Source organism: Xiphias gladius, chromosome 7 (genome assembly GCF_016859285.1).
Source record: "Xiphias gladius isolate SHS-SW01 ecotype Sanya breed wild chromosome 7, ASM1685928v1, whole genome shotgun sequence".
NCBI lineage: Eukaryota > Metazoa > Chordata > Actinopteri > Istiophoriformes > Xiphiidae > Xiphias > Xiphias gladius.
This window is the reverse complement of record NC_053406.1, coordinates 2,065,715-2,354,072: the sequence shown is the minus strand read 5'-3', so window position 1 is coordinate 2,354,072 and position 288,358 is coordinate 2,065,715. Positions and strand designations below refer to the sequence as shown.

General features: G+C 39.1%; 3 protein-coding genes and 1 long non-coding RNA gene across 13 annotated transcripts; 3 read left to right on the top strand and 1 right to left on the bottom strand.

The window, feature by feature from the left end:
- Positions 1–46,465: 46,465 nt before the first annotated feature.
- sez6b (seizure related 6 homolog b) lies at positions 46,466–227,370 on the top strand. Its single transcript, XM_040131190.1, has 21 exons — positions 46,466–46,549; positions 53,336–53,486; positions 55,351–55,523; positions 73,959–74,010; positions 88,811–89,404; positions 100,286–100,419; positions 138,081–138,270; positions 166,668–166,853; positions 170,295–170,463; positions 179,935–180,101; positions 187,547–187,741; positions 189,005–189,143; positions 205,991–206,187; positions 209,684–209,878; positions 212,162–212,353; positions 213,593–213,787; positions 221,576–221,611; positions 221,922–222,030; positions 224,749–224,848; positions 225,795–225,803; positions 227,341–227,370. Exons 1-21 carry the CDS (start codon positions 46,466–46,468, stop codon positions 227,368–227,370), a joined length of 3,297 nt encoding a protein of 1,098 aa, XP_039987124.1.
- Positions 222,571–223,498, bottom strand: LOC120791987. The gene is made up of 2 exons (XR_005707769.1): positions 222,972–223,498; positions 222,571–222,884 (listed from the first exon to the last, which is right to left on the bottom strand). It is a non-coding gene; the product is annotated as an uncharacterized LOC120791987 (long non-coding RNA).
- Positions 227,371–233,458: 6,088 nt separating the features above from the next.
- Positions 233,459–252,016, top strand: phf12b (PHD finger protein 12b). 9 transcript variants are annotated; one of them, XM_040130873.1, is made up of 16 exons: positions 233,459–233,515; positions 234,616–234,726; positions 235,033–235,214; positions 237,390–237,462; positions 237,605–238,061; positions 238,944–239,064; positions 239,160–239,292; positions 239,414–239,578; positions 240,016–240,159; positions 243,869–244,613; positions 246,217–246,321; positions 246,476–246,622; positions 246,738–246,833; positions 249,400–249,482; positions 249,625–249,763; positions 250,830–252,016. In XM_040130873.1, the coding sequence occupies exons 2-16, from the start codon at positions 234,661–234,663 to the stop codon at positions 251,306–251,308; spliced, it is 3,135 nt and encodes a 1,044-aa protein (XP_039986807.1). In that variant the 5' UTR covers positions 233,459–233,515; positions 234,616–234,660; the 3' UTR covers positions 251,309–252,016. The 9 variants fall into 9 exon arrangements, with proteins under 9 accessions (XP_039986807.1, XP_039986811.1, XP_039986812.1 ...); XM_040130877.1 differs by having other exon boundaries at positions 233,497–233,515; positions 234,613–234,726; XM_040130878.1 differs by lacking the exon at positions 233,459–233,515 and adding an exon at positions 233,735–233,755.
- Positions 252,017–253,865: 1,849 nt separating this feature from the next.
- On the top strand, positions 253,866–264,948 carry LOC120792309 (dehydrogenase/reductase SDR family member 13-like). Of its 2 annotated transcripts, none has more exons than XM_040131411.1 (5): positions 253,866–254,068; positions 258,560–258,678; positions 259,242–259,365; positions 259,561–259,896; positions 260,297–260,703. In XM_040131411.1, exons 1-5 carry the CDS (start codon positions 253,942–253,944, stop codon positions 260,386–260,388), a joined length of 798 nt encoding a protein of 265 aa, XP_039987345.1. In that variant the 5' UTR covers positions 253,866–253,941; the 3' UTR covers positions 260,389–260,703. The 2 variants fall into 2 exon arrangements, with proteins under 2 accessions (XP_039987345.1, XP_039987344.1); XM_040131410.1 differs by lacking the exon at positions 260,297–260,703 and adding an exon at positions 263,326–264,948 and having other exon boundaries at positions 253,942–254,068.
- Positions 264,949–288,358: the final 23,410 nt, after the last annotated feature.

The following is a 288,358-nucleotide window of genomic DNA, read 5'->3' as shown; positions in this document are numbered from 1 at the left end:
TAAATATCTCCATGATTGTATTTGTGTAACACAAATGAGGTCTGGGCCAAGAAGCTGCAGGTTCAGTAGTTTTCATTCCATGTCGACATGTAGGAACCATGTGAAACATTTTTTTTTTGCTGCAAGGTATGTCCTTCAAATAAATCTGTCTCTGCTGCCAAGTGTGATTATGTTGGTTTCCCGTCAAACACACGGACAAAATACAATATATTTCCAGTGGTGACAGATACATATGTGACACAGTCACTAACTTAGCAGGGTGCCCAAACTTTTGCATATGCCACAACTGCAGTTACATTTTTTCCTGTTTTTTACGTTCATGAAATGAAAAGTAAAAGTGCATTATCAATATCTGTTTGCTGCAGTTGTTGTATTTACTTATTTTCACTTCAAAAGTCAACTAAATATGGAATTTGCCCGGACGTGCCCGCACTAAAACGGGAAATTCTACCACTGCAGGCAGCAAACATGCCTTGAGCAGCCACTCTGTCGGCACGACATACTTCACTACATTCAGATGGAACTACAATTTTTCTCCATTACATTTAGTTGACAGTTATAGTTACTCTCTACTTTACTCTTTACTCACTCAGTCCCTCTTTACTCCTTACATAAAGTAAAAACACACAGGGTGTTCTGGCCAAAAGGTTGAACCTGGCTGCGCTGAACACTGAACGCTGTGCCGTTTTGAGCACCCAGTTCAACAATGAAAATCAATGTATATAATATCATTATAACATGTTAAAGAGGATTGACTGATGGTAGGACTTTTACTTGTAAATTGAGACATCCTCCAAACATTGTTCTGTAGTAGGATGTAACTAATTTCTGACTTCACAATGAAACAATGACATCAGCAACTTGCTTAGCATGTTCCCAAAACAGTAAAAATTTTTTGAACAAGTTCACAAAATTTAATGACAGAATATGTTGTTTGAAACTTCCTTTTCTGATCTGATGCCCCTATCGGCAGTACCACAGAATTTGTCTGTGCCCTCCAAAATTGTTTCAAATCACTGTTGAAAAATAAACGAGTTTTATGATTAAGGTTTTGTTAGGTTTAGGCCCAAAAACAACTTGGTTAAGTTTAGGGGAAAGAAAACAGTTTCACCACTGGACGGAGGATGAGTTCCATAATAACTGGGTTACAATTAAGGACAGATTGAGGTCATGGATAAAAGAAACCCACGCTAGATGAAAACGGGAAACTTACAGTAATCTTCTGTTAAAGTCCAATGTTTTGTTGCCCCATCCATCTTTCTTTAAATGTTGAGTAGTTTTACCTAAATGATAGGAATCATTCTCTAGGAAGCATGAATATTCACAGAAAATTCAGTTGTGTATATGAAATACTTGTCATGTTCTGAGGGGGGAAAGTTTGGTTTGGTCTGGCGCTGTATGAACAGTCAGTGGATATCGGTTTCTTCTTGATATGCATATTGATATTATGGATGACATATCCTGAATTTCATGGCAATCTTGTCAGTAGAACCATAACACATCCACTGCTGTACCTATATTTATCACAATAGCCTCTCAGATAATACAGAGGGAGTATGCAGCAGTCATTTTTAATTTCATTCAAAATAGTTTCGGCTAGAGACTGAAATTGTTTCACTCACCTTAGGTGTTTTTGTAAAAGACGTGTCAAGTCTGCTGTTCGGCTGTTCTTTGTCTCCTTGCCCTATGAGCCAAAAATGGCTCAGCCAGGCTGTCAAAATTATGACAACTGTATCAAGTGAATGAACCACAAAGAATAATTAGTATAAGACACTCATAATAATAATTATTATTGTGTCAGCAAGGGCTTAAAAAAATCCCACCAGTGTTCCTTCACAGTTTTGTTAATAGAACTGTGAATCGAGCATGCTGTAGATTTATGTTTAGAAAGGACATGATTGATTGGCCTGTTTTAGTTTTTGTTCGCAGAGTCACTTGAGAATGAGTTCTTGCTGTGCAGATTTGTGTATCCTTAAAGGACAGTTAAATTTTTTAAATATCATTATATATGAAAACATTTTACTCAGCAAGTCCTTTGCTAACATCTAGGGATGCAGAAAGAAACGTGGTCAACTCAATGCTCACTCACTATGACTTTTCCTCTCAGGCCACCATGAGGTTGACATTTAGGGTTCAGAGTGAAATGTCTGGCAACTATTTGATGGATTACCATACACTTTGGTGCAGACATTCATGGTCTTTGTAAACTTTGGTAATTCTGTGATTTTTCATAGTGTCATCAGGTAACATTTCCAGTAAGTTCAATCCTTTGGTTTGTGTTAAAATATCTTGAAAACAAATAACATTCCCATCAGCCTCAGCTGTACTTTGTTCAAATTAGCGTGCTAACATACTAAACTGAGATGGTAACAGTGGTAAACTTGATTGATGGTGCTTTAGCTGTACAAAAATGACAATACTCTATTAAATTACTATACATATTAAACACCGTTCATGTCTATATCTTCAGAGAAAGCACTCTATCTCTCAGATCCCTCCATTTTTTTGCCACATCTTTGTGGGAACATAGAAAATGCAGACCAGAAAGAAAATGAACCCTTCCCTGCTCGCCCAACACAATATACCATAAAATCTCAAACCTAAGTTCACATGACAAATAAACTATGTAATATTGCCACACCCATCTCTTAACACTTTCATATTTATAACAAATAAATAACAAAGTAAACCCTTATTTCACCATGACTACTGAAGATCAAAAATAGATCCTGGAGCTCAACTTTTATAGAACAGCTTGGTTTTCTTTACAATGAGCTTTACAGCCTCACAGAGTATTAAGGTGGTTGTAGACTTGTATTCTATTTCAATCAATCCAGCTGTCTACAAAGGCCACGCACCAGCTCTTACTGCTGCTATACAGTAGGAACTGCTTGTAAACCAAAAATGTATTTTTACACTCACCATATGTTTTCCTGCATTTTACGTTAATAACTGCGGTGATTGTTTATTGGCTTCTGAGTGCTTCCAAAACACAGGTGACCTACAACTCAATACTGTGCCTGAACACATCTTGTCTAGACACAGAAGCTGCTGCTGCTGTTCATGCTACCTCTCCTGTGTAGACACGTTGTTACTGTGTGTTCAAACTGAATGAAAGGTGAATTTTGGAGGTGGGGCGAATGCATACAAAGTCAATTGAATGACTCCAGTTGGCACAATTAGATATGAATTTAGTCAGGGCAAGCTCCACCTATCTTCTGCACCCTTAGTCTATTGTAAGATGGATGAGCCTATTTCTTCATTCAGAAGTGACAAGGTATCTCTTTATTGCTCGTAGTGGGAACTCCGAATATTTAGATTCTACCAATGCAGGCCAGGAAGAAGATGAAACCTTCCCCTTCATGCATCATAATGCTAGTCACACCGATTACAAACATTAGATCTGCATCACATGAGGGAAAAACAACAGCTACACTGGGACATTTTTCACAGCACTGTGAGCACGACCAAAGAGCTGGCCTCTCTTCAATAAACAGTTGCATGGCTGGTCTGTTCATCGGGATGCATGCAGTGGCATACTGAACGAGTTTTGTTAACATAACTTGATGCAACTTTCTTTGAAACAACTGTGAAATTATGCAGTTATACTAAACTTAAACTCATTCATTGTCACGTGAGACATTTTGATGATATGTTAGTTGATAAATAAGCTGCACAAGAAAGACAGTGGTTTGATTTCATTACCATACATTTATGATGGTCTGTAGGTTGTCACATCACAACGATGCCTACTGAAGCAGAACAAGAGTAAACTAGCAATGTGGTTACTATTTATACTTAGCATATAGTCAAAAATAAAATCTTGATTATATGTTTTTCCTTAATTCCCCTGTCCTAGCATACAGGCCTGCACTGTCAGAATAGTTTCACAGGGAGGGGCTGAGGCAATCTATCCTTGGTTCTGAAAGGAAATGCCTTCAGCCCAACCACACATCTAATAGAAGCAGTCATGACACTATCGCTTATTAAGACAAATAAGCTCCAGTGCCAGAGCAAAGGTGCAGAGGAGCCTTAATGTGATGCTGTTATTAGAGGGCAAGAGAACTGAGCCATTGCTCCACTTCACACCACATCCAGTAAAGTTTTTCTACTTTGATCTGCAGGGAATGGATATATCTGTCACTATGCTGTTTCTTTTTTGTTCTAAATCCTGCTAATTACTGTCTGCACACTTCTGGCTGCCTGAAAAACAAGAGAAGAACACAACTTTTGTGAAGCAGGTCTATTGTTAGACCAAAGCCCTCCTAGAATCCTCTAGAGGTTGAAGCATTTAATATACTCTGTAATACAAAAGTGCTGGACAGAATTAACAAAATCTTTTGAGAATTCCAACACACTTTACAATCTTCAAGCTTCAACTTCGTGCCATTGACCAACTGAAAACAGTCTTGACAATGCTGTGCTTAGAGGGGATTTGTATCCTAAAGCGTCCACATTTGAGGAAGCTATCACAATAGCTGTGACACACCATCCAATTTTTTATACCTGTGGTGATGCTTCAAATGTAGACGATATGCCATGTGGTCAAATTTATATTATATTTCTTTATTTATTTTTTGTTTTTTTATATAATATTCAAAAAATGTTCGTCTTCTCAGGAATAAGAGTGCGCTTGGCAAATTTCATAGCTGTCTGGCTAAAAGAATATGCTGCTTTATTTTCTAAAAATTGTGTTCCTACTGTATAGAACTAATTTGCTAAACTAAAATGCATTTTGTAGGAAATGTATTGCCAACTGGATTATGTCTTTTATCAGCAAAATAAAGAACTGTTTTTACTGAATATATATACAAACCGTTCCCTGCCAATTAAAAATGTTTCAAAAAAATGTTTTGTGAACATATCTGCAAAATTTGTACAGTCAACATATTTCATTTGTTTTCTTACCATCTATTGCTGCAAACCACTAAAGCATGATGAATTATTTAGTTGCATTAAGGATACTCAAGTTAAGGTTAGGGAAAGATGGTGGTCTTGTTTATACATTAAAAAAATCTATGCTAACCCTAATCTTTTCTTAACCAGGTGTTTTTAGTATCCCAAGCCTTACATCACTTGGGCCATAGGAAGTGAAGTATGGTTTATATGAACATATTTTATTGTACATATAGTTGGAATATGAACTATCCTTTACCGGTAATTGTTGAAATTGAAAACAGTAGTTTATTGTGATCAATTTTTTTAATCGTTTTGTATCTTAAAACAAAAGAATAAAAAAATATATCTCATGGTCTCCATCAGTGGATTTGGTTTAAATGACATATTTAACATACTAACATTTGGTCAGTGGGTGGCACACGATGAAAGCTCATGGAGTATCCAAAATGGAAAGGCCCTCCCTCTGGGGAGCATAAATGTGCTGCGTTAATTTCATCTGCCCCACAGTCTTCAATGTTTCTAGTGTACAAGTGGAACATTTGGTCTGATTGTGGTTCTATAGGCCACCAAAGCATGAGGATTCATCCTCTGGGAACAATGAATATCCACAGCAAATGTCATGGATCATGAAACTATCCAACTGTCCCTTGGCCCCATTGCTACAGAAGTAGCTTATGATACAGTATTACATAAATTAACACACATGTGAGGCCTTTTGGTTTTGCATCAAAATGATAATCTGACCATTGCTGATTGCAAAAGATAATGACCCTATGTAAATGAACATTAAAACTGCATTAGGCAAGGTTTCTTTTATGTAGGACTCTTGACATTATATTAGCATAAATTGAAAATTTTCACAAATTCACAGATAGGAATTCTCACTAATTGAGACATCTTCAATGCATCCTTTTTTCGAACAGTACATTTTGTCACCATTGTTAGTGGTGGCAATCTCAGCCATATGCATTAAATGATGAATTGAAACTTAGTTATTCCAGATGTCTTCTCGCACACTACAGACTGTATGAAGAAGAAGACATCGTTTACTGATGTTACTTCTTTATTTAAACTCCTCCAAACTGAGTTTCCGTTTGCTTGCTTTAAGTTCCACCTGTCTGTGCTATTGCTTCAAACAGCTTTAATAGAACTGTTATCATATTTGTGTGTCATATCATTCAAAAATAGTGCAGATGCAGTAAAAAGTAATATGCCTCTGAATATTGTAATTACTATTCTGTCTCTCTGTCTTTGTATCTAAATTTTTCTCTTTGTTTCTGTTTTGCTAGATGAAGGCATTTCGCTAACAGATAAAGTGCTTTGGTATTTGACTGGCAGTGACTGACTCTATGATTGGCCGACTCTACAGTAAGGAGGAAATTAAGCCATAGGTAGCACAGGAGGGGTTTAAGCTGAGGGAAGGACCCAAAGTGAGAGTGAAACCCAAAAGCCATGGTTAATATTCCACTGCCTCATATCCTAGAAGACAGAAACTAATGGTCCCAGATTTTTTAGCATAAAAAGTGTGGTACACCAGTAGTAACTTAGTTAAGTTATTTCTGTAGTGTTACAACTTCTCAAACAAATAAATCCACTTTTAGAACTGTTTTAATTAAATATCTTTGATCAAATATTCTAAACAATATACTGTATATGAGGAAAAAATAATATTTGATTAGGCCTTTGATTTTATTATTGGTTCTTTGTTGCCTATCAAACTTAGGAAACCCATTAGTAAATGTAAAATGATTCCTGCACACTATTTGAAAAACAGGTTGTGTGTGAGGTATTTTACAGTAATACAGGGTTTAACACAAGAAGAGTTAATTGATGAATGTTTTCTGATGGAGTTATCATTTTTAAAGGGGCTTTCTGGAGTTTTTTTGGAAGCAGTGTTCATCTTCTCTGCACCGCTACATTTCTTGGGGTTATACTACCAAGGCAGAGTCTGTCAGCAAAAATGCCTCCCCATAGTAGTTTGCAGTTAGAGACTGTAAAAATGTTAAATGGCCAATACTCCTGAAAAAAATCCACCTTAAAAAGTATCAAGAGTTGGGTATGATATAATAAAAATCTTATTAACTTTTTTTTTTGTTAACTAACTATCAGCTAAAATAATGAACGAATAAAAGGCCCTCCAACCATGACAAATCTCATGGTCAGGACCTCCAATTGTTTTTCAAATAGACCGACAGGTCTGAAATACATTAAATATCTGTTGTTGTTTGTTGATGTTGTTAAAGGTTGTTCAGATTAACAATTTTTGCAAACAGGACTGAAACAGGGTGATTTATCATTGGAGGTGAAAGGTATCAAATACTGGACATGATTTTCTATCTCTAACTCAAGCTCTTTAGTCATGTTAGGTATGTGAATACACCACGCGTGTATGTGGTCAAAAGGATTACAGACTTCATTGTGATGAGTAATGCCTCTGCATGACTTTCCTTTAACATACAGAGTGTTGAATCTATGAATAGCTTCCCTGCCATGAGGCAAAGGTGTGTAAATGACAGCAAATGTGTTGAGGAGATTAAACACTGTGTTTCTGTGTTGGGGAATGTCTCCTGCACTGATGCAGTGAGTCATCTCTCAGTGGGGTGAGCAGCAGCTGCAAGGGTGGACAACCACTGGAGGGATGTGGAGCACCTTGACTGCAAAAGCTTCAGAACGCCCAAAGGCATTTAACGGGTTTTAAGTTGCCAGAGGTGCAGCAGTAGGATGACTCAAAACCGAGGGTTAACAGGCTGCACTGACAGAGGGCTGCTGACGCAACACTGTCAAACCAATGCTTGCTGAGTCAAAGCAGGGAGGGAGATACATCAGTGGCAGGAAGTATGCATATAACCAAGAAGAAGCTCACAGATGACACATGAGCTTACATATCATACAGTGGAAAACATTCAACAATTCTGCATGAACACCCGAAAGGCCAGAGTCTATACTCATTTATGATTCATGAGTGTTTATTCTCTTTTATGCAACCTTAGCTATTTCCAGTGAGCAAACATGTTGATGAGCAGGTCACTGTATGGCCAATCTCTGTAAAAGACAGATCCAAGCACTTCATTTCCATTGTGCTGCCTTCTATTTTGTTTCATTTGACAGGAATTCAACCCAAACCAATATATATGACGTGTCAGTGATAAAGCAGTGTGTGCATCATTGGCATAAAGAGCTCTTAATAATGGTAATCTTATCATTTTTTTTTTAATGAAGTTTTTAGAAGTTTTTACTCATCAGATTACTCATTGCTCATTACATTTAGTTGAAGTAAAGGACTTTACCCTTCATTTGCAAGAATAGTTTGCAATAGATCAAAGCATTCACAGCATTAAAAAGTGTAAAGTTAAAATTGTTAAAATACAATGGAGACATAAATGTCATATAGGTTATATAGTATTGCATTATTGTATTTTTTTTCACGTGAGAAGAAATGATCCGTCTCTGAATATGAGTTTATTTCTGTTCATTTTGAAAGTTCTTGCCTTCTCTTGACTGAAGATCATACTGTATATTATCCACTCTTTCACTGCAATATTTTGCAAGTGATTTTTGATTCAGTCCCACCCCCATTAGTTATAGTTACAGCATATATTTAGTTCCAATGATAATGGTGACAGAATTTACCATGACAATTCTACGTAATTTCTTAAAGAATGGGTCTGTGATTTCAGAAGGACATAGACAACAGCAGCCTCTCATTTCTAGTACAGCTGTCCCGAATATCATTTTTGGGGCTTTGAAGCTTCAGGGAAATCGGACTTCAGCGTTATACTTTGTTAGCATGCAGGTTGCACCAACATCAGCGCTAATAGAGAAAAGAAAATTCTAGCAGTTGCAAGATGGCTAAGGTGTTACTTACAGCTTTCAAGTGATTTGCCAAACTTGTTGTAGATTTGTAACATGCTAGTTTCCTTTGGCATATCTGGCACTTGCCTTTTTGGGGGTCTTTTTGGTAGATCAGGGCTGTGACACACAAAACTATCATTAAGATTAAATTTCCTTGTCTGAGAGTAACAAATAATAATTAATGTTGATGCATGCAATTCCTTTTTCAGGGGCTATTTGGGATTATTGTAGTAATGCATATAGCATCCCAAAAAAAAACAACAAACAAAAAAACAAAAATGCAGTGTACGAATTTGGATTTGGACGGCGACAACCATGGCAACGAAGCTTTGAGGCATTCGAGTCAGTCCCTAATTTCTAGCTTGTGACTGTTGATTTTGCTGCATATTAGCCCTGAGCTAAATAAGCTACTGTTACCTCTATGACTTGGTTGAAAACCCTGTCCTCAGATGACTTTTTAATGTTTCCAGCTGAATTGTTTGAAACTGATCATACCTGTAAAGGAGTCTTAAATATAAACCTGATGGCTACATACATGATATGGTGCTAAACAACCAAGACATAAAGTCAGCATTCTCCCCAGTTGATGATTCATGTAGAAAGACAGTAAAGAGCTAGATAGTCTTAGGACAATGGACAAGAAAGAGGTTATATTAATGCTTATTGTTCATATTTTGCAAACAGTGTGTTCCACTTTTAATGTTACAAGAGAGAAGAGCACGAGGGCTAACCAAGGTGTTTTCCAATATAATGATATCTTAGGTAATACTGGCTGGGGCTGCTGGAGCGCAAACTTCCCCTATTCCCAAAAAGAGAAGGACAGTTAGCCTACACTCTGATAGCATCGAGGACCAGCTTCCACACAGTGAGGAAATACAAAAAGTATTGGATTTGCAAGCCATTTAAATGTAACCCCACAATCTAATAAGGGGTATATGCAGGTAGTTAATGATATGCTGCTTGGCCTTGGAAGTAATGCTGGGTAGTAGTTACTGCTGTAGGTAGTAAGGCAGTTAGCCAGACATGCTAATATTCACAGGTTACGTCAGTGTATAGAATTTCTCCGTTTAATGAATTTCTTACACTCTTGCTAACAAAATACACCAACCAACAAGCTCTTTAAGGGCAAAGAATTTCTCCGACTACAGCCCCATCCACACGGCTTTAACATGTGGAGGAATCTGAGGCTTGACGGGTCTGCCCGGCCCAGTTGTAGTTACTAAGTTATGACTGGACAGTTGCTTTTTGAGGTCGGACTTTAGTGAACGATTGGCCAACATTAGGATCTGTTGTTTCGTTAGTTGGACACAACTCTAAACGCCAAAAAGCCATGTTTCATCACTTCACATGACATTACATTGCATCACATAAGTAATTTCTGATACAGACTGTTACAAGGCTATATCTGTGTGTGTGTGTGTGTGTCATATATATATATATATATATATATATATATATATATATATATATATATATATATATACATACATATATACATACATATACATATACATATACATATACATATAGATATACATATACATACTGTATACACCATTCAGCCACAATATTAAAACAGGTAACTTGTGGCTAATAGGTGTAAGTGCAGTTCTGAATGAAGCACTTTTTTATGTGTATTTTCACACTGTTGTATTGCTACTTTTCCCTAAGTAAAGCATCAGAATACTACTTCCACCACTGGTGAAATGAACGGAATTCAGTGGTTGCAAAAGTAAGAAAAAACATGCAGAAATGTATCCTTTTTCGGGAGAATAATCGGTGATGTGAGTCAACACATTCAACGCATACGTCGTACTTGGACTAGGTTATTATGATGTAGTGACACAGCCATGGGTTAACATGTCCCACACTTTGGACCTCATTTTCCATTGCGTGTTCCATTGGCCAACGCTAGGAGCTGTCCGTGGTGCTGAATGCACGGCGGTGGTGCTGCCCTGAAGAGGAGGCTCCCAGCGCAGAGCACAGAGCGGGGCAGCAGCAGCAGCAGCAGCAGCAGCAGAAGCTCCACATTCTCCAGCCTTCAGTCAGGGGAGTCAGTACAGTCAGTGGTCTGCGGTCGTGGTAGCGGACCGAAACTAAAAGCCCCTTGTCTCTGTGAGTGAGTAAATTCAGCCAGCAAACCCGACTGAAGTCGGCGAGAGGAGCGCTCAGTCTTTCAGCCCGCTGGAGGAAAAGTGTTGATCCCAAGGACGTTCACTATAGCAAAAGCTACAGAAGCGTAAAAGCAGGGGGAAAACGTGATGAATGCGATCACAGATACATTCCTGCTCCTGCTTGTTCTGATGGCAGTGGTGACGCAAATGGGCACTAAAGGTAAGAATTGTCAAAAATATCTACTCCCTGCTTTTTTTTGTTCTTGTTGTTGTTGTTGTTGTTGTTTTTAAATTCTCCTCGCCTGCCAAATCGGGACAAATGAAATGAGCCCGTTGCTCCTAAATGAGATATTATACTGGGGATTCTCGTCTTATCGTCGCCCGCGAAGCTTTCCGTTTCCATCGCTTTCTTTTCTCAGTCCCTCCATGTGCTCACACGGCTTACTGATTTCACTCTCCGTAATACAAGGGGTATAGAAACGCTGAGAGGGATGTGGTAGGCTACTTTGTTATAATTTAGGTTGGCTTTTTCTCATTCGAGTCAGATAATATATGCAGAGCATACATACAATAAATAACCTCAATGCCTGTTCAAGTTATAAGTCAAAGCACATGTACAGTGGCTTCAGACCCCTTCACTTTTTCCAGACTTTATTGTGTTTTCGAATGTATTTTTAATGGATAGATATGTCATTTTTGCTCATCAATGTACACCCAATAATCCATAATGATAGTGAAAACATTTTTTTTTAATACATTTTTGCAAATTTATTAAAAATCAAAAACTGACATCTTTGATTTACAAAAGTCTAGAGATACTGTTTGCTTATGCTTTGAGTCTTCTTGGATAAGTGTCTACCAGCTTTGCACACCTGGGTTTTGGGCAGTCTATCCCATTCTTCCTGATAGTTCCTCTCAAGCTCTGTTAGATTGGATGGGAAGTGTCTGTGAACTGCCATCTTCATGTTTTTTCGACAGATGTTCCATGGGGTTTAAGTCTGGGCTTTGGCTAGCCCACTCCTGGGCTGGGCTGTATGCTTTGCGTCGTTGTTATGCTGAAAGGTAAACTATCACGCCAGTCTCAGGTCGCGTGCACTCTGGAGCAGGTTTTCCTCAATGATCTCTCTGTAATTGGCTGCATTCATCCTTCCGTCGATTCTGACCCCTTTCTCTGTCCCTGCTGCTGAGAAGCTCCCCCATAGCATGATGCTGCCACCACCATACTTCACTGTAGGGTTGGTATTAGCCAGATAACGAGCGGTGCCTGGTGTTCACCAGATGTAGTGTTTGGAGTTCTGCCCAAAGAGATACATTTTTGTCTCATCAGACCAGAAAATATTTTTCCTCATGCTCTCAGAGTTCTTTAAATGCCATTTGGCAAACTCATATGCCTCTTACTCATCGTGGCTTCCGTCTCTATTATAAAAGGGTTCTCCCCTCTCTACAGAGGACTTTTGAAGCTCCGTCAGAGTGACCATTGGGTTCTGAGTTACTTCTCTGACCAAAGCCCTTCCTTACTCAGTTTGGTTGGATTGCCAACTCTATGAAGAGTCCCGGTGGGTCCAAATTTCTTCCATTTCACAACTATTGAGGCCAACGTGCTCCTGGGAACACTCAAAGTTTTAGAAATGTTTTTTTTTAATCCTTGCCTTGATCCATGCCTTGCCAGAGTTTTATTGTAGAGGTCTGCAGAGAGTTTGTTGGACTTAATTTTTCTTGGGTTTTGTCCTGACATGCAGTGTGAACTGTGGGACCTTATATACAGAGGTGTGGGCCTATCTAAACTATGTCCAATCAATTCCGTTTGCCTCAAGTGAACAGATCTGAAGGTTAATTAAAGCAAAGAGGATGCAGCTGACCACAGTTCGGAGTGACACAGCAAAGGGTCTAAACATTTCAGTTTTATGATTTTTAATAAACTTGCAAAAAATTCTAAAAACATTCACTTTTTCATTATGGATTAATGAATATAGACTGATGGGTAAAATGGCAAATTTATCCATATAAAATTAATTCTACAACATAATAAAGTGTGAAAAAAGTGAAGGCGCCTGAATACTTTCTGAACCCACTGTATGCAGTATAATAGAAAGCACAGTCTAATAATAGTTAAAACTTCCTATGTACAGCAATTCCTCTATAGTTTTATTATCCCTGCCTCAATTTAAAATTTCAAGAAGAAAAAACGAAACTCAAGTAGGCAAACAGGCTGATAAAAAGGTCATTTTCCAGCCTTGCAAAAACTAGATGGGCTCGGAATGAATGCAGCCTATCTCCTCTTGTCAAAGTAGTGGAATGGCTGATAGTGTTTTTGCAGCCTCCCTGCATTATTCATATCCCCTGACAAAATAGAGAAGGCTACGCAACATGGGTCATGTTTGTGAGTTGTCTCCATGGATAGTTGCAACAATTTCAACAATCACTCAATATTTTCTTCTTCCTTGCACTTCAAATTAAGTCCCAGGGATTTATCATTAAATCAGTTCTCACACTGTATCGTCTGTGCATTAAAAGCTATTATCCAAATATCATACAAATGCCTCTTTGTATTGGATAGATGACAAGAAATAAACTTAGAGAAGTTATCTGAAGACAAAATCCCGCTCTGTCACTCATCGTTTAATTGGGTGTTTTTGTGTACACACAGGTGACTCCCTAACCATGATAATAAGGTTGTGATGGTTGCTTACACCTGTGTTTGCATATTTACCCTGTGATACCAAGGCATCACAGAAAATGCGTTGACTGGTTTTGTGCATTCAAGTCCATAGTCTGCCTTCTGACATGTTAGTGGCTGTCTGCAAAAAGCAGATATTTAATTGTGACATAGATGGATTGAGCTGCTTCCTGATTTTGGTACAAATTCTTAAAGTTTTGATGAGTCTTTTTAAGTTAGGGGGGGAGCTTCATATATATGGTGAGTCGTTTAGAAAGGTGATGCTATAATGAGAAGTGGAACAGTTCCTCGTTTACTTTTTAGCGGATGTTGAGGCCAGGTTGCGTTGCACAAACACACACAAACATGAGGTCCTAACTTATTTTTCCGGGGTAGGTTTGAGTATTTAGTATGTTCCCATGAGAAAATTAACTACTGAAAAAAAGTAAGTATGTAGACTAAACTGCTTTTGACTGCACAGTACTGCTAAAATGCACTACTGTCTCTCAATGCGATGCAAAAGGGAAATGATGAAGCTACTCACAGCTGGTAAGAAATGACAAAAGAAAAAAATGCAGATGGTGATGGACAGTTCCAGAATGATCTCAAACAGAAAAGAAAACCAAAACACATTCAGTCTTTAGCTTTATCTTTGTAAAGTGAAAGTGGAGGTGGCATTCTGATTATCCAGTTGGATAATTTTCTGCTATGTTACAATATGTTCATTTCTCATAAACTAACTGCAAAACAGAACACCGTAAAGGTTAGTACTGTATGGGGTACCCTGTACAGATAGTATGTAGTATGGAATCAGGAAGCATGAGGGCGTAGATGTAGGAGAAGACACTTATATGCAGGGTCAGTGAATAAATAAATTGAGTACCACATTCTTCACTTCAGTATTTACAGTTTATTTTTTGCTGTTACTAGTCACAATAGAATATGATAGTAACACTGGTAGAGAGATAGCTAGAGAAAAACCTGCGACAACTTTTTTGTTAATCTTTTCAAATCATCAAATTCGATTTCATTTGATCACTTCATCATAACACCTCTAGCACAAATTTTGACGGCTGTAATTTGCCACAAAGTACTGATACACACACACACACACACACACACACACACACACATTACACGATTGATTGACAGGTTGTGAAAAACCTCTCTGGCCGGTGAGTCATTAATAGTTAAGTCATTAATTATGGGTCTTAACCCAACAGCAAAAGTCAGTGAGTCATCTGTAAGTGCACAATGCTACTAAGTCTCTAATAAAGGATTGTTACAATAATCTATCCAGTCTGTAGTAGTAAATGTTAAGTGGTTACCTGATTTTGGTACAGATGCGCAGCTCTAACCTTTTTCAGGTTAGAGGTCAAACTGTCAATTGGAGTCTCCCTGATTGACTAAAGAGCCAAAAAAGCAAATCACTATGGAGGATAAACACCAGCCACAACCTGACAGGCCTAGAATTGTCCCCGTGTACTTTTTTGTACCTTTTCTGCTCGCTGTAATCATTCCTCCTATTTTTAATGGCCATAAGAGATCCTCTCTAATGTGCTTCCAATGTAAGTGATAGGGGAAAAATTCCACAGTCCTCGTTCTGTGTTAAAATATATTGCAAAGTTCATTATAATGAGGGTTCAGCAGTCTGAGTTACTCATTTCAAGTAGATATCTACCAAAATTACATTATTTTTAGTATAAAGCCCCCTCTTTGTGTTACTATGCCTTCACCATAGCTCAGCTAGGAAACCCTGTCTATGGAAACACAGACAGTATAGAAACACAGATAGATAAATGAAAGAATCCATTAGCCTCAACTTTCAAATCCTTTGTAAAAGGTGCATTATTGGAAAGTGGCTCCCAAAGATGGTCCGCCAACACTTTCAACAGCCTTTTACTTGAAAATGTGTGCATAGATCAAAAGGCACAACTTAACATTACTAATATCCAGGCCCAGTACTGACCCTATGGGACTGCATGATCTTTCAACCCTAATACTATAAAATTAAATAACATTGTTTAGCACATTATATGGCACTGTCACATTGTTCCAATTCCTTATTGATGATATATGATCCTTTTACTATGTGAAATATTCAAAGCCCTGATGCTGTTCATACAGTTAAAGCATTCTCTCTGCCTTGTGCATCACTTTAGTCGCATATCCACATAACTCAACCTGACATGTTTGGTATCATTGGAAACTTTTGGATCTTGAGGAGAGTTTAAAAAGAAATTCTGAGTTTGAACCACAGCAATCTACCTATTAGTGGGTGTGACACAGTTGTGGAAGTTAAGACTTAGCCAGCTGAGGGACTTGTCTGTTCCAATTTTCCAATTTTTTTTTACTCTTCTGCGTTAGTAATATACATATCCATTCTAATATTCTAAAGCTTCTAGTCATCTATTTCATGTTATGTGAATGTACAGTAGCCCTTCTCACTGTTCAATGTTCATCCATCATCAGCGTTGTTGAAATTAATCAGCTTCATGAGATGCTATTCTTGCACTAATAGACAAGTATCACCCAAGGCCAATGATACTTCACATTAACAATGGCCATCGTTCACCCTGCCCCCTGATTAGCCTGTAATCAGCAGTGCCAAGACCCTGCAGCCATTTTGTCTGGCTGCCACTTCTTGCTATGATACTGACTCAAAGGTCCTCACTGTCACTGATGCACAAAACATTGTGTTCTTTGAGAGCTTCACTTGCACAAAATAGACCTAGCCTGAAATAAACATAGTTTCTTTGGTGTACCAGAATGGCAGAGATTAAAGGGACTGTTCTATTTACGGATAACTGCTGGCTTTGGGTGATCGTCAGTGGCTGACCTTGAACTCTGACCTATCTGGGAGGTGGGAGGTTTCACTCAGGGATCTGTAATATACATTCATACATTTAGAAGGGGAGTCTGGTGTTGCATGTTTTATCCCTTTTATTACAAATTAAAAATACTTTACAATGCACGCAACCATCGTCCAAAGCATGTCAGTGCATTTCAGCATTTCATTTCAAAAGACATTAACTCACCAGACATAAAAGCAAACATGATGGTAACTGTGATGGATACCATAACCAAAGAAAATGTACTTTTTCTGTAAGTTGATTTTTATATTTTGAAAATGATACGGTGAAATGAATGGTATCTAATGGCTGAGAGGAGGGTAGGAAAGAATATTTTGGAAAATGTTCAACAGTAATATTAAATTCATGATTCATGATTTATAAAATGAACATAGCCAGATTAACATACGCTGGGGCCCTAAATGAGGTGTTGTATTTACCCCCTGCCCCTGCATAAAACAGACTACACGAGGTATCAAAATTATGTTTTGCCTAAACATCCACAGGCAAGCTACAGGACCTGCCCTTGAGTTTGCTGTGAGTCACATAGCTTTTGGAGATTTAATCAACCCTTTGAACATAGTTAGAGCATTTTTTATAAAAAATGCACCAGTTTTTATCAGGGTTGTAAATCAGTCAAACCGCAACTAACAGGTATTATACATATACAGTAGGAATCTGCACATCTTATCTTGACAGATAGTAGGTTGGAAGTCTATTTAGGATACATTTCCATAAGCTTTCTTAGAAACCAGTTAAAAACCCGGTCCTTTATAACTTCAGATTTTGCATCACAATCATCATGCTTTGATGTCAATCTACAAAAAACATGTAGCCCACAACTAACTAACTGACTGCACGGCAAAATTGAACCTCCTATTCGAATCACCCCAATAATAGCAACCCTTGTGGCATAACGCCAAATTATGTTGATCCAAAACTGGAATAAGAAAAAGGAAAACATCAGGAATGATATCAAAACATTTTTAACAGTACTAAGATATTGCACCAATAAAGTTCTTAAATCGTTGCACCACTGACTGTTGTGTGTGTGTGTGTGACTTGGAATAGGGAGTAGGTGATAATGTGCTCCTAGCATGCATGTTCCTCTAGCACTGCAGCAGCTCATACCAGGTATGCTGGAGTAGAAAACAAACATGCAATTCTGAAGTATATAGCTATCAAAGGTTTCTATTTTCAACCGAGGGAAAATGGTAGAATAAAGTAATGATGTAATATAACATAAAGATAAAGGGGGATCAAACATAGCTCATCTTTAATATTTGATGAGGAACCAAGCAAGTAGTGGCTTTACTAACTGCACACTTTATTCTGTTGTGGTTTTAATTTTAAATGGATAAAATTGCCATAAATTTACATTCAGTTACCTGTATTGACAAAAAGTGAAACATCTTTTTTCGAGTTTTTGGAAGTTTATTAAAAATCAAAAACTGAAATATCTAATTTAGAAAAGTATTCAGACCCTTTGCTGTGTCACTCCGAACTGTGGTCAGCTGCATCCTCTTTGCTTTAATTACCCTTCAGATGTGTTCACCTGTGGCAAACTGAATTGATTGGACATGGTTTAGAAAGGCCCACCCCTCTGTATATAAGGTCCCACAGTTCACACTGCATGTCAGGACAAAAACCAAGCCATGAAGTCCAACAAACTCTCTGCACACCTCTATGATAAAGGATACAAAACCATTTCTAAAGCTTTGAGTGTTCCCAGGAGCACTCTGTCCTCAATAGTTGTGAAATAGAAGTTTGGAACCACCAGGACTAGAAAAATGCTGGAAAGACTTGAAAATAACTGTAAATTTGTGGTCAACATACATTTGAATTTTTGAAGGGCTACACTAGTACTTTAAAACATCTTAACCTAAATTCAAGTTATATATAGCACTTAGAAGCATTGCCAGTGTACTAGCTATTAGACAGAAGAAGTATCTCAAGTCTGCAGTAAATCACAGTGCAGACAGAGTCACTGGTGAGGTGACATTGTTCCCATTTCAGCTTTAGGCCAGTTTCAGCTCGGAGCTCAGATCCATGAGTGATCAGCCCTGCTTCTCCTTAATGGTTTACCCTTGCTGCTACCGTCACTGTTGATTGCTGCTCTGTTATTCATCAGTCCAACTCTCTCTCTCTCTCTCTCTCTGGTTACAGCTGTCTGTGCGTTCTGATAGCAGGCATGGAGTGAGTTATGCTGGACCTGAAATAGCAGCTATTTTGATGTCCCTGAGGTTTGGGGGTCAAGAATTCTGTCCTTTTCCCTTCAGACTACTGCCCAGATAAATACGTTGGCCCGGACTGACCCGGAGCAAGCGATGCCCCTGGAGTCCCACCCCCAGGGGCTGCTTGCATTGCCACGGCCTGTCATCATTGTCAGCACTCTGCTGGTAGAGCTGCCTCAAACTAATGGCTGCCGCAAGGCTGACTGGGCTAAAGGAGCCTTATTTTAGGCCAACAACAGCAACAGCTCAGTCCACCAAACACACGTACACACATAACAGCACTGATGGGGCTGTGGAAGGGGGTTTTCAGTCGCCCCTGTTTCTCTCACTCTGTGCATTACATATGAATTAGGTAGTAATTTGCTTGTTTTAGCTTGATTAAGTACAGTTACTTTAAAATGCATTCTTTTCCACTTTGATGGAGCCAGGCTAGCAGTATCCCCCTGCTTACAGTCTGTGAGCTAACACAGGCTGAACACATTCTTGTTTTTTTTTGTGTGTGTGTGTGTGTGTGTGTGTGTGTGTGTGTGTGTGTGTGTGTGTGTGTGTCTGAGGTGAACTGTGATTTGTTTTTCTCCTGGAGAATATTTTTTACAGCTGATCCCAAAATGTTTCCCAGGATTCCCAGTACAGCCCACCTAAAGCATCAATTTTTGAATAAGCCACCAGATGAGGACGGTAAAGTTATTGAATTATCTAAAAAATTTTGTCTCCTTTATTCATTTAATGGTTCAATTATAGTATTTGTAAATTATATCTCCCTACATGCAAGGCTGGACCATGCACAAAAGGCAACTAACCCTGGGGCCCCTGATCCCCAAGAACCCCAAAGGCCCCAGTTTACTTTGTAGTAATCTGAAGATGGTAAGGTAAGGTAAGATGCACTAAAGCTCAATATAAACTGAAATTAAAAGGGTGGTTTTCCTGTTTTTTATTTTTTACCTGCACCTCACTTTTTTTTCTTTTTTTTTTTTTTTTGACCAAACGTTTAACCTACACCATCAGCATCATTTTTTACCTATTCTTGAGGCCCTGTCAGAAGAAGAGCCTTGCCCCAAACTTTAGTTTTAGTGTCTGACGTATTTTTAGTTATTGCTTAGCTAGTGCATATTCTTGCTTTAAATGAAATTATAACCAAACCATGACAAGAGGGCCTAGTGCTCACTATGTTACACTTGCAATGGATCCTGGAAGTCTTAATGTGCTCTTGAAGATGAAGTACTGCAAAGAAAAGAAATGTTCTTAAGGCAATCTTAGGCAGTCGAAGGAGAGGAGGTATATTAAAAGCCTTTAGTAGCTAAAATGTTGGCCGGTAATGATTTTGCTGGGTCGCGGAAATAATCAACGGCCTTGTTTCTTCCCTGATGAAGACCTGGCGAGGTCGAGACCAGTCGGCAGAAACAATACAGGGATATGACCTCTGTCTCCTGAATGGTAGCTGTGGCCCTGAAGTTGCTGCAGCCCGAGATTGCATATACATTATCATTCATTTTTATTATTATCATATCAGCAAAAATACAGCATTTGGGAATTTTATGAGTTTGTCCTTCTCAGTGTAAAACCCTTAAATACAGCAATGAAACCATCCTACTACACTGTAACTCTGCTTTCAAACTAAAACAATCAAATAGAGAACCCGACCTATGTTCTATCACAGACAAGTTAAAGTGGGCCGGAACAATCCGGAACGGTGTTCTGGCCCCTATTATTAATAATTAAATAGATAATAATGTGGGCCGGTGAACTATCAAAGAATCTTTCATGTTTTAACCGGCCCCGTCTGTGTCTTTATCGTCCCTCTCTGTGCAATTCATTTGAGGTACGCATGAGAGCGTGCTGTCGTGTGTGTCTTCTGGGGCTGCGCTCACAGACATACATGTATGTATGTATGTATGTATACATACATATGTATGTCTGTACACCGGATCCAGGGTTCCCCCACATGCCAAATCCCACTTTGAACCCCGATCACAGATATACTGTCTGATGACAGGTTGATATCAGCTACTGAAGCATTAATCATACCTGGAATGAACTTATCAATTAGATGCTCCTCATGGGGCTTTTCAGGAAGACCAATAGAGTCATTATTTCTCCCGGCTTTGTTAGATTTAATTCAGTCCAGCTGTTCATAGTAGCTACCGGAACAGTACACTATTTGGTGGAGCTTTTTCTATTGTATTCAAGGTATAAATCACTGTCTAGGCCAAAGTGTCTAGCCACACTAGTGGCATGGTTCTAGGGATGGCAGTGTCAGTCAGTTGGCCTACCACTTTGGTCTAGACTGAAATATCTTCCTCTGGCACCACTGTGAGGTTGCGGTTTTGGTTCTTGATGTTATGTCAGTTTCTCTTTTACTTATTTGGATGTATAAATACATTTATTTGACGTTAAAATATGTCAAACAAATATCAGCACATTAGAGCAGCAAATGCCCCAGGACCATAGAAGCGCAAAATCTTAGGGCTGGTATCCTTGGGATCTCAAGGTATGACATACACTCTATATACAGTACATACTACATATATAATGAACATATCTATATATACATAGAAAGATGAAATGTAATTTGTCAAATTATAAGCCCACCATTTCAACGTCACAATTCCAACCTTACTACCTAAAGTTACAATCTCAAACATTTCCTAAAGATTTCAGGCCATGGGGCATCTTAATGGCTCAGTGGTTAAAAGACACATCATGTAACTGCAAAGTCCCGAGTTTGATTCTAGCCAGGAACGTATCATATCATATCATATCTTAGCTAAAGATGTTATATTATTATTTGTAGGAACATTTTGGGAACATGTGACAGATTTATTTTCATTCTCCCTGTACACCCAGGAAACTTCATTGCCGGATCTGATCATGTATGCTCCTGGATTTACCTGTAAATGGTTAATAAAACTAATAGTTGTAAAAAGGCTTATTTACTTCCAAAAAACTTGTTTGCTGATGTTTTTCACACTTCATTAATGAGAATGACACTCGAGGCAAACTGCGGTGGTTGCTTGGCAGAAACTAGTGTTGGCAACAGATTTCAATTAGACTCTAACCACTACAGAACAAATCATTTCACAACATATTTACTATAAACAGTGAACCAAAAGTACTAAAATCATTTCAGCAAGTCCTTCTTTTATATTATATGACTGAACGGAAATTGGTCACTTGAGAGAACATTCTAATCTTAGAAACACTTCTTCAAAGACTTTTATTAGCATGTCATTTTATGTACTTTAAACATTATACTTGGGAGTATGAGTTATAGGCCTGTGAGGGCCCGTTCAAAAGATTCACTCTATTTTGATTAAAAATGAAACTAGAAATCCTCTTTTCCACGACTTGAGAAGATAATTTTCACACAACAATTTTTGCATCATCCTCAGATTAAAGTCACCATTGTGCCTCTCCTGTGATAAGCAACACTATTTTCCTATCACCCCACCCCCCCAACAGAGACGTATGCACACAGACACACACACACACACACACACACATACATGCACACCCTGTTCCCACCCCCTTCATCATCGCTGCCATGGCAGAAAAGCAATTTGTTCTTGGTGTCACTGATCTGATGCAATCAGCGCTGCTTCACGCTTTTGAATAAGTAAAAGACAGCGGGAGAGGACACTGTGTTTAATTAAATGACGCACCTTTGTGAATGTAACGATCATATAATTTGGGGTGGAGGATTGTAAGGTTGCATGTTCGACACCTGCTTTCCGATTACAACTGATTAACCTATCCAAACTCGCCTGTTGCTCTCATCAAGGGCTATTCAGGGTGCTGAGGCTGCACTCTCATTCTAATTGTCTCCGAGCCGTTTCCTCTTTGAAGCGCTCAATTGGAAACGAGTGTTATCAAAATTCAGCGTTACTCACTCTCACAGGAAATGTGGGTGCTGGGTTCTTTACACACAGCTCATGACACCTCCTGAGAGGAGCTGAGGGGGCCTAGGGGTGGAGTACTTTCATTTTCCCTTTTCGCCGTCTATCCCCCTTCTTTGCATAACAGTCCCTCTGAAGCGAGGAGTGTCCTTGTGAAGTGTTTACCCTAGTCTCTGTCAGTCAAAGCTGGTTTCCTGAAGGCTGCGTTCATCTGCTTAACATTTATCTCTGTCTCCTCCCCTGTTTGAGATTTCTCATGACAGAGCCTCTCTGAGTTAAATTAGAGAAGATGCAAATGGGATGTGATGTGCTTTGAACTGCACCTGCTTTATGTGTCACTATCACATCCCACATCCTGTCATCTTTGAACATCGCTTCAGCTCTCTGGTGTATTGGTCTTTGAATAACACGCCGTGACGTGAATAGTCGCAGAATGAGCCGAATGTATCTCATTTGATTCCAAATCTGACAATAGAACATTCTCTAAAACCAATTCTGCTCACAGATTCACTTAATTCTGGTTCAATTCTCAGAATAATTCCCTGGTTCCCAGCTGCTGCATTAATACTTAACACTGTCTAATTGATAGCTGTCATGTTGCAGCTGTCACTCAACATTATGCCCTTGGCAAAAGGGGATATTTCTTGCAAATCAATGGCCAGTCTGAGTCATGTTGGGCTCGATGCCTCGCCTCGGCCTGAACGGCACTCTGCTAGCTCGCACAGCCTGTTTCAGAATAATACCAATGAATCATGCGGCTCATATGGCCTTTAACTGCCTCAGACTGACACAAGCCAGCAAGGATTTGATGGACGGTGGTCAGCAGGAGGTGACTGACAAAATATTCACTATACAGTATATCAAATAATACAGTCAATTTAATAACACTCTGCTTTAACCCCCTGCGTTTATAAAAGGATTTATGAAGGCTGTCAGTTCATCAGTTGCTATTGGAGCTGGCAAAGCTGGATTAGGAGCCCTGAAGGCCCAAGGTTATCTGTGTAGCAATTCCTTTGTGGTAACTGGATTATTTACAAACTTGTTTGGTAGTATGCGTCTCTGAAGCACTGTTAATAACACTAAAAGTCTACAGCCAAGCCAGCGTCTCTGTGTGGCTCTGCTAAGGCACAAATGATTACAATTCATTCTGAAGAGGGCGTGTATGTGTGTACCAAATGTCATGGCAATAAATCCAATATCCAATTTGACACTAGTGGAAATATCAGAGGATGAGCAAAGTCAGTAGGATTCCTTGTCTGGAATATATATGTGTGTGTGTGTGTGTGTGTGTGTGTGTGTGTGTGTGTGTGTGTGTGTGTGTGTGTGTGTGTGTGTGTGTGTGTATACTGTATGTATACACCATTCGGCAAAAACCATTCAAACCAGTAACTGCTTTTAAAGTTGTGGCTGATAGGTGTATACACACTTTTAGTGATGGAGCAGGCTGTTATCTGATCTTCTCTTCCCTGTCAAAATGTTACTTGGGAAACAGCAACTCAGATTGCCAGCTTTGACAAGTTGCGTTAGTAATTGGCATCAACCGCTCCTCATTTCCCCAACGACCTCTCATTTCCTCCTCAGTCAACATCTCATCTGCCCTTCTCAGGCTTATTTTTAGCCTCCGCTGCTGCCTGCTGCACAGCCTCCAGGTCCAGCCCTCTGAGCCCGAGAGCTGCATCGATCCAGCAGCAGCGGCCCAGAACCAGTGTTTGTACAGAGAATAGGACCTGTCTGCTCTCCTCTCGTGCTCTGGAAGACTGTATACACCTGTCTAATTGGGGCTGGCGCCTGCTGTGCATACAGAGCCAAGGGGCTCTCCACAATGATTAGGACCCTGACAAGCTTGGCTCTCTTTTAGACTGCTGCTTCACATTTGTGGGTGAGGGAGGGGAGGTGGGTCATAGTTTGATCCCCGGCAGCCGCAAAGGACGTAACTTATTTTGTGTGTGTCTCTGTATATAGAAGTCCAAGAAAAACAACAGTTGTCAAGTAAAGGCTGAAATTTTAATCCTTGTTTCATGTCCTGTTCTTTAGATCTGAGCAAATTTTGGTTAGGCAAGAAGACGAAACAAATGATAGGAGAAATAGTGAAGAAACAAGACCACTACACTACAATTCACACATTGTGTTGTAGGCCTGAGTTGACCACATCTCTCTCTGGAGCTGTAATTGCAGGTTACTTGTTGTTTTGTGTGGTGTTTAAGCTGTTGGACACAAGGTCGAGATTGAATATCTGTTGTGAAATTGAGAAATATTAGTGTGCATAAATCTTGGAACAAAGAGAACCAAGGCCGAGACAAAACTATGCACTTGTTCACGTTCTGTTTCATTTTATTTTTGTGCAACTGGTCAGCAGTGGCATCTAGTGATGAGGATATTTTGCTTTTCAAGAGATTTTGAGGATCAAGCTACCTACATCGCTTTTTGCAAATGTTTTCCACCTAAATTAGAAATGGATGAATAAATACTGTTAGTGTGCAAATTAACAAAATGAAAAGAATGAAAATGTATGCAACATTAGCATAAATTATAATTGCAAAGTTTATGATCAAGAAAGATCAAATCCCAAAATGGAGAGCCAGGGTCCTGATGTCGTCTCTGGACTAGCTGCTGTTTGTGTGACTGTCATTCAGAGCTTGCGTCATCAGTGCTTCTGAAATTGTGAAACATGTCCCTGGGGTTTACTCCATGATCCATACTCTGAGATAAATGAGTATTTACTGTAGCACTTGGTATAGGAATTTGAAACTTCATGATCGTCATAAACGTAAGCTATGATCAATTTCTTAGCATCGGAAAAACTACGGCTGCCATGAAGATTTTTACACCTCTTAGAGACGCTACAAGCTACTCTTTATTAGAAGCTGATAAGCTACAGCCACATTAAACTTTTTTGGAAAGTAGCAATATGGTACACGATACTCAGGTCAATCGTTTCTGAAATTTCGTTCGAGAGTTCCTTTGTGTCTTTGCCCTTGTTTCTTGTTGTTCCCCTATGATGGACAGCACAGAAAGGCAGCCTATTTATACTTCCAATTCATTATTTTTACTTTTCATAATAAACTATGTTTTTAGCAAAAGTCAAAAACAGGAAAACAATTTCCAGCCCTGCAAAGAGTTACCACAGTTTGAGGTTAAAGTCTGACTATACACAGGCCAAAAAAACATGCAGCATTCTACACATGTAACTGTATGCACTAATAGTATGTAGGATTTAATACACATGTACATAGTGTATATAGAGTTAGTGAGTTTTTAACAGCATTTGAAAGAAGAAGCTCATGCAGATGGAGCAGAAGGAAAATGGAGCATCAATATGCAATGTGCACATTTAGCACTGTTTCCACTGATCTAGGATAATGGGTGTGGTCAAATATACAATTTTGTTTTTTCTGGGCCATATATATTGTTGTGTAGTAGTTGGACAGCGCCTATATAAGGAAAAACACATTATCCATAGCAGACAGAGGAATGCTCTGCCTGCTTGGCTCACATTAGGTCAGATTAGGCAGAAAATGAGCTGAAGAGCTTTACAGCACGAGAGGATATTGTTTATGGCATCAAATGAGTGGGTGCTGATCCTCCAGTGCAAAAGAGAGTTTCAGCTTTCAGGGCTCATCACGCAGTTGCAACAAACACCTCAATCAGTGTAGACCACTTCTTGGATTAAAAAAAAAACATTACCAGTGAACATAATCCAGGCAGCAATTACATTTCCTCCAATTTTTTTTGGGCAAAACAAATCAGGACTCGCAGTTGGAGAGATGGTACAATTACTATTTTATCTATTACAGGAAATTGTTTCTACTGTCTTGCCATTTTGCATTTCTCTTTCACTTCTAAGCTGTGTTAAAGTTGTAAAGACACTTTTTTTTTTTTCTAATAAGAGTCAGATCGTTTTCATTAACTGGGGATGTCATCGAACACACGCACACGTGCTTCCATTACAGGACAGATATACACCGATCAGCCAGAACATCAAAACCGGTGACTGGTTTTAAACTTGTGGCAGACGTGCACTGTTGATTACAGCACAGTACATGTGGAACGGTGGCATCAGTGAGGCCCAAGGGCTTGCCTCTTCTCTGTAATGGTCTCTTTGGTACAGTATGCACTGCAGACGATCACAGCCATGCTGTTGCTTGTTAACACTAAGCCAAGCCATTTGCTTTGAACTGAGGACGATATGAAAGCTGAGACTTACACAAGCTGCAGTTGCAAAACAATGCCATATGACTAGAGGAAAAAAAGGGAAAAGAGCAGAACCTGCTCTGATGTGGAGCCTGGTTTTATACTCTCATTTTACCACTTTTGCTATTTTTTTCGCTTGGATATTGGAATGATTAGTCTTTCGGCAGAATGTGTCTGCGCAGAAACAATGGGAGCTAGATGTGTTTGTGCTGTCAGAGGGAGTTTATATATGATATTGTGAACATTTATTCGGAGCCGTAGTGACAACACTTAATTATTGGATGTTTTAAAATGGTTCGTTTCCGATTTTAAAAATACAGCTCCTCATAAATTCAATGAGAAGGAGGAATGCCATGAAAATGAAGGGTGGGGGTGGGCTTTAAAGCTGAGCACCGAGTGTGTAATGAACTGACCAAGTAAAATGCCACTGACAGTACACCCCCGGCTCTCATTCTTGCAATAATAAACATAAAACATGCAAATGCAGAGCAGAAACACAGAACCCTGTCTGAAGAAGTCAGCTTCATCGTTATTTACCTTTAGAGTCGAATGTCAAGCTGCAGAGCATCACCTAGAGCGAAACAAATGGCTGGCAAAAGATCGGCATTGCAAATCTGCAAAAGTAGGAGAAATTGCCCACTTTTGCACAGATTTTTCCCGAAAGCGGCTTACAGTGTAGCATTGCAGGGCAATGAGACATTTGTGAACAGTCCAATGAAAAAAACTGCCAGTATTAGCCATGCAGTGTTCTTGAATAAGGTTTAATTACGTAGCAAGGAAAATTCGGCTGGCTGCGGGGGGTACTGTGTCCTCTGAATGGCTGGAGAAATTGAGGAGGACTGAGCTAGACTGCTCTGCTCCACTTCAGTAACTGGCACCTGTTTCCATAAAGGCTGCTATTCAAAACACCCACACTGCAAATAACAGGCTGGCACATTCCAGTGTTGAGAATTACACACTGTAACTCGCGACAGGAAGGAGGACAAAACGTGGAAGCACAAAATTACTGTACACAAGAAAAAATGTCTGACAAAAAAGTCACCTCATGACATGCACATTACCATTACTGGCAATTACTGGTGATCAGGAATTGCAATATCAAGGCCCACCATGGCAGACTGAGGAGGATTTCAACACCCCACTGAGCCATCCATAGAAAAAAAAGGAACACAAAGTAATAACTACAAATTATTGCCAAACAATGTTTTAAAAAAAATATTATTATAAGTGAAAGTGATATTACTAATGCGGTGCATTAAAATTACAGAAAAATGGAAATAACTATGTTATGTTGACAATTTTAACAAATGACTGTGAAATGTACAAACATTATATTGATGTCAGTGAAAGAATGGAAAACATCTTATTTAAACAGGACCAAATATATAAAATGAATGCATAAAATAGATAGTAACTGACTCCCACAGCAAATCTTAACCCTCAGTTGTTTGGAACCCTGAGAAAAAGCAGTGTCCAACTCTTCATGACATAAATACATTTTTTATACAATTAATTATATAAAACTAAATATAATTAATTTTTATATGTTTCATTTTCAGTCATCAAGGACATTGTTGCAAAAAATGATCTGTGGGACTCCCTACAAATTAGCTCCCTATATCCATGTTTCTCCCCCAACCCGTTTTGCTCACTGTCCCAAAAAAACAACTGGTCTTTTTCTAGGTTGGAATACTGAGAATTTGATTAAACGCAAAATAGTTAAAAAGATGTGCACTATGTAGGCACAATATCCACAGGATAACTCAAGGTATTAAATCTAGATTTTGAAACAGCAGCCCTCTACAAGATTTGGGTAAAAATGCAGGAGCCACCTCATGGCCCTTGCCATTTCAGTTTTGAATTGTGCTATGGAAGTACATATTACAAAACAAAGTTGCAATAATCACCAAAATTATTAAAATTATTAAAATAATGGAAATGAATTGCACATAGACACACAACCAGAAAATGACATTGTTCGATGTCACATGAAAATAGCCCAACCCAAAAAATATAGTCCAGTCATGCCACCTTGTTTCAGGAGTGTCATCTTTGTAAATATGCCTGACAGCAGCCAAGGAAACCATCATTACCACAAACAATGCAGTGAGGCTGATGGAATGGATGGAAGCGAGACAATTCCTTCTAGACAGCTGCATTGATTTTGAAGACCTACTCACTTGACTGCTGCTGCTGCCCCGATCATGAGTTATTCTGTCTCTTTCGTTCCATAGAGATACTGGTTTTTCATAGATTGATTGAAAGCCTTATTCTCAAAGGAGCTGATGCTGTACGGCTCACAGCACTATAGCCAGTAATGGCCTCTGCACCTTACTGCAGACGGAAGGTGCTTTCGGTGTCATTCTTCTCAACCCCCGCATGTAGCCCCCTACAGATTACACTAAGGATAAGTGCCACTGCCTGCTATTCATTCCCACTAGGAAGTCAACCGCTGTGGTGTTTGGCTGTGGGCGTCTTTTCAGCTGATCTACTGTTGAAATCTTCAATCGTGAATGGAGTACAAGGCCAATCATCACTTCATTTCTGAAACTTAATTGAAAAGATGAATGAAGTCACTTGCCTAAACAGCGATGCTTTCTAAAGTCCTTGTTGCATTTTGTGGCATGGTTACCTTTCCTCATGTGGTACATTGCAGAGAGGAAAACACAAATGCAAGTGAGCCAGATGTCTCCTGGCATTGGCATCTGTTTCTTTACCTGGAGTTTTCATAGTAGCTATAGCAGGAAAACAGTTATATGGAAAGGTAACAATGAAATATTTAACCCTGTAGACCTGATTCTGTTAGTTTCAAAGGGAATGTAGCTTTTATTGCCTAAACCTACCAACACACAGGATTCAGAACATAACACAATATTCCAAGAGGACATTAGTCAAAAAGGGAAACAATAAATACATGTGATAAAATAGGCAGCATAGGCCAAACATATGAAACAAACCTTAAAAACTATGGTCAAAATACTTCCAATATCACAGAAGACAGGCAAATATGTTCTTCAAAATTTTCACAGCTGTGGACGCAAAAGACCCTCTGAATTGTACTCTAAAGTATCTGGGCATCCTTAACCTTAATATTTTTACTCTTCTGATAACACAGTATACAAAAGGGTGACCTTCAAACTCGAAAATAGTTTTTAGAAAAATTCTCCTTCCAGTCCAATCCTCTGAGACCATTTCTAATGAATAAGGTGTAAAAAAACCCCCAGCATTTTAATAAATGTATTAATCCCATTTCTATCATTGGCAGTAACGAAGAGACTTTTTGGAAGCCTTCAAACAGGAAAAAATGTAAGATTATCCTACCTGGTTTATCCAGTTTTTACATACAGGTGGGAGTTCACTACCCTTTAGAGTGAGGTTAAAATACAGCAAATACACCACCATATGATCTTGTAATTTGATATTCAAGTACTTATTGTGCAACAGTGGTAGGATGTAAGTACAATTATGATCAGCACAATTACATAAAGGAAGGGTATGATTTATTACAACTTTGGTTTTATTTTTGTAACTTGGGTCATCGGCTATATCAGCTATGATGACATTGTAGTCAGCAAAGCAAACGCTGTGATCTGGGAATGCAGTAATAGCACTAAAAATAGGTCTGATGGAGCAAGAAACATGATCAGACAGATGAGCAGACGGTTTATCCACATTATCTAAACTATTGGATCTGGAGGTAAAACCGACAGTGACCCTTATTACAACTTTGTTGCAGCTGTAAATGACAAAAGAGTCATTAAGATGGATTTTTTTCTTCAACTGTGGCAATATAGTGTAAGAGACATAGTAGAAAGCACCAGCATATCCCTTTGGTACCTACTTTGCTCTATGACTTGGGGAGAATCAGATAGAAACAGCCAAAGAAAACCCCCAAGACATATAGCGTAGCTTGCGGAATTCATTCCATTGTCACAAGGCTTGTAAATGGGGTGATAGTCAACATAGTGGACATGTTAACTGGCCTTGGATGGGACTCCCATCCACTTCCCTCACCCTATTCTTCACAGCGTGACCCGCCCACCTTTCTCAGGTCTCTGAATGGGGGCAAATCTCCAAGGAAAGGCAATTTAGAACAGCATTAACCGTAGCCTGGCCTCTGACCCCACACTCCAGCGTTAAGCTTCTGACAGAAAAGCCGCATTCACGTGTTCAGCTGGAGTGAAGAAAAGCATGCTGAAACACCTGCAAATAAACATGCACACACACCACCCTGGGGACTCCTTCACCTGTTGACCTCTAACAGAAAAGGGGATTATTACAGGCTGTGCTGTGAATGCTAGAATTCCTTGTTGACCTTGCAGCAAAACTCCATTGTGCTTGAGATAGTTTGACAATGACCAATGACTATTATTGTGGCGAATCCATTTTTTTTATGTGTAACACGACTGTCAGAGTAATGTACTGGAAATTCATTGTGAAATAAATGTTGTGGTCAAAATTGGTTTAAGTTGTGCTTACTGAGGTCTATCTGGAAAAAACTGTGTGAAATCTCTGAAAATGCAGTGATCTTGAATTGAAAAATCACTTTTTAAAATTGGCTTTTGAGTTAATAAGTCAGAAAATCCCGTAGAACTGGATTTTCCTAAAATATATGTATATATACATAACAGTAACATCTGGTAGGTAGTTTTGTCTTACAAATGGTCGAAGTAAGAATGTCAGTGTGGTGACAGTCAGCATAGTGGACATGTTAACTGGCCTTGCATGTGCTACTTTGAGAGCTTAGCCACGAGAGTTAGATCAAGTTTACCAATAAAAAATATGGATCACATCAGGTTAAAAATACATAACCACATATAATGGCTCACAGTACAATTGGGAGATTGTCAGGAATCAAAAGGACCAGGAACAGGCAAAGATGAGATAAAATGATGGCCTTTGGCGAGAAATTTATTTGTGGTGTGAAGTGAAAAACTCGAGAACTGGGCAGGTGTCTTAGTGGGTGAGTGTTAATGAAATGTAACACTTTAAGTCAAAATATTGTAAGTTTGCGTCATATATCAGGCTGTACCTAAACCTCTGGAAAGATTATTGGTATTTACCCACACCAAAAACTAATTTGCCAACTAATAACCAGCTTGCTAGGTCTGACAGAGCTTCCCAGTGTGGTTCTGGTGGTTGACTGGACGGGAGAGGGAACCCGGGACAGAGATGGGAGAGGCGTTTTTTGTTTCATATGCAGCAATCATGTCCCATCTCTACACCTGTACAAAACACACCCAGGCATGAAAAGATAGTGCCAGTCTTTCTTGTGTAGGTAGGCGTTGGACTTAATGATATCTAGATAGTATGGAGAAATGCAAAGACAAAATAGCAAAAAATGACATCTATAAAATGACGACTATATGACAACTACTCAGGGCTCTGTTTTCCTGAATCAATGACCAGTCATTCGTGAATTGCGGTCAAGTGCACCTGGCCCAGTGTGTTGCGTGCATGCCAAATGCACGTGTGGTAGTTAGGTGGCCAGGCTCACCTTGTGCATCTGTGGCACATCCGGATACAGGCTGGGATCAGACGGAGGACATTATCACACCCCATATGTGGCTGCATTAGAGGCCATGATAATCATGGCCCGATCACCTCTTTTTGGTATTCCTGTGCAGAGTTTTTCCTCTGAGTTGCATAATAAAGATACAGAAGCTCAAATATGCTACCAAGAGAGGATGATGTTGAATTCACATGCTGGACGTGTTGTAGATTTGGTGGTTGGAACATATGGTCCCGAGAGAGTTATTGAGCTGAACTTCTCACTGTGTGCGGGCCCCAAAATAGAGCCCTCAGACTCAATACCACCTACCAGAGCATGACACGCTGTGGGAAATGCGACTCCCCGATGGAATGTCACCTCAATTTTCACATTTTTAATTTAATAATTCAAACAATTTTAACAAGGTCTTTTTGTTTTTGTTTTTTAACATTTCTCATTAATGTGCATAATATATGGAAAACTGAATTCCTATATCTGGCCCCTTTAAGGTAAAAAACCTGCCAAGATTAAAAAAAGATGAATTGACTTAGCTTCCACAGAATTTTTCTGTGTTGGTGTTGTATTACATGTAGTAAACTTTAATCTTTGCATCAGTGAGCACAGCCTGACATGAAATGAGCATAAAACGTCAACCCGGAGCAAAATACCTCCCAGAGAGGGTGGAGCAGAACAATAACTGTTTTTATACACTGCTTTTATGAAGCAGCAATTAACTTGTTTCTCATGCCTCATTGACCTCACACTGAACCCATTGAGATCTGTCTGCTGAAACCTCCATTAATTTCCCATTAAAATGTCATTAGAGCCAAGCCAACGATCTGTCTCACCTGGATCACTGTCGCTTATCATTTGCTGTACGAGGAATTTGGAAAACGCTGAAATGCTGTGTTACTGTTAATATCTTTACAGAGTTTTTATGTAGCACCAGTTAACATAGGACCATAGCATACAGCTCATGACGTATCATGAGTTGTATCTAAACAGAGCAGAGTGATAAAGGAAAGCAAGACACAACCAACCCCCACCAGTGTTGAAATGTAATATTAATAGTGTCATTAATATGCATGTTATACATTTCCAGCAGTTATATAAACAAAGCAATTATATAAACAAAAGAAGATTAAATAGTAACTCAAGTGTCTCATCTCACAGAGCTTGTTCCACTGTCCTTAGGGGCAAACCTGCGGCATCTGTAGTATTCCATCTGGACATATTAACCCACACTGTAGCACCTCAAATTGGAGTCTACTTCATAAGGAAATAAAAGGACGGATGTATCTGGGTGCTAGTTCAACACAAAAATTGGACGTGAGCAGCAACATCTTTAAGTTCCATCCGGTTTTGTCGCACGGAGAAGCTAAAACAGGTATCTTACATTTAGTTAAAGGATGGTTGCTACATTCCTCAGTAGCTGCAGAAAAGAAGACATTAATGAAGCAACAATAATCACCGGTTTGCAACATGTGCACTGCGCTGGGCACAAAAGTACTGGACAGACTGGCATAATGGATTTCAAGGTTAGGAAGACACAAAAAAAGAATCCTAACTGCCCTATGTTCCTGGGAAAAAGTGGCTGAGAAACACATCCAATTCAGGGAATGCCAAGTGTAACATATGCAAATAGTTATTGCTTCTGCATTGCTTTGTATTAGTAATGTTATACAGAATACAGTTCAGACCTGCTCTATATGTAAAGTGGCCCAAGATAACCACTGTTCTGATTTGGCGCTATATAAATAAAACTGAATTGAATCGTATTTAATTAGTTTGTTCATATAAAGCCTTCCCCTAACCTTTAGGATAACCAGAAACTCTTTCTGTCTTCCTTTTTTCCATTTTTCCTATGCAAGTTTCTTTAAACGTGTGTGTCTCTTGTGTTCATTATTATAAATTATTCATGTAATATATAGCATTAATTAACCATGCACCGTTTTTGTGTGGGTAATGCATTTCAATATGTATTACAAATGTGTTGTATTTAGCATAAGTATGTTGGCTGTCTTCGCAGCCATATTCTCTATAAAGAACCAGCATATATAGAAAGCAGCGCTTATTTGAACACAGATCATTGCAATGATCATATTCTCAACGTGTTTGAACAATACCTCTCAGACTGATGTGCTGAGCTATGATGCTGATACCAGGGTTGACAGTGTGTGACTGCTCTATGTACTGTGTTTTAAGAATTGTTTGCAGTGCTATTGCTGGGGAAGAGTGAAGTATAACAGAGTGGAGTACAGAGGTTTTTCTATTTACAAGTCAAAGTCCTCAAAGATGAGAATATGCTGTAATTAAAATTCATACATGTATATCCAAATGAATTCTGGAATAGGGATTTTATCTTTCAGTTTTATCTCTGCTAGTAACACTTGCTCCCTGATCTAGGTTAAGTTTGGTTGATTTCAAATAGAGGACAGAGCTGGTGAGGACAAAGGTCATTTCTTTTTCACAGCAGAGGTAAACATTGCAGCCAGACTGAACTCCTTTTTTTGTATTGTCCTAGCCTCTCAAATGGTATTTTTGTTTTTCAAGCAGTTTTTAGCTCATCTTTTTTACATGAACTGAATGAAATGATTTCAGACGTTCGCAGAATCAAAAAGGGCAAAAGAGTAAAACAAGAACATAATTTGGGTTGATGCTTGAAAAATAAGTAGATCAGGCAATTTATGATTCTGAAAATGTCATAGAGTATAGCAGCTGAATCAGTCCTAGTGAGTGTAATTGTTTTTTAATGCAGAGTGCTTTCTGTTGTTAGCCAACACCGGGGTTTGTTTATGCAAGATCGCAGATGTTAATCAGCACCGTCTTGATTATGATTGGTGGGGCTATGGGTATTGCCACCACAATCACCATCAGACATTTGCTTTATTATTACCGAGGGGCTTCAAATAGCTTTACCGCAGGATGCTTTGGGAAAACATCATCAGCCCTGATGGACGACTGGATTTACCAAGCCCCAAAGCAAAAAGCTGTGTCAAGATCTACAACATTACAGCTGCAAAAACAGTAACTCTGTCAACATCTTGAATATATTTTACAGTCAGCACCATCAAGACTTTTATTTCCCTCTAGATTTGAATCGGAGTCCATAATGGCTGGAAGCAGGAGATGTAAATTAAAAAGACTCTTCCTAGAGATGTCTGCTTTGCTCATATTAATCGTGGGGAAACCTCTCTTTGCTCCAGGCAGTTATACTCTTGTCTGCTTCACATTCATTTGAAAGCTTCTTTTCTTAGCTCACATATACTGTACAGCACTATTGACTGGATGAGTCAAAGATATTAGCACTGATGGATTGCTGTGTTAGTGCTCCACCTGCCACTGGAAATGAGCTAAGTGTCAGTTAGAGAAATAGGCTGCAGTGTCAGCAGCAGATGCTGCTTGGGTCACCTCTGGTTAACTCTGAGCAACCTTGTCTCTAAGGACATTTGAGTTTGGGAGAAATCCGGACCAGAAGCACGCTGAGATTTGTGCTGACATACATTGTTATTCGAGAATTAAATTCATAACAGAAATGTACAATTACATAATTTAAAGTAAAAAATCACTGGTAATCCATCTTTTATGAAATTGTCGAAATTTAAAATTAGCTGTTGTGTTCCACAGTTGCAGTTTGACTGATGTTGTACCTTGTACACTGATCTGCCAAAACATTACTGTTTCAGCACTTACCCCAGCACCCTGTCGCTGGTTCGTGGTTTGTCCTACCTCCAACTATTGTCAGTAGGTACTCAATACTGCTGACTTGGAGCACCCCATAAATTGCTTTTTCAGCGATGCTCTTAACCAGTCGTCTGGCCATAACGATTTGACCCTTCAGGTCTTTACAGCTGCCCATTTCTCCTGCATCCAAAAGGTTAACTATGAGAACTGAGTGTTCACTTACTGTCTAGTACAGGGGTCCTCAGCCTCCTCTGAACCAAGATGTACCTTTAAAATTGCCAGTCTGCTAAGATCTACCAGTCCAAATAGGGAGCTGTTGCCATCACTGAAAGCCCACCTCTGTATTTAATATGCACACAAAAACAGAAAAGTAATAAAGATATAATAAAAGGTACTGTAGTTCTTTAAGTTGGAAAGTGGAAAAAAATATATCTCTCTACCTTTGTGGGACTGTTGGCACTGTGAGGAGGCAGCTAGTTTCTTGTAGTCTGGGCAGTAGGAACTGGTTACAAGCCATAGGCAGGCCACAGGCTGATCATCCATCACTGTGGATCTGTACTTTGACTTGATTATATTCATGTGAGAGAAAGCTGACTGTTGAATAGGTTGATACAAAAAGTGCTGTCAAGTTCAAGGCGCATCTTCCGAGGTTGGGATGCTTTTGCTCTCTTTTCATTCATTCCAGGCGTAGCCCTGGATTGGATCTCAATGTCATTTTGCCATGTGAAAATCTCATACTCAACAGCAGAGCTACCCAGGTGGAACATTGATACTACTTTAGAGGCAATCTAATCCGCATCAATACTTGCACCAAATGGAAAACACAAACAGCCAGCAAAAGACTCGATGGATGCAAAGTCAGTGAAGGGCTTCTCAAATTCTGACAAGATGCTCTGAACATGTTCTTCATAATGTGAACCGTCAAGCTGCACAAAGTCTTTGCCCCGACACTGAAGCTCTGCCTGCATGTGAGGAATGTTCCGCAGGTCACAGCATTGCAGCCTACTTGACAGCAGTTGCATAGTGCTTTTAAAGGTGTTCACTGAACTGATCATGGTGATTACATATTTATCATTAACCTGCAGCACTAAATTAAACTCACTAAGTAGGTCAGTGGGAACACTGAATCCAAAAGCCACTGTTAGTCCTCTAGCGGTGCGTAATGTGCATGTTTTGGAAGCTTCAGAAAATCTTTGATTTCAGGCAACAATGAAGTGAATCTCACCAAAGATTTACCTCTGCTTAGCCATCTAACATCGCAACATCCATCACTTCTTTCATGTTTAAAATCTTCCCACACAATGCTTGCTGGTGAATTATACAGTGATAATTAAGGACGTCCAGGAAAGATTCATTTTGTCTCCACATTGCAGTGAATGCACCACCATCACTAGGGTACCATCAGTTGTGTGGAAATTAGCTTAAAGAGGGGCAACTGGCTCTTGTTAACAAAGTCAATGAAAGCGAGGAAAATACCTTCACCTCAAGTGTGTCCTTTCAACGGCAAAATGGTGAGAAGCCCTTCTTTTGTACAAATTTCTCCGAAAACCATTCTGACGAAAACACATAACTGTGCCACATCCACCATATCAGTCGACTCATCGACCTGTAGAGAAAAACCCTCACATTGCTGTGTAACAGTATTCTTGCATAATTGCACATCCTTAATAGCAGAAATGATATCCGTTTCATTCTGAAAGTCACCAAATGGTGCATCTGCAACCTTGAAAAAAAGCTTCTTTAACAATTTAGCTATCCTTGAAAGGTTTCTTTTGTTTAGCAAAGACGTGACTGATGCGATAAAATGCTTACAGCCTTAACCTTGGTGTTGGGCCTGGTAAAAATTGAGTGTCGCGCTGCTAACTAAACCTTAAATGTTTCGAGTGCACAGAGCCAAGAGATGGAAATCCACCTCGTAGCTTTGTGCACTCTTTTGAAACCTTCCTCCCTTGTTTGCCAAGGCCACTCCTGCATTGCAGACGTGGACAGATGGATTTCAAATTTGAGTAAACAAAAAAATAATCCTCCCCCGCAGTTTGAATGAAAACGATAAGTTTTTGATTTTTTTGGCTCCTGCCATATTTGTGTTTTGCCAACAGGGCTAGCTAACTAGTCAGTAGCCTACTGTACTCACAAGGTGTTCAAACAGTTCCAAGTCTTATATACAGTACATGTAAACGTGTTTGTGTGTTTACTTATAAATTTGATAAATCTGATGATATTGGCCTCTTAATGTATGTGCAAGTTGATGTGTTGTCACCCTTGTTATGAAGTGTAGGCAGGATAGGACACCAGGGTTTGCATGGTGAAAAAGGAGAGTGCGTGCAGGAAACGCTGATACACCTTTTCTATTTTACAACTATATTTTATATTGACTACACTTCTTGTAGGAGACTGGGAGTCAGTCGACTGGTTGGGCACCCTTGGTTTAGTATATCCCAGACTTTGACATGTGCCATCGTTAAAAGATAGTCAACGCTACTCACTTCATCTGTTAGTGGTCATAATGTTTCGTCTCATTGTTCTATAATTCCTGTTAGGACAAAATAATAATATGCGTTAATTCCTCGTATACAGAATGACAAACTAGTTTCCTGCCAACACTAGCACATTATGTATACTTTGCATTATTATTATTGGCCACCAATAATGCAAATGCAGCCATTTACCATTTACCCTCTTAAAAATAGAATGTGTGTTGAGAACGTGCACAATTCACACATACTTCAGACCAGATGTACACACGGTTTTCAAGAGCAATCTGAAGGTGAAGTGATGAGTTGGAGAAGAAAAATAAGGTGAGAGATGGTATCTAAAATTAAACCATTAGCCCACTTCAAAGATTGTCTGATTTTTTTCAGTCCACACAGTAATTTGTAATATTACAATCAATGATTAATTACTTTTGTGTGCTCAATTTAATCAATGTCATCAATTTTTTAAAATTGGAGGAATTATTTTACTACCCTGTGTTTATGTTGTTTTCATTTTATCCTTTATGAAGCAAATTCTCTTCTGATATGAGTGTTTTTGGCTAAATCATTTATTCTGAAGTTTGGTGATAATTGAGATGTTACTGGATGATGGTTAAAGCTATATGTGATGAATTAATGATATGGGCACTATACACAGCCATGTGTAATGACATTTACTGTGCCATTGATGTACTGTAGAACCTTGCCAATGTGATATAATTAGTGAAATTGTGCTCCATGCTTTGCTGTTCGTTTAATTGAAAGACTGGTGGAGTGGAGAGAGCACAGTGTATATGCTTTTAAGTTGTGCATCTACACGCCTACACTGCATCTAGCCCCTGGATGGAGTCCTGTCTTTATTCGTACTCAGTTTGGAAGATTTTAACTCAAAAAATGACATTAAGCATTTTCATCTGTTCACTTCCTTCCACTGAGACATTTCCTTTCCCCACCATTTCTTTCAGCCTGTCACATGACTACATTCACGGCATGATAAAACTATAACAACTGGATGCCTATGAGTGTATTGTGTTTCTTTATAATTTTTTGGGCTAAATTTAGTCCTCCCCAAAAAGGTGTTGTGAAGTTACTATTATGAACTCCACCCTGAACAAACTGTCTACCATTGAACACTTAAATTAGGATGATGGAGTTGTACATCACTGAGACAATGTTAATTTTATTCATGAGGAGGATGCCACCTTGTAAACAGGTGTGAACAAATATGAATGCATTGTTCAGATATGAACAGATAATGCTCAAACACAAAAAATATCCACATTTTTACAGTAATAATTAATCTCCCCTTCACCACCCCTGCGACACTCTTCAGACCTGTCTGCCAATTGACACGTTTTACCACAAATGTAATACTTCTTCTCAGAGTTTTAACTCAATCCATTCTAAAAAAAAAAAAAAAAAGACATCATACACACCTTGTTACAATTAGCAGAACTGACCCTTTGCTATGTCCCAGTCCTTGAACACAGATTGGCCAGTCTTAGCGTAGCATCAGCCAGCTCCGACCAGGGTCTGACAACTATGCGGCTGTGCTCTATAGACTTTTAGTGCAAATGCCTTATAAGCTGGTTTTGCAGACTTCAAGTCAGTCATGGTTAAATGTTGTGCCTAGGGCCCGTGTAACAGTGATACCGATCAAGGTAAGTCTGATCAGATGGGCACAAAAACCTGTGGAGCTAACGTTAGCAGAGAACAGCACATAAATCATTAAGGAGCACTTCTGTGCTACCCTAGCTACTGAAGGTATACTGAATGTATACATATGCTGCTTTTGCTTTTTAATGATTTTACAGTGGACCCTGCTTCACAGGAACAGTGTTGCTCCCTAATTTCACAGTCTTCTGTCTCATTTGCCAGGTGATGTGGTTCACTTTTCCATTGTGATCTGTAGGCTTTGGCTTCTATCTTTAACCTTTGCACGTTTTTGCTGCAGTCAGTTTGAGATCCTGGATATATCCCTCAAATGTATACTGTAGACCCTTCTGTCTGCTTCACTCTAAAACTTCTTTTTTGTTTTACCAAAAATTGGGTAATATTTCTTCAGGGAGTGCAGTTAGTGACAGTGAGCCATGCTAGCTCCGACAGCTTGACGGACTAACGTCAAATGGGCGGGGCTTAGCGAAGGGTCATTTCACTCTTTAAATGTAGTTCGGCAGATGTCCATCAACGATAAATGTCCATAAATCCATCTAGAATTCATATAAAAAAGGCACTCCTTATAACTTCATCCTCATAAACATCAGATTCCGACTTCTTCGGTATTAGAATAATCCAGCTGATTGTTGTCTGTATAGTGTGAACAGGAATGGCTAGCAAAAACACATGTTGTACGTTGTACAAGATGTTAACTTTCAATACTCTCTAATAGATTAGTTGTGCAGATGTTATTTTTTGCACCTTTATTTCTGCATGTTGCACGACTTGACAGTAGAGTGGAAACTGAGGAGTGTTAGGGACCATCTACAAAGTGCATCCTAATGGGCCATGGAAACTTTTCAGATTCTCAGCAGCTTTCCCATTTATTCATAGAAGCTTCAAACAAACTGGAGCTCCTGCTATTGCATGCCTATCCCCTTTAAAAAAAAAAAGAAAAAAGAAAAAAAAAGCAGTAGGTCCCCATTAGCTATTATCGGCTGGTTTCATCAATAGCTTTCTTAGTTTTCTTGACAGAGACTTCAGACCAACTTTACATTCATCTAGGCCTACGCCCATATATACAACCTCCTGTTTTTAAAGAAAAACATACAATATGGCCCAGTGCAATTCTGACTTGAATTTTCCACTAACCACTCATTCTATTTTCACTACTCTCATGACTCTGAGCATTTACACAGCTTTTATTTGCACTCAGTTTGGACTTTTATCTTTTCTTGAAGATCGCCTTCAAATGCAAATCAGATTTTATTATTTAATTATTTTAGATAGAATAAAATAATTACAAAATAACATAATAAATTATGTTATTTTGTGAACTTTTAAGATATAAAGTATGTTTGAAGAGTATACATACATATATCTATATATGTTGGGAGTACTCACTCTCATACAAAACATGACTTTGATGCCAGATAAGAGACAGATAGCCAGTGAGATCGCTGACTCGAGGTTGGGATTCTCTTGATCCTATGTTTAATCTGTTGCTGTGTGATGATGTATTTTGGCAAGTATTTCTGGCCTGTGAGCTCTGATGACTTAAGAACTGTCAAAGTGTGACATTTTTTTCTGAGTTTTGTTTCACATTTTCTCCATTGTTATAAGATTTACAACTGTTCTGGTGTCGCTCAGGCATTATATGTGTGCATGTCTGTGTGTGGCTGCACACATTTTATTAGCTTATGGGTGTAAGCAGGAGGAGAGGCTATCTGCCTCATTCTTAATGTCTCTGAGTTTTATTAATCCAAATAGGAGGCACCTTATGCCAGGCCATTACTCAGCCGGCTCTTGGGAAGGTTTCCATTAGGAAGGTGAAATCCCCTCTTGGCCCTCAGCTGACATATTAGTTCAGTCTACTCTCTCAAGGTCATACCATTTCAATTGGCCTCCAGAGAGACTGTTTGACAGCTGCAGTCTCTATGGAGGCCTCACAGGCTGATTGAGTGACACCCGGGCTGGGGTGAAGGAGATGGCAATTTCTGGTGTTTATCCATCATCCCAAGGCTGATGCATTGTATGTATACTAAACTTCCCATTTTGGTATACTGTATGTCTCTCCCTGTGTAGCTTCCTGTTCTGTCTCACAGATTCAACAAGTGGTGACAGCAGGGCCACAGCACCAGTGTAGATAACTGTCTCAGACTGAACCACTGTCGGTTTTTGACCTTTTCACCTGTCTCTACAAATGTTTTTAGAGATAATGTTCAAAGGTTTTCTCTATGTTAATGCCAGAAAAGGGGACTTCTCATACTCATGGGCTGAACCACAAAATTAATTTCTGCAAACTTAAAATATTCTATTATTAAGTATTAAATCAGATTTGAATTGGTTTCTTTGACTTGAAACTTGGGTTAAACTTGACTTAGTACTTTGATGACCTCAAACAACCCTGTCATCTAGAAATGACTTTTATTTACTACTAATTTGCAAGAGACTATATGTTTTGTAAGAAAGGCAAAGCTCCCAGGAATATGTTTTTATTGTCCTAATGAGGAAATGTCCTTAATTAACATAATCTGATAAGACGCAAAATGTTGCTATTGAACATCAGTAAAATATCAGTATCGTGTATCAGTATCATGTTCACTGTCAACATATTTCATGTCCTCTCTCGCAAAATATATGCTCGTAGCACCTAAAATGTGGTTAATCCCTTTTTTAATGGTCATGTTTAGGTACTGGCAAAGATAGAAAGTGGTCTTGATTAAATATCAAAAGAGTCAGAACTGACATTAATCTATTACAATTAAACCAAAACCAGAATCTGTCCTTAACCAAAGTCCTTAAATCTAATCATGCACTAAGTGTAGCAGGTACTGTAGCAATTACATTTCCATCTTACAGTAAAAAACATACAGTATTAGCCGGGTAGTGTAATAGCTGGCTTGTGTTCTTTCAAGAGACAATGGACATAAATTACACATCTGTAAAAGCAACTGATCAGAGGAACAGACCTTCATCCTATCTGACAAGGTGTAGAGTATGTTGTCCTGTAGACTCCTACAGTTTATCATTGTTGATCCTTCAGGTTGTTTAAAACGGCATTAGTGAGTAATACTGTAGCAGAGTCCTGTGCTCTATATTTCCCTGGACTTTAGAGTGTAAGTGCTGGGGCACCATGGTGTCAGACATGTTTTATACCAGGTCAGGTTTTGTTTGACACTTGAAACAAAGCCTCCCAGATCAGGGCTGATATAATCCTACCTACTGGTATGACATAAAAGCAGCTGAGTAAACCTCTGACCTCAGATGCAGGCAGCTTGTATCAGCACTGACAGCAGAGCAGATACAGCAGATATATAGAAGAGATAGTAAATATAATAAGACATGTAGCCACATATCTGTTGAGCATTCACCGCCTTGTTGTTTGATTGAGTGGGAGGCCAGTGTTTATGTGAAATTACTTCCAGTGACAGTACAGATAAATCAAGTAGAATGCTGCTATTTTAGCCTATTAAAATAATAGTGTCCTCCACTCTGAACACTGCTGCTCTAGGGAAATCCTCTCTGACACATAACAGAAATGACACATACCATAAATGATTTTTTTATGTCATTTTATATTGGAGTATCAGGGCTAGTGAGAGGGAAAAAAGTTATATATATACAGAGAATAAAGTTGCAATTGTTGAGTAAAAAATTGGAATATTTCTAGAATAAAGTTTATATTTCACAAGAAAAAAGTTGTGGTATTTTGAGAATTAAATGGTGATATTACAAGATGTTTGCTTTATGTTTTTTTTTTTCCTATTTCTGGCAAAAATGTGTGCATGTGAATTCACTCCCTACGCTTTGAACAGATCCAATCATTTCTATATATTGCAGTTATATATTCTTGTTTCCAGAGGTGAACAATGTGCAATCAGCATCCTTTTCAGAGAAAAACTCAAGCGAGGAAATGTTATTCAGGATTAAGTGGTATTTTTTCAATAATTCACAAACAAATCCAAGAATATTAACATGAAATAGAAGGACTCCTCATTGGATGATTAGGGTCATACCTCCAGGTAGTGAGGAATGCATCTGTGCCTATGGATTTGTTTACTTACAATTCTTCCATGCCAATGATTCCTCAAAAACCTGGTAAATATTAGTTTTTTTTACATTTTGGAAAGATGTATATCTTCCATTTTGCTCTAGCTTCAGTCTCCACTGGGTGCCATCATCCATTGTAGGTGGTCTTATAATTAAACTGGATTCAACTAAAGTGGTTCCAGTTTGTACCACATTAATCTTTTGCATTGGAAGCTTCATTATCTTTCCCACCATAAAAGTAAAAAAAAAAAAAAAAAAAAAATGCAAGTATCAGTTTTAGTTATGTTGGATTCATCTTAGTGAGTCATTCCTCAGACTGCATTATTAAGTCTTCATCAGTCCAGTGTACCCTGAAAGGCTAGATGCAGACAGCATCTTGTGAATTAATGGAGCAAAAATTGGGGTCAAGAGGGGCTCTACCTCTCCCTGAAGAACTTAGGTTCAATCTTGCTTTAGTGAAAACTGGTCAGCCAAGATCCCCGCAGGTCCCTTGGGGCGCTTCCAGCGAATAGGCTGGGATAGATTAATGATCTTTAAAGCTGATCTTCGACTTCTGGCAGTGTTTGACTTTTTGAGCGGAGTGTGACCAGTGGACTCTCCCCTGAGACCTCCAGTCGGCTCAGTGCACTCTTTAATTAAAGGGAGTCATTGCACAGTGGACGGATCCAGGGGGCTTTACTTAATACCTTAAACACAGCTCAATAATACCAGCTGGATTTCAAACAGCTCTCCTGATATGGCTCCATGGAAAGTCTCCAGGTGAGACAAACATTGATGTTGCACATTTGCTAAATCTCTAGATTTAAACACATACAAATTTGACTTTAGTTGTGAGATTTGAACTCATGGTACTTCACATTAATGAACTGTTTTTTATTGAGACCAACCTCAACAAAAAATTGCAATTCAAAAAAATTGCAATGGATGCAACACATCTGTCAGTTTTAATCTGACAAGGGAACTGAGGCCAAGCTTATTTTAGGAAAATCAGTAGCCTACAAGATTTATGCTATAAAATGACAGTTCAAATTTTATCATGGCAGAATTTCAAATTCACAGATATTTAATAGGTTAGAACATCGTCTTTTGTCTATCTGTTGGCCAGTTGGCTACAGAATGTGTTATTGCTGGTGCAGGAAGCGGAAATAGGACTTTAAATTATTTATATAAATTTCTCTTTCAAGAATAGAAACAAATTTTAGTTTTCATGACTTTACATTAATTCTTAGGACATTATTATTACTCTATTGCTGTTCTTTTCCATCATCATGGCTGCTTGTTAATTGGTCATATTAATTGATAACGTATCATGCTGCTGCCAGTGTTTGTGTTCTCTCTCTGTTAAGATCTGTTCAGGTTGACCACATTTTGTATCTGGTCTAGTTATCCTCAGGTCTATTTAACTCAGGTCCTGCTGTGTCTGGGTCACCCTCGGATTGGGTCTCTCTGTGTGGAAATTAATTTATGCACATTGGGTCCGGGAAGCTTTTCCAATGGTCTGTTTCAGATTGGCTCAAAAATTTTGGACCTCTGGTGAAGACGTCTAGAACAGATGGCCAAAGTCACACAAAAAAAACCAAAAACAAAACAAGCAAACAAACAAAAATACAAAACATATTTGTGGCAGTTATGAAATGCCAATAAGAGCAGTTTTTTGTCATATGGTTGGTTGTGGTATATGGTGCGTTTTGGAAGAGACTGACAAAAGATGCCCTCCATTGGATAGTGTCATCATATGAGATTTATTTGGGTTGAAGATTTATTCTTGATCTTGAATAAGCTTATGTGGGTTGTTTTGGGACACAATGACAAACAAACTCTTAATTATCTAAATTGGATGACTATTACACATTGGCCTTCAAAAACCCCTTGGCTGATTGTGCTCTGGTGTTTAAACCAATTTTGTGTCAGAACGGCCTAACCTCTGCCACAAGTTTCAATTAAGTGACACTATGATTGCTACTGGAAAAGCTATTTTCCCCTGACATGTGCTGGAGATCCAGCTTTGGTCAGTGTCTTGTGGCAGGCTGAGGAAGGAGGGGTTGGTCTGTTGAAAACAGGTTTAAGTAGCTGAGGCGGTATAGGGAGTGCCATAACACAGCAGCCCCTCCAGCAGCAGCTAGCTCTTTTAATCCCAGTGCAACCAGGAAATGCTAGCATACATACAGAGCTTTGATCTAAGCAGCCTGCACCAAAGACATGCAAGATAAACTACTATTCTGACATTCTACAAATCCCTGCAACATTAGCTTTTAGTAAGCATAATCCTGTATGAGCTCATGAATACTGGAGTCCAATATGGGATCTGTAGAGATATCATGCATCTGCTTCCAATATACATTTGTGTATATGTTTTGATTGTGTTTAAAGTGAGATTTAATCATTTGTAACTGAGATTTGGGGAAAATCCCTACAAATGTTGATCTACTGGGTCATCAGGGAACTGACCCCATACCCGCTGCCTCCTCCAGCCTCCTGGGGCTTGGATGATGATGTGGCTGTACCCTGTATTGCATCTCCCTCTTATACCTGCAAATAGTATAGTGTTTAGCTGAAATGATGCACCAATCTTGTCTAAACAGATCCCAAATTACATTTAGGATGCCTACCCACACCATTCAGCCAAAGGCTCCATCTCCACCTTTGCCATTCCATGTAAAATTTACCAGATTTTTTTTGTAGAAGGTGCCACATTGACAGTTTTTTGTTTCTCGTGTCTGCTGTAGTATCTCTGCTCTGCATGCCAGTGTGTGTGTGTGTGTGTGTGTGTGTGTGTGTGTGTGTGTGTGTGTGTGTGTATGTATGTGTGTTGTTCAGCCCCGGCCTCGGTCAAACAGACACACAGATCTACAGCTCTTTATACATCCATGACATAGAATGAGAACGTTTTTATAGAGTGTCGCCCTCACACTTTGCGCACTGTTATTGGCTAGGGGCTACACACCCACTGCTGAAAGGCTGCAGCCCAGAAACGTCCCAAACACAGCAAAATAAGAAGAAACTAAGAAAATACAGGCAGAAGGCAGCATGTCTGCTGATAAATACCTGCCACACACTTCTAGTGGGTCATAAATGATGAGTAAGAGGGATTCATTTTGTATGAGACTATACAGTCTTTTTTTTAGGGAAAATCCTCCATGGTCTATGTTTTATGATGACCCTGGTGAGGGTCTGACGAAAAAGTTGTTTATACTATAAGTGTATTTTATTTGTTTTTAAACTAATTTCATGGAACTTTTTATTCACAGAATGAGACATCGAACAAGAAAAACAGAAAGAGGAATGAGTAGAGAGGTGTCATGTCAGTATTCATATATAATTTGATGTGTGTGTATCTATTGATTGATCTGTCTGTCATATAGATAATATGTAATGCAGTATGGCTGGAAATTATATTTGTGTCATTAACCATAGAATTGTATTGAATTAAATTTGTTTGCACTAATTTATCAGACTTTTCTAGCAAGTGTTACAACTAAGCCTCTGTCTATTACAATAAATCCCACCCATGGGGGACATTATAACATTGCATTTCTCTTCATTTTTGGTGGAACTGTACATGAACGGTAGGTGCTAGAAACAAAGTTCAAGTGTCCATTTGTAGCAGATATGTATATGTTGCTTGTAAAAAACATGATTATTCCAACTTTAATACTTTTAAAATGACCTATGTGTTTGGTTGTGGTTCGGCCTCCCCTAGCAGAATTCCCCGCTGTGCTTCCAAATTTGGCAGATCTACCGCGGAAAGCCTTAACGCTGGCGAAGCAAGAATAGATGATCAAGGCAGCTACTGCTGAGGGTCAGCTGTTCACAGACTCAGATTGTTCTTTGTGTGAACCATCTAGCAAAGTAAAGTATGGTTTCAAGGAATTAAAGCAGCCAAATTTAGATTAATGAGATTAATAAACAGTTTAACCTGAAAGTCACACTTGAGTTGACCTGTCTCAGTTCAGATATCTCCGTCTTGACTTTATTTCTTTGCAAAACACAAAACACTGGAACACAGTTCTGAAAGGTCACATGGTATAGTGTTTTAATCTGTCTTTTTATTACTCTGACCTTTCACTTGTCTATCAGTGTGGCTTGTGTGTTTGATGTTTATTTTTGGATCTTGCGCTGATGAAGCTAAATCTAAAAATCTGAACGAACTTCAGAATCTGTGAACTGTACTGAAGGAAATGATTCGTAAACAATTTATAATTTCTCAACTTTAGAACAACAGGTCAACCCACCACAATTCTACAATGCTCAAACTAATTGAGTATTACAGGGATTAGTACTATAAATGAATTTCAAATTGTAATCCTATACACTACTTGTCACTGAATAAAATATAAATAACTGATTACTCAGTAATCTGTTCCTGCTATTAACTTAGGATATCAACTTTGCTATTTTTTTCACTCCAGATGTTTTCAGTCATTATCAAAGGCACTATCAATCCCAGCTTGACTAAATACCTTCTTCTTCCCCTGTTCAGTGGCCACCGAGATTTTGACCCTCCAGCAGTGTCTGCAGTGAGATATTTGGCTTTTGACCAGATCTGCAGTGAACATTTTCAGGTTACCTAGTTTACATTAATATTCTCCACCTGTACACAGGGATGTGTGAAAGATTTGCTGTATCTAGCCTTGGAAGATAATCGTGAAATCCCATTAAGCCTCTTGTGTTTACTGAGACAAAACAGCAGCCTTACTTAATGCCACTCCTGTTTGGAGTCCTGGGTTCCTGTATAGCTGTGAAAAGATAGGGAACTGTTGATTACCTGCTAGCTGCAAAGCCCTCTTTCTGCCATGATAGAGAAATCAAATTCAATTCAAACTTTCCCCCTCACACTATGGATATGAATTGGTATGTTTAGAAAGATCTTTCCACCATATATATATTGCATCTTAAGGGCATTAATAAGAAATGCCTCATGCGTGTTCAAGGTATGCACTTATATTGCTTTGACATATCAGCACATTCTTAAGCATGGTGATCAGGCAATGTGACTGCCCCTTTAATGTAAGTGCCTCGATAATGCATTATAAATAAAGCAGTCATAAAGCCTTTTACCATAGAGTCCCTATACTTGGTAGATTATTTTCTACTCTGGAAGTACTTATGCTGCAGTATACTGTTGTGTCACATTCACCCAGCTCTTTCTAAATTTGAAATGATTGAAGAAAGCACAAATGTCTTAAAATGCAGTTACATGCGGGAAAGGAGAGAGAAATACAATTCCCCAGCAGAAAATTAGAAGGGCATAATTAGGTAGGTGCAGGAATGTGTCTGAGGGTGCGGACGCTGGGCTGTTGAGAAGGGTGGATGCATTTATTTTCATATCCAATGGGTCATGGTTAAATTCTAAATTTGTGCAAGCAACTGTTCTGTTGTGAGTATATTTCTTATTTTTAAAGACTTTTGCTTTTCCACCCATTGAGGAAAACTTTAACCCTGATCTTTACCAAATACATCTAGTTGCGTAACCAGAATGAATGTTCTCTCTGCAGGCAAAATTTAAGCGCCCTCATTATAACCCACAATGTTAAAGTGTTGGACCGAGCAAACAACAAATTGATGATTTTACATTTCTTAGTTGAACTCCTTAAGGATGGCTAAAATGTGAACCTGAAAATACAGTCTGTACAAGAGAGAAGGCCACAGGGACAAAATCAAAAATATTATTATATCCATTTTGGAGTGTTGAGGCTGCCATTCATCTGCATCAATTAGAATTTGATATTTGTGGTGTAAAAATGGAAAATTTGGCCTAATGCTGTAACTACAAAAATTATTAGTTTTCATGGAAATTTAACAGCTCTGAAGCCAGTTAGTTATTGAGATATCCTGATCTGGATCAAGACAACTTGTACTGTTTGGATATAATCCCTTAAAGAACAGGTTCACACACACACACACACACACACACACACACACACACACACACACACACACACACACACACACACACACACACACACACACACACACACACACACATCACACACACATCACACAGACATGTGCACACACATATATTTACTAAACTCACACTTTGTGCTTTTTGATGAGCTGCAGTGGATAGACAGTAACACAAATAGGCAAACAGGGAATCTTATGTAAGAAGAAGTAAAACTTTGCAGGATCCCATATCCCACACCCCATATTTATATGACCCAGACAGCTGAAGCCTGACATTAGCTTTGTAATGCATTTTACATTCGATGAGGACTGTGGATTTGGTTCCCCCATCTCTAATAACCACTTTATGAAGCGGCCAGTAGTGGACAGGTAGTAGAAGTGGAAAGGAAGAATTACAGTAACCGTCAATAAGTAACAACAGTTAGAGTAATCTGTAAAGAACGTCAGGAGTGCTTCAGGACTCACAACGGAGCGTGAGCTCCAAGTCACTATACTAATGTAGTTGGCCCGCTAAAAATGGATGCATGCTTTAGATGAGCCTGCAGTGTGTGTGTGGTGCCTGCTCAACCAGAATACCAAGCTGCGGTGTAGATGTCTGAACCTGTCATTCAGGTAACTAATGAAGCTCCAAGCACAGTTTTATGGCACTGAGCCTGGCTGATGGAATGAGATGATATTGGATTAGAACGTCTTAGAAGTAGATGGGTCAAATATATGACAGAGCACATCTCCTGGACATAGCAGAGGTGTGGAATCAAAATACTTTACTGTATTTTTCTGTTTTCCCTTGACTGTATGAGTGTTGCTGAAGTGTGGTGAGCAAATGAAAATGTCTTCGAGATAGGCAGGTGATAGAGTGGGGGAGTCCGGCGTGGCCCATCACTCACAGTAATGCCTCCATTACCTCAGTGTGAGTGCTGTGTGTATGTGTACATATACTAGTGTGTGTAAAGCTGTAAGTGTGCCTTATTCTAAAATAGACATGCTCCACAGAGCCTAGAAGGTAGCACTACAGCAAGACATTTTAACCCTTAATCTGCTCCTAAATGTCAACTTTGTTGGTCTCTGCCTTTTCAAACTTTTGCACCTTTCCATTTGTGTGTATCAGTTAAATGATTTGTAAATTACTGATGAATGAAAATGCTAAAAGACAGGAAATGAAAATTTAAAAAATGAAAAATGAAAATACTATTTGTGGGTACATTAGAGACAAGTGATATTTTCCCCCAAGGAATAAATGTATTCATGCCTAAGTTAGGAGAAATAAGATGCAGTTGGTACTACAGTTAACGGAGAGCCATGTAAAAATGTTGTCATATGAATTTTTGCTGCAGGATAAAATTGTATGATTCTTTTGTGCATTTTGAATGTGGAACCTTTATACATCCCTGTCACTGAAATGCTTGCTGGAGAAAGTTTCAGATATGATGAGACTGTTAGCTTTTGGTCCAGATCAAGATATATAAACATCTAATGACTAGATAGTCATGAAATCCACTTTAAATATTCATGGTTTGCAGAAGATTAATCCTAATGCTGCTGATTCCTCTAGCGCCTCTTTGCTTGAATTTCATGGGCAGATTGCCATGAAATTTATTGAGCACTAATGCTGTCCAGAGGATGAGCCATTACATTTTTGGACACTGCATGAACATTTTTTTGTCAAAGCATCTCACTCCCTTGGGTGTTACATTCTGGTTCTGCAGTTTTCCCAAAGTACATTGGCAGCACATGTGACAGGAAGCTGCTCTTGCTTTTTCCTTGGACTTGCTACGTGATTTGCCGTCATCAGTGGTTACCATTTATCAAAACCAATCCATCCAGTCCATTTATCAAAATCAATCCATCATCTATCAAAATCCATCATGCATATTATTGCCCTTTGACTCTCAAAATGGCATTTATAATTGTGTAGTATATTGAGGTGTGTTTGGTGTATTGTTGCAGATGGTGAAGAGTCAGCATCGTTGTGAAAAGGGGCGGTGTTGGAAACTTTGTGATGTAGTGCCTACTTGCACGTGGTGGATACCATTGGTTGTATCTACTTTTTCTCATAGCAAAACAAATAAACAGAGGAAAACAATATCTAGAATGGTAGAAAATAGCTAACAGAGAGATTTATAAGATTTATTTATGAGATTTTTACTGTATACGTATATAAATAAATGAATACGTTTGTCATGTGTTGTGATTGTTCACGTCCAGTAGCTGGTCACGTAAACCTGTCTCCTAGAAATTATGTTTCTATATAGCTGCAACAGCAAATACATAATTGCTGGTTAGATTATCTTCAGAGGCAACTTTTTTTTGAATGAATGAAGTGCTTCATTTATTAACAGCAGTGGAATCACCAGGGGATGCTTGGGGAGGATGACGGTTTTACAAAAAGATAATTAACCGGCTGTGTTTGAAAAACCCTGAAGGTCATTTAAAAACATTGTTCTGAATCTATCTCTTGAATCCCCACAATCCCCACAGACTTTTCTAACCATCTGGATGAAAAATATTCCATAAACTGAGTTATACAACAATGAGTTTTGACTTTGAAGAGGTGAACTCAGAATCAAAACAAAGATGGCAGCCCACTGGCTAAAAGGACAGGAAACAGAGTTGCAACTTGGGAAATAAGTTAAAAAACATCTTTTTCATAATGCAGGGGACAAAAATATTTTTTCATCCAAAAGGTTAGAAGAGTCTTTGGTTATTCAAAAAATATTGTTAGAACAACAGTAGGTTTTTTAAACATCCCTCTGAGTGTTTCAAACATTGCCAGTTAATTATCTTTTAAGGAAGCAAGGTCATGCAAAGTCATGCAAAGGTCTATAGTTGACTCTTAAATGGGATCGGGTACAACAATTTCCATACTGACTTATATCATTGACAATAAAATTTCTATGTATTTACATATAAATATGTGTGGAATACACATTACAACTCCATTTCCCGCTGTTAATGGGAAAATGTTGCGGCCAAACACTTGGTCAGTCAGATTTCGTTCTTTCTCTCTCTCTCCCTCTCTCTCTCTCTCTCTCTCTCTCTCTCTCTTTCTCTCACAAACACATTGACAACAGACTGTCTGTGAATCGACGTTCTTCTCTGTACACAATCAAATCAAAACATGATATTGCCTGGAGGAATAATTGTTGTTAACCTTATTTATTTAATTCTTACGCTAAATTTTTGCTCACTCAATCAAGATGAATATTGAAAAATATTTTCCAAGAATCAAAAGGGCTCGTCTTGAGGAGGCGCAAAGACAGTCTGGACCAGCGGTATTAGTAAAACAGAGTACCTAAAAAGTTAAGAAAACACAAGGGAAAGCTGAACAGTCCGACCAGTTTGACTAGTTATCTAATTAATTTGTTTTGAATATTTCCAGGGTTTAACCAGTGCTGCTGTGGCAGCTGAAGCAGCCAGAGAGGGTCAGGAAGGGAAAGATATAGCTAATGAACAGAGAGATGTAGGAAAGGAGGAGGAGGACTGCGGCCAAAATGCTAATGTGGGAGAGCCAGCTAGGGCAGAAGCAATAGGTGAGATTGACAGAAAGCACAAAGATAGAGCTGTATCTTGCAGTGCCATGTTTGTGATGCTGGAGTGGGTGTGGATGAGGGTCCCAGTTTGGAAAAATTCTGTCCCCTTGTCCACAATTCCCAATGGCTGGCCTGGATAGTAACAAGTACAGTTCTGGTCATTTGTGGCTCCAGGAATCACTGGACCAGGGTCATCTTCAGATGGGTCCATTTGCCGGAAAATACATTACATGGGGACTTTCAGTTGACATTTTATCAGTTATAGGTGTATTTCTGTCTGATCACTACTTAACTGAATTGATTGTCTCTCTTCATATGCTGCATTGTAATTTTAGACGCATTGTAAAAAGACAATATATTACAATATCTTTTATATTGCATATAAATAATAGGGTTGGCTTTGCCAACTCTTCCTTGGTTTTGTTGAGGATCTAGTGGATAATTTAAATATAAAACTCCAATCAGTTGTTGACTATAATCGTTCCTGCAGCTCTTAAAACCATTCTAATTAAACCACTGCCTAAAAACAACCATTTAGATTGGTCTGTCATCTCTAACTACAGACCTATCTCCCTCCTCTGTGACAAAACTTTGTTTAAAAAATTCTAGTCCCAGCACAGTATTGAAACAGGTCTATTCAAAGTTGTGAATGACCTCAGAATTAAAACTGATGACAAAAAAAGTCTTTTGTCCTGCTTTTCCTGTTAGATCTCAGTGCTGCATTTGATACTGTAGACCATAATATTCTGTTGGACAGACTTGAGCACTGGGTCAGTATCTCTTGCACAGTTCTTAAATGATCCAGGTCTTATTTAACTGGTTGACAATTCTGGTGGACATGGATGACCACTCCTCCGATAAAATAAACCTGACATGTGGTGTCCTGCAGGGTTCCATTTAAGGCCCAGTTCTTTTCAGTCTTTATATGTTACCACTCGGCAATAGTATTAGAATTCCAAACACCAATTTCCATAATTCCCCAGACGATACTCAGCTATGTCTGTCTGTAAACTCAAATGATTACAGTTTTGTCAATGACTTGATTGCATGCATCTCTGACATATGTCTTTGGAACAAACCTGCAATAGAAAAATAGTCTGACCACCTAAACATACTTGCACTAAACACCAAGGTACAGGTCATAAACCTGTTTTAATCATTGACTCTGAACTAATAGAATTGTGCTATCTTATTATTATTGTTATTATTATTATTATTATTATAAATGCATAAAAAATGAATAAATCATAAAATCTTAACATTAAAAGTAATACAGCAGCCACATTTTTTACTAATTACAATACCATACACAAAGCATTAACGGATACCATTGCTAATTTCCTTTTTCTGACATACAGCGGCATCAGACCCCTTCATTTTTTCACACTTTATTGTGTTGTAGATTTAATTTTAAATGAATAAAATTGCCAATTTTTGCCCATCAGTCTACATTCAATAATCTATAATGACCTAAGTGAAAACATGTTTTTTAAATTTTGCAAATTTATGAAAAATCCAAAACTTAAATCTCTCATTTACAAAAGTTTTCAGACCTGTAATTCGATACTTTGTAGAAGCCCCTTTGGCAACAATTCAAGCTTTGAGTTTTCTTGTGTAAGTCTCTACATGCTTTGCACATCTGGATTTGGGCAGTTTATCCCATTCTGCGTGGCAGATCCTCTCAAGCTCTGTCAGATTGGATGTGAAGAATCTTTGAACTGCCATTTTCAGGTCTCTCCACAGATGCTCTATGGGGTTTAAGTCTGGGCTTTGGCTGGGCCACTGAAGAACAATCAGAAACTTGTCCTGAAGCCACTCCAGCATTATCTTGGCTGTATGCTTTGGCTCATTGACGTGCTGACAGGTGAACCATTGCCTCAGTCTCAGGTCATCTGCACTCCAGAGCAGGTTTTCTTCAGGGACCTGTATTTTGCTGCATTCATCCTTCCCTCGATTCTGACCACTTTCCCTGTCCCTGAAGCTGAGAAGCGCCCCCGTAGCATGATGCTGCCACCACCACGCTTCACTGTAGGGATGGTATTAGACAGGTGATGCACAGTGCCTGGTGTTTGCTAGACATAGTGTTTGGAGTTCTGCACAAAAAGTTCCAATTTTGTCTCATCAGACAAGAGAATCTTTCTCCTCATGCTCTCAGAGTCCTTTAAATGCCATTTGGCAAACTCAAGGCAGGCTGTCATATGCCTTTTTCTCAAAGTAGCGTCCACTGTGCCAATCTATCATAAAGGCCTGACTGAGTGTTGCAGGTTCTCCCATCTTTCATTCAAGTGACTAGGCATCAGCTTTGAGTCCGGTATCCAGTTCCCACAATACATTCATGGTATGTTTACATTTGAGTCAACAGATGGCCAAAACAGTTGATCCAGGTGTGTAATAATTTCATGGGTGGGTTAACATTATTATCAATTAAAAACCCTGTGCATAGGTATACAGACACCAAATAGGACCTTGCGCATATCTATGAGATGCCAGTAGGTCTGACAAGTTGTCAGTATTTGATGGCTTGTGAATGAGAATGGGTTGGGGCCCCAGAGTTTACTTTTTGCCTTATTGTATGATGTTCTCCCTTGAATGAGGTGCATTATAGAGAAAGAAGTTGAAGTACTTTGTATAAACCAGGTCACCTAAAACTCAAATATAGCTGACTTTCTGAATTAGACTCCTTCAAGAGTTAAGTCATTGTGCTGTGGTTTCACATCGTTGTAGGTCATCTCTCAGTCAAGTTATCTCTCTAAATCAATCAGCTCATCAACTCACATGTCCCCTCTCTCTGTTTGAGCAGAAGAGCTCTCCACTCCCCAACAGAGTTTGATCTATTATATTTCTTTTTTTTCTGTAACCCTTCTTATATTTTGCAGAGGAATATAGCATTAAAAAAAAAAAATTCAACTATTTCAACTCACTTTTTTCCGTAAACAAAGGAGACAGAGCTCTTTTTCCTCACAGGTGTCACCTTGTCTTCTGTGGTTTCATAAAAATCTGCTTTGCTGATGCTGCAATCTGAATTATTTATTCACCCTGTAACTAATCTATTGTTCTTCTTTCACACTGTGATGTCTCTGTCCTCCTGTGACTTGTCATTGAAGAGGACTGTTTGTTTTCATAGTTTTCATTTCACATTCTCATTGAGCAACTCTGAACAAAGCAGCAGTGCAGATATGACCAGCACTGTTCTTAGATTTAATGCTTAAGTAGACAGTTTTTGGCCTAGTTTTATATGTTTGTTTATGCGACAGTGTTAGCTGGTGATGTTGTACGAAGGAGTGTATGATTTTTTGCTTGCTAAGGTGAGGTAGCTGAGAATGATTAGTCTGGTTTGTTGCTTGGTGGCTAGTTAGCTCAAAATATTGTTAGCTGGTTACTGTTAACTAGTATGCTTTTAGCTGGTGAATATAGCTTGCTTTAGAGAGTTGTGTTGAGTGTAAAGAGGGGGGATGGTTATGGACAACACTGTTGTGCCTTCTCAATGTCATAGGCCTAACTCAGCCAAACACCATTTTTTTAGACAGTGCCCATCATAATAACCTGTAGACTTGCCTGCACTCTTACACGCACGCATAAGTTCATATTGAAACCATGTTCTTTTCTTTGGTAAGACAGATCAATGGAAATGGGTTTCATACCACAGAGGCTGCTAACTAATGGCTGTTGGTTAGAATAGTGGAGGTAGTTTAACTGTGACGATGAATAGACAACTGAAGGAGCCATGGTATTCAGATGAAACTGCCTATCAAGTCAGTTGTATATATAAGGCTTGGTCAAGCCAAGAGTATCTGCTCTTTGCTTGGGTGTGAGTCAGATTCTAAGGCAGCTTAAAAGCCATCTTTCCTTCTTCTGCTCATGACTGGGTTGATTCAAAATAAGGTCTTTATTCTTAAATTTAATTCGTAGACACCTCAATATTTGTTAGTAATATAGTCTCAATATATCCCAAATATATACAATACAATTGACACATTCAGTGTCAACATATTTGTGACTTGATAAATACAGTTAGGTACAAAAGTATTTGGACAGTGACACAATTTTTGTAATTTTGCCCCCATACACCACCACAGTGGATTTGAAATTAAGCCATTAAGATGTGATTGAAATGTAGACTTTCAGCTTTGATTCAAGGGTTTTACAAAAATATGGCATTAACTGTTTAGGAATTACAGCCATTTTTATACATAGTCCCCCATTTTCAGATGCTCAAAAAAAATTTGACAATTGACTGACAATCAGTTTCATGGCAGGTGTGCCTGTTCCCTCATTATTTCATTACAAATTAAGCAGATAAAAGGTCTGGACTGGATTCCAAGTTTAGAGTATGCATCTGGTAGATGTTCATGGGAACTCTCAATATGCGTACGAAAAAATACGAAATGCACGAGGCCATCGTTAGGCTGAAAATAACATACAAACATATCAGACATATGGCAGAAACTTTAGGAGTGGGCCGAAACAACAATTTGGTACATTCTTAAAAAGAGGGAATGCACTGGTGAGCTCAGCACCACCAAAAGGCCTAGAAGACTATGGAAGACAACTAAAGTAGATGATCGCAGAATTCTTTCCTTGGTGAAGAAAAACCCTTCACAACATCCAGCCAGGTCAAGAACACTCCCAACGAGGTAGACAAATAATTCTCAAAGTCTGCAATCAAGAGATGCCTTCATGAATGTAAATACAGAGCATTTACCACAAGGTGCAAACACTCAATAAGAGAAAGGGCCAGATTAGACTTTGGTAGAAAACATCTAAAAAAGCCTGCCCACTTCTGGAACACGATTGGACAGATAAAACCAATATTAACTTGTACCAGAATGATGGGAAGACAAGAGTACGGAGAAGGAACGGCTCATTATTCAAAGCATACCACATCATCTGTCCAACATGGTGGAGGCAATGTTATGGCTGAACCCAACCAAAGACAACACTGAAGGCATAAAGACCAAACAAGCCCCCTTCAGCGGCTGCTTGTTTGTATGCCTTGTTTGTAGGTATTTATGGAATCCATGGGTTCCAGCCATCAGGCAGTCATTGACTGCAAAGTATTTTCATCCATGTATTAAAAATAATGCTTGTTACATATTAGTTATTACATTGGTTTGTCCAATTAGTTTTGAGCCTCTGAAAATGGAAAGACTATGTATAAAAATGGCTGTAATTCCTAGCATCCCCTACCATCAACCCTAGGAGATTGGGTTGGTCCTTGGACCAAACAATCCATTAGTCCAGAAGTCCAACACAATGTTTTGGACATTTTCTTCGATGTGTGGAGAAAAAATTGGAAGTGAAGAGACTGGGGACACATTGTTCAAATGATGTTCAAAAAACACAAATGACAAAATATTAAGTTTTGTGTGCGTGACTGGCCAATGGCATGTATAAAATCACTTTTCTTTTTCCATACTTGCTATTTGGAGCAGACATGGCTTGAACCAAACAAGGAATTGTGGATTTGAAACATTTATCCAACAGAATTAGGAAACAAGTCGCATTGTAAATAACGTAAACCTATTTAATTCTTTAGTAAAGTTAACATCGCCTGTCAACTTGATGAGGGCCACCGCTATCGTTATACAGAGACACAAGGAGCTGCTAAAGGAAAACAGGTATTCACTATCATGGATTGTGGACTGTATTGAATTTCGTGGGGTGCGTGAGCTAGCTATGCTCTGGGTCCAATGAATCTCCGATTTCACTCCAGCGAGGTATTTCTCCGGACCTCATTGAGCAGTTCGCTTTTTTAGATAGCCAGTTAGCCAATCATCTGTCAAACAGACAGGTTGCCAAGTACACGTGTAAGACTAGCCAGAATGAGTGGCTTGATGTATGTTAGCTGTATATGGACAAAAACTAGCTGATGAATAACACAGGCACCATTTGTGGCTGTGCAAGCTGACAAGACAACCGATGTGGCATGTGTAAGCCAGTGTGTGATAGTGCTCAGGTACATCAGTGAAGGTTTTGTTGTGGATAGGTTTCTCGGTTTCTCCCCATCAGTGGACAGAACTGTGGTGGGGTTTGGAAAACTCATGAGGGAGAAACTCGAGCCATTTAAATTGGAAAACAAACTGTCACACAGACTTATGATGAGGCAGCTGTAATGAGCTGTGCATCATCAGGCTTGCAGGCCAGGTTAAAGAAACATTTCCTAACGCACACTTTGTGCACCGCTACACCCATCAAATAAACCTTATCATGAGAGAAGCCTGCACATCTCTCACACCCATCAGAATATTTTTGCCAGCATCTCAGCTTTAGCAAACCTTTTTCTCCAAATCCCCCAAGAGACCTGCAGATCTGGATGAAGTTTGTGACAGGAGGATTCCAGTATCAGGACAAACAAGGTGGAACTTTAAAATCTGCACTGTCCACCCTGTGTTTGAACATAAAGACACTTTGAAACAGTGTTGGAAAAAATCCAGATCTGGGGGACAGCACGTCAATGTAACCAGTGCACGGCCTGTCTGCATTGCTGGAAAATGTGAAATTTTATTTTCTTTTAATCTTTTTTCCACTTTGCCCTCATATTGATATTCTATACAGCATTCTTCAAAAACGAACCATGGATCCTCTCAAAGGTAGACAGACCCTGGAGAATTTTTCCTGCTCCAAAGCTGAGCTGTAGAACAAGCTGACCACGGATAACACCCGACCACATCCAGATGCAGACACAGCTGTTACTGCAGCAACACTGCACAGGATGCACCGGTCTGATAATGTGTCAGTACCTGCACAGTGCTGTGAAATAGTGATAGAGCAGTCAAAGGCTTGCTTTGAGAAAGCCTGGCACTCAGTGTGTTTTGAACTTATTGACTCTGAACTGTTTCTGCTGTTTAGGACCAGTTTCCCTCAGAAGTAGCTTGACAGGTTTTGTGGACCTTGGATAATTTGGATGTGATGCTGCTGTTGTTGCTGTATAAACTATTGACTGGTATAATGTATTTGTGAGCCTACGCACCCAATATCACCACCATCCGTCACTGATTTCTAGTAAGAACCACACAAATACTCATGACATTTGTTGTGAATATTCATTGTCTTCACATGATAACTTTTCATTCTCCCTTTACGTGTTGTCTTCAGGTCAAAATTTCCACCTAACTGACACAGTGATTTTGAACATGTTCATGACAGGGAAAACTTGACAGGGAAGTCTTATTTTTTTAAAAACTGCCTAACGGAGCCCAACCCCCAACGGAGAATAGTCTCTACTCTGGCACTCCAACAAGCCAAAATGTTAAGTTTGCTTATGTTTCATAACCTAATGGTTTCCTTGAAATTTCTGTGGACATCCTCCTGAAGTGATGAACCCTTTTGATTTGAATAACACCCTATCATCTCCTCTACCACTACGCCCAGGAGAACTTTGGAATTTAGTCTCTCTGCTTTCAATACTTTTGCAGGAGAAAATTTTGAGAATAAAGATCAGTTTTTGACCTTTGGGGACAGTATACTGTACAGTATATTCCGACTGTATATGCAAAAAAATAATTCTTCAGGGAAGTTGAGCAAAATTTGGTATTATGTTGTTTGTTGTTGTATGTCCATTCCACTACCTAACTGTTGGAGGCAAACAGTAAACAGGGAAAACTTAGTCTGAACCATGTGTAGTCTGAAGGCAAAAGTAACAGGAGTGAAATCTGAGGCCTTCAGGATGGATGGTTGATGTAACACTGCTCCCCAACTGCTGATGGATTATGTATTGAAAAATTAAATTATTGAATGCCCCCCCCTCATCTGTAAATGAAAAAGAAGCAAAGGCCCTATCAGAAAATAACATGCATAGTCCAGCCAATGTGGAGAAAATGTAGCTTGGTTATCCCCCAAATGTTCAGTCAAATTCAGTTTTCCTGCTGCTACAGTAGGAATGAAAAGAAGCTGGACACCTGTATATGGCTTCCTCCATTATGCAAGACTGTTTAAAATCTGGACTGTTTTTACTGCCATAACTAAGACTAAATTTAGGTTGAGAGTACAAGTTTACAACTATGAAATATCAGACCATTCCTAGTCATCAGTGAGACTGAAAAAGTGTGAATAATATGATGTGTTCTTGAAGTCTTCAAAGATCCCCCTTACTCAAAGTAGAAGGCGTGGCGTTTTATCAGGAGTGTCTGTAAAACCATGTCCTCCATGTTCATCCATATAAGACACATGTAAGTCATGTTATTATTCATTAATTAGTAAAAAGTTGCTCTGCTGCATAAAATCTAAGGAAAGTCAAAAATAACCGTTCTGCTTTGTAGCCTGTAAAACAGGAAATAGCATCATGCCCTCTAAACATCAGGAAAACCTCTTGTCATCCTTGGGTCTACACAAAAATATCAACAAATAAATTATTAAAATAACAATGTATCAATAAAACAAAAAAGACAAAACAAGCCAAAACTCAGAAAATAAGTAAAATTACTCTACAGATGAAACAATAAAAAGTAGTAACCTACAATGAAAATGAAACACAATTGTCACAAATACACAACAAGAAGAAAATAAAAACCAAGGTTTCAAAAACAGCAACAATTACAACAACATCTATATGACACTCATCAAATTTTGCACACACATATATACACACATATATATATATTGTTTTACAGCTAGCTCAGAATCAACAAAAGTAATGACTATCCCATTATAAAGTCCATCAGTATAATGTTTGCAGTCATATTCACCACATGCTTTGTCAGCAACACTGTAAGGCACAGCTTTGTCTAAATTTACATTACATTACATCATATGTCTCTCTCAAGGAATCTTTAAATCTGTGGGATATTATGTCATCCAAAAGGGGAAAATTAAATAGAAGCAAACAGAAGTAATTTTAGTGCAGTGTTAAGCGAACAACAGTTGGAGCACCTCAAGGTTTGGATGGACATGAAACTGTCCTGGTCAAATCATCAGTACAAAAGATGAACAACTGTGTTAGAAAATACATTATTTTAACTGTGTATTTTTGATTATAATTTGTTTTTTTCATGTGGATTAAAGCTCTGCTCAATCTAGTTAAAACTCTGTTAAATCTAGTTCAAAATCTGGTTCAATTTTGGATGAATTTGGTTACTAGTGTGCTGTGTACTCAGTTACAACAACAAAATGATCTGAATTTGCTACAGCTTTCATTCATGCCTTTCACTAGCCTTGTCCCTAACTGAAGGTCACTTTTCCTCATGTCAACCATGATACTCAACATCATCCACAATACCAAACTGTTGGAAAAAATGTTCGAAACAAAGTTTCTGAGGAACTGAGTTGGAAAAGTAAACTAATGGCCATATCATTATCCTATAATATTGTCAAATTATCCAGGAGACTCGTGTTTCTGTGTTTAGAAACACTGAAGCTATGGTTAGATGTAAATTTTAAAATGTTTAAATGTTAAAATTTATTGTGGGAAAAATATTCTAAAAGCAGACTATGCTATGGCTGCTAACCTTAACCTAAAAACATATTTTTGTACATAATCGGCTAGAACCTGCAAAATACTGGCATTGTCCTGCTAATCCTAAGAGAGTTCGATCAGTTTCCTGAAGTGCATTGTGCTATGTTGGTCTGAACACTGTCTCAGAGGTGTTGGCTACAAAGATATCACATCTAGGGACATTAAACATTTGGCTTATATATTGGGTATCAATATCGTCATTATACACATATCAATACAGAATTTCATAAAGCCATGTTAATTGAAACCTACTAGTGATTACTCTCTGCCTCATGATAAGGAGCTGGTCTAAAGGAATAACCAACACGCTGTGCCTGGTTTTTGTCCCCAAAGTTTTGTCCCACTGGAAAGTCCTGCTACCTCAGATTGCCCGTCTGTCCCTGTGAGTTTGTTTAACAATCATTTTGTCAGTCAGACAGGAAATGGAGGCCGAGGACCCGCACCTGCACAGCCTGCCAACTGCCAGTCAGCTGCCGCAAGCCAGCACTTTGCACAAACAAGCTTATTGAATTAATGTTAAAAAGCAGAGCGGGCCTGGAGCTCAGTAATTATAAATCAAGAGTAATCAGCGGAACATAATTGATTTGGTAATTGTGTTTGCTTTCTTGAGCTAGACCCAAAACTTTGCTGGCATGAATTAGGGACATTGTCATTGCAGTTGAAGCACTGCAGTGTTATTCTGTTCTGCTGCTAGTTGGTTTCAGCCAAGTGGGATCCAGGCCAGTTGCAATAATACAACAAAGGGTATTAAATGATAAAAGATCTAACTAAAATTAGAATTACATATGTACAAAACATCTAATCATGCTTCAAATACAGTAAGATCTTAATGATGCGCTATGACTGGCTTCTCATTGTTTTTAAGGCACTTCAGAACTTATAAGCAAAACGCCATCAATCTTTGTTCGTCTATCAGTATACAGATTCTAATGCTGACATATTTCTGAGACTTGTATAGTATAGAAGAGTATATACTACTGTTAAATCTTATTATTTTAAATTGCTTGAAGTAAAATGGATTTCCCATTTATCTGCTGAGGAAACAGGATCAGCGAATATCAATTTCATAGGTTCTAATATGCCATTAATGAGGCAGTGGGTGTTGAAAGCAAAATGACACCACAACCGCAGGCTAATTATGCAATGCACACAGCTGTCAGTTACCAATGCAAGGCTTGATATAGTTTATAACATGTTTTACTTTTTTAAATTAAATGAGAAGCTTATATGGTGGTGGTATAACATTTAAAATTGAGTTCATGAATTCAGATTCAACCTTTTGGGACACAGGGACAGCAAACAAATTCAGCAGTCTCAGTTTCAGCCAATTTGCTCATGACTTCACAGCATGGGAAACCTATGCGCATATGCTTTTACTAAGGATGTGTTCAGACTGAGCTCCAAGAAGATTCTGGATGCAACACAATATCATAAAAGGGAAGAAAAGTGAGAATGGGAGTTCTTGGTGGATTCAGTCAGAGATTGAACTGTCACACACACTCCACAAATACCTGTGTGTTTGGTGTATTTGCTGCTAGCTGGCTACAGCTAACATCTGTACAGGTGGCACATGTACACATGTTTTGCTTGAATAAACAGATTGCAGAAACAGCAGTGAAATTCATGCTAATAACACAAGATGCCATATTTTAAATAGAACTTTGTTAGTTCAAAGTTTTTTTCATTTGAATCTGTTTGAACTTGAAAGACAAGTCTGGTGATATTCTTTATTTTTCTTAAAGAATATCACAAATCCCATTTGCAGAGCCAACTAACAAGAACTGCGTGTGTATTCAAGCCTGATATATTTTATTCCTCTATGACATACAGCTCAATTTCCTTCACCACAGTAAACACACACACTGAAGTTTATTTTGACTCAATCCCACATACACCTTTCTGCTGCCAGAAATACTCCCTATAGCACCAAATGTGGATTATTCCACTGCTCAGAATAGTCCCTAAGAAATTTACTATTTCCTACTGTTTGAGTAATATTTGCTAAAACAGTATCCAGATGTTTTAAGAAATTACTGAGCCTTTAAAAAAAAAAAAAAAACTGTGTGTTACACATTTCAAAGACTTATGTCTTCAGTAGGAACCAGTTGGCTTGGGGCTGAGAGCCACAGACAGGGTAGCAAAGTCAGAAAGTACCGGCAGACTAACACGCTGTTGATGCGGTTATCCTCATGGAATTCTTATAGACAGCAAGTCACATAAGGGATAATTCCAGCCTTAGAGTCAAAATTATCAAAATATATATTTTTTTCCATTAACTGTGATCAAACTCACTTTAGCCTTAAAACCTTATGTACACACATATTCAGAATATCAAATACATTTTCATTTTGACCAAATCAAATTCAAAGCTTCATACAATTTCAAATCAAAACTGATAAATCAAACTTCAACATCAGCTGCTCCTAAAGAAACATCTCTCTGCACATTCCAAAGCAGTAAAAAAAATCATTTAAACAAAAGTAAAGACCATACTGAGATGATACCAGAAAGATGATCAGGTTTTCATTTTACAAAACAACACAGGCAGCAACTAGTTATAACTGCAGATATTGTCTTTTATTTTGACACTACATATGTACAAGTTGTCACTGCTGGTTCAGCTGTCACACGAACATTTATTCTCCATCTCCCTTTCATCTTCCAGTTTTTTCTTTCATCTGTACTTCTTCAAAGTCTGATTAAACTGCTGTTAAGAGAAACATATCCGCATGGACGGCAGCAGGGTTCCCTTGCTCCGCTTTCCCTTCTTGTTATCTCCACCCAGTGTAGCTGCCTGTCGCAGCAAGATGAGGGACTCGAGGGGGCAAGATTGCATGCCCATCTCTGACTGAATCAGTGGTTGTCTGCTGTCAGTTATCAACCATGTGTTGAGGAAATCATCAGGTAGTACTGCTCAGGTTTCGTCTGACACCCTGATAAGACAGACAGGAAGCCACACACTTGATGCTGCCGCTGATGGGTTCCTCTTGGACCAAAAGCAAATGAAGCCTCCCTACTTCCCCTTCTCTGCTCCTGATAATTCAAAAGCAATTTCTACATGCCGCCCACTCTTTGCGCCTACTTCAAATATTCAAATTATTCTGGTCACTGCACCATTATGCAGATTGCTTAGTGGGAGAGTATTTTAATCACACCAGAGTGAGACACTTCCTCTTTTTTATTTCACTTCTAAACAATAAAAAGATGGTTAAATTCACCCCTAACCATACAACTGGCTTGTTTGCTTGTTTTTCTCTAGGATTAATCCCTGCGGCTATCCTTCTCTCACACTTCAGTGATTAAAAATTGCACTTGGGAAATCAAGAATCGCCTCCATTCTGGCTGGTGAAACAGGACTGGAACCTTGTAAGACATCAGCGTATGGCTTATTTTCCCATTGAGTGCCCTTGATGCCACCAGTGTTCCTTTATATCTAAGTTCAAAGGTCTTGACAGTGCGAGTGTTTCATCTGGGCTCCCTCTGGTCTCTGCTCGCTGGATGTTGACAGTCCTTTCCTTTCCACTCCACTGGCTTCACGGATTTCACACTTGCCAGGCAGTCTGATTCCTCAAACAGCTACAAGCACATCGGAGTGGTACCCACTGCTGTTCCGTCTGTGTTTTGATGAGTTCAGGTTAAAGTTGAATTAGTCAAAATTGGTCCAATTCTTGCACATCTATTTTCAAATAACCATATTTCAAATTCATGTAACAGGCAGTTATCTTAATTAAGAATTGCTGTAGTGTGAAATGATGAGGAGTCACAAATGATTGCTGTAGAGTTTAATATCATTTGAGAATCCTCTAAGGTGACGGCTTGAAGTCTTCATCTCATTCTCATAGTTCAGGTCATCATTCTCACTGGTCTTCATTTTATTGATCGATAGGAACTTTTCCCAGACATGACAAGACACAGCCTGCCAATGCCCTCAGATAGGAAGCAGCAGGATATCAGTCATTTTTCAGTGAAATTGTAGCACAATATTGAGCACAACAGCAGCACCACATCGTGGAGTTGAATAAAGTGGAACTATATGCAAATGTACCACACTGTATCACCTCAGACAAAACAGAGACTGTGCTCACGAGAAAAAATGACTAAAATGACCTACATTTATTTGTAACCTACATGAACATCTAGTGGCCGATTGCATAATGACTCTTTCTGTCAGGAGCAAAGGCAAACTTAGTGAGATGCTGTTACTATATCGGCAGAACAATACAGGAAGGAGGTGGTTGGGGTGGATGTTTGGGTGAACAAACATCCAAAATGTGACTCTTACACAAGAGACCACTGTTCAACGACAATCAATGTTAGTCTGTAACAATGACCACAATAGTTCCCTAACCTTAACCAAGTAGTTTTTGTGTCTAAATGTAACCAAACCTTAACCATAATAGTGGCAGATCACCAAATTGTAACAGGAATTAGTCTTATTTTTTACTAAAAAGTCCTGTTATCCTGCTGATAGGGGCGCAAGATCAGAACATGCTTTTCTTTTTAGTTTGGAGGACTCTGTTAATATACAGTAAGAGTGGATTGAAAACCAACCACTCAAGTGATTAGACAGATTTACGCACAAAACTGTCTAAGGCACTCGAATGTTTAAATTATTACCCAAACTACCTTGGTTTCATAATTGACCTACTGTGCTGATTTTGTTCAGTGTGTAATTCTTTTACAAAAACAAGAAATTGTAGTCACTTTTATGGAAAAAGTTACTTCTGTACACTTGTTTGTGTACATGAGAGTTAGTGAGCTTTTTTTTTTGAATATCTTGCTCAAGACATGAAATTAGAAATTATTATTCACCATACAGATTTGGGGAATTGTGTGAAATCACAGGCTCCTTCTGTTCAGTCAGTTTTTTTGGACCTGTAAGAAACTTTGTCAATATCATGCCCTCCCTTTAACTCCGATATCTGTAACAAAAAACTCATCCACACCTTTGTCATTATGACTTCCTGTTTTAAAACGTGAAATGTAATATTTTACACATAATATGATATTTCACGTGAAATGTCCGAAGGCTACAGGTACCTTACAGTATGTCCATTTGAAATATCCAAATACAATAGTTCATTGTTATTTACTTAAAATAATATTTTCTAATTTTTAGTTTTTATGTGTTTGCGTTTTATATATCATTTAATTTATCCAGTTTTCCTTTTTTACCTGTGTTTGTAATTGTTGTTTTAATTTATCAAATTTCCATAAAATATGAGCAGTTCAGACTGTGCACTGCTCTTTTAAAATATATAGATCCGAATCCTCGCCTATGTATTGATTAGTTTCAGTGGGTAAAAAGCAGAGATACCATTCTGTTACAAACAAGTTTGGAGTTTTATTCTACATCTTAAACAATCTGCTTTAATCCAAAACTATGGGAAACTACCCCCCCCCGAATCCTCCCTATGACCCTGGCGCCCATCTCCTTCATCCAGCCCTCTGCCACTTTGAGATGGCTATTCTCCCGACCTGTTGGAGTGTAGAGGCCCATCTGTGGGCTTATCTTGCTCTGCCGGAGAGCAGTAAACACTCATTTTTGTGGCTGTCAGTTGGGCGAAGGCGGGCATCCATGTGGAACACAGCAGCATTCCCAGCAGTAGAAATAGAGCTGGCTTCAAGACTGTGAGAGGCACTCTTTTCCTCTTTTCTCTTCCCTCCCAGGGAACCATGTTATTGCTTCTAAACCTGCCAAATATTGATTTAGAGGTTATGTTTTATGCGATTTGCTATTTCTCTCTCCTTTTGAAAGTACATATCTATATATATGTTGTGCTCATGTGGGGAAACATATTACTGTTTTCACACTTTTTTCTTATTGCTTTTTGAGTCAAAATGACTATACACATGTAGTAAAAAAACATACTGTGGGTATAGTACAACCTCCAAGGCATCACAATTATACCTATAGAAACTAAAATTAATTATAGTTACAAAAGACACGGATTTTTCCTCAGTAAAAAAAATTAGGGTTTTAAAGGGATTTATTTTGAATGCTAAAAACATGATGTTCAGATGAAAAAGTCAATAATACAAAAAGACAAGATGATATTTAATAATACATAAGTTATTTTTACTGCGATCACTCATGACTTGGAGGGGAGCTCATCAGCTGAATAATCAGTACTGTACCTCCTCCCTATTTTTTCCCTGACTTTTTTTCCACCAGAGGAACCAACATAAATCCTTTAGTAGGGACATAAAATCTAAAAAAAAAAAAAAAAAATACAGGCAATTTACTTGTTTTTGAAATAGAAAATATAAAAAAAGAAAATAGTATGAGTTTTAAACAAACTTTAATTTTATCAAAATAAATTTATCACAATTCTATTTCCCTTTAAATGATGGAAATGGGTGACGGTGATTTTTTTCACAGTAGCACAATTGGTAACAAAAAGCAGAGTTTTGGGCACTATTCAGTGCTAATAACTTTAACTTCACTGTCCTTCTGCCCTCCTCCAGCCTTCTGAGTGTTTTTCTGACTTCCCTCTGCTTCCTTAATACAGCAACACATAAATTTAAAACTCACTATCACCCATACTGTCCTGCTGAGGATTAAACCTGCATGACAATCACAGAAAATACAGGTTGCATTTTCATCTCTAAGTCCTAATTCTTACAAGTTTCAACTCAGTCTTTCTTTATGAGAGATTTTATAAGAAAGGAGACAAACCACTTTAAGCATTTTGAATAGAAAATTGTCTGCTTTATAACACTACATACTGACGCAAGCGAAACCCTATGCATGAGCAGTAGAAGTATAACCCTCTTGAAAAAAGCATTTTAAACCTTATTATTGTTTATAAGGTCTGTTTTTTTATCAGATTTGATTGGTGATTCTATACAGCATTAAAAACATGCAGTTTTTATGTCCCCGTGTCCACTGAAAGTTAAGTTATGGCCCTCGCCCCATTCATTTAGAAAGGAGCCTGGTCTTGTTAGTCTGAGATAATTGCCTGGGGGCATTGCCAAGATGGCTGCCAAGAAGCGAGACTTGCCTAGGACTTTGGTTTTAGCACCACAAAAGTGCTGGATATCATCATTCTTCTTGCTTTTGTTGACTTTATGCATGAAATCTAATCTGAGTTCAGTAAAGTAGTCATACATTGATTTTAATATTGTTCAATTACACAACCAGGTAAAAGTCCTGTATCTTTGAGTGAAAACGAAGGGGGTGCCTATTATTAAAGGTAATATCAAAACGTCGAAAGACCAACTAATCCACCACAGCCACACAAAAGACTTCTAAAATGACATAAAAGACTTTATACTGTTGTCAAAATATATCTCTACAATAACTAATCCTCCATCGTCTCACTGCTCATGATGTAGCACCAGTGTTAGCTAACATTAGATAATATATGATATGTTATATTGGTAATGAAATGCAAAGCCATGGAAAGGCACACTATCAGCGAGTTAACATTAGTTAGCTGTTAGCGTCCGTCCCTTGACAGTTAACACAATATAATTCAGGAACTCTTAAGGGAAGAAAGTGAAGCTTATGAAACATGCTGGATAGCTACTTACAATAACCTACAGTGTCTCCATTGGCTTATACGACAAACAGAAGCATTGCAAGCTACTGCAATGATGGGAGAGAGTCAGGCAGATGAGACGTTCAGCTAAATCAAGGTTAAGAAATGGTATGGTCGACTTTATAGGTGTCTGAAATTGTATTGTAAGATTCTTCCAGGCATGAATATGAGAAATATATAGTAATATTTACCTTTGCAGGTAAAGAAGGACATATAAATGTTTTGACCACCTCAAACTGTTGTTTTTACCTCTTTTGGGAGGATCCAAGTCTTAATCCCTTCCATAATTCGAACCCCATATATCTGGATGATGCAGTGGTTCACCAACCTTTTGGTTTGGTCTGTACCTCAGTTTTTGGGCCCATTACCTCATGAGACAATCATCTACTGTTTTATACCAAGTGTACACAGTTTCCCAGTTGAGGAAGCAAAACATTTTCTCTGTCTCTGATAAGCTTGTGAACAGGTACTGTAGGTGTTCGAATGCTTTCAGTTATTGATTTACAAAAAATGCAGGGAAATAAAACCTTTTATTGTCTGCATCACTGGACAGTCAACATACCAATCCTAATCACTGGCTCAACACCGGTTTGCTAATCTGTGTATCCAGTTTCCAATCACTGGTTTTCAGACAGATTATGAGCAGAAAACACAGATGCAGGTGACATATAGGCTTTGATGATTCTAGGCCCACAGGTCCTCTGAAGGACCCCATTTCAGCTCCTAATGGTACAGAGAAATGGGTTTCAGGCATAGCAGATAGTATCTTTGTGTTTTTGTCTGGGGGAGATGAAAAGAGGCTGGGCTCCGTATATGTGGCTGTGAAGATTGGGGCTCGCTGCCTTTCTCATCTTCACTCCATTCTACAGAATTAATGACAGCAGCTCTATCATGCTATGGACCGAAGGGTGCAGAGACAGTGGCGGCTGTAGATGAAAGAAGGGGGATTACTATGTTGAATCCCCAAATGGAATTCTCTTCTGTTTGTCTTTTGAATAACTTGGTGGGGTTTATCTCACTGTACACAGTAATGTCGTTCTCTTTTCTCAATTTCCAAACTCTCTGCCACCAAATCCTTTTTTTTGTCCTAAAGATTGTTTATTTTACAATGGACACTGCAAAGTGGCAATAAAGGTAAGAAAAGGAAGAGGACCATGTCCTATAACAAAGTCTCTATCCAGGCCTTGAAGTTATTCTTGTGTTTTGTGCATGCAGTATATTTAAGGAATGCTCTGGATAGAGAGTAGACCTTTGCTATCCCGACAGTGATCTTGAGTTACTGGACATTTGTCAGAAATGTGTAATTGCTGTGGTGTGTTTAGCTTCTGCTATTGTTTACAATGTATTGAAATTAGTTACTTCTCAATATTATTGCTGTTGGTTTTATTAGCTTCGATTCCTATTAAAAAACAAAGAAAAGGTTCATTCGAAATTTTTTTTTTAACAAATCTAAGGTAGGGTTTGACGTTTTCACCCAACTGCCCTCGAACATCCTTTAGTGAGATTGAGAAAACAAACAAACAAATCTCTCCAGACTATACTGGTGCTTTTTTGTGGCTGACCTCCCTATAAAAGGTGGATTTTCCGTTATATCATAGGACTCTAAAGGTCTAAAGGTCCTCTAAAGGGTTTCTGCAGCCAATATTTGCTGTTTAGGCAACTCTTGCCTCTTTGATTGAATTTATTTCATAAAGTTCTCTGTGGAAAAGGTTTCCTAGTGGAACAATTTACCACATGTCAAAAATAATTGAACAAAATCTCACAAGAGTCAAAAAATTAAAAAAAACAATAAAACTATACAAAAGTGCTCTAATTAATTACAATATTGTCCACTTTTCTTATAAGGATTTTTTGTTCATTGCCCCTTTCTCCAGTTTCAGAGCAAACAGACACCTAGAGCAGCGACATTACTATGGAAGGTAGATGGCCAAAATGGATGCAACAGAAAGTGTGACAGCTACTTGCCAAAGTCACTCTGTGCACTCCCTGTCCGTCTGTACATGTAGAGTCACATACATTCTTTAAACGTAAGTAAAACAGCGACTATTTCGGCTACACCTCTAGTATTTGCGTTCAATGATACAAATGGCAGACTGAAGATAAATAGAGTGACACCACTTCCTGTCCACTGGCTATCAATCGAAAAGCTGCACTCAAAGTAACACGCTATAAAATTCTGTCTTGTATCGGCAATGATGACCGCGTGTATGTGTGTGTCTCAATGGTGGAAAAAGTATTCAGATCCTTTACTTAACTAAAGTTCCCAATTCAACAGTGTAAAAAGAATCATTTACAGGTAAAAGTTCTGCATGAAAAATCCTACTAAAGTAAAAGTACATAAGTAATAGCAGCAAAATGTAGTTAGTAAAGTAAAAGTACTGGTTTGGACACTCTGACTGATATATAATTGTATATACATCATTAGAGTATTAACACTGAAACATCGGTGTGTAGCAGCATATTACTGTTTTAGCTGCTGGAGGTGGAGCTAGTCTGAACTACTTTATAAACAGTTTTATACACAGGAACACCAGATCAATCTGAGGGATTTTGAGATGGTTAAGGGTAGAGGAGAGAGGAAAAACAAAGTTCTGATACAAAATTCTGTTTTCATTTTGTGGACTTTTTCTCTAATCTTTAATTTTTGGTGAGATATTGGATCATTTGAACATATATAACAAATATACCATATGAGAAGTTTAGAGGGAAAATCATTATTTGGTAGAGCTGCTAACAACTCAAGACATCTGAAATGTGACGCTGACTACACACTGGTTTTGGTAAGATGTCAGAAGCCAAAAAGCTTGAAAACCACTGGTTTAATCTTTAACAATGTGTTGTATTTTAAAAGCTTGTTATAATATCCAATGTGTAAAATCTTCATCTTAAAAGTAATTAGTAACTAAAGCTGTCAAATAAATGTAGTGGAGTAGAAAGTATAATATTTCCTTCTGAAATGTAGTGGAGCGGAAGTATAAATAGCATACAATGGAAACACTCGAGTAAAGTACAAGTACCCCAAAATTGTACTCAGGTACAGTACTTGAGTTAATGTACTTAGTTACTTTCTACAGCATGTGTGTGTCAGGTGATCCATCAAGTGTGCCAGCAGTAAACAGCCAAGGTGCTGAGGTGCTTGATCTTCCCCAAAGCTGCCAGCTGCTGATGGGTCCCACATCTCACCACCCCTCATATTTCTTCATCTAATTGGATTGCAGCTTGTCAGCATCTCATTTGTATATGACCACCACCTCCTCCACATTTACAGCATACCGCCGCTGATTACTTAGCTCGGGGCTTCCTGACACAGCCAAAGTAATGACTTTGCTTCCAGTTTTTCCTATCCATTCATATTTGTCTCCGTCTTGTGTTTCCTCCATCTCACTCTTTGTCTGTATTTATTTATTTTTTTCTTTTCCTAGTGGTTGTTTTCTTTTGCAGCCCCTCTCTTTCGTTTCCTGTCTCCTTCCCCTCCAGCCCCTGATGGAGTCAAATAGTCTTTGGCTGGATCTCAGGATTGATGGAGACAGTAGGTGGACAGATTCAAGGTGACAGATGGACTGCAGCTGCTGAACACTAACAGTACAGTGCAGTATAGCAGACAGACTGGCAGCAGACACCGTGCAGCCCACCAGACTGAGAGAGCGAGTTTACATTAAAACTCCAGATCAGACGTTTGACTGAGCTGAAGACAGGTCAAACTGCATTCAGAATAAATGTCTCTGTCAAAGGTGATGTTTACATGCATGGTAACACGGTAAGCAGTTGCTGGCTGTTACAGCTGCACTATCAAAAGAAACACACCTGTCCTATTAACATACAGAATATGGAAATCACAAGTGGGTTACAATAGAAAAGACCTAATAATTGCAACCAGCCTCCTACGACTTACATTCGTATTCTCTATTCATATTCTCTGTCTATCTCTTAAACGTCTGCCTTCAGACCAGCACAATTGACATGAATGTATTTTATCTGTGTTCCATAAGATCATTGACAAATTACATTTACAGGGTTGCCCTGGTGATTTAGAGCTCAAGATGCAGACCATGAACAGCATAATCCCTGGTTATAGTGGTCAGGGATATCTCTTTGCCTCATTTCCTATCCTGACTTTGCTTTCTCTAATAAAGGCCTAAAATTCCCCAAAAATACTTTACATTTGAAACAATGAACAGCAATGTGTCTTTACAGAAACAATGTTACTCTCGGTATTCCACAAAGCTCACTGTCAACAGTATTCATAACATCTATGTCTTTAGAAAACTGTTAAAATATTTTAAAAATATTTTTGTATTTTAGGTGAACTGGCTCTTAATCATACCTTTGTCATACTTCATATCCTAATTACCATGTGAGGATGGTGTGGAAAAAACAAACTGAAAAACAATAGCGAAGATCTGACAAAAGAAATTCTTCAAATGTCACATCTTAACTCCCAAGCTTTCAGCTATATTCCACAACCTCATTAGCAGATAGAATCTGCTCAGATATCACAAAATTGACACGTTGACATAAAAGCTTAGCAGTAATAGATACATTCCAACAACTAAGCAAACTCTGTCTGCTGGTGAAGACCCTGTGATATGGTCAAAAGCTCTGGAGAGATGCAGCCTGTCAAAGATGCATCCAATTTGATCGAATTTAAATCTGGTTGGAAATGGTCACCGAAAGGAAATGAGAAATTAAGTAAGTGAGCACGTCCATAAAAAGTCACAATCAGTAACTGGAACTGTAAATTTCCGTGTAATGAAGTACTTCTTTACAACAAACCAAAGCACTTGTCTTTCACTTCCATTTGAGGCTGCCAAATTTCCCAGCTGTCCCAGTAAGGCTCTGAGGACAGACCCTGACGGTAGCTGTGTTAAAAGGCTTTTAGAATTATAGCAATGTAAAAGTTTTTGTAAATGTGTGCAACCTTGACCAGAAAACAGCTCTTCAGTCACATAGTAGCTACTGTTTGTGGATGTCTGTCCAATAAGATCAAAAATGTTGGGTAACGGAATTTATATATATATATATATATATATATATATATATATAAATACACAAATGGCTGCATGTGTTTAGACAACATTTAATATTTCCAAAATTTGGCTCCAAAGATATCAAAAAAGGTATCATTTTAATAAATGTATTGTATCCACACTCCTAGTATGTTAGATATAGTATATATGTTCTTTTTGTACATACATTTTACAGCAGCATTCTGTTGGAATCTACATATAATTATCTAAGTGTATAATTTCAATAATACACTTGTGCTTAAAAAGATGAAGGTTTTCTGAGGACTGTAAGAATAGTATTCCTCCCTGCTTGTTATGTCTGCACAAACACACTGGCAATGGCCACTTCTATTGTATTTTACTGTTAATAATGTACACGTGTGTGCTCGCCAAAAATTTGGTCATCAATCTGTGCCCAGTTAGCATTCAATCATTTCCACAGGTCTAAATGAATTTACATGTACTGTATGCTAGGTCAGACATATCCAGAATAGAGAGCACTGCTTTGTGATACCTCAGCAAGTACTTTCTCTCTAAATCACAATTCCGTGGCATTGCTGAAGTGTAAGGCTGCCAAGCAATTTCCATTTGCCGTTGTTTGATAGGTGGATCCAGGCTTCTCTCTAGGGCTGTTTTGTTTTTTTACATTAATTTGTTTGCCATCCGTGGCTGTGAAAGTGACAGCCGCCAAAACATGAGCTGAGTCTGAATCCTCACTGATTATTGCTACACTTAGAGGAAGAACAGGGTCCCTCTCTCTCAGTGTTTTTGGCACAAGCAGCGAGCAAAATCAAATGCAATAAAAGCATGTCTGGATTAGAGCTTGTTAAGCGAGAGAAGAACCTTTAATTGCTCAGGCTTTGTATAGCTTCACAAAGAGCTGGCATTGCTAATCTGTAGCTCAGGGGTGAATGTTTGTGACCAAACACGCAAAGATGTAAACCGTGTTGGAGGGGAAAGAAAGGCATTTCAGGACATACAATTTGAACAGAGTTGGTGACAAAGATACAAACAGTCTCAATTAGCTACTGGTAGACTGAATTTTTTCATCATGACATGAGTCTGCAGGTTTCAGTCAGAATGCCTAGATGACACATCAGTGAGGACCGTCCTTTCTATGGTTTGTGGGGAAATTGCAGACTTTGGCTCTTACAAGATTTTTAATTCAATTTGGGAATTATTTTCATAGATTTGTCTTTCATGACAATACGTTATGATAACCCTGTGGTCTCCAAAGTAATGGCTAAGATCTGGGAACACATTGACATCAGTATAATAAAGTCTAACAGAGCAAAAACCACAAGTCCCCGAGTTAGTCAAACTAATTTCACAAAGAAAACGAGGTGAACGAAGTGAACACTAAAATTATTACCATGCTAACATTTTACAGTCTGGAAAAACTGTCTGCTTGTCTGACTGCTCAAGTTGCTTATCCCACTGGACTTTGTAGTGATCTTGCTGCGATCCCAGAATTCAATCATTAATGTACATGGGTTCTCCCAGGGCAGAAGAGGTATTCACGTTGTGAATTAAACAATCCAACATCCATGTGGGTGGTCAGGAGCTTGGTATTTTTTAAACAATTTGTGTATTGGGAAAACCATACTAATACTGGGTAGGGCCTCCCTTGGCTCTCAAAACAGCTTCAATTCTCTGTGGCATGGATCCCACAATGTTGGAAACATTCCTGAGAATGAGATTCTGGTCCATGTTGACATGATTACGTCACATCATTTGTGCAGATTTGTCAGCTGCACATTCATGCTGCCAATATCCCGTTCTACCACATCCCAGAGGTCTTCTATTGGCTTCAAATCTGGTGACTGGGGAGGCAACTGAAGTACAATGAACTCATTGTCATGTTCATGAAACCAGTTTGAGACGACTTTTACTTTATGAAATGGAGCATTATCATAATGGAAGAAGCCGTTAGAAGATAGTAACTGTGGCCATAATGGGATGCACATGGTCACCAACAAGACTCAGATAGGCTTTGGCATTCAAACCATGATTGATTGGTATTAAGGGGCCCAAAGTGACCCAAAATAACATCCCCCACAACATTACACCACCACCACCAGCCTGGACTGTTGACACAAAGCAGGTTGAATCCTTGGATTCATGCTGTTGACGCCAAATACTGACCCTAGCATCTGCGTGCCTAAGCAGAAATCCAGATTCATCAGACCAGGCTACATTTTTCCAGTCTTCAACTGTCCAGTTTAAGTGAGCCTGTATCTACATGATTTAAGCACTGCACTGCTGCCACATGATTGGCTGATTGAACAATTGCATTAATATGCAGGAGTTCAGGTTTCCTAATAAAGTGCTAGGTTAATGTATATCTGTTATAGTAAAGTACTTGGATGTAACCTGCTAAGGTGTATTTCTTTATAATCACTTTTTTATTGGCATTTTTTATCTGCCTTCAAAAGGTGGATGGAATACTGATGTACTTGGGGAAACTGTTTCTACTTCAGGTCAAAGTAGGACTGTAGGATTATGGGAGGACTGCTAACTTTCTTCCCTTCTGTAGACTTGGCTTTGCCTTGAAGTGCATGTGCCTGTTTATATAAGGAGACAGAGACAGCAAGCACAAAGCATGGGCTCTGAATGGTACCGGCAAACCAGAACCTTCCCCGAACCTCCCTATTACCCATCTTACCACTCAATATTCTCATAAATTATGGAAGATTTAAAATGCCTAAATAAAGACAAATCAAAGAAAGACAAAAAGGGAAAAAATACACAGTTACATGTATTTAATTTTCATGTATGCAATTATTGTGCCATCATTAAATTAAAACATTAAAACATTTTTTTTAGAAGGATAATTATCTATTTTTTTGGTTGGAAATCCCTGAATGTCTGTGAGTGCCTAACTGAGTAAGTAAGTAAGGGATAGAGTTGAGTGTGTGACCGAGGTTTGGAGTTTATGCATTGGCTGTAGCACTTTCAAAATGAACAGTTTCAATTACGTCATTGGGGCGTGTTTACAGGCAGTTTTGCCAATTTAGTGCCTTTGTTGCTAGATTTACTGACTTTTCAGACCCCTTTAGCATCTTTTTACGAAAAAAGCACTCAGCAACAAATCTAGCGACTGTGGGCAAACTTTAGCTACTTTCCATAGAAGAGAGTCACCAGTATTGCCCCGCAAGAACGACATCGGGATTTTCCTCCACAGGCCCACCTCTCTATGCGTCTCATTCAATTGACTGCACAGTAGCTGACACAGATGTGAATGAGCTTCTAATGTTCTCTCTCATTTTACAAGTAAATACAGCTGAAATCACAGCACAGCTGTTGTCTTTAACTTATGCTTCTGGTGATTTTGTCAGACAACGTCATGGTTTAAAAATCAGGATTTGAGCAGTGCAGAGCAGCAGGTTGGAAGCGGGTTGCAAGTTACTGCTGGTTAACATGTAGTATTAACGGGCGCGTTTCAGTCACTATTTCATACTTCTTCTGTTGCCTGACAACAGAAACAGAAACAAATGTAAATGAGAAAAGCTTTATTGGGAATTCAGCTGTATTAAATTACTGTAAATGTGAGCACAGAGAGTGAAAGTAGTTGTTTACAGCAGCTCCACAACAGTTTTCAACTGTCCTTAATTTCGCAAATTCACCATTCACTGTCCAGTTATATACTAGGTTTTGACCTAGACTTGTTTACTTTAATACCTGAAAATTTGGCATGAAAAATGCATTTCCGTCTTCTAAAAGAAAAAGCTCCCTCTTACCTCCCCATGATAACTAATGACAGTGCTTTGTATTTCGTATTAGCAAGTCTATGTTGCTCTCTGCTGGCCTGCACTGAAATGTATTAAATTTCTTAACATTTTCTGTGTTTTGATTTGATTTTAATTCATGTCACAATGAAAAACAATTAATTTAGTTATATAAAAAAGGTTGGTTACATAAAAATTGTCCTTTAAACAAATGTTTTTTTTAAATTATTAAACAATTCATAGATAATTCATGGATAAAGTATATGGGCCCGTATACAGTATGGGTCCACACTCTTTTATCCGCATATTATTGATGAGTTGCTGGGAAAACAACTTACAGTTTCTCATTTGTGGGCAATCAATAAATACTTTAAAGGTTAAAAATGAAATTAGAAGAAGTAGAATATTTTCAAAATTGTGGGACATATCAGCTGTGGACCTGTGCAACCATCCCTGGCATAAAAAAAACTACTGGAGTTGGTCGCAGAAATTGTGTTCTTAATTACTGTGATTATAATTGTACTTGGTTGTTTCTCTGGACGTTTGCTCACTGCAAAGTTTATAATGTGATACTTTTCATGACTACTTCCTGCTAGTTACTGTCATCTTTCAGTAAATAACTCCCACTATAGCCCCAAGTACTGTCATATGCATTCGTATACAGTCTACAGGCTTTACAGTATTGTGGGGTACTATAGGCATGTGGATTCCTGCTGCAGCTATCCACGTGCCATTTCTCCTCTAATCTGCCGGTAGAAAAACAGGCCAGGCAGTCTCTTGGCACAGAGCATCGTACGTCTTCTCTCTGAGCCACAGATCAATGCATCAACACTGATATGGGCTGGAGCTGCCTATTGATCCACTCTGCCTCGTCCTTGTCCTCGGTCATTATGGCGATGAGAGAGTGACCTTTTCCAGAGGTGTCAGAGTGGAGAGGAGACTTTTTAACAGCTTTCAGGAGAATAAAGCCCGGCACTGATACACAACCTTACAACGCTGGTTAGAAAGATTTCTATGAGTCCTGAAATGACCACAAACACTGTGGTACTTTTACATACATGTGTATGTCATACATATATTCTTATAGAAATATACCATCATTATAATGCCAGGTTAATCATTATCATGGTTCATCATTTCTACATAATGCTTGGCTTGTGTGTATGTGTGTGTGTTTTCTTGTCTGTTGAGAAATTTAAAGTTATGTATTCTTTATTGTAGTGATCAGTTTAAACAGGAGTATTGGTATTAGTAGCTGTAAAGTAGTAATCATGGTTGTAGTAGAAGTACTGTAAAAGTAGCTGCAGTAGGAGTAGTAATAGTAGCTGTATTCATGTAGTAGCAGTAGTAGTTGTAATAAAAGATGGGTAGTGGTCATAAGAGAATCAACTGTTGGAATAGCACTGGCAGTAATTGAGGATCAGTGGTAGCAGTAAGTTAGTAGTTTTAGTAGTTTTAATAGTAATTAGAGTTGGTACCACTACTAATGTTAGCAGTTGTAATAGTTGTAGTAATGGAACTTCAATGTGACAGACGTAGTCTTCTGGTCCTTTATTTTAGTAAAAGTAGCAACATTATAATGTGAGATAAGTTAAGATATAACTTTACTGATCCCAAACAGAATATTTGTGCCAAAGATGACTAAAACCAATATATACAGTAAATTAGACAGAATATACTGTGTATTGTATATGCATACATAATAAAACAACATTTAAAAAATGAACAAAAATGTATATACATGAGGTGCAAATTACAAATGACTGTGCAATGAATGAATAAAGGGAAGGGGTGCCAGTCACTATGGTCTAAATCATAAACAATAAAAAAAACTAATAGATGGGTACATCTTTGTTACAATATGACAAGGTTACTGCATAGAAAGGTACTATGAAACACCTTTTACAAACAAGCATAGAAACAAAGAGTATAAATGTAAACAATATGAATTTTCTTAAAGAGTACATCACAATGTAAAAACAACCTATTATCATTTAAGGTCCCATATTCAAAACCATACTAAAAGTAAAGAAGCTTTATCAATCATATGTATTCAAGTATCAAAAGCAAATTAAATAAGCAGAATGCCCCATTCATACGTTACATTATTATATAATGGACTTCAATTGAAAAAGTATCTGTTTGATTTTCTAAGTATAAAACATACAAACGCACGTTTTCCAAAACACCATCCAGTTTAAATTCATGTTTTTAAATGTTTTACCTTTTAAACAAGGATGAACAACATGCCGTGAACAACCAAGAGAATATATTTTTCATTTTCAATTATTTGCTGTCTATGTTTGGATAAAAGAGATTCGGCTGTTTCTACCAAAGCAAGGTTTGTCACTGTTGGTTTTGACTCTTATAATGTTTCTGGTGCCACAGGGAAGCTGAGAGGCTTGTGTTTGGACATAATGGCTGAAGCCTATACCTGCTAAGATTGCATGAGTGTCCCTTGCTGCGGTTGTTAGGAGTAGGATCAATATGATGAGGGAAATTTTAGAGTGGATAACATTTTGCTACAGGCAACACTGGATTAAGGGTCTGGCTTCTATTCAGAAAGGGTGAGATGGTGGCTTTGCAATCAATTCTGCCTCATATGAAAGTCCAAAACATGCTGCAAATATGCTGCGTTTATACATGAACTGGGCATTCTTTCTCAATTCAATTCTTAATCTTCAAATCAAATTTAAATCTTATTTACTGTAAGACTGTAAGATGTGATTGAAAGCTCCCGTGAAAATTAGTCGAGCCAAGATACAGTATATGTTGTTCATATATTTAATCATGTTTTAGTAAGAAAGCTCCCTGCTTTCTGATCTGCTCCCATTTGAATTTGCTGTTTATGCTGTTTGTTGTTAATACAGACTCGACCCTCTCTACATCTCTACAGATTGCTGTCAGTTAGAAACATACACAATATATAATATAAAGTAAGAGGTATTTAAATGAAAACCAAATGTGGTTTTAATAGATTTTAGTGTATTAATAATACTTCATTCAAGATTGCATTTCTATTTTTTTTTTACATATTGGATTCCCTTTAATTTGGTTAATTGAAGTGTGAGCAGTTGTAAATTTCCAAAGGAATTCCTTGAAAGAATTGTTCAATTTAACAAAAAAAAATATGAAAAATCCAAATTCAGACTTTTGATGTCAAGGAGGTGGGAAACAGAGATGGAGGGATGGATGGATTTAAACAGAGATACCGTTTTCCGTCACTGATTAATTGTTGTGGGCGCCACTTTCCCATGAAACTCTTCACAGATATTTCCCATTTTAACCCCTTCCAGTGGTTCAAAAGGCAGAAACTAGGAGGTTTTTAATGTGAAACGTACACAGATCAACCAGAACATTAAAACCAGTTATTGGTTTTAATGTTGGTTGGTTTTCATGCTGAATGGTGTAAATATACTGTATGATTTATATATATATATATATATATACACACGCATATATACTATGTATATACATATCTATATGTAGGTTTGCATAAAACTAAGACAAACTAAGTAGGTCTAGACATTATTTGCCAGTCTGCATCATTATTAGCACAAAACTGCACACACCACACGTACACACAAGGACACAAAGGCTCTCGACCCTCCACTGCCATAGTTCTTTCAGTGCTTTCATGTCCTCTCTTGTGCTGCACACACATTAAAAGGCACAGAAGGCCTTCCTGTCTTGTCTGTTTTTAGTTCATTCGCAGGAAGACAACTGCTTGATCCAGGAGCCCCTCACCATACAGGGACTGAATAAGTGCTCTTTTCATTCATTCAGGAGACAAAAGTGAATATTCCAGGGGGAAAACCACCCTTTCTCAGTGCACTGATGTTGGTTGCTAAAATATTCATGTGTACGTAAGGAGGACATCCAGACTCACGTTTTCTCCTCACAGCACAAAAACATCTTCATGTACAGTAGATATGCATGCTTATTAGGTCGGAAAGGTGTTTTATACTGTATACTGTAGTTTTCAACTGCATGACTGTGGATCTATAGAGAGAGTTTAAAAATAATCCAGTGATCAGGCTTTGAACCCAGATGGGGGATCCTTTCTTCCTAGCCTTTCTCAGTCCTACTGTAAACTCCTCTGAACTTTAATGATTGGGATTTGTATTGGACCCATGGTTTATTCAAGGGAAGGCTTAAATTCTGTTGTGGCTCTTCGACAGCCCGAGGGAAAACATCAAAGTGTCCCTCAAGGTGCTTTGTCCTTTTCCACATTCTTCCTCTTGCCGCATCACCAATACACGGAAACTGCTGCTGAAGTGAAGAAAAAGCAAAAGAAAGGAATGACATAAACTGTATCCTTATCCAGTAAAACAGGTAACTGATTTTAATATTGAGGCTGATCGGTGTATATAAGCTGTATCTGATCTGCTATCAGCAGGACAGCGTAGTTTTTTTCAGTGCATTCCAAAATCTTTACAAATTACCTTTGCACAAAGATTTGTATTAGTGGTTTGATTAGGTTTAAGAAAAAAATTTGGTTAAAGTTAAGGAATGACTGTGGTTTGGGGATTAGGGTTTGGGTTAGAAAAAGATTTTGGTTTGGGTTACAATTACAAACAACTGCTTTGTTAAAGTTTGGGAAAGATCGTAGTCCTGGTTAAAAGAAACCAACTTCGAATGTTGTTAGAAAAAGAGAATATAATTAATTAAATTAAGTTAAGTTAAAGTCACACCCTTTGTCAACCCATCTTTACACCCCGACCTGTTCACTGCGAGGTTTTGTGGCTCTATATCGCTGTCGTGCTACTTTTACCGTCAGTGCCACATAAATCAATTGTGCATATAAACAATGGAGCACATGCATCAGACTCTTGGTTGTTGTATGTCACAGGTACATATTGTCATTGTTTTTTTTTGTCTTTTCACTGTGGTATGTGGAATGTTACAGCATTACGATGGCCTCACGTGTGCATGTGAGTGCAGGGGACATCCCTAACTCCATCCATTAACTCAAGAACAATATGCAATAGAACGTTGAAGAATACAGGTGTAAGATGATCTGATTAGATACTGGAAGACCTTGATGCATCAGTGTGCATATTAATGAGGTTAAACTGAAACACAAGAAGGAGACAAGGACAATTTGTTAATACTCTACTATGCAGAGTTTATAGAAATATCAGCTGTACTATGTGAATTCAGTCATAATGACATGAAATATTGGTAGCACTTTATTTCACAGTACACTACAGGGCTACAGAGAATAAATTAACCTCCCACCATCTAACATGGGCACAAAGAGGACACAGCCTACACTCAACAGAACAAGTATGATTCCTAGTGACAGCTGTCAAAGTAAACCCGTAACCTGACCAGTTTATTTACATTTAAATATTTGATGTAGTCCTTTACAAACAATGCCCGGATGGGGCACGAATAAGAGAAAAATTTCGGGAATCAATTTTACAATGTCAGGGGCACAAAAGGAGAGGGGCAGAATGACTCAGGTGGTGCGGAGCTTGACATGGGCCCTGGAACACACCAGGGATTATACGTATATGCTGTTTTAGAGCCCGGCTGGAATGTTTTTAGGGGACGCAGAATGTCTAGCAGAGCCAGTCCATACATAAATATAGCCACAAGTGGCAATAAGTGGGGTCCAAGAACATAAAGGCATTATACAACAAGAATCAACTCTTAAGAAAAAAAAAACTTGATAATTGTGCTGGTGAGCTTAGCGAGTTTGACATCTTATGATTAATCATATATTTATAAGATCCTTCTTTTCCTTTTTGACTGATTGACTAATTGATTACTTGAGAAATAATTTCAACTCTAGTAAATAGAGCTGTATCCACGAGTCCTCTGTGCTCACATATACAGGATTTTAATTCAGCCGAATAAAGTTGTTCTCATTTACATGTGTTTCTGTTTCTGTTGTCATGAAACGGAACAAGTATGAAATAGTGACTGAAACGCAGCCCATTAAAACTACATGTTAACTAGCAGTCACTTCCAAGCCAATTCCAAGCTGCTGCTCTGCTCTACTAAAATCCTGAGTTTATAACCACAACATCATCTGACTAAATCACCAGACACATAAGTTAAAGACAACGGCTGTGCTGTGATTTCAGCTGTATTTACTTTTAAAATGAGAGAGAACATCAGAACCTCATTCACGTCTGTATCAGCTGCTGTGCAGTCAATTGAATGAGACGTAGAGAGAGTTGGGGCAATACTGCAGGGCAATACTGGTGACTCTCTTCTATGGAAAGTAGCTAAGGTTTGCCCACAGAGTCGCTAGATTTGTTGCTAGGCACGTTTTTGGAAAAAAAACGCTAAAGGGGTCTGAAAAGTCAGTAAATCTAGTGACAAAGGTGCAAAGTTGGCGACAATGCTTATAAATGCGCTTCTGACGATGCAACGTTTATTATATTTATTACATGTATTATTCATTTTCAAAGAGCAACGACAAGTGGTGTAACTTCAACGCTTAGTCACGCAGTTTTTGGAGGACCAAAAACAAACGAACAAAAAAAAAAAAAACAGAACAGTGCTGTCTTGCTGTTGCTGCATCTTAATCAAAGCGCTCTGGGATACTTTTGCTTCAAATGACCGTGCATAGCAGTTGTACTGCTGTGATAAGCCATTTTCAATTTGCAGAGCTTGGGTCTCTGTCTACAATAGACCCACACTTTAAATGATCCGATGTGAGGTTTTGTAGCTGCAGCTTGTTTTCTGGGGAGGCCATGCTTTGACCGGGCGCAACCTTCTTTGCGATGCGCCTCTTTGCGATGTTGGATGTACTGAAACGTTGTCCACCCTGCTCTCAGAATACAGTTAGTTAGAAAACATGAGTGTTTTTTTTAGGTTGATATAAATGTGTGTGTATATAGAAAAACTAGCAATTAGCATTGAATTACATTTTTTTTGGCTGTTTGAAGAATGCCTGACATTGTTATGTCCCCCCATTTCTTAAACCAAACCTTCACCCTTGACTGTGGATTTGAAGTTTCAAAGCTGTCTCCTCCTACAGCATCTGACATGTTTCATGCACACATCAGATTTACTTCAAGCCAAAACAAATGACAAAACACTCTGCTCACCAAGAATGTATACATTACCTCTGCCACCTTTTAGTAGCAGGGTAAAGACACACCTCCTGTCAGTCATTTTGGGATTCTGTTTCATTCAGTCTTTTTCTCGTAGATTTACCTGCCAATGTGCCTGACTCTGTGCAAAGAGCTGTGTGTGTCTGAGAAGCGAGGTGCTGGATGGGAAGTGGCACAACTACAATAAACCCTGAAGCAGATAGCTATTAGCCGGCAGAGAGTGGGAGCTATTATGGTGGAAATGAAGCATTGTTAAAGAAACATAAGACTTCCCTCAGCGGATGATAGCCTCCTGAAGGGGTCTCAGATTAGATCTCACTGATGCACTTGGGAGGGGAGCGCTGATCATTGCACTGGGAGAATTATAGCAGCTCATCAAATCTCCTCTGGAATGAATATTAAGTCTTATTATGGGGAGGATAGGGAGGGAAGAATCCACTGATGTGAGCAATTTACGAGAATTGTTTGGATTGGACCATTTGGCGTTTTACAAGAGGTTTTCAGTATGCCAACTGACACACAGTGGTGTAACAGCACTGATGCACTGCTCCTCATAAACAAGTGCTGAAAGGAAATATGGCTAAAATTCTGCTTTGAACAATGGAAAGCCTTTGCTTTATGGAGTGTGAGTGAATGTCCTTTCTCCTGACCAGAAGCCTGATACGGGTTCTCTCAGCTTGATGTCAGCTTGAAGTACAGTGAGATTGAGCAGTGAGCAGGGAGAGATAAAAAGGGTGACTGAATTTCAGATTTATTCTCCGGCCATGAAGTTATACTTTCTGCTGTCTAAATCACTGCAGCTCTGTAAAATAAAACTTAAATTTCAAGACAGATATATCAGTGACACAGTATTTGAAAACTGCTATACTTAATATTTGAAATCCGATGGTCTCCTCTTTTGAGTAGAGAAACAAGGTTGTTGTACAGTTGTACAGTTGTAAAGTGACTATGTTATGGCACTTACTCTTTTATTTTCTTTTACATCTATCTTTAAAATTATTTGGTAGCATGCACACTAAAGCACAATGTAAATGATATGGGCCTTAAGGTGGCTTGAAGTGATTATTATATAATTTGAGGCTCTGTGTTGTAGATGGGCCTAAGTCAAAATCTAGTTTTATTACCTTTATTATTTCAGTTGTTTTTATGCTTACATGTTGTATATTTCTTGATGATTTTGTGTTTAATCAAATTACTACAAATTATATAATGTGCAGAGAACCAGGGACCAGGTACTTTTCTAGTAAAGGAGCATTGTATGGTTTCAGGGGCTCAAGGCAAAATATACTGAAGCCGTCATGTGTACCTTTTCATGCAGTGTAGTCTGCTGTGTGCTCTGTACCTGACAGGTATTTAAAGGCAACAAGATGTGTACATATATTATGCAAGGAGGGTGAGTAACACTTAGTTTGTATGACGTGTTCCTCAACTATGTCCATAAACAAAAGCGTTTAAAGCAGTTCTGAACAGCCGCACTCAAATGCAAGACAAAAAGCCGGCCATCATACGGATGAGATAAAATGTACAGAGGGATAATGTCTCCTCAAAAGCATTCATGGTGTGAAGACTGAATAAAGCGAGCTAGAGAAAGAAGAACCCTGCTCATTTTTACACCTCTAAACACCTGACTGATCACAGCACTTCTTTGTTTAAAGCATCCTCACACCTTATTTTGGTTCTGACTGCTTCAGACATGGTCTGTGAAGGGTAATCGATTGATTGATTGATTGATTGATTGATTTTGATGATAAAATACAGTATAACTCACTGCCTGCAATAGGAATACAAATTAAAAATCATCAGTGATAAAAACACAATAATAATGTATTTTTTTCACTGTGGCCCATCAACATAAAGCAAGCAAACTCACTGTTCACTGTTTTGTTTTTGTTTTTTTGGGGGGGGTGACCAAACACAGCCCCAAATTCAAAAGCCTTGTTTGTTCCATCTTCAGAAGGACATGAAATTAAATTCCTTCCACAACATGGATGGAAAGGAAAGAAAATCAATCATCTGATTTGTAAAATTTTATCTTGATATTAAAATGTAAAATAAACAAAGTATTACGTTGTGATGAAAAAGATCATTTACTGGCAATTCTTTTGCATCAAAAAGGAAACATTTGAATTTGTGCCCCAGGTAAATAATAAAAGAAATACATAAATGGAAATCCTATTTGGACTGTCAAGTAAAAAGATACCAAGGCATCATGTTAAGTCTGTTAAAAATTGGTAGAATAAGACTGCTTTGGCGCTTGATGTTTTTTGGCTTGACAGCCCCTTGGCCTTTGTTACACAGGCTGGTTGGTTGCTCTAGCACCATTCTCCATCATTAACCAATTGAAAATGGGCTTTGCAGAGTCTTAAATGGCTGTGGATGGAGAATTTTGGAGCCAGATCAGAGAACAGGCAGGAAAGTGAAGCCAGAAATCTCTGCACCTGCTAGGCCGAGTGATTATTAAGACTGTGGTATGAATCAACATTTGACCAACTATATCTATTATTCTCTTTCAAACTCTGCAGCCTCTGCCTCTGAGGAGGCTCTATCTATCACTCCAGGGGGCCCTCAAGAGAACAGGGCCAGCTTGTACTCCACCACCCAGGACATAGAAAGGAGGCTCCCCGTGGTGACCACCGCCCCACCGCTCAACGTCCTGAACCACCACCCTCTATACAGAAATTCCCCCCAAAACCAGGCCCCACTTGGCCCCCATGGTCAGCCAAACTACTTCGAAGACAGCGGAGGATCCAACGCACACCCCAGCGCTGAGCCCACCTTCTCCACCGTGTCATCTGGGACTCCACTGGATGATGTTGATAAAAGGGCTTCAGATGTGAATGTTGAAGGCTTCAACATGCAAACAACCATTGTTATTCACACTTTAGCAGACATGTCTCACTCCAACAACCCCAGTCCAGCCACCAGAGTGGTTTTAAAAGATCCAGAACATGCTTCCATCATCCCCTCTGCTATTTCTACAAGGGATAAAGATGTACCAAGGCCAGATCAGCCTGCACTGAAGCAAAATGTGAGGCTAGGCAGTAATGAAGAAGAAACAACCACCACCATCATCACCACCACCACCACCACCAGTATCAGCACCATGCAGAGTCCAGGTAAGAACATAGTCTTATAATGCCTTTTTAAATATACTCACTGAGCACTTTATTAGGAACACCTGCACACCTCAATTTTTTTGCAATTATCAAATCAGCCAATCATCTGGCATCTGTGCAATCCATAAGATCATTGAAATACAGCTCTGGGGTTTCAGTTAATGTTCACATCAAGATCAGAATTGGGAAAAAAAAGTGATCTCAGTAACTTTGACTGTAACATGATTGTTGGTGCCAGTCGGGCTGGTTTGAGTACTTCTGAAACTGCGAATCACCTGGGATTTTCCCACACAACAGTCCCTAGAGTTTACTCATAATGGCGCAGATAACAAGAAACATATAGTGAGCAGCAGTTCTTGATGAGAGAGGTCAGAGGAAAATGGTTGGAGCTGATAGAAAGGGTACGGTAACTCAGATAACCATTCGTTGCAACTGTGATGAGCAGAATGCACAACATCCACAACAACATCCCAGCTTGAGGCGGATGGACTACAACAGCAAACGATCACGTCGGGTCCCACTTCAGTCAGCCAAGAAAAAAAATCTGAGGCTGCAGTGGACACAGGCTCACCAAAAGTGGAAAGTTGAAGGTTTGAAAATGTAGCCTGATCTGGATATCTGGATTTCTGCTGAGGCACCTTTGAGATCTATGAGATCTAATCTGGTAGGATCAGAATTTGGCATCAACAGCATTTGGACCATGGACCCAACCTGCTTTGTTTCAACAGTCCAGGTTGGTGGTGGTGGTGGTGGTGTAACGGTTTGGGGAATGTTTTCTGGGCACAGTTTGGCCCCTTAATACCAATCAATCATCATTTGAATACCACAGCCTGTCTGAGTATTGTTGCTGACCGTGTGCATCCCATTATGGCCACAGTTTACTATCTTCTAATGGCTACTTCCATTATGATAATGCACCATGTCACAAGGCAAAAGTTGTCTCAAACTGGTTTCATGAACATGACAATGTGTTCAGTGGACTTTAGTTGCCTCCCCAGTCACCAGATCTAAATCCAGTAGAACATCTTTGGGACATGGTAGAACAGGAGATTGGCAGCATGAATGTTGAGCTGACAATCATGTCAACATGGACCATAATCTCAAAGGAATGTTTCCAACATCTTGTGGAATCAATGCCATGAACAACTGAGGCTGTTTTGAGAGTAAAGGGAGGCCTTACCCAGTATTTTTATGATGTTCCTAATAAAGTGCTCACTTAGTTTATACTACACAGCATTAGAATTTAGGATTTTAATATGGAAATAAATATAGGAGAAAATATTCTGTATAAACTCGGCTGTGTGTGCATACAGATGTGTGTGGGTGTGTGTGTGTGGGTTGAGAAGTGAGCCAGTTGTTATGTGCTGTGACTGGAGTCAGTGAAAACTGTTATTAAATCAGCATGAAGTATGGAAAATAAAGATAAATTGAAAAATAAAATCCTTAAAAAAGGCCCCTTAACAACAATATTATATAATATATAATCTATATGAACATGTTCTTTTACACATTCTTAATTAATGTAAATGGTGGGACTACTTTTGTTTGTTCAAACATCAATTAAATAATTTCAGTTTAGGATTGACATGTACTGTACAGTATGTTTTGTGTCTTACTCAAATGACCTGTATGACAAATCAATTTTAATCACAGCACTTACATACACTATGTTCTTGTGCTTACTGTACATTCAAAAATGCCCTTAAATGGCCAAAAAAATGTCTACAATTTTCAACCACCAAATCTCCACTTCGTAACAAAAGTTTTATAGTCTGATCCAAGATAACTCTACTAGCATAATCAGGGTTATTTCTCATACTTGACATTATACAACTGTTGTCATAGGCTGAGTAGGACTAATCGTGACTGGTATACTGAATATCATGTGTACAGTCAGTGGAGTGTCCCTTTACTCGGCTGATGTTTGCCAGTTTTCCACCATTTTGCCTTTTGTCTTTATGATCTGTTGTGGACATGGACATTATACTGAATTTGCCTCAAAATTAGAAAAAAACCAAACAAGTTTTGGCCCTTCTGTGTTCAGCATAGTTTTTTTTTCGCCACAGCCCATGAGACTTTCTTCCTGTAAAAAATGACCCCATAGGTCATCTGTGCAAGTATCTTACTACATCTCGTAATCATGTTTTATTGTTAAGTGACTTCTAGCAGCCATAGTAATTACAATGGGAGCAAAGGAGGAAGTTAAGTGAAGTTGTATAAAAAGCCACAAAGTCTGTGTAAGGAGGAGGTTGACTTGGACAAAACCCAGGACTTTGTCACAGGAGATTGCTATTTGTTTTTCATTTGAAACCAATAGTGATCGTAGAACAATGACCATTTAATAATCTTAACTGTGTTTTTTATTTTAACTATGATGATGAAGGTCCTCTAACCTTAAGGAAGTGCTTATTTAACCCAAACGCAGATCTTTCCAGAAACCTAATGAAGTTCTTTTTGTGCCTAACCATACTATGACTGTTCCAGAATCTTCACCATGTCTATTCTTGTTACCATGACGTTCAGGGTCTGGTATGCCTGCCCTTGTTCCGCTCCCACGGGTCGTATTATTGTTACCATGATGATGAAGGTCCACTATGCCTTCTGCTGTAGGGGCGCTATTTAAGGAGAAGCTCCTATAGGTTATATCAGAGGGTAGGGACAAAACACCTCTCTGGTTTTTCAGATTTAAGGACTTGTTGGTCCCATAATCTTATTTTTCACTTTCATCTCCTTTTTAATTACAAACTTATTCAGAAATCACACATCCAATATTGCATTGTCCAGTGTATTCTCTCATTTCGTGCTGTATTTGGTTGGTTTGTAAACATGGGCAGTAGCAACAGTCACATTGTGGGAATAGTCCTAAGTTTATTAATCTTTTATTTGAAACTAAGATAATGGTATAAAATTTAATCTACTAAATATTTATCAGTAAGAATCCTTCAAAACTGAGATATATTCAAACATTTTTCTGACTTACATCCAACAGAGCAGTCCTCATTCTCTTTCCAGACCTCATCAAAGAATGTTTTTCTCTTTTGAGTGCACCCATAATGTCCCCACACCCCCAACTAATACCTTCTATATTTGTATTTCTTACCATCACACAGCCATGGGGCTGAAAAAAAATTACAACAGCATCACTGCATCACTAACCCTTAATCAAGAGGTCCAAACAGGGACTACAGCATAACACCCTGAAACTGTTGGTTATGAATTGAGTGGATGGGGAAAATAATTTCAATATCAGGGTGGTGATTTCTTGATGGACTTTGCAGGAAGAGTAAGAGAGGAGCAGCTTGATTAATCAGCTCATCTGAAAAGCAGAGACAGGCAGTACTGTACACTAAATCCAAATGAAGATTTGGCAAAACTTCAATAAGGAAAATGTCTACCCTCACGTCCTGCCTTGTTCCCTATGGGTTAAAGTTGGCTATATAGTCCTGATCTATTTCTCTCCGTCACCTCCACTCCACTCCCAACACTGTCAAATCCCTCCATTCATAATACCGATGTCACCATATCAGTTACTGGATGCTGTTGTACAATTCTGCCTATCTGTCTTTAAGACCTACTATTGTGCAACGGTCACTCTGCTACTCACTTTTCAGTTGTTTTTTTGTGGATGAGGCAATGATCCCGGACAATGATCCTTTTCATTTACGTATCAACAACTCTCTGGTAAATCAGCTCTAAACATAAATCCAGACCCTGGTCTCGAGTTCACAATCTTGCAACATCAACCAAAGCATGAATGGTTAGAACTCAATCATTGTATTCTCTTTGCCACATTTTTCTCTGGCTTGTACCATTTCTGTGCTGTTGCTCATTCATCTCACAGGCTTCCAGAATGTCCAATACAGTGCTCTAGCCAGCGGTCAACAAGCACTCACCAGTACCTGCTGGGGGATTGAGGTTAGCCAGCCTGTAAGTGAGCTCATCAATCTTCAAGGCCCGGCAGTTACAAAACTAAGTGAACAAATCTCTGTTCAAGACACTTAACTACATAGAACAGTACGTGAAGGTGACACCGTTCAAATGCAGTTCAGTACCAACAACATAAGGGTGCCTATTGCTCAGGAGGCTTGTTAACTCACAGGGAAGGTCGGTGGTTCGATCCCCCGGTCCTCCAGTCCACATGCCCAAATGTCCTTGGGCAAGATACTGAACCCCAAATTGCCCCCTAATGTATCATCGGTGTGGGAGCGTGTTTGTGTATGTGTAGAAAAGCACTGAATGTGTGTGTGAATGGGTGAATGTGGCATGTAGTGTAAAGCACTTTGAGTGGTCGAATTGACTATTTGGCTTTGCTTTCTTTTAGTATGCTTTTAATGAGGATACAATATACTATGAATCACAGTTAAGCTGACACTGGTGCTCAGTCACCAGTGAAGATCTCCACTTTCTTTTGGTCTGTAACTGTGGTTAATCACTTAGTCATTTCAAAGATTTAGTGTAAACTTCACAAATACCAGCTGATGTCTCTGCAAGGTAATCTTACCTGGCCACATGCATTATCCCTCAAGGCCACCTTTTCATATCATGTTACTCAACCCAGCCTTCAATGTTCCACAGAAACAGCGCCATCCATGGTTTTCTTGTGGGGGTATACCTACTATTAGGGCTGCTCTATGTCCTTCTTCTGTTCGAGATTTACCCTATTATCCTATCATGTCTGGGGTCAGTTTTGGCAGCGCAGTCGCATATTCCCATTCCGTGTTGGAAACATTGGCCTTATTCTGCCTCCCAGTCAGCATGCCACTTCATCCCATTTTAATTGTGGTTTCAATGCTTACTGTAATGATGTAAAAAGGAAAGCCCCATATATTTGCAATTATGATTCTGGCATTTGATTTTAAGTTAAAATTGTTTTCTACAGTAAGGTAGATCTCTGGTGCTCTGTCTCCTCTCTTTTTACATTTGAAAGTTTTTCTAAAACCTGGTTTAACGATAAGAGGTCCATTTAAAAATGTAGTTTAAGCCTTCCGTAGTACTCAGGCCACTCCGTCAGGTTAGGTGCCACAGTGCAGGGAATTTCTACATAGAGCCTCTCTGCTCAAACTTTTCTGAGGTCTCATGACCCATGTGGTAAGTCTTGCATATAGCTGGTGGTGGTTAATTATTTGCAGTCTCTTCACATTGCTTTAATTTATTTAACCCATGTCTTCTGTCTCTCGTTCTGCTGGCTCTGTCATCTCCTCTGGTCTCCTCAGCCTTTTGCCTTCATCAAGGGCTAACATCTGTTGCTCTCCACTGACCTTCAACAGCCCTCTAGTCTTAATTGCAGACCAACATCTTATCCTCTCTTCTGGCCTTCAATGGCCTCTAGCCCTCATTGCAGGTTAACATCTAGCTCTTTCCTTTAATACCTTCCCCCTCTGGCATCCTACAGCCTCTAGGCTTCATTGCATGGCAACATCTCTTTTGCTGGTATTTGACGGCCTCTAGCCTTCTATCCCTCTCTGCCCCTTTTCCATGATACATCCTAATAAATTCTTCCCATATACAGTAGAGGAAATGACTCCTTCTTGTTCACTCTGACTACTGTTAGATTTTCTTGTGTATTATGTTTCACGATATGCTATTTCTATCTTGCCTCAGAGCTGAATCACCCTTGCCACAGTAAGACTGTTTTCATTCATTTTGGGGGTTCCTGTTCTGTCTCCTATCTTCATATGGGCCGACCCTTATTAAAAACGCTTCACCTTGATGGAATTTAATCGCCAAAACTCTCTCTGTTGCTTACCACAGTGGATTTTTTTATTCACTTCCATTTGATCTCTCCTTATTGAACTGTAACAAAGACAACCATGCACAGGATGAATGACAACACTGTAGTGCAGTAATTATGCTGGAGGTGAAGTGCCGAGGGGACACAGAGAGAATGTTCTTCTTCATAAGGAAGCACTTCAGCAAAAGTTTACTTTTTAGCTCAGAAAGAGGAAGGGATGAATGTGGTAGAAAAGAAAAAACCCCAAAGGCCACCAGGAAATATTCTGTCCTCAGCTGTCCCATCACAGGGCTGAGCTGCTTAAAAAGGCAGCAAGAGATGCAGAAAACCTTCAAACAAAGTAGGATAGAGTGTATGTATGAGTTTATAGCAATGCTTGTACTTGTACAGTCTCTGCAATAGCGTTACACTGGTTGTGTCATTTGGCATTTCAATAACAGGACTAATACCCCATTTACACCTGGTATTGACGCATAATATGTATATGGATATCTTAAATTGATCAGGAATAACTCATGTTAATGCAGTTATAAACACTTCTTGCAATCTGAATAATTTTGGATCGGCTAGACCACATCTGGAGGTGGTCTGGTCTGCACTGTTGTCAGATCTCAGCTAGGTTTAAATGACATCTGTACAGGTTTCATTTTTATGAAAAAACTTTGTCCACCTGACTCCACCTCTTTCTTGTGCCTCAAGCTGTACATCAAAAAGCTACAGACAAGCTCTAGAGCTCATAGAGCAGTATCTCTACAGGAGGCTCTTGAGGGACTGCTACAGGGCTGTAAAATAAAGGGTGGGTAAAGCCTGCTTTACCTCAGCTTCTCTATCTCAGGCCCATAAGGGCCATGATGATGGAAAGATGGACCTACCAGTCTCTATCTCAAAAACCTAACTTAATTCAAACAAAATATATATTACAGATCAGGGTTTGGAACATAGCAAAAAAAAAAAAAAAACCCAAACTGACTGATGTGGAATTAATTTGTTTAAATAGGTGACAGTTTGACATTGATGGAAATCAGTGTTTTTGTCTTTCTCAAATGATCAGAACTTTTTTCACTTTCACTTTTTTATCTGACCATTTCACTGCTGTGTCCCCAATCCATACTAACTGTTTTAGTAGCATATTAAGACAGCAAGTGAATATAATTGTATTTGGTTGGACTTGGATTATGTCTTAAAAAATTGAGAAATTCAACCTTAACAGTTTTTCTGCCTCTCAAAGTTTATGCACTACATACGGAATATCTCTATCACCTGACTCTTGGGCTGGTTCTGAATCAGTTTCAGTCTCTTCTTTTTCTGTCTCTAATGTTGCATCTTGAGTTTCTCCTTCTCTGTCTCCACTCCCTTCATCCCTTCAGTCGCTCTCTGAAGATATAAAATCTCTTCAACCTAAAACCTGCCCCCTCTTACAAAAATCTGACAGTAGATCAAGCAGTAGTGAAAATGCATGAGGTAGTTGTGGTTTAATAACATAATGCAGGCTGCTGCAGTATTTATAGTCTGCCTACTAGCTTCAGCACGAAAGGTATGTTTATTTTAAGTCCAGCATAGCACTAGTGGATGGCGGGTTGATCGTCACTCCGTGTTAATAGGATTCAGTGGTCCTGACACCAAGGCTGCAGTGTTCCAGTAGAAAACAAAATAAGTGATCCTAAAATTTGCAGAGGAAACCAAGAGAGGTAGCTGAGCTTTAGCACACAAACAGGTGTAAACTCTACGCAAACTGTTAAGAGAGCGCTGTGTGAGTAAGGTGGGTAAATGGGGTTTATGTGTCTTTAGACTCTGCTACAGCCCTGGCTTTCACTTGCAAGAGGAGTCACATGACCAACAGACTAGTCAAGTCAGTTTTATTTATAAAGCTCAAAATCACGAAACCGCCTCACAGGGCTTTACAATGTGTACAGCATATGACACCTGCTATCCTTAGATCTTCTTTTTGGATGGGAATAAAACCCTTTAACTGGAAAAAAGAGGTAGAAATCTCATGAAGAGCAACAGAGGAGGGACCCATCTTCCAAGACAGACAGACATGCAATGGATGTCATGTATACAGAGTAGACAGAAATAAAAACAGTAAAATTAGAATATGAAGAATATTTCTCTTTGCAATATACACCACCTATTGGGTCCAATTCTCGGCTCGCATGGTTTCTCATATCACTACTATGTACCCGTCTACTTGAACTCAATCATACAGGCTTATGTTCCTTCTAAGTCACTGTAATCCTCGTGAACGTCATCTAGCATTGCCATCCCCGCACACAACGCAATCACAGTCCAGAGGGTTGTCATTTGTGGTTCCCTGATGGTGGAACGAGCTACCAAATGCTATCAGAGCAGGCGTGTCCCTCTCTATCTTCAAGAAACTCTTGAACACTCATTTCTTCTGCATGTACCTCCTCTCTAACACCCTAATATGCCAACTAGAACTTACTGTGTACTTTTGGTGAAGTTCTCTACCTGATCTCCTTGCACTTTACCTTTTGAATAGATCTAGCACTTAGCACTTACTTCAAGGTCTCCTACTGTACTGACGCTTTACTGTTGTTCCTCACTTGTAAGTTGCTTTGGATAAAAGCGTCTGTTAAATGAGTAAATATAAATGTATTGTAAATGTAGATACAGACCAGTGACATATTCAAGGTGAATAAATTAACGCAGAAACATAACGAATGCAGATGCTTCCACACAGGTGCACTGCATGGTACAGGTGAGCAGTTAGCATCCTACCAGTTCTGAGGCAGGTGTAAAAATGCTGAGCAGGCCCAGTTGATTCAGATTTTGTATCAAGATGGCAAGAGGAAAAGATCTGAGTGACTTTGAGAGAGGGTTCATTGTTGGGGCATGGATGGAACAAGCTTCAGTCACACAGGCTGCTCAGCTGGCTAGTGTTTCAATGGCAAAAGTCATTAAACTGACATCTGCATTTAGATCTATGGGACCATCAGGAGATAGGGTCAGAAATTCCTTAACTCTTCCTCAGATGACTGAGAATCTAAATCCAGAATGTGATCACATGATATCAGCAAGAACAGTCTATCGACAATTACAAAGAGAGGGATATTATGGTAGGGTTGCGGTGCATAAACCCCTCATTACAAAGATGAGTGCACATTTGAGAGTTTAAACTCTTAGGCACTGGTCGACAGAGATGTGGAAAAAGTGATATGGTCAGATGTGTCATCCTTCACCATAATCTTGACAACTGGGAGAGTGCATGTGTGGTGTACACCAAGATAACCGTACAGGCCTGAATGTTAATTTGCTAACCCCTAAAGTGAGGGGATCCAGTAGCATTTGTTGTGGTTTGGGTCCGCTTGTGCCCTTTGAGGTATGGGTCACTGCAAAGCAATACAAAGTTTTTTATCACCTTTATCCTTTGATGAAACATTTCTATTCTAATGGGATTGGTCTCCTCCAGGATGACAATGCCCTACTCCATGAGGGGTCACTGAGACTTGTAGAATCAATGCCAAGGTGCACTGAAGCTGTTCTGGCAGCATGTGGTGACCCAACACCTTACTTAGACACTTTATGTTGGTTTTGCCTTTAATTTGTCACCCATCTGTACATTACCTTCTAACAATATATGTAATGTTAACCAAGTAGGCAGGCAACTGAAAAGTAATCAGCATATGCGTTCAGCTGTCTCCATTAGTCATGGAACCCTTGCACATCCCAGAAGTGTTGTGAGAGTATCCAGCATGACTTCATTTGACCTAAGACATTCCATGTCTGTTGATGAGTCTACCATCTCTGACTACCTAATTTGCATATTGAAAACTGATCACAATGTGGGCAGATTTGAGATAACCACACGTAGTCTTACCAGGCGTAAATGCAAAGGGATGTATCCAGATACAGATCACAAGTTAATACCAGTTGGAAATTGTGTCTAAACATCCAAATCCCAATTAGTGGCAAAACACACAACAATATAAAAATATTTGTTATAAATAACATGCTGAAATTTTTTCTCTTTTGTTAAAAACCTTATTGCAAGGCATTAAAATTTAATTTTGTCTTCAGGATGGTAAGAAACAACAGATCCATGAATCACAGTCAGGCTCATACTCTGGAATTAGGCTCAGCTACTTTTTATACTTAGTAGATATTTTGTATCTAAGTATAGCCCAATAAGTAAGTAAGCCCTTAATAAAACTTACATATATCAGTGCCTTCCAGAATGGCACATAATGGTCATTAGAACAACTAAAGTTAGATGGTTAAGGTTAGGGGAAGATCATGGCCATGATATATAGAAACTAACAGCTTTTGGTGGTTTAATTTTGTCTTCAGCATGGTAAGAAACAACAGATCCATGAATCACAGTCAGGCTCATACTCTGGAATTAGGCTCAGCTACTTTTTATACGAAGTAGATATTTTGGCTTAAGTATAGCCCAATAAGTAAGTAAGCCCTTGATAAAACTTACATATATCAGTGCCTTCCAGAATGGCACATAATGGTCATTAGAACAACTAAAGTTAGATGGTTAAGGTTAGGGAAAGATCATGGCCATAATATATAGAAACTAACAGCTTTTGGTGGTTTAATTTTGTCTTCAGCATGGTAATAAACAACAGATCCATGAATCACAGTCAGGCTCATACTCTGGAATTAGGCTCAGCTACTTTTTATACGAAGTAGATATTTTGGCTTAAGTATAGCCCAATAAGTAAGTAAGCCCTTAATAAACCTAACATATATCAGTGCCTTCCAGAATGGCACATAATGGTCATTAGAACAACTAAAGTTAGATGGTTAAGGTTAGGGGAAGATCATGGTCATGATATATAGAAACTAACAGCTTTTGGTGGTTTTTGGTGTCCCATGGTCTCAGTGCTGTTTCAGGAAGCTTTCATTGTTGCCATGAATACAATTCTGAAAGAAAAAGCTCCAGCCAAAAAATCCCACCAGTGCCACTTTCCTTGCACAGATTAGAATGTTAGTGTAAAATTTTAATTTTAAACTGTTGAATATGTACTAGGAATAGACTATAAAAGTGTGTGTGTGTGTGTGGGTGCGTGTGTGTGTGTGTGTGTGTGTGTGTGTGTGTGTGTGAGTGAGTTTGTGTGCACATGTGCGTCCTCGCTGCTTCCATCAGAATCATTTCCATGCGGCTGTGTTTGTCCCTGCAGCTCCCTGCCAGCTGAACCTGACTGGGCCAGAAGGATACATAGAGGCTCCACCACAGTCCAGCTCTGCCTTTCACTCTACTGTGGACTGCAGCTACACGATCACTGTTTATATGGGCTATGGAGTGGAGGTCCAGGTAAGAACCTGACTAACATCCATCCATCAAGTACATTGTTTTCCTGATACTTACCAGCAAGCCTGATGTCATGGATAATTCATATGGATTATACTTACAACTGTTACACATTTTCATTACTATATGAATGGAAAATTGCGTAACGCTTAGATTATAGCCCACAATTTACAGCGTAATTACACTGAATTAACAGTGTACATTTTTGTACCTATACACTAAGTACCTATACATATTTGTAAGTATAAGGGAAAAAGAAGCAAAGTTTAGGGAATAAGGAGGTAACAATCTGGGAACTAAAAAGTATTTTCTAACTAAGGGGTATCGATTCTAATATTACATGGTACGTATGACCTACTATACTAAGAAACAATCTTGCACTTAGGAGGAACTTAGTGATAACTTATACTTTAAACATTTTTAACTACTGGGTACCTATTTCAATGTTACAGGATACAGGATGACCATTGTGTAAAATTGTGCACAGTGTGGTCTCAACCATGGCAGTTCTATTCATCAAAGCAAGTCATACGCTGACACAATTTCAAATTCGCTTAAACGAAATCATTCAATCTGACCTTAACCTGAAAAAAGGCAACAATAAGCCTGCCAATATTGTAAAATTTTAGTATTGAAATTCGTTGTATCTATGTTAAAAGCTAAAACACAATTGAGTAAATATGACCACTAGACAATTGTTTGGCAACCCTTGGGGTGTGAACCAGTACTGGGCCACAGAATATTTGCCATAAGGTTGCAAAAAAATGATATGATTTGGCAAAAAAAGTAAAATAAAACAAAACCAAATACTGATATAACTTGATATATTATTTTAGTTTACTTTGGCGCTGTTTACTGTGCTACTTAGAAGATGAGCTTAAAAATGAGCTTTGCTTCGAATTTTAATACACTGATACTTTGTATTTCATGAATTTAACAAAAAGAAAAAAAAAAAAAACAGTAATCATGTCATGTGCAAAACTGGAAAAGGATGGCAGGAAAATGATCCAATCTAGACCTCAAAATCCACCATGAACTACTTCAAGAACCGCAAACTGAAGGTTTTGGAACTGACTAAAAATATCTCAGAAGTTTAAGTGATCTGCAAGTGAGTGAAAATTCCTAAATCAAGAGTAGAAAGTTGGCTCCAAAAAGGATTTGCAAGCAGTGATATCTTTACTGACTTGCTAACTACTAAGTTTTGCACATGCCCCAGGTACTGTTTAAATGTTTTGTATTTTTTAAGTCCATGAAATAAAAAGAAACATCGAATTAACAGTGCAATTTGAAGAAAAGCTAAAAGCTTTTTCACACAGTGAGTAGTTGCTTCAGCCGCCTCCATTGTTTTCAATTTAAATACTGTGGCAGTGGCAAGTTGGGGCTGCTGCTGTCGAGAAAACGTGCACGGATCTGTGCCACTGATGTCGAAGTTCATGATGGTTCTATATTTTCAACTTGCCACAGCAGCTCACTGCGTGACCAAGGCAACCACAGAAACAACGACAGGGAAATGATACAGAAGGTGATTTTACAGGTACTGAGTTATATGAATGAAACACATCATTTACCAGGAGAGAAACGGTGTTGGAGCAACATCGGCCTCAAAGTCTGATTACAAACAATGTTTATGGTATTAGTTAGAAAAACTTGAATGACCTTGCGTCATATTGCCAGCCATTTCCCAAATTTTAAACAACAATCCACTGCGCTTAGCTGCGTCATGAAATTATATTAGGTGGGTAGTGGATAGCAGTCGTCTGTGGTGTACATTCTGGTAGGATCAGACACTGTGTCCCTGTGCATCAAATAGCTCTGGACAAACTCTGACATTGTCCATTTGTGTACAAATCATTGTCCCTGTTTAAACTGTTAAAACACTGAGCATGGTGTTGGCCTCTTTTCAGATGGATGGCGTCAATTAGCATTTTAATTTTTCATCAACAATACAGTAGTTCTCCAGCCATCTCTGGGCCAGCAGTGCAGAGATATACAGTTCATATAACAGCTGCTCTGAAAGGAAAGTAATTCACTGTTCACTTTTAAAATACAGCTCCATTATGTCTCCTCTCCCTTCTACTATATGTCTGGAATTTATAAGAGGATTTCTCCAGAAATACTTTATAGATAGATCTGGAACTTGAAAAGTGCTTTTATAGTCCAATCAATTCTGAAATACCAGCTTATGTGTCCTCGAATGTGAGAAGATAAAAAGGCTTTGGCTTATGAAGTCAATATGGACATTTTCCTCCTGTTGAGATTATTATTTGTCGGTCAGAGGATTGCATTCCATGAAGTTATAAGTGGATCAATCATAAAAACCCTTCTGCATTCACATTGTAAATTATCGGTAGATCTCATCTTTGACACTGGCTATTGAAACTTACTCATCAGTTGGTCTTTGTCTGTGATAAGAAAAAGGTTTGCCTCTATGGATTTCGGATTTTGATAGTGGTGTTGATGTTCAGCAGAGCCACTAGATCATTGTTCACATCCTCTGAAGGAACTAAACTGATACGAAAGCATGCTTACAAGCTGATGGCATCACAATGCTAATATCACTAAAAGCAGGGCCGGAATTTTTCATTGTTTAACCATTCACCAAATGGCTGCTCTGTTTGCTTGTATGTTAACAATCTACCATTCAACAACTTGTTTAGATTTTAAACAGAGGTAAATTTAACTTTTTGAGACTTGTTCATATGTTGAATCTAAATCCTAACTCTGATGGTGTGTCTACACAGAAAGAGTTTAAGCCACATTTTTTAGTTGTCTGTCTCGTGCATTCAAGACAGGTCAGATTTGAATCAATCAAGCTGTCTACACAGGCCGTGTAATGGCTTGTGCTTCACTTGTGCTATATGCCCATAAACACTATGCCCTCTGTTTAGGCTCAGTGTAAGACCCTTCCAAATGGCAATTCAACATACTGTACATATTTGGAATGTATTAACCCTTTCCATATCTGGTGTATATGTTATCAAATCGCAAACCACCACTACTATTTTGAGAAGGATGAGTGTCTTCTACCACCTTTAGAAGGTCAGAAGTTGGCGCTTCAGAATATGTAAACAAAACGTGTAGTGTAGAGCATGCGTCAGTAGTAATGACTTGAATTTAAGCCTGTCTTGTCTTTGTAGCAATTCCAAATAAATCACAATATGAGAAAAAGAACTGCTACAGCCCAGGGGGAAATCCGAAATCAAACTTCAGGATTTACAGCCACCAAGGCAAAAGTCTACATTTTCGATGTGCATTTTCATCAAAAGAAGGTGTTTATAATGTTGCAAATGATTAAAAATTTGTGCTTTACTGTCATCTATAAATATTGTAGCCTGTGTATTTCCAATTCATGAACACCTTAATGAGGAACACAAAGGTTTCTGCCATATGCTGATTAAACTGGTGTACTTACTCAAACTAAGTTCAAACCTCATGATAGCACACAGTGGGATGTTTCCAAAGAGTGGTCACATGACCCTGCAGCTCCAATCGTTGTCAGTTTCCCAGCATGCATAACACAGAAGTCTGTGCTGCTTGTTGTCAGGCCTGTGAAGCGATTCTAGCGAAGTGGCCAAGTTGTCTGTTTCTATGGTTGTTGTATAATAAAAAATACTCCATTTTGTGGTTAAAGTTAAATATCTGATTAAAGTTTTGTGTGCAAAAAGAGTCAGTAGTTATGGAAATCAAGAAATTTAACAGTTAGATTATTGGTCAGGAGGCAGAAAAGCGCTTTAGCCCTTCTGGCTTTCAAAATGGCTAAAATGGAAAGGCTGCCTAGTACTAGTCTGACTATACTACTCTGTTGTAAGGGTGTTATTCGCTCTCCAATTTAGGATGTAGTTTAGGTGAAAGTAAACATTTCAATTTTTTAATGGAGTTTTGCAAATTTCACTCTGGCCAGGTGATAGGAAAAGGGACACTTACTGTATTTCAAATTCTCCCAAGTGTCCTTCATCAATAGAGCCCAAGGTTTTCATTTTGACACTGCAGTTGTTGAGCTATTGCTGATTGAGGTTAGGTCTGTTTTTTCAGGCAGAAATTCCAAGTGAAGGGTTATTTTTATTTGTTTTTATATATTATCTTACTAGACTAAAAGAAAGCAGCTTACGGTGCTTATTAAACTCAGGTGCTTGTACTAAATGGAGAGGTTATTCTGCAAAGAATGCACCCAAAGATATATTGTTGTCTATATGTGAAAAACAACCCCTTATATGGAAACGGCATGACAATTTGAAAAACTGTCCTTGGGTGCTGTGTAGTGTCTCGTCTTTTTCTACCTCTTTTTTCTACGGATAAGTCGTTAAATAGGGAGAGTCAATCATGTCCAGAGTGAAATGTCCGTACGAGGGAGGCACATATCTGAGGAGTGACGGAGGTCTCAGCCAATAAGAAGATGACTGTGCCGACAATGTTATTTACTATGTTTAAACCTAATATCTGCTGGACCAGGGAGAGAATAGTCACTCAGACTTCGTGAACTGATGTGAATGCCGTATGCTTGTCAGGGATGCATAGCCTGGTCCAGAGCTCTGCAAGCAACCTCAATCTTTAAGACACTGCTGTATTTTAATAAATAGATGTGAATTTAACTTTTTGCGTCCTGCATACTTCACTAAACGAATGCGCGAGTCCTGATGTTTTGAAGGATGGACTCAACACAAGAAATAGCTTAGGGTTTCAGGGGTTAAAGAAAAAATGAACAAGGGTCAACATTAACTTTTCCATCAAAGCAAACTGCTTAAACAGAAGCATGAATTCTCTGCATATATTGGTGGTGGCTATGGTAGCCTGGGTAGGTCTGCTTTATCCACACTGTTCCACACCAAACCATGATGTCATCCAATTCCACTTCAGCCTCGCAGCAGGGGACAGCAACAGCGAACCATTGCTGCTGTGATGCTGCTAGGTAGCAGGGCCGACCAAGGCCAACCGGTGCTGGTTTCCTCCCCTGTCCTCAGCAGCTCAACTGTGCTGGATTCTAGAGAAAAATCTGTTTGTACAGTCTCTCAGTATTCAGCTCTCCCTACTTTTCTACCCGAATCTCTGCAGTTTGGAGTTTACTCTCATCCCTGTGTTCCTGTTTGTACTTTAAGATATCAGACATAATTTGCTGTTTACTAATCGCTTTCAGCTGTATCTGAGCTATGTTAAGTTACTGCTAGTGCAAACCGAACCTGCTGTGGCCTCTTCCCACTAAAAGCTTTCCACTGGCAAAGTGGTGGGATGCTTTTATTATGAAGAAGTTATAGGAAATGCAATGTGTATGTCATCAAGTCAGTAGAACTTCATTAGTGGTACAGGTAAACTACCTTGCGGCTCGGTGCAGTGGAAAAACACTCTCAAACTGATCTCTCAGTTTGAAATAAAAACATGGTTGAAAAAAAAAAAACTAATAAGCAACTGCTAGATCCTCAACAAAAGCTGCAAAAAAATCAACTCACACACACTAACGTGATTTACACAAACAAATGCAAAATTGTGAATCTACATTCAATAATCTGTTATCACCAAGTGAAAAGATGTTTTTAGAATTTTTTTGTAAATGTATTAAAAATCAAAAACTGAAATCTATCATTTACAAAAGTATGCAGACACTGTGCTGTGGCACTCCAAATTGTGGTCAGGTGCATCCTCAACTGCAATAAATTTGTTGCGAAGCATAGCTCAGGGCAAGGGTACAAAACCGTTTCTAAAACTTTGAATGTTCCCAGGAGCACAGTGGCCTCAATGATTGTGAAATGGAAGAAGTTTGGAATAACCAGGTCTCTTCCCAGAGTTGGCCACCTGGATGAACTGAGTAACTCGGCAAGAAGGGCTTTGGTCAGGGAGGAGACCAAAAACCAAACGGTCACTCTAACAGAGCCTCAGGAGTCCTCTGCAGAGATGGGAGAACCTGTCAGAAGGACGACCAACTCAGCAGCCCTCCATCAATCAGGCCTTTATGATGTGGCATGATGGAAGCCACGTTGAGTAAAAGACATTTGACAGCCTGCTTGGAGTTTGCAAAACAGCATTTAAAGGACTCTGGCAGCATAAGGAAGGATTCTCTGGTCTGATGAGACAAAAAATATATCTTTGTGCAGAACTCCAAACACCATGTCTGGTGAACACCGGGCCCTAATCATCACCTGGCTAATACCATTCCTCCACTGAAGCATTGTCCTTGAAGAAAACCTGCTCCACAGTGCACATGACTGTCACAGTTCATTCATGCATTCATTTATTCTCTGCATGCCTTAGCCATATTTCTAACTCTCCTATCATTTCAGACCCTGACATGAACTCCTACACTGTAGTAACCTTGGCTTTCCCACCTGTCAGCCCCCTCACTCTCCCTACCCACCTACTCATCTGATCCCAATTTCCCCAGCTTTTAATGTTTATACCAGCCCATTTCCACTCATTCCCAGCCAGATTGTCTGTTGTGCTTTCCACACCGTAGCTTTCCAGCCTTCTTACATGTTTTGCGTGTTTTTGACCACCTACCTGTTTTCTATCTACCTGACCACCTACCCACTGTTTTCCTTTGTCTGCTCCTGCCTGCCGGACCTTAGTAAAGGTAAACTGTTTTGAACTTTTACCAGTGCCTCCGGGTCGTGCTGTTGAGTCCTCCTTAACCTGAGCCATGATAAATGACATGTTCACCTTTCAGACAGTTCACCTTTCAGCATTCAGCGTGTAGAGACTTACCCAAGAAGACTCAAAGATGCAATTGCTGCCAAAGAGACTTATACAAAGTACTGAATAAAATGTCTGATTACTTTTGTAAATGAGGGATTTCAGTATTAAATTTTTATGAAGTTGCGAAAATTTCTAAAAACACGTTTTCACTTTGTCAATGTGAGTTATTGAGCATAGGCTGATGGGCAAAAATGGCAGTTTTGCCTATTTAAATTGAAATCTACATCACAAAGTGTGCAAAAAGTGAAGGGGTCTGAAAACTAAGCCACTTACCAAGGAATGGCACATACTAGCATACAGCTGTTATGGAAGTGCACTGTAGATGTCCGATGTCACCTCCACAAATGTGTTTGGCCTGTAGACAATGGCAGATGCTCCAAATGATTACAGCCACTCTATCCACTCTAGGGGATTCAGTGTCGTTTTGAAGTGTCTGACCTTTTTCGGGAGGCTTGTGTGGTGATTTAAGTAGCGCCCTTGTCTGCACCTGAAAACTTACTCATTCACATGATTAACTCCAAGAGCTTTGCTTCCTGCTGCTCATAAAATATACAATGGCTATTACGCCGCTGAACCTCCAGATGCCTGACCTAATATATTTAGGATAAAAAATGAATATGTGGCTGCAAATCATTGTCAATGATGTCTCCCAGCTGCTTCCTGTCACTGATGTGAAGAGCAAAGGACAGGAAAAGAAAGGAAGGAAAAACAGTGTCAGAGAACCAGAAAGCAAAAGGAAGGGAGAATTGGGGAGGCCAAATAGAAGAAAATGAAAAGACATGAGCACAAGAGTGTAGAGGTTTGTTTTCAGAGAAAAACCTGAAACTGTGAAGAGAGGGGATTTTGTCCAGAAGATCGAGGATCTGAAAGTGCCTTCCTCATACGGACTGGTAGCTTTTGATGTATGTGAGCTGTTTACCAGCATCTGCACTGATGAATTAGAGATGACCAATAAACAGTGCCTAAGACAGAACCTCAGCTGGCAAGATAGAACCAACATTCACTTGGCTTAGATCATCCAACTCCTACAGATGTGCCTATACACTGCTTATGTCATGTACAAGGGGAGTTTCTAAAAGCAAATAAAAAGTCATAGGGTCATCTTCTCCCCAGTTATAGTTGTACAAACTTGAACATAGAACATTTTGTACAGATTACCCTTGTGTCTGAAGAGCTTCCTGTCCTGCTGCATTTAGGGCCAACCTGACACTGTCAGACAGCCTGTGTGGAGCCTGAGAGATTAAATCTGGGGCAAAAAGGGGCTGATAAAGCCTACTGCCATGCACACAGTAACAACGGAAAGCAACCAAGTTGAGACTATCGGCATTTTATTAATTCAGTGACAGCTAGACAGTATAAGAGACACTCTTTAGAGAGATTTTAGTGAGTAAACCAAACTGTACAGATATAAGATTTTGAAAACATGGGTGACATGTCCCCTAGGTTGGTGCTGAAGTTAGAATCCCAGCCAATATCTCGAACATCTTGATTCCGATTGGTCGGGTGTTGTGCTCACTGACAGCTGTATTTGCCGAATGGAGAGACAGTCCACCAATCACAGCATTAAAGGGGAAATTAGGTGCATCATCTTCCTATGTAGTTAGTTGACTACCTTGCTACATTCATGAAAAAAAGCAACAGAACAATGGCCACAAAAAAGGTGTCTGAGATAGATGCAGCTGTATCGGTTGTGACAGGTAGTTGTAAGTTGACTTGCAGAAATAACAACTGTTAAATCCATCTATTTCTTCAATCACTGTGAAACATGTTACATCCTTAAAACCAGGCCCCGTACCCCAGGAATCAGGTATATTGGACGATTCTTCAACACACCCTTTACACCCAGTAGCAAAGTTAAGTGCCATTGCAGGGAGTGGTGTGCCCCTTATGTAACGAGGCAGAAAGTAAGGGTATAGAAGTCAGGGATAATGTTTGCTTTTATAATACCTGAACCATAATTTTTCTCAGTGTTTCCCAAGTGATTTAGTTGTCTAAACCTAGCCATATAATTTAACTTCAGTTTATACGCAATAACCGTGATCTTTCTCTAACCTTAACCATACCATATTTACTGTCATGGCACAGGTAGTACTGGAGAAATTGTTTGTTGTTGCACTAGGGAGACTAAGTAATTCTAAATCTAATGGCTATACAGGTCACAAGATGATTGCTTTGCTTGCAGACTTCCACAAAAAAAAAATGGGTGCCTTCCTCAAAGTGAGCTTGACTCATCCCCAGCACTTACTTCACTTGTCTCCCGCAGTTTTGACTCAGTCACTGTGTGGTGGGAGCAGGGCCCAGCATCCTCTGGACCATTTCCATACAATGCACTGATGGCGCAGAGCTCAGTGTTGGTTCCAGGTCATTTAGGGTAACAAATAGATGCAGATCATAACTAAACCTAAACTAATCTTGGGTTTTGCAGAATCTGCCAATATCAACATTCCTGTCTGGTGATAGGGTTGAGCAACTATTAGGTCCCGCAACTTTCATGTTGGTCAGTTGGCTGGATACATTACTCAATACTGACTGATTTGGGCAAAATAAAAGAGGAGAGAAAAAGAAAGCAAACCAAAAGAAGAGGAGTGCATTAGGAGCCAATGAGGAGGAAGGCGAGAGCAGAATGAAGACGAGAGGAGGATAGAGCGGGAAAGAAAAGATAAGTAAAGCAGAGGAGAAGAGAAAAAGAGGAGGTGATAAGCAGAATAACACCTTAGATAAAATAAATGCAGTTCTCTTTCATCTCCTGTTTACTTTCATTATCAAAAGTGACTGCAGTGTCCAGATGTGACTGAGCTGCAGTGGTTAATTAATTGCTCATGGATTATCTGTCTCTTCTTTTGTTTGTGTACAAGCATCTTTAAATATGCCTTGATTAAAAGGTCTATCAGCTTCTATTACCTAAATTGAAAGGGTTCCCTCCCTGGAGAGACAGACTTAAATGTGGAATTCAAATAATATTGAACATGCATCAAAGATGTCAGGTGGATCTGGAAGGTCAGCCTGAGCTTTTTATACACTAAGATTGGGCTTCTAATTTGTCTTATCAGGAAATCACACTCATTAATCTACTTCAGAGGTCTTTATTAGCCCCGGTGAATAACAGCTACCTAATTTAATTGTCTTTTTGTACAAGATAAGCCAGATTTTACCCTGATGCCAGACATTGATAAGAGGGATTACTGAGTTGAGTTTGGACCCTTTTACCCTATAAGATCCCCAAAACATGCAGCAAGAGCAGTACAGTAAAGCTCCAATACCTCCCACTGAGGTGAATTGTGGAATTACAGACAGCAGAGATGACCATCCAAGTCTGAGGTCCAAGGTTACTTCTGAAAACCAAAAATGTCAGTTTTATTTACATGGTTCCAATCAGCTTTACCTGTGAACAGTGATCAGTACCTGTTGCAGTTTGTTGATGGCTGTTTTTTATTTCAGAAATTGAAATACTTTTTGTTTTGGTGATTCTAATGTATAAAATATCTGAATATTTCATTCTCTTGAGACTTCTTCTGTTCTCCCATAATAATACAACATTTTGTATGGGGCATCTTGGCTGCTGAGTTGGTTGGCTTCCATTCTTTTCATGGTCATTTTACTAGGAACAGCCACGAGGTTGTACCAAATAATCTGCCTTTACACACAAACAAGCAAAAAGCAGAGTTGCTGCTGTACAGTGAGGGCAAAAGCTTAGGGCGCGGGATGCTGTCAGGGCACACAATGGCAAGAGGTAGTAACTGATAAAAAATAAATACTAACGCACTGATGCATGCAGAAACAGAAACACCCTGCATCATTTCTGTGGATTCTGTTCAGTTTTTCCTTCTGCTCAGAACCAACTCAATGGCACACTTGCCCCTCTCCAAAATCTTTATGCACAGTTGGCACAGCATTGAGACATTCATTAATTATTAATATCTTTTGATGAGACATTGTAATTTAATATTAACTGACCTTGTGCGTTTTTCAAAACAGTAACTGGCAAATCTCCAAAACCTATTTTGTACTTGTTTCTTTAAGATAAAAGGGCTGTTTCATTTTTATTGTTTTTTTCCATTGGATAAATAAGGACTGATATTTTGCAAATTCGCTCATATATTTTTATTGTACTCAAAAACATAAATATGTGTTTTCAAATTTGCAGAGGAAGAGAAGAACCGCAGTGTTGAAATCAATTTGCCTGTAACCTCACTGTTTGAAAAAACTTAGCCTTATGCCTGCAGCACATGACTGCGGTTGAAGGAAATTTATGTTGAGCTGTTGGGAGAAAACAAAAAAAAAGAAGGGCTCCTGTGTCAGAGTCCCACAGTTTGTTGACCCATCACTCCCACCTCAAACTCCTCCAAATAAGGTTTTCAAGGGTATATAACAATGTCAAAGTCGTTCCCCCTTTGTTCCTGGCAGAAAGGAGTCATGAGTCACATGGCTACTAGAGCTCAATGTCAGGGCAACGTTGTTTAGGCCTTTGATCAAACAACTGGCGCTTGCATTTTTCTTGAGGAGCTGAGTCTCAAAGAAGTTATAATGTCGTCAGAGCTGAGGCCCAAACGTCTTGTAGAAATAATGAGTTGTATTTAATGTAGTATTAACAGTAATAAATGCAGTGATAGATTTTCTGGCAGTTATTATGGTGGATGCCTGTAATGATCTGCCCCTTGAGTGACTTCATACGGACTCTGTGCTTCCTGTTTTATTTTGTTATCTCTTACCTTTTGTGTGTTTGGTTGTTTTACCATCAGTCTTTGTGCCCCCCCCCCCCCCCCTTACCTGCCCCGCCCCAATTAGTCTCACCTGTTCCCTATTACCCTTGCCTCCCTTGCATATTTAAGTCTCTGTATTTCCCCTCACTCTTTGCCAGTTTGTCTCTTTCGATTCTTGTGCTTGTTCCTGAGTTTTTCTATGTGTTTTGCTTCCTGGGTTTTGATTTCCTGCTTGCCTGTCTGCCTGAACGTCAGTTTTTTTTCCATCCGTCTGCATGTAAGCCTGTTTTCTTGTATTAAAAAACAACTTTGCATCAGCCTGCTTGGGCCCTCTATCCTGTTTCCCTGCAAACATGACAATGCCTACTGTATTGTCTACTGTAAGATCTAGTCAGAGAGAACCCTGTTTTTATTTATTTATTCATTTTTTTATTTTAAGATACTATGTATTAGCAGTGGGGTATCATTTTGACAGTTAAATTCCAAGTATTTTCTTTGTTCTTATGCAGTCCCCCTTCTTGACTGTCCAAAGGAACCAACATGTTTCTGTTTTTATCAGCTCTGTAATATACTGCAGATCTGGACAGGCTGTCTGCTGAAATGCATTAGTAAGAAGGTCATTTTTTAATACTAGTAAATTCCATTGCAAATGCCTTAGAAACTTCACTGTGCACGTCTTGAGGTTGTGATGTGCTGAACTAATAGTGTGTGAATCTGGGTTGGGATCGTACACAGAATATGTTAAAAGTGCTGTCGGCAAAGAAGAAAAGAGAGTTCATCACCCCAGTGAGGCAGCCCTGGGTGAGCTTTGTTCAATCCCCTCTCCTTCACCTGGCCAAGCTCCCAAGAAATGCAAAGGAGCTCTGGGGTTGCAATTCTTATCTTAGGACATAAGACCTACATAACATCTGATAGATGAGACATGCACTGAGACTGTGAGAGAGAACCATTTCAAACATTTTTTTCCACTTCTAGATTATGAGGACTTGTCTGTACAGATGCACCATCTCTTATAAGGATGAAGAAGTTCTGTCTTGAAGTGTTCATTCAGAATCCTGCAGTATTGGTCTTTATTGCAGAAACCTATAAAAAATTAACAATATGAGGATGATTTTGAGATACTGGATGATTTTTTTTTTTTTTTCATTAAATGAATAACTGTAGTTTTGAGTCTTTCTATTTACGTGACCCATCCCTCATGGAATTATTCATACATATTAACAAAAACCAATCAAATATTCCACTATGTAAACCCACCAGCATCTAACAGCACAACACATTAACATCATCCAAATATGAAAAAACCTACACATAGTTTGCAAGGAGATAACCAACAATGGAAAATGAAATATATATATATATATATATATATATATATATATATATATATATATATATATATATATACATATTATGAGAACAGCCCCAAAAGCACAAACATTATATACAATTACATTGAAAACTATAATCTACATATGCATCCATTAATGTTGAACGCTGTATATCTGATCCAGTTTATAAATAAATAGTGTTTACTGATGGAGCCTATTCAGCCACATAGTCTAGGTTTAAGAGTCCTTAATTGACTTTTTGCATACTTAGTACATATTCTGCTCTTTACTTTCCCTTGTCCTCTGGCATCAGTTTTGAGGGTGCTGAAGGATATTTTTGGTTTCTTACATCTTGGGTCTTACTTTTGTTATTTCGATCATAATTTTTACCAGTTATAATATTGTGCTTACCAAAATTGCTTAGACCTGGGAACATGGTGATGCCCATTTCATGGTTTCCTTCAGATGCAACAGAGAAGTTTAGCATTATTTGAGTACATTTAGAGGAAGCAGGTGGTATAAGCTTTGCGTCTCCCATACCCTAAAATCAACTGGCTGCCGGTCACAGTTCTCGGAGTCACTTGTCTCACTTGTCCTTTAGGGGTGAGACACAGGTTCAGCCAACTAACATTTTTTTTAAGGACACAGTCTAAAAAGTGGGACCTCACAAGTGGCACACAGCTCATATTTAGTATGGTTTACTGGTCCTGCTTCACCTGTTTGGCCCCTCTTTTTTTAAGTGTAACATCATGTGTAATGTTCATTTTATACACTTTTTGCAGTTTTAATGTGTATATACATTTAATTAAACCACAGCACTTGGGACCACATGTGTGGTTTATACATGTGTCTATAGGTCGATTGGCTTCACTACTGATACCGCTGTGAGCTGTGACACTGTGTGTTGTGATTACTTTGTCAATCTTCTTGCTTAATGAGAGCCTTCCTGGTTTGTTCAGCCCAGGCATGAATCCCAGCTTACCGTATAAAGATGAGAGCAAAGGCCAAATAGCAATATCCCTGAAGAGAGGTCGAAACAGATACAAACAACAGTCAGCAAAGGTTTGGCCATGGATAGTGTAGGGTATTGACTGATGGATCAATACCCTCAACTGCTTTAGCTGAGCCAGACTCCACCTCAGTTCAATATAGCACAGTTCTATCTTCAGCCCCTGTCTGGACTGATGGCAGAGATTGATTAGGGGGCATTTGTCAATGCTGAGACAGTTTCCAAGAGGAATAGGTAACATTCACGGCCTTTGGAAGCAGCTGCCCCCTCACTTTTAGGTATTTTCCTGCTCATTTGAAATATATGCAGGTTTCTCACATTTTAAGTTTCTCTGTTTAATGGTTAGCTTGTAACAATGAGCCTTCAAAGCGTGTTATGAATAGCTGAGCTTGCATACTGTTGTAAAACCACTGAACCATGTCTGCATGCTGAGGTCTGTAGGTTTATCCTGTCTTTAACTAGACTTAATAATCCCATGCATGCTAAATGACAGAGCAGCTGAGAAACAAGAAAGAAATGACATACTCGTGAAGGGTACCTGAAGGAGAGGATAATTAATTCAACCTAAGCTGCACACCACTGCTACATTATGCATAAGCTTCATTACCTTAAACATATGTATCTTTACCCTTTGGCTCATTCATTACTTTGTGCACTGTCAGAGAAGGAGAGGTTGATTTGGGTTCCCTTCAAAGAGTTAATTGCATTGGCTACATTCTCAAAAAAATGTTGAGCACAAATTCACAAGATTGTAGCCACCGGCTAAACTTTGTTTGCAGTACAGTAAAGGGCAAACTTTATTTCCTCATTCACTCTGTTGCTGTGTGTGTACAGTAGAGCATCCAGTTGTGAAAAAGGAAAGCTGTTAAGTCTTTGAAAGCTATTAGTGGCTTCCCAGTTCCTCTTTTCTTCCACCAATACCACTACAATCTCAACCTACTCATCTACAAGAGACATTCTGCATTAGAGATTAACATTGAATCGCAACGCTCAGTGGCAGTGATCAGTATGACCTCCATACAGTACAGTGCAGTGTAAAGTAAAGTGGTGGATGTTGGGATGGAGGATGGGCATGTAAGGGCTTCATCAGCATCCTGGGTTTGTTTCACACCTCAAAGTCAGCACATTTTGATTATTTTCCTTTGGCCACCATTTCTCCAAAACCTTAACCCAGTGGTTAAGTTACAATCCCTAATCTGAAATCATTCCCACAGGAAGTAGTGTGCCCTTCACTATAACTATGAGCTTTCAGTAATCTTAGCTATACCTTACCCGTGGTTTATTTGCCATTTACCACAGTCTTGCTCACAAACCCCTGAACCATACTGTAATTGCCAGGCACAGATACTGTAGTAGAACTTACTCACGGAGAATAATCAGGGGTTTTACAGAATCATTCAACATCAACAATCTTGTATGGTGATAGGGTTCGGACAACACTCCTAAAAAACCTGGAAAACTGTATGTGAAATTCCAGTAGATATAAAGGAATAAATGAATATATGCAACAAAGCTATGAGCCATCAACATTCAAATGAGTGACAGAAGAATTGAGTAGATGGATAGCAGAGGGGATAAGTGAATAATGATTACTGTTTATTAGGAGCTGCAAACAGCAGCAGCTACTGGCTGTCAAACGGTACCTGTCAGTCACCTGACACACAAATAACAGTTACTGCTATGTGCACACTATTGCAGGACACAGCTACGGTATAAAATCTCTGAAAATGTATCTGCAGCAACATTTGGACTGTCAGAAATGGTGATTACTAATCCTGAATGAGCCCATTAAGGGCCAACAGTCAAAATGAATCACAAAGGACAGTCTTTGTAAAGAATGTGTTACATGTGAGCACGTATGAGTTAGGTAGATAGATGCAGTTGTTGTAGTTACCCATCTGCAGAGATATCATAAGAGCAAGGTCACAGCTCTACCCTCAACTCCACTTCCCCTCCCCTGCCCTTGTGCTTGTGCCTTGCAGAGTGCTTCACATCACTCAAAGATGACAATCTAATGAAAGATCCTTGTACTGAGCTCATGGTGACTTCAAATGTGCTCTGCCAAATAGCTATTAAAATGCCCAACACTCTGTGATTGGTTTTCAGAGAGGAGGAAATCGGAGAAAGCAATAGATTGGGTCAGAGGATTAAAACGGTGGAGGAGTTGATTAGATTGCAGCAGTCTGTCAGGATCTCATTGACCAGAGGAAAGGATACACTGTTAGGCAGCAGCCCAATGGCCCACATGGGCCCACTGTATGAATATCTATATTTAGTTATTCACACATTGCCCACATTGCACTTATCAGTAAAGTGAAATACTTCTTGTTTCAAAAATAGAGAGTAATGGGACGAAGCATTTTCTTGTGTTTGCCACAGTTTTGGCCATTGCTAATTCTACTTCTAATGTGCAACATACCATTATGCAATGGTATAAATACTGTATAGTCCTGGCTGAAATTATAGACATTCCTGAATTTCAAGTAGAGAATTTAGAATATTTACTGAAATAAATGCAAATTAACCAATTTTGTGTAATCAAAATATTTTAATAAAATGTCCGGGGTTATTAATCAAATTAAATTAAAAAAAATTTAAAAAAACTCAAAAAGTAAAATAATACAAAAACTAAATGCACCCCAGATACAATTATTGGCACTTTCATTAATATTTGGTTGCAGAACCTTTGCCAACATTGGCAGCCTCTAAACGTTTCTTGTAGGCATCTAGAAGCTTCTTGCTCCTTTCTGCAGGTAGTTTCTGCCAGTCTTCCATTGCTATGTGTTCAAGCTCTTATAAGTTTGCAGGAGTCCTTTTAGCAAGGCAGATTTCAGTTCTCTCCAAAGGTTTTCAATGGTTCATATGTCAAGACTCATTGCTGGCCAGTTAAAAACAGTCCATCTTGTCCTTTTCAACCATTCTTTTGTGCTGCTGGATGTTTGCTTTAGGTCATTGTCCTGCTGACCTTTCCCTCAAACCTAGTTTTTGTAACACATTTCCCTCTAAATGCCTTGGTAATCTTCTTATTTCACCTTGCCTTTGATACATTCAATGTCTCCAGTACCAGAAGCAGCAAAGCAGCCTGATAGAACCTCCACCATGTTTTACTGCAGGTAGGGTGTTCTTTTCCTTATGGGCTTCATTTCGTCGCCTATAAACAAACTGATGCACTGCATTCCCAAAGAGCTCTACTTTGGTTCATCTGTCCATAGAACACTATCCCAGAAAGACTGTGGCTTATCTATGAGAGTTTTTGCAAACATTGTCTCAGACAGCTCTCGTGCTAAGCATTTTTAAAAACTGGAAACAATCAGTCCCTTTTTTATGCAGTAAAACCACCATTCATTGGTTAATTCAGGTCATGTGAACACTGAAAATTAAGCACAGGTGAGTCTTATTTGTTTTTTTATTTTGTTTGAGGAACTCATTTATCAAAAAGGTGACGATAATTTTGTCAAGTGTACATTCCAGTATATGAAAGCATTTTTTTTGTTGTTCAGTAACTTTGGACACTTTATTAAATATATGGACACTTTATTAAATATTCTGATTATACAAAATTGGTTAATATGCATTTAGTTCTGAAGACATTCTAAATTCTGTACTTAAAATTCAGGGTGCCAATAATTTCTACCAGGCCTGTACCTCAATACTATTATATAACTTTCTTGGGGCGAAGGTGTAACTGTTGCCATTACATTGTTTACATAATTTATATAATTTGTTTACTTTTTCTAAGACCAATTTCATAATTGAGAGTTGACTAAAGTTGCATTTGATTTTTATATATTATTTTATTTAGTACAAGTAATAATACTCTACTTCTGAAGGTTACACACAAATCCTGTTGGGCTGCTCTCACGTGAGTAATTGACAAGAAAGAAAGCAGCTAGCATGGACACTGTATATGCATCATGTGAAAGTTTATGTTGGTCACAAAGGACTTTGATGGTTATGCTGTGTATTTAGGTTTCACAGCGGATTTAGAGAGATGTCTTCAAATTCATCAGTAGCAAAAAAGCCACTTGTGTCTGCCTGTGCTTCGAGGAGTTTTCTAAAAGAGCTGGTGAAAAGAATTTTTCCAAAGAAAATATTCATTATGCAGGTGAGAGTCTTGCTTTGTTATAAATGGTAACATGGGGTTCATCCCCCTCCCTACCCCAATAATTTTTATACAGTCCCTTGATACTATCATTGATTTTGGGATATTTTAAAGATTCACAAATAATAGCAAATTATGTTTTTTCAGTTACTAGTAGCTTACGTGAGACATTTAAATGAGCATAGCCAGTCCATCCAATGTATTAGTTTGTGAGCAGAGCAACCGTTTTCCTACCTCCTATATCTATTTTTGCTACACCCTGGTTTGCATCTCTGAGGTTTGCAATTCACTCGAGAATATTTATAATTTATAGCATTTACAATATTTAATTATATATCTCGTGTCACTTATAGTTCTTTCTGTTATTGAAGGTTACAACATAACAAAATGATACAAATATTAAAGACAGACCTGTATGAAACAAAATATAATCTTGATACGAGGCTCATTAACAAGATTTTAACTTCAACTTTTAGAATTTATAAATGGAAGTTTGTGTGGAATTTTGCATGTGCAAACATTATGCAATTCACTATTTTAAAAAACCTTATAAATAAATTTAAACTTATATATATCTACCCATAGTTTTGTTTTAAATTTGTAACATTCTTTTCTGCACATTGCTGCATGCTGACAAAGCCTGAGTGGTCAGAGGACGGGGAACTCAGTGTCTGTGACGAGCGTCTGGCTTCTATAACTGTAGGCTACTCTGTAAGTGCTGTTGTCCCACATAGTGAAGGAGACAAAAGGCAGACAATAGATTTTCCTGCAGTTCAGTCAGGTACATAGATAACATTAAACACTTAATATTTTAGATGGCTTCTTTAACAAAAAAAAAAACAAAACACCGAAGGAATAGTATTTTATCAGTTTTCCTTATGTAACTATGAATGTTGCCAAATTCTTATCTATAAAATGTTCATAATCATGGGTGATATTAAAATTGTTTTTATAAATTACAAGTCTTTCTGTAGAAAGTACCGGATTATAATTTCTCAAACAGATGCACCTTTATTTCTAATTTCCTGTTTTATAGGTGAATTGTCTCCCTGTTTTCTCATCTGCTCCTTTCTGCTGACGCTGTTTGCTGTGAATAAAAAGTCAACATTTCCATCCATGCTCTCTGATTAAATTCAGTATGATGTACATTTCCACAGCACTAATTCCATCACTAAAACAATAGAGTCATATCATACTCGGATCTCCACACTTGCTGCAGAAGTTTCATATTAAATTCTCGAAGAACTGAATAAAAACCCATGTGTATCTCAGTGGGATGCTGGTTGGCAGGTCGCCATCAAAGAGTTATCAGAGACCTTTGAGTGGTCGATATGAGCAGAAAGGTGCTATATAAGTGCAGTATATAAGTGCATTTACCATTTACCATGAGTTTTCATTGAGGGTAGCTTAATAATGATAGAAAAAACAGCAAAGTAGAACTGGAAGATAGAACCTAAATTAAGAGTATTTCTGTTTGTTCAAAGAGAAATCCTGAAAGCAGAGTATTGAATATGTTATGTTGATTGAATTCGAACTGTAAAAATGTACAGTACATAATGTTGAATTTAGCATAAAAACATATAGTACAGGTAATTATTTGTTTTCCTCTATGCCCCCAGCTATGACACAGTATGAGGCTCAGCCATTGCTCAAATAATGACTTTTGAGAATTTATGGTCTGCATTTTGAAGCCAATTATTGAGAGAAGCAACGTCTATAAGATGTGAACAGTGAGTTTGCTTCATGCAAGTTTTGTCCCTTTTCTTTTCACATTTAGTTTGAGTTCTGCTTTCATATTTTTCTTTCATTTTTACTGTGTTTTGCAATGATATACACCAATCAACAACAGCTCTCAGTCCTGGACAGCAGGTAGGCTGAACCAGATGCAATCTGAATTCTCACAGGATACCTGAATAGGATTGACGGAGGGGGGAGTGATACAGAAACTCAGCAGAATAAAATCACTGGGATAAATCGATATATTACACGTCACCTGGCCCGAGGGGTATCACTGGTTTTATTCATGGCTTTTTGAAACATTCCTCAGAGCAAGGTGGCGGAATTTATGAAACAAAAATAACCCCAGACACCACTTACTGTGACCTCATTTTGACCAGCTGCAGTATAACATTATCCTGAATTTATTACATCACCAGTTCGACTACAGGGACCCTTGGTAGTTTCCTAGCCCCCAGTTTGAGATGCACTGCAGCGGAATACTGTATCTGTTCAAACTCCCATGATACATAGCCCACACTAACCAGGGCAATCTCCCTTTCATCTGTAGAAAAGCTGCCTCTGCCTCTCCCTCATGACTCCAGTGTTTACACTCAGACAGTGAGCGGCTCACTGAACAGCAGTCAAACAGCTCCATAGACAGCAGTGTTTAACAAAACAACCTCTGCACTCTTCTGCCACAAGTCTGTTGTGGGTCATCCAGGGTCATCTCTCTCTCTCTCTCCCCCTCTCCTCATATACAGTAATTTACTCATTTAACCTCTCATGTTTTCTCTCTTTTATTTTCTCTAGCTCCATTTAGAAAAGCTTTAGCAGCATATCAAATAAGCTTGGGAAATGACCTTTGTCGCAAAAGAGACCGATTCCCAGATTCATATTCAAAATCAAAACTACAACTAGATAACAATACAAATAGAAACATCTATAAATAATATCAACGATGATAAAATAAGTCATCATTGGCCTATAAGTTATCACTTAATGTCAACTGCAGCCAGTCCACTTCTTCAATTATAAACTTGTCCCATCAATGGGCCTCAAGAATTCAAGCGTTCTTTGTTTTCATTAGAAGTGTATTTTTGTTGGAGAAGAAAAGCCCTGGAGACACTATTTGAGTCTTGTTGTGAGATGAACTATTTATTGCAACAGTTGTTGAGCACAGTATTTGGTAGTGTTGTTGTTCTACTCCCAGGATATGTACAGTGAATATACAGTGGACACACTGCACACTTCTCCCTGGCTTTGTTATTTATTAAAGCAGATAAAAAATTGTGTTTTGAGCCACGTACTCCAGATCAAATAATGAATGGTTATGTCACTGTAGATACCAAGGAATCGGAACACGAATAACAAAAATTTTACATAACTTGTTGTCACAAGGAAAATGTGGTAAAACGTGACGTCACAGTGAATAAACAAAAAGTAATACAGGATACAATGTGATGTCAAAATGCATAAGCAAAATTTAGTGCAACACGAGGTAACAGTAAGTAAACAAAATGTATTGCATGATGCCACAGTGAATCAATAAAATGTAGTGCAACATAATGTCATAACATCAAACAAAATGTAGAACATGATGTCACAATGAAAAAGTTTTGAAAAAAGCACAGTGGCAGACAGCAATGCTTACATTGGATGTGACAGTGAAGGCTTGAAAGCAACACAGACAATGGACTGGGCAAACATGCAAAAACGTCATCACAATCCGAAAAACTGCCATCAGAATCCTATGAACAATGCTATAATCACATAAAATTTCTACAAACAGAGGCTTTAAGATCTTTTATCAGGCGACATTTCGTGTTCAGAGAATTTACATTACCCTCACACTTGCTTTTTGTCTGACACTCTGTCGATATTCTCTTCTATTTCTGATAATTCTTACAATTTTCTTTTCATGAATTTATTGTTCGTACCAGTGTAGTCTATTGGCCGTCATCAACTCTGTTGCTGTAATATGATAATGCACTCTTTTTGCATTAAGAATTATATACGAAGTAAGTCTGAACTGCTCCAGGGAGAAGAGAGATCAGTGACAAGTACTTTCCTCGCTGGCAATGTTTTTCTCTCTTGTTTGGCTGTGATGTAGTCCTTAGAAAAACCAGCAAAGACCTGAGAGAGGTTCAATTATAGGATTTCCATGTGGAGCCTCACTTAACATCACTGTGGGTGAGCAGAGAAACATGGAGTTGCACTTAATTTGGCAATAGGTGAGTCGTGACTGTATCATCTGGCTGTGATGTTCCTACCACTGTCAACCCTGCGCATGGCGTGAAAAACATGCAGTAACACGGATTGGGGTTGGTCTCAACTCTGAATTTGCTACTCTCCCTAAAAAGCAAGTGGACCAAGAGCTGGATGTGCGTAAAAGACTATTTCCATCAGTTCTGTGCTGAAGGGACATTTCTGGAATGACTCTGGTAGTAAGTTGTTGGCAAAATTTGGTGCTCGAACGGCTGCAGCTAGATTTCAGTACAGTTGCAATAACTAAAATGATTTTTAAAAGTTTACATTTCTTTCTTTACTTATTCATCGCAACAGATTCATTTAACGAGACCAGATATCAATTAGGCTGCTTTCATATCAGGTTTGATAGTTTGACTCTGAACCTTTCATGTTGCATTTACATAATTCTTTCCTCTTCAAAGCATGGGTTTTCACTACAGTTGGCAGGACACAACATTGCTTCCAGTTTTCAGCAAGTAAAATTGAGACCACTGCGCAGGCAGGCAGAGCCAAATGGGCACGAATGCAGAGGCACCAACAAAAAGAACTTCAAAGAAATCAGAGAAAGGTACCCATTGCCACTAATTCTCGAGAAAAAAACATTTTCTGTAGGACAGTTCAATTGCTCAGAATGAGAATTCAAATAAATGATAATGCTGCTTTGTAACTGCTGGATGTGTAAATAAGCAACTGTTTGCTAACATGTTTGACACAACAACTAAAAAGGTGATAAATTAATTTTTTGTTCACAACCTCTTTCTGCCCCATGGACTAAAAAAAACACACATTCAGTGTTGCTCAGTTATACGCACTGTGTATCCCTGAGGAGCAACAACAATGTTGAATGCATTTCCTTCACCTTAAAACACTAGGAATGCAGGTTTTTTTTTTTAAAACTTTGAAGCCTGAATTGTCAACATTTTTGTTAGCTTGCAGTCTTCTTCGTGGTACACTGCTAGGTTTCTTGCTCCTTAACTGACACCAATGGTGAATCAATGGAAAAGCGTGAGGGTCTGTCAGCAAAAACAGGTAACTTATCACACACCTGCATGGGCATCATAGTCCATGTGCATGTGAATGCAAAAGAAATAGGGATCCGCTCATAAAGACATTGCTCCATAGCTCTACACTACAGGGTACCTTTAAAAAGTTTTGAGGCATTTCAAACCATTACCGAGTCAAAACGTGAGACTCAAAGGTTTTGCTCTTATGTTTCAGGTCAAGTCAAATGGTTTGGGAATCAAGTCCCACAGCAGTCAGGTCACGTCACGTCACCTTGTCCTTATTTTTGTGACTTACCTAATAAGACTCAAGACCAAGTCTCAGGTCTACAGCTTTGGTAGAACTGAATGTATGTACTCAGAGCTTGACTATGCGCTATCCACGTTATCTTCATGGATCGGGTTGTGGGGACCTTGTCCTCCACTCCAGACAACATACAGTAAAAGTGTGTTCCTGACAAGCATATAGCTTGAGCATGAAAAGCTGGAGAGTGAAGAGTGAAGGACATCAGCCTGTTCCACCCTTCTCTCTCTCCCCAGTCTCTTTGCCCTCAGCTCCCCTTTTGTGCGCGCCCATTGTTGGCAGAGGATTTGAGACGTGTGTTTATGGCTGAGGTAGGCCTTTTAGATGTGCACAGTGCAGCACTGCACTTTAGAAATTCTCTCCGCTGGGGCTTTTTCTGATGTGGGTGTTTTTTATTCTGCTTTAGGTGAGCCACGCTTGATGGGTCAGCTATCAGCTCTTTGCAGCCCTGCGCACGAGGCCTTTGATTCACCACTCGAAGACACACACACTCGGCTTACTCGCACACACATGCATAGATGCATGTGTGTGCAAGTAAGCCGAGTGTGTGTGTGTATATAAATATATATATATATATATATATATATATATATGTGTGTGTGTGTGTGTGTGTGTGTGTGTGTGTGTGTGTGTGTGTGTGTGTGTGTGTGTGCGCGTGCACCTTGTACACCTACATGCACACCTTTATACAGTCTCCTTTCCCTTGCCCTTGACTTTTCATTTTGCTTTTTAGAAGCAAAATGAAAAGTCAAGCCTTTACTCAAGTTTCCTTTAGGATCCTTTATATATAAAAACACAATCTAAAAAAAGAAGGACAGAATGATCATTAATGCCATGAGGAAAGGCAAGACTCAATGGACAAAAGAGAAAACAGAGTTTGAGGGATGGCTACAAAGATTGGAGCTGTCAGAAGTCAGGACTGAACTGAAAGGGCAGAGTTATTAAGCTACCTGCAGGCTCCTTTCTGCTCCGAGTTGTTCAATCGATTAGAACTTCTCTTGTGTTAACATTTTGTTGACACAATGAGAAATACATGGCAGCACTGCTAACCTCACAGAAACACTGAGAAGAATGGAAAAACAGCACAACATATGAACATTTCTCTGTAAAAGGTCAAGTTGCTAACTTTTTTGGAATTAATTGAGAGGATTTGAATAGATTTGAAGATGTATGAGTTCAGCAAAAAATATAAAATAACATCATTTAAGGCCAAGGTGAAAATAGATTTGGTTTGAAGGCATACAGTATTGACCAAAATCTCTAAAGCTTTCTTAGACATCCCCTAACTTCAGTTCATCATTTTCCCATCTACTGTCAAGTCATGCAAGTCTCAAAGCACAAGGCTTTAATATGACACCATGAAGTAAAAATATCACCTTTGCAACTCAGCACCACAAAGCTGGTAAGAAGTTGACAGTTTTATATAAAGGTTACTGGAGATTAAGCACACCAAATGTGTTTAACATTTTTAAACCTTTTCTGGTTTACATTTTAGAGTTCACCGTGGAGTTCTCATGCTGTTTCAGCAGACAGAGAGCAGTCACCTTGATTAGTATTGATATTGAACGTAAATTCTACATCTTATGAACTCACCATACTACAAGATCTGAAGTTATAATATTATTTTTAAGCTTATTTGGTGATGTTCAGAGATAGCGATAATCACAAGAGTCATTTGTGTTGATACCAGAAGTATGTGTATGTCTGTGTGTTCCAGTTCCAGTTTGACTAAATCATGACTTTGAGATGAAAGGGTGTAAAGTTTGAGGCTGAATTTGTCAATCAGCTGATAGGTCAACTTACAGAAAAACAAAACATTACTGCACAAACTTGGCTGCCATTCGTGTCTCTTCAGAATGCATGCTTTTATGTTACACCCCTAATAAGTAGCTCCTAAATAATTCCTAATTGTGAACTATATAGTAGAAAATGATCAATTATACTGTATGAGAACAGATTTTAAGATGTTAGTGAAACAGTAATGGTAAGTTCAAAATATATGTGAAGCCTGCTGACCACTTTCTTAATGGCTTGAAGCATCTACACAACTGCTTAGAGGCAAAAAACTAATAATTGCTCATTGATTTATAAATATGCACAAGTTACTATTTTTGGGCCACCCCAAGTAAAGTGGTGCTTCATACTGAATATTTCTAGTAATCCCTCCTTACTTCATGATTCCCTTAACGTAACCTACCATTTTTGTGCCTCCCCAAAAAAAGTGAAGCATTATCAAGGTAAGTCACTTGCTGAGAACACGGTACCTAAGAACATGGTAATAATGGAGCTCATTAGCCAACTTTTTCTGTCTGCTGTTTGTTGTTGGGCAGGTGGTGTACGGTGGTTTTATCAGAACAGCTGGCGGCTGTGACTGTAAACAAGGTTGATACAAGCAGTTAGACTGAACCAAAACGGTAAAGTTTTGGCCGTAAAAACCAAAATAATGAGCTGAAAGATGTTACAACGCTCCATAGAGCTGAAGGAATCCGCACAGTTCTCTGCCTTTCACATTGCAGTCATTTGATCTATTCATATAAAAATACTGATTAGTGCAGTTTTAGGTAATGGGAAATTAATGCCTAGGTTTTGACTTGAATTGTCTACGATTTAATTTTTGGATATAGAAACTCAAAATCTTTCTTATCATTATCTTTATCTATTGTATAGATAAATACTAATGTTTGTGTGTTGTGCTGTTAAGTGTTACCCAACTTGTAATATAATTCTAATTATGATCTGGATATGAAAGACTTATCTGATGAAAAACTGGACGCAGAAATGTAATGATCCTTTCTCTGTCTGATGATGTTGATTCCACCAGAGACATAAATAGCCATTTGGAAAGACAATTATCAGTGCTTGGTTTACTTTGAATATTACTTGCGCTTACCAGTATGGCTCCAAGAACAGTCTTAGTATGATCATACCATCACCATGTCTCTCAGTTCTGCTTAATATTGATATCTTAGAATCCAATTTCTGCATGCAGCTCCCAGGAAAAAAAATACATATTTTATTTCCCTCTATGTAATTTATTATCTTCAGCACTCTTTCCAATGACAAACAGGTCTGAGAATGTAAATTCCATCCTGTTTTTGTCCATACATACGGTACAATGCAGTGCGCCTAATATGTGTTTTATTTATAACTTCACCTTAGTTGCTCTTCGTTTCTTTTTCTATGCTTTTTCAGTTTCTGCAGTCATTTTTTTCACCCGTCATTCAGGCATATTGGATAAAACCAATTTTCTGACAGGCATGTAGGGATTGTGGTAGTAATGAAACGGCAATAGGTGAGGTGAATGTTAAAACAAGATAAGTGAAGACTCATATAGTGAGTGGATGTTCACTTGCTTAAGAAAATGAGGATTTTAACATGCAGGTGAGTAGAATGAACTGCATAGATTTCTATATTAAAGAGAAATTCAGATTAATCAGACCCGGCTACATTTTCGAGTCTTCAACCATCCAGTTTTGGTGAGCCTGTGTCCTATGCAGCCTCAGATTTCTGTTCTTGGTTGACAGGAGTGGAACCCAACGTGATCTTCTGCTGTTATAGTCCATCTGCCTCAAGGTGGGATGTTGTTGTGGATGTTGTGCATTCTGAGATGCCTTTCTGCTCATCACAGTTGGAAAGAGTGGTTATCTGAGTCACTATAGCCTTTCTGTCAGCTCCAACCAGTCTGACCATTCTCCTCTGACCTCTCTCATCAACAAGGTGTTTCCGTCCAAAGAACTGCTGCTCACTAGATCTTTTCTGTTTTTTTCCACCATTTTGAGTAAACTCGAGAGACTGCTGTGAATGAAAATCCCAGGAGATCAGCAGTTTTCAGAAATACTCAAACCAGCCCGCCTGGCACCAACGATCATGCCACAGTCAAAGTAACTGAGATCACATGTTTTTCTCCATTCTGATCTTTGATGTGAACATGAACTGAAGTTCCCGATCTATATCTGCAGGATTTTTTGCATTACACTGCTGCCACATGATTGGCTGATTGGATAATTGCACAAACGGACCATGTGTAAAGGTGTTCCTAATAAAGTGCTCTATGAGCATACATAATTATATATTCCAACATCACAAATATACTTTAACAGTCAGCACAGTTTCCTGCCAACTTGACTTCATGTACAGTGTAGCATAAAGGACATTTGGGTCCTGAAAATATCATAAGTTATAAGAGGGAAGTTTAATTTTTTTTCTTTTTAATATCAGCTTCTTTATTGGTGCAGCTAAGCAAGGTTGCTTGTCTCTGTGAAGGCAGATCTGTTCAGATGACCTTCTGCCCATCTGCATTCATGCTCTCCAAGAAACAATGATTACCTGATTATCCTGGGGAAAAGGAATAAAACAGAGAGAAACAGCCCTTCTTGTCTGGTCTCTGTGTCACAATGTTCAATTTCCTTTCAAACAGCCAGAATAATCTAAAGCCTCTCTATTTTTTGTTTGTAGCTGGGGCTCTTGTGTGAGTGCAGCTTGTTTGGCAGAGACCACAGGATGACTCAAGGACAGGGATGCGAGAGAAGGCTGGATATTTTTCTGTACTTTTATGTACAAAGAGAAAGCCACGTTCACCTCACGTTGTCTGTATTGATACTCCATTACCATGTATGCTAGGTTCAAAACGATTCAACTGCAAAAACCCACAACATGAAAGCTTTTCAATCCTGTCAGTATGCAAATCTGTGAGGAAGTAATATTTAATCCATCCCTTAGCTATAATGCTTATCCTTTGAGGGTCGTGGGGGGGCTGGAGCCAATCCCAGCTGACACTGGCTCCGATCTATCACAGGCTGACACATTTACACCTATTGACAATTTAGAGTCGTAATTTAGAGTTAACCTAACCTGAATGTCTTTGGACTGTGGGAGGAAGCCGGAGCACCCGGAGGAACCCCACGCAGGCACAGGGAGAACACGCAAACTCCACACAGAGTGGCCCTGGCCAAACCCACAACCGTTTTGCCGTGAGGCAACAGTGCTAACCACTGCCGCCCCTAAGAATATTTAATGTTTTGCCAAATTAAATAATTTCAAAATGTGACAGAATCATTACATTTACTGTTTCTAATTTCACATCATCGTCACTATGCTGCTTTATTAACAAGGGCAAACTCAATAATTGGAGAAAAGCCATGAAAGTAATGGAATAATGCTTAAAATATCAATAGTCACACTCTCCTACCAGTCAATACGTTTAAATCTGCATCAAAAAATAACATTTAATGCGTTAAGCAGGAATGTCAGTAAATCAGTTTGCATTGATCTATCCATCAATATAAGTGATTCTCACAGTATTGGACACACTGTTGTCCACAGCTGTGTAATACTGTATAAAAAGCTTTTCCTTCAGATCATTAAATTCCTGCAGTCATCTGAAGACAGCAGGAAATGTTGATAAATCTGCAGCCACCGATATGAGAAGGGCTGCGCCAAAGCACAGTGCCATTATGTGCGGTTGTTCAGTGTGTTTACCCTGGTTAAATTCTATGTAAATGACTCTAGGCTGACACATAATAACATCAGACTTATTGGTTATAACTCAGTATTCTGCCTGTGTATGTGGAAGATGTCAGATTCCCAGGGCTCACCAATCCTGTGTGAGATTGCCTCCTTCCCAACTTTCTTCTAAGCACACCTGACATTTCACCTGTTATTCTTGAAATGCATCAAAATGCAAACTCTGCTGCCTCGTCAATTATGATATGATGTCACCATTTACACTGCGAGATACAGTAGAATACAGACTTTAACACTACAACCACTGCTGTGTGCTCAAGTCGTTCTGCTCTACACCATCCACACTACAAAATGATTTCCTGGAGATGGCATGTCTCCTTGGCTCAGCTGATTGGCTCAGACAAGTGATGTGATTGGCTGATAGTGTATTTATTAAAACTATTCCCTCTCTGATCTATATTCTACTTTATCCAGCTCTGTTGCAATTTGTACACAGATTGTGCATCCAAGACCTATGAATTTTGTGCTTGTGCAATTAAAAAGGGCCCATAATTTCTTTTAATGATGTGGTGACTTTTTATCCTTTATCTGTTTCGAAGCAAGAATGTGAATCGACATTTTGGACAAAAAATAATTTTTATACAGTATATCAGATGAAAGCCACACTGGGTAACACTTTTATGCAACACTGCAGCCATCTTATCAAACAAAATCACAAAGTGGATCTGTTCAACACATTAACATTCAGTATCAGTACATAATGAAAATTATAGTACAGTATGGGCATATGGCACTGTGTTTTCAGATTTTGGATTATGTTGGAAGTGACTACAGACAGATGCTTCACCCTTCTCAGTGTTTTGCAGATTATTAGCTTAGATGGAAAGCATGCAGCATATCAGTCGAGTGATGCAGGTAAAGATAAAGTACAATCAAAGGTAAATGTGTAACTGTGGTTTAAGAAAATTAGTGAATGTTAACTGCAGATAGTGAGTGCCACACTACATTAACAGTCTTATCTCTGTGTGGTCATTTCAGCAGAATGCTGCAGAGATCTCTTTACTGAAACACTAACATGTCTCACACTGAAGTTGTGAGAAGATCTTCATGTTTTAGAAACTGGAACAAGGGTGCAATCTATTGCATCAATCATTCTCTGGAAAATGATGAAAGAATTCCAGTGCGCTTATTACGAAACAGTAGAGTTTATTCATTATTGAAAAGTACTGTACAGTCCACTAATGTAAGCTAGCTGCTAGCTGATACAAGGCCTTTTTTATAGTTGAAGGGGGAAAGTGACCTGGAAATGATCAGTTTATCAGTGTATATTTGATATAAGAAATGTGTTTTGGATCGAATTATTATGGACAGCAAAATGGTTCTGCTGGTCTCTAAGCACCCATGAATAGTTCTTTAGTATTGATTTTCTCATTTATACGAATGCAGCATTTTTGTATATAATAGTTTTTGGAAATAATATGATTAAATATATATAAGAACAGATCACCAAAAATTCTTCTTTGTAGTCATAAATTGTTTTTTTTTTGTTATTTTTATTTTTGTGTGGTTATTTCTTGTATTTACTTTAATTCCTGCTATTATAAACACAAACACCAACCAGCTTTAAACCCATTTTATCTACTGTGATTAGTCAAATCCCACAAAAAGACCAAAACCAACAATATTAGTCCATCCTTCAATACTTTCTGACTTTCTCAATATTCTGTGGCTCTCAGCTTCAAGATTTATATCAACTTAAAATGTAAATCGTTGAAAAACGGTTCTCAAGTGTACAGTTTAAAAAAAATTAAAAAAAAAAAGGCTCAGTAATTTCCTAAAACACCTGGTCACTTTAGTTAAAGAATCGACTATTTTCAGCTATAGATTAATACACATTTAGTTCTCTATTGAGTATTACTGGCCACAGGATGTTGTTTGTTGGACTGAGACAAAATAAATTACAGTGTGGGATATATATCCATCCATCCATTACCCACACCAAGATACTCATCTTTGAGGGTTGTGCGTGGGCTGGAGCCAGTCACACCTGACACTGGGCAAGAGGTGGGATACACCCTGAACAGGTCACCAGTCAATGAAGGGCTGACACATACAGACAGACAGCCCTTCACACTCACAATATACATCTAAATATAAAATACACAAAAACACCAAAATTATCCTTTGACCAAATATGAGGGCAATTATCTACACCGTTCAGCCACAAGATTAAAACCTGTAAGTGGTTTTAATCTTGTGGCTGATCAGTGTATATATGATAAGCTCATAAGCACCGTTATTAAATTCGTGGGTTAATTGGCAGGCAATCGAAATCTATTTTTCTTACGAAGTAAAATTCTACTTGTTAATCGTAGCCCTTACTTTAGTGAGACAGTTTAAATAGTCATTGAGGAGAGACAAAAGAGGATTTCATCATCAGGGGCCTTTACTGCCAGCAAAGGCTCTGGAAAGGCTCAGTCTATCGCTGTTGTATCACCGCTGTGACCCACTTCTCCTGCTGGAACAGATGCTCCCTCTACAACAACATCATTTACTCACCTCCCTCTTAATTACTGCTGCTAATTTGCAGACACGCAGACTCAGACACACTCAGCTCCTTATATGAACACACATTAACTACACTGTATTTCCATCTCATGATAGGGATGGTGATATTAATTGAATATAAAATGCACCTTAATGCATTTAAGAGGCAGGTACAGCAGTTTAGAGAGCTGTTATCATGGGCGAAGGGAGAAGGTGTGATGTTTTGAATGAGGCAAGCAATTGGATGTAAACAGTCCTCTACTTCTCTGCTGGGCCTGGCTTTCTATCTCTAGCTCCTTTTAATACAGCCTGCTCAAGGCGGGAATGTTGTGCCTTTATTCCGCCTCGCCGTTCTGTATAAATGTACGAACACAGAATGCAGGTGCATTGTTCTTCCGGCATTAAGCCGACAAGCAGAGGTAGTCACAGAGCCGGATCGACATCTGTGTAAAAGGGAGAGCCGGCATGGTGGGACAGACGCCGAAGCTCTTGTGTTACATGTCCCGCCTCTGAATCCGGAACGCCGGCATGCTACCTAAAATCACACACTGGGGAGGCATTATGCCGGCTTTGTTTGGTTCAGTGTAAATAAGCAAAGCCAGAATAATCAGAGGTCGTCTTAACGGCAATAAAGCGGGATCGCTTTTAAAAAGAGGCTTATGGTAAACTAAAGAAGATCAACAAAGAGTCTCCTTGGAGAGCAGGGGAATATATAATACAGAAATACAGTCTACAACATTCAACATGATTTTGCAGTACACTGAATCTCCCCCTCATTTCTCTCCGTCTGTTTCTTTGTTTTCATGCATTGCACGCACACACACACACACACACACACACACACACACACACACACACACACACACACACACACACACACAGACTTTGATCCATTAGTCAACACCATATCCCAGGGTTCCATCTGTCCCTGTTATGCTGTCATCCTCCATGCTGTCCCCAAAGTTGTCAGTTTATTCTTAATGAGGGAGTGTCAGTTAAATTATTCAGCTGTCATTTGTTGCTTTTATAAAGTAAAATGATGTCAGACAGACTTTTCCCTTTACACCATAGCACTCAGTGTTCTCTCTTCTGCATGAGACAGGAGTTTTTTTTTGTTTTTGTTTTTTTTAATGAGGACTTAGTTATTCAGTAAATAAATATGTTAGTTACATGTTGGAATAAAGAGGATAATATTTCAGTGGAAGTGCTCAGTTCTTAGCAAACAGTGTTTTGAAACTGATTGCTTTCTAAATATATCCAAATTAAGGAAAAATGATTAAATTGTAAATTGCTGTTGGTTTGCATTGGGAACTGGCGCTTGCACTGCTGATAGAGCTGTTGAATTTGAATCTGATTTGCCTATGATATTGCCTAATATATGCGGTCAAAGTTAATGGCACTTACTAAGTAATTCTACAACTAGTCCTCATACAAGTCCTCAAAAAAAAAAAAAACACAACCACTGCCACTGGGGTATGGTGCAGAATCCTGACAGCCAGTCCTCCCAGGATTTAATTTTCATGCTTCTTCCGCCTTTCATTCAAAAACAGGACAACCGGTATTTGCCTGACCATCTCAAATCACTTGCCAAGAAACCATAAAGCAAGTTTAAGCATTTTATCAGATGAGGTTCGTCTCCAACACTAAGTGATAGTGCAGTCTTATGCTGTAGGGTGAAGGGAGTATTGCAATCATGGGTCACTTCCTAAATCACAAAGCCAAGGCTAAACTGACATTTCTCAAGCCATTACTTGTGTTAAGGCCAAGTGGCTACCACCGAGGCTGAAAACAACACTGAAGGCAATGTAGCTCCTTAAATGCAGTACCACTGATGGCCACCAGATGCTGACTTCTAAAGTGTTTTAGATCGGGTTTCGCTTACTGACAGATGGTTCAGCCTGTCGCTGGTGTATCAGCCTATATTGTCTTACCACACTCAGTCGTGGTGATTACCACTTGCTCATCCATCCATCCAGGCTCAAAAATCTTTGCATGTAGTAGGGTCTTACTGGGTCACTGTAAACTGCATTTGGAAACAAATATACTGAAACACCTAATATATTTTGATTCTAAATGATTAATATCAAGGATAAAGTAAATAATTCTTGAGGTCCAGGACACCATATCATAAGTTGTATGGTGTGAAAAACGGAGACTTTTGAACGTTTGTCGTTTCTGACTGTTACTGAAGATTCTGGCATTTTTCCGTTTCTGCTGATGTCTAAAGCAGCAGCTCTTCACAATAGATGTGAATGTGAGTTTAGGTACAAGATAGAAACAAACATACAAAGTGTAATAGAACAACTACAGTTTGTCTCCCAGAAATTTCATTCATATGCTACTAAACCAGTTTTTCCAATTACGTAGTGGTGGCAATGTAACTGCTGGCTCGATTATGTTCAGAGGCAACATATTTTTTTAATGAATGCAGCACTACATTTATTAACGGCAACAGAGTTGCCAGTGGGTGGCTGGGGTGGCTGGGGTGGATGGTGGGCGTACAAAGTGCTGTCACACCAGATACTGGCGTTCACAGCCACAGTCCCGTCTGTAGCGGTGTTTATGCCACAAAAGCACTTTGGTTAAATGTTAGAGAAAGATTGAGGTCTTGGGCAAACGTAAATAATTTCATTAATAATTTGTCACAAGCGTTCATGTTCTCCATGGAATCAGCTGTACTAATTTAAACGCTCATGACTTTTCATCTTTGTGTTTAGTGCTAATCCGCGAATGTCAACATGCTAACACACCACACTAGGATGGCTGTGGTGGCGAACATTACCTGCTAAACGTCAGCAGTCATTAGTGTCAATATTAGAATGCTGACATTACTAGTTAACTCAAAGCACTGCTGGGCTTAATTACAGACTCACAGAGCTGCTGATGTGGCTGTGGTCGTGTTTTACTCTTCTCCTTCTTCTTGAGAATGTTCTATTGTTCAGCATCTCAAGACACCCAATTAACTTGCCTATACATATGTGTGTTTCTCAGCTTTTGTCCCAGTTGCTACTGATTTTGTACAGGGTGAAGCCAATGAACTGTAGAGAATGGAACTGACAATTGCAGAAGAAGACTTAAGGACTGTGTAGTGTGGGCAGAGATGTCAACAGCGATCAGTTCAGTAATCATGCTCTGATCTCAACTAAACAGCAATGCAACAAAACGGGTATCCACAACCACTGCTGTAGCTTTCCTCAGATATCTCAAGCAATATTTTCTGCTGCCTGCGATTCATATTTTAAAGTGTATTGTAATCCATTATGTTGTCAGAGTGATCACTATTTTCCAGACAGGGGGAAGACCCTCATGATTATGTTTGTGAGGTACAGTTATACAGAAGCTGGACTGGTGCCAGGGCAAATTGGATTACGTCTCCCAATGTTCCCTCAAGTGTTTTATTATCCCTGAGCTGAAGGCATAATGTGATTACTTGGTGATGCCCTTTGTTCAGCTATTCACTATTATCCCGATGCTGTGTCCATGAGTTCATTAACGACACATTATGATTTGTTATACACAAGTCAGAGCAGTGCAGTATGAGCCATTCATGTTCCGTTCAGGCTGGATAGACTACTGCTATACATGGGCTGCAAGTAAAGTTTCAGTTTAAACAAGTACACTGTAATTGAATAATACAGTCCATAATCCATACACTGTACATGCATATAAGAAGTATTAAGTGGGTGATATCATCAATTCCTCCCTCATTTTACATTTTAAACCAAAAGAAAAACTTTGTGACAGTCCCTGACTGCCTACCTATGGCATGGCTCATAATATGTGAAATGAGGATGAGTACATGTGAATAATATGACGATTAGTTCAACAAAATAATCTTAATTTAAGGTCCACTTACCATCTTTATTTTCCCAGAGCTTTCAATCAACTAATGGTCTTGATCAGCGGTTGGACTTGACTCTTCTCACTGAAATTGCTTAGTTGTCCTAATGTGACCTAAGCGTGGAACTTCGGTCATGTTTTTATTGGTGCTATGGGGGGAGATGGTAATCCCTGTCTCTGTTCAAAAATTTCTAGTGTTGAAAGTTAATCAGGATCAGTCTCTTTAAGAAGAGGAAAACGCATCAGTTGGAAGTTTAACCCACATTACGTTTTTAGAATTAGTGACCTTACAGAGTTTTTTTCTGGTTTAGAAGAATATTTAGGAATGTCCACTTTTTTGATTTTAATGGGGAGTTATGTGCTGTTAATAATTCTTTAAGTAACTTAATTATCATATCATGGCTTGAGAAAGTTTCAAGAATCAATGATACAAATTTCTGTTTGTGGATAGTTTTTTTTGTGTTTTTTTTTTAGCTCAGGTTTCATTTAAAAAAAAAAACACACACAATCCACATGGTCCATTGTACACACTTTATTCATTTCCAAAAAAAAAGTGTGTTAATGTACTTGATATTAACATTGCATACACATAGACAAGTGGCTGCGAGCTGCATTGTTCACACACTCGCCCACTTACTTTGGTGTGCTTTGTGGATTAAAAAGTATTCAGGGGCCAGATCGAGGTTGAATCATCTCTGGCTGACTGAATATCTTCATTGTCTCTCGTCTCTGAGTCCAGAAACCCTGTTAAAGAAATTAATTGTGGAAGCTTGTCTTTCATTCCATCAATCACTAACCCAAGCTAATGTGAGGACTGGAATTTAGCTCGACTGGTAAAAGCTTCACCATCAGACTCGGCTCCCTCTTCAACATAACACTCCAGTAAACACATCACTGGTTATTTTTAGATATCTACAGTTACACTGTTTTGTAAAATGGGGACTTTAATATCCTTTTAATGCCTCAAATAACAGTATTTACACATCCTGCTGTAGCTGTCTTGAATACTATTCATTAAATTTAAGACACACATAGCATTTTACATTGAGTCTACTGTTTTTATTCTGCTTTTAATACTTATACGTTAACAATATTGGTCATCAACTAACAACAGTCTGAATTCTGGTTTGGATACCCACATAATATAAGCACGCTATTAACTGAAACTTCAGTCCTGTCAGTGGATGCACAGCACTACAGACTCCCTCAGCCGCTTTTCTCAAGAGACCGTGGATTAATCTCCCTGCTTGGTGAGACAGGATGCCGTTGATATGATCTATGGAGGACCATGAGAAGACAAGACGCCTCCTTCCTTTAACGCCTGAATAAAAATACACCTGCAGTGATAAAAGCTGATAAGAGCAACATTTCTCACCAGTCGTTCCGTCAGCGAAGGTGACAAGCTGACAATTATCAGGCCTATCTGCTGTGTAATCACTGAGGTTCACATTGTCCTTTGGCTTTTTCCATATTTCTTACTTGTGATTTGCACCTAACTGTTATGCAAAGCGGACTTCCAACACTGGTTCTTATGACACATGCTGATATGTTAATGATAAAATGTTTGTCACATACAGGGCTTTAACCACAGAGGTCAAGATCAGCTACCGAATCTCTCATGTCAAAATTCTTCACTTTACCAGAGTGCTGATTTTTCTTTAGTGTAAACATGCCCCTCAACTGTGCAAGTCATAACTCCTTCATCACAAATTTTTGTGCAAATAGCTTCAGATGTAAAATTAATCCATGAAAGCTGACACTCCTGTGCCCTTAAACTCTCTCTTTGTTGTGTCACTGGCTGATGACAGTGCATGGCGTGGCAACAATAATGGCTGCCACTCTGAATGGATCAACTCGTTGCAAAGCCTCTATACAACTTTTGAAATTATCCAGGGAATAATGGGGGGAACTGCTGTTGCAAAGTGAGTTGGGTGCAATTTAGATGTGAATAGCCGTGACTACAAATACATATTATGTAAATAGTGGGATTTGCATATAATTTACATATGCATTGCTGTGGCAGGCAGTGAGAGGCTCTTTTTATGACCAGCTTTCTACTCATTTTGTGTGGTTCGTAAACAGCGTGACTTTCTGATACGGCCACTTGTGGTTTTCTGTTCATCCCTGCACAAAACCTATGTGAATCAGAATCAAAATATTTAATTTATTGGTCGAGTATGTTCAAGGATACAAGGAATTAGACTTGTTTTCACTAGCTCTCAATAAATGTACACACAGTGTTGAGAACATATGTGCAAAATGATATACACAGACATATTTTTATTCTTTTTTCCTGTGCTTTTAGCTACATCTGACAGCCTTCCTCAGCAGATGGAGTTTGCTTATTTGCCATTTAGAAGGTTGCAAAATCCTCTACATCCTCTATACTGTGGGGGATGTGGAACCAAGAACCTAACTTTAATTGACTTTTTTGGAAATCAGAAGTGAAAATAGTCTGCTACGACACTGATCACTGACTATATCAACTTTATGTTTTTCAAACCAAACTATAATTTATGTACGAAGGAGAGACTGCTGCCAAGAAATGTTCAACCTGCCACAGGATCATCCGCTCCTGTGTCAGGTTGAGCATCCTCAGCTGAGATATCATAGAGTCTCTCCTGGTTTCCGCCTACAGGTTCTGAGAGACTCTAGATCTTTTGTTGTTGTGTTTTCATACGATAAATAAATTGTCAAATCCCTACTTTGTTTTTTGTCAGGTGCTGAATGTGAATCTATCTGAGGGTGACAAGGTGGTGTTTGAAGATGTGGGCCACGGGGAGAACACCATGCTGGCCAATGAGTCCATTCTGATGAGGGGGTTGATAGTACGAAGCCACAGCAATCAGATCTCCATCCGCCTCCACAGCCTGGGGTCTCGGGCTGGATCAGTCCTTCTCAGATACCAATGTAAGTCTGAATTACAGCGAGTTCCACCTGCATGCTGTTGAAATAGACATAAGTATGAAACTAGAATTTCAACACAAAAGCCCACATAATGGATGAACGTGAAATTTAAACTATTTAAAGGACAAGTGTGTAAGATTTAGTGGCATCTAGCGTTGAGGTTGCAAACTGTAACCAATTGAATACTCTCCCCTCACCTCTCACTTTCCAAGCATGTAGGTAAACCTACAGTGGACTTGAGGTAGCGTAAAAATGTGAAAGGCCCTCTCCAGAGGCAGTGTTTGGTTTGTCCTTTCTTTGCTACTGTAGAAACATAGCGGTGCAACATGGTGGGCTCTGTGGAAGAGGACCTATATAGATATGAAGGACTCATTCTAAGCTAACAAAATCACAACCATTCTTAGTTTCAGGTAATCATACACTAATGAAAACATATCTATGTATATTATTCCATTTCTATCAATAGATCCCCCTAAATCCTACACACTGGTCCTTTAATGCATTTTTGCTACTTTGACATTTTTAGGACTTTCAGAAATAACAACTTGTTATTGGCTCATGTTGATGCATATGAAGCTCCGGTACAAAGCATGGTGTTAGATTTGAAAACAATGGTCAAGCAAAATGTTTGTTTTTTTCTAATTTGTGTCAAGTTACCATTATAATCATATCTGGAGACACCTCAAACATGCATTTGTACAATATTATTGCTGTAATTTAAGAGACTGCTGATAAAAATGAGATTTAGGCCAACTGATACAATGCATCAAATGGCAAAGTTTATATTTAAATTTTAAATGGTCTTTTACAAATAAATCAAGTAAAATATAATATTTTTCGTTAACTGTGGATACTAATGCTTCAAATCATGTTACCAGTTAATGTTCAGCGGTGGAACTAACGTAACCATGGGTTGAACTGACTACTTTATGTTTGTTTTAAAAGTGATGTATTATACCCCTTTCCACAAGTTAATACAGTTCCCGCGGGTCTTAATGAAATGTCCGTGATATGCTGTGGTCTAAATTCCACAAAGATCAAGCTCAACAGCACCCCTATCACCCTGTCTAAACAAACCCTGTTCAGAACAGCCGGTTTGAGTGCCTGCTCCATTATGTGATAATGAGCCACTGCTCACCCCAAACCCCTCTTCTGTGGGGTGTGCTGACAGGACTATGGTTTTGTGCTACCATGGCAACTGTTGAGCGTGAACCCTGGGAAAAACATGGCTGCCCGAGAAAAAATAGTGGTGCGACCATACATGTTTAAGCCAGAGTCAGACCCTGAGCAAGAAGAGACATCTGAACAAGTTCGAGAATCAAAGATACATCAGGACGTTTCTGAATGTGTAGTGATAAACTTTATGTCACTTCCACATTTCTTTTTGTATGTTTGTATGTTGGCAAAAGTCATACGGTCTTGCTGGCTGCAGTGGCTGCGGACAATGCTGCTACTTACTCGAGTGTATACAGTACAAATTCATTTCAAAATTGGCATTCATTAAATGTTTCTGTTTTGGTTATAAAATAAGGAAAAAGACAGTCCTTGATAAACTCGTGAAACACATAATAATTATGATGATAGAGAAAAGGATCGTGGAGACAAAGCCTCCAAAAGAACAACTGTATTATAATGATGTCATCAACCAACAGAGACTTTTCACATGTGAACAGGGGCTTTCTTAGCCTGATGTTTTTTCCCCGTTACACACAAACACAGGAAATAACACCTTTTTCCATGTGCCAGACATCTTAGTAGTGCGTGATGTTGGCCTCCCTCAGGAATTTCTGGATTTGAGGGTTACGGTCTGTGACAATACTATCCAGAGTGCCACAACATACCTCCAAGAAAGCAATGCTCCTCTTCAGGCCCTCTTTCTCCATGTGGTAGCTTCCACGTACTTAAATGCTTTTTTTTAATTTTAGCACTTACTAAACATAGCTTAGTTCAATTGATTACAGATCGTAACTTCTCACTCACCTGAACCAGCTGTAGATCAATAACAGTGTTGCTCCTCAGGTCCATCTTCGTGCAACTGCCAAACTTGGCAGAATGTCCTTCAAAAAAATTAATTTTGCTTTTACATATATTACATTTCATATATAATTTTATGATGTATTTATTTCCTGGTAACCTGCTTCTCTAAACAAAACCATCATCAAAAAATGTAACAGAGAGTCAGAATTACATACCTGGTGAGTTGGCCCTCAAGTAACCACCTAGGATGACATTCTGCTGTTGACTAAGTTCCTCCAAAATGCCATCCTGCATTGTCTTCCACCTATGCACGGTGGCAAGTTCAATGTACATCCAGGTATCTTCGAAAGGTATTATACTGGAACATCTTGAACTGCATTGCGCGGAAGATCTGAGAACAGAAAACAAGACAGAATAAGCACTTAACTGTTTTACACTATTGTCTTTTTTCAGTAATGTTTCCGGGAAATATATTCATTTCTCTCCACGTTCTTTACCCTTGTGAATTTAGCAACATGATATGCTTTATTCACTTATTTACTACATAGTCAAGTCTTTATCCGTTACCTTTTCAAGCTTGAAGAAAGAGGCACCAGTGGTATACACTGCACCTGAAAGTTGGAGGTTCCCGACAGGAGTGCTTCCAAGAATGAACTGACTATTCCATTTTCTGAAGGGCTGACAATGTACTGCTGTTCTACAGAGAGGAAATTACCTAACCTTGTATGTATGTCTGAAAACCACTGACACACAGGGCACACCTCAAACAGCTCCAGTAGGCAGTTTTTATAGACAATAGTGTGTTGGTGTCTCATGGACAGGGCTAGAAGATTTCATTCTATTAGAACAGAGACAAAAATGTGACAGGAAAATGATCAACTTCCATACTGCTAGACCTACCGTACAGTCTGATGTTGCTCAAAGTTCGTTTCAAGTTTTCACTTGGTAAAAATAAGAGGTACTCACACATCTGTAACCATGACCTAGACCTTTACAATTGAGCAATAATCTTTGGAGAAGCAAGAAAAATAGTATTGACGATACTAATGACCGATCTGCATCAGAGGGATTTTAAGAGTTTCTACTTGCTAATCTTCCTATTTTAGAAGGCTTCATTTACACTTCAAAAAGTGGCACAGCAGGTGTACTGTGCATCCAAGTCTGAAATAAATGAGTGATTGCATTACTGCAGCTATACAACACCCAGTTTGCTCCGAGGTCAGGTCTCTGCTCATTTTAGCAGCAACCCACACACTAACATACATACCTACACACTACAAAGCATGCCTGTGCCAAATTACAGATGGAAGTAAAGCACATCCTCCCCTAGTGCATGCTATCATCGCTAACCCCTGATTACCTGAGGGGAACATAACTGTAAATTTGACTGCAGACCAGCTACATGGACAGGGGGCAGGGATGAAATTGCCTCAGTTATTTGCGGCAAGTCATTGAACTTCTTCTTAATCATTAGCAAGAAACACTCTGGAGACATCTATAACCATTCTCTCATTTTATTCTCATGCTATTTAAGTGTTGATGAAATGAATTTCATCTTATAGATATTCAACTAACAAACTAATAGCGTTAACAGTATTGTGGATCCTGCAGCAAGTAACGCCAATAATTTTCTAGAAAATTATTACTATTACCTCAGCTGTTAGCGTTAGCTAGTGCTCAATGGCCAAAGAAACACATAGCATAATTGTTTTTTACATAATTTTTAAATACTTTTTTAAAAAGACTTTTCCAACAACAAGGATAACAATAGTAAGTTAGTTTTTGCAGCATTTGGTTGAATCTGAATAGATGGTATAGCCCTATACACGTCAGAAAAAATTTCCTGCTACTTCTATCAGCTGTCACATCATCAATAAACACCAATGACCCAGTTCCATTAGCAGCCATACATGTCCATGCCATAACACTGCCTCCGCCATGTTTGACAGATGATGTGGTATGTTTTGGATCATGAGCCACTCCTTTCCTTCTCCATACTCTTCTCTTCCAATCATTCTGGTACAAGTTAATCTTGGTTTCATGTGTCCAAAGAATCTTGTTCCAGAACTGGGCAGGCTTTTTTAGATTCTTTCTGGTAAAGTCTAATCTGGCCTTTCTGTTCTTTAATATTACCAGTGGTTTGCACCCTGTGGTAAACCCTCTTTATTTACATTCCAGAAGGCGTATCTTAATTGCAGACTTTGACAATGATATGTCTACCTCGTCGGGAGTGTTCTTGACCTGACTAGATGTTGTGAAGGGTTTTTCTTCACCAAAGAAAGAATTCCGTGATCATCCACTTTAGTTGTCTTCCATGGTATTCCAGGCCTTTTGGTGTTGCTGAACTTGCCAGTGCATTCGTTCTTTTTAAGAATGTACCATTTATTGATTTGGTCATTCTTAAATTTTCTGCTATCTGTCTGATAGGTTTGTTTTGTTTGTTCAACTTAATGATGGCCCCCTTCATTTGCATCAACACCTCTTTGGACCACATATTGAGAGCTCCCATGAACAACTACCAAATGCAAATTCAACACTTGGAATCAACTCCAGACCTTTTATCTGCTTTATTTGTCATGAATTAACAAGGGAATAAGCTACACCAGGCCATAATAATGATTGTAAGTCAATTTTCCAATTACTTGTGATCCTCTGAAAATGAGGGACTATGTGTAAAAAAAGGCTGTCATTTCTAAACAGTCAATGCGATAGTCTTCTTAAACCCCTTGAATTAAAGCTGAAAGTCTACACTTCAGTCACATCTTGATAGCTAATTGATAGAAAATTGTGTCACTGTCAAAATACTTAAGTACCTAACTATACATATACATATATATACATATATAATATACATACACAGATGGGTGACAACATTAAATCCTGACGCATGAGTGGAGAAACAGGATGGCAATTCCATCGAGGGGTCACCGAATGGCTTGATGAGTATGAAAATGATGTGAATCATTTGCTACAGCCTTCACAGCCACCAGATCTCAACCCAATTGAACAGGTATGGGCGATTTTGCACAGACATGTTAGACAGCAAGCTGCACCATCATAATCGAAACCCCAAATGAGGGAATATATTTTGGGAGAATGGTGTACATCCCTCCAGTAGAGACTTGCATTGCACATTGTTCTGGTGTCACTTCGTGGCCAAACACCTTACTAAGACACTTTATGTTGGTCTTTTCTTTGATTTTTCACCCGTCTGTACATATTTTGTCCACTGTGAAATAATTATAAAGTGCCTGACCCTGGCCAACATGTCCTCTGAAGAGGAGGATGAGTTTGAAGAATCCAGGGAAGCCTCGCTCATATCTCTGGCAGAGGTCATTGAGGTAGTCAAAAAGCTCCTCTGTGGCAAGGCGCCGGGTTCGGACTAGATTGATGCTCATGGCTCTGGACATTGTTGGGCTGTTTTAGCTGACACGCCTCTTCAATGCTGCTGGGAGGTCGAGGACAGTGCCTGTGGACTTGAAGATCAGGATGGTGGTTCCCATTTTTAAAAAAGGAGACCGGGGGGTGTGCCCCAATTATCGAGTTATCACACTGCTCAGCCTCCCCGGGAAAACTTGTACCAGGGTGCTGGAAAGGAGGTGCCGACCAGTCCAGGAGGATCAATGCAGATTCCAACCGGGTCATGGAACAATAGACCAGCTCTTTACCCTTGCACAGTTACCAGAGGGGTCGTGGGAGTTTGCTCATCCAGTCTACATATGTTTTGTAGACTTGCAGAAGGCTAACGACTGTGTCCCTCAGGAGTCTTTTGGAGGGCACTGCGGGAGCATGGAGTCCTGGGGCAGTTACTATGAGCCCTCCAGTCCTTATATAACTGGACTGAGAGTTGTGTTCATATTCTTGGCAGGAAGTCAAACATGTTTCAAGTTAGTGTTGGCCTCTGTAAGGGTTGTCCCTTGTCAGCAATCCTGTTTGTGATTTTCATGGACAGGATCTCAAGAAGCAGCCAGGGGGAGGACTGTGTCTGGCTTGGGGACCTGAGAATCGCCTCACTGCTTTTTGCAGACGATGTTGTTCTATTGGCTTCATCAGCCCGTGACCTCAAGCATTCACTGAGATGGTTTGCTTCACACTCGAGTGTGAAGTGGCTGGGATGAGAGTCAGCACCTCCAAGTCTGAGGCCAGGTGAATTACTCCCTTCACGTTGGAAGTGCGTTGCTGCCTCTAATAAGGGAGTTTAAGTATCTCAGTGTCTTGTTCACAAGTGACAGTTAAATGGAGCATGAAATTGAAGGACGACTTGGTGCAGCATCAGCAGTAATGCGGGCATGGTACCAGATCATAGTGGTGAAGAGGGAGTTTAGCAGGAAGACAAAAGCTTTTTACCAGTTTATCTATGTTCCAACCCTCACCTATGGTTGTGGGCTTTGGGTAGTAACGGAAATAATGAGATCACGAATACAAATGGCCCAAATTAGTTTCCTCCATAAGGTGGCTGGGCTTAGCCTTAGTAATGGGGTACAGAACTCAGACATCTGGAGGGCACTTGGAGTAGACATGCAGGTCCTTTGTATCAAAAAGAGCTCATTGAGGTGGTTAAGGCACTTAATCAGGATGGTTTCAGGGTGACTTCCACTGGAGGTTTTTCGGTCACAATCACAATTCTGGGTAGACCCAGAACATGCTTGAGAGACTATATATCTCATCTGGCCTTAGAACACCTTGGGGTCCCCCAGGAGGAACTGGAAAATGTTGCTGGGGAGAGGGACGTCTGGACTACCTTGCCGCCACCATGACCTGACTCTGGATAAGCGGCAGAAAATGAATGGATGGATGGATGGACAAATGCAATCAAAATGTAACAGAAAACTGAACATGATGGAAAAATTATTTACTATGATTTACATCTCTCTACCCCACAGTGCAGTCTAATAAACTTTATCCTATAGGTCACCATGTACTGTACAACCTCCTACAGGTCTGTAACTTTCTGTTCTGCCACATAGATATAATGTTTAACTCATGTTTCTGCTTTACGGGACTTGTGCAGAGAGCTTTAACCAGACTGGTGATTGTCAACACAGCAGTGGACAGAGAGTGCTATCAGGTGTTTGGGTTTAATTTGCGCTACAGAAGGGTATTTAAAAGGTTATCAGATAGCACAGGTAGATGAGGTTTGGAATCTCCCAGAACAGTCAGACATATTGTTTAAGAACTATGTCAATACTTTTCTGAAGTGCTAGCAAATGTAAGTAGCTTTAGGCTACCTGAACCATGTAAGTGGTGAGGAGGATCAGCATGACCCACTGAGAATTACTATGCCAAAGGAGGAAGGAAGGTGAATGTTTTTGCTATAACAACAGTCAATGCCAGACTCATGCTTTATGAGCTCATGGAGTAGATAGATGATCATGTGTTGTATTAGCCTGGTCTCACCAAATGGCCTATGAATAACATGCCATTTTCCTTAAGTCATTTTGCTCCCTATCCCTCTCCCACTGCCCACTGCAACCCTAATCACAATGATGTTAAATGACACGCCGCACTAAACAGTGTTCAGTGACACAGGAAAAGTTTAAATGCCTAGATATGACACACAAAATGCCCTGAAAGTGGCATCTGGGTGCAATCCCATGTGATCACGCAGACAGTGTGATATTTTTGTTGGGTGATGGTGATTGAGTTCCTGGTCTAGGGCAATATCAAGGTGATTTGACGGATGACATAAACTATGGACAAAGTAAAAGGACTTGTTGCGTAATGCAGAAGTCTCTGCTGCTTGTTGTTAAGCCCCCTGGAATGGACTTGACCTGGGAAGTGATTTTGGCGCAGTGGCCAAATTGCCTGTTTCTATGGCTGTTGTACGATAAATGAAAATACTCAATTTGGAGATAAAAAGGTAAAAGTCTGATTAGTACATCGTGTGCAGAGAGCCAATAGTAATGGTAATCAAGAGATTTTACCTGTCAAGAGGCAGAAAAGCCCTTTAGCACACTTGGCTCTCCAAATGGCTAAAATGGAGAGCGTGCCTTGTACTACTTTAACTAAAGTGGATGTAGCATTGCTTCATTTTTTTTGCATCAGATTTGGTAAAGCTGCTGTTCAGAATTTTTAGAACAGGTTCAATCAGGTTCATCAGTGTCAATGGACTCATTGTTGTAAGGGTGTTATTCACTCTCTAATTTAGACATTTGTTTAGGCGAATCAGCGTTGTTCATTTTGGCCTTACATTTGTGGAGCTATTGCTGATTGAGCTTGGATCTGTTTTTTAAGATAGAGATTCCAAAAAAACAGCTCCGGGCTGATGGGATGATGACATAAATATAAGATATGTTGTCTATGTAACAAAAAACAAGTGCTCTAGCAAACAAAGTAAAATCGATCTGTTGTTCACCTGAACAATATATAATAATTATGTAATTATATATTGGGTAAGGCTCCATGTCCTCCCTGGAAAGTTTTTTTAAGCAGTGCCAGCAATGATTTCATCCAGCCATTGTGTGAAATAGCACTCAATGTGTTGAAAGGTAAAATACTTTCAACTACAAGCCATTACAGACTGTTGAGGAGGGACTGGGCCAGAATTAGGTTGATTGCAGAGCAGAAGGTTGGGATTTCTAAAAAAACAGAAAGTGATCAACCAGAATGGTGGTGGAGTTTTGTTACCACTACTAGGAGCCTCTCTACCTATTATTACTAGTCTTTCTTGATGAAGCTGAAGCTGTTTTTTTCTCTTTTTTTCTTTTTGCCAATATGGAGCATATGCAAAAAATGTATTTGGTCCATCAGCATCAGCAGGATACTTTAAGACAGCAGTCATGAATCTTTTGGACAAAGTAGGAAATGAACTGGACAATGCATCATGGATGTACTGAAGCTTCCTGACACAAACCTGCATGACAAAAAAGTATAGCAGTGTTTTACAGCAATTTCTAAGTATCAACAGACAAGGTGATAATAAAATGGGGCTTTTGACACTGTCACTGCCTAAGATGAAGGGAGAGACCTGAAAGAAAATGACAGTCATACACTGAGGACACAAAGAGGTTTTTTTTCTTTTGAGATTATGCAACAAATACCCACAAGAAACAAGAAAAATTATAATTATGTCATGAATCTGATGAAAAAAAATCAAGAGATGTGTCTTTGAGCAAACAGGGAGGACTTGTAAATATCATGTTGTACGAGGATCACAGATTTATGATTTTTTTTAAAGAATGTCACAAATTCATACAAGATTGCAGAGTCCTCCAGACCCACAGGATGGCATAAGTTTTTAAAGTCTCTTGCCATTTTACAGTATACAGTGGGGTCCAAAAGTCTTAAACCATTTCAGACGTCTGGACCCCACTGTATGTACTGTTATATGCAGTGTAAAGCAGCCGGATAAGACAACTTTTTACGGGTTACAAGGGCACAAGTAATCTGGTCATAATGCTGATAAATATGCATTTTCTGAGACATCTGTAAGCAGTGTTAAGAAAAATATTAGAGGCCAGAAAAGACAGAGATCTTGTGATATAGATACTGATGGATGGGTGAAGTTATTGTATTTATTTTCATGCCATTATGATGTTATTATGTTTTTTTAAATCTGTGTTATGTATTGATTATTAAATAAGAATGTGTGAGGGAAAATGTTTACGAGCCGATTTTGTTTATGGATGGTTGTATAAATGTTTTCGAATAAAAAACTCAAGTGTAGATTGTCTTTTTTTGTCTGCGACTTCATTTGTTGCACAATACCATAACACAAAACACAATATACAAAAAAAAGGTTTTACAAGCAGACCTGTGTATCCTGCACGCAGGTAAAATCTAAACAATATCAATCAGGTTGGATACCAGTGACAAACCTAAAGAGATTAAGTCATTACAAATAAGACGCTTTTTGATATATTATGGTAGAAAAGACCTTTCTGAATATTAAATAACAAATGACAGTGAGAAAAATTCTCTTGCATTGTAGAATAAAACACGTTTCAGCAATTAAGCTTAAGAAAAATGGATAAACTCAGCTAAGGGCTCAAATTAGGTTTAATAAGATTTTGCGCTTGTTAAGTGATGTTAAGTAATAATTCCAAAGTTTGTAGTTGTAAACCAACCTGTGTAAACCCATTAAATAAATCTGCATGAGGAATTCAAGTTTCAAGTGTTGAAAAGATTTGTATTTGGGTTAGGGTTAGATTGTCATTATCCAATCAAATTCAGGTGTAAAGACAGGGTCCAAATTTGTAACTTGAGCCTCACACACAGTGTGGGAATTTAGAGCGCTGAGTTTTACACACAGTTTTGGAGATTAGATTGGATTGGAGACCTCAATTACTGCATCAGAGGCAGCATAACAGATCATATTTACAGTTCTAAGTAATGGTCTTCTGAATCTTGCTTCAAAGAACACACTTCCTGCTTTGATTAGCGAGAACTGTTGACAACACCCCTCATCCGCCTCAAGATTGAAACAAAATAAAGTATACCCATCTCCAAGTGCATATCAGTTAAGGGTCAGTCTTTGGTCTTTTAGTTGATGCCCTGAATTAACTGAAAATATTTACGGATGCACTGTCCATTTTGAAAATCAGGCTGGACGGGCTTATCAGGGTATGAGAGACCATCAGCATATATATAGCCCACCCTCCATTGGTCTAAAAAACTGTGGTAACAGCAAGTAGGACAACACTGGCAAATGAATTGAATTGTTGTCCAAACAATGGTACAAGGTATGGTGATGCTACTTGGAAGTATTTTTGTGTCTCTATGAATGTGTGCTTGCACCAGGAGATTGATTGTAACAGTGAAAATAAGACCAAACAACTCAATCCTTCAACCCTCTCACCCTCAAATACTAATAATCCTCTCTGGTTTATTAACTTCTCTCCTCTGAGACAGTCTGTTCTTTGCATGTCCCTGCTAGAAGCTGGATCAGCATGAAAGCCCCAGCCTATAGATGACACACATACACATACACACACACACATGCACGCAAACTATATGTGGCCCATATAATTGTCCCCAACCCTGCTGAATTGATAGAGACATACAGTGCAGTGAAGTATTCACAAGTCGTTGGGAAGTTTCAAAAACTAATAATACTAGTAATTACTGGTCATGTGGCCGTTTGCACATCCCTCCTTAGCTCCTCTCAGCCTCCCTTGATATGTGAATTTGCACTGACCCATTGGTTAGACTGCAGGCAGAACTATACACATTGAAGCTCGCACACCATGAGCTAAAAATGTCCAAAGATATACACCGCAGAAATACTCCATTTTGTGTTTCACCGTTCAAATCCCTCCAGTAGCTTGCCTTCCCTGCCTGGCTTTTTGTCTGAAATACTGAAACAAAGGTTACTGATCAATACACTCAATGTTTTTGGATTGCAATAGCTTGAGCAGTGAAGAAGTGCATGTGCTGGGTGAGATAGGATTCATCACATTGAGTTGCTGGTGCCACTTATTGTTCCCAGGCAGAGAAAGGAAAGTACAGGCCAGGCAGCAGTGGAGGAGAATGACAGACAGGTACCATGGATAGTTGATTGTATTCATGGTTGAACATGCAATATGTTACTTCTGATATGCATACAACATCCTTCTGGAAATTCTAACCACATCCCCTAGCCAACATTCTATTCATCAGGAAGCCACTATAAATCTTATATGTAGGCAGGCATAATAAATCTCATAGTATCATTAAGGTGTGTGAGGCAATATGTGACCCAGAGAAGTCAATTATCTATTTTCCCATGGCACTCCCATTCCAAAAGCAGAGCCATTTTTCCTTTTTGTTGTCAGAATCAAAAAATGGAAAACAAGAAAACCAGATTCCAAAGGGACCATGGTACATTTTAACCGTTTGTTTTTTTCGGTACAACACAGGCACCATCAGGCAGAAACAGGTTGTTTTTTTTCTCTTTTAAATTTTGTGAAAAACACAAGAAACATAAATTCAGCTCAATTCCTTGTTCTCTCTTCTTACTGACAGAACAAATTTACTAGTCAATGTGTCGTTTTCATTGGTGGGTGGGCCTTTAGTTTCCCTTTGCTTCTGATTGGCTAGTGCACTCAATTATGTTTGCGCAGTAAAATAAAGGTTAATACCTTTTTTCCTTTAGACAGTGCAATGTCAACAGAAGTATATATATATATTGCGAAACAGACAGACAAACAGTCTGACAAGGCTCCGTTACAATCACAGACATACTTGTATTCGCAGCTATGATGCCCTTTAACCTTTAATAACTGATGATTAAAATTGAATGATAATTTATTATTGTGCTCTTACTCAGAGGTGCCACACATACTTTTCCTTTACGACCTACAATGACGATAAAAATGTTTTGCATGTCAAATGAAAACAGTCTTTCAATTTCAAATGTTCTGCTTGGCCATGGATTATAAAGTGACGCAAAAGCGTTTTATTGTACTGCCTCTTCATGTGCAGCTGAGCGACCATAACGCATCATGTCTGTTTTGAAAATGGAAGCGCCTCCTCTAGTACGGATGTACTGTGGACATTAAAGTCTCAATAATTAGAGAGATCACTGGCATAGAACCGACAGCGTGCACGCCAAAAGCAGTTACAAGAAATGACTTCCAGGTTTCCCACTGTGTGAACCTCCTCATCAATAGTATACAACAGGTTTATCAGAGATTTATCACTGAAAAACGCTGTCTGCTTGTTGATGACAGAGAGAGACAGAACGGTGAGACTTAGTCAAAGCAGTAAAGTTGTGGGCTGTAAAACCAAAACAATGAGCTGAAAGATGCTAACAGTGGGGATATACACATTGTCTCTATACACAGTTGATTGATTCGCTGTTAATATGATAATACTGATTAATACAGCTTTAGCTATCTGCAGCTTGATTCAATGACCTATAACACAAGATGACCCCATTGTTTTATCTGACAGACTATAGTGTACTTTGACCCAGCAAAAGCTGTTTCAGAGGATGCCACATCTTGACAGGAATAACCTCTGCTTTGTCTCTCTCTCTGCATTAAAATGGTCAAATTATGTATTGTACTTTTGATAAAATAATGTACTTATATTAAATGTTGGCACTAAGTAACAGCAATTGGTTAAATTTTGAATTACTGGTGTCAATAGATCTGTTTCAAAACTCCAGAGAATCCTAATTAGAATGCAATACAATGCATGTAGATTATAAAGTGAATTTAAGAGCTACGTGCTTCATCTAATCACTTGATTGAAAACACTGATTGTAATCCTCCATCTGACTGTTGCATTACAGCAGTGGTGCAAGGATATCTAGCTAAGTGTTGAGCAGTGGATGGGCCAGCTCATTCTTTTCCTTAGATAATTATAAACCATTGACATGCTGACAAATTAATTTAAGAGGGCAAGTATCTAACATTCTTTTAGTCATTATGAAGATGTAATTGCAACAGGATTCTTCCATTAATTAATTATGGGGGAAGTCAAATAGTTTTTTTTTTTTCCTGCATTAAATTTCTGCCGTATCAGACATTAGCATGAAACCCAGCACACACAAATAGGTGGGCATTCAAATGAGTCTGTCAAGCATAAAAAAGACATGGGGTGATCTCTTCAGTGACAATTGCAGTGTTCTGCTGCAGAGGGAAGAAAACACAAATGTTTGTATCACTCTACAAAATTCGGACTTTTTTTTCCAACTATGCCCTCACCGGTGTAGTTTTCACATAATTGTATCTTGACCAAGCTGTTTTGTATCTACAACATGCGCAGGGGTAATGGCCTGTTAATGGCCTGTGACCTATGCTGTAATAAGGTTGATGATCTAGTGCAAGTATGCTTTTGCACAACCTTGTGGATGTTGTAATATTTACTTTTAGCTCACCCAATAATCTTCATATTAATTAATGAAGAATTATCAATAGAAACAAAAGTCTACCAGCCTTTTTTAAAGCTGCACTTTTTTTTTTCCTTTCGGTGGCCACGGTAAAAACTGACATATTATTAAAAAGTTGTTATGCTTAACTTTTAGCAAAGAACTGCCTATTTACACATCCCTCAGACACAGAGCAACATTTGCATTAATTTTTAGTTGTACTTCTGGCCACCTGATGAATGTAAGTTCATTAATCACACTCCTTTTAACTCTGGATTGGTCTCCACCAACTCCTGGAAAAACATATTTTTCTCTTTAGTACTTTTATATGTTCCACCTTCTTGACCAGCTAGTCTCTGTCTCTGTCTGATATTTAGTGCTGGGCAGGTAGTATACAGCATGCTTTTAGAGCTTTTTAATTGACAACAGTGGTCTGCTGCCTGTTGAAACCAGCCTGATGAGAGTGGAGTAGTTTTCAGGCCAGAAAAATGAAAAAGAATGAGTTTTATGACAATTAAAAGCTCTGTAGAAAGTGCTTCTGTTGCTTAGACCTAAGCACGTGCAGGACTCAGGATGTATCTCCAGAGTAAAAGTCCTGTGCTTTGTACATCCACCATCAACCCTGGGCCCCTACCTACGGCTTCTGTTTGGTAAAGCAATTAATGCTTCGAGCCTTCTTGGGTAAGTCTTTAGAAGCTTTGCACACCTGGATTTGAGCAGTTTATCCCATTGTTCCTGGCAGATCCTCTCAAGCCTTGTCAGATTAGACAGGAAGTGTCTGTGAACTGTCATCTTCAGGTCTCTCTACAGATGTTCTATGGGGTTTAAGTCTGGACTTTGCTTGGGCTACTCAAGGACACTCAGAGACTTGTCCTGAAGCCACTCCACCATTGTTTTGGCTGTACGCTTCAGGTAACTGCTGAGAGGTGAACTCACCAGTCTCAGTTCATGTGCAGTCTTGAGCAGGTTTTCTTCAAGGATCTCTCTGTATTTGGCTGCATTCATCCTTCCCTCAATTCTGACAAGTCCCCCTGTCTCTTCCACTGAGATGCCCCTCCAAAGCATGATGCTGCCACCACCGTGCTTCAACGAAGGGATGGTATTAGACAAGTGATGAGCAGTGCCTGGTGTTCGCCAAACATAGTGATTGGAGTTCTGCCCAAGGAGTTCTTTTTTGTTTTTTTCCCAAGAAAGATCATGTTATTTGCCAAATTTGCAAATTTAAGTAAAGTAAATACACTTGATGAATTCACGTCACATGCTTTGAATGTTTGTATTTGTTCCCTCAGTGCAAACAGAGAATCTGTGGTAAATTAGCCATTATAATAAAATGAACATGTTAGTGAATTAATTCCTCTATGAGCACCATTACAATTACAATATTACTATTAGGCTGTGTAATAAAATAATGGTAACACTTTATAATAAGGGTAAAATCACATGCTTAAGTAATACATAACAAATGCATTCATTATTATGATTAAACGCCTAAATTAAAACACAATATATTATGAATTACTCTGGCTCACTATTAAGAAATGATCAAGTCACTACGAATTTATAGGATAAGTTACCACTTAATAGATCATTAAGTAATGATTGCTAACAGTGGTGAAAAGCAACTAAGTTGAGTTACTCAAATACTGTACTAAAGTACAATTTAAGGGTATTTGTATTTGTACTTGAGTATCTCCAGTTTATGCTACTTTATACTTTATACTCTACTCCACTGCATTTCAGAGGGAAATATTGTACTTTCTACGGCACTAGATTTATCTCAAAGTTAATACTTAGATTTTTCATACATAAACGTATTATTAACTTATAAAAAATGATGTATTGTTATACATTAAAGTCCCTGTATGCCCACACAGGCATTTTCAGTAATGTGGCTGATTAGACATCCTCAGGTTGCAGTTTTGCAAAGCTCTGCTGGGATTTACACGAAGTTACCATGTCACTATGTACTAACAAGAATGATTAAGTATTGATAACCTGTCCTGCAAAAAATTATCCGGAAAGCTTAAATTCCAAACATGTTTCATTTTCTTTCCTGCTGTACAAGATAATTAACTTGACCCCATAATCTAACACTATGAAAGAGGCCATTCTGTATAGCGAGTTGATACTCTAAGTACATTTTGCTGGTAATACTTTTGCAGGAATTGACTTGTATTTTTAAATTGTGGTATTACTACTTTTACTTAAGTAAAGGATCTGAATACTTCTTCCACCACCAATTGTTAATTCATACTTGCTTCATTTTTACATTGTTTACATGTCATCAAAGTAGCTGGAATCAAGTTACATAGAAAAGGGAATTTTAAACCCATATTATTAAGCGTTACCAAAATGAGAGGATCCCAAGGGCCTAACATTAAAATAACAACTGCAACACAGAAGAGTTACATTTTCTTCTCATCAAACCAGAGAATATTTTTACTCCTGCTGTTTGGCAAAATCTAAGCCGGGAACACTCAAAACTTTAGATATGGTTTTATACCCTTGCCATGATCTATACATTACCGAATTAATCGCAGAGATCTACAGAGAGTTTTTTTTTGGAGATCATGGCTTGGTTTTTGTCCTGACATGCAGTGTGAACTAGGGGATCTTATATACAGAGGTGTGTGCCTTTCTAAACTATGTCCAATCAATTCCGTTTGCCTCAAGTGAACACATCTGAAGGGTAATTAAAGCCAACGTGATTCATCTGACGACAGTTCGGAGTGTCACAGCAAATGGTCTGAGTAAATGAGAGATTTCAGTTTTTGATTTTTAATAAATGTGCAAACATTTTTAAAAACATATTTTCGCTCTGTAATAATGGGGTATTGAGTGTACGCTGGTGTGCAAAAATGACACTTTTATCCATTTACTATTAAATCTATCACATAATAAAATGTGCAATAAGTGAAAAGGCTGAATACTTTCTGAAGCCACTGTAGGCAGTTAGAGATGTCACAGTTTAAATTGTTTTGCCTGTATGGTTCATTTCACACCACAGGCAATTCATGCTTTGATTTTACATATAATGTGATTATTTTGGATGAAATTCATCCTTGTTATCATTGTCCTCCATTCCAACTTCGATTCGGACAAGCTGTCATGGCACCAAAATTATGACAAATCTCTCAGAAGAATAATGTATTTCCTTGTTCTCTTTAAAAGATGACAAATTTCAACTTAAGTCATTAAATACAACTTGAATCTCCTGCCTTGGGATCTAATTTTGTAGCTAAATATATAATATAATACTTCAAATCTGTCCAGCTTTGTGCTGTCCAGAGTTCACTGTACAGTTAACCACCCGTCCATACAGACTGCACATTTCAAAGCCCAGCCCCATCTGACAAAGCAGAGGGTTATGACATTGTGGGAAATTGAATCTCATCACTGGAGGATATTTCCCACCCACAGTGTCCTGTCCTGTACAAGCCTGTCACGCCCAATTATTCTCAATGAGCTTCGATGAGTGAGGCATAAATGATTCCCCTCAGTCAGTTTCTTTATCGATGTCCAGACATAGAGGAAGATGTATCTATTTTTCATCAGTCCATATAAAATACAAGACAGTTACTAGACCATTTGTCTGTGTTAGCAAAGGAAATTTCACAGCGCTATAAAATAAAACATCTGCAGGGCTGTCTGGACACGTACAGTAAACTGAAGGCATAAAACTTTATTTAAAATACGCGGACTGGATACGTGGTGATGTTTGCAATAGCACTATTATTTTGTATTATGTGAAAATTGAAATGCTTTAAGCATGTAGATGACATAAATGTGTCGTAGCATAAACCCAGAGAAACACATTCCTAATCTACTTCTTCAAATGGGAATTAAAAAATGCAAATTTTAAAGATTGCTGTATTATTATTATTGCTGTATGTGTACTGCACAACAAGAGCGAGGGGTTGATTAGTCTACTACCTCAGAAATTTTGTATTGAACTTCCATAAAGTCCATAAAGTTCAGTGACACTGAACTGTGTCATCTGCGATGACACAGTTAAAGAAAAGGTAAAAAACTGAAACAGCAGAGGCAAAAATATCCTGACTTGTAGTCCCAAGTTGGGGTCAAGCTCCTACATTTCCCATCATCAAATCTTGTTTTATTTCCTCCAACTTCTCAATTGGGTTGAACTAAATGGGAGAGTTAATCTGTGACACTGGAAAGAGCAGTTCACTAAAACAAACCCAAGTTACTGGTTACTAGTTTGTAACACCGGCAATTTGCAGTCTCCAAGCCAAAGCTGAAATCAGCCTGATGACATAATCAGGGTTATTTTCTCAGACTTGAAATACTGAGTATTACTAATTGTGATGAGCATACTTATGTTCAAATATAAAAATCAATGAAGTGTCCCTTTAAATAATCCAGATAATAGGGGTTCAGAATTTTGTATTGCTGCATGTTTTTCAATTTAGCAAGTTATGCACCAACACTGATGATGCAAATGAACACAGCCAGAACTGAGCTGCAGTTAAACTAATACACTGCCTCTCTACTCTATTTGTCACATGTCTTGTGCGTGTCTGGAAAGCAATGGAGAGCACAAAAAAGAGTATAGTTCTCTGCTGAATTTTAAAAATTGGTTAAAGAAACATCAAAACCTATTTTGAAATGAACTGGTGATTGAATCAAACATCTGGGAAACGTGAAAGCTCAGGGGGTGTTTGCTTCAGAACTTATAAATACAAAACACATCTTGGTGTTTTGGTGTTTACTTAAAAGACTGCTGCTGTCAACAGATCCTATTGTGTTACAAACAACATACATTTTAGTGTTCTCATTTATTTCTTATGTAAGTTAAAAAAAAATCAATATTTTTGTACCAACAATTTATCAAATGACAATGCGAAAAGGGTCAGTCATAATGATGAACCAACAGAGAGTTATCAGCTGAATCTGCAGCTCCCTTCATCTTTATGGATCTTTATGGTGAGTTTCAGCTCATTGTTTAGCTGTCTAGCGGCCTGCAACTGCAGCTTTATTGTTGAGGTTCACTTTTCACCGCTCTCTCGGCATCATTTTGTGGCGCGGCAGGCAGGCGTTGCAGCAAAAAGCTCTATAAACCCACTGTACACTACCTGCTCAGCACCAAACAGCAGATATCACAAATTCAAGCAGAAGGAATGTCAGAAAAAAAATGATGTGAAAAATAATAAAGTACCCTTGTTGCATAGCTGGAGTTTTGTCATCTGGTGGTTCTGAATAGAGAGCTCCTGAAAAGTGATTTTTTTTTTTTGCAGTATTCGCTATCCTGCTGTGTTGAAGTGGTTCTCATTGTAATATAGTTATTAATGAAATGTTGGTAGTAAGAGAGAACAAAATTGTCAAATCTCTCTCTCTCTCTCTGCCTCCCCTCTCCTTCACAGACCCAATTTCCTTTCAATCAGCAAGTATAAATTAGTTTCTGTACCCATTGCTACAAATTTGCATTTCATTTCCTTCGCCACATCCCACATTTTACATACATATGTAGACACATGCTAAAATACAATCTGAAATGTAATTTTTAGTGACGCTGCTTTACTTCTGCCACTACAAAACCACAGTGAATATGATGAACATCTATTTGATAAATTAGTGACTAAAAGGGCTGCAAATCCTTAGCAAATCAACACCTTAACATCCAAACCCTGACCCTAACCCACTGGTTTGGTGGAGGCCAGCAAGATGGTGATCCTGAGCATGCAACGAGACTGGACTAGATGAGAGCACGCCGCTGATAATAAAAGCTACTGGTCACACCTCTGGAGAGGAGAAACGCTTTGTATTAAATTCCTCATCCGGTTAGTGTACGACACTCGACCGACTCCATTTAATCTGTTCTGTTGGCTTTTAGCAGAGACACCAGCATGCCAGCTTTGTCTGAAGAAACGACCCCTGGAGCATATACTGAGCTGCCTCTGTCTAGGCAGGGGAGAAATTACAGCCACATCGTAGGGCCGCAGATGGGCTGCAGGCATCAGTAAAGGACTGGAAGCTCCTGCACAACCTCGGTTTGCAGCTTAAGTAACACTGCAACCACCACCCTTCATCCAGACATCATGCTGATATCAGAGACAACAAAGCAGGTTATAAATCTGAAGTTAACTATCCCCTAGGAAGACCAGATGGAGGAGGCTCAGGAATGGAAGAGAGCCAAGTACAGGGAGCTGGTCGAACAGTGTCATGGCAACGGATGGAGAACAAGATGCAAGCCGGTCGAAGTAGGGTGTAAGGGTTTTGTGGGCCTGTCTCTCCACCAAGCCCTCAAGCTCCTTGGGATACAACAGATGAACAAAGCCCACAAAAACATCTCGGAGGATGATGAAAAGGCGTTCAACTGGATTTGGAAAAGAAAAGAGAGGTGAACTGTGGAGTACAAGCGCTACTCAGTCACAAAGCGGGGCCTGATCCACACCGGTTGGGTCGCCAGTGAGGGTGTATGAAGATCAAAGACCCAAAAAACCTGTTGACCCCAGGTTATTCACTGACTTTTGACTGAATTGCAGCAGGAGGTGTATATATTGAACAAGGCAGGCCCAAATATCTAATTTCTCGTCTTTCATAAGTATTTTCATCATATTGTCGTGAGAAGTCGAATATTTGTTTCTGTCCTGTTGTCTGACCTGCTCCTGTTTTAATTTGCTGTTGATGCAAACTGAACACTTCCTGTATATGTATCTGCTGTCTTGACAAATTCAACATGATGGAAATTTTCAAAGCACTAATTCCATCAGTGAAACCACAGACTCATGTCATACTCACCCACTCTGCTGCTCTGAGTATGTCTTTTAGAAATACAATTTTGTCAGTCACTTCTACTTTAATGATTTTTGCATCACTGTCAAGCTATTGTCAGTGAAAGGCCTCACATCATGCACATGTATTTCACATTAAAAGTCTTCTATTGGTTTAAAGGGCATAATCCCTCTCCTGGTAGGCTTTGATGTGAAACATCAGAAGGAAATATTAAAAATAGCGCAAAAATGCAAAAAAAGCGCTAAGTAGAAGCAACTACAATTACTTTTTATGTGAAAAATCTTATCGCGCTCTGTTGAAAAAAGAAATTCAGAGCAATAGATTTGTGAGTATGACATGACTGTTATTGACCGTCCTGTATTTGTTTGTTAATTTATTCTATTCATACAAGCTTCCATGGCGATCTGACTGGTTGTCGTAAGTGCTGGACTGACAAATTGACTGGCATTGCCGTTCTCATGCTAGAAGGCCCAAAATAGACACATACTGACTATTGATACGAAATATATACTGTCCATTACAGAATAGGACAGTGTGTAATTGCAGAATTCACAATGTTGGGCTACAGCAAAGACGTGAGCATCAGCTGCTAGTGGTTCACCTCGAGAGAGTCTTCAAGGTCCCTGTCATAACAAACCCATATATGTCCTTTCACTGGCCTATAGAGCAGCTGGCCATCAGAGGACAAGAGCTCCAGCTGCTACTGGCTGATTTCACTCTGAGTGGGAGGTCCTATGCTCCATACCACGTTTGGCTAATTGAAAGACAAATGGCAGGGTGGTCTCGCTATAACAACATGACCATGTCCCACAGCCATAGGCCCCCAACTGAGCTGAAAGGCTTCTGAAATAAAGCATAAATAAGAATGGATTGCAGGGGCAGAGGGTGGGTGTGGGGGTTGCACTGTATGTTAGAAGTCCCCTTGTTGGCTCGTTGGCTCTGAGGGAGCGGGCGAATAAAGAAGAGCGCTGCGCTTGCACTGCAACATAGATTAGACAGTCTGCCAGCAATTTGTTTCTTCCTTTGGTCTTTTCTATTTGGCTCATCCTGCATCAACTGTGGTCCTCTGCTTTATGTATGATCTCTATGTGGGTGTTTCTGTGCCTTCATCCTCTCTTGCCTGCTGGCTATTTATCATAGATGATGGCCTCTTGAGGAAGGACAGAAGAGGGGTGCGGCCCCACTGGATTCTCCACAGAGCAGTTATTGTAGGTCTGCTCAAGCTTTCTGTTTGTTTTTCTCTGCTGTTCTCTCTGTCAAGACTCAGGCTGATCTCCCTGTAGATCTCAGTGAATTTAGGACAATGCTTGAAATGTCTGGAAAACAGTTAAGACAGAATATGAGGAGAGCAGCATTTTTGTTTAAAACTGCCTCTGATATAATGTCAGCTCCGTCTTGAATACATCTCGTTGTTCTGTCATTATTAAAAGGATTATTTTGATATCATTGCCAGAGCAGAGAAATTATTCTACTTTAGTACTGGAAGATTTTACTCAACAGTCAAAAATAGATTGTTAGAGTTGAAGAACATGACATACTAGTTTTAATGGTTTCGATGTTGTTTTCAAGGCCTTTTCATCCCCTTTTGTTTAATATTTTTATCACAATGTTTTTTCAAAAGTGTTGGATGGAACAAAAATTACACTTTATTTTACAATCATGGGATCACTAAAACCATTAGAAACCAGAAGTATGCACAATATGCTGAAGATATCTGGCCAGAAGTTATCAGAGCTTGAGTAATCAACAGGTATTTTAATGAAGAGTCATTGAGAACAATTTACTTTTTCACCATCCTGCTTAAGAGGACTGAAGCATAGAACATCATCAGGTCTAACAAAGGAGTTCTGCTTCCCACCACACTGCAGCCTAAAGTCACAAGACACAGTCAATAGTACGCATTTCATCTCACTGGCCACCACTTTGATTTTATGCAAATAAGATCATTAAGCTCATTGTTTTGGTTTTACCACCACTTTACCGGTTTGGTCCATTCTCACTGTTCTCATAAGCGTCATTTTTAGCAGCAGCAGGCACCTGTTTTCAGCAGACAAGCTCTTCACCCCACTGTACACTACCTGCTCAGCCAGCAGACACAGTTAGAGACTAGGTGGGGAAGGCCATCGGGTCAGGTCGGTGGGGGTTGTAACCGGACCGTGCATGCTGCACGCTCTCATGCGCAAACCCGAATGACAGGCACACAGAGCGGGCTAGTAAGGAAACTGAGAGGGATTTTTTGACGATCCAACGGCCCACTGATGTCATGGCCCACCAGGATTTGTCCCAATAGTCCCGATTGTGAGTCAGACTATGCCCCAAAGTAGCCAAAAAATAAGTTATCACAGGTTTAATATATAAACATTAAATGTCGTACAACTAAACCACCAAAACATTGGTTACACTTCATGTAAATCATGTACTACAGGATTATCCAATGTAATTCCTAGGGATACTTTTCTGATCAAAAATCAATGGAGTGTCCTAACACACACAAATATATATACATATATATATATATATATATATATATATATATATATATATATATATATATATATATATATATATATATATATATATATATATATATATATGTACATACATAATCTGGCATTTGCATCTGTGACCAAGTGAGTTATTTGGACAATCATAGTATACATATCATAAATGCAGCATGTTACACTCAGAAAAAGCCTGGGGTCTTTTACTCACAAACTCTGTGGCAGAGCTGCTGCAGAGCAAAGTCCGGGAGCAGAGCTGTGAGATGCATTAATCTCAGACGCAGACTTTGTCAGCTCCTCACAGTAATGAGAGGCCAGTGGTCAGCAGGAATAAATGCTCCGAGCAACCAAATGAGATTAGAGATGAAGTTTGGTCCTAGCAGAGCCATTCCACATGAAAGCCATATCACAATGTGACCGCAAAATAAATAAATTCAATTTACATCTACTAGCTACAGGGGACCATTAAACATCTCAAATTATTGCTCTTGCCCTGTGATCTACACTGTGGCCACTAGACCTGATTAGATACAGTAGAGGCCAACATTTTCTCACTCACAACAGCGGTAGAGAGCCGGTTTATGGCCAGTCTGGGGCTTGTGTTGGTTTAGCAGCTAAGGAGCAGTAGATGAAACAGTAATACATCCTACTGAAGTATAAGTACTGATAATAACTTGTGAGATTTTACATTTCTAGCAGCAGTACAATTTCTAATGTAAAAATTGAAATACTAAGTCAGAACAAAAAGATATCTCTTATTGCTCCATTTACTCATGTACTGTAAAAACAGTCAGAAATATTTAGTTTGGTATATTACGCAAAGTGTTACCTTTGTTCAGCTTTATTCACAATAAGGTAACATTAGCTGCTTGTTGCCGTTTGCAGTTGTTTCAGTCTTTAAAAGTGAATGGGGTTTCAATAAACAAGAAGTAGCCAATGTCGGTGTCAGGAGAGCACCAAGTACGCGGGGGACCAGATTTTCTAGATTTTTATATACTGTATATATATCTCTATATATCATAACTGAAGTTAGAGCAGGCGTAGAGCATACTCTTTACACTATTATATATTGTCTTATTTCAGTATCATACAAGTTTTTTTGGATATTTTATTTAAAATATAAAATATTCTGGTTATAAAAAAATTGGTTCATTTGCATTTAATTCTGAAGATATTCTGAGTTACAGTACGCACTTGATATTCAGGGGTGCCAATAATTTTGTCGATTGTATTTATAAAAGCTTCATAAAACTAATGATTTCCACCAGATTTCTACAGGCCTGCCAATCTGCAATGTGTCTATCTAGATAGGGGCTTCTGGATGCCATGATGAACTGAAAACTTTAGTTCAGCCTACAGTGTAAAGCCCAGCCTTATGCTTTACAGGAGGAGCTTTTATAACATTCTGCTCAAAGTGCCTCATGATCACTGTCCAAGGTGCTGATCCTGTGACCCCCATGGTCCTGCGGGCGCTATCTGACTGCCTTGGTCACACTGATCAACAGGATTACCGCTATACTGACAGGGGATGCAGTCTTGATGGTTAAGAAGATTTTTTTCACTTGGCGTTGTACCATTTTCCGGTTTAAATTGGTTTTCCTTTTTATCTTATCATCTCTGCGTTGGTATTTGGCTGTGGGGCTTTTGTCAGCCTGATTCGAATTTGTGCCTGACTGTCAGTTGGACTAAGAGACACTGCCATAGCATGTGTTATGACAAAAGGGGGGGAATGACATTTATATTGCCTCTTGATATAAATGCACTCAAGTTCATTTTTTCCAACATTGTCTCCAGCATTTTCTTATTGCACAATTTAGGTATAGACTAATTGGTTTATGACATGTATGAGATATTCGATCTCATATAGGCAACAAAACTTGTGCAGTGTCTTTTCTAGTTTGTTCTTTCAGCTACAGATGGGTGACAAATTAAAGGAAAAACCTGAAAGATTAGTGGAAAACAGATGACAATGCCCCCGTCCATAGGGCACAAGGGGCCAAAGAATAGTTTGATGAGTATGAAAATGATATGAATCATATCCTATGGCCAGAGTCACCAGATCTAAACCCAACTGAACACCTATGGGAGATTTTGGACTGTCATGTTAGACAGTGCTCTCCACCACTATTATCAAAACACCAAATGAGGGAATATCTTTTGGAAAGATGGTTTTCCATCCATCCCGTAGAGTCCCAGAGACTTGTAGAATCCAAGCCAAGGTGTGAAGCTGTTTTGGAAACATGTGGCGGCACAACACCTTACTAAGACACTTTATGTTGGTTCTTCCTTTAATTCGTCACCCGTCTCTATGAGGTAACAGGTACCTATAGATTCAAATCCCCTCCCCACCCCAATCGTTTTCACACCATCTTTAAGTTTAATATTTAATCTTCTTTTAGCTCTTTTAGCTTTAGCTGCCATTTGCTCCGTTACAGTCACAAGCTAGTGACTAACTTTGTCTGTCTGCTGTTTGCTGCTGGGCAGGCGGTGTACTGTGGGCTTATCTGAACTTTTTTTTTTTTTTTTAATACTGAAAACGGGCTGCCTGCTACAGCTGGAAGCAAGAATGGTGGGTTGGGGGAAAAGAATACCTAAACTACGAGCCAAAAGAGTGACAGCACAAACATTAAGGAAACACAGAAATGCTACAAATAGCCAAACACATACTAACAGTTTTTGAGATGTGAGGGATGAAATTAAAGCTGAATGCTTAATAAATCCATGTTTTAGTGGAAAAAATTTAATTGACTGTTGGTGCAGTAAAAGATGCACCTGTTATCCAATCTGTAATGTAATGGCACACGTTGACATCTCTTTTTTGTTTTTATTTGAAGACTAAGACAATCCATATGATCTACTGGATTCAAGCAGAACAGCACACCGCAGGTCAACTTGTACCCTGTGGTATGAAAAACAAAGAAATAAAAGCAGTGCTTATCAATAACCTTTCATTAAAACCAAAACATGATAAATGGCCATAAAGTCTAAGAAGACAAGACAAAGTGATGTAGCATATAGGAGGCATTTTTCCACTCCTGGGCAATTTGTCTCTGTGAAAGCTCCCTGTTAGCACCAGTGTTATGATGCCACAATGCTACCATGATGGCTCTTTTATCTCTTTTCTAGTCTCCAGTGAGCCTTTTTGGTTGGCCCGGATATTAATAGCTACAGCGGACCATGGTAATGACTAGCTCAGGGAGTGATAGGACATAGCTCCAGCAGCTGCTGCAGCTATAACAGCACTAGTCTGGGGTGATGCTCTAATGAGAAATACTATAAAGACCGACACTGCTCTTCTTATCTCTATTTCCATGAGACACTATAGCTCTGGCATCATCCCTCAACACTAACAGAGTGTTTGAAGCGGCGGAGGTCATAGGTTGTCATTTATTGGCCTATTTAATCTCCCTACATATTTCCTTGCCTGAGGCACAGCACCGTCCCCCAACAGAATCAATGGCAGCTGTACTGCCAAGCCATCCAAAGGCTAACAATAAAACTAGGACAATTACACTGAGATGGATCAGAGACTTTAGCAGAAATATATTATTCATTTCTTTGGCCCTACACCAGGAGGCTGAAGGAAGACAGATTACTGGCAATAAAAAAGCCAGTTAGTTAACTGGTCACCTGAGAACCAGCCTGGACATGTTCCCCACACACGCACGACAGGCCTTGGTATAAGTGTGTGTGTGGGTGTAAATGCTACTTCAAAGGTCCAGCAGGGGTCAGCCACAGGGGGACAGTGGTATGATGTCACTGCGGTGTTGCTGTGTATTTTCCACTGGGCATTTTTTACTTGTATTCAGCTCTATTTAAGCAAACAGCTAAATTAAATATTAAACATAATAATAAACATCATTTGACAGTGAAAATAATATAAATGCAGTTTGAGAATTCATGCAATGGAGTGGCTTGTGGTGAGATTTTGTGTAAAGAATCTTGCCTAGTGAGCACACTCAAAAATGCAAATGATCTGCTATGGATGCTAAATAATGGAATGCGGCTGCCATTAACCCAAAACTGTATTTAGTACTCAGATGTACTGTAGTTTACTGGAGACATGCCTATACTTTTAATTTTGCCAGCTTTATAAGTATAATTGATCATATTCTAGTAGAAGCTTCCCTCTCATCTGACCTGTTTGTCTTTTAATTACCTGTTAATGTAAACTGCTTTCTTTGCTTTTGCCTGTCTCCATAACTTTAGCATAATGTACACTGCCACAGCCCTGATCAGTACAGTGACAGTCTGTCTCACCTTACTCACCACGCTGCTGCTCTGAGAAAATAATGTTCTCAGTCAGGCTCCTGCTATTTCATGGGATCTTATACATGATTACAAAATTTGCTGCCAAAGTGAGAACAGTCTTGGTTGTTTCACATGAAAAGTTTCTGTATTTCTTTTACTCCTTCTGTGCTCTTCTCAATGGTTAGATGTGGCCGGCGTGCGTTGGAAAAAGGTGATATTAAAAACCCCATGAACCAAATAGGATTTAGTAAGATTTGACACAGAAAATGATGAAAGTTGTTGTGTTGGTTGGTCACTGTGTGCGATGATCAAATCCAAACAAATCTAATCATCGCATCGATTCTATTGTTATACTAATGGAATTAGTGCATTATGTTAGATCATAGTAAAGGTATTTATTAGCGACAGGGCTGTATTTGTCTGTTTCTTTAGTTATTCTCTCAGACTTGCCCATCATTCCGTTTTCATCTCGGTCTCCTTTATTCCACTCTTGAATATGCAATGCCTGAAATTCAGGGGCATAGCATCCACTGAGGACAGAGGCTGTAATTTGCAAAATGCAGCTTTTTCCACTTCAATTTTCACATTTGGAATTTGGGTGAATCTCTAGACTTGTGCTTGTAATGTACTCTGAATGTCAAGCCACCTAAATCTGGATGAATAGGTGTGCTAAATTGATACAAATCAGGATACGGTTTAGCCTATTTCTGCTGTTACACATTCTCACACCAAAATCTTCTGGAGTTGTTATTACCTGGATTTTGGAGAATTTCTTACCCTGGCTTCAGTTACTGGTGCTACATATAAATCCCAAATAAACCCCTGACCAAAAGCATTTAGAGCCTAAATAAGACCATTTTATTAGTGGAGCCTATTGGAGGCTGTATGGAATTTGGCAGGAAGCTCTTTCTGGTGTGACAAGAGCCACTAGCTTTAAATAACATCACTGAGTTCTTTCAGCCTCTGAAAACAAGCCTCACCTCTTGTCGAAATGTCACTCCTCTTCAGCTTAATTCTCTCTCTCCCTTTGTGTCTTACTCTCTCTTTCTCAGTTTCTGTCTTTATTTGTCTCAATCTCTGTCCCTCTTATGCTTTCATTTCTTTTTCTGTCTGTGTCTCTGCAGTCTTTGTGTTGAGCTGTGTCTTCCCCAAGCGGCCTCTTTACGGTGATGTATCAGTGAGCAGTCTCCATTCAGGAGGGGAGGCTTTCTTCTCCTGTCTGACTGGCTACCAGCTGCAAGGCCCCAATGTGCTGACGTGCCGCAATGCTAGCACCCCCTACTGGAGTGGAAAGGAACCACACTGCCTAGGTAAAGTCACCACAGCCTGAAGGAAACACCATCAAGCTGCCCCCTGATATCCACAGCTCAGAGACAGGAAGGACAACAACTAAATACTTAAAGACCATTTCAAATAATTACAACATGTCCCTGTATTTGAGTAAGTTATTCTACACAGTCTATTAATTACATTTTTTAATTGTCTGTCATCATAAAGATTTTAGCTGCACAGTCATAACTCTGATGAACAAACTATGTGATAAATACACATTATTTATAAACAGACATGTATTTGTTATTATATTTATTATTATATTTATTATTATTATTATTATTAACTCTTTTCATATACTGTGTATTACATCTATAATAATAAGATGAAGAGATGCCTGCTCGAACTAAATAATCAATAAATAGAAAAAAAATCCAGACATTTAGTCATAAAACCAACATGTTTCTTTTCAGTATTAGCATTACCATAATTATTAGCATAAAAAAGTATTTATAGTATAGTACAATATTTAGTATAATTCGCAATAGTATTAAATGTAAAATAATAATACATATATCTTGAAACTACAAAATAAAAACAAATTGATTATTTAGTAGGAATGCCGTCATAAAACCAAAATATTTACTTTACTGCATAAACATTAATGTTATTATTAGCATAGTTATTGATAGCATTATCAGCATTTGCATTCATATTTCTTTCTTTTAACTCGTTGTGGATTACATCTAAGATAATAATAGAGATATTACTTAAACTATACACAAATTACAAATGAAATTTTTGTAGCAGAAATTTATTTTTAGAGCTTTCTTTACAATACTAGCATTATTAGGAATTGTAGCATAACAACTGTTAGCATTACTTACCATCTGAGAGCATGGTTTACCATTGTTGTGGCCTTTCGTATTATAAGTTAACCGGGCCCTTGGAGCCCTGACGTCTGCTTAAGACCTAATGAGCTTTTACTGTTAGTTTCAGTCTTGGTTTTCTTTTCTTTTAGTGGTTAGTGTTTTCTGTGTTTCGGCTGTCCTATGCCAGCTTTACACACAATTCCCATCAACGGCAACAGCATTTTTTTTTAGAAGACTTGGAGCCAGGAGTTATCTATTTTACCTTTTAGTCCTTTTGCATGACAGCCATAGAGATAGACAGACCTGGTCTCCCACAGGAGTGTGTGGATGATGGATCTTTTTTTTTTTTTCTTTATCTGCTCCCGATGAGGCTGGCTGATGAATAATAAGTGACAATTTTACTCCTGACCACTCGGATCAACTCTGATTCACAGCACAGGGAATGGGCCTCTGAAAGTAATTTCTAAGAGGGAGTTTGTGTGGCTGTGCATCCGTATCTCTGCCATCTTGATTGTGTGTGCGTGTGTGTGTGTGTGTGTGTGTGTGTGTGTGTGTGTGTGTGTGTGTGTGTGTGTGTGTTTGTGTCAGAGCATAAAGCAAGTGTACTGAGGTGTGATTACTGAAGGCTGGGCAGGAAGCCACTGGGTTTACTCTTCCTGCTCTGCTTTAATTAAGCTTTGTCTGCATGAGTAACCTTGACCTGATCAGCTGGGAAAAGCACGCACACACACGGACACACGCATGCAGGCACACACACACCTTCCTATGGTGGTAGATAGATTTTCTTTATGTGTTCATAAATCTGAGGGTATCTCTTGTGGTGTTTTCTTTTCCCCCTCATTTCTCGTTTCCTTCCATGACAAGTAAAAAGCTGATTGAGGAGTTACATGAAATCATAACACACTTGTTGGTTTTTTGCATTAAATGCCTTTTTTACCTCAACTGCAGACAGAACAAGGCCTCTATTCTAAACAGGCTTATACTAGAGGCAGGCCTTAATAAGCTGTATACTGGTCAAAAATGTCCGAACACCTCCATTTCCCAGCTGTTATTCAAATTTACATAATTCAATGTCTGAAAGTGAAGCATAGATAAAATAAACAATTGGAGATTTTTAAAAACAGGAATCATGGCCTCCTCTTGTTGAACTAAATTTAATTTAAATTTTTGACTTGTCCAGCAGCACACTTGTGAAGTTCTTTCTGCAATGGTACTCAAATATTGTTCAGAAGGTTCGTCCCAACACTATTGCAGAAGTTCCCACAAATGTGTTGCACTTGAACATTGCTCTAATTTCACCTCGTGTCTAGTTCATCCAAGACCAGCTCCATGGGGTTTAAGTCTGGAGACTGTGCTGGTCTTCCATCATATGAAGCCACCGTCTAGTTCTTTTCTTCTAATGTTTTGGGTCATTATCTTGCTGTAGGATGAACCCCTGACCAACCAGTCTGTCTTCCTTTGTTACCTGTCTTTTTCTCACCATTCTGACAGCAATATACAGAACTACTTCCTGCAGTACAGTATTGTTCAAATAATGCATCAGAATCTGTAGTAACACTTTGTTCCAACACTGCCTTTGTACAGACAGAGTGTTTGTAGGTAACAAACAAAAGTTGGGGCACCTGTAGGAATTGTTTGCTCTCAAGTATCAAGTCTTCATTTGCTTCCATTGCTGCAGGAAAGATGTAAATTAATCAATTTTTTAATCCTGGAAAAAGGCCTGTTTTCTATGAAACTTACATGATTTTTCAGTTTTTGGCGAACTAAACTTTTACCGAGTACCTTTGTACCAGTTAAGGTTATGCACTGGACTTTAACTTCTTAAATTTCAATAAAAACTGGAAAGTGGGGGTGTTCTGAAACTTTTGACCGGTGCTCTGTGCGTGTGTGTGTGTGTGTGTGTGTGTGTGTGTGTGTGTGTGTATGTTTCACTATATATATTCATTTTAAGCCTACCTGATTAGTGGTGTGGATACTGTTTGCTGTTTTTCCATGCTTACCTGTTATCTTGATACATTTAGTATAATGTTACATTACAACAGCACTAATTCCATTAGTACAAAAACAGTCAGAGTTTCTTTTCTAAAGACAAATACTGTTCTTGTTCACAACTTTTTGATAGTCGCATTTTGTCTGTTTTGTTTTTTTGTTTTTTTTTGGTTACTATTGCAACACCTCCTGCACAAACATTTCACATTAAAAGCCTTTGAGCAGCTGAAAGGCGTATCTCCACTGCTGAATGTGCACATGTGCAGTTTATGTGGTACATGTGGTAGTTTATTGATAGAAAGGTTTATTGAAATGTGGAGGTTTATTGACAGGAACTTAATAGCACTCAAGAGACAGCAGAGTAAAAAGTGATTGAGTAGTTAATCAGAACAGTATTTGGGTTAAAAAGAGAAACTGGGAGCAGCAGATAGCAAACAGGTTATTTCCTCTTTGCTATACTGACACCGGGGTTTAATTCAGGCAAATAAGGTTAATCCATGATCAGCAAGTTAATGGAGGTGGGATGCTCATAGCACCTGTTTGTGGATTTGGTTGAGATTCAGTGTAATTTGAATGTGAAAAATTGAGTGCAGTTTGCTTCTCCTCCCGCTCTCTCAGCTGCCTGTGGTGGCTTGATCAGGAACGTCACAGTTGGTCGGATCATCTCCCCTGGTTTTCCCAGCAACTACAGCAACAACCTGACCTGCCACTGGCTGCTGGAGGCTCCTGAGGGCCAAAGACTTCACATTCACTTTGAGAAGGTGGCACTGGCTGAGGATGATGATCGGTAAGCAGGACTACCAGCTTTTGCACGGGGATGGTTGGACATTATTAGCCCCTTTTTGGCCTTTGTTAACAGCGTCACCATATGTAAACACAAAAACTGTGTAATACAGTGCGTTAGACTTAAAGTGAAATAGTATTTTCTCTGAACTTTGATTATTTCATTTTACTGCAATGAAGAATTTCTGAATGTAATCCTTCACCTAAAGCCACTAGGTGTACAATTTTAAAATTTCTTCAGACCCCTCCGAATATATATTCTATTAGAATTAATAGAAAGATGCTATAATAAAACACATAACATCATAAGTGTACAGTCTGTCTTAAGAGACCATTGATGTGCCATAAGATTTAGGAAATTATTTGTGAGAATATTGATGGAAAGTCTGAATATATGGAATGAAAGTCAGAGAATATTAAATGAAATCTGAAAATATTGAATTCAACATATCTGCTCAAACTCTGTAATGACAACAACAAATACATTGCAAAGAATATGTTTTTATTTACTGTTATGTCCACACTATCAGTTTGTTGCAACTAACATGTAATTATAATTTTTAAGGTTATGTATAGGCAATTCCTCACCCTTCTAACCAATCAGGGAGGGCCAATGTCAAGTGTGGGAGCTCACAGCGGTCAATCAATACGTGAACGAGCTTCTGGTCTACCAGTCCTCTCCCACCGAGGCTTCAAGCTAGTATTAGCCGCTGGAAGACATCTCGATGACAGACTCACAGCCTAGCTAGCTCCCGATCGATGCGTTAGTTGAGACAGCGAACACAACCAGGATGGGGGCTGGGCGGACAGTAATGGAGAAGAGAGCCGAGGAAATGGGAGGAGCAGAGTGGTTTGCTTTTGAGTGTCATGCTGGCGCTAGCTTGATGTCCAGAATTGACACACATACGGTTTGACACATGCAGGGTCCCGCATGAAAACACTTTGTAGACGAGAAAGAACATTTGAACATATCTGCACCGCAGAAGGTAAACATAGATTCCTTCAAAACATTTCAGGTCAAACCACTTTGGAGTGTATAGAGTAGCAGACAGGGCTACAGTGGGAGATCTGACAGCAATAGTGCCATGATGAAATGATTAATATTTTGGCCATGGTACATGCATAGCTGAAGGTAACTCAAAGGTTTTGCCCCCAGCATCATTTGAGAAGTGCAGGATTGTTTCTCTGTCTCTCTTTTGTCACAAGTTTTGCATCAGCATCAGCAAATACAATCCTGTCATTGTATTCATTTTTAAGTTGAATAACACTCTGCTTAATTAATCTTTTATCAATAATGGCTAATTTACACCTCGTTAAAAATATTCACACACAAGGTTTGTCCAATTCAGTTTCATTCAATATTCTCAAGTTTCATTCCATATATTCCATATAGACTTTCAATTCATATATTCGGTTTATGTAGCCTCTAAAGCTGATTTATCATTGCGACTGAGATTTCTTCATTGGCATTTAGCAGTGTTGCATTAGAATTCCAGCATCAGGTTACAAATGTACATTCTGATAGAATTCAGATGGTTTCATATTGATTGATTCCTTCAAAAGGCAAAAAGGGAAGAGTTTAAATTATCTATCTTCTCATATTTCTGTAGTGTTGTCTGCACAATGAATGAATAAATACATAAAAATAACTAAACCAGTAGTTATACATTCTAAGGTTATGTGGACCTCTCTCCTAGCAGCTGTAGCCTGTAAATTAGGTTAATTGTTTTCAGCTTTTACTGATTTTCATTTTAAAAAATGTACCCAGATTTTGTTAAAGAACAAGAGCAGTTTAAAGTAATTTCCAGGTGAATTAGAAGTTCCAGGGCATAAACAAACCTAGTGTGTTCTGCTGTCAGAGGACACATTTCACTACAGGTTACAGTAAGTAGGCTCCTCTAGTGGTGAGGTTTAAAAGGGGTTTTCAATGTGTCTATTTAGCCTTAGAATTAGGAAAATCCTCTTGACTATCAGGAGACCAGATGTAATCCTTGAAAGCAGGCGTGACTGTGGGGGAGTTGGGCTGCCCCTCAGGCCAATCAGACGCAAGGTGAGCCGGGCACTTGGAAAAAACGAGCCCAGAATCTTAATTTTAAACTGATCTGACAAATGAAAAATACAATTTCAGAAAATTGAATTAAAGTTTCTATTTTCAATTTTTTATTTTTTTATATGGGAAATTGAACTGATAAACAATACATGGACCCAGTGTTTAGTTTATTTAGTAATTATTAATTTTTTCCATCAAATATCATTTTATTTTCAATACATAGGAAATGTTTATAGATTTCTGGATTTCAGTGAGAAATTAATCAGGACTGTCTGTAAATTGAAATGAAAGTGTTGAAATCCATTCATTTATCTTTTTTTTTAAAACCTTTGTTAACTTATGGATCTTAGCTCTCAGGAACATGCTGATCACACTTACACAATAACACACATTTGCGCCCGAAAGCAGCCCAGTACAAGCACAGACTGACAGCCTCCACTGGAGCAGCTGGGGTTTAGATGTCTTCCTCAAGGGTCACTAGTTGTGGTAATCAGGGGCGGTCAAGTGCAGGTCTTTCACTTTCCCCCCACCTGGACTTCACAGAGATTTATCACCCCCACCACTGCCCACAGAGAAATTTATTCGAAATTTTGCAATAACAATGTATCAAATCACGATTTGATAACAATGTGACACTGTGATAATGATGAACCTACAAATGAATTATCAACTGAATCTGCAGCTCGACTGGCTTTACAGAGCCTTATATTGAGTTTCACCTCACTGTTTAGCTGTCCACCCCGCAACTTTACTATTGTGGTTCACTCTCACTGCTCTCATAGCGTCATTTTTGGATGGAAGAAAGAAAGACACAGAAAGCAAATAGCTGATGAACATTGTGGAGCATTTAGCAGTTGATGAGTCAGATAGCGCCCTCATGAACCGATAGAGACCAATAACAGAGCTAAAAGAGAGTGAGTGTTGAACTCGAGTTTTTCATGTGGCCAGAAACACAACTCAATATGAATGATAATGTTGCTCCAAAACTGTTGGATGTGTAAATTAGTAACAGTTCGGTAACAAGTTCATCATATCAACCTAAAAGGTGATAAAATCGATGATGTGTTCACAAATTGATCTAAGCCACCACACCAGAAACTACTTCTTTCCTTTTTGACAAATGGTCTAAATTGATGACACTAAATATTGTCAGAACATATGAGGTAGTTACAGGCCAGTGTAAAATGGTTCATGCTCTGTTAACAGCAATGTATTATCTTCCTCTTTACTTGTTCCTTTACTCATGTTCAATTGTGCTTCGTACCCTTTGGTTTGTCCTTGTAACAAGATCTTTTCTGAAGACTCCTCAGGGTAACAACTGGCAGTCAGTGCAGCTCATAGTGGTGACAGTGGAGTGTCATTTTAGCAGCATGGGGCTCTCACAAGAGAGAACTGAAAAGAAGAGCCACAGGGGGGGAAATTTAGCTGAATAATCAATTTTGTATACCAGCCAATAGCTGCTCCGGGCCGCACTTATACTCCTGCTACAAATATAGACCTCATAGATATAAAGAGACATCTGGACAGCTCTGGGGAAACTGAAAAGATCAGGAAGAAGTAATGATGTGGTGAAGATAGAGCATTGGAATGGGTGTAAACGATGGTACTGTAATGAGCTCTGCTGACTTCACAAAGATAAGAATTTCTTGTATCTTGTAAAAAGCCATCTGCTTTTTTGGTCTTTATATACAGTACATACCACTTCAGTGACTTTAGTAATGTACGTTCAAAGCTTGATCAGATAAACATAACCGAAGAACACCAAAATCATCAGCGTGTCTTTGATGGATTTCTTGCTTCATCAATATCTGCACCAGTTTATTATTCGTATGAATTATAATTTATTTAGATCTAGAAAGCTTTATCTTAGTTGCCAATTCTGCTCATCTGAATTTCAGTTCATATGGTGTGACTAAGTGGTGGGGGGTATTATTTCCTTTTAGTTCTGATCCAGTTTGTGTTTACTTTTTTCACTGAACTAAGAGGACTAAACTTGAAGTGGGCAGTTTTGGCTCACGAAGTGAGTCAGTGTCCATTGACTGTGTGAGTGGAGTGTCCACTAATCACAAGGTTGGGGGTTCAATCCCCAGCTTCTCCTAGCACTCTTTAAATACAGCCATTTACCATTTATGAAATCACATGCACCGCCATAAAACGCATTCACTAGCACTTTTATAGACATCCTCCTGCATCATCAGCACTAAACAGACCCACATGGAGTAAAAAATGGTCACTGAGAACAACTTATCGCAGCCCACGACTTTACCTTACATTTTTATGTATGTTCTCTGGTGATCACAGAGACCTCACAAAGAACTGATAGAATAATACTGATTATTAACATTAATAATATACTGTAAACAGCTTATACCATAAATAGTGACAAACATAAAAACGGTACAAAAAGGAGGCATTTCCCATAGTAGTACACAAGCTCTATACACGTTTGTTTAACCCTTTTTCTCTTTCTAATGAATTATGGAAAATCCCTTCACTCCCATGCCAGCCGAATACATGTTAAAATGGTTACCAAATTACCTTCACGCTTAAACAGAACAGGAGATCACTTTCTTAACATTTCACAATCAGCAGACGGATTTCATAGTGGTTAGGCTTTTGAAATCATGCTAAAATCACATGTCTACTATCACACAGGTTGTTCTGCTTTGCTTTCTCACCACAAACAAACTACTACAGTTTCAGTTCAAAGCAGACCAAGACCCTTCTTTTCAGTCAGTCTTGGCCTGGTTGTTTGGTCTGCACCAGAGTTTGATTGACAGCTTTCACATAAGCCCAAACGAACCAAACTAAACAGGCAAACACACCAGAGTTTGACTGAACCACATCAACCCAGACCAAGGGGGGGACAGCACCCTGAAACTACATTAATCTTGCTGTTTTGTTTGAGATTTGTGACTGTATTTTCCTGTCCTGTTCATTTCTGCACAGTATGAAAATCAAATAGCTACACACTCTATGGAAACCAAATGCTATCCAGAAGATGAAAAAAAATGTAATAAATACAGTTAACTGTAAAGCCTGTACTCATTACATAATTTTGCAGGTAGTTATTTAAAATAGTGGCAAGTCTTTTAAGAGAGTTTTTGGTCCAGATGATGTCAGGGAGTTCCATTAAATCTCTGGGTCTTTTTTAGGGGTTTCGCAAAGAATTTTGTTTCATCGCTAAACTGGTGAGGAAATAAAACTGTTCACCACTTCAGAAAAATAAATCAAAAGTGAAGAACATTTTCACATTCACCTCAGTTCAGTCAATGTGAATGTGAGACATAAAGAATGAATGTAAATATAGATAGTTTGACATCAAGGCTCTGTTTTGCTGTTAGACTGCTACCTGAGAAGAATACGTTAAGTGATCAAAGGCAGAGCAGAGAGAGAGATCAATGCAGACCTCCATGGGGAACCATGAGGGAACACAGCCATGGGTGGAGGCTGCTGCTGGTGGATGGCTGTGACATGCAGAGGATCAACAGAGACTCTGACTGCTTATCGCTCTGACTGCAATTCAACATTTGGCATAAGCTGGGTCACAGTTGTCTGCCATAGAATTTTACATTTGTAGAATCTAGTAGTAGTTCTGATGACAGCTTTATAGAGTGTAAGTAATGGTCATAAATCTGTTAGTTCAAAAAAGTCAATTTCTTATTTCAGTTTGGGTTTCATTTCCATGGTTTTGGACACCATTCTTCTGCAATAATAACACTGTACTCAGGAAGTTAATTGGAAAGAGGAAAGGCAGGCTCTAAACAACCTCCAGGTTAGTCAAACTTGTATAAAAGAGTAAACAAAAATGAACTGTATAATTATTAATCAATCTGTCCATTGTACAAAGGGGCGTAGCATTGTACATATGCAGCCCCCTTGTAATACATCCATTGTTATGCTTGTACAAATAAGTGAATTAACAAGTAAACACATACATCTGCAGTGGTTAAGTGTAATCAGTTATGAAGTGTTTACAACAAATACAAATTCAAGAAAGCCTGAAATCTCTGCATATTTCAGCCTCTTTTCTCAACATACCGTAATCACTGTATGAAACTCTCACTATGAGGTTTTACAGTGTTATAGAACATTATTTCGATCACTTTTTTTGGTCTTCATTATACCCTGAGCATAAGACGAGGATGGAGAGCCATCTTACTCTGACCTCTACATTGAGAAAGGATTACTTTATTTCATAATAAATAAAAATCAAATAAGGCTTCACTGTAATTATGTTTTATTTGCAGAATTAAGGTGAATTAGTTTTCAACGTGGTAATCCAATCTGTGTCAACATAGAAGCAGTATAATAAAACATCAGAAACTTAAAGGCACAATGTATATACTGTATGTACAAAAAAAAAAAAAAAGTATTAGCCCCAGTATTACACGTTAAAACAAGGGATTAGAGCCTGCTATAACTCTCAAACTGACTGACTGGTCCTAATTCAGAAAGTAATGTTCAGTAATAACTTAGTAATTATTTATAAAAACCCAGTTGTTAAACTTTCCTGATGCTACTCAAGGTTTATTTGCATGAGTAATGTTTGTAGCCTAAACATACCAGTAAAACTGATCAAAGCACTATAATACTGTGATCAAATTTCAATAGTTATTACTTGAGAAACATTGTACATTACAAGCATCTTAAATTTGTTTATTGTACGATATTTACAATATATGATAAAACAGACTACTTGATTTTAGTGTTGCAAATCCCCTTTCAGTGTAAATTGCAGCAAATGACTCCTTGCAATGACTTTTAGCAGCCACTTTATGAGTTCAGCTTGGTTGACATCGTCAGTAGGATGAGAAGATTATTTTCTCTCTGACTGTTTTCTCTCTTTTTTCTTTTAGTAGCCTGATTTTACTTTTGTTAAAATGACATATTTGTTTTAAAGTTTACCTGAAGTTTTCAGAATCAAAGTACTGTCTTTGGAGAATAACTTTATCCACGCTACTGCACAGTGGACAAAACCATGGCAGTCTTTCAGAGGGAAAGGGCCCCTGAAAGGTTTTAACATTGTTCTAGATACAGGAAGAAGTCTATTGAATTATTTTCAGATAACAGTAGTAGTTTTGTTATAATGTTAATTATTTAACATTTTAAAAATTGCAGATAAAAACAAAATTTAACTCCAGGCTTTTTATTGGGCCCTCTCAGTCTTGGGGCCCTGGTAACTTAGTTACCAGGGTACTCTATACACTCCCTGGTTGTAAACATCCATTATAGAAATCACACCCCAACTTTTTGCTTATATTTCGATATACAGTGCTGTTCTTACTGTAGTTGTGGTCACACAGTTTTCCTGTGCAATGAGGGTTTATTACCAATTTTAAATTGCACCTCCAAATAAAGAGGTTTAGATTATGTGATTAAACGCTTGGATTGTTTACAACGAATCTGATCATCTGACGGCTCACGGTCAAGAATCACACTGCAGTCACGCAATGCTAGCACAGAAGGGAACACTGGAAACCCCACCTGTTCCTTCTGACTTGTGAGAGTTCAAAAATTCTTTCAGGATTTTTACCCCCAATGTTAGTCTTGTAGTCATACTATTTAACTAGCGTAAATTTGGAACAGTTTGTTATCAAGTGAAAGCATCTACAAACAAGCATGTATAGCTTCTTTTGAATTAGATGAATCAATTGTGTCAGTGTTAAAGTTGGATGTTATTTAAATGTAACAGTGATGGGGGCTTTGCAGCCATTTGCCAATGGTTTGTAGTTATTTTTTCACGAAAGTGAAAGACACTATCATTTTCAGAAATGTCTCTGACTCATAATTAAAACTAGGATGCTAATTTTTCCAACCGACTGCTCTTAATTACAGTTTGAACTTTATGGTGTGATTTGGCATAATCCTTTAAGCTGAATTAATTGTTTTTTTTTTCAGGCTCAAGCAAGCTGAAAACAGCATCTCACATCTGTGATTGTGTTCAACTGCAATATTCACTCTCTGACTCTTTTAGCTCAGTTTAGGTCTCCACCAACACCTGAGAAGAATATCTGGCTCCTTAAATGCAGCTTTAGGTGCTAGGCAGATAGTGTACAGTGGGTTTTGAGAGCATTTTTTGGCTGGACCACAACAGCGGGACCAGCCCTATAAACGTAAATGTCCGGGACATTTACCGACCTTTCACACCCTTTTAATGACTTTTCTTCACAAAAGCACCTAGCAACAAATCTTGCAACTCTTTGTAAAAAACTTAACTACTTTTTGTCAGAGTCTTCAGTATTGGCCACGAGCGAGAGGGCGGGCTTTCGATCCGCAGGCACACCTCTCTCTATGTCTCATTCTATTGACCGTACGGCAGCTGACACAGATGTAAATGAGCTTCTAACTTTCTCTCTGAGTGATCATTTTACAAGTAAATATAGCCAAGATCACAACACAGTCGTTGTCTTTAACTAATGTGTACAGTGTTTTTGTCAGACGACGTCACAGTAATAAAAATCAGGATTTTAGCAGAGCAGAGCTGCAGCTTGGAAATGGCTTGGTCTTCTAGTTAACATGTAGTCTTATTGGCCTGTGTTTCAGTCACTGTTTCATACTTGTTCCATTGTCTAACAACAGAAACAGAAACGCATGTAAATTAGAACAGCTTTATTGGGAATTCACCTGTATTAAATTACTGTGAGTCAGAAAGTTGGCGAGAAGCAAACAGATAAAGGACAGTCAAGCCACATACTAGGTTTTGACCAAAATTGATGAAAGCAGAGTTTGCTGGAAAAAACAAGAAGCTTATAAAGCTCAATAGAGCTACTTTATGTAGAGCCGCAGAGTTGTTGATAATTCTCCATAGGTTCATCAGAGCAACTCCTTTTACATTACACAGTCATTTGGTAAATTGGTTATACATATTTTTATTAGTTTAGCTGTAATGTAAACTATGCAGTTCTCTATACATAGGTTAAAACATAGAAAATCAGGAATGGTTCATTAGATTGGTGGTTCTGTAGGGAGAGTAGCCCAGGTATTGTTTTCATGTCCAGGAAGATGTCATGGCTGGTGGTAGGAGCACAGAAAGGGAGGACATGTAGGCAGGCAGGTGCAGTGAAGTTACTTTAATAGAACAAGTAATAAGGACCAGATTTACAGTAAGACAAGCAGTCAGCCAGGCAGGCAGGCAGAGAGGTAACAGAAAACTACTACTACTACTATAACTGGGGGGAAAAGTGGTGGTATAAATACAGAGGAGCAAATAAAGAAAATGAGAAACAGGTGTGTAAGTAGACAGGGAAGTTCCGGTGTTGGGATGGGAAAAAGCTGAGTAGGTGGATCTGGGAAGAGGAGGAAAGACCGATGATATCTGATGGGCAAATAGAGTATAGCAGGAGAATGGCCAGAATAATCAGATCTGAGACAAGAATCGTAACAGGAAGAACCCTGCTAATGACTCTTTGCTCTTTTGTCTAGGTTGCTGATCAAGAATGGTAACAGCATAGATGCAGCTGCCCTGTATGATTCATATGAGGTGGAGTATCTGCCTAATGAAGGTTTACTCAGCTCATCCAGGCATCTCTTCATTGAGCTGACTACAGATGCTACAGGAACATCCACTGGCATTGCCATCAGGTACCAAGGTAAGCTTTAGAGTATGGTGACATACGTTTGCCTGACTTCACAAATCATTAAAACATGGAGAAAACATCGCAGAAAATGCCATTAGAAAGCATTCATTATAAAAACACATGAAGGGACTTCATATAAAATTATGTAAGTTAATCAATTTCTTAAGGCTTTGGCCTGCTGTGGATTCTCAATTAATTATCGATTTAAAGATATAATGAACAAAGATCTTCAACAGAATATAGCGTAAAAGCTAACTATAGGGAATGGCTGGTGACTGGTGAATGAAGGTCAGGAGTTCTGGTGATGATTAAATTGATGTAATCAGGTCCAATACAACCAAAGAAAAGACGTGCTGCACTGCTGGTCTGTATGAAAGCAGTGAAAGACTCCTTTCAAATGGTGAAAAGAAAAAAAGGTTGGTGAGAGGAATATGAAGACCTAATCTGAAGAAAACTGTGGTTGATCGGGTAGTTTTCTAACAGCTTTAAACTATAGTAGTAATCGACATTATGTACTTGTGTAAGTGGAGCTCTTCCCTATTACTCTCACTCAGGGAATCTGGCTAACTTGGTGTTTGGATTTTAATATAAATAAATTAGTCTAATATGCTAAAATTAATTGAATATCTGACATTTGTTTGATGATTATGTGGTGGAAAAGTCAATGTAAACAACTTCAAACAGGATTTCATAATTTCCATTATGAATTGCAATGCACTTTAAATAAAGTGTGTTAAGTCCATTATTATCTATTATCTATATTGTAGCAAAGTAATATGGAAGCAAATAAAGGCCATACAATACTTTGAATTTTGTCACAAATTCAAATAGAAAATTGAAATGTCTTTTTTTACCCTCTGGTTTGTTTGGTAAAAACACATACAAAACATTCTGTTAGATGGTTTTCAATCTAAAATATAATATACAGTCTATAAAATCAGTGCTCTTTAAATTTGAACATTACAATTTTAGTAGTGGTTAAATGTTACAATTATAGATATTCACTTGCTTATAACCTTACAGCTCTCTTTGCTTTCATAAAATTATCTCATCTTAGAGGAAGAGTAAGCGATTCTGGACAAAAACTATTTGGAGTTAAAACAAATACAATCCCTCCCTTCAGTGCTTCTCCAGAGGTGCCACTCCTCACATTCATGGAAACGCATTAACAAGACAACAACAAAATGGTGGAGTCCACAGCGACAAAGTGGATACTCTCTCTCATAGCTGAAGCAAAACGGACCTTATAGTATGAAACTCATCAAACAAGCAATATGCAGACAACCAGAAAATCCGAAACACAACAGAGTAAAAACTAGCGAGAGTTAGTTGTTTAGTTTTTTTTTACAAAACTACAGTGACAGAAGAGAGGACCATAGGTTTGTAGCTAAGTGGACAAGGAAGGTAGCTTTACCTGTCCTGACATTTTGAATTAAGCATCAATCCAAATAATTCCACTGTGCTCGCAAAATTTCTTATTTTAGGGCTTTGTGACTATAAAAGCCCTCACATGTTTACAGAAAAATAACATGATATAGAGCAACCAGATAGGAAATTGTCGCTTCAGTTGCTACTGCAAAGCTAACATGCAGAGAGGATGAGACGGGTTCCCAAAGCCAGCAAACCAGTTGCAAACAACGATACTCACAACTCTCCTGCTACTATAGCTAACACCACACCAACACCATATCTTGGTAAACTAGAAATTAAGTTGAACGGCTATGGCCAAGTCATTTAACGTTACTAGACATGCAAATGTGACACAGGTAACTGCTTGCTAACTAACCAGTTGTGATTAGCTATGACAAACAAAACAATACTGAGCTACTGACTCCGTGAAAACATAGCTATACTAATGTTTTACACGCCTGTCAAGCAGAAACAGAGAAATCTCTGCATCTGTCTTCACGCATTTCCGCTCTCTGAGGTCTCCCCACGATAGTTTGACTGGCCATCAGGACTACGGGGACAAACCCCAGTGAGCTGTCAAGTAGACCGCCGCATTGGTGGGCCGGTGGACTGTCAAAAAATCTTCTTTTTCAACTTTTGGTCCTTGGACCTTCCCCTCTTAGGCTATTTCTCAGCCATCTGTCCTTCTCGGTTGTGTAGCAGGTTAGCATGTGCGAGAATTACAGTCTCTCTCGCTCCCACTGCCGCCTTTTATCCCCTTAGCCACTTTGTTTATATCCCATTTACAGAGCCAGGGCTGTGTAGGAACACCAGATTTTTTTTCGGCACACACATAGAACAGACAGCTAGCAGAGCTTGAGGAGATATTTGCTGAATTTGACAAAAACTGTATTAATTACAATTACTTACTCTACCTCTGAAAGACAGTTTAGACTACTTCCCTTCTCTAGAGCTGTCAACTGCATTTTACAGTCTTCTTCGACTATGATGAGACATAGTCCACCCCCACCCCCTAACCCATTTCCACACACCTGGAAGCTCTACAAAACATTAGCAAGTTTTTAATTTTTTAATTTATTAGATTTGTATGCACAATGATATTTCCCTAGTCTTTTCTAAAGTGAATTCCTTAATTAAATATTCATACTATATATAATTATAAAGTTTGTATAGGATTCTACTGCCGACCAATTAATTTAAATGAAAATTAAATATTACTTACTGATATTTTTAAAACCACCAAGTCAAGGATTTACTGTTTGTGTTAAGTCTTGTGAGTATGTATGGTTCAACAGGGTCATAAGTCATACTTACATGCATATTAGTCATATGATTAAGACCATTATTCAAGGCCAAACTACATGTAAACAGAAAATAATGTGTCACATCAGTCAGCTTCAGCAATCCATCACTGTAAATGAAAACCTAGTTAGTAATTGCAATTAGAATGATGATACACAACATTTTCATATTAACACACGTATTACAAAGTAGCTTTAAAGTAGAGATGTGACAGGAGCGATTGTCTTATTTCTGCTTTTTGTTTTTATCATTTCTGATTTTCACATTGATTCCACTGTAAAAATAGAGAGCAGAACATTGTTTAAGGGATGATTCTTACACATACAGTACCTGTCATCAATGAAAGAAGATAAAACTATATATCCTTCCAAAGGTAACAGGACAAAGCACTATCCACTTCATACAACAGAATGAGGAAAAGTTTATGTTTGAAGTAAACATTTCACAGCCACACAAATAAATTTGTGTTTCATTTGTGTGAAATGAGACTGAGATGAAGTTGCAAGTCCAGAAAGCCAGTAAGTGGACCTCTGTGCTCAGATTATTTTGTTGCAAAAACGGTCTTTGTTCCTAAACCTTATGATGTATATCATATGAGAAAAATAGTCCTCTAAATCTGTCCAGAAATTTTGTAAAAATTCACAACTATCAAATAAATGTACTAAAGACACTTTATTCTTACAAAATTTACAGCAACAATAAATCTGAGCAACTAAACTGTAAGGGATATAGGTATAGGGACAGGGATAAATCTTGTAAAGAATCTTTTACCTCACACATACTGCAGGTTGAATTTGGCTTCACAGTTCACCACAGTCTATGTTACTTACTTGATCCTAAAAAGACTATGGCTGTAAGTGTCTACAGCCATACTAGCAGTTCTGTGAGGCTGTACTTTGAGCTAATTGCTAACATCAACATGGTAACATGCTCACAATAAAAATGCTCAGGTACAGTGTAGAGTTTCCAATTTTTACCATCTTAGTTTAGATATTTGCTAATTAGCTTTAAATGCCAAGTGCAGCTTAGGCTGATCAAAATATCATTAGTTTGGGTATTTAGTCATAAGCCAAAGTATTAGACAAAAAGACATTTTGACTCGATGGTGGCACTAGAATTTATTACAGTTCACTCTGAGGGGTACATGGATTTCACAACAATCCATCTAATAGTTGTTGAGATATTTCAATAAAAGCTTAAAATGTCAAACTTACAGTGGCATTAGAGGAAAAGTCAGGAGATCACCAAAGTTATTACAATACATTGTCTCCGAACCATGTCTGTAGAAATATTCATGGTAATACATCTAAAAGCTGTCAAGATGTTTTATTGTGTAACACAAATATTAATTTCATGGTGGAGCTAGGGGAAAAGTCAGGGGAGCGCCAAAGTTGGCAGGATTCATTCTCTTGGGACCAGGAATGTCTGCACAAAATTTCATGAAAAGTCAACTAATAGTTTTTGAGGTGGGCCAATAGACCAACATTGCCATCCCTGGAGCCATGCCACTGGAATATCTTAAAATTCTAATTTTGCCCAAGAGGAGGAATCCTGGATGAAGCTGAGGAGAACTGAGCAACCACAATGGCTCAGTGTGATAGAGTGAGACTGATGCCATGAAACATCTCCTCTGTGAAATTTGATGCAAGAAAGATAAAAATAATATTTTGTCAGAACAAAAGCCCCATTACTAAAATACTATCTAGATAATCAAAAAAATGTTTCACTTTCATTACTGCCTTCATTGCTGGCAATAATTTGGGCAATGAACACACTATTGGATGCAATTAAATGCTTAATTAGCTGTTTTAAGGTACCCCTCTTTATTGTTTTTTTTTTTCTACATCTGTTGCTTTTGTTGCAATTCAATGGTACTTGGGAATACAAGAATCAAGGACAGTCTTTCAGGTACACAATATTAACTTGCAGCTTCTACCAGCACAATCTTATGCACTAGAATCCATATGATGTATTTTACAGTCAGTTTCCAGCAACATTGTCAGGGTGAGATATCACTGAGCTAGTCTTATCTTTTGTCTTCACATTTGTCTCAGCACTCACCATCAGATAAGCTGCTTGTCTCTGGTCCACGAGGACCACTTGGAAATACAATTATTGTAATCTTCTTAGGCTTCTGCTACACTGCTACAAATGGGATTAAGTCCGAAGGGAGCAGCCATGCATACTTCCAACAAACCTCTTTACGGCCATTAGCAGGACGTAATGCTGTTTAACTTGTCTCCAACAGATTTAACCTGACGAACTATTTCCACTCTGGTAAACAGATAACATCATTCATGAGCATTCATTTAGCCATTTCTAAATGCAAATGGTGTTGTTTTTTTTTCCTAGTGCATCTTTTGCCCCATGTTCAAAAGAACATGTACATTAAGCACATTGTGGAAGGTACTGGGATTCATTAATTCATCTTAAAGATTATAAATTATTGCATTCAGTTGTACACCAATTCTGAAATGTAGTTAGTGTTCTGGACACATTGGAGGATTATGGTCTTTTACCAAAAAGTACATTTGACATTAGTTCAAATTGTACTTCCCTTCCTTTATATTAAATTGAAATGCATTTTGGTTTGTGAATAATTACAGAAAAAAATCACACAAAACTATAGAAAGGCAGTTACTCCTAACAGTACAGTAGACAATAAAGCAACATAGCAATCACAAACCCCTGGTGCCACTGTGTTGGAGATCTCCCTGGGGAAGGAGAGGGTTGCAACTGCGAGTTACTGAGAGGAAGGCTCTGACTGTTTATGTTTTGTGCCAGAAGTTCGGAGAATCCAGCCTTCTTAGAGTCTCTGGAAAGTGTACCACCTAGGGATTCTATAGTTTTGTTGGGGGATTTCAACGCTCATATGGGCAAGGCTGGAGAAACCTGGAGGAGGGTGATTGGGAGATATGGTCTGCCTGATTTGAACCCGAGTGGTGCTTTGTTATTGGACCTCTTTGATAACCATGAATTGGCCATTGCAAACACCATACTCAACCATAGGGTGATTCATAAGTAAACAAGATACCGGTACACCTCAGGCCAAAGATTGAAAATAGACTTCGTGGTCGTATCAACAGATTTGCAACTGGATAAAGACAAGGAATTTTCCAACATATCACCACCTGGTGGTGAGATGGATCAGATGACAGGGGAGACTCTCATGGATCCTTGGGGACATGGAATTTGAGTGAACCATTTTCAAAGCCTCTATTGTGAAGGTGGCAATCTGAGAAAATGCTGGTGGACATCAGCAGTCAAGGAAGCTGTCAAGCTGATGGAGGAAGCCTTTTGGGTTTGGCTTTCTGAGGGTTGTCCTGCAGCAGCAGACATGTGCAAGGATGACCAGGATAGCTACAGCTGCAGTGGCCACAGATGCAAAAACCCAGGCGTGGGAGGAGTTCAGGGAGGCTATGGAGAAGGACTTGGTTGGCATCAAAAAAAGTTCTTGCAAACCGTTAGCTGACTCAGGAAGGGACCTTGTCATATTATTGCGACTTTTATTATAAGCACCGGGGGGAGAAACCATTTACGTCAGCCTTCAAATTGTAATTCTGCGTCAGAGATATTGGAAATTTCTGACAACTACAACTATTTCCCACTTGGCTGAAAGAGCTATGGAAGTGTCAACAAACAAGTGTTAAATGGCTAAAAAGTCACCATTGTTGGCAGTTGCATTTGAAAAAAATCTAGTAATAACTCTAATTCAGTTGATTAAGCTTATTAATTACAAACTATAGATATCTGGTTTTGCTTCTTAACAAAATTCTACACATATATAACACAATTTAAAAAATGCCTAATTTAAGCTATTTAAATGGTGTGACTACCATTCTAGGAGTGAGGATAAACTTATAATGTAAACATAGAATACTCCCAAGATAACCCTGTCTATTAGAAATTACATTCATATACTCAACTTTTTTCCCCAATTATGCTGTGGTGGCAATATAATCGCTGGCTGGCTAATGTTAAGAGGTTAGTGTTTTTTGTTTTTTTTAAATGAATGAAGTGCTACATTTATTAACAGAAGCGGAGTCACATGGGGATGGATGGAAAGGGTGACAGACGATGGCCACATTCCTGTTTCTAGTTAGTTAGATTTGGCAACAAAAGCACTTTGGTTAAGGTTAAGGGAAGACCATGGTTTTGGTTAAATGTAAATAAACAATATGATGTGTCTGAAATCACTGTGAACTTTTTTCCATATTAAATCAGACCACAGTCTTTCCCTAAATTTAACCAAGTGCTTTGAGAGCGTAAACATAATCATAAAAAGTTTAATAATGCTGTAGTTACTACTAGTGGATATTTTCCTGCAAGATTGGGTATTTTGGTGGACTTTTCGTGATATGTCCAACTTGTTTGCAACTTGCCAAATACTGTACATAAATTAAAGAACAGTGGACAGAGAACAGCAGATGTGAATAACATTAGCTTTACAAGTATTAGCCTACAGTTCAACCTCTGGGAACTATGAATGTCAGAACCAAACTTTATAGTAGATCGTCTTGATACTTTGAATATCTGTACCAAAATTAATGTCAATCCATCCAAAATGTTCTTATCTTTCTTTTCAAAATGGTGGAACTACCAACATTACATCATTACAGTATCTCAAACAGTTATGATCCAGGTGCTACCTGGCAAACATAGCGTCTCACTTGGTCTTTAGTAAAAGTTGAGTCTTCTCCACTGCTGAAAATATTCATGCCATAATTTGCACCTTATCTCCACAGCCTTTGCAGCAGGCCACTGCTATGAGCCCTTCGTGAAGTACGGTAACCTGACCAGTAGCGACAACACTTGGGCAGTGGGGGCTGTGGTGGAGTTTGCATGTGACCCTGGCTATACTCTGGAGCAGGGATCTGTCACCATCGAATGCATGGATCCCAACAATCCCCAGTGGAATGAGACCGAGCCTGCCTGTAGAGGTCTGTATGTCTCAGTATTGCTAGATAGAAGTGATCCATGTACATTTAAGTATAGTATATCCTGTTTTAATCACTCTGTGTAGATCCATCTTTCATTTTGGGCATTTAGCTGACAAATTTCACCTAAAATAAATAGACAATGTGTTGCAAGGTGTTTGGGTCTGTAAAATACACAAGGATCCACAATGATTTTATTTGATCCAAAAGAACCCGAGTAAGACTTATGCTGCAGTTTTACTCAGCCAGTGAAAATACAACAAATTACTCGCTTGAAACAATCCATATATAGTAAAATAGCAAAGACTGGTCATTTTCGCATAACCTGTTCACATCTCAGAGTTTTAGTACAACGCTATAATTCACACAGTTATTGTTTTGCTTCTATTTCTATCACTTATTTTCTCCCACTGAAATTAGCACGTTAACCAGTTCGCCCTGGCCCGGCCTACCCTTCACGTAATACTACTTTGCGATAGTGAGTCACTGTAGTGTCCAGTCTGCCCTCAGTCCAACATGAGGGCATAAAGAATTATTGCTGCCAGGAGGGCATATTGTAACCTCTTGCCACTGTAAACACAACAATGGCTGAAGGTCTTCACAAGCGATCATTGTCACCACAACCACCACCACCAGCTCCCAGCAAGAAACCATGTTTGGTGACAGAAAACTTGCATAGCACCTTTTTTTAAGTCTCAGCAGCCAGTAACCCATTCTGCTGCCATGTAGGGCTGAGTACCAAACCTTATATCTATATTTATATATGTATTTATATTTTAAACAAACTTTAATATAAATTAAAGTTTGAGGTAATTTGGACAGCCAGTTTTCTTATTGTGGTTCTGAATGGAATCCATACCAAAAAGTTTAGCTGTGTGAATTACAGAGTTGTACTACATATATACGTGTATATATATATATATATATATATATATATATATATAATAATTTTATTATTCCTTGAACAGACAGTTGCTGATTTAAACCAAATGATTTCAACATTTGAGGTTTTTGGCTTCTTTTTATTGAATGTGAGAATAACCTGCAGAAAAAACATCCATTTTAAAGTAAGGTATCACAATGTATTGCTTCAGTATTGGCTCCTGAAACTCAAGAATTGTAACAGCAATTTTGACAACCAGCCCTGCTGCTCTGCGTGCTGGTAAAATGAACTGTACATTGTGTGTGTTTGTGTGTGCGTGCGTGTTTGTGCGTGCATGTGTGTGTGCGCGCGTGTGTGTGTGTGTGTGTCTTTGTGCGTTCCAGCTGTGTGTAGTGGCGAGATCACAGATTCTGCTGGAGTGGTGCTCTCTCCTAACTGGCCTGAAGCCTATGATAAAGGGCAGGACTGTATCTGGGGAATCCATGTTGAGGAGGACAAGAGGATCATGCTGGACATTCAAGTGTACGTATCCACCCATCACATTTGCAGTTTGATCTGTCACCTCACCCCTTTGCCCTTTTGATTATACATAAACGACATCACTGCAATCCCTTCCCTTGGCCTCTTTGAATGTAATCAAAACAAAACCCACCCACTTCATCTAGTGGGATGATACGTACACCAGTCCCTGGCTTCAAACAGAGGCATAGAAGCAGTTTGAAGATTACAAAGAGCTACCCCACCATGACTGGTAAAACAGATTTAAAAAAAACAAAAACAAAAAAAAATTGTGCTGCTAATGAAAGAGGGCTTGGCTTGTGAGTACGACGTGTAAGTACCACACAGACAAAGGTTAATTAGGTGCAGCGGAAAAAACTAATTATACCAGGAAGGATTTGTTTGGGAGTCCTTCCCCCATTCCTGTAATGGCTGCTGTGTGGAGTAGAGCATGCGCGTGTAAAGATTGGGAGTGTGTGTTTCTTGTGGTTGCAGTGCCAAGGTGAAGACACCGAACAACACACTCCATGTCAGAGCCCGATAAGTCAGTCAGCCATCGAAAATCATTTGCCATTTGCAAGCAAATTAAGAAGGGCTCATTTGCATAGGTTACATCTTGAACTCTGTTTTTCTCTTTTTGTCTCTCTCAACACCACCTGTGCTGTTGTATTTTGAGAAGCATTGATTGATAGCTTCCTCTAGTTTTAAAGCAAGTCTGTCAACGTAAGTAACTGCTGCTGTTCGTTTAGCAGAGCAAGTGATTTAGTGGAAGTGACAGGACCCAGTGAAAACATTTATACGATACAATGACCTAAAAACTTAAAATCAATGATGTTTCACCTTTTTTATTTGAACTTAACAATTTCTGTAAACCTGCCATGTAAAGGTAGTAAATAAGTAAAGGTATATGCTAATCAGCTTAATCTCTCTCTCTCATGATGCCACACACCCTTCCACGTCCTCATATTAATCTTCAACTGTATCACCAGACAGAACATTAATATTTGACAATTCTGTAAAACCCTGAATCAAATTCAGTGACAACTTCCAAGTTCAAGGTCATTGTCACCTGCATAGGAACTGAAGTTAAACACTTTCCTGTGATTTCTTAATTCCTCATCTTAAGCTGTAGGCCATCAGGATACTCAGTTCCTCTTAAAAAGTACACTACCATTGATGTGGGGAAAAAAAACAAAATGCTAGCTATACAAAATCATTTAATCACCTGTTATATATGGGAATATATGACTTGCGTCTCTAAAGTGTTACTGCTTTTAATGTTGTGGCTGACCGGTGTAGTTGTAACATTAGGACAATCATCTGCATTCACTGTTCCTTTTTTTTTTTTTTTTTTTTTTGTACTGTGCTTGCTTAAAGGATAATTAGGGTTTATTTGAGCCTAGCTCTTTTTCCATAAATGTCGCTATGGTGACTCTGCAGGTCATGCTAACTTTACACTTGCCACTTCTGCTGAAGAGATTTGGGAAATGAAAAACTCGCAGAAATTAATATATCAGACTAAGCTGTGTGAGTCTCCCACAGCTTTTCAAATTAACATGATTTTCAAACACTTGTCTCTGACTGAATGCAACACAGAAAGAAGCCACCTGCAGCATCCATTACGACTAACTGTAGAGGGATCTACAGCTGGGGCAAATCAAACATCAGTTTGTTTACACGTGTAAGGCTGTGTAGCCTCAAGATGCCTTCAAGTTTCCAGTGTACAAAAATAAAATAATGATACACATTGTGAAGTTTCCATTGACTGCCATTGAATGATAAAGAGTCCAGTTGTCACTAACTGCTCTGCAATTTGACTTAAACACTACTCTGAGATGTCCCATTATTTTCACTTTTGGTTTCATTTTTTTTTTTACCTGGGGTTAATTATCCAACACATTTGTAATGTTTCCTCTCAGCTGTATAATATATAACCAGATGCTAATGTTTATTGCTGGTGGGTCACTAATATTGAAATCCCTCATGTAATGTAGTGTTTTATGTATTGTAATGGCTTTTTCTTGCTGTATGGATAGCTGACAGTTTGGTCTAGCCGGCCTTCATCTTTTCCCAGTTGATTTTGAGGTGAAACACCAGGACGACAATGTTGATAAGCATAGCAAATTTATTTGTTGTAGTTACACAGCAACTCTTATCAATGGATACATATATTTTCCAAGTATGGCATCAAGAGGTCCCACTTTCTGAAGTAAAAATTTTTCTCATCAATAAACAGAGAGATTAGTGGATGCAAGAACAACACCAATTCAATCCAATTTTATTTATATAGCGCCAAATCATAACAGACGTTATCTCAGGGCACTTTTCATGTAGAGCAGGTCTAGACCAGGACTCTTTATAGTTATATTTAGGGAGACCCAACATTCCCACATGAGCAAGCACTTGGTGACAGCGGCAAGGAAAAACTCCCTTTTTAACAGGTAGAAACCTTGAACAGAACCCGGCTCATAGTGGGCAGCCGTCTACCCTGACCCACTGGGTTGTGCGTGAAAGAGAAAGAGGGAGAGAGAGGGGGATAGAGGAAGAAAAGGGAGGGGGGAATAGCATAGTAGACGTATAACATAAAGATGTGTAACAATAATGAGACTAATAATAAAACTAATAATTATAATAGTAAGGTGATTAATAGTACTAATAAAACTAAATAATAATTATAGATATTATTATTATTAATAATAATAGATGATAATCTTAATATTTGAAGCGGTGGGGGTTGAGTAGAATCATGGGGGCAGTAGTTGGTTTGCAGTCACAGATCCAGACTCTCTAGCACAAGGGGCAGAAATACCTGCAGAAAGCAACAGGAAGAGAGATGAGAAAGCACAGAACTACGGGAGAGAGAAGAAGTCAAGTTAGTCACGAGCATTGATGCCATATGAATGAGTGCAGATGGAGAGGAAGAGGAGGAGAGCGGAGCTTGGTGTATCATGGGAAGTCAACCGGCAGTCTAGGCCTATAGCAGCATAACTAGGGGATGGTTCAAGCCAAGTCTGAGCCAGCCCTAACTACAAGCTTTATCAAAAAGGAAGGTTTTCAGCCTACTCTTAAATGTGGAGAGGGTGTCTGCCTCCCGGACCACAACTGGAAGATGGTTCCAAAGTAGAGGAGCCTGATAACTGAAGGCTCTACCTCCTATTCTACCTTTGGAGACTCTAGGAACCACAAGTGGCCTGAGTTCCTGGAGCGCAGTGCTCTAATGGGGTAATAGGGTACTATGAGCTCTCCAGTTTCCTGAAATGCGTTATCTTTCTGCTTCCATCTACATTCTCCGTCTTTCCTCTAGCATTTGATTTAACTCATCTGTGTACTCCAGTTCAAATAAATACTTACCCATTAACGTGAAATGACGTTATGTGATCTCCCTCATAATAGTCCACTGGATAATCCACCATTGCATTTAGCTTTTTGAGAAGACAATACAATCACAGTGCAAGGCAGCCTCACAGCTGTATACAAAACAACATGCAAGCTTCCCAGGATGTAGCTCCCTATACAGTTAGCCATAAAGGCCGTTAAAGGTGGCTACTTTCTGTGTTCAGTGTCAGTGAGAGTCAGAGAGAAGTGTTTGAAAGACTCAAGTAAAACTCACTTATATGGAAAGCTGTAGGGGTCTCACACAGATTGCCCCAATATATATTGTTTTGTGCAAGTCCTTGTTCACCTGTATCTCTTCAATGAAGATGGTGACTACAAAATTAGCATAACCCTTAGAGTCATAGTAGCAACAGTCATTGGAAATACACCAGGTTGCAATAAAGCTATATTTTCCTTTAATCACAAACTACTGTTTGAAAAGTAATCATGAAATGTAATTGGAAGAAATCACTACAAGTGAAAAGGTGAGCCAGATTACTGCAATGTTGGCAATTCAAGTTAGACTATAAGTTATAGACTATAACTATAGACTATACACACGGCAGTTGCATGGAAGGATTAATGAGGTTTGAAGAGGTTGTCTTTGATTCAATACATACAATATTCTTTAGTATACAAACGCATGGATGCACACAGACAGACAACAGTACGCAGAAGTTAAAAATATTTTTTTTCCTCAGGGAACAAGACCAGATTTTGGTGAGAATTCCCAGGATGTCAGTTCCTGGTACTGAACACTGGCAAAGACCACAGACCAAAATGTTTACCTACAAACTGTCATAGGTAGTGCAGGAAAATTGAGTTGTTCTTATGTCTAGGGGATTTAATTACCATTAAACTTTTCGGCTCTACCAGCTACTAACAGGCCACCACAGATACCTAATGCATTGATTGCCCACAACAAGTATGTTATGCCGGCCTTACCTGGAACCCAGGCGAGCTTAACTCACTCTCCATGGTTGCCGGCCACAAAGTCACTCACTCAACAAATCAAACAGATATAAAAATATATGAAGAAGGCAAAAAGATCAAAATACTTCAGGTATAACGGTTATCATTCACTGTCCATCAAAGTCTCAACAAAAAGTTTATCCTTGCTATCATCTGAAGCAGGCTGCTCTCACACAGAGACATCTCTATTCTGATCCTCACATCTGCCTTGTGACAGGCTCATTTTAGATTAGGTTGAAAGTTGGCAACCAAAAATGACAACGTCACCGTTACAATATTAGTTATTGTATAATGTAATGGGCAAATTGCTGTCACATTTGCTGAGAGCATTCATGTTCTGAGAGGAAGATCCCTTTAAATTTAGGTGATTCCATAGCCTGATTTAATTTGTTGGATCCTTTTGCAGCCTGAGGGGATATATTCTTTCTGTATTTTAATTTACGGGTAAAGATAACTGTTTGAGTTTTCCTGTTAACAAACCAAATTTTGTTTCCATTCACTGTTTCTCAACACAGCACAGTGTGTGTATGTTTGAGGCTAAGAAGATTTTTTGAATATTTTAAACCTGTGTTGTTCAGTTTTTACTATCTGAAAGTGTTTTTCTTCCCTGAATTTCCAGCCATATTAGTGTTTTTTTGGTACAATACCACTGCCAACTATTATTCAGTGGAATAGCAGGAAACTGGCAGCCAGAAGGTGTATCATGTTAAGATACGCCCCCCAAAAAATACCCACTCATCAAAACAACTACAACTACTGGCGGTAAAAAACTCTGCAGGGTGCCTTTAATATTCTCTCCCAAAATGCTAAGATTAAAAGGACATATCAGGTCTCTATCAAGGGTTGGAGGAGAACCACAGTCATCTTCATCCCAAAAGAAGAAGAGCCCTGTGACATCAACCATTTCACAGCCATTGCACTGTTGAACGTGGAAGGGAAAATCTTCTTCTCTGTGGGGGAAAGAAGAATGACCATCTACCTTTTGGAGAATTGGTACACTGACACAAGCCTCCACGATGATCTCAGAGCAAATCCAGATCGCCAAATGAAAGAAGTCCGCACTTTAAGTAATGTGACTGGATTTTGCCAGTGCCTGTGACTCTGTTCTTCACCAGCCAATTGCCTTTGCCAATCCATCCATTTTACAGCAGCTTCAGAGGTCATCCGGACTGGGGCCAGGCAGATGGTCCATGGAGTAAGATCACAGTCCAGACGGAGATTGACACCCTGAGAAGCTACATGGATGATGTCACAGGCATCCTCCAAACAGCCTCATGCACATCTCGCAGTCTCTCCCTTCATATGGGAATCAGAGCCGACCACATCACCTTCACAGTCAATGCAGAACCAATCCCACAGCGGCTGAAAAACTGTCCAGAGCTTGGGACGCTCATATAAAGTCGACCTATCTGACAAGCACATGGTATATACAGCCACGAGACAGCTTTTGAAAGGCCTCCAAAGACTCAATCAGAGCCACCTCTGACTCAAGGTCTGGTGCTATCAGTTCGTCCTTTACCAATGTCAATTAGGCCCTTAAAAATGAGTGAGATCACTTTTTTTTGCAGTCCTCAGAATGGATTCAAATTCAACAACTATATCCAGAAGTGGTTGGGTCATCCCAGATTCCTTTCTGATGCTGGCCTGTTTACATGAAAAGCCCTGCAAATACCTTTGCAATTAATCAGCTTGGGCTATAAGCAGGAAAAAGCAAGACTGATCTTAGAGCTGCAAGAGTCAACGATTCAGGAGGAGCAGTATAAAGTCAAGGCAGTCAGGTAATTACAATAAGGCAGCTGGACATCCTAGGAGGGGACTATAGAGTTATAAGCTGGATTGATATGTGGACGATATCACGGGTTAGTCTCAGTTTCCTCATCAGATTTACTTATGATACCCTCCCTAGCCCCAGCAACCTGGCTCTTTGGTATGAGTTGAAAGAAAAGTGTCACCTCTGTAATAACCCAAATGCAAGCCTTCAGCACATCCTCTGAGCCACAAGACCTCACTTGCTCAGGGCCACTACAGATGGAGACAAGACCAAGTTCTCCACAAATTAGCAGAGATCCTGGAGGCAAGCAGACTGAAAAACTGCTGATCTGCTTTGTGAGGTATTGGGAGACCCCTATTGCCTCCAGGAATAGGGGATGTAAACTGGACTTCTTGGTTCAGTTGGGAACTGAGGGTTGATCTAAACCAGCAGCTCCAAAATCTGAAATTGCCACCACCTTGCTACAGCCAGACATTGTGCTGTGGTCAGTAGCTACCAAGACATGGCGCTGGCTGAACTCATAATCCCGTGGGAGGATGGACTAGAGGCTGCCTATGAAAGGAAAAAAGGAGAAATATGCAGCTCAATCCACCAAGTGTAGAGAGGAAGGTTGGAGGACGGCCACCTACCCTGTAGAAATTTGATGCTGACACTTCATGAGAAAGTCTACCCAACACTCTCTGAAAAGATCGGAGTCAAGGGCTCAAAGCAGAGGAAGACCTTGAAAGAACTGGCCGAGGAGGCAGAGAAAGGAAGCTTCTGGCTGTTGCTCTAAAGGAGGTATAAGGCTTGGGGAAAGGAAGGATCCCAGGCCAGCTGCAAGAGGTGGCAGGGAGATGTCTCTGCCACTACTCCACCACCAGGTGGTTTTTTTGGGATGAAAGGAGCTAAACATCAATGAAGGGTGACTCTTCCTGGCTGACTCTCTGAGGTGCATCAGGCAGCAATGCCCAGCAGTTGGTACATCTACCTTTTTATCTATCCAGCAGTTTATCTTTTTTTTTTCGATTGTTGGAAAGCACAATAACTAATTTCATGATAATGCAATATGTGCTAGTGTACAGTAGATTGATGTAAATGTAGGTTTGGGTTCAATTTAAAGACGGAAGTCAAAACCCCTGACAGCATTGTGTCCCCACCACTTCTAAAGCCAAACTTACATCTGCATAGCTTGTTCTGGATTTTAATCATGAGGTCAAAATTTAACTCAGCCTGGAGGCAAGGCCCTAACAAAAGTAAAACCATCAATCTGGTGTTCATTTCTGTGTTTTGGTATGTGATAAACATTGCAGCCTTTAGAGGTTGGTATTGGGGATTTCATTGTAATGTGTGTATAACCATCTGTTTGTACAAGGATAAGCTTTGAAAAGTATGCAGCTGAAACTAAACTTGAGATGTCAGCACACTGTGGTCCAGTTTCCCAGAAAGTGCTCATGGGAGTATAGCAAAACAGGGATTTCCATGGAGAGAAGCTTCTAATCTTGCACAAAGGCTTCTCACTGTCTGAACATATGCCTAACAGGTGTCTGAGCATTTATATGAAGCTTATCAGCAGCAGCTGTTCTCCCTGAGCTCTCAGGGTTAGACAGTATACAGAGATATATGAGGCCTTTAACAAGATCCCTGGGAATTAGTTGCTCACATTCCACACAGACACCTGTGCACACGTGCACATATACATATCTCCTGTTCCATCTGTGTAATGGCAGGAGGGACATTATCATTGGGGATAATCAAATGACTTTTATAGATGGCCTTCAAATGAAAGAGGAAGGAGTGAAAGTTGTGATTAAAGTGAAAGTGAATGAAATTACTATCACTCCCACAAATTATAGACTACTGCTTCTCAAAACTTTTGGCATTGTCTGAATTATTAAAGAAACAATCCACCTCACATGCTGTTACATTGGATGATGTCAGTTTGTGATGTTGACTGCATACACAGACGTATTTGGTGATTTAAACTTTTTTGTTGTATTTGATATCCCTCAGTTATTCTACCGATTACAGCTATGCTAGGAATTATGTTCTCATGCAGCAGTAAGATTGATAAAGGCGGAGTTGTGCTGAAAAGTGCTAAAGCTAACAGAGTGAAATATCAATCAAGCCCAGTCTGTACATGCCCACACAGTCTTGAGAAGAGTTCTATTCAGGCACAATAAGTGAAAACACCTGTGCAGGTGTGCCATTGTAGCTGGGCTGAAATATATCAACAACATTCAGATTTGACCAGTTATTGATCCTAGCATCAGCTACAGTATACTCCACCAACAAAATAGTTTGCAGTTGCTATTTTTCAATAAATAATGTACTAATGTACTAACAATACATTTTTCTTATGTGTTGAGTTGAGTGCAGAGCTATAGTCAGGACATGTTTACACGAGCTTAGCATAAAGACTTGAAGCAGGGACAAACAGCCAGCCTGTCTGTGTTCAAAATTCAGAAATTATTTTTAAATGGATAACTTTTTTAAATGAGAGATTTCAGTTTCTGATTTTGAATAAATTTGAAAAAAAAATGTTAAAACATGTTTCTGCTTCATTATTAATGGTTATTGAATGTAGTTTGATGGGCAAAAATTGCAGATCCTCAATTTAAAATTAATATAAAGCATATGAATACTTTCTAAAGCAACTGTCTCCGAATTGTCGATGTGTAAATTTAACCACTATAGGGTATTGTCAATGAGTGGAGGGAGTGATTTTGGACACAGCTGTTGTATGTCACGTATTGGCTGGACTGAAACAGTGGAGCCAGCCCTATAAATGTGAATGTCTATGAGTGAGTGAGTGAATGACTGAGTGAATGGTAAGGTTACATCATTGGTCAGACGAATGCCACATGACTGAGTGCTTAAGTTACACCGTTGGTTGGCTGGCCAAGTGTTGGAGTTTCCCCATTGGCCATTCCTATTTCAAAATGAATTGGCACAAACATTACGTCAAATATGACATCTATTATGTGATCAGGGGTGTTTACAGGCAGTGTTGTCAATTTATCGCCTTTGTTGCTATGTTTACAGACTTTTCACACCCTTTTAGCAAGTTTTCTTCACAACAGCATCTAACGACAAATCTGATATGACTTTCTGGAAAAACCTTAGCTACTTTCCTTAGAAAAGAGTCGCCAGTATTGCCCCACAAGCGGTAGGTCCGGCTTTCCATCTCATTCAATTGACCACATGGCATCTGACACAGAAATGAATGAGATTCTAACTTTTTTTCTGAGTAATCATTTTAGTACATATAAATGTACCTAATTTTTTTTTTTCTTTAACTTATGTCTTATATTTGGTGATTTTGTCGACATAGTGGTTATAAAGTCAGGATTTTAGCAGAGCAGCGCAGCATCTTGGAAATGGCTTGGAAGTGACTATTGGTTAACATGTAGTTTCAATGGGCCATGTTTCAGTCACTATTTCATACTTGTTCAAGAACAGCTTTATTCGGCTGAATTACAATTCTGCACAGAGAGTAGGAGAGAAGCAAACAGATAAGGGGCAGTCAAGGCAAATACTAGGTTTTGACCTAGTCTTGTTTAATTTGTGGTTACAGGGGAGGTTATGTCATGGAGCCAGTTCTTAATTAACAGCAGTTGGTGCAGTGACTGATCTCAGGTTCCTGTAGTCTTGTTGTGGAGTGAGGTTGGTTGAATACCACCGTGCCTGTGCAGACACCAAAAGAAAAACCTAGAGTATTTGGCAACCTGCACTATACCTGGAGACACTACACAGATATACTGGGTAGATGGATACAGTGATGTTGGTTAAGAACTAGTTTTAGCACATAACACCCCACAAATGTTCATTTTTACATTTGTGTTTGTGTGTATGCTAAACAAATAAGATATACGGTGTACAACTTGGTTATTACTTTTATACTAAAAGGAAATTATACACTTGTCCACCTGTTTAAAGGGAAACTGCTGATTTTACACATCGAAGTCCATTTAGAGATGTTGGGGAGTACTATTGCATATGTAAAGAAAGTTGTATAAAGACTTCTGTGTCTCCACAGGGAGCTGTTTGAAATCTGAAACTGCCGCATTTGAAGTATGAGAGCCCAGAGAGGACTAGTGACAACATCCCTTGAGGCAACTGACTGAAGAATATACTTTAGACAATGAAAAACATCTGGGGCTATGAAGTTAGAAAAAAGCGGGCCCACCAGACCTCTGTAGCCTGCTCCTCATCTCTGCTTGATGCTAGAGTCTTGAGGCTACTAGGTTAGCAGAACGCACCAAAATCTCTGACTGAACTGTCGGTGGTCAAGTTACATTGTGGTTATTGTAGGCACCAGGTTTTGAAAAGGAAGAAAAGTGCATGGAATAAAAAAGATTATATTTCTATTGGTTCTACTGTATTGATTTTGACAGATGAGTCTATCATGAGATGGAGAGTATTATAGGAGTGCACTGCTAAACCGGTGGAGTACACTTTTAAAGTCATATGATGCTGCTATAATGCCACAATCGTAGGTGTCCTTAGTTTTGTAATTAATTTTACATCTGATCATGATGAATGGTAGCAAAGCACAGAGCAAAAATCCCATAAGTAGTCAGAGGGGCGTAGCACAAAAATCACACAGAAGCGCACATAAGCTCTAATATTGCTTTAGATACAAGAAATACCTAATGCTAATAATAATCCAATTTTGAAAATTACAGATAAAAACGATGTTTTAATTCAATGCTTTGTGAGGGCCCCCCCATGTTGGTGCCTTGGTAACTTAGTTACAATACCCCCCCCCCCCTCCCCCTCCAGTGCCACTACAATGCCCCTGAGTAGTTTTGTCCATCTTGACCTTTTAAGAACTATGATCGCTATATGAAAATCCTTTTGCCAGTGACAGTTCAATATGTTGACTCTTTTCCATATTCTATCCCCTATGTTGAACAATAAACACTGTATTTCCTCTCTGATGATGCAATGATTTAAGCCTTTTTCATCTAAACTTCTTATGAAAGAGGAAAAAGTAAATTGGCCTGATTTTACCAGTAAGTCCAGTAAGTCAGACAGTCAGATATTCAGAGAAGCAGTGTAAAGCCAGCCAGAAATAGTTCCAACCATTTTCCTCCTATATTTCAGACTTTTGGAGAGATAGAAATAGCAGATCATGAAGTGAATAGCTGAGGTGATATGTGTTTGCATTGGTCCTGCGGCCCAGGCCAAACTCAGCACTGTCTTTACAAATTGCTCTAAATCAAATTAGTGTCAGGGAATTGAAGCAGTGATTGATTTTTCTCTACAGATGTGCAGCAGAGCTGCATAAAGCCTTATTTGGCTTAATCACAACAAATTTGACGCCGGTCGAAAATATTTCTCAATCTGTCCCACTCTCTAAGCAAGTGAGAGGCTTTATCTGTTGGTCATCAAATAAACATCGAACACCATTAGTTCAGAAAGTGTTGTACTCGTTTTACTATATTTGTGAGGAGCTATAGGTATCCAGAAGGACAAAAGCTTTATCAAGGTGTGGTCATTTTTCCAGGTCTCGCCTGTTCATGATGTGATTTTAAAAGTAGGATTTAAAGTTAATATTATGTTTAAGCTATTTAGTTGAAATCTATTTCAGGAGGTGGGGATATTATTAGGCTCAGTTTTTTTTTTATATTTCAGTTTTTCCTTTTTAATAAATTCAGGAACATTTCTAAAATTCTGTTTTCGCTATGTCTTTATGGGGTACAGAGTGTAGATTGATGATGGAAAAAAAATGAATTTAAATGATTTTATCATAAGGCTGCAACATAACGAAATGTGAATATCCAAAAGGGGCCTCAGCCAGGCGTTGTCACCCTCACTACACTACCTCCCCCACCATTTGATCTAACTCACCTCCAGGTGGTGATCAGTTGATAGCTCTGCTCCTCTCTTAACCTGAATGTCCAAGATATACAGTCACTCAGGCTGGATCCTCCAAATTGCTGTTTAGTGCATAAGCACAGACAGCAGTCAGAGCCTTCCACTCAGCAACTTGCAGTTGCGTTGAGGTGACCCTCTCATTCTCCAGGGAGATCTCCAACACTCAGCCTGGGGCTCCTCATTACGTGCTGTGCATTCTGAGATGCCTTTTCTGCTCACCACAGTAGTAAAGAGTCGTTATCTGAGTTACTGTAAACTTTCTGTCAGCTCCAACCAGTCTGAACATTCTACTCTGACCTCCCTCATCAACAAGGTATTTCTTTCCACAGAAATGTTTTTTTGCTTTTCACACCATTCAGAGTAAACTCTAGAGACTGTTGTGTCTGAAAATCCCAGGAGATCAGCAGTTTTCAGAAATACTCAAACTACCCCATCTGGCATCAACAATCATGCCTCAGTCGAAGTCACTGAGATCACATTTTTTCCCCTATTCTGATGTTTGATGTGAACATGAACTGAAGCTCCTGACCTTTATCTGCAGGATCTTATGCAATGCATTGCTGTCACACTATTGGCTGACTGGATAATTGCATGAATCGAGCAGGTATACAAGTGTTCCTAATAAAGTGCTTGGTGAGTGTCTTTGTAAATGGATAAAATGTCCTTTGTTGCCCATCAATCTACACTCAGTAACCCATAATGTCAAAGTGAAAACATGTTTTCATAAAGTTTTGCAAATTCATTAAAAAAAAAAAAAAGTATTCAGACCCTTTGCTGCGAAACTCCAAATTGTGGTCAGGTGCATCCTCGTTGCTTTAATTATCCTTGAGATGTGTCTAGAACTTGATCGGAGTCCATCAGTGGCAAATGATTTGCAGATTGTATAGTGAATTGATTGGAAATAGTTTAGAAAGGCACACGCCTGTGTTTATAATGTTCCACAGTTCACATGTCAGGACAAAAACCAAGCCATGAAATCCAGCAAACTCTCTGTAGACCTCTGTGATAAATTTGTGGCGAGGCATAGATCACGGCTAGATTTGGAACCACCAAACTCTTCCTAGAGTTGGTCATCCAGCCAAACTGAGTAACCAGACAAGAAGGGCTCTGCTCAGGGAGGTGACCAAGAACCCAATGGTCACTCTAACAGAACTCCACAAGACGTCTGCAGAGATGGGAGAACCTGCTGGAATTGAAGACCATCTCAGCAGCGCTCCATCAGTAAGGCTCTTATGGTGGCATGGCTAGATGGAAGCCACTCTGAGTAAAAGGCATAGGACAGCCTGCTTGGAGAACGACATTTAAAAGATACTGAGAGCAGGAGGAATAATATTCTTAGGTCTGATGATACACAAAATTGAACTGTTTGGGCACTACGTCTGATGAGCACCCGGCACTGCCCATTACCTGGCTAGTACCATCTCTATGTGGATTCTGTATGATGTTTTGAAATAGTAATAATATTAATTTGAAATAGCAAAAATAAATAAAAAATAAAAGAACACTATACAGCATAGAGTATGAAATCCTGATCTATTTGTAGCCGACTACTGTTTGTTTGTAAATCTAAATACAGCCCTGTTAATCATTGAAAAATAATTTTCCTCAAGTGCAGAAGGAGTACTGACATGGGAAAATAGGTCAGGATTGTCAGACATTATATAAGAATGATCTTCTATCCTACCATCAACGCAAACACAGGTAGCCATCACAACGTTCAACTGCTTCCTTGTTTGGTAAATCCACTGTGTATGGGTAGACAGCACTGATGTTCAACTGAGAAAACGAGATCATTCAGCTTCTGCTTCATTTGCTGCAACACACTAAACATTTTTCAGGTGCCCCAGGTTATTTTTTCTGCTGCAGCAGACTTCAACACGGGAGACCGCTGTTTGTCCCCCATTTCAACCCGATAGTCAAGGTTGTTTCTTTTACCCGTTACCATGATCGTAGGTAACCTTAAGCACGTGTTTATTATTGTAACCATGACACTGAGGGTCTTCTAAGTTTAACAAAGTATCTACTTTAACCTAAACCAGGATCTGTCACTGAACCTAACCACATTGTTTTTGTGCTTATACCTAACCAAACTTTTACCATAGCATTTTACCGTACCTTAAAAGGGTTAGTCATTTATTTTTCAAAAGTGATTTTTAACAGTTAGGGTTAGGCATCTCTCCTGCTGCTACAGAAGAAAGGGAAGACTCCTGTGGGTTGTATCAGAGGGTAGGCACAAACAACCTCTGTGTTTATTTAGGCTGAAGGACTTCCTTTCACATCAGTCCTACAGGACATGATTGATTAATGCTGCAAAAGAAGTCGATTAAATGCATTTACTGCTGAGGCAGGACCGGATGTGTATCAGAATTTCAGACCAAAAATTAGGACCAATTCCTTTCCCTGAGAAACATAATAAACTCTGGCCCTGGTGCACATTTGGGTCAAGTTATAGTTATTCAGATCAGAGGGTTATAGTTAAGGTTTGAGAATCAATTTTTTTCAATGAAAAGTCCTTACAAGTGTAGGAATACAAGTGTGTGTGTGTGACTGCGTAAGTGCGTGTGGGTGTGTGCATGTGTGCCAACAGCTGACAAAGGACAAATGGTTCTGCCTGTGGAAAGACAACACTCCCCATTCCAGTTCCCATCTGTTCATGAACTCACTCACAGTCCTGTAATTTGTTCCAGTTTTTGGATTAGAAAAAGAAAAAATAAATAAATCAAAAACATACATTTCATCTTGTCAGGGTTTGCGAGGTGTCAATTCAGTCCACACCTCTTTAACTTGTGATTTTCCAACATTCCCGTAGCGATTAATAGCTCAATCTCAGGCTGGCTAATGAGTTTTATCAGGAGCCGCTGGTAATAAATTAGCAACAGCAAAGTGCATGTCACTGCTTTATTTTGGCTAAGCCATTCCTTCCATGCTTTAAATCTCCTCTCTACAAAGACATCGTTCAGTCCCAGGTTACATTTTTAAACAAAGTTACAGCTCAACAGGCTATGGTCAAAGCAGGACAATTAAATGGCTGTTAGACAATTAAACTAAGAGTGGGTGTGATGATTCAGCATTATGTTGCTTCATTCATCATTCATGGAGGGAAATGTCTATAATAGTCATAATTGACATCATGATTGTTGTGCTCCTTGTTAGTCTATGTCAGCTAGAAAACAGCATAACAGATGTTCATATTCGAAACGGGCCCATAGATCACTTGCGCAAGCAGGTTATAATGACCCATAGCCACCTTTTATTGTTAGGTGACCTCTAGCAGCCGTAGTAATTATGGCAAGAGCAAAGGTGGAAGAGATAAAGTCTTCATTAGGAGGTTGGGGTGGAGTTATGGGTCCACAAGACACAGGACTTTGACACAGGAGACCACTGTTCATTTTCCGCCTGTCACAGATAGTCAGCTTTGTTTCTGTTAACCATGACCGTTCCACAACATTTACTGCATATTTATTATTGTAACCATGATGACACATGGTTGGAACCAAGTAGTTTTTGTGCCTAAACCTAACCAAACTGTGATGTTCCATGAGTTCGAGCAAGTGTTTATTATTGCTATCTTGACCACAAAGATCCGGTACGCCTGCTGTCATAGGGTCGCTATTTCAGGAGACGCTCATATGGGACAAACAACCCATATGGTCATTTGGGTTGAAAAACTTGTTGATCATTTCACACTGCTGGTACTTACTGTCATAGTTTGTGAATTTAAAGGGAAATTCTGTTATTTTTCTCATATTTTGTCCATTATGGCTATTGGTCATGACAGCATTGAAGTTAACTCTTCTGTCTTAGAGATTTTAGAGATATGGACTTGGGGAAGAATACCTCCATTGGGGCAAGGAGAATGAGCCTCCAACAAATTTTAAAAAAAACTTTAATTTAATAGAATTCATCATAAAGGGGCACTCCACTGATTTCACAAAACAAGATTATTTTACTTATTATGGTTAGTACAGTTGTATATTATCTTCTGAGGCTCTGGAGGGAGCTAAAAGTCAAAAGTAAAAGCATTTTTTAATGCAGACAAACGGCCCTTGTGATTGTTATATCATATATTATATCAAAGGATTATTGTTAGTGATGCATTCATGTGGAAGCAACATTCTACACTCACTAGTTCGTCTTGAAAATACTTTACTGTGAGGCTGTGACCCGGTCTTGATTTAGCTTGTGTGATGGTAGAGAAGTAGTAGAGATTGTGAGAAGATGGTTTGGGTTCATTAGTTTACTTCTTAGTCTACTTCTGGTCAAAAAGTGTTTATGATTCCTGTTGAACTGGGGTGTTTCTGGAAAGCTGTTGGAGGTTTTCGTTACTGGCCCCAATTGATGTTCCAAGATAATAATTATGTTATATAATGTTTCCATTATATCTACAACAAAGGTGAGCAAAATGTTATCATGACCACCAGTCATAATGGAAAAAATACTTAAAAGAATAAAAGATAATGTGAACCATAAGATCTCACCTTGTCATAGTCACAATATTATTCTGACAAGGTTCTTCCAAAGAGCAAGACAACAGGAAACGTGCTGCCCCTCGTGATATAGTCTGTCTTAGTAATATGCAACACATTGTGAGGTGTACCATTAACATTATGTTCTGTCACATATCTGTCATGGGAAAAAGAGTTATGTATGTATGTGCAGTGTGTTTAGAGAGATGGTGTTTGATCTGCAGGTTGTCATGTCACTCACTGCAAGAGAGAGTTTAAATGTGAGGTCTGTGAGAGCAGAGTGTCAAGTGCATTTATATCCATCTGTTTTTATGCACATAAAAAACCTAAAAGGAAAAGCCTAATATCACCAAAATGATTCTTAATGTGGTTGAGGTGGAAAACTCTAGGTACAGACTTAACTCTGAGTGTGTGTCCTGTTTCAGGTTGAACATTGGGAAAAATGACCTGGTGACCTTTTATGATGGAGATGACCTTACAGCCAAAGTGTTGGGTCAGTATGGAGGATCAAAGTCCCGCTTTAAGCTCTACACCTCCACTGCAGACGTCACCATCCAGTTCCAGTCTGACCCTGCCACAAACATCTATGGCTACAGCAACGGCTTCATAGTTCACTTCTTTGGTAAGCCATGGAACCAGTACACAGTGATAACTCAAGTACACAGAGATGAGCTCCTCATCAGGGAGCTCCGCCCTCTACTGTTTAGCTGTTGTGATTCCTAAGTTTATTTTTGAGGGCAGATACCAGTAGGGTTTGGATTAATAAAAACAGTTGTTAATAGGTGGATTTCCACTGTTGCACTGATATTCAACACCTTTACATTTCACAATTTTATGTAAAGTAATTGAGGTTCCGGGGCCCTTGGAGTTTAAGGTACTGACCATATAGTCATGTTTTCAACAATCTGGTCATGTTATGCCCTATTTCAGAGTCTGTGGGAATTACATCCACACTGAACAATTCCACACCTAATGGTCTAAATCCAGCGCCGGTGTTCAGTGCCAATGCCGGAAGTAATGCGCCCTTCATATATAGAGGCAGTGTATGGGTGTGTAGCGTGTAGTGTGTAGTGTTTCTGACCTTCATGCAGGGGACTGGAGTTGGTGTCCAACTAACGTTCACCTTTTCATTAAACGTAACTATGATCTTTGCCTAACCTCAGCTAAGTGTGTCAGTTCCCTAACCTTAATTATACCTTAACCATAGTTTATACGCCGTAACCGTGATCTTTCCCTAGCTTTAACAGTATTGTAGTAGATATTGTTGAAAGTCAAAAATTTTAAAACAACGACATTAGACATTGTCGATTAATGTAATTCAAGGTTTTTCAGAATCGTAATATTGACATTCAACATGCCCCCCCCATCTGTTTCACCTCATTTCCTGTCAGTTCTTTATATATTCAACAAATATTAAGAGGAATCTGCTTTAATGTTTTACTTCTATGTATGTTCATGAAACCAAGACACTCATGAAGGTTTACAGGGCATTAGTTATAACAAAATAATATCAGGGATATGCCTCAGAAATACACTATTTAGTAGTACTAATATTTTTGAAGCAATTTAGGATTGGATTAAGTTGCAAAACAAGAACTATCAAATACAGTACAGTAACAATACAGTGTTCTGCAGATTATTTGCTACTTTGCAGTTATTCGTTTTTTTTTAATGCAGTGTAAAAGAAAGAGATTCACAATATCAGGCTTCATGAATATTAGCATTATATGAGATATTTAAATACAAAACAGAGACAAAAATAACTGAATGACGCTAAAAGATATGTTTTTATAAAGGAATATATCGACATGAAATGTCCTCATTTGTTTTCTTTTCATGAGTTAGATAAGAAGATTGATATCGCTTATGTCTGAGTGTTAAGTACAGAGCTGGAGGCAGGACAGGTTAAGGCATTAAGACTGAAAGCGGGGGGGTCAGCTATCATTTAAAACAAGGATAATGGTGAAGACTTTCAGACGTTGTCTCCTGGAAGACATTCAAAGTGTTACACTCAGTTATTCACATGAAAAGTGACAGAAACAGTTGTCAGGAAGTTACAGAAATGCTTGGACACAGACATCCCTTGTCCTATGTCTGAAAGGTCAACGGATCACCAGCGATCACTGCACATTGCAAGCCAGTTAGATCTTGACTTGGTCTGACATTATGCAAACATAGGCAATGATAACCTCACAAAATCGAGGCAGCCTCAGGTTTTGGAGCAAGGTGCCACATTTACTCTCCACTGCAGGACTTCAGGGCAGAATGGGAAATGCCAGGCACTTACTTGATCTAACAGCTGATTGGTTTAGATGCTGGCTCAACAACATGAAATTTTATAGAAATTTTTAATTTTTTTTGTTTAATTAGAGGGATTTTGATTTTATTGGTCAGATTTTACATAATGACAGTTAAATCCGTTAAAAAATAAGCGTCGATGTTGACATTTATCAGTCAAACAGGCTGAATACATTCATCTTATATTCAGATAATTCACATACACTGTAGATATTCTATGATGGTTCTAGTCAACAATATGAATATTGCTGATTTGATTCTTGAATTATTAAGCAACAGTCTAAAAACTGTATCTCATAGATCAAAAGTGAAAACTATTGTCTTGTATTTTATTCCTATACCCGTGCATATTGACTCTTGATCAGTGTTTTTAATTGATTTATGTAGTTTGAGAAGGACAAGAATATTTAAATCAGTATGGTCAGCTGATTTATATACAATGGCAAACTGATATGTTGGCATGTTTTACATGAGAATTCATGTAATATGGTTGTTAAACTTAAAAAACGATCACAGGCCACTTATATAGCATTTTAATGGTCATACAAAAGAAGATCAGATAGAGTACAAGCTTAATAGATTGGTCTCATAAGATTTTATAATTGGGATTGTCTCTAACAGAACGTCAGTGTTTCTGTGACTATATGCAGTATCAATGGGCACCCTTGCCTGCTTAATAATCCATTCCCACATCTGTACGAATAACTAAATCAACAAGTGAACGCCCATACATTTGTAGTGGTTATCATGGTAATCAGCAATAGTAAAGTGTTTTAACAGATTTAAGTAAGTCTGCACAATCTCAAACCTTACTTCTATCTTACTTATTGTGCCAATAATGCAAAATTCTGAAATTACAAATAAAAACAATGCTTTACTTCCAGGCCAAGATTTCATTACACTTCCGGAAGGGCATGGCCACACCCTCTGTCGCACCTCTCCTCCCACTGGCATGCACAACGAGTCACCAAAATACCAAACCAGTGGAGTCGAGTAAATAACTTAAGTGTGCCCCAGAAAAATACCAGTTCGCCTGTGCGACTAAATGCTAACATCAGCGTGCTAATCCTGCTCACAGTGACAATGTCATATCATGCAACACACCTACAAAGAAGTCAGAGGGATGCATGAGTGGATTGATGCATGTATGAATGGATGCATGGATGCATGGAAAGAAAAAAGGTAGCAAAGTAGCATGGAAGTTTGGACAGTTTTTCAGTAAAAAGGAAAGTTAGGCAAAATAAAAGAGGGGAAGTGGTAATTTATTTTTTCTGGTACGGGACCAAATTAATAGAAACAATAAGAGGCTGTCCCTTGTGTTGGCAGGGATTTCCTTGGTGCAGCAGATTGCCATAGCCAGCACACTATGTCTGATTATAGCTAATGAATTCAATGAATTCAAGTACGGATCATTAACAAAGAGGGATAAATGGACGGGAAGCTTTTAATACCATCACTTCATGAATCCCATTGGTGGAATGTTAACACAAGACAGCAAGCATTCTCTGAGTGGAGAGCTCACAGCTTTGCAGCATTACAGTAGTCTGGTCTGCTAGTTCTAAAAGTGTGCATTAGTCTCTCAGTGTTACACAGAGAGAGAAGTGCTGCCAGAAATAGTCTGCACTCACAGACAGAGTTAAAGACTGGTATATTTATGTCCTGCCTAGCTGGACAAAAAAAAATGGCATCAGCCTTTAAAAGCTCGTATTTATGAGCTTTTAAAGTAAGGTTTGAGTTTATTTGAATTATAACTCAAACCTTACATTAGTTTCCTCAAAACTCCCTTTCTTCATCTTTCCCTTGCCCCCACACTCCTGCAGAAGTAGCTCGTAATGACACCTGCCCTGAGCTTCCAGAGATATCTAATGGATGGAAGAGTACATCTCACCCTGAGCTGGTTCAGGGCACCGTGGTGACCTACCAGTGTTACCCGGGTTATCAGGTGGTGGGTGCCGAGCTGCTCATGTGCCAATGGGACCTCACCTGGAGCGGTGACCTACCAAGCTGTGAAAGAGGTGAGTAAACAAACACTGCAGCCACCACTGCATTATCCACTTGAAAATGGGAAAGGTGATCCAAGCTTAATAAAGAGAGTGTCCACGTTGCTTTTAGCAACAACAAGGAAGTACATGAGATGGATATCAAATATAATATTTGTATCATAATGGTAGATAGTATTGTTAGATTAGTAAACTTCAGATAAATCCATAATTTAACAAATTTCAGTTCAGTTTTAATTGTATTCAAACATTATTCCTGAGCTTTCTGAGACATGTTGGTTAGCCTTGATTAACCTAGGACTCCAAGTTATCTATAATTCATCAAACATGGAGATGATGGTCTTGAGATCTTACCCCTTACAGGTAACTGACTGTCAACTGAAGGTCACCTCAGTCATCCAGGTACCACAATTCCAGTTTTTAAAAAAAAAAAAACAAAAAAAAAACTTTAAAGCTGCAGGTATGTATCATTTTGGATTAATCTGTTTTGAAGTGATTAATCCATTAACTATACAGTAGCTTCAGAAAGTATTCACATGACTTCAAATTTTTAATACTTTATAGATTTAATTGCAAATTGATAACATTTACATTTTTAATCAATGTACACTCAATAACCCAGAAAGACAAAGTGAAAACATGTTTGTAGAATGTCTGAAAATCCCAGGAGCTCAGCAATTTTAGATATAATCAAACCAGCCCATGTGGCACCAACAATCATGTCACCGTCAAAGTCACTGAGATCACATTTTTTTCCCCCTATTCTGATGTTTGATGTGAACATTAACTGAAGCTCCTGACCTGTACCTGCAGGATTTTATGTATTGCACTTCTGCCACATGATTGGCTGATTGGATAATTGCACGAATAAGGTGTATAGGTGTTCCTAATAAAGTGCTCAGTGAGTGTATATGGTTTGTAGTAAGTGGGGTAAATATCCAAAAACCAAATGGTATGGTCTTTTAAGATGGAAAGTCTAGTATTAATGGTATCTGGTAATATTTTTTCAGTTGAAATATGCTCCAAAACATAATAATGTGGTGAAGTGTTGTCCAAGGCTTCTGTGACACTGGGTCCTATTTTCGTGGTGGCGAAACAACTAGCACAAGCTATCAGGGTTAGCAGTGCTTTAGCAGTTTGGTAATTTCCTGAGCTTGAAATTCACTTTGCTTTGATCTGTGTAGTACTACAATTGATACCAAGCGCATGGTGCACAAGTGGGAGGAGAGGCAGAAATAGCGGGGGGGGTTCATTCAAATGCGGCACTGCAAAGCCACGTAGTGGCACTTTGGTGGACTGTGTCTTAGATTTTGTAATGAAAAGAGGCGTCCAAGAAACACGTCTGTTTCTGGTGCAACATCAATCTACTTCCACTTTGCTGATTTTAATCAACAAGTGCAAACTGGATACACAAATGCAAATGTGTAACAATCACAGACTAATGCTTAAATAAAACAAAAAAACAAAACCATTTTAATAAATCACTCCACCAGCCAGTAAATCAGCATAAAAATTAACATTTATTGTGTTTAAGCAGGAACATTGGGAAATCAGTCTGCATTTATCTATAAATTAGTATTACTGATTCTTACAGTATCCACAGATGCTTTATACTGCATAAAAAGCTTTTCCTTCAGTTCATTAAATCCCTGCAGCCATTTGAGGGCAGCAGGACACATGTTGATAATCTGCACCCTGGGATTCGAGAAGTGCCGTGCCAGAGCACAGTGCCATTACACACATCTGTCCACTGTGTTTACTTCTATTAAATCACACGCAAATGACACCAGGCTGCTACAAAGAAATCCCATACAATACTGTACACATGCCACTGGTCCGTTATTCAGTACGACTTGGTATTCTGTTAAGTGGGAGGTGTCGGGTTACAGCAGCTCGTCAGTCCTGTGTGTCATTCCCTCCTTTCCCCATTTATTTTAGCAATTTGATGTTTTATTCTTGAAACACATTACAATGCAAATGCTTTTGTGTCACATTTTACAGTATCAGGTGGTCATTTATGACATGAGGGAAGAAATAAAACTGAAACAGCGTCAGATTTATGTGGTCATATAAATGGCTTCATCAACATTTTTTTTATTATTTATTTCTATCATCATTATACAAGTGGTGCAGATTTGTGGTTTTTACTAGGTGCCGCTCTGCACCATCCAAACAAAATGATTTCCTAGAGAAGCTTCTTTCTATTTGTTTAGCTGTCGTCATCACATGTCATAGCTGTTCCAGCAAAAAAATGTAAGTTGACAATAACCAACCTTCTCTCTTTCTCTGTCCATCCAGTGGTGTCTTGTGCTGACCCTGGAAAGGTAGATCACAGTAGGCGGGTGCTATCAGGTCCCCATTTCACTGTGGGTTCAACCATCCAGTACATCTGCAACAAGGGCTTTACTCTGTCTGGAAACAGCCTGCTCACCTGCTTTAATCGAGGATCCTCAGGCCCCAGGTGGAACCAGAAGCTGCCTAGATGCCTGCGTATGTACCAGAGTTAAAGTGTTTCCCAAGGCCTGCCCATCAAAAACTGCGTTTGAATCATGAGACCCTAGAATCCCACTTAGTTTTGATAGCCAGATTACTGTGAGTAGAATGTGTGAACAAAAAGTATAAATGCCATAGTATGCCCCAAAACACAGTGTTTGTCTGATCATTTAATAGCAGCTTAGGGAGGCTTCTTTAGACCGCTTTTTGTCTCTTCCTGAATCAATCAATCAGAAAATCCTGCCCACTTTATGCAGTAATGGCAAGGTGTGTAGAGGTGTGAAAGTAGTAGGCAGGATTTAAAATTCTCACTCAAAATCTTTTCATTCTTTACACAGTTACTTCTATCACATTTCATGTGTACAACTTAGTGCAACACCATGATTGGCTTCAAGGAGCGGCTGTCTGAAAGTGTGCACCATTCTTACACTTTGTGTACAAAAAAAAAATGGTGCATTTGTGTAATTCATAGTGTTGAGACAAAGACAGAAAAACATTTCAATATCTGAAAAAATGTGCACAGATTATATCAAAATTGACGCTACACAAACGCAGAGAAAAAAAACTGTTTTTGTGCACATCTGACCTCTACAAGATTAATATGCTGTGTTCAAAAATTTTAGCTTTGAGTATTCAGGGGCTTCGAAGACTAAAGTTTTGCCTAAAGGTTTGCCTTTAGGCCATTTACCTGTTTTTACAGCCAGAAATAGGACCAGAATTTGTCCTTGTGCATCTGTAACTTGTATCACACAGTGTCACACACAGTATGGAAACTGAGTGCTGACTTTAACAAACAGATCCATGCTAGAATCTGCACTCAGATGTTCACAAAAGCACCTCTTCTCCTCAACATCTTTGTGTAACCTCACTGCAATTTAAACCCATATTTTATATACAACCACAGCATCTGAAGTGTTTTGTGATCATCATTTATGGGATTTAGGGATTTTCTCAGGATTTCTTTCACCTGTTTACAATGGGCAAAATGCAACAACAGGGTTTGAAATTTGTACATAACATCAGCCCATGCTCCTCTGGAGGGGTGATAATGTGCTCTGCACATTTCATGTCAATTTGCCCATCAGATTTTTCGCATAAAAGTAGAAATGTTTACCTGGATGGCTATTAGAAAGATGGAAAAGAAAGAGGGTATTAGAAAGATGAAATAAAATTGAGTCATACTTGGCAGACCATAAATATATCCATACCAAATTTCATGGCAACCTCTACCCCTAGCTGACACCTTCGAGCCCTGCACTCACCCAGGAACCCCCACCTATGGGATACCCAGCTCCACCAAGCTCCACTTCCAGCCAGGAGACATTCTCCGCTACTCCTGCCTGACCGGCCACCAGCTGCTGGGTGAGCCTGTTCTGCACTGTGTCCCTGGACACCCATCCCAGTGGAGTGGGCTGCCACCTGTCTGCAAAGGTAAGGAACTACAGGCTGATGTCTTTCCCACATTATCAGGCACAACAGTCCTTAAAAGTCTGCTTCTTAAAAAGAGTCTCATTTAAAAACATGAAAATTACAATAATCTATGAAATTATCCTAAATACCTATATTAATAAATACAAATGCATAAATATGCCTATGAATTGTTGAATAATTCAGTACTTTTAACAGCTCAACTCATCTGGTTAAATCTTGTGGTACTGGCTGAGCCAACTAAGTCATTTAATTGGCTAATTGGTTTCATGAAAGCCTTGGCAAGGCACATAATAAATTAAAAGTGGCAATGGAAACAAAAAAACAGCCATAATATTTCTATGGAAATTTGCCATTGAAATACTTAATGTTAAAACTCAAATAATTTCTAATATTTCTATTATAAAAAAAAAAAAAGAATTTCTAATTAAAAAAAAAACAAAAAACAAAATATAAATAAAATATAAATTCAAATAAAAAAATTCAAGTGTCTTGGTTTTTCAGTTGTTCATCTAAAATTATTTTACTTGTCATGCATCTGAACATTATCTGACACCCCGATATTTAAAGTGAATTAGAGTTACAGAAAAAAAAAAAAAAGAAAAAAAAAAAGATGAACTCAGATTACAGAGGCATGGACGCTACAAGACCTCTGAAAGTGCCCTGTGGTATCTGTAACTAATACATTAGCAGCAGAATCTAAGTTTCAGCACAGCCCCAAACACCATGTTGATGGTTTGTGGTTTGTCTCTCATCAGAACAATGTTAATAGGTACTTAATACTGCTGACTGGGGGCACCCCACAATCAGTTTGAAGTTGGATATTCAACAGTCATTCAGTTCGAAAGACCTCTGGGCAACCGGTGTTTGCTGTCTGAAAACGGCAAAAGCTCAACTCCATGATAACATTAAGTTAGTGACTATCTGTGCAGTGGCTTCAGGAAGTATTCAGACCCCTTTACTTTTTCCAGACTGTTGTAGAACTGTAAATGGGTAAAATTGCCATGTTTAACCATCAATCTACATTCAATAACCCATAATGACAAAGTGTAAACCTGTTTTAGAGAGTTTTGCAAACTTATTAAAAATTAAAAACTGATCTCTCATTGACAAAAGAATTCTGACCCGTAATTCAGTACTTTGTAGAAGCTCCTTTGGCAGCAATTATAGCCTTGAATCTTGAGTACATCTCTACAAACTTTCCTCACCTGGATTTGTGCAGTTTATCTCATTCTTCCTGGCAGATTCTCAAGCTTGGTCAGATTGGATTGGAAGTGTCTGAACTGCCATCTTCAGGTCTCTCTGCAGGTGTTCAATGGGGTTTAAGTCTGGGTTTTGGTTGGGCCATGCAAAACAGTCAGAGACTTGTCCTGAAGCCACTCCAGTGTTTTCATGGCTGTACGCTTCAGTCATTGTTGCACTGAAAGTTGAACTGTCGCCTCAGTCTAAGGTCGTGTGCACCCAGGAGCAGTTTTGTTTTTTTAAAAGACCTCTATATTTGGCTGAATTCATCCTTCCCTCAATTCTGGCCAGTCTCCCCGTCCTGCAGGGCAGAGTGTTTGGTGTTTTGCTCAAAGAGTTTAATTTTTGTCTAATCAGACCAGAGAATTTTTTTCCTCATGCTTTCAGAGTTCTTTAAATGCTGTCTAGCAAGCTCCATGCAGGCTGTCGTATGCCTTTTTCTCAGAGTGGCTTTTGTCTCGACACTCTACAGTAAAAGCCTTATTGATGGAGCGCTGCGGAGATGGTTGTCCTTCCACCAGGTTCGCCCATCTCTGCAGAGAATTTCTGAAGCTCTGTTAAAGTGACCGTTGGGTTCTTGGTCACACCCCTGACCAAGGCCCTTCTTGCCCACCTACTCAGTTTGGTTGGATGGCCAACTCTACGAAGAGTCCTGGTGGTTCCGAACTTCTTCCATTTCACAACTGTTGAGGCCACTGTGCTCCTGGGAATACTGAAAGCTTTAGAAATGTTTTTAAAAAAAATCCTTGCCGTGATCTATACCTTGCCACGATTTTATCACAGAGGTCTACAGAGAGTTCTTTGGACTTCATTTCTTGGTTTTTGTCCATGCAAATGTGGGACCTTATATACATAGGTGTGTGCCTTTCTAAACTATGTCCAATCAATTCAGTTTGCCACAGGTGACCTCCAGTCACGTATTAGACACGTCTCAAGGGTAATTAAAGCAAAGAGGATACACGTGAACACAATTTGGAGTGTCACAGAAAAGGGTCTGATTACTTCTGTAAATCAGAGATTTCAAATTGATTTTAATAATTTGGCAAAAAATTATAAAAATGTTTTCAGTTTGTCATTATGGATTATTGAATGTAGATAGATGGACAAAAACGGTCATTTCTGAATGCCTACACACTGACTTGCATGATAATTAATATTAAAAACTAGAAAATGTGCTCAATTTAGCACAGACCTCAGCCAAGGCCAATGTCAAACAACATACACCAGACTTCATAGGAAAAAAATCCAAATTCATAGTAAATGAAAATTTAATGGGTTCTTCCCTGACCAATGCCCCACCCCTCCACCAAGTTTGGTGCAAATTGGGTTCGGCACTTTTTGCATAATACTGCTGACAAATAACAAACAAACAGACAAAGGGTGATTACATAACCTCCTTGGTGGAGGTAAAAATGTAAAAACCCTGTTGCAAAATCATTTCCATTTAGCTCACACTCCTTAATATTGACTGTTATTAATAATATTTTTTCATAAAATATTATGATTTTTTTTCAATAGCTTCCAAGTCGTGTGACCCAGTGGTTCAAACTCTGTTTTAAAATGTGTGGCTACATGGGCCTCAGAAGACACGTCCCTTAACCATGGATATAAGTACTTTGTCTATGCATGAATAATATTTTTTTCATAAATAGTATGATTTTTTTCAATAGCTTAATGTCATGTGAACTATTGGTTCAAAATGTCTTCTAAAATTTATGAATATATGGCCCAAACAGGTGTTAGGTAAACGGAACCGATTTTGCAACATGGTGTCTTTTTTTTAATATCAATTCTCATGCAAGTCAGTGTGTAGGTAATGGAAGAATTGCCTATGTAAAATTTCGTTTGGACAGTTCTTCTCATGAAGGGGTAGGGGAACTCTTGTTGCCATATTCAGACAGGGAACACCAGTTGTGGCCTTTTTCAAAGTCACTCAGGTCGGTGAGAACAGATTGTTTGCTTACTATTTAACATTTTTTATACTTTTTGTACATTTACTGTGTATTTATTATTATCACTATTACACAGTAGTTTTATGGTAGTTTTTACTTTTTACTTATTTAGTCTAAATGAGTGCTGTGCAATTTTCACAACAATTTCCCTGTGGGGAACATAAAAGTTTTTCTGATTCGGATTCTGATATTCTTGACATACACTGTTGTTATGAGATAATCAATGATATTCGTATCCGATGGGAGTGGTCATAATTTTTTGGCTGATTGGTATATATAGTAAATGCTATAAATTAAGTGGTATTTAAATTTTAACATTGAGTAGTAGTTAAATTTCACAACTCTAGATATTCACTTGCTTATTAGATTGAAATCCTTACAGCCTCCTTTGTCTCCATAGTGCCAATGACACAGACAAAAAATGAAAAACAAAACAACGTTGACAACAAAAACAAAACAAACAAACAAACAAACAAATAAATTCTATAGTTAAAATTACATTCCGAAATACTGGTTTGAGTTTCAATGGTTCATTGTAATATTTTACATTTTATATGTTCATTTGTATTCATTAATATCATTCCTTTGATTCATTTATTGTTTTCATTACGTGGCTTAATTGCAATTTGAAAATAAAAACATGTTAAGTCAACTTTTCTATGTATTCTTTTGAATTTGACAAGATGGTGACAGGTGTAAACTGCGGAATGCACTGCGGGATTAACCTGCTAGGGGGCCTGAGGCCTTGAAGCAGTTGCCGGCTTTTGCCCTGGCTGAATGTGTTCAGGTTGAACATTTCATCATGTCCGTAATCGGCAGCGCCTTTATCCTGTCCACTCCCCTTGCCCTGCAACTTGCACTCTGTTGATGCACAGCAGTGCACCTCTTAGTGTCAACTTTTTACAGCAGACCCTTTATTCTTTATTCTGGTTTGTTATGAAGGGCCCTGCTCTCAAAGCTGCCAGTAGTAACCGCTGCACTGGCCACTGATCTGACACAAAAGTTTTCCTTGTGCTTCCTTATACTTTCTGGCAGCTTCCACGCTTCCTGAACTGTGATGGCACACCATAGATTCTACGTTTTATATTTCTTTTATCTGATATCAAGCAAATTCTCCTATTGTAAAATACATGGATGTTGCCAATCAATTTAAATTTTGCATTAAGCAGAAGGAAGTTATTGCACTTCTTTTCACTGTGATGTGGTACCAACTGTTCAGCAAGAGCTACCCATATTTTTTTAGTTTCACTGAGTCTGAGTAGTCATTCCTTTTTTTAATTATTATTATTTTTATGGCTACATTTTATATTCACCCTGTAAATCCCTAGTTTGCAGTCTTTTGTTTCAGAAATCCAAGTATGTATATGTATATGTTTATGTTTATGTGTATTATGTGCGTGTGCGTGTGTGTGTGTGTGCGCGCATGTATGTATGTATATGTGTATAGACAGACACAAACACCTGCCAAAATACTCAAAACCGCCTCTGTGATAGTTCCCGTTACAGTAGGTGTCTCTATGACCACATTTTGCCATAATCACACACACACACACACACACACACACAAACACACACACACACACACACACACACACACACACGCACATACACACACACACACACACATACACACACTCACACACACACATAGTGAACACTTTGACAGCTGGTAAGAAAACAAGAAACAAGCTGAGCAAAGACGACCGAGCATGTTTCATAGCAGGAAAAACACATCAATCACAGTGAAAAGCCAGAGAGGAAAAGTGTTTGTGTTTTTTGTTTTGTTTTATTTTGTTTTTTTTCATGGCTCTGAATGTTGTTTGTCATGAAACTTGACACTGAATAAGGTTGTTCCAGTCTAGAGGCTGAAATAACAGAAGTGTGGCCTTTAGTTTGAGTCTGCACCCTGGTCAAAGCACTTAAAGGAGACAGAGAGCTGTGAGGACACATTAGACAAACAGCCAGACTGGAGGAGATACCTTCGCTTTTAGTCGAGCTTTCTCAGAGGTTTCACGGCCCAACTGCTGGCGCTTCCCAAGAGTTGTGAACTGACAGTTAATTATTGTGTTACACTGATGCTTAATTCCGGAGCGTGTGATTGAACATTTTGAGCACAGGCGAGCATATTGTATAAATTAAAGAAATTATAATCATGCAAAGAAAAAAAACAACTTGAGCAAACAAAAGCCTATTTCGTCCTCAGTAAACTTACTTACTTGTTTGTAATATCCACATAAGCTCACAATAATAACCTCTTTCCCTGAGTTGTGCTAATTCGCCCTCTTCTCAGTGTCCCTACTGTGTGCTGGTTCATGGACACCCGCTCGCAGCGTCGCTCTTGTTCTTCTCTGCATCTCTCCGTGCACTCTGGAGTTTGCCTGTGAGCTCAGGGTGCCGCAAGTCAGGCCAGCTGAAAAATTGGAGTAGAGTAATCTCTGATTTGCTGTTTTGCCCTCAGTCAGCTTGACAGTAGTGTTGCTGGTTACTAGGGCGGTAGAGAAGCACTGGGAGCGGTAAGGCACACCACACCCACATGTAATTAGTTTTTATAGTTGTAGTTACATACTTAGTTTTATTAAGTTCTGTCTTTACTGTATTAGCCTCCAGTCTAACTATCTTGACAGGTAGCTAGCTAGCTTAGAACCACCCGATGCGAAGCGCATACAGCTTGTCAGGTATAATTCCTTACATGTACCATGACCACTTACCAACAAAATGGCTCATAAAATCAAACTAAAAATATCAGTTGTTAATTTAAATATATAACTCATTTTGATCTAGCTTCCCTACATTAAACATCATCAAATGGAGTCTCTGAGCAAAAGGAAGTTGTGTTGTTTGGAGTTTTATAACATTAATCCTGACAAGTTTTAAAAGCAGGAAAAAGAAATTTCGCCCATTGCTGTCAATCTCAAGAAAAGGGAATGATACGTTCTTATACAAGATATAATGAAAACTCTCTCTCCAGCAGAGATAACATTATTTGGCACTCTCTCTCTCTCTCATATAACATTACACAGTCTGACTCTCTCTCTCCCCTCTGTCACAGATACTTCGCGTCCTCGCTGTCTCTCTCTCTAGGTCCCTCACTCATGATGTATGACTTCACATCTCTTTATTTTCTGTACATTTTGGGTTGCATTGCCTCACCGGTCTTCTCTCCTTTCCCCTGCAGCTGTCCCTCAGAAGGAATCTACCAGCTTGACCCCGGCTAACGTCATTTAGCTCCTCTATTTAAATTCTGTTTTATCTTACCACTGTTAGCTGATTTGGACCTCCAGTTTCACGCAAATATAATACACATTTAAAATTTAATTTGCATGGTCTTCGCTTAAAAGCCATTTATCTTTTTTTTTCTGTTGTTGGTTACACAAATAGCCCTAGCGCCAGCCTCTTGAGCCGAGGCTCAGCTGTTGCTATTTTTACCAGTGACTGTATATAAAGATGGACGACGTGCCTCCACTTCCTCCCACTGTACAAAGCAGGAGCCAAAATATCCCGGATACCTGCGCTGGTGACGTCATTTGGAGCTAGAGTCCGTGATTAGCAGTATCGAGGTCCTGACCATGCACCCGCCTGACTCAGTCACGAGAACACCTGACTGTCAGTTATGACATCGTACCCCCTTTTTATACCATCAAATAACCCTTTAAAACAAAACCTATCAGAAAAATGAAGACTTGAACATACATCAGTATGATAAGACCCTAAAACGACAGAAGCCATCTTTGGGAAAAACGTATTTGATGTGATTTTTTTAGTTTGGCCCCTGTCCCCTCCATGTGGGTTTATGACCTATACGGCAGCCGGCCACCAGGTGGTGATCAAATTGTTTTGGCTTCACTTTTGGGGGGCTGTCGTGTTGTCCGTCTTTCCATACAGTAACAGGTCTTTACCCACAGTTACATACGGCGCATTATTTTAGAACAGCAAACAAACGCCAAGGTCATCGGTTTCTGGTTAAACTGGCCAGTTACTAAAAGTTATTCCACACACTTTCAACCAATCAGAATCCAGAATTTTAAGATCCCATGGTATAATAGTAATTACTATGTTGATTAGTTACTATGGCAGAGGTTAGCAAGTAACCTAAGTATCTAGGCTATAAGCTGATAAAGTAGAGACTAATTTACAAATGGAATTTTATAAAAGTTAATGAGATAGGTGTGTAACGAAAAATGTACAAACTAGTTATTATCATTGTTGACTTGTGGATAATGCAGATGTATTAATGAATGGTCTGAGCAATGATTTTTGTTTGCTCAAATAAAATTATTTTTTTGCATGAAAATAATTTCTCGACAAAATATATTTTATTTATTTTATTTGCTTGCAAAAAATCTTTTCATGTGCTGAAAATATCCCATTGTGTACTCAGGAATGAGGCATAAAAAATAAAGAAAAACCCTCCATATTCAACCAGTTTAGAAACCTTGAACTCCTGCAAATTGGTGTTGCATATTACTATCACATTTTGGTTCCTCTGTGTCTTTCAGGTCAGAGCTGATGACAGAACAAGTTAGCTTCTTTTATGTTTTCTAATTCATTAAGCTCTTTTTGCCATGTTTACAAGTACTGTCCCATGTATTCTCCTCAGCCCACCCTGCGGCGTATGATGAGCACAGACTAGATGGTAAGTTTAGCCAAGAAGTTAATTTTCCCTGCTTGTGGTGAGTCTGCATAAAAGATTTGAAAAGACTATTTGTTCTTACAATATTTTTCTGGTGCTACTGCTGAAAGAAAAAGAAAAAACTATCCCCAATATGTCAAGTTTTCAGCAATTACAAAAAATAACCTTAATTTATTTTGCCCATTTTAAACTGAACTATGTGGTTTCTAATGAGCGCGGTTCTACTGAGGGTTATGAAACATTATAAGCACATAACAACAGAAGAGTTTGCACTGAATAAAAAAAATAATTTTACCCTCTCTTTCTCCAATAGTGTCTTCTGCAGACGGCAGACTTGGGGGGGCCCAAGTAGCATTTGCTGTCTTCATCCCCGTCATGCTCCTCCTGATCCTCATTATTGGGATCTACTTCTACTTCTCAAAGTAGGTTCAAATAACCAGTGAAGATGGGAACAGTTCTTGACATTTTTATATGAATAAATGCCTCAGCTACTGTTTATCTCTGATATAACAAGATAAATCATGATTTAACAATGTCCTCATTGAAGCTTAGATTTCAATTCATCTGATAGTTCAATTCAAGTAACTATTTTATAGATCCCTTTGTAATACAGTTCGAAGTTAGGAGCACTGTTGTCAGGGGAAAAAAGTTAGTTCTTATTTGCACAAGTAACAGAACAATAAAATACATTGTTTACAAAAGGATTGTGCTTGTTAGGTTAAAAAATATATATACTTGGACAATGAACACAGAACAAACAGTCAAATGATTATGAAAAAGTTATAAATAGAAAAAAAGAATAATTATACAAGAGCTTCAGGAAGTATTCAGACAACTTCACTTTTTTTTCACACTTTGTGTTGATTTAATTGTGAATGGATTAAACTGCCATTTTTACCCATCAGTCTACACTCAACCCATAATGACAAAGTGAAAACCTGTTTTTAGAAATTTATTTGAAAAAAAAAAAGTAATCTCATTTAACAAAGTATTCAGACCCTTAATTCAATACTTTGTAGATGCCCCATTGGCAGAAATTACAGCATCTAGTTATCTTGTGTAAGTCTGTACAAACTTCAAACACCTGGATTTGGGCAGTTTATCCTGTTGTTACCGATCCTCACAAGCTTTGTCAGATGGGAGGGGAAGTGTCTGTAAACGGCCATCTTCAGGTTTCTGCACAGATGTTCTATGGGCTTTAAGTCTGGGCCAATCATGGACAGCCAGAGACTTGTGCCAAACTGCCACAGTCGCCCCAGTCTCAGGTCTTCTGTCCCTGCAACCGAAAAACAACCTGTATGCCCCCACCATACTTCACCATAGGGTTGGTATTAACCAGGTAATGAACAGTGTATATTGTTACCTAGACATTGTGCTTGGAGTTCTGCCCAAAGATTGTAATTTTAGTCTCATCAGACCAGAGAATCTTTTTCTTCATGCTCTGAGAATCCTTTAAATTATGTTTGGCAAACTCCAAGCAGACTGTCATATGCCTTTTTCTCAAAGTGGCTTCCGTCTCTATCATAAAGGCCTAATTGATGGAGCGCTGCTGAGATGGTCGTCCTTCCAGCAGGTTCTCCCCTCTCTGCAGAGGGCTCCTGAAGCTATTTCAGAGTGAACAATGGGTGACTCGTTACCTCTCTGACCAAGGCCCTTCTTGCCCAGCTCCTCAGTTTGGCCGGACAGCCAACTCTAAGAAGAGTCCTGGTGGTTCCAAACTTTTTCCATTTGACACTGTGCACTGTTCTTTGGAACACTCAAAGCTTTAGAAGTTGTGTTATACCCTTGCCTTGATCCATGCCTTGCCACAATTTTATTGCCGAGGTCTACAGAGAGTTACCTGGACTTCATGGCTGGTTTTTGTTCTGACATGTGGTGTGACTTGTCGAACCTTATATACACAGGTGTGTGCCTTTCTAAACTGTGTCCAGTCAATTCAGTTTGCCACAGATGGACTCCAATTACACGTCTCACGGATAATTAAAGCAAAGAGGATGCACCTGACCACAATTTGGAGTGTCACAACAAAGGGTCTAAGTACTTTTGAAATGAGATTGTATATGAAATTTAGATTTTTTTATACATTTGAAAAATTTTCTAAAACAGGTTTTCACTTTGTCATTATTTGTTACTGAGTGTAGATTGGTGGTTAAAAGTTAGAATTTTATCCATTTAAAATTCAATCTACAAAACAGTAAAGAGTACAAAAAGGGGAAGGGGTCTGAATATTTTCTGGAGCCACTTTATGTGCTGAGAGGGTGGTCTCAGATATTAGGACCCCACTGTAATTGTAAAAAATAAGAGCCATACAAATGCTTACGCTGCTATATCTTTAAAAAAATCAATTGTATGTTACCTGTAGTGCCAAACAAAAGTTAGCGATAAGCTGGTAAACACAATGAAGCATTTAGCTAATAAAGAGTCATATTAGATAGCTGCACAGATATACAACTCTAAATGAATGTTCATGTTGCTCTGTGTGTGCTACAGTATATAGGCAACTATTTAGTAACATGTTAGCGAAGCAACTTTAAGACGCCATAATAGCAAGTTGTGGAGGACATTTACCCCAAGTTGTCAAAAGAAAAATAAATGTATGCAGCTTTAAGACTATTGACATTGCATTGGCATGTATCCACGTTCTATTATGGCCCTAGTTCTGCTGTTTCTTTTGACATGCTGTAAATATATGCAGGTGTCCCCTGAGACTCCTGCATGGTGCAAGTGATCTTTTAGTTAATCATCTCTCATGTGGACAAAAGAGGGGGTTTTGACGGCTTCCATCTAAAAGGGATTAACTCAAAGAGAGGAAAATGCAACTATATTTAGCCAAGACCATTTTAAAAATAGCTGTCACAGGATTGGGATCAAGGATTATAGCACTTGATGACAAAAAATAGAAATAAGTAGAAATGTGTTGTCCATCAAGAACTGACTGTATGACTCAGTGACATCAAAGAGTTTAAACAAAGAGTTATAACGTATAATCCAGAAATTGTTTGCTTTCCTGTACTGAAGAGGTTTATTCACTACACGGACACTGGTGCCATTATTCCAAGGTGATAATGACTTGAGGCTGTCCTAAATAGTATTGTAAAAGATACATGTCATGAATGTATTCTTTCTCTGTCTGTGTTCAGGGTTCAGAGGAAGCCCCTACGGCACTCCCTGTCCTCCAACTTACCCTATGAAAACATCTCTGGAGAATCTACGTTTGACAGCTCCGTTTATGAGACAACGGTGAGCCAACATATGGTAGACTTTGAAATAGCTGTCATTACAGTGTTTGTATATGTGTGTATGTATGATGGGAAGTCTTGACTGAGCCTGGTGCAGGGTCTTGTGTCTGCTGCCTTATTCATGAGCACCAGACAGGAATATACGACATGTAAGCACAAAACTGAAATAAATAAATAAAGGCCAAGGCGTTTCCGTCCGCAGAACTGCCGCTCACTGGATGTTTTTGGCTTTTTGCATCATTCTGTTAACTCTACAGCCTGTTTTGTGTGTAAATCCCACGAGATCAGCAGTGTGGTGCCAACAATCATGCCACAGTCAAAGTCACTGAGATCCCATTTTTTCTCCATTCTGATATTTGATGTGAACATGAACTAAAGTTCCTGACCTGTATCTGCATGATTTTATGCATTGCACCGCTGTCACCCGATTGACTGATTGGATAATTGCATGAATAACCAGGTGTGTAGGTGCTCCTAATAAAGTGCTCAGTGAGTGTATATCCAGAGCATAAATTCAACTGGAGGTGTAATTTTTGAGAAGGAGCTTTTGTGGACACATCTATGTACACTATGACAAAATGTAATCATCTCAGAAGTCGGCTTTTTGACACCTGCGTCGGGACATAGTAGGCAGAGTAAGTTATTTGAGGGTTTTCCTTCAAGCCTTTTCAGATCAAGATCAGAAATCATGTCAGAATGCCTGATAACTTACATAAAGCACAAATCCCTCTGGTGAACCATTTGAATAATGGCAACAGTTTTGTATCCATAATTTATAACTAGGAATTTCTTTTTTATTCATTTTGTAACTACCAATATTAGGTTCTACAAGTATATATTAACTAATCCCCTCAACTGTACTGATTATAAATATTAATAACTGATGACAATATTTCTTTGTGTTGAGTTGCTCTTTTTCTTCTTCTTCCATCCTGGCAATCCTGAAGAACAATGAAGTAAGTTAGTCCTAACCTGAAGCTGCTGGTCTCAGCTGCTGAGACATAAGAATATTTTTCTTGTGGTCAGTAAATGCCAAGTGCAGAGCCAAACCAACAATGAATGTAATGTGCAAGTATTGTGTGTGTATCCAAAGCCTGATATATGTTGTTCCTCTGTGCCATTGTTGTCAAAAAACTATTAAAAACACATCAGTTAGTCACATCGTCACACCACTCAATAAGTTCCTTCATTACCATGAGAACACAATCTGTGGTTTATTTTGACTCCGTCCCACATACACTGTCCTATTGCAAGAAATACTCACTAGAGCACCAAATGTGGATTAATCTGCTGCTGAAAATAGTCCATAACAAATGCTGAGTTTCTTCCAGTTTGATTAACGTTTGCTATAAGCTTCAGTACAGTATCAGACATTTTAGGAAATTACTGAGAATTTTTATGTCTCACCACCATAGTAGCCCACATTATACGCAGGACTGTTGTGGAAGATTGTATTCAAAGGACTCTGAGCACAATGAAACACACCAAGACACTGATAGGGTTAAAGTACTTATTGTAATTTACCATATAGGAGACAAACAAACCTTATCACAAGAAGTCAAAGGAGGGTCTCAATAGAAAAAGTCTTACAATCAACTTTTATAGTGTTTCTTAAGACAAAGAACTTAGTGGCATTGGTTGTCTTTACTTCTACCCAAACACATCATCCAGTAGGATAGAAACTTATATAATGTTCACGTGCTGTCCATCACCAAACGGGAATAAATGATAAACCAACTTTTCTTTCACAGGACATTATGTTGTTGTGCTTGCGTCTGTGACTCTTTGACTCTGTAGACACATTCTGTGATCATGATAACTCAAAAACGATACATAGTAGAAACTTCCAACCCACATGACAGGTACCCCTTATTGAATAAATGTTCTGATTAGATTTTGGTGTGCATAAATTCTCATATTAATGAGGTAAAATTGACTCTTTTGAAATTTCATTATTCTGGATGACAAACTAAGAGAAGAGTGAGCACGTGTTCTCTTTGTCATGAGATCATGGCGGGACATAAAGCAATCAAAGTGCTTCTTGTTTAAAAATTAAACTATATATTTCTGAGGTATATTTAAAGATTTATATCTTTGGAACCAGTGGGTTTGGGAATGAAAGCCACAGACATGGTGTGATCACACTGTCCCCATGTCTTGTACATCAGGATTTCTCTTTTCTTTGACCTGTGACATGACATCGGTGTATCATGCTGTGCTGCTAGTGCATGCCATTGTAGTTTGCAATACTGACAGCTGTCCCAATACAGTCATAGACACCATTTCCAACATGGTTCAACAAGACTGTTGATGACAGTTATTCTCCCTTGAAAAATGAATAATGGCTCAGTTTCACTTTAATTTAATTCACTAGAATTTAAATTGTGTTTTGCTGTCTGCTAGTCATCTATTTTGTGGTAAAAGAAAATGTTTGACGAACCCTGCTGTATAATCAGCTCTCTCTGTGATGTGATGTGTTCATTCTCTTCACAGGAAACAAGAGAGTACGAGGTTTCAATCTGAAGACACCAGTGTGTGTGTGTTTCAGTATGGACAGACAAGAAGCCCGCTGGCCTTTTCAATGTCCATCAGACTCACACCTTTGGTGACTCCTTGGACACCTCCACCCTGTTCTCTGTACACTGAATATGAGCCTCCCTTTATTTACCCAACAGAGGACACCTCACCACTCCTGGAAAGGCTGGGCCACTGGATTATTTTTGTAGCTCTTCAACAGTAACAGTCCAGCAGCAGCAGCAGTTTGTACAGTTTTTAATCCTGTGCTTGCATCCTGAGGACTTTCAGTGCAAAGTAACAGAAGGCAGAAGGAATTGATGCGAAGCTAGTGACATTAAGTGCATATAACCACAGATGTTATGTTGTGTTATGTACATTATACGCTATATGTCTTCTGCCATCATTTAAAGATCAATGCTAATGGATTTAAGGGACGTCTATGAAGAGTAAGATCTTATTATTGAATGTCACAGAAAAACAACAGTATTTGCTTTTATCAGAGGTTGCCCAAAAATGTTGCTCTTTGAATTTATGCAACCCACTAAGATAAGAAATCAGAATGTGCCTTAAAAGGCCCTTGAAGGAACAGCCTTCCTTCTGAGAGTGAGATGAGAAGATTACTATCATTTTCATGCCAGTCAGTATGTGATTAGCCTAGCTTAGCATTAAGACAAAGCAGGGGGAAACCACAAAGTTCAAAAATACTGTACACTCACCAGCACCTCTAAAGCTCACTAATTCACATGGAGTCTCTTCTTAATATGTACTCAAGCTGAAAAAAGTAAAAACGAACAATTGGTGGTTTTAAGAATGAAACTTTTTCTTAAAGAAACATTCATCCGCCCAGTATGAAAGGTGAATATTGTGCAACTCCATGATTTGCTGAAAAACTGACAAAGAAAAAGTAGTACAGTGATGGAACAGGAAGTCTACGCTCTAGTAGGTGTGGAAAATACCTGCAGAGGAGAAGATCATATCTGGGATTCCTGTTTTGTTAATTTGCCTTCAAGATAGAAACAGAAATGAAGCGCTGATTGGCGCAAAATCATGTCAACTATTGGAGAACATTGCAGGTTGCTTATTTACACAATGTTTGCTAACAAACAAGCTCTCTGTAAGCTTGTGACTGACTGGCTCACAGTTTATTTCCAGTGGATCTTGGATCTTCACCATTAGGGGTGTTGGCAGTCATTTTGTTTTGTTTTCACATTTTTGTTTTCACTTTGAACAGACTGTTTCCCCCTGCTTCAGTGTTTGCTCTTGCTAAGCTAGGCTAACTTCATCGTGACACCAGCCCTGCATTTAACAACCATACATGGAATTTGTATCATTCTTACCATTTCACTTTCAGAAAGAAAGCAAATGAGCATATTTCCCAGAATGTTGAACCATTTCTTTAAAAAAATAGTGTTAACATAATGTATAAGTTAAGATTATATATCATATTATCAATAAATGTTTCCCCATAAACAAAATCCAACTCCAGTAGGTATCATTATATTTTATAATGATTTCATGAGTTCATAACATGCATAATTACAGACAGACATTTTGATTTCCAGTTGGTGTATCACCATGAGTTTTATGTTTAAAATGGAATTTAAACACTTCTAGTGACATCCCATGTGCTAAACTTTCGATGCAAAAGGAAATTCGACACCAAGGGAGGCTGTTGCTCTTATTCCCATTGCCTGTCTGGAGATCAAAATTTAGACCATTACTGTCGTTCAACTTACACTAGATATTGTCCTAAGAGAATACAGTATGTATCCATGCAGGCTGGTGTGATGACAATGATGATAATCAACCTATTTTTGATTCAAGGTACAAAAAGTACTTATCAAGCAACTTCACAAACATCTTCAATAAAAGATATTGTTCAGAAAAACAATGGATACTTTGACAATGTGTCTTATTTGCTGAATCACGGGTCTCCTTGTTTGCATTGTAGGTGAGTGAATGGTTTGTATCCGTTTGAGTGTCTGACATTACTTGTATTGCTAAAATTCCAATTTGTTATGCCCATAAAGAACTAATGACATGAAAGTGATCTTTCGAATAAATTAATTTTTTTGAAATTTTATTTGTAAGACACAGTTGAAACTAACAGGATGGCTTGACACTGAATCTGACTGCAGATGAACTGAACTTTTAACTACAATGTCAAATTCTTGATTGAAATAGTTTTCAGAGTTCCTCAGATTCAGATTCCTGAGACACACCTCTATAATATTTTGTATTTCTGGTAGTAAGGTATTTATAGAATGTAAAGTGTCTTAAAGTATTTTGGGATACTTTAATGCTTTACACAAAGTGAGTGCAGAAGAGTAGAGATAGCAGAACATGTAAATGTCAACATCTCATCTATACCACTGTTATCGAGGATGAATGGAAATCTAGTGACACTCTCCTTTTTAGAAGGTCAAAACTTCCATCACACTTATGATTCTGTACTTTATTTTCAAAACTTGTTTTTGATTCTTTGCATGCACCCTCCTAAATGCTGACTCTCAGATTAACCACTCAAATTAGTTTTTGCTTACGTATTAATTATAAGTCATTAACAAAATAAAATCTGAATGAAATTTCATACATAGTTGACTGCCAGTGGGTTGGAACCTTCTGCTTAGTCACCCACGAATTACATGTGCATTGTGACTTAACCATACTTAGCCAAAAGCAGAGCATTGTTTACCTTGCTTGGTAAAAGTTTTATCATGTCTGAAAATGTGAACTTGTGGCAGTTCTGGTTAGTGTTTGGTCAGATGAGAGATATTTGAAACCTAGATACCCATTAATATTGAGGCCAACAATTAATTTCCCACTATAATGACATATTTTCTCTATCTTTAGTTTTAGAAACAGAAGTACAAAACTTCAAAGCATTTTCACTGGTGTGATTTTAATTTTAAGTCCTATGAAAAAAAAAAGCATTGTAAAAAGGTATAACTGGCACATCTGCTGCAGGTTTGGCCAAGTTTCCAGATGTCATAGGCTCCAAAAGAAAGAAAAAAAAAAGGAGGTCAGTAAGCAGAAACATCCTGTGATATTCATTAAAATAATCCATAATTTTTACTTGTACTTTTCTTTACAAAACTGCAATAATTGCAGTCATACTAATAATAATTCCATTTTGTTAGAACTGAATGTGAAGCGATCTCCTCCTTCTCCTCCTCATATTAAATTTCCTTGGGCTTCATCTGTGTCTCCAGAAAAGAAATCAGTAATAGTGTGTGGTAATGAAGAGATGAGATGGTTCGATTAAACATGATGATAACCTCTGCCAAAGAGGTAATGTTTTCACCCGTGTCTGTTTGTTGGGTTGTTTGTTGGTTATTTTTTATGATGTAGTATGTCCGTCAAGGCAGCGGCATCTCTGAGCATGCCTACCAATGGATTTTTGTAAACAGTGGAAACCTAAGACTACAGGCTCTGTAAACCTGCAATGACTGGCGTTTTTAACTTGAATTATCCTAGAAATCTGAGTGTTGAAGTGAGGGTAAACAACCTCAATATTGTCACATTGAGCATGGTTGGCAGCTCTAAATGAGGAGATGGCTTTACCAGTTCCACACTCCGGAATCAGTGCAGATATCTTAGACTTTTTTCACTAATTCAAAAAGGTCTGGTGTTGTGCTCATCGATGGGTTTTGCCCGTTTGGGTTTTGCCCAACCACGGAGGCCCCTATTAGAGGACACACTATTCAAAAGCAAAACAGAGCAGGTAAACCAAAGACCTGGACGAGATAAAGAAAGAAGCCAAAGTACAATTAAAATAAAAACTGTTTATTTAACAATTTTGATTCATACAAAGACAGGAGTATTGAGGGTAAAAATGTACAGTGGATGATAAAAAGAGTGGGCTGCCTACATGCCCAGACAAAATAAGAATGGACTTGCCAAAAGTAAGAAATGGCATGGAGTTATGATAATGTGAGAATGGCAAGAAATAGGTGTTAACATTATCAAACAGCATTTCTAAGATGGATGTTTCTCAAAATGCCTTAAACTTGATGCATTGCCTTTCCTACCAAACATACATGAAGACTCTCCTGACAACCTAACAATTATCAATCAGCTGCTAACAGTGCTTCACAAAGTAGGCTTTATAATGTTTGCCATTTGTATGACAAAATTAAAGTGACAGCACAGCACATGACTGTTAGTGTTTACTTTTGTTGTGAATGTTTTTACGTGTTGTGTGGTAGAATGGTGAGGGGCATTTTCACATCTAAGGCTAGGCTAGAACCATCACCGGATCTAGCCTAGTGGATGTGGGCAAAACCGGTAAAAACGAGTACTATTTATACAGGAGACAAAGCAAGCCAAGAAGCTGTCTACCTCAAACAGACAGGCCATAATGTGTCATTTCTGTGATAGACAAAGATAGAAAACTTGAATAGCAGAAGCAGAAGAGGAAATAAACTATTGTTACAGAGAGCTGCTATTGGCAGTACAGGCTAGAGACGAGGGTGTAACATGTTTGATCAATGACTGTCTGTTAATAATGGTGTGTTCATACCATTTGTGGTAGAAACAAAAAATGTGATCTTGTAATAATTCATGGCTGAACTCATTTCTAGGATGAGGACATGCAAACGTGTCAAGTAGAATAAATGATCAAATTTTGGAATAAAAATGTTTTCTGGTGGTAGGAGCCACACATTAAATCAACTATCTACAGCATATTGTCTTTTGTGGTGCCTGCTGCACATGGGTAGGTTTGTCCATGACAGTGGTCCTGAATGGTGAAAACACACCCTGCAGGTCCACATTGTGTATTCAGACCATTTTTCGAGTATGTAGTGCATTAATACTGGACAAAATTGCAAAATTAAAGATGGTTACAAATACCAATATGCTCATGCAGTTGACATTGTGGGACTCTAAAGACACTTGATTTAAGCCAAGACTGAATGATTAGTCATCTGACATGTTGGCAGCAGCAGGTTCAGAAACAGGGATCTGTGCCAGCAACTAATATTTTGCTTTAACCAACAGGGAACTCAAAACCACACTAACCTGGCTCTATGATCAGTGCTGCCACTTATATAGGGCCAGTAGCACTTGAATGGACATTAGTGTCCAATTGGTACATTTCTAAGAGATTTATATTAACATAGAACGTATAAGCAGTGACTAGTCCAATTTTAAATTCAACAAACTGTAACTTTGTCTCTCTAATGTCCTGACCTGCTGACTGGGTCTCAACTGGACATACAGTCGTTTTCCGAAGGCTAATAACACTTGTAATTTAAGATTAATATCAGTTAAGGCTAACATATCTGAATTATTCAATATCTGAAGGTGTCCATTTTAATGATTCTATGGACACATTTGCTTGCGCAAACTTTCCTGACGTGAACATATTCGAACAGTAAAATTCAGTGGCCGGATACTCAAACGTAGTGTAACAGAGCACTGGCTCCCTCTGCTGGCAAGGGCCACATATTACCCACCATCCATGAGGCAGGGCTGTGGCTGAGGGATCACCTTAAACAACCTGATGTTAAATTTGGACTTTTATCTTGCTCTCCCGGGGTAATATGACTCGGTATTGCTGTCACCGCCCCGCCAGGAATGCATGCCTTTGCAAGACTGCTGCTGTTCATCCAGCGGCGTTCTTCACCTTACGGTTGTGCAGGTGGGTCATCAGTTGCCAGCTGGGGTCAAGCGGGGCCCAGCGCTTCCAGCCTATCACATCCCGCTGTCAGTCACTCGCCCTGGCCGTTATTTAGGTTAAGTTAAGTGATCGGATGGAGGTCTAATATACAAAGAATGTAACAGCTCTGCGTATTCTATTACACAAAAGTATACAAGGAATGGAAAACGTGCGCAGCTTCAAGTGTATGTACACACTTAAAGCTGTTTTGTGATTTTGTCATGTAGTTGTATTTATTTTGGTTTCAGAAATTCCTTTGTTTTCTGTGTGTTTCTCTTCAACACTAAGTGCGTATTTTTATTTAGTTTGCCTGTCAGTCACGTACTCCACTTACCGACTGGAAAATATGTACATGACCATATGATGAAATTATGTAATGATCCAAGGTGAAAGACATAAGCACTACCCCTAGCGGTGGTTGTGGCGGCGGTAGTTATGGTGGTAGAAGCAGCTGTGGCAACAGTGATAATGATAGCAGTGATAGTTGTGGTAAGATTTGTCGTAACGCTGCCCGATTATTAGTATTATTAGTAGTAGTAATAGTATTTAGTTGCAGATACAGAAGTAGCGGTGCCAATACAACAGTGATACACAAAATGCGAGTTTTGGGACCAGTAACACTGGTAAAAGTGCGAGCTGCACAGCAACGGTATATTAAATTCAGTTGTAGAAGCAGCAGCAAGCTTACAGTCGTCACAATTGCTGGTTTAGCAGTAACAGCTAACAGCGGTGAGTGACGTTCGTTAGCAATAAGGCTAATGACAAAGACAGCAGTTAATGTTACTTCCTTTAACGGCAGGGACAGTAGTAGTGGCTAGTAGCAAAAGTAGACTGACATGAATACTGATATCTATCGGTGTAATTCTAGTACAAAAATAGCCGGATACAATGTACGCAATCCAGCCGCTCCTCGTTCCAATGTCTGTATCCTCGCAATTATCTATTTCCGTTCCAGTGCGCATGCGCTTCTGGCGGTTCGCGGTTGCGCCAATTGGTAAAGGATGTTGCTAGCAGCCAGTGTAGATGCACAGGCTTTTTCACAACAATAACACCAACCAAATTTGCATCTCCACGTACCTGATTTAAGGATTATACTTTCCGAACGCTATCGGAAACCGTGCATTGGACCGCACGACGCCGAATTTCCTTCTGAATATTTGGCTGCGTCTTCTGTTGACAATGGGATCGGAGGGGTTTGCAAATTTACAAGGCTCCTTATTGCCGGAGCAGAAACAAGAATCATGGCTGGCCAGCTAGGCCGCAGATGGATTTTGTAGCCAGCAGCAACAGTTTATTAATATAAAATACTGTAAGTGGGCTTGGCACTAGCACATAAAAGGTGGTGCTAAGCAGCCGGCGCTTTAATCACACAATTATCGTTGATTTTTGGTGTCTTTTTTGGGCCAACAGCACAAGCTACTGAGCCCGCTAGCTTCACAACCTTGACTGGTTGACGTCTTGCCTTCGTAGTTAGCTCCTGTAGCCAGCTAACGATAGCTAGCATCGCTTGGCCAGCCATCAGCTGGTCAAAAACATTAGGAAATAGAAATTTATTGTGGGATTTACTCTCATCGTTGTATGCCCAGTAGGCATTTGTATCGCAAATTCCTTTTGTAACGTCTGCCTCTGGATGAATGTGGGACAAAATGGAGACCCCGACGATTGTGTACGATTTGGATACCTCTGGGGGCTTAATGGAGGTGAGGTTGCTGTACTAGAAGGCCGTGATTAAGTGAAACATTCCCTTATAGCCAATGTTTTAATGTCTTTTCCATCATATTAATTGCGGTTATCATCGGACTACCATACCCTGCTGTCAAGCATTTCTTTGGGCAGCTAACTCGGTAGTTTGGGTTGGTAATGGAGGCCACAAGTTAAGCCGACCGCTTTCCCCAAGCTTAGCATGAAATGGCACAGCCAGCAAAAAGCTACATATTTTCCAACTGTGTAGGCAAACAGTCCAACAGGGCAACCGTGATCTCATACAACTGAATAACTTTTTACAGCAAATCCAAACACTGCTGGCGCCCCCGAAGTCCGAGGAGGTAGAGAAGAGGAATCGGAAGTTGGTGAGAGACGTCCGAAGGAGCGGCAGGGCCACCAACCATGACACCTGCGATAGTTGCCGGGAGGGGGGAGACTTGCTGTGCTGTGACCACTGTCCTGCAGCCTTTCACCTCCAATGTTGGTGAGTCACAGTTGTTTGAACAAAAGAGGCAGAACGCAGAGGGACACTAATGCATGCTCCGTGTAAAACAGACTGCAACTTTCGGTCGACTTAGCTGCATGCATAAATGCTTAATGATTGTTGAGGATTGTTCCCATGCTTAAGTTACGTTTTGTTCTTGGTGCTGCAGAAATGAGCATGTGACATATCACTGGAAGTATGCGAATTAACTCTGCCCCTGGCAGCTTTGAACGAAATAAAGAGATTTTACCAGTCGTCGTTGTTCAGTACATATGAGCAGCACAAAGCCGCGGTTCTTTCAGTGAATTTTCAACTTCAGCCATCGGTGGTTTCCTCATTTTCACAGTGTGTTCTTCTATACCAGTGAACCGAGGATGGCGATAGTGAGCCTTGTGGAGCACTTTGTAAAGTAGAATTTTAGTCCATAACGTTGCCCGGAGAATCACTTGCATGCTGAATTCACCAGTACACATCAACAAATCAAAACTTTCATATTACCGGTGTATTTGGTATACCAAAAGACAAACATTCAACTAGAAGTTTATTGAATAGAGTTTGGTGAGCAAGGAGAACAACTACTGACTTGACTGTGAAGGTATCGACTAACGTTAAGTAGCTAACCGTTGTGTTTCCTAATTTTTGGGGAATGTGTGTCATTTAATACATGGTGTCTCGTTCATTATTGTCAGTCTCATACGGGCAGAGTTTGTACAGAGCTAAATTTCATTCGTTATTGCCAAGAGAAGCATGTAAATAATACGTACAGGGGGCCAAAGGGAACGTGTGCATGTAGCCTCGTCTGTGAAAGTGGCTAGAATCAGCTTGCAGTCGGTCCTCCCCTCCTGCTGTGGCTGCAGCCAGTGGAGCCATTGCTGCTAAAAATGGAGTCGAGACTGCTTCTGTTTACAATATGGCGACCTCCCTGCTCTTTTTTTTTTCTATTCCACCGCCATTTTACCAACCTTTAAAATTAAGCTTTGAGAAAAAGGGGCTCATAAATAACACGGCCGAAATGTTCTGTCATTTTCTGAGATGGGGCAGCGGCATGGCATTGTCTGTTGTGGACATGTTGCAGAGGTCGTCCCTTTGTAGCGTTTCTTCGCTGCCGCTTAGCACGGCTCTCCGTTAAACGGCTGCTTGCACGATTATTTTAACTTTGGCATTTGGACGGGTTGAGTTCAGACTGTCATTTGGAAACGGCCAGACACGTTTTGTCTATATATGGTCAGGCCTGAGAATGGCTTCATCTGCACAATTAATGGTTATCTCACATCGCTGCATATTGGGAGGAAACCTGATGCATTGATGTGTATTATCTTAAAGGTAGTATTACAGAAGGCAACTTTTGATAATCTTTGCTTGTGAATGGGAGATTTTATGCTGTAAATTAGTCCTGTCCATTATGTATCAGTCATGACATTGGCCTCCTTGACTTGTTTTTGTGTCAACACATAGGCAGCAATTTCTTTTTTTGTTTTGGTCTGAGCATTTTTTTTTGAAATGTGAAATTTACTGTGTTCATTTAACTGGTAAATGTATAATTATTGTTGTTATGTATAATTGATTAGAATACTTGAAATATATTCTCATTGATATTATTCATATCACAATTTCCCCGGTGGGCAAACCAGGTACTTGGATAATCTGCCACCCCATTGGCGTGTATATTTTGTGTAGGATTTCTATTTTTTTTTTACTTTTTTATGTAAGATTTCCGTTCTTGGCAGCATTGTGATATGAATGAAAATGTATTTTAAATTGTGATGACCGTCCACATCCACTGTTTATTTTAATGTAAATATCAATCCCCTAGATAGAGGCAGAGGGTATAAAGTTTACTAGCTGATTAGTAACTTTTTTTTTTTTTTTTTTTTAAATGCTTATAGTGTTAGAAAAGGGCTTTACGGTCACTATCAATATGTATTTAAATCACTAAATGGTGCCGGCAACATTTGGATGTTGGATACCTAGTCTAGGAATATGGCTGTAGCCAAAAAGAAAATAATGTAATGTTTTTCACAATTTACAAGATATGTCTTCTATGCAAAAAATGTGATAAATAATCAAAGTTGGCTAAAGTTTTTAATCAAAATTAGACAACATAATTGTGAAGCACATCATCACTGCATGGACAGATGTTAAATGATAATGTTGCGTTTTATCTGTTTACCACAGTAACCCACCTCTAAGTGAAGAAATGCTTCCACCAGGGGAATGGATGTGTCATCGCTGCAATGTTCGGAAAAAAGTGAGAGACAGGTCTTCTCTAATACACTCCTTATCCTCCAATGTGACTATCATGGGACTGTTGAAATGCACAGAAAAGTATTTGTATGCTATACAGTATGGACAGATTCATCTGTGCTTTTGCCTTTGTTTGCTCTCGTCAGAAGCGAGAGCAGAAGTCGGAGCAGACCAATGGCCTACCGGAGAGGTCCTCGTCTAAGCGTTCTGCATCCCCAGCTGTGGAGCTGGAGCTCAATGCTGGCCCACTGCGGCTCGATGGCCTGCCTCCGGGGGCCGGAGCAGCAGGGCCTGGTTTACGTGTCGCCCAGGTACGCCTCTTGGACCGCAGGACGAGCAGTAGGCCAAGCAGCCGACCCGGGACGCCCACCTCCAACACTTCATCCACCCCAACCCCCTCCGAGGAGCAGAATGATGGGGAGGAGGAGGCAGCAGAACCTGAGGATGAAGTTCAGGGCACAGAGCTCGACGGTGCTTCGCTATCCGCTCCAACCCCACGCCTCCTCAAGAGGCCATTTCAGCTGCTAATAGCAGCTGCTATGGAGAGGAACCCCACACAGTTCCAGCTGCCCAGTGAGCTCACCTGCACCACTGCACTGCCAGGTCAGTCAGTCATTAAGAGTATCTAAACTTTCACTGTGAAGTAGTTTGTTCAACTTGCACATTATAGTATATATTCAGTTTTGTTGATGGTATAACAAACAGCTGAAAAATTTCTTTTCAAACTTCTCTGGCCTGGTAACCAATTTTTAGGTCCCAAATGACTGAAGACTCAAACAGTTAGAGCACTGCTAACTTGTCCTGTGAACCTGAGTTTTTGCCATACTTTAAATGTTATTTTCAAGAACATAAACGCTCCAAATAGGTTTTATACAAATGGTGATAAATTGTGCACCCTTGTTTGAGCCTGATTCCAAGGTTGAGAAACTTTGTAAACACCCTTTCTTGCGGAAAGTCTGTCATTCCAGAAATAAAACTAGAAGTAGAGGTAGATGAAGCAAAGTATGAAAGGTTGATATAGAAAGAAAGTACTGCATTGGGTTAGAAAATGTGTCCTGGAATATACCAAGCAACTTAGATTTTTTTATACATGATAGCATAACTAGAGGTTACAGATCATTCACAGTCAGAGCCCTGAAGCTATGGAATGAGCTTACTTAGGCAGTCAGGTCAGCAGAATCAGTGACCCCTTTTAAATCTTTTCTTAAAACATACTTTTATCAGAGAGCTTTTCCTGATTTTTGCTTTGTTTTTTTTTTTTTTTAAATTGATTGGTCTGTTGCTTATCACTATCGGAAATTGTTTTTATGATCTGCTTTTTTTAAAGTTTAAAGTTGTTGCTTATGTGAACCACTTTTGTAATGTGGGTTTAGAAAAGTGATCAACAAATGAAGATTGTTGTTGTTGTTGTTTTTAAAGATTATTATTATAGGGATATTTGGGTTGGATTTAATTTCAAATATTCCTGTCGTTTGGATTTTTTAGGCAGCAGTAAACGAAGGAGAAAAGAGGAGCTGCTAGGCAAACCATTCAGGAGGCCTCAGCATGAACTGGATCCTAATGGTCTGGTCCCTCTACCAGTTAAAGTCTGCTTTTCATGCAACAGGTCAGTACTGCCAGATGGCAGCATACACACAGATGTACACACAGACCTTAAATGTTTCATAACTTTAACTGAATTCCTTGTATTTCCTCTCACAGGAGTTGCAGGTTGGCTCCACTGATCCAATGTGACTATTGTCCCCTTCTGTTCCACATGGACTGTCTGGACCCCCCACTCACAGCTTTACCTGCTGGCAAATGGATGTGTCCAAACCATGTTGAGCACTTAGTGGTAAGAAGCATGGTCTTGGCTTCGAGCTAAACAAACGTTTTTTTTCTTTTTAGTTTGTCTCAGTCAATACGGTGCACCAGAATAATAAGTTTTCCATTTCAAATATTTGTCTGATATCCAGCTGAATCAGAAGAGCCTGAGCCTGTCCAGCCGCTGTCAGCTCTTTGACCAGTTCCAGGACAGGATGTCACAGCATGCCGTCAAGTTGGACTTCCTGCGTAGAGTCCATCGTCAGAACGCACCCAACCGGCGCACCACCCTCCAGCACAACAAGAAGACCATCAAGGTAGACTGGCTGCCTCATTGTGAGAACTTGGACAGCCTAATGGTAGCATTGTATTCTGTCTTCAGTATTTCTCCAGGTGTGGGGGTTTGGCCGTTAAGGGGTATCTTAAATAGTTTTTGTTTAGTCAGTCCTGAAATGCTCAGAGAGGCCAATGATGCACAGATAGAGGTGTGGAAAGTCAGTTAATGCAGTAACTGATACCCTTATCATTTACAATTATACATTGGTTCACAAATTTCAAATATTCATTCGTATACATTAATCGTGTTTGGTTTCCTCTTGCTAAATACTACAACAACAGGCAATTCTGAACAAAACACCCATTCCCACACAATCAATATGTGGGATACCCTGTTCATTCAAAGACATTAGAATATTTTATGAAAATTAAGGTTAAATCAAATCAATTATTTTTAACAATCACTGTTTGGTCACAGGTACCAGATGCCATTAAGTCCCACTACCAGAATCCTCCCCCCATGCTGCTTCCTGCAGGAGTTCACCAGTTGGAGCTGGTTTGTAGTGGTGTTCCTGACCATCAGCCCTCAAAGCACCTCACAACAGACGCCGAACAGCAGGAGGTAGGCAGAAAAAAACCTTTACATTAAGAGGAACTCGCTTTTTTCTTTCACTGCACACATAATTACATATCATTTTAGTTCCCATACATTTCATATTTTATGGTTTAAAAAAAGGGGCTTTTTCTGGTCAGAGTTAACTTATATTTCTCTGCTTGGATTTGAAAATTCGTTTCAGTCGAATTTGCTGGCCCATTCCATTGCCATAACGAAACAGGCAAGACTTAGAGGTGTACTTTGTGCATTGACCCTCGACTGTGGTAATAGGTACTGCACCAAGTATAAGAAGCAGAGTACTGGCTAACCATAACCCCAGTTTGCATTCATAGCTGTTGGAACGATAGCATTAGTATGCCTGATAAGCACAAAAAAAAACATTGTGAATGAACAAGATTTATTTCTCTACAGTTGCAGTAAAGACCATATATTGCGCTGCTGATAACTGGGAGGGGAAGGGGGCCGTAAGATGCAAGAAAGGGAAAGATGCTCTTGTGCTGCCTGAGGAAGAGCACCAAGCTTGAATCCTGTTGAAATCTAGAATAGCTGCTGATTAAAGATGTACCGAGATGCCAAGTACGGTACCAAGTCAGTGACTAAATTTAGGAAATTCTGACGGTACATGTTTTTCTACAGTACCGAAGGTACTATAGATGTAGGTACTGCAGATGTGATTCTTCTGAGAGAGCAGACGGGGACAGCATAATAACCCTACAAGCATTGCAGTCTGATGTCAAACTTGTAGAGAAAAAGAAGAAGGCAAGCTGAGTAAACAATAACAACCACGTGTGGAATGATAGTGGCAAGTGTGGGTGCAGCAACAGGTCCGCAGCAACTTGTGGAGAAAAAAAAACGTGCCAAGACTGGCGGATTGGAGATATTTTGCATTTGACGCAGGTCATCAGGAACAAGCCAGTATGCAAACAGTGTCACAGAGCATTTCAAATGGAAAGAGGAAACACCTCAATTATATAAGCAGTTCAGGGACAGACATCCAGATCTGTACAGAATTCAAGCGTTAACTTTTATTTTAACATGTCATCAAAATGTTCATATCCTGAAATGTTACCGTTATTGTTTGCAAATTGCAACATCTGTCATCTGTTATAGCAATGCTGAACACACAACAATCAGCAGCTCACATAGCAATAACCCCTTATGTGAGTTAGCCTACTAACCTTGTGAGCACCTATCGTTCATTGTGTCAAAATATAGCTGTGACTTTTTAAAACATTTTCCCTGTCACCTTGTTAGTCAATGTACTGCTTGCACACTTGACTAAACGTGTGTGTGTGTGTGTGTGTGTGTGTGTGTGTGTGTGTGTGTGTGTTTGCACCAGCCTCTGTTGTTTTCTCCCCTTCTCCATGGTATTGAATTTGCTATCAAGAATTTCAATGGTATTGCTACTGACTACTACATTCTGGTATCGTGACATTCCTGCTGCTGATCCAAGCCTTTTCTGAGTTCTACAGGCGGTTTAGTGTTTTTGTGCACATATTGAGCATATTAGTAGAGTATAGAGAGTATATCAGTCACGAGACATTTTTCTCCATAGAGTACTTTTACTTGTATTGGAGTATTTTGCAGTGGTGTGCATACTTTTTCTTCAGTGAAGGATCTGAATACTTCACTACAGGTGTTGGCTTGCACCCAAACACAAATAAATACAGACAAGACTGTCAAAACCATTTTAGTCTCAGAATGAAACCATAAAAGATTAGTCCAAGAGAGTCCAAATAAGCCTGAGATTGAAAGAACAAGACAGTAACAAAACAGTCTAAGCTTTAACCAGCTCTCAATACTTTCAAACCTGTTTATATCAGAGTTAACATAACCTTAAAAATCACTTAATACACTAGTTTTGAGCACTCAGGATTAAGAAATCATTAGCAGTGTGGTCACTTCTAAAGTATTGCAGAGGGAAGCATATTGTTACTTTCTGATCATATAGCTCTGCTTGCAAAGTCTGGTCATTTTCATCCAAATCCAGGTCACCATGTGGTTCTCGACGCTGTCGGCTACATCTCAAGAGACTACAACTCATAATCATGAAGGACTTCCTTCACTTTGCTAAACGGAAACGAAAGGACTTTGTCACCTTACCTAAACTGAGGCAGCAGAGTATTAATGCTTAAAATGCTCATGTCACACATTTATCTATTATACTGTTTCCTGTAAGCATCACCACTTCTGCTGAATCTCAACTAACCTAAAACAACCACTTTATAGAAATAAAGCCTATTCCAGGCTCAGAATGCACTAGTAGTTACATCCAAAAAACCCAGTGGCATGTCAGACATTTAGAGACCTTTCGTTGATAATATACTTATAGACTTAACATATCACTTTCTACACTACAAGGCCAGAGAACACGGTCACATCAGAACAGAGGAAACATCAGCTAATTTGGAATGACTCACACAGACACCCCAGCCCAACATAGCTTTTCACAATGTCTCTCTCTCTGCCTCTGCTGTGGGTGTTTTGGTAATTTTGAACCCAATTCTCACTTCTCTGATTCTTACAGCCTTTCGACCGGATGATGAGGCTTTATCTTACTTATAAATCTGCCACGACAGATGACAGTTGAGAAATAATAGCTCTAACAGATGCAATAGATGTAGTCTCCCAGGTTCCTGAAAACTGATTAGATTAAGGCAGCATCAATTATACAAAACAAACAATACATTAATGAAACTGGAGATTTTCAGGAGTTGCTTAAATTTGTGAATTCATTAACTGTGGCATTAACTGTCTTCACTGTTCCTAACAGTTTCATACCACAACCAGTCTCTCTTTGATTTCGCTTTGTTACACTAATCTGTAACATACCAGAAGCGGGGTGTACATTCTTCCAGGAGCTCATCAAAAATAATTCAGTGGCTAAACAGTTCACTATACAGTTCAATGATTCACCCTACTTATGACAAATTAGTCCAATGATAGAATTTTTTTTCTTGTTGATCCTGGCCAGTAGCACACCAAGTAAGACAAAAGGAAAAGTTTTTAAAAAATTAAAAACTAGAAAATGTGCTCAGTAGACCCAAAAAGTCTCCTATGTCAAAATGCTGTACTTCATAGGCAGTGTCTTGTATGAACAGCACATCCCAGTAAGCACAGTTTACCATAAGCCTATCTAACCCTACAATCTCTTTGCCTCGACTGTCTGGCATTAAAGGTTACAGTGACCCTTATGAGTTATTACAGTAGCCAGTTTAACATGTATTCAGCAATTATTCGTGTACACATTGTGGTGAGGTTTGCCTTGATTATGGATGTCTTTGGATTCAGGTAGGAGCTCCTCTCTTAACTAGGGAAATACAAAGTTCAATTTTTTAAGAATATGACTGCTGGTTTCATTAAATTTCACATTGGCACATATTTGTTGATCAGAAGACCTATTGAAAATTCAGTGTTTAGGTTTTCAAGCCAAGCTAACCTCACTTTGTGACATAAAATACTTTAAAACAGTATATATAGGCATAAAAGGATGTACACTTTTTTTTTTCTTTCTCCACTGACTCTGGATAGGTAGAATAAATGGTCCACATAAATCATACTGGCTGTACGTTAATTCAAAATATTGTAACAAAAGAAAAATGATGGTATTGATTCATCCTGTGATATAAATGTCACTGTTAGATAGGACAGACTTCTATAAAGGATTGATGGTTGCTTCTTATGTAATAAAACATGGTTCTGCTGTGTTGAACAGTGGCTTCAGGATGTCATTGCCCTCCAGTGCAGCATCATGCGACATCTATCAATCAAGCAGAAGGCTTCATCCACAGCAACCACCCTGTCTTCAGGAACATTGTCGCCAGAGTCGGAGTCTGAGCAGAAAGTCAGTGCTAAATCCTGTGTAACATCAGAGGACATGAAAACTCAGGCCTCTTTAGGAAGGACTTCTTCCCCCGACCCCTGCTCTAAAACCTGCAGTATACCTGATGAGCCCCAGGGGGCCTCTCTTTCAAGGGACACCCCAGCAGAGCTGGGTGTTTGTAAATGCCACATGACACCATGTCAGAACTGCAGGAAACCCAACGGACCTCTAGCAGAGGAGTGTCAGCCTCCCAAAGCCAATGGACCTGTAGACTGTAACAGTTCCCCAGACTCCTGCAGGCAGGTTGAGCTGCAGCACAGAGTGAAGCCCGGTACAACACCCACAGACTCAGCTCCTACCTCTGGTCTGGTGAACCACATAGGTGCAGAAATGGTTAAAAAGGAGCCTGGAAGCACTACAGAGGCCTGCGCTCAGAAAAACTGCCCCACTGCCCCGACGATATGGCCCCATAGCGGCCATCACAACCACAGGAACCAGATGGTGCTTCAGGAGGAGTGTATGACCAGCAATGAAAAACCCTCCTACTCCATCACCAGCAGTGCCCGCTCAGACACACCAACTAAAGGCAATCAGGAGCATGAGTCAGCCAAGCTGGGATTGTCATCACCTACTCCAGGTACACATTCATTAAGCAATATACCTCTCACCTCTGATTAGCTTCACAGGTACATTTGAGGTTCTCAGGGGATTTCATAAACTGTTTAACACCATAGTAGTCTGTATTCAGTAACATTTATGACTACTAATGCTGCTACTAATGATGTATAAATTTATTGTTTTTGTTCATTATTTAGTTTGCAAAATGTACCAAAAAAACATATCACAAGGTACCTATTATTTGATACTCTGTCATGTTGAATGGCAGTTTTGAACAATTGCATAGCAGCTATTAGGGAAGCAGTCATTCAGTCATTGCCAGTAGCTAGATCGACATAAAGTGAAGCAGGCGGTTCTCTTCTGGAAGAATTGATTGACACTAGGCCTGCATTGCTTATTTCACCTGCGTTTCCCAAATCCTAGAAAAACACAACATGTATAGACAGATGAAAATGAGTAAATATTCAGTCCAGAGTGCCATGTTTTTCCATCTGCTGAATATCTCAAGAACAAGAACAACAACAAAAACTGAAGTATGGCGGTCTTTCACCTAATTCCCTGCGCCACTTTTGCTTTGATTAAATCTAAGGCTTATTTGTTTGCCATTCAATTCTATGAGACATTTGGCAGAGGTAAATAATCTTTTGTCTGGCAACACAGAACTATGAACTGGCCCTAAGATGTTTAACTGTTGCCATGTTTCATCTGCCTAGTTAAAACATGGAAAGCATTTTGATTTTGGTAAATTGAAAATACTACATTTTTAAAATAAATAATAAGATACATTTTCTGCCCTTCCATTCTTTTTTTAAATTTACTCTGATATCTGGTATCAGCTCACCTTGTGCTCTGGGATATTGTGAAGGGCATTTTTGACTGTTTTCTGATGTTTCATTGACCAAATAATTAATCAAAAAATAATCAGTCTGATTGATTGACAAAAATAATTATTACTTGCCCTAATTGGATGTCTAACAAGTGGGAGGGGGGAGGTCTTAGGATGCAGAAGGGTACGGCCTTGAATATGTGTTGTGAAATTAAAGTCCAACTGAACAGCAATAAGGAGCCAGACTTAGGTAGCCCAAAGGCAGTAATGGTGGTAAAAAAAAACAACATTGTAATTCTACATATTGAGGTATTTAAATGAAAAAAAATGTTGAGTTACACAGGGTGAATTCAGTACCAAACAGCTGCACAATCTAATAACTGCAATACGCCGCTGCAATACAGCTACTTTTGTGAGACTTGACATGTTGAAGGGTGTTAAATCAAGTCTGCTGTTATTTTTGCAGCTTGTTAGTGTTCAGACAGTTCCACTTTAGACTGTTCTCCATTGTTACTGAGATACTGAGCAACACTTTATAGCAGACTGTAGCCTAACAGGTCCCTCTTGTGGTCGCTGGCAACCATTCCCCAGTTGTTTCATGCTGAAGTGAGATTTTGGAAGTAACAAAACGCATTGAAATAATTTAGTTCATAGTTTAAAAGAGGTTATTGTATATAAAAATGAATGACTGGATGAATGAATAAATTTACTTTCCACTCAAATGTCAATGAGCAAACCTCCATATCAGTCTCAGTTCGTTGACCGCATGTTGTCCCTCCGTGTTTGTCATCCACAGACATAAAGGCTGGATCTGGACTGATGGACTCAGTGCTGCCCAGCACTCTCCCCTCAATCACTAACCTGTCCAGCTGCACGAAAGATGGGAAGAATGATGATGGAGGTTGGTGTCCTCACTCAGTAGGGAGATGTGGCAATATTGAACCATTGTGGTATTGCAGAAATGTCATGTCTGTAATGAAGCAAACAAATAGTATAATTACCTTCTAATGGTCTTGTGTGCGTGCGTCTGTGTGTGTTCGCCCGTGTGCGTGCAGGGATTGAGCTGGACAAACTGGATGCAGAGATGATCAAACTCTTGGCCTGGCAGAGGATCCAGCAGCTTTTCCCCCCCAAAGCCCCCAGCACCCTGCTTCCCCCAGTGACCAGTGATGCCCCCAAAATGCCATCACCCCACCCAGACAGTAAGACAACAATTTACCTCTTTCATTTCAAAACTTCTTACTGTTAAGGTTTAACAGCATGCATGTTTCCTGAAACTGTTTCCAAAGTTTTAAAACCTGAATGTCTTCCTACCAGGTCAGAAGAAGGTGCAGGCGCGAGCTGTCTTCTACCCTCTGACAGGAAAAGGAGGAGCTGTCAGCATGTGCTATAGAACATTATACATAGGATCTGGTAAGACATGCAGACTATATTGTGTCCGACTTCAAACATTCAGCCAGCTGCATTTGTGCACAATTGAAAGTAGTATGTGCTTCTGTAGATTGTTAGAATTATTGTTAATAGTTCACTGATACATATTTTTCAACAGCTGGTGCTGGTATGTTGACTAGGATTGAATATCAAATCTTCAGATGATTTTATAATATCAACTGATATCTGTCTGTAGCACCAATTATAGAAAACTTGTCAAATAGATAAATCTGGCCTCAAATACTTGCTCAGTTTCATGTTTGTTTTGTTTTTTTAAACTTATTCTTTGATCAGTTTCTTATTTTAAAACATAATTTCACAAATTCCAAGACTGTTTTATTTAAGCAAAGTTCTTATAGAGCTGCTTTTGTTTAGACCAGGGGTTGTCATCATTTTTTGGCTTTTGTCCCTTTTTGAAAAGCAGTGTGCACTCGTGACACCTTGTACATTTTATGTCCGTGTTCTACCCGTGGAATGACATTCTCAATTGAAAAGTTTTTAGAAGTACAGTCTAGTATTTTGACAATAAAAAAGAAAATATTACAGAAAAATTAATAAAACGCGATTTATATAGCAGAGGTATGGAAAGTGGCAAGAAAAAGTATGTGAACCCTTTGGAATTACTCTGTTGTCTGTATTAATTGGTCATAAAATGTAAACTGATCTTCATCTGTAAGTCAAGTACAGACAAAAACAATGTGCTTTAGCTCTTAACACACAATTATAATCTCTCCTGTCTTTATGGAACATGGCCATTAAACATTAATAGTGCTGGTGGAAAAAGTAAGTGAACCTTTATGAATTTGGCAGCAATAACCTCAAACAAGCGATTTTGTGTAGCTGCAGACTTGTACAACGTTCAGGATTAATTTTGGACCATACTTCCTTACACAGCTGCTTCAGCTCAGCCATATTCTCAGGATGTCTGGTGTGAATGTCTCTCTGAGCTCATTCCACAGCATCTCTATGGGGTTAAGGTCTGTGATCTGACTGGGCCACTTCAAAATGCAGATTTTCTATATTTGAAGTCATTCTGTAGTAGATGTACTTCAGTGTTTAGCTTCATTGACTGAGCTTCGGCGGGCGAACATCCACCCTGACATTATCCTGTAAGACACTGTGATAAACTTGGGAATTCATTTTCCCTTCAATGATGCCGAGCTGTCCGTGGCCCAGAGGCAGCAAAGCAGCAAATCATGCTGCTCCCTCCACCGTACGTCACCTTAGGGATGATGTTTTCATGTCGGTATGCAGTGACCTTTTTACGCTTCGGTACTGCATGTTCTTCCTAAACAATTCAACCTTAGTTTCATCAGTCCACAAAACATTTTCCCAGTTTTATTGAGGACTGTCAGTGTGTTCTTGGCAAACTCCAGGCTCATAGAGAATTTTTTTTTTTTTTTTTTTTTTGGCTACCAGCAGCATGGAGCATAGTGTCCTGCCATTGACACCATGCCATTGCATTTGACAGACTCATGGACAGAGATGTTAACAATCTCCAACAATTCATTTAAGCCTTTAGGTGTCTCTGGCTTTTTACCTCACTGAACATTCTTTGTCCTGTGAATGCCTGTTCAAGGTTCACTCTTGTTTTACATCAGCTTCTATCACTCTCCCTCTTCACCTTCTTTGCCTCCTCTGACAACGGGGCTCTATTTCTTTTGCCGGGTAGAGTTTCCACAGTTACTCTGGTTGTTCCACCCTCTGCCATTTCCACTACCTGGCGAAAGCTACTGATAGCTACTGGGGAGGACAAAAGCGCTATCCTCTTCTCATTTTAGTTGTGCAATAGCAGACGCACTTCCTTTGTGCCGTAAATTGTGCCTTCATTTTTTCGGGAGAGTTCGTACCCAGTGGCAGACAGAATTGCATAGTGCATCCCTGATAGGCTTATAGGACACCAATGTAAATGCATATGGTGTCATTTTCTATAGCCATTATATTGTGCAATCAACATTTACTTCATAATGACAAGTTAAAGCAAAAAAAACTTTAAATTAGATTGTGTTTGTTCAGAAATGTAACACATAAAGATTTGACCGTATTTTACGACAAACTGGTACATAAATGGAGATAACTCCAAAGGGTTAACTTTTTCTTCCCACTCTGTTTCCTATTCTGTTCATGAATTTATCAACCCTCAGATAGATCTTGTGACTGGAAACCACTTATTTAGACATTTAACTTTGGCTTCCTTTTTATTTAAAAAAAAAAAAAAAGAAAAGACCAAAACAATACTTTATACTTTTTTATCTGGACCAGAGCTTGGGTACTGCATTGGCAATAGTTGAGAGAAAAAAAAATTAAAAATTGAACAGCACCCACCCCTGGTGTTGAACTTGCATTGTGGTGACAGTGTATACATTGTACTAATGTTCATCTTTTAATGGCATTTAGACCAACATGAGACTAAAACTTGCAGCTATGTACTTGATATCTGTAGTGGGGTAGCACTGCATAAAAACCCTTAAATTTGTCTTAGATGAGCATTATTGAGTTTTGCCATAAACCCGCAATTTACTACGTTTTGTAATGTTATTTTGTAAAGGTGCTGACATGGACGTGTGCCTTACAAACTATGGTCGTTGCAACTACATATCGGGGAAACATGCCTGTATTTTCTACGACGAGGTATGGGCTTTTTGCTGTATTGCTTAAATGTAGAAGTATGATATTGTCCTGTGCCACGAATCTCCACCTCTTCCTATTAAGCGCATGGAGGTACTGTTTTTGTTGTTGGACATAGTATGAATGGTCTGTGTGTCCTTTTTAGAATACCAAGCATTATGAGCTGCTCAACTACAGTGAGCATGGCACCACGGTGGACAACGTCCTCTACTCATGTGACTTCTCTGAGAAGGTCTCACCATCTCAACCCAGCGGTCTGGTGGCCAAGGTCCAGGGCATCATCCGTGAGTACATCGCATTATTAAAACACACTAAATTGTTAAAGCTCTCTCAGCTGTGTGCAGTTTGGAAAGTCATCAGCGAGCCAAGTCTCATTTCACCAGATCAAACTTCATTCCACAAATGCAGTCAAAATAATTGCGCTACAGTGGCACTGGAGTGGATCTGTAGCACAGTGCTCCATGTCAGAAAACAACAGCTAAAATCCTTCAGAACAGCTTGTGTCAAAGACAGGATGATGATGGTGTTGCGAATAAACAGCCCAGTGGTTGTTATTATACACACACGGGAGAGGAACAGTATTTGGCACAGCATGAGTGAACCAACTTCCAACCCTGCCTTCAGGTGGCAATCAAACATGCCTGCACAAACCCTCAATCTTATTTTTCAGTTTATTGCTGTTGTTCAGTGCAATCTGACAAAGCATATCAGTTGCTTCATCACACAGGCTCTTATCTTATCTGGATGCTACCATTCTATTGAATCCAGGAGGGTCAATAGACACTATAAAAATCCACAGGGTTGTTTTCTTTTTTGTGTATTGGCAGCACTGTAGAAAAACATGGATGTAGCACCTATGACCTCACACACAGGCTCTGAAAAGAAGCTCTGAAACATGGCTTTTTTTGTTGATTCCTACCATGGTGGGGAGAGAGAATCTAAATCTAGGGAAGGATGTTTGGGTGGAGCTGAGGTTGAATGAGCAAGCAGCAGCCACCACGTCTGTCTGTGATAGGCTAACGCACCTGTCAATTCAACGGACTCCAATGAAAACGGAAATAGTAATTTTAGAAACCACCAGTGAGGCACACATTAAAGCCAGTGGAACTAAACCCTAATTTATGTACCAAATGGGTTATGTATCAAATGGCACTGGTTAAATGTTCTCCATTTTGAACCCTCCATTCATCGCCTCTAATGGCATTAAAAAAAACCTGTAGGCCTGTATATTGAGTGGCACAACCTTTTACTGCTGTTGTTTCCTCCTCCCTTTCTAAATTGCAGTGATAACGTTCACGTCACTGCCTTCATGGGTACCTATCTCCAAATTTCTCTCTATGATCTCTGCAGGTCGCAGTAAGAAGCGTGAGGAGGGCGAGGGTTCCGGCTCCGCCGTGGGTTTGTTGCCAGCAGGTGGAGTGATGAGCAGCCAGCCTCAGGGCAGCTCCGACCTCTTGTGCACCTGTAAGGCGAGCAGCTCCAGCCTGATTGGAGGCAGCGGGGCAGGGTGGGAGGGCACGGCCCTGCTCCACCATGGCAGCTACATTAAACTGGGCTGCCTCCAGTTTGTCTTCAGCATCACTGAGTTTGCCAGTAAGCAGCCCAAAGAGGAGCAGACCGCTACATCTGCCGCCACTTGTGCTGGCCCCACCAGCAGCAATGCAGCCAGCACCACTACCAACACCGCCCCCACCTCCACCTCCACACCACCACTACCACCACTGCCCAACACTGCCACAGTGAGCAGCCCTTCCAGCCAGGATGAGGCGGAAACCGAGACTGTCCCTCCCCACCAAGTGCCCATACTGCACTCAAACTCTGTTCCATAACCCGCACAGGAAGTCCTGCCCTCCCTCCTTTTGTTTTGCACCTTCTGAGTCACAATGAAGGGAAAGCTGCACAGCTGGTTGGTCAACAGGGAAAAGTTTATTTTTTCATTTTTAATGGTTTATATCTTTGCATGAACAAGTATTATTGACAATCTCTTCTGTTTTTGAATGACTGACAGTAACTTTTTGTTCACTTCAGACAGTTTGAGCAACATTATTTACCTTTGCTCAGTTTTTCTTTTGCCAGTATATTAGTTATGTATGGTGTACCATTACTCTGTCAGTCATCCCATTTAGCACAAACTGTTTATTTTGTAGTATTGAATTCCATACATTCTAATTTCTTTTGCTGCTTTTGCACCACAGGTAGCTATATATGTATGAAAACATACATGCTTATACACTATGATATGTATATATAATGTAAATATATATAATTCAGTGCCTCTCAATTGGAGAAACACTGGATTTCATGTAGATTTACCATTTTTTGGTTTTTAACTGTACAGTTCATGGAATTTGTGATACTGTGTAGAGTACCAGAAGTTTTGTGATAAAACTTGTTCCTAGTCTGTATTTTCCGCTGTAGTCCATCTGTAAATACCGTGTTGTTTTAGCACTCATTTTAACATCTTGTGCTGCTCTGTATATAAGCACTCTTTGTCTGTATCTGCTTGTCTGTTCAAACCTGTAAATACAGAAAGATTTTCTAAGAACAAACTCCATGGATATGTGTTCTGTTATTTTCAGACTATTGAGTCCACTTTAGACTTTGTATTTTCCATTTTCTTATTCAAGTCACAGTGCTAGTAAAGGTTAGAATTAAGTATTTGAAAGTGTGTCCAGAAAAGCTCGTGTTTAATGCCATGTTGCTCTAAAACGGGTGTACAAACTTTGTTTTTAAAAGGCAGCCAAATTCAGTGATGTGAAAATGCCTGAGGGGCAACTGTGTCTCTGGACATACTTTTGAGCCATAACAAAGTCACATGCAAACACACCTTACTGTAATCATTTTATTTTCAGTGAAATAACAATTGTCTTATGTTGAAATGGCAGTTTAGCCAAATTTAAGCCACTCAGGTGTGAACAGGTCTCTACAAAACAACTGAGCCTTTCTTTCACCTCTCGAATCCTTTTTAAAAGTTCCATGAAGCTGAGAAATATCTTTACCTCCTGTTCATTTTTATCCATGGCTTTGACAGTAAACTGTAACAGGTAATGAAGTGTTAGCTGTTAACAATCAAGTTCAGAACATACACAATCTGTTTAAACTGGATGTTCATCGAGAAGCCGACTGTAAACTGGCTCAGGTCTTTTAACAGACAGTTATACAACAGTCTTTCGTGTCACATCTACAGGAACATTACACCAGCAACTATAGGCTAATTCTACTCAAAACTTCAATACATGAAGTACCTTAAGGCCATTCACATGGTTTTAGAAACACAGAGGTCCAAAAAACGGAGCTTGCTAAGGGGATTTCAGGGGAGAACATTTCGATTTCCCTGATCTACATATGTGCATTTGAAGACATTTGGAGGGAGAAAATTGGATAACAATAGCTTCAAAACCATGTCATGGGGCAGTGGCATAAATTGTCTGTCAAGCAGTAATGCTTGTGAATCAGCTTAAATGTTGCAATGACTGACCCACACTACAATCTGGAAATACAGATGCTGAAATGATCCCAAAACATCTGAAAGTGAATCTAGACATTTTTTAATGCAATTGTTCGAGGGAGATTCACACTACACCATACAGTTCATTTCCCTCTCTGTCCTCACTGACTGTCCCTTTCTCTGTAACTGCTCACTTGTCTCTCCTGCCAAAGTGTATTAAAAATAATTTAATAAAATAATATACACATTATTTTTTTATCATTTTGGATTTAAATTAAATCAAACAGAACATAAACGTAAGCAAAATAATATAAAATAATACCGTATTATAATACTATAACTATGCTAGGTTCAAAGGACCATGTTGAGTAAAAATTTTGTAGTACGGACAAGATCATTCGCTCCACCCACAAGCAATGACGCCGGTGATCAGATGAGGAAGTCGGTTATCTTGGAGTTGTACAATATCTATGCAGCATCAAAGTGGAGTTTTTTTAGGTAATTATTTCACGGCCTTCATTTAATACACCTTGGAAAAAATACAGAGGCCCGGACCATGGTGATAACCATCAAAAACCGGATGCATGCTTTACCTGCAATCTAAACTGGCTTTTTTTTTTCATCATACAACGTGACCAACTGCAGGTGACCAAAAGAGCGCACAGACACGCAATCCAATACACAAGAAGAATCTCTGATATAGTATACATCGGGCACGGGCCTGGACCACCTCTTTAAATACTGACCCTTGAAACAGAGGACGTATATAACAATAATACAGATAAAATAACACACTGTTTGGGCTGTCATTTCTCTTTGACAATATAATTTAACTTTGAATAGCTATGTTGCTGTCGTTTCATTAACTCTAAACTGGGAAGCCAACCGGAAGTTAATTGTGGCATCGGAGTCGGGTTGCCCTTCGTCCACGAAGGTTTTATTTTGAAAGTTTCAACCGGAATATTGCTGTAATGCTAGCCAACTTGACACCGTTAGTTCAAGTCCAGTGCAGTGATGTCGGTATTGCTTTACCTCGCAGCAGGAGCAGTTTCCTTTTACGTGATCGTGTACTACGGTGTGTTCAAAGGAGCGGGTTGCTCAAGTTCAGTGAAGCTGAAGGGGAAGACGGCCATTGTTACAGGTAACAAGCCTGACCAGTCAGCTTCTGCTAACCTGTAGCTTACTGTTCGTCCGCATGTAAACAGTAGTAGCGTCGTTGATTTCTGATACACTTTCCCAAATGTTGTTCTGTGTCAAAAGCTGTACTGAATCACCTTTCAACAGGCGGCAATGTTACAAACAGGTCCACCAACAAAAAGATGTAAATGTCTCATCGGACCAAACAGCGTAAAGCTGGGTGGCAAAGTCAAAGGTGCAGTTCGCCTAACGGCCGCTTGATGGCATCTCAAAGAAAAGTTTGCACTTGGCCAAGCACCTTCAATAGGAATATAAATAATAATAAATATATGTATGAATGTCACACTCTCATTTTAATTAATTTGTCATTTGGTGGGAAAATCGCTGTGAGTAGACCACCACGGTTATCTACGCTTCATGGCTAGCCTGCTTCCGAGCAGTCAACAGCCCCCGTCAACAGCCTGACTACTGACCAATCAGACCACTGGAAGAACATCCCATGGGATCCTGACAGAAACCGGAGAGTTCACGATGGAGTGACAAATCATGAAGAGCAATAGATATTTTATACTGCAGATCAGTAGAACCGTCTGGCTGTTCCATGACATTGACCGGCTCCCGACAGTGTCAAAGCTTTTATTCTCTTATTCCGTGATGAGACTCTGCGATGGTAATTTAAAATCCCGCTGCCGTGTTGTATTTGGAGGTGAATCCTCACACTGTTAAAAAGAGAAGGGGTTGTAGCCAACGCAGTGGCCGGTCCGGTCTGCCCGCTGGCCATGGCGGCTAACGCGTACCACCGGTTACTGCCACTAGACGTCACAACCGCGCGACCGACCACTGAACAACTTGCCTGGACCACAGGGACCATTTGGACCCCTGGTTCCTATATATAAAAAAAGTAAAATAAAATAGCTACTTATATGCTATGCATAGATAGATAGACAGATAGACACACAACCTGCAATATGCATTACAACAATGAGAATATAGGCATAATCGATAACAGGGTGTATTTTAATACACAAAGTATTATGATCTCTGACATTTATTCGGCTGTGGTGAGGACCACAAAGACCACTCCACTCACCAACTGGTCCAGACCACTAGCTGCAGCGGCCCTAGTGATAGTGACCAGTGATCCGTGTCTGTCCAGTCTTTCCACTGACCACTGAACTGGCTACAGCCCTAGCTGGTTAAATACTTCCCATGATTATAAATACAACATTTCTGTCAGACAGGCCCCACCGGACATTAACGTCTCCTCTCTCCACTCTTCTGTGCTTTGGCAGCAGAAACAATGTCACGCTCATTTTAACTTTTTATGTGCATCACAAATTCGTAATAGTCAACAGACAAAAAAGCAAAAAATACTCACTCTATAATTAACAATTACCACACGTATTTATAGCCTTATTTGGAAAATATTTCTAATGTTTCAGTCTGTGATTGCATGTAGAATTAATAATTTACCTTTCTGAGTATCACTTCCTGCTGTCCCTACAACTGAATTTTCCCGCGGCTATCACTATTTCATCTCATATTAAGAACTTCAGTCATGGTTCTGACAGTGTCGCCTCTGATTAACAACCTCTTCCTTCTTACATATCCGTGGCTGGATAGGTAAACCGAGAGTTAAAAGAGCAAGTTGAGCATCGTCGTGATACAGGTTATCCAGGACAGCCAAAGTCTGGTCCTTATTAGAGAAATAATTCCCCTACTCATAAATAGCCATGAAGACTTGCCGGTAAGATAGACCTCAAGAGATATTAACTACTTTTCTCCTCTCCTCTCCTCTCTGCTTTAGAAGCAGAAACTTTTCTGACATTACTTAATATAACTGTTTTATGTGCATCACATTTGTAATAGTTTGCTCATCATCAGACAATAATTGTAATAATTCTTGTACTTATTTACAGTATTACAGTATACTTTAATATTTGGAAAATAAATTTTAGTATTTCTACAGCTTCTTATTCTATTCCAGTTAGTTCTAGTTATACATATGTGTATATATGTATGTATATGTGTGTGTGTGTGTGTGTGTGGTTCTGATGATTTGACTTCACGTTAACAACTCTTTCACTTGAACACACTCATAGCTGGATGGGTAAACCCAGAGTTCGTGGAGCCAGTTGGTAACCAGCTTTGTGATACAGGTTATCCAGGACAGCCAATGTGAGGCTCAGCGAAGCCGGATAACCCTAAGAGAGCCAGACTAAGTTGAACTTGCGTCGTGATACAGGCCCCCAGTCAATCATGCTACAGGCATGACTGACAGCAGATAAAGTCATAGCAGACCACAGCAGAGCTGCGCATATAGCCTACGTTTCAAATTACCGATCACAAGACATTAGATTTTAATTTCCAATATCATTCATTGTAGCATTAAAAATGTTAATGGTTCTAATTTTTCAAGAGGTTTTACTAATTCAGGCTAACATGCAATTATCAGGCAAAAATAATCCTGTTAATTCTTATCCAGCTAATTTTAGTTCTTTGAACGCAATTTGAGGATTGATTTGTGGACAAAAAGCTAATTTTATGTGCTCCTGCATTGTTACAGGTGTCTTTTGTTCTACATTTTGCTCTCCAGTGTTTCCACTGTTTCCCCACACTGATCACAATTAAATGAGATATTACCACTGAATGTGATCAGACTATGAGTGATTCTGGTGCAGGAATGAGGATGTTGAGGAAGTTTTTATTATACTACCCTAATTTATTAGAGAAATTGATCTCTAAACTGACATATTAACCTAACCATACAAGTTGTTATATGTAAAATAAGGAATATTACGAAATGTGTCCAGTACTAACTTAAATCATACCAGGGCCCTGTTCTTCATATGGCGATAACTGAGTTATCCAGATTATAATATTGACAATTTCACAACTTTGACAACTGGCAATTTGAGTCTGTTTTTTGCTCTTGAAAGGTGGTTTACCACTCATCTGGAACTGTTCTGACAGCAGTAAAAAAAATCCTAAACCTGCAAAAGTGCAGCGTACTGAGAGATAGCTGTATCCTGACCGCGACCTTAGGTAGAATCCCAAACATGACCTAATTTTCAAATACAAATGGCTCCCTTAGATTTATAAAGAAAGAGGTTTATATAATTATGATTTTAGATAAAAACTTGCACGTATTGAAAAATGTCCTTTGAACATTAAAACTTATTAAATGATTAGCTGCAGACTGCACTTGAGACAATGAAAGCTGCTTTTGGAGACAGTTTAGCAAGGTCTCACTTTTATAGCAGATTATCACTTAAAAGTCACCTGCTCATCCATTGCGGAGAACCTCACCAGTCATGCACCAGTCTAACCAGATTCACTGGAATATCTAACTGTTTACCAGTGATTAAAGTGTGGAAACATTGTGGAGCACAATGTAGAACTAAATTACACCCTTAGCAATGCAGCAACACTCATAAAATTAGACCTATGTCCATGAATCTAGTGCACCTTTGCATGCTGGAAGGTTATCCAATATACAGTACCTACCTCAATTAACTGCCATCACATCATCAGCACTCAGTCAGTCAGATGAATGGTGGTCATGGTTTCAACCCTCTACTCATTTTGTCTTTATTTCAAAGTAAGAGCACACTGTTATTTAAGATAACTTCATCCATGATTAATAAATCAATCCTCAAACCACTTTCAAAGAACCAAATTAGCTGGATGAGGATAAACTGGGATATTTTAGCAGGATAACAGCATATTAGCCCGATTAGTTAGTCCACATTAACAGAATAGATCCACAGTCTAATCTAATCCCATGCATCTTCCCAATAAACCCACGGAATTCTTTACTATTAATCCACTGAGACAGTATCACAAAAATACCCTAATATCTGAAATATATATATTTTTTTAAATAACTTCCCGTTTCCTCTTAACCATAACTATTTTTTCTTATATTTATTTTTTCCCACCTCAACCCGACTTAACCATTCTTTGGACATGTGTTTAATTCTTTTGTTTTGTGATTTTTTTTTTTTTTTTTTTTTTTTGTGTGTGTGTCCCTGAAGATATAAAGATTATGGTGAACATAAAATTATGTTTCATTCATCCCATTATCTTACGTGTTGTCAATAAAACATTGAAGTGGCTTCTATTTTAAGAGCTAGATGTCTTTTACAAATGAGTCCTGTGAAAGCAGGTAAAGATTCACACAACAGCACGATCCTCGTCTACCAAAATACAGTGTGCTGCGTGATATGACAATGGGTATTTAAATAATCTAACTTTATGTTGAAATGAAATGCTGCTTGCATAATCTCTACACCAAATGTATGAAAAGAGGAATGATCCCTCTATACAATAGCTCTAATCCTTTACTTTAAAAGCTGTGTATTTGCTGTTGAGTAAAGCAATATTACATTGACGGGCTTTTGAAAGACGCGTAGGTGTCACTGAGTTCAGCACAGTGCTTTTTTTGTCAAGTTTTTTCTTGAGTTTGATGTACGTGAGCGATTTTCCTGCACAGGAGGCAACACTGGCATTGGAAAGGCCACGGCTCTGGACCTGGCAAAGAGAGGAGCCAGGGTGATCCTGGCCTGCCGCAACCGGGAGAAAGCTGAGGCTGCTGCTTTTGACATTCGCAGAGTAAGTACTCAGAACTAGAGAGGCTGCTGCGGGGACGATGCACTCTGTTGTGCCACAAGATTGCTGAGAAATCCGCTTCAAATGTCAGTAGGTAGTAGATCAACTAATCCAAAAATTGTGACTATAGAGTATATGGTTCCAGATATCCTCCAAAATGCATACACACAGTGGACATGCATAAAGATCTGTTAATACTGCACTGGGTGCCCATACAGGTCGACTTTTTCGTGTGCAATCGGCATGTACAGTCATAACCTTTGGGCTGTGCAAGCAAGGTCGTTGTGGGTCCTAATGGAGATGAGCAGATTATTGAATTTACGCCTCATGGACCCTACGGAGAGGCAAAAGAATAATTTTCACTTTACGTTTGGTGATTCTCTGAATCCATCAGCAAAAGCACCACTCAGCAAGTGCCTGAAACTTTTGCACAGTACTGTGTATATTTTTAAGTATAATAAAATATATATATAAAAATACATGTATATTTTTTAATCAGCAAGGTTCATTAGTATTGTTCATTTCTGCTAAATGTGTGTATTAAAGCCAGACTTATTGTTTTTCAGGAGAGTGCGAACAGTCAGGTGGTGTTTATGCAGTTGGATCTGATGAGTCTAAAGTCTGTGCGCAGTTTTGCTGAAACCCTCCTGAAGACTGAACCCAGACTGGACATCCTCATCAACAACGCAGGTGAAGATGTTGAAATATTATGGAATAATTCTTTCCATGGTACATATTTTGTTTTTACATAAAACCAAAACAAAGACAAGGTATAGTTAAAGGAAACAAAAACGATTAAATTTGACTTCACTAGTACATTGTAGTAAAATTGAAGTAGAGTAAGTGATTGAAGCAGCTGTCTAATACACACTCTTTGTTTGTCAGGTGTGATGGGTCCGGGACGTACTGAGGATGGCTTCGGCATAGCGTTTGGGGTGAACCACCTGGGTCACTTCCTGCTCACCAACCTTCTCCTGGAGCGACTGCAGCAGTGTGGTCCCAGCCGAGTGGTCACCGTGGCGGCACGTCTGCACTGCTTTGGAAACATCGACTTCCCTCTGCTGGCTTCCAAAAAAGATTCAGTGTCTGACAGTGTCAGTCCGTCTGCCTGGCAAAACTTTCGAGCCTACTGCAGCAGCAAGCTGTGCAACGTGCTCTTCACCAGGGAGCTGGCCAACAGGCTGGAGGGCACTAATGTCACCTGCTACTGTCTGCACCCAGGTCAGTGGTTACTGCACATTTTAGAATTAGAATTGTAGGTGACGTAACATATCCTCTGGCAGCTATTTTTGAGGCCAAGATCAAGCTAGAAAAAAGGATTCTCACTTGCCTCTGTTGTTTGACAGTTTCGAGGCTGCTGCACCTTTGACCGCACCTCATAAGACTTTAGGGGTTTTAGCTGTTGTTTCTTAATACTAACAAGAAACGACAGACGGCAAACACATGTCAATCAGATGGCGATTTTGGAACACTACTGCAAATCTTGGTTAAAGTGTATAGCACTTATTTTCTCAAGCCATTTTCAGACATGGAATATGTAACATGGCTGTGTCTGTTCAAGTGATGACTTTTTGTAATTCTGACATACAGTAGGTTTCCGTTCTATTATGGCTTTATTCAGACATGACATATGTGAAAGAGATACAACACTTGCGCGATATTGGCACCTGCCGCGCGGGAGGAAGCAGTGTCACTTCTGGTGAACAGAGGTAAGTTGAAAAACTTCAATGGAGGAAGAACAGTGTTTAGTACCGTCTCACAGGCTTCACTGATGGATTTTAACACTTAAGCTGAAGCCTAAATTAATGACCATAATGACTATTCCTCAGAGGGCGGAAAAGGTAAACGTAATGATTAACATAATGAGATGCATGTCTGAAAGGGGCTTTATTTCTGTGCTTTCTGAACTGTTGCTTCAGTGTCCATGTTTTTTTTTTCCACTTTTTTTCCATCTACATTTCATTGTGTATTGCATCGTGTTACAGTGTACAGCAACAATAAACTGAAAAAATCAAGAATTTTTGTGTTCCAATGTGAACAAACTACGAAGAAGAAAACATGTTTATAATCACTTGTGTGAAGTATGCAGGTGGGACACAATATATGTTGAAAAAGCAATATTTACCAATTCTTCGCATTTTGACGTCACAACTCTATGCATGTCGGAAAAATGTTTGGCAATATCTGATAATGATATGTCAGTCAAAATATCAGTAGTAGAGTATTAGAGTTAGCATAAAAAAAACAAAAGTGCTTGAATTATGCAATTTTGCATCTTGATAAGAATCAGGTAATCTGTACTGTCAGCGGACATTCAGATTAGGCTCAGTGCTAAAGCAACTCATTTCTTTGAAAGGAGCTGCACAATATCTACATACCACTGAAAAAAACATCTTGCTATGTTAATGGTTTTTACAGAGAATCAGCTGCAATTAATATTTGGTTACAGATGCACTCACTTTTGTGCTCACACAGCGAAGAGGCGAGTGCCTCGCTTCCCCGACCGTCCCAGAAATAAGCTATTCTAGTGAATAGCGGAAAGAGCCAGCTAAACTGAAAAACATGTTTAAAAGGAAACTTGAAGATCTGTATAAATCTTAAGATGTTTAATTAAAGTTTGATTTGACGATTCGACTCAACAACATTAAAGGTCATATTTAGAATAGTTTCCCTCAAGATCAGGACACAGAAAACCCCTATAACATTAAAACATCAAGATAAAGAAAACAGAAACATTCCGTGAGAGCGCTGGGAAGAGTCCTTTATGATGCTGGAGGCCTTTTGTAACGGTCTGTCTTGGTAGATGTCAAAGAAGGAAGGAGGGAGAATATGTACCTCAGGGCTGATTAAAATTGAGCCAGTAGTGAGTAAGTGAGATTTCTAAACGATGCATTTGTGAGCAAGTACAACACTGGGCAATGCTGCCATAATAAACATCGGGCACTAATGATGTCAGTTGTCAGTGTTTGTTTTGGTTTTTTGAAAATTTAACAATAGCTGTGCAAAATCGTCATTAATTGTTCAGATTATGAGGTCCACCTAGCTGAAACTGATGCAGTCTAATACAACAGCATTGCATAATCATACCGTCATGCTGGTTAAAGTGTTAAGTTTTTGTTCAAACTGTAAGTTGTCGATTCCACTTTATGACCATTTGTTGTAGTTTGTAGTGCTGTTGCATTACATTGAATTGAGAACTGTGTCGATCATTGAGGTACCACTAACTAATTTAAATTGGGTGGCCATAATATCAGAAACACCTCTCAGTATGACCTTCCAACAATTTGAGTAAAACTGAACATTAGAACCTTAACAAAAGCATGATTAATTGCAGGGCTGTCGCATTAGACTACTGTAGTTTTAGCTATGTAGATGAACTGGACACTGAATGTATATGATAATTGGCAGGATTTGTTCATGGCATACCTCCCACACTGCTCACAAATGCACCTGTTAAGAATCAGTGAAGCTGTTTAATATTAGATAAATGGTGTTAGCCCTGAGTCACAACTGTGATTTACAAATAATCATAACAAAAATAATAAGGGCTCTGAAGGTGAGAAAGGTCAGTTAATTTTTGGAGGTGTTTTCAAGAATCAACTCCTGTAAAGACTTGTGGATAATGATCTGTGGCAAATGGCACAGATGAGAACAAAAGAAAGAAATATAATTACAATAGAGTTCACTAAAGAGAGTGCACCTAAATATGTTTTGAATATGGGCCAGTTGGATGTTAATGAAGAGAGGATTTACTGAACACAGCAGACTGAAAATAAAGTAGTTAGCACTTTACGTTCAAATGATTACTTCACTGGAGTAAACCTGTACATGGATCCGAAGAGACAGAGGTGTGATTAAACTCATCAGTTAATACGGCCCAGTGTGGTGACACAGAGAAACATACTGATACAACAGTGATGGTCATGACGAAACATCGTGCCAAAGAGCAGCAGCGACAGTAACGTTGATTCAGCTCACCTCAGCCAAATCCAGACAAACTTAAGTTAGCTTACAGCGCAGTAGCGAGCAAACACCAACGTCACGCTGTTCTCGGGTTTATACACATTAGTACGTCAGAGGCCGAATTGGTCATTCTACCTGTTTGTGCGAAGTGTGTGGTCCGACTGGGATCTCTAAGCTAGCAGCAGCTGCCTCCAGTAGCTATCGACTCTCGCATTATTGACTGGGCAACGTGGCCAGTTGTGTTGGCTGTAGCGGCTTGAAAGACGCCGACTGGTAAGAAGTTGGGTCTCCTCCTCCGCGGGCCGGTGTAAGTGCGCGAGCGCAGTTTTTTCACCCCTAAGAATACCAGCCTAAAACGGGTTGCGCAAACCTGCAAAACTGAGTTTGCAGGCAGAAGCCGAAAACACAAGCTTAAAAAAACAAAGTTTACAGGAACAAATCTAAATGTACAGGCTTGCAAAACTAAGATTGCAGACACAAAACTCTGTTTTCAAGGACCCCTTTTTGAATGATATACCATAGCGGTCCCCGAGTATGGCTGCCACAAGATTACATGATGTCAAAACAGGAGTGCAGGCCTTGCAGCTGGAAGAGTAGACTACCTGTAGGCTGAACTGTGTTCTACAGTAAACATGGAGCACTTCAGCCGAGCTTCACACGTGCTTGGATGATCTCTGTTCTTTCCAGGAGTCATCTACACAGAACTATTTCGCAGTATGAGCCGGTGGCAGCAGATCCTCATGATGCCCTTTGCAAAGCTCTTCTTCATGGACCCGGAGGGGGGCTCCCAGACTACCCTGTACTGCGCCCTGCAGGAGGGCATTGAGCCTCTCAGCGGGCGCTACTTCTCGAACTGTGCTCTGCAACAAGTGGGAGCCAAGGGACGAGATGATGCCCTGGCAAAGAAGCTGTGGGAGGTGAGTGAGAGGTTAACTAGTTTATCATAACGCACTGAAACATAATCCAGAAGCTCCAAAGACTGTATTAACACTCTGTGCTATATATACACCAACAGACGTCCATTGCTGATGTCTTATTGTTAGTCTCTGTTTCTTGAAGGGCTGTTTGCTTATGGTCATATACATGTGTAATGTAATGGATCTATCGAGAAGCTACTGGGCAGTGTTGTACTATTTCTGGGTATGTACGTAGCCTTGCTCTTGTGCCTCCTGTTTATCAAATCGCAAAATTTCAACAGAGATTAAACCACATGGTCTTAATGCACTCTGTCTGGGAACATTCTTCGAACGTGATCGCTGTCAGTTACAAGTTCCAACTTGGCATGATTTAGACTTTCTTAAAATGCACAGGTATGGTTTATATAACAATCTGCAGCAGGTACAGAAAGAAAAAGCAAAGAAGGCATGTTGGTAGAGTCATTGTAAAGCCCTTTATAATTAAGCTCTAGGGCTCCCTGCCTCCTCTGGGACATCTTTATCATTATTGACATGCTTGATGTACAGTATTTGTCAGTGGTTTTTCACTGTGAGTGACATTTCCATTGAAATGAACTGCCTTTAGTGTGACATTTTATAGTTTTGAGATTATGAAATTTCAGTTTGATGTTGCCACAGTTTGGGATGTCTACTCTGACTATAGATCCAAATTTCCAAAAGTATCTGGACTTCAGTTATTTTATCTGTTTAGATAACTACTGTATTTAAGCTTCTGTGACTTGGGTCTTTAATCTACAGTAACTTGCCTTTATAACTTTATTCTGTAGTTTGTCCAGTAAGGGAAATTTCATGCAATAAATGCAGTTTAGCTCTTATGTACCACTTGAATATGAAATCTGTGCACGAGAATGAGTTAATAATTAAACCCATTAATAACTAAGTGGTCTTCATAAAATTACATTTGATACATTGTCTGCCTGTATAGTAAAGTATCTTAAAAACAAAATGGACATATTTTCTCTAGTTTTCTTGTTTTCTGTTGTTGAAAAATGTTAATTGGCCTGTTGTTGCACCTGTACTAATAAAGTTTGTTCATTCCTGAGTCATTGCAAAGTAAGTTATGAGTGAACAGAGAGCCAATAACAATGTCTCAATGTTCACGTTTCTGTTTATTGCATGTTTGGCAGTTTTCCTCAAAAGGATGAGGGCTGCTGTGCTTGTACCAGATTGTATCAGTGCTGCTCATGGGTATACTCCTCAACCTTGACTGCTATCAGTCACCAATGTGAGCCATTTAAAATGTTACCCAGAATACCAGATCACTATAAAAGATCTACTGTACGTAACCTAATCAGAAAGACTCTTCAGAAATCACTGAATTATATGGGAAATGACACTGAATATTAATTGCAAATGTAAAATTTTAAATAAAAACAGACAAAATGCAAAGGTACTGATGGTGAAAGCAGTTATTAACTTTTTAACAATATAAGAAAACATGTTTCCTGTAAGGAAGGGTTCAGGGGTAACATCTTGGTGGGATGGAAGCGCTTAAAAGTCAGGAGAAGGACATTAAATACGACTGGAGACTCAGTGCAGTGAGGTCAGGATGAGATGGAAGTGTAACTGTTTATACACTGTAAATCCATTTCTACTGAAGCTTGTGTAATCCCAGTGAAGAAGTGTGTTTCAGCCTTCAACCCTGGTGGAGATAAAGGTGGATCAGCTTCATTCAGTCTCACACAAATCCAATTTGCACCCTGCAACCAAGTGACTCTTACACCATACTTATAATATTGTATTTTTTTACTTGCTTATGAAACTGCTGTTTGTCTTTTCAAATAAAACACGTATAGTATAAATATAAAAAAAGTGGAATAACATTGTGTAAATACCTTTTTTGTAGCTCCTATAGGTTTGGCTACACTTTGGATATGAAAAACACATTTCTATCATAGGTTAGTAAAAAAAAGTCACATATATTATTTTATATTACATTTGTGATGTTAATGTTATCAGTTCAAGAATAGCTTGAGTCAGATTCATAGGAATGCCAAAGTTGAAAATATATTTGATGCTTTATGTACAAAAGAAATAAAATGGAAAGGCATATATATTTATAAAATATAATGGAAAAGGCCTATAATCCAGTAACCGGGACTATAGCACATTCATTATGCCTCATTGTGTACTATGAAATTTTCTGTTGCAGTGAGAATTTTGTGTATAATGCAATATTTAGAGACAATTTGGAGTACTAACCATTCATATGATAGCAACAGATTCCACACAGAGTCAACTGCTCCTCAATCAAATTATGTACAAACTTTCAAGACAGATTAATGTTCAGGTTATAAGGAAGAAGAGATATGTGATTATGGTGCTGAAATAAAAAACAGTGTCTGGAAGTATAAAAAAAAAAAAATCTTCCCTGTAAATATATTCACTTTAATCATATTGGAGGTTGTTTGGTCACCAATTTGTGTGTACAATTTACTAATTTAGATTTTTGTTGGGACATTTCTGGCACAAACCCATTCTTACCATTTAATACGACACTACATACAAGGACACGTGGAGGAAATCTATCTCCGCTTCAGAAAGTGCCAACCGAGTTCATGTACCCTCCTAAAAGACAAAAATTTTCTATCCATTTGAAACTGTTAGTGCCCACTGTGTCCACAAGGGGGCAGTAGCGTAGCACAGCTCTCACAATAGAAACCACAGTGTCTCTCATGCTGTTCCTTGGCTGTTGTTGCTTGGAGCAAGGTTGTTGAGGACCTTAACCCAGCAGACCTATGGATTCTGTTCATTATGAGCACTGATTATTAACACAGGTAGGCATGAAAGCCAGGTCAGTTGAGTGTGTTAAGAGAGGTGCTCTTGTAATTACTCAGTAGGACATTCTTCTGCGCAGGCTTCTCCTTTAACCTGAGTGTTGGTGGGGAGAAACACACTTCCACAATCGATTCCTATCTTCTCCTGCTATGCTTCTGTCCCTTTCCTTCCCCCCACCACCACTACCACCACTCCCCTCCCCTGCCGTCTCTGCTGCATGTCGAAAGGACCTGTGGTAAACTTGAATCCTCCTTGAGTCGCAGCTTTAATGACGACCTTTTCTTTATCACTGCACTGCATCTCACTCGTTCCAGCAAACACTGGTTAAACAGTTATAGGTAAGAGGTCAATAAGTTCACTATCAACCCAAACAAGAATACAAAGTTTGACACACAAGCAGTTTCAGTGAAACAAGATCTGCAGATTACTCTGAAAACAAAACACTGACAGACAGAAGACATTGTTTCCGGAAACTGATGTTGCCACTAAGATTTTTTTAATGTCATTTTCCAGTGCTGTTAGCACCAATAACAGAATTCCATTCACCTTTACTGCATTGGGATCAAAGCAGAAATCTGCAAGACATCTGAAAACCTCAGCAAATAAAACCAGAGTCTCTCTACATGGCTAGATACCAACAAAAGTAAGATATTTTTCATTAATTGGGTGGACGAACCCTTTACAGGAATATTAAAGGATTTAAATAGGACACCTTGAACTTTGAAAATTCTTTTTTTTTTTTTCCTTCACAAGCTGTTTGCTATCGTTTTGTCCTAGTAGCAGCTTGAATATTGCAGGGCAGGGCAGGATGGTGGTTGTGATGGTGGCATGATCCCCGGCTCCTCCTGTCCACATGTCGTCCTTGTTCCCCTGTGGGACATACAACCATAATGAGCTCCATCCGTTGTACTCTATCTTTGGTAACATGTTGAGCCTCCCCCAAGTTTAAGTTCACTGTGGCTACCTGGTCCATCATAGTTCTGTTCCAGGTCATGTAGAGTCTACCCGGTTCTCTTTTGCTTGGAAGAGTACATCTCAGCTCAGTCTTTTGGATGTGATTTGCCTCTATTCAAAGCACATGACCCATCCGTGACTACAGTCACCTCTGCTTTATTTCAGTGAGCATGTTTTTGCCTTCGTTTTTCTTTGCTTTTTAAGGTTCTACCTGTTTGCTTGGCAAATATGTCAAGCATCTCTGTCTCCTATTGTATATCGTGTTTGTTGGTGTAGAGGATAGCTGAGTCAAGTCCAAGTCTTCAAGAAGGTGGAACAAGGTTCACTGAATACCTCTGGGTTTATCTGCTGTAGTCTGGGACATGAGCCAATCGATAGGAAGGAGGGAGAAAATGCAACCTTGTGTCACTCCAGACTATATGGGGAAACACTCAGAAAAGTATCGTCCAGTGTGTGTTCCTGTTTTTGTTGTGGAAAATACAAAGTGATACAGTGAATCTGTCCATATAAATATTACATGATTATATTCTTGCGACTTTTCACTTTAGTATTAGTCCGTGAGTCCCTCTGGGGGAAGAGTGGTAAAAGGTAAAAAGCTGGAGAACTTTGTTTCTGTTTTCCCTAAAATTAGTACCATATGACATAGTACTTTCAAGGAAAATTAAGCCCACCCCCCAAAAAGTGTTATCATTTTATGTCCCAACATGGAGATTCAAATTCTGTTTCAAAGTCAAACTCAATGTTACCAGGAATAAAATTCTGCTAAATCCTTGATTTATCAGTCAATTTAGTATATTGATCTCTAAAAATACGGAAATCAGCCTTAAAAAAATACTGTTGAAAAGAGAGTCATTCCCCCATCATTGCTAAAACCCCCAAATACCCAGAAAAAATAGGGAAGTCATGACCGCAGTGTAGGGTGAGGGGATGTTGGCAAAGTAATTGTGTACCTTGGAGCCTCACTTGTAAAATAATATTACAGAAAAGTGGGAGCTACAATAAAAATTTGTTTTAGCTTCATCTCATGAAGGCTCATTAGATGAGAAAGCAGTGTTGTTTCAGGCCAAAGGTCTGCAACTCAAGAGTGTGCACTTCTCTTCCTTGATCTATAGTTCATAGATGTTCTGTCACTCCTGCTCCACTCTCTTGTTTCAGAAGCAGGTTCTTGATGACTTGTGTGTTGTTTGCTTTGGGCAGACTTCACAGCCCTGCAGTACTTAGTGACTGGATTAGTGCATCAATTAGGCAGCTATTGGATGCATAGAGCCATGCTGATTGATTTAGATGCTGGGGGAGCCATGTGCAGGTTGTTTGTATGGGGTCAATATCAACACATCTGAATGAAAGATGTTTTGCTCATTATTTTTCACTTTGTCATTGTTTATAATAAATGGACCATTTTTGGAATGTTTGTTGTCCCCCAAAAGTGGAAAACCTTTCAGTATTTAAGTAGACAGTAAAAAAATAAGCCTTCTTGATGGAGTTAAACTACCTTGTAATCATGGAATAAATGCAATGAAGTTATATGAATTAAATTGTGAGTATTACAATAGAAGACATGTACATAAGACACTGTGTCACAGAGGCCAAACTTCCAGAAAGGATATGACTAATATAACTTGGTTTAGTTTCATCTGCAGACGGCCAGGTCCTCTAAACAGAAAATGAGCAGTAAGCATTTGTACAATGTGGCTTCTGCTTGGCAAAATGCAAAAACTGAGTAGTGCTGGCCAAAAACAAACGAACAAATCTTTTCCCTAGTACTTTCGCAAGTTTGATATATACCGGGTCTGCACTGGTATGTACAACCTCCAGGAAATAGCCATATGCTCACACTCTAAAGTCAGACATGTCCCAGTTTAGCTTTTAAGCAGTGACTGATACACTTACACTTGCACTTGGCACTTGGCCATCTGCAATTCTGCAGATGGCCAATTGGAAAACAAAATGGCAACAATATCCAGCTCTTTTAATACATCCATCAAGCCCAAGCCCATAGGAACACACTTGCCCAAAAAAACTTTTTCCCATACACAATCTATTGAAAAGGAACAGCTATAAACTATGTTTACATTTTTGTAAACATAGTGTAGTGTAAAAAACACCCTGAAAATGACTCTCTCTATTATAACTCTTTCACAATATGATCCATTAGGTCCAATAAAATTTGAAAAGTCTCGAAGAGTTGTATCAAGAAATTTTCTTCATGACATTCATGTGTGTGGGGAGTTTGCAGGAAGTCAGTCGGCTCAGCCAGATAAGTACTGATGTGAGTACACTCAGGGCCAAAAAATATGGTAGCCCAAATATGGAAGGAACTTTTTTGCTGTATATACCCAATGAGCACCTCTCACTAGAATGATTATTATGCCATCATGGAGCACAGTATCCAGTTCTCTTAACACATCCCTGACATCCTTTGCAAAAAAGACTTTGCCCACAATGAATATTGGGTATTGTGGGAACAACAGAAACAAGTTTTCCTATATGAAAAGTTTTTGTTGTCTTTAAAATATAATATAATATATATATATATATATATAAGACTGATAAAAAGTCCAAAATAAAAGCAGTGGGGCATTTCTTTAACTGCCATGTGTCACCCTGAAGAATTTATTTCCATCAGATATCATACAGATCTCTTAAAGTTGTGTTTTTAAATCATAGTTTGTCTGTTTTGCTCGCAACTTAGGTTGAGTGTGTGTGGGTTGGTGTTCAAAGATTGAGGGAGATGTGGGTGGGAGACATATAAAGAACAAATCAAAGTGTTGGCAAGCTCATATTCAACATTAAATCCCCCCCTGTCACCTCTTTCCTCCAGATACTCCTCACTTTCCAGTGTGAACACACACACACACACGCACAGACACACCACCCGTCCAGCCCTTATCAGTAACAGTGCGGGTGTCGATAAATAGAAGCATCCTCTGGGTCTTGTTATTTCCTCCGCTGCAATTAACGTTCCCATCTGCTAACCTGTGATTAACGGTGTTTACCGATATGCTGCGGTGTGTTCGACTGCTTGAGTCACAGAACACACCTTCCTCTCCATTTCCAAACCCCTCCCATGTGGAGCTCAGGCTGTCAACAGTGAATATAACTAAACACTTCTCCTGGGAATCTCTGTTGCTTTGGCCCCAGTTGTGGAAAGTTGTTACAGTATACCAGAATGATATTGATCCTTGAATAAAGTTATAATATAAACACAATTTTCAAATTAACTTTATTATGTTGCCATAAAAACAATTAATTTCTCAAGATAAAGGCCACATTTCCCATGGATCTCCTGCCACCGTTGACTCCCCCTGTCCGTGATGTCACCCGTAATTTTCTTGAGGCATGCTTCAAGGCTTGTATCTGGGTTTATCACTTGTCGCAGTCTTGGCAGTTACCAGAAAATTTAAATTTGGACAAAGAAGGTCTAGCTCAGGAGTTCCTCAGAGAGAATAACATTAATTCCATTCACTCTCACAGGTCTCACCATCAACACACCATCCATCAGGGCAACACTTGCACACAGGAAAATATAAAATATACAGTATGCAGATTGCAACAAACTTTACGGACCACGATCATCTTCCCTAGATGAACTGTGTCTGCTGTGGTCATCGCAAGACCTTCCCAGTTTTTTCCTCCTTTTGTCACTTTTAGGCCATGTTAACATCCTTGCACACAAGATGAATGCTGTTGATAGTGGAGAGCATATGACTTCTACCCTTACACCAAAATCCCTATTTGCATGTAAATATTACTTAACATAATGAACTGATTCAGCATGATGACATTTGCTGAGCACATTCATGCTTCCAAGGAGAGGAACCCCTTCAAATTTTGTAGCCTACTCCATCCATTTTTAGCTTGTCATCAATTGTGTCTGTGGCTGGAGGTTTTAGTTAGGTAGCCCATTTGTCTTTGTACCTAGCCACATTCTGCAGGTCTTCCTGGAAAATTTGTGTAAGGCCTCCCCAGATGGGAAGTGTGTAATCAGAGGCTCAACCCACGTCAGCTAGCTCCTTTCACTGCAAAGAAACAGCAGTACCGCAGCTAGTCCTTCCAGATGTCTGAGCAATTCACTGTGTTCCTAAGGATTAGCCCAACCACGCTGTGAAGGTACCTGTGAACATTACCCAAGGCTCATTACTGGTGATAAGTGAAGGCTGGAACGTATATCGCCTTTTACATCAAGAGCTCCATTTAAGGTTTAGCTCTCCCTTCACCATGGCAGAAAGGAACAGCGCCAATATCACTTATCATATCACAACTGTGGCTCAGGAGGTAGAGCAGGTCGTCCACTAATTGGAAGGCTGGGGTTTGATCCCATTTCGACGTGTCATTGTGCACGATACTGAACCCAAAAATTGCTGCCGATATATAATCGGTGTGTGAGTGTATGCGAGTATGTATAGAAAACACTGTATTTATAGAAAAGCGCTGTATGAATGTGTGTCAATGATTGAATGTGCCAGTAGTGTAAAGCGCTTTGTAGTGGTCAATAAGACTAGAAAAGCGCTATATATGTACAGTCCATTTATATGACCTCAAGATACCTTCTTTTGGCACATCAACTCACTTCACACTTAAAGATGTCAGCCTTCCATCTTCCAGCACAGTATCATGAATACCCTAGACTTGGACATGCTGCTTCTCATCCAGGCCACTTTAGCAATTGTGAAGGCACCAATACCACAAATACAGAGTTCTAACTCCGGTTATCCAAGTCAAATTTGATATTTTTAACCCCACTGCTGGTATGACAGTAAAATCGTTAACATGTATGTATGTATCTGTATTCTGTGCTTGTTCTCTTTCAAATTGCTGTTTCTGGGGGTTGCTAGCTGGGATCAAGGTGGCAGTCACAACACAAAGTGACATTCAGTTGTCCACACAAAATAGGTGGGATCTGGAAGCTTGCTGATGTAGTAACCAGCTTGCGGGGTAACTGTTAGCTCAGCCACATTAGCTTCTGGAGCTTCTCTCTATTTTCTTTCTACTGATATCGTTCCCCAGGGGTAATAATCACCATTGCATACCATTTTGTTCAATAATAAGTTCTTGATAGGGAAAAGAAAGCTCTCCGAGCTCTTGAGCTTGGTTACGATAAGCAATCTTGATAGTTTAGCTTGATCACTAACAGGACAAAAAGTTCAGAGAGTTTATCCAAAAGACATATTTGTACCATCAACTCTTGTCTTATAACTGTTTGCAAACTATTGTTCTTTTGTGGAACACTTTTTGGTCTGACAAAGGAGGTTAAATAAAAGTAAATGTTGCAGCCCAGCTAATAAGCTACAATAGTTTCATCCGTTTCGGATTCTCCAGCTCTCCATCCTCTCAAAAGGTTACCAGTGTGAAGATGGAGTGCTGTTGGTCAGTGTTGTTAAAGCAGAATTGAACTCTACATAGAATATTCGCGCAGATTTATTTTGCTTTCCTTGAGTTGATCCTCCGATTGTTGCAATTTTATTAGAATGAAATTAAATCCTTGTGAAATCTTTGCAGTTTATATCCTGGTGTGTCCAGGCCTCAAGATTTTACAGCATGTTTAGATTTGTAAAACTGGTTATTAATTGTCTCAGAAGTACCTATATCCCTGGTGGGGACAACCTTTTCATTATTGCCTTGTTTTATTCGTTTAGTTTGAACATTTACAAAAATACCATACATTGGCTCATATACAAACACAGACACAGGACTTCACTGGTTTCTCCAGGGTACAAAGACCTGTTTCAGATTTTAGGACAAATCACTGCATAAAACTATCAGTCCTAGTTTGCAGATTTTGATAGAAGTTTTAATCATCAACTGTTTTCATTTGTGTTGTAGATGTTTTAATTATGCTGCTACCCACTGTGTCTGGAGACAGACTTGAAGAAAAAGCATCTCCAGCATTTCGAAGCATCTTAAATTTATAGTGCTTTCACACGTGCCCTGAAACCCTGAACTTATCTAGGCATTACCTGGATAAGCTGTATGTGAGAAGGCAAATGTCTGAATCATTTGGACTGGACATTAAACTGCCAACTCCCTAGTACAAAGTCTGTGTAATGTCCAATTGAGCCGAGGTGTGAATAGAGCAGGTCATTGTCCAGAGAATTCACCGCAAGCAAGTGGGCGTGTTCATGAAGTTTCTCTTCTGCACTACCCCGGCGCCACCCCTAGCCCAACAGTATTTCCAGTAGGTGTGAATGCATCTGACATAATTTTACAATCTTAATCAATATCAAAAACTGACATCCTGTTTTTGGTCTCCACCATCTCCTGAAAAAAATGTTTTTTACGTAGCAGCTAAATGTTCTACTACGATCAGTATGTTACTAACTGTTTCTCTCTGAAGTTTGGTGCTGGGCAAGTACAATATACAGTGGGTTTATAAGAGCTTTTTCACTGAAAACAGCTGCCTGCAGCTGTTGGAAACCAGGTTAATGAGAGCTGTGAGACTGAACCAAAACAGTAAAATTGTGGCAAAAATGCTCTGTAGAGCAGAAGGGAACTGCAGAGTTGATGATAATTCTCTGTAGGTTCATCACCATGAGCAACACATTTCATATTGGACATTGTCATTTTTTTCCATTGTTAATATGAAAATATTGATTGGTGCAGCTTAAGGGATAGTAACAAAACTATTATCTCGTGTTTATATTTTCCTTTTGTGATAGATATAAGCCACTCCATCTCTTTTAAAATTGTCCTGTGTTACTATGATATTAATTAAATTTTTTTCCAATTTCACAAATACCTCATAAAGCCACATAAAATGTTTTGACTATTTTCTCAGTAATGTATTACAATTGAGTTTTCTAAAAACAATTAATATGTCTCATCATGACCTATATATCACATATTCCATCTTAATATCTGTTTTTCCTCAAAAGAATTTAAAATAATTATTTTGTCCCTTATATGATCATCGTCTTGGATGAACTGGACATTAGGTGAAAGCAAAGTAACTACAAGTGCAACACATTGGCTGGAACTTCTTCAGTGTTGGGACAAACTTTCTGAAAAATATTTCATTTCCTCTGTAGAGAGAACATTACAAGTGTGTTTGGCTGACGGATGAGTCAAAAATTTTGATTGAATTCAGTTCAACAAAAAGATGCCATGATTCCTGATTTTGATCTCAATTGTTAATTGTTCTATGCTTTAATTTCAGAAACACTGAGACATTGAATCAGGTAATTTAAATAATAAGTGTAAAAATTGAGGTGTTCTAAAACGTTTGACCTGAAGTGTATTGGTGACAGTGAGTGTAAAACATAACCACTTTAGACTGTAAATATATAAGAACTTAAGTAATATTTGAAGCTTGTTGGCTTTTGAAGCACATGGATGTAATGCTGACACCAACACAGGCTCCTCAAGGCTGCCAGCTTTCACTGCTTTTCATTGAAAATTGATTGAGAAATTCCGCCAGAGCGCCATTATCGATTAGACGCTAATTGTGGTGCGTGAGAAAAGCCAAAAATCCCAAACTGGCAGTCACAGATCGAAGTCAACTATCTGCGCAATTAACACCATGCTGAATATACAATAGCCTGCATGAAAAAGTATCCTTTTGTAGGTGATGGGCTATTGTCCTGTGAGTGTAGTGGAGGAATCTGGTTCCCTTTTGTAAGGTGGACTTGTTTACACACCTCACAGTCTGTCTTTCTTTCACTTATGACATCTGAAAGAAGGTCAGCATAATAGATAAGACAAACATTTATAATGAAGAAATAGGATTACCTTGAAAATCTACTTTTAGTTGTAGTAATTGTTGTTTTGAGTTGGTTAAGGACAGTTAACCAAACTCACACACACATACACACACACAATGACATCATTTGGACATACTAAAAAGCACACTAGCTTTGTTTGCAGTGAATGCTGTGTATCCCAAAATAAGGACAATTATTTTGGAAGGCCACAGCCTAAGATGTATTATTTGGAGAACTAAAGGCCAGTGGGCTGAGGCTGCAGCTCATCCACAATGGACACCATGTATAGATGAACCATCACAGCAACATCCTGCTCTTCCAACATGCTGTCTCCTGCCTCGCCCTCAATCCGATGATGACCTGATCATGTTCAAGAATTAATTTTAAACCTCAGCTTTTAAGTCATCATGGACAAGAAGTCCTTCAACTGCTCATAAAAATGGAATTTGAACTTCTGTAATTACATGAAAACTTCCACACGATGAGGAATGTTGCGATACAATCAAAATCTAACTAGCTACAATACAGTTAGTAAAAGGCTCTTGTGATTACTTTGTTTTCTCAACACGAATGCTGTTCTGACTCAGACGTCTGCAGACCGTACGTCACTTTCATAGGATTGAAATATTCTCAACAGTGTCCCTGTTGTCGCTGCTTTGTACTTTAACACAACAAAGTTGGGATGGGTTCACCAAGGAAAGCCACTGCTTTAACATTTGGATGACCTTCATATTATTGGTGTTATGTTTGCTTTCCTTGCATAGTTGACAGCAGAAATTGTATAGTAAAATGAGGGGAAATGGGGAGAGAAGGGGTTTACAGGATGAAGGTCCCCAAAGTGGACCTGAAGAAGGGACTCTACACATAACAGAGCCTTTTCTCACATGGTTATGCAAATTAGAGTGCTGGGCAATTAGTATTAAGCTTTATCACATATGCATTTTCTTTCTTATGTCTCATGTAGACTAATTTTCTTATATTGAAGAGATACTGGGATTATCCTCTTGAGCCAGACACTCTTTAAACTCCTCCTGACCCACCTTTTGATGGTATAGAATCTTTGAGACAGTAGTGCCTTTAAATAAAGAATTGGGCATGATCTAAACCATTGAGTTTCTTTACAGCCTGCCATTATGCACCCAAAAAACTGACAAAGAAATGGGAGGAGACCAGATTTAGAGGATAGGTTCACATTTTTCCAGTCTGTCTTAAAACAATACATACCTGCCCTACATTGAATGAGTTATTAGTCACTATAACTAGTCCTACTGTCCATAGTGGCTGTGAAGTGACTGCAACTTCAACCTTGGTGTGAGTAAAATTTGCCTTTTGAATGCCCATTTCTACCATGCAGTGCTCTGAAATTGTAGAAAACAATGAAACATTATATGGTTCCCATTGGCCTTGTATTGCCTCCTCATTTTTGCGTCTCTCTAAATTTTCCCTGTTTGATTCTGTGCTAGCTGGTTGTAACTGTTCCAGCGTTTTTACATCTGTGCTTTAATCATTCTACAATGTCTGCCTCTTGAGCCTGTTTAGTACTCTTGATTTAGGGAGACCATCTTTGGCTCTATGCAGCATGGGATGTGGAAGAGCTTGGGAGGAAAAATGCTGAACAAAACTGCACCTGAGCTACAGGATGAGAGCCCCCCTCAGCTGGGCTCCCAACTGGATTTTTATTCTGAGAGCTACTTGTAGATATTTGGATGCACTATGAATCTGGCAGCTCTTGTAGATGAGCTCTGACACAGTTACCTGGTGCACCTGAGAATGGTTTGTGATTTGTTTATTTATTTATTTATTTATTTGATCCACCACCACCTCCCCTTAATAAAGATGAAGATTTAATTCATGTACTATATGTTTGTGTAAGTATTTTCTCCCCTTTTAATTTTTTTTCTTATCTTTAAATCTTGCTTGTCAGATAACATAGATAAATAATGATTAATTAGTCCAGAAAAATAAATAAATGAAGAAATTTTTCAGCTACAACCAACCCTAATGGGTATGAAACATTGGTATCTGGACTCCCCCACACTGTTTGCACTTTATTTAAATAATTTAGTCGATGAAGTTAAGCAAGCAGGTATTTCTGATTTTACAGAGTCTGTCATACTCTGTTATTACTTAAGTTTAATGCAAGACATAAACAGAAAGAGTCTCCTGTTTGAGAAAAGAGATCTAACCAGGCAAATACAATTTGGCTCTAAACTTTGAATATAAGACCAAAGTCAAAATAAGTTATAACATTAACCCAGTATTGGGGAGAGGAAGATTTGGACTACCTTGCTTAGCCTGCTGCCATATAAAATCTGCCATGTATAAATACAGTTAGAATGATAAAAAAGCTTATTTATATGAGCTTGCTGTCACTGTAACATGACGGTGCATCAGCTGGGTGTCAGGTTGAGCGCAGAGCATTATCTTTGATATCGTAGGATTTTGATGACAACTGCTCTGGAAATGAAGATGTACCTGAGGCTACTGATGATTGGGATTTAATTTTCGGTCCGTTTATGAATCACCTAATTTTAATGGTCTATATGATGCTTGTTGCTCTTTGTGATGTCTATTGTTGTCTAGATCTCTGTTAGATCGAAAAATTTAGTCAATGAAGTTAATCAAGCAAGTATTTCGGTTTTTACCGGCTCTGTCATACTCTATTATTACTTTAGTTTGGTGCCAGCTCTGTTAATTTAAATTTCCTGAGAGCTACCAATGCCATGTGTTGATTTTTTTTCTGACTTTTGCCATATGACACTTGAATAAAAGTATTAAAATTCCAGTCATTCACCATAGCCTGCCCAGAAATTTCTCCCACACCTGAATTTTTCCTTCGGTAACCACCAAAGCCACAGCCCTTCTGGCCTTCTGGTACCTGTCTGCTGCTTCAGGAGAACCCTGGGCCAGTCATGCCCGAAATACCTCCTTCTTCAGCTTGACGGACTCCTTCACCACTTGTTTCCACCAGTGATTTGCTTCCACCACATGTACTGACAATTTTCAGATCACAACGCCAAACAACTTCCCTCCTAATGGAGGCTTTGAACATGGTCAACTCGGATTCAGTAATAATAATAATAATAAACTTTATTTATATTGCACTTTTCAAAACTAATTTACAAAGTAAGTTTACGTATTTAAACAACAAGGATAAAAACAATACCAGCCAGATAAAAATCCTTTAAATGAGATAATGCAAATACAAAATGGAATATATTACCCAACAATAGTATAAGATAAATACAATAAAAACAATGATAATAATAAAACATTTAAGACATGAAGGAAATAAAACAATGTGCTTACTTTAATAAAAAGCCTTTTTAATAATTTAAGTTTTGAGAAGTGATTTTGAAGATATCACTGATTCTGCAAGTCTCAAATTTTCAGGCAGGAATTTTCAGAGTTGAGAGGCTCTGACTTCAAAAGCTGATCTCCTTTAGCCTTGAGCTGGGACTTAAGAACAGCCAGTAGAGCCATGCCTGAAGATCTGAGGCTGCATACTGGCTCAAAGGGGAGCAACATTTTAGCAATATAACAGGGAGCTAAACCATCAAGTGCTTTAAAGGTAATCCGTAAAATCTTAAATTCAATTCTAAAGCTGACTGGTAACCAGGGAAGAGAAGCTGAAGCAGGGGTGATATGATCTTGTCTTCCAGTATTTGTTAAAAGCTGAGCAGCTGCGTTTTTTACAAGCTGAAGGTGTGAGATAGTTTTTGGCTTCACCCTGAATAGAGTGAACTACGACAGTCTAACTGAGATGATATGAAAGCATGTGTGACCTTCTTGAGATCAATTCGAAAGAGAAAAGACTTGATTTTCTAGATGCTCCTCAACTGATAAAACATGACCAAACAACTTGTTTTTAAAATGAAATGTCATTGTCAAATATTAGGCCCAGATTTCTGGCTGCAGATTTGAATTTGGAAACAGGGAGCCAAGATGGTGTGCAAAATTTGGAAAGACTTTGGATAACAAAAGGATTTTTTCAGATTTGTTTTCATTTAGCTGGAGAAAGCATTGGGACATCCAGCACTTTATTTCTGGCAGAAAAGATAACGGATTGAAGTTCCCTTCCTCACTAGCTTTTAATGGGAGATAAATTTGTGAGTCACCTGCATGTGTCACCTGTGTTTATGTATTATATGTCCCAGCGGCTACATGGAAAAACCAAAGAGGGCAAGGATGGAGCGATGGGGAACAATAGAGGAGGCACCACTGACCAGTACTGAAAAGGTTCTGTTTGCTCTGTTGGCTTCTTCCACTGTTTTTCGATAAGTGGATATTAATTCTTTCAGAATTTCATATGACACCACCAGTCTGTCCTTTTTCCATTTCTGTTCTGCTCGTCTATATTTTCTCTTTATTTCTCGAGTGTTGTTATTTAGCCAGCCTACTCGCAGCATTTCTGCAGTTGCTATAGAGTCCAGAGCAAATTCACTTGTTGTTGAAATTACGCAGTAACTCATCTGTGGACATTTCTGGTTTTGGGTTATTGTTATGTGTAGACGAAGTAGTGAAGGCCTTGTGAAAGCTGTCAGCAGGGTGGTTATCAAGGACATGAAACGAAACATAAGTAGACATTGTGGGAGCAGGAGGTGGAAGGAGGGACTTAAAAATAATAGCTTTGTGGTCAGAGACACATACGCTAGCCTCACAGATATTTAACCCCCTCAAGAGTAAAAACCAGTGGAAAGAACAATTTCCAGGTTGTGTCCTTTTAAGTGACTTGGACCCTCACCTGACTGACAAGATTAAATGATTTCACAATGTCTATAAAATCCATAGTAAAAGAGGAGCCAGAGGGTCAGCATACATGTATGTTAAAATTGCCTATAATCAACTCCTGAAAAAAAACAGTTAGATTTTGGGGGACTGTGAATTAAAATACAACGTAATGGGGCCTTGCCATTTATCATAAAACCAAGTGATTCAACGGAGGAAAAGTTCCCAAGAGAATGTAGGGAATATATAGAGTTATCTATGCGAATCACTGCCAGTCCACCTCCGTGACCTGAAAGCCTAGGCTGGTGAAAGTGATTAAAATCGGGAGGACGTTTCATTTAATGCAACACAGTCAACTGCACTTGGCCAAGTCTTGGTAAGCATAAAGAGCTGATTTTGATAACATGAATTCATGGCATTAAAGCAACTTATTTACCAGAGATCTGACATTTAACAACCAAAGACCACTGAGTTAGACGATGGGCATGCAACATGACTGGAGGCCAGCGGTAAAGCAGCAGGCTTGACAAGGACAAGATTATCAACATTCACTATGTGGCTGTGTTTTCAGTTGGGGACTCTGTTACTGGTAGTGATAGGAATAGACCTCACTGGTGATAGATGATGTAATAATTTACCTCTCCAACTTGACCTCTAAGCAGATCTCTCTATACTTACTCGCTTACATACTGAGTGTATGGGTTGAATTCAGGTAGCAATGTGATAAGTGGAGGATATTGGGAAATTGAATCCACGTGGAGGCATGTGAAGCCCATACACCAAGTTGGAAGTGAGTTGTTACCCCAAGTAAAGGTTTAAGTTTAAGTACCTTGGGTCTTGTTCACAAGTGAGGGTCAGCAGTAATGCAGGCAATTTTTGACTTACCAGTCGATCTACATTCCAGCCCTCACCTATGGTCGTGAGCCTTGGGTAGTGACTAAAAGACTGAGATTGCAGATACAGGTGGCCTAAATGAGCGTCCTCCGTAGGGTGGCTGTACTCACCCTAAGGGACAGGGTAAGGACAGTACAGGGGAGTTTGGAATAGATGAGCCAGCTGAGGTGGTTCCGGCATCTAATCACGATGCCTCCTGGGCACCGTGTTCTAGAAGTTTTCTGGGCACATCCAACAAGGAGGCCCCAGGGTAGACCAAGAACATGCTGGAGAGACTATATATCTTATCTGTCCTAGGAACACTTCATGATCCCCCAAGAGGAGCTGGAAAATGTTGCTAGGGAGAGGGACATCAGTACTTTCTTTCTTAGCCTGATGCCACCCTGGATAAGCAGCAAAAAATGGATGGATGGCAGGAAATTCCACAAATTTATGCTACTATAATATTAAAATATCTATGCGCATACATTTCATTTTTGTTCTCCATGGTATGACCAGACAAGAAAAAATAATTTTGAATGTAATGAAAAGTAATACAGAATAAAATCTGTGCAAGGCGGATTTTGTTATTCTTAGTGGGCTGTGTGTGTTTATGAGTGCATGTATGTGTGATAGAACACAGTTAATTTTTTTCTGGACAATCCACCTTCAGTACTGTACATTTGTCAGGAGGGGCCCACTGTCATCAAGTGTATGTGTATGCTTAACTGACAACCAGGCTCCATCTCATCCCAACACCACCCCTAGCTGGGATGCACAGAAGATTAGGAAGAGTCATCAATATCAGTCACTAGCTATTGATTACTTCATTGAGGAGGATGGGCATTGTGAATGTGATGTGTTTGGATGGCGGTGGAAAGTGAAGGGGAGGGAGAGAACTGGGGCTGCTGTTTATTCAGGGTCACAGGCCTAGCCAGTTGTCTATGGCTGGAGCCTTTCATGAGAACAAGCGGCTGATGTCGATACTTTGGGGACTTTGGTCATTTGGTAGCTGTCTGTCAAAATTAGGCCTCTGGGCTGGGCTTGGTGCCAGGGGGCTGCACTGTTAGTAGGCCAGGGCAGTATGAGAGGAGGCAGTTTGTGGCATATACTGTGGGAATATCCCTTACTTTGAAAGTGACAAAGGAAGAGTAATGTTACTTTTCTCATAGACTTGACCAGTATTAACTGCTTTTGGAAGCCAATGTGGAGAACATATCTATAGTCCACTGAAAATACCACTGAAGTCTTGCTTTTCCTCAAAGATCAAACTAGTGTGACTGCATGGCAAGACATGGTGTGGTTTGATTTGACATGAGTCCGGTACTGGCATGTTGCAACAGTATGTTAGAGGTTTAGCCATGCTAGCGGCTCGCTTCTAGGTATAGCAATGTAGGTCTGCCATTTTGGTCCAGATTGAAATATCTCAACAACTGTTGGATAGATTGCCATGAAATAATTAATTATAATAATTAATTCTGATTTTCTGACTTTGATAATTCTGATCCAGTACTTTGGTTTATGCCCAAATACCTGCAAAATTAACTAATGACATTTCCTATCTTTTTTGTTTAGTTTGTATATAGTTCAGACTGTAAATATTTGGTCAGTTACACCTTTTGTGTTCTAAAAAATTTTTGATTCAGTATATTCAATTTGAATTAAAAAAAAAATTGGATACTACCTTAAATTGGCAAGTCTCACCTTTAATTTGAATGGGTTTACGTCAATATTGAAAGAAATGTGTGTGAGATGTCGCTCTTTTATCAAATAGTGCACAACAAGTCAAGAACGCTCTCCAGGATGTTTCCTTGTCAACGATCAAGAGAAGACTTCATAACCATAACCGCAGAGGATCCACTACAAGATGCAAATCACTTGTAAACAGAAAGGCCAGGCTGCAATTCACAAAAGAAACTGGTGGAGTTCTGGAACTAAATGAAACAAAATTAAATAAAAATCAACTTCTGTCAAAATGATGAAAAGAGGAAAATGTGGAGAAAAAATGAACAGCTCATGACCCAAAGCCACCACCTCATCTGTCAAACATGGGGCTGGTTCTGTTATGGCTAGTTCATGTATGGCTGCCAATGGAACTGGCACACTGGTATTTATTAATTATTTAACTGCTGATGGAAACAACAGGATGAATGCTGAGGTACACAGGAGCATTCTGTGCTCAGATTCAGTCAAATGCAACAAAACTCAGTGGACAACACTTCATCATTCAGCAGGACAACGATCCCAAACATACGGCCAAAGCAACTGAAGAGCTTTTCTGGGTGAAGAGGTGGAATATTCTTGACTGGCTGATCACCTTATCTCAGTCCAACTGATCAGCATTCCACTTGGTGAAAAAAAGACTAAAGGCGGAGAGACTCCCCCAAACAAGCAATAGCTGAAAGAGGCTGCAGTGAAGCTCTGGGAGAGCATCACCGGGGAAGATATAAAGTGTCTGCTGATGTCTCTGGGTCAAAGACTACAGGAAATCATTAACCTCAAAGGATTTTCCACAAAATATTAATATAATAATGTTGTTCATTTTATTTTTTTTCAGGGACAATGCACATTAATTAACATCACTGTGCCAGTGTTAGCCAAAAGTGTAATTTTTAACGGTTGTCCCTCAGTCAGATGTTAAATTAGCCATTTAAACAATGATAAAACACACAAAAAAAAAATTTATAACAGGAAACTGACTTGCTGTTTATCTGTCCAAATACTTTTGCACCCCTAAACTTTTGGCACTGTGTGTTAAAAGGGGTATATCTCCCATGCAGTTCTTTCCAAATTATTGTAAACCTAATCAAATTAAAGCTAAGACTTGGCAGCTTTAATATAGTATCCATCACTGTCTTTCAATTTGAATGTGCTGTAGCTCAGAGCATGAAGAACTAAAAATACATAACTGTCCAAATACTTACAGTCTGGACTGTATGTAAGCATGCAAACTTACTAAACTAAGATGGTGAGATGGTAAATATTACTTGTTATAGATCATCATGTTTGCATTGTTATTATAACATGTTAACATACTGATGTTAGCATTTAGGTCAAAGCACTGTTGTTTCCCCACACAGCTGCTAGCATGGCCATAGACTCTGTCTTGTTATTTGACTAGTAGAAACTTTAGAATGTGGCTGCTGAGTGCTTATGTTATCCATCTCTTGTCTCTTTTCTCTGTCTCAATCTCAATCTCTTGTCTCAACCTGTTTTTACATCGAAGGCATTTAAAACGTGTCATACTCTTATAAATACAGCATAACTCTGTTTCATGTATATTAAGAGGCAAGTAGAGCTACACGGAAGTAGGCAAACAGCAGGAAAGAACAAAAAGTGTGTCACAAGGTCCACTTGGAGATGGTTAAGTACACTAACATTCTAGCTGTTCATTGGAGCTGCTCAGTGGCTGCACATGAGACTGGGATTTTGCTAGGTGGCTTCCAGCTATGAATGCATCTATCTATGTGAAGTTGGATGTTTCTCTAAAAAAGCGTTGTGCTCAGTTAACCTATCCAATATTCGGCAGAGAAAAACACAAAAAAACAAACAAAACAAAACATGTTTTGATGAGACTTGCTTTACCAGAAGAAGAACAGCATCAGTAATTTATTGTAACGCTTAAAGCGAGCTAAGTTTAAGTTCGCCTGACAAGGACCTCTAGTGGCCGAGTGAACTACGGCTCTTGTCTGGCAGGAACAAATGTGGAAGTACTGTGACATTGTTACAGAGCCACAAAACTTTTTAGGGAGAACATTGGGGTGGATAGGTAGGTGAACAAACTACATAAATCTGACAGGACAGACAGCTATTTGCAACATCTTTCCTACCAACTGTCAAGGTTGGATCTTTCCCTAACCTTAACTAAGTAGGGCTTCTTTTAACCATTCCAACCAAGGTTCCCTTATGCTGGGATCAGAAAACAAAACATTACCCTGACAGATGTGAATTTTTGGGAAAAAAATTAGTGTTGAACGTGACAGTTTATTGGATTGTCCCATCCAGTGTATCATAATGGAAAAGGCTTAGTTTCACAACTTCAGTGTTGTGTTAATCACACAGCAGGGCTGGACTGATGTAACTGGTGTTGTCATGTGAAACTGTGAAGTCAGTCTTCTGACATCTCCTTTCTGGTCCCCTATGTACAATCACTCAAGTAGTGGAAGAAGCTTGTTATTGGTCAGGGTACAAGTCACAGCAAGAATATATGGCTATTCTGACACAGTGATTATCTCTAAATGTAAAACTATCATATAGTCTTGATAAACAAGTAGTCCTCTTGTCCATGACCATGATCTTTCTCTGACTGTTACCAAGTGTTTTTTTCTACCTAAACCTAACAAGATATTAACTATAGTGATGCCAGATCAAAATGCTCATGTAGGTAATGAGAAACAAAATATTTTCTCATTTAGTTTTGTAGGACTTATTGACCAAAGTCAGGTCTCCTGTATAGTTAGAATCACAGGGTTTTATTGGTCTGGGGAGTAGTTTACAATCTACATTTACTCACAAGTTATATTTTTTATAAGGATATTTTTTAGTCAGTATCTTTAATCATCACTTTCTTTAAAATGAATGGTGATAATTCTTTGAAAAAGCATTTGGACCTTTAGAGTCTAATATAGGGAGAACTTACAGAAATAATAACCAAACAGTTAAAAGAATAAATAATAAGTGACAGAGTTTTTGTGTCTAGTGGGAGTTTTCTTAGAGGGCTGGGGTTGAAATGGGGTAATTTTAACTTTTGCCACAGTATTTCAGAAGTCGTCGCTTCAGCCCTATTGTTAGAGATACTTTTTTACATTCTGTCAAACTTCTGGTGGATTCATGGTTAATGATTAGGATACATTGTACGGGGACCACACATTTTGAAAAAAAAAAAAAAGTGCCAATCCATGAAGCAGATGTTGTAATATTTTTGTGCAACCTTTTCTCTGGCTCTTTCCACTAAAACCACTGTGTGAGAGAGTGCTGATTCTTTAGCTTCAGGCTTGGGCCCATAAAGCCTAGTTAAAACATGTTGAGGTCAACTGTCTCACTTGTAAACTCGAGGGCTTTTGATTTTGTTGATCCAAGCAGAATTTGTAATATTAGAGCTTTAAGATCCTAGAGCTCTCAGGCATGTTTCTCAAGACAAGCACACACACACACACACACACAAACACACACACACACACACACACACACACACACACACACACACACACACACACACACACACACACACACACACACACACACACACACACACACACTTTCTGGCTTTTCAGACTCCCTGTTGACCCCTCAAGATTTTATGTACTTCTGTTTATACACACACTGACACACTCAAAAATACACTTGTTTTCCGCAGTCCTACTCTGTGTCAGAGACCTTGCTTCTGTAAATTCTTGAACCTGTCACAACTTAGTCTGCCATTTATTCTGTCTCTTATTCTCTTGTCATTTCAAATCTAGTCACCCTCGAGCCTCTTATTGCCTCATTGCCTTCACCAGAGTTTCCCCACCCACCTACTTACCTGAGTCCCATTCCCTCTGTATATACCATTCCAGTTGCATTTCCTCTCAGCTATGTTGTCTAGTGTTTTTTGCCTAGCTTTCCAATATTTTATCCTGTGTTCCTGCCAGCCTATTCCCAAACCCTTGGACTGCTCTCTGGTTTTTGGATTCCCTTCACCTACTGCTTATTGGTTTTTTTGCCTAGACTGATTACTTAGTTTGACCCCTTGCCTGTCATTTTTTTGTCTGAGCTCCAAGTAATTTGCTGTTGCCTGAAGTTGATTGTTTTTGTTGTCGTGCTTTTGGCTTCAAGCCTGTCTCCAGATGTCACACTACAATCTAGCCAGTATGAATCCAGTTGACTCAAACCCTCTTGAACAGGAGTTGATGGCTCAAGCTGACACCATTCAGTGTCATGAACAAAGACTTACCTCCATTACAGGGAGTCTGCAGGAGATCTCCATTCACTTCAAGCACAGTCTGGAGTCTCTCCATGACCAACTACAGAGACTCACCTGCCACCCCAGAAGGGGCTCGGGCTCCTGGGGTCTCCACGAGCCTGACAGTCTTTCCCAGTCCAGTGTTTCTATATGTTCCAGCTGCAGCTTTCTTCCTTCCCCTCAAAACCAAGTGGCCAAGTGGGAGATACAATCCTCTTCCTGTAAATGGAATGCTCCCTTGTTGTTTAATGATTTCTATAATGGATTTTCTGATTGCTGATGTGGATGCCCTAGTCACTCTCGCCATTCGCATAGACAGAAGTCTCCTTGAACCACAGAAGGGGGCGGCCTTGCCAGTCCCCTTGTTCTCCCCTCCTCAATGGAGCCAGCTCCCAGCATCCCTATGCAGGCCCCAGAGTCCATGCACTTAGACTGGGCCTGGCTATCAGCTGCAGAACATCAGCGCCACCCACGGAAGAACTGTTGCATGCACTGTGAACAGAGCAGCCATTTTATTTCCTCCTGCCCAGTAAAATCTGTAACACACCAGTAATCCAGTCGGCGCTGGTGAGCCGGACTGTGAACTCTAAAATACCCTCTCAGCCTCTTTTCTATGCACAGCTAGTCTGCCTCAGAGAAGAATTACAGGTCACCATTCTCATTGATTCCAGTGCAGATGCTAACTTGATGGATACTAGCCAACCAGCTAGGCCTCCACTCGGTTCCTCTGGAGAAACCCGTCAATGCCGCCGCCCTTGATGATCAACTCTTCTGCATGGCTACCCACCAGACGCATCCTCTTCACTAGGGCATATCATTAAAACATTTCAAAACTATTACCTTCCACCTGTGTGTGCTCCTTGTCAATCATTTTTGTTATCCATGACTAAAGAGACACAGGGCCAGCACTGCACAGCATCTGTTGGGTCCTCCAGAGATTCCTGGAGAACAAACTGTTTGTCAAGGCAGAGAAATGTAAATTCCATGTGTGGGGAAATTCAGATGGACCCTGCAAGGATGTGGCCAGTCACAGATTGGCCTGACCTTTCCACTTGCAAGGACCTTCCACGATTCCTGGTGTTTGCCAACTTCTTTCGTCACTTCATTCAGAACTACAGCTCCGTGGTGGCTTCACAGCTCCCACGTCCCTGAAGTTTCAGTTCCAGTGGACTCCAGCAGCTGATAAGGCTTTTGTTCGGTCAAAATCATGATTCACCTCTGCCCCTATTCTTAATTTTCCAGATCCTATTCAGCAGTTTGTGGTGGAGGTGGATATCTCCAACTCATGGGTCAGGGCCAGCCCGTCCCAGAGGTCTGTCAAGGATCAGAAGCTCCATCCTTGTGCCTTTTTCTTTCGCAAGCTGTCTCAGCTGTCTTTTCGTCTGGCTTTCCAATATTCTATTCCTGTCTGTTCAGCCTGTTCCCGAGGTTTTGACTGCTTTTGGATTTTTGGATTCCCTTCACTTTAACCCTTATTGTTTTTTTTGTCTAGACTGATTTCCTAGTTTGACCCCTTGCCTGTCATTTTTTTTGTCTGAGGTCCAAGTAATTTGCTGTTACCTGAACTTGATTGTGTTTGTTGTCGTGCTTTTGGCTTCAAGCCTGTCTCCAGATGTTACAATCTGTCCAGTATGAACCCAGTTGACTCAAACCTTCTCGAACAGGAGTTGATGGCTCAAGCTGACATCATTCAGTGTCATGGACAAAGACTTACCTTCATCACGGGGAGTCTGCAGGAGCTCTCCATTCAGGATGAGCACAAGCTGGAGCCTATCCATGACCAGCTACAGAGA

Coding starts and splice junctions, on each gene's coding strand:
- sez6b (XM_040131190.1), top strand. CDS start 46,466: ATGTTGATCTACTGGGTCATCAGGGAACTGACCCCATACCCGCTGCCT. Junction 46,550..53,335: donor GCTTGGATGATGATGTGGCT/GTACCCTGTATT, acceptor GAATATTTCCAG/GGTTTAACCAGTGCTGCTGT. Junction 180,102..187,546: donor CATTGCCATCAGGTACCAAG/GTAAGCTTTAGA, acceptor TTATCTCCACAG/CCTTTGCAGCAGGCCACTGC.
- phf12b (XM_040130873.1), top strand. CDS start 234,661: ATGTGGGACAAAATGGAGACCCCGACGATTGTGTACGATTTGGATACC. Junction 240,160..243,868: donor CAGACGCCGAACAGCAGGAG/GTAGGCAGAAAA, acceptor TGTGTTGAACAG/TGGCTTCAGGATGTCATTGC. Junction 244,614..246,216: donor ATTGTCATCACCTACTCCAG/GTACACATTCAT, acceptor TGTCATCCACAG/ACATAAAGGCTGGATCTGGA.
- LOC120792309 (XM_040131410.1), top strand. CDS start 253,942: ATGTCGGTATTGCTTTACCTCGCAGCAGGAGCAGTTTCCTTTTACGTG. Junction 254,069..258,559: donor GAAGACGGCCATTGTTACAG/GTAACAAGCCTG, acceptor TTTCCTGCACAG/GAGGCAACACTGGCATTGGA. Junction 259,897..263,325: donor CTGCTACTGTCTGCACCCAG/GTCAGTGGTTAC, acceptor TGTTCTTTCCAG/GAGTCATCTACACAGAACTA.